This window comes from Lampetra planeri, chromosome 33 (genome assembly GCF_965212315.1).
Source record: "Lampetra planeri chromosome 33, kcLamPlan1.2.h2, whole genome shotgun sequence".
In the NCBI taxonomy this organism is placed as follows: domain Eukaryota; kingdom Metazoa; phylum Chordata; class Hyperoartia; order Petromyzontiformes; family Petromyzontidae; genus Lampetra; species Lampetra planeri.
The window spans coordinates 4848622-5081723 of record NC_136139.1 but is presented as its reverse complement, the minus strand read 5'-3'; the positions used below and the strand labels follow the sequence as shown (position 1 = coordinate 5081723).

Sequence of the window (233102 nt, the reverse complement as noted above, 5' to 3'; positions counted from 1 at the left end):
TTGTGGAGAGAGTGGAGTTATCCATACCTGGGCAGTGTGCTCCTGACCGGCTCCGGTTTGACAGCAGAGGTCTCACTCCGAATCAGCCGAGCGGCATCATCTTTTTATTGGCTGCATATTGCTGTGTGGAAGCTACCTGGTCTGTCGCCCCACACGAAGCTCGGGTCTTCTCAGCCACGGCCTGTCTCTATGGTTACGAAACGTGGACCCTCCCTAATGGAACATCCACGGCTTGAAACATGTCTGTGTATTTCTTGAAATTAATTATTTCCTGCTGCCGAGCAGAAGGGGCACGCTGTTATGCTGCAAATATGTTGAAATATCCCCATGTGCCCAACCTATTTCTATATGCAGTTTAATGATGTGTGTAGATGGAAAAAACTAATTTCCCTGTACTTTCCTATGCGTAGGTATGCGGCAGATGCAGAACGGTGTGGGCAATTAAAAGCTTCTAAGTGTCTTGGGAATTAAACGTGCAAAAGTCAACAATCGCCATACGCAGTCTTATCAGACTCCCAAGCAAAGCAACGGTGCACAGCGGAGTGCAGAGGTTCAGTTCCGATTCTTGGTCACGACACACAAAAATGCAGTGTTGCAAGGCCGTAATTATAATAAATATTGGGGGGGAGGCACACTCCCCCACCCCCCCCCCCCAATATTCAAATATGCTCAAAATGTCCCCCCCCCAATATATTGCTATAAAATAGATTTCTGTTTATATGATTGTGGTTATGGTTGTACTTTATTAATCCCTAATCTCTGCCATTACATACACTGAAATAAGAAAAAAAAGAAAAAACAGCAATGTAATACAATACACTATTAGACATTATTGTAAAAAATAAAGAAAAAGTCCATCCTATGTGTTTGGAATTTTTTGTAATATTTTAGGCAGGAAATTCGTTTTCAAATTTCGATTTTTTTTTTCTGGGGGGGTCCCCCAGACCCCCTGGAAGATTTGGTCCCCCCCAATGTTGACTCCATGGCTACGGCCTTGCAGTGCTGCATTGGCTCGCATGTCCAAACGTTATAAGCACTTGCTGATACAAATCCATTTGAAAAGCAATAAAGCACAACAATAAGAGTAACTATCAGATATTCCAAAATATTATACTTTCTGGGTAAACGTTAATATAAATACGGACACAGTTTAAGATCAAATCGGACATTGTAAAAGACCGAAATAACGTAGTGAAACCTTACACAATTCTCAAAGCAAGAGGAGAGAGCGGCGAGAGACGTGCTGCAAATAGCTGCACAAACTGGAGATCGTAATTCAAATTCCGCGGGCAAATGAATGAGCAGAATCAACAAGAACGTGTTAGAAAGAACATGAAGAACGTGTTAATCAACGCAAAGATTCTTGCCTGGATCGAGCTGGTGACGTCGCGGTCAAGCAACACGCCCCCTCGTTTCCCTTTCTTTGATTGGCTAAGCGCCACGAAATATTTCAGTCCGCTCTCGCATTTCAGCGTGCGGAGTGGGCCGGTTGACGGGGTTGGGGTGGTGGGTGGGTGGTGGGCGTGGCTTTGTGAGTGATGTCACGCGGCGTGTTGAGGGTGTGGCCCTGGTGTCACGTTGTGAGTCAGCTACTTGTGACGTAAGGGTCCGACACCTGACCATCGGGCATTTTTGCGTGGGGGTTGGTCGTGTTGCGTAAGTAGCTAAATAAAAAAAGACCGCTTACCATACGCCGTTAGTCATGCATTACTTGTGTACGTAGGACTTGTTCACCAAATATATACGCAGCAAAGCAAACACATGAGTGGACAACTGTTCAATAGCTTCATAGCTCATCGGATTTTTCCAGGCTAAATCACGATTACACCATTGGAACCTCCTTTGCCAGTAGCAAAATATGATAATTGTGTTTTTTTACCCTTTTATCTGGAAACAAAACTGACACATTTTTTACAAGGAGTCATGTTTGCATTGACCACAATACACTGCGGTCGGAATGCAAAAAAAAACACAACTCTGCTAATGTATGCACTGTCCTTGTGGTCAATGCAAACATGACGCCTTGTAAAAAAATGTGTCAGTTTTGTTGCCAGATAAAAGGGTAAAAAAAACTTATCATTATCATAACTCACGATTCTGCATATTTATCCCAGTCATAGGAATGTGGAATTTCTACATTCTTTGGAGTCGAGTAAACGAGAAGTGATGACAACAAATGTCACGACGGACATTTACCACTGCTGATTTTTTTTAGGTAGCCTTCTTTGTCAATACAAATGAACCACCTATCATTAAGATCGCATTGCTCGAATTCAATGGAATGTTACATTGATTAATTGATCCTAGGCTGTTGCCGATAACACCTCTAGTGGCTATAGGGGTGGCATTAAGCTATTTATTAAAATTTTCCATGGGATACAAACACAAATTCTTACACACGCGACTCCATGCATTTACATTCCAGAATTGAGAGATAGCAATGGCTTTGGGGGAGAGGCCTTTACCCGGCAATGGGTTGATCATGGCTGGTGACAGTCCAATACATGTATCTTGAGTTTGGGAATCCATCTGTTATATGCATTAAACAAATTAATGTCTGGTGATACTGCTGTTTTGAGAGGTGCACAACACAATAAAAAAAACCAAGACTAGTCAACAATACTGCCTTGAAAGAAAAATATACAATTCGCGACGTTTCAGGCAGTGACCCTTCATAACACAACATTACACGTCGCCGATTATATATTTGTCGTTTTAAGGAATTGTTGGTGACGAGTTTGTTGAGGTTTTTTTTAGTTCGATACATTGAGGAACTTGTGCTCCGTGTCACCCCGAGCGTCCTAACCCCCCCCCCCCACGACATCCGCTTGGTGTTTCCTTGTGCTCTCGTTCTTAACCCCGGGTCAGGACCAGATTTCAGAGGCGGGGGGGGGGACACTTGCCCAGGGCCCAAAACTCCAAGAGGGCCCACAAAAAAATACCCACGTTATTTTTGTTAAACTTTTTTAAAAGTAGAACTGCTTATTGATGTTATCATTTTAGAATGGACGGGGGTCTTTTTGCAATACAAACCGCCTTGGCAGTGAATTCCTAAATACAAGAAAATAAAAAACTCACGTTCGTCAAATCTTAAGAGATGTTATCTGCAATGAAAAGAGGCTATTGTCAAAGACATGACCAATTATATACTGCATTCCTTTTTGGGGCAGTCTTATTGAAGAACGTGTTGAGTTTATATCATTTTCTTATGGACAATGTTACTATTATCAATTGCTATTCGATTAATGCGTTATCAAAATGTGATTCAATTCAAACTTAATTTGGAGCTTTCGTGACTGCAGGAATTATTCTTTGGTTCTTTCGGTAAAGTCACGTATAAAGATAAAATAATAAATTAAATACTAGCATACGTTTCGATTGCAGCACAAGCAATCTTCATCAGGTATATTGTGTTGCAATCGAAACGTCGTATGCTAGTATTTAATTTAATATTTTATTTTTATACGTGACTTTACCGAAAGAACCAAAGAATAAGTGATTCAATTCACCAATAAATGCATGGCTTTTCACGTTGTTCCAGCTGTTATTTTTTTACCATACTTCATAACGCAGGTCGGTGCAAGTTGGTGCAGATGGCGGAGAGGACATGACCACCTGGGCTGTTTTAATGTATGTGTATATATACGTAAGTGAAGATAGTATATTTTGCTCTGGTTTTCCCTGGGAGAGTATACCCACATTCAGGCCTACCCCAGGTCTTTTTTTGCAAGATTAGTTCAACAAAGACTTTCACACAATTACAGTATAATGAAAACCTCTATCAGCAAGTATGCTCACACTTCCTTTTAAATTAATCGTTAACTTGTAAAAAAAAAAACCCCCATCAGATATTACCAGTTGAGTAAAAGCTATACATAGGACACAATATTATGACCCAACTTAGTCAGTTAAATCAAGTCACCACATTATGGGTTTGTTGATAAACCAAATTGGCATATTTGGCCATGTGACAAGTCAATTTGATTAGCTTTGTCAGGTGCTGGAGGATTAGAGTAAAAAAAAACATATTTACACGATATAAAAACTAACCCAAAGTAAACTACTTATGATTTCGTCGAGGAAATATTCGTTGTTAGTGGCAGCAAATGTACTCTATAGCCCCGGCCTCAACACAACTGCCAAGGCCGTCATCTTGTGGTCATCATCAAAGACGAGTCAGAAGCTTGCTATTCAAATGCATCTTGGGATTGCAATTGGCAGGCAGATTTGAAGCACATATCGCACAGCTAGCTTAAACGCATCGTTAAAACTTGATTTCTAATGCCGCATGATTTGTATTAATATTCATCAGCCATGTTTCTTGAATTTCCTGCCAGAGGTTGGAGGGTTTCAACACTATACAAAAAACGCTACGAATTACACCATGTAAAATGAAATAATTTGTCCAAATCTCAGGATATGCAAGAATAGGACCCCACATTTGTTTACATGCTGTATGGTTCGAACCCAAGCAAATAAAAAACTAGAAACATTGTTGCTATTGTGAGGTAATGGGGATACTGTACAGTTAGAGAAATTACCCCAAGTTGCTTTCTTTGGAGATGTGGAGACACTTTCTATAATGAATAGTTTATGTACATAGCAACAACAGCGATACGGATTATATAGATTATGAACTTCTTTTGCACCGTACGTGGCAAAACACGCTAATCAGTGCAAGATGCGTTGCCAGTGGCCAGAAGAGACCATTTGGGACATGTTCTTCTGAACATCTGGAACAATGTCCATAAAAATTTACCTTTATAGCAGTGAACAACATCCTTCTCAAACAACACTGTGAAGAATATCTATTGGCCAAAATGTCACCAAGAATATCCTTAATCTTTGAATGCATTGTTACTGATGAATGCATGAAGTCTTTGTAATTTGTGCTGTGCATCACTGCCAATGAAATGACAAATAATTTGTCTTTTTGAGAAAAATATTGGTTTTGGCAGGATGAGGTGTGCATGGCTGTGTTACGTTAAACTGAGACTGCCCGTTTTATGTTGTAGTTTGCGGGAACCATGTGTTTCGTGACATGCACATCGTTTCTTACAGAATGACAAAGATGTAACATAACGAACTTTATTAAAACAAAAAAAACCATTTATATTTGGGAAAAACTGTATAAAGCAAAGCTCACCGCAGAACCCAATATCGTTCGGCAGAAGTCTTGTACAGCTGAATGTTTACAATAACCTAAAACAGACATGACGGCTCTCACCAACCCCGTGAGCAATTCCACAGTTCCACACTTACAACGGGATTGACAGACAAGCGTCAGGCAGAGGAACTCTGTAAACAGCCAAGGTATTGTGCAACTACGCAGAAATCAGATATTTAAAGATTTAAAATGTGCATGGATAGAAACAGCAACGATTAAAAAACAAAGGAAAAGGCTTTCTTCATTCATTCTGTAACCAAAACTTATTGGCTTCACTAAAACCGTAAATTTAGATTCTTACAAACTGTAAATAATTGTAGTTGGGGCAATAACGACAAATAGAATGATATGAAAGAGCCATGTTTTTGTGGCGCACTGCAAGTTATGCAACGTAAATGCCAATCTAACTCAATGTCGGTCAAATGTTGATATACACTTCTAAATGTGCATTAAAAAAGTAAGGCAATCACACAATTTATTTACATTATGATTTCCGTTCCTCCAACGCATAAACATACCAAACACTATACATTTATAGTTTTATATTACATTGCCGTGCTGTGATTATTGTACACAAGAGTATTGTTGTATACATTTATAGAGAGCCTTGTGACTAATAATTGCTCCAAAGGGGTGACATTTCTTCTGCTGCCTTTAGTTTCGTTTTTCTATGCCGTATTTAGAAAGCGCGCTTGTAAAGCAATAAAATACGTAGGACGATGCTTTTAAGACTCCAATCAGTAGTGACTCCGTTACTGCTGCTTGCACTGGTCGGCATGCGACGGCTCCTTCCAGAAGTCTTCATCATCCCTGTCAGCGGTGGAGCGTGGCGCACGTTTGTGCAGACTCAATTCTACAGGGGAAGAGAGAGGCGACGTTAAGGTCACGTTATTAAGATCAAGAGTCAACGGCGTCCAAGTGCTGCTGGAAGAATGATGGGACCCGATACGAAAGAACAAGAGCTGCACTGCCCTCTGCTGCCCAGCCTCGCAGCCACACGAAAAAAAAACATTTGTGCACGGTGTTCACCCATTAAGTCACTATCCAGAATCATTTTGCTTTCCTTCCGAGACTGAGTACTTTCCGGCCAATATGCTCATAGGCTCCCTCAATTAAATATGACTATTAATGATTAAACCGCTAACTGTCTTGTAAATATTAATTCTACAATAAACGCAGAGCATAACCCCATGCTGCTACCGCAGAAATTAAGCTGGCAGCTACGCCATGACCCCCAGCGCAGGTCACACACCGAGCCTGGAGTTGTCGAAGAACTGGACGTTGCTCGGCAGGGCGATCGGCGCTCCCGGCTCGAAGTAGTGCTTCTTCGGTTGCGGCATCATGAGGTTCTTGCGTGGGGAAAGTGGGGCCTTGTTCTCAATGCAGGCCTTCGCTCGCTTGGTCGGTGTGCAGAGGCTGCCGACTGGCGCGTCGGAGGCCGTTTTTGGTGCCGGTGGCAGTTGCGGCGACGGTGGAGCTGCCGCGATGCTCTCCACCTTCTGGAGGTCCAGCTGAGACTGCAGCAACTTCACATTCTGCCTGAGCGCCTCGCTCTCCCGCTTGTACTTGGTCGCGGAATCCTTGAGTCGCACCAGCATCGTCCTGCCGTGCGGGAATCGAGTTTCAGCGCAAGTTTCTCGTTTGCGGAAATGCCGTTACTATACGTTGCTCCCATATACCCTCGATTGCAACGCACTCTTTCCCCCTGTCCTTTAAACTAAAGTTGGGGTTATCTTATCATCCGGTAAGTGTGTGTGACAAGATTTGTACAACTGTATTGACACCGAGCATAAGTTTGGGGTGTGTCTTACTTTCCAGAGCATCTTATAATCCGGAGAACATTATGGCAGGCATGTGATGACTCACTAAAATGGATTCATAAGCTTACACTACAAGCATCGAACTGCATGTAAGAATGTTTTTCAATTCCTATACGTTATATATAATGAATGGGTTCACCCCTGCAGCTACTTGAGGTTTCCACATTCCAATTTCTGTGGAGGGGGCGATACACTGCCAGATGAAGAAGGTCTCCCTAGTTTATGTCAGTTAAGGGTGGTTTTTTTTATCATACTTTACTATGCCAATCAACGTCTTCAAGTTCAAGGTTCAAGTCATTTTTATGTGGGTTCAGTGAAGGGGGCCACCCAGGACAAGTCCAGATATAATTCACCGATGTGAGCCGCACCAGGGTATTGAGACCGGGTTGCCGGGATTTTAGCACAGCGCCCAAACTCACCTACCCTCCCACTCCACCTGACACTTTAATTACAAACTTTTAAACATATTTTAAAACACTAACATGATTGATTTGCTCATCCGAGTTCTGTGATCATAATGAAGCACGCTGTATACGGCAAACACCTGGCCAAAGACAAACACCCAATTCGGCCAAGAGGCTTGTACAAACATTCCGTGCGTGGGTTGACTAGTACATGACAAATCAAGCCTAGTCTGTGTTTGCCCGCAGCACATTCATTGCAGCAACCAAAAGGCAAATAATAATTTCATTAATTGTTAGAGAATTCTGGGTCACAATTTTATATTTGTTTTACAATGTACGTAGTATCCAGGATACTCAATACATTAGAGCACTTAGCCAGCACCACTGAGATACTGGGTTCTAATCTGAAACAAGGATTAAAAACAGCTTTCCAACGGTCAAAGTCCAGTCAATCTTATCGAAGCAATGTATACAATTTATGAAAGTAATTCTGGCACGCTCGATTTGACGCGCGTGCATCTTGGGTACAAGAATCCATTTTAAATTGAATAAACTAGCAGGTGGGTTAGTGCAGGTGACGTGGGGGGAAACCGCACCCTTCCTTGATCGACGTCATCTTCAGTTTCAGATGCTTCAGCTCATTGTTCAGCCGCGTGTTCTCATTCTGCAGGATGATGAGCGCCGTGGCTTGTATGACGCCGCTGCCACCACCGCAGGTGACGACGCCAGATGAGGCACTGTGACTCGGCTCCGAGACTGCAATGGATGCGGAGTGGACTGTTATATACACACACAAAGACCTCTCCCATATAGTCTTAACAGACTGTTTGGGGCAAGTGTTGTTAGCGAGCACCGATGAAGGCCGGCACAGCACACGAGGGGGTGGGTGGCCAGCACCACGCTCGGTCGCCTTTGTCTACCTAGTGGAATTGTTTACAAACCGCGACACCAGGTACTCATTTGAGGCCGAGTTGACCTAGAGGAGGCCCAAAATCGGTTGAGAAAATTGTAACTGGTGTTTGCCATGAGCGGGAATTGAACTCGGGTCACCGGGTTCATTGCGTAGTGAACTAACCGCTACACTACATATATATATACACACACACAAACAAACAAAACTTACATTGTAGGCACACTCAGGCTGTGCCGTGGTTTGTCAAACACTTTGTAGCGTGATATATTTATTGGGGTGCTGTGATGTTCCATTGAAAACACATGGGGGGAGCGATGTTACACCGATGTCACAACAGTGCCATTAATTGCAAGCTTGACCACAAAGTTAAAGTTCTCTCATTAATACAACTTCAAACTCGTGTCGTACAGACCGTTGCACAGCCTAGATTAGGCATCTAAGGACTGCCGTCGGCAAACACAAGTGGCACGGTTCGAGCCGGGACGTACAGGTGGAGTCCGCCTGCTGCCTCGCCGCACGCAGGTCCTCCTTCAGCCTCCTCAGTATCTGCTCCTTCGCGCTCAACGTGGTCTTCAGAGACTTGACCCTACCGCGGCAACAGGGGGAGTTGTAACAACGGTTACAGGTGCACAAACTACATTTTAAATAAATTAGACGAAAAAAAGATGGTGATGTATCATGTAATAACAATTCCCTGTATGTGTTAAGCAAAGCGTCGCCGAGTCTCAATAATTTTTTTTCAGGAGGGCCCTGCACATTGGATGTTTGAGCAATTCCATTCTTGGGAGTGCAGGAGGCAACCGATAGAGGAAATCCACGCAATCTGCGAGGTGGTTATCACTCACACTTCTGCACAGAGATGCAAGAATCCAAGGAAATCGAGTGAACACAGAAGTACCAGGGCAGAGAAAGGGCATGCCAACAGAAGTGGTTTGAAGTAGTGAATCTGGAGTACAGAGTGGACGTGGAAATGGCTCAACACAGCAATGAGTGGAGAAAGAAGACCAGGAAGGCAGACTCCACGCGAGTTAAAAAAATATAACAAGACAGCAACCTCACACCAAGGGACACCGCAAGCCTCATCCGGCCACTCTGATGTAGGACGAACGTGCTTACGGAGATCAAAGCTCCCATGGCATTAAAACCACTGCCAAATCAAGACCAGGTGTCTTCCTGCTCAAGCATGCTCAACACCACTCGAGGCTAATGAGGCAGTGGTGGAAATTCCGCATTGCAATGACAGGGACCAGTATAAACACAGGATATAATTGGTGTGAATCTTGGCCAGGACTCACTCCTTCTCGTGAGTACTCTCCAGCTTGTACTTCTCCAACTGCAGTCTCGCGATCTCATACTTGACATCTTCAGACTCCTTCCCGTCAGCATCCGGCTTATTTGGCTTCATGAGGACCTGCATAGAATTCAGCAACATCATAAGTATGCTGAAAAGATAGAAGATGCTGATGTGCGAGCTGATCAACCACATGCTTAGACACAAAACATAAATCATACCTCTACCAATCACATCTTTACATGGTAAATATAACATAGAATTCTTATCCGTGGCCCTATTACCCGTAAAAACTCATCTGCAGCCCTATATTTCCATATCCACGATTTTACCCATAATTCATAGGAATGCGTCCTCCCAGTACTCGTGTTTTTTTACGGACAAGAGGAGTTAGGTGATAAAAGACTCCTATTATCCTCAATTTTCTACCCTGTGGATAAGGGAAGTAAAAGTGCTTATAACTACACAGATAATAGGGTCTGCGATATTGGTTCCCCATATCACTGAGGATAGGAGGAGTTCTCCTGAATATGCAGATTCAAACATGGACACCAACAGACCATGATGAGATTATGTAAAGACGAAAGCAGGTTGGAGTGCTTTTTTAAACTGGCCTTAATAATGAAATGCCACCGTAACTAAGGAATAATGGCTTTAAGCAGCGTATGTTACCTGGCATGACCTAGAGGCATGGACATTATCCAATAAAATGGAACACAAGCTAAACAGCCACGGCATAGATGAAGTAAAAAGATCAGTTCGTGTGCAGCAGTTAGATGGATTGTTATCTTGCGAGACCACGAGGACTGGCGACAACTTGAGATGGCCGTCATGCAGCAGTGAATATACGTCACGAATTCTGATGACGATGATTCACTTGCACGCGGCACGTGTGGGGAACCGTCATGACCACCGTGCCCCAGTTACCTGCAGCTGCCTTTTGAGATCGCAAAGCTGCGAGTCCCTCCTGATCACACGCTGCTCAAGTTCGCTCTCGCGCAACACCATCTTCGCCACCTTCGCGCGCAACGCCACCGCTTCCTCTTTGCCGTCATTGCCGGAGGCGAGCAGCTCCTGCAGCTTCTGGAAGAGGGTGAGGGTAGGTGTCAGTGGAGGGTTCCAGCAACTCACGAGGGACAATTGGCAAGCAGGCTGAGAACCATGGCCAATTTCCAAACCTGTGTTTGGCCCCACGATTATCTGAGCACCCGTTTGGGTTCCAGGAAAGAAAATCAAAGCGGGATTTAGACCAAGAGTGTGCGGACCTTTTCCAAGCATGGGCCACATCTCCGGTTGGACAGGGGTCACGTGGAACGTTGACCACGACATTACATTAGTGAGATTGACGTCACACGTGCGAATAAAAGTTGGTGTGGCGGCCTGTTCACCGGGTTTTTTAATTGAGCATTGAAGTATTGCATTGCGATGATGCCGAATCATTACATTGAATTGCAATCCAAAATTGTTACACAACTAGCGGCCACCACACCTTGCACAACTACACAGTAGATCTGCACCCGTAACACACCACCGTGCAAGTGAGAGCACCGAAGCTCACCCTGACCTCTTCCTTCAACGTTTCCAGTTGTTGCGGGCTCTCGGATGTGTCGGCGCTCTGTTCGGCACGGGCGACCTGCAGCTGGGAGCCAAGGTGAGGAGCCTCGCTCTCCAGCACGGCGACGCGCTGCCTCAGCACGTCCGTCTGACGCTTCTCCACCGCGAGCTCGGACTGCAGGCGCTCCACCGTCTCGCCAAACGCCTTCTCGTTACTGCCCATCGTCTCCTTGTTGAACTGAGACATGGGGGATATCACACAATCGTTCGTTAATTCTTGTATTTGCCCAAAATTAGATTTATCAACAGTAAGACAATATTCATTTGAAATTATTGCAGAAAGCAGTGCATCGCTGCATGTGAGAGAATGGCCTCAGAAGACAATTTTTGCCTACACTCCATGGTGCCTTCCGTTGCCTCTTATCCAGTGTGTGGTGCTGCATCTTTCTTACATGTTATACTGTACAAGTGTTTATCACATCGAATGTCATATATGTCGCACGGACTGGACTGGGTGGTTTGCGTGTAGCCATTGGTGACCAAGCTAAACCACTCAGACTTGAGAACCAGGTTTAGTGACGGGCATCTGAAACCCAAAATCGAACTCACAACAATCAACAAATGCCAACTCTGTGTCTCAACATCGTATTAGCTCCCTGGACCGCCCGGCCACCTTAATGAGTTTGTGACAAGCAGAAAATGGCTGAAAAGCAAAATACGGGAAAGTGCAAGAGATTTCATCAGCCCCAGCGCCACACCGCACTCGGCCTGACCTTCAAAGATGCTTCCACCTCCGTGAGCTTCTTCTTCAGTTGTTGGAGCTCGCCCGAGTCGCTCGGCCCGGCTCTTCCACCTGACATGGCAGCCTGCAGCTGCGACTCGAGGAAGGCGACGCGAGCCAGCAGCTCCTTAGTCTGCTTCCTCTCCTCTTGGAGCTCCATGTCAGAATCATCGATCAGCTTCATGAAGCACTGCGACTGAAACTTCATCTCCTACAAAGAGAGAGAACACGCACGCGTTGGCTGAGTTTGCTCTCGCGCGATATTCTCTCCCGCCATCTGGGCGCGCCACGCCGCCATCGCCGTCGCCACTTCCTCCTCACCGTTATTGTTGCAGACGAGCAGCCCCTGCAGCTTCTGGAGGAAGGTGAGGGTAGGGACCAATAGAGGGTTCCAGCAAGAGGAGCAATAGCAAAGTGGGCAGGGAATGATGACCAACTTCCAAACCTGTATCTAGTGCCACGATTATCTAAGCACCCGTTTGGATTCCAGGATAGAACATCAAGTCAGAATTTAGATGAAGAGTGTGCAACGTTTTCCAATCACGGGCCACATCTCGGACCGACTTAAGTGACCACAACATCATGTTAGTGAAATTTGTTCGCAAACCCTCAGTTGGCGAGGGATTCCTGTATTGCATTGCAATGATGAATTATTAAATTGAATCGCAATCCAAAATCGTCAATTAATTGAATCTTAGGCAGGGGCGTGGGATAAATCGTTACACAACAAGCAGCCAGCACACCCTTTCACAACTACACAGTAGATCTGCACCCGTAACACACCGCCGTGCAAGTGAGAGCACCCAAGCTCACCTGGATCTCTTCCTTCAAAGTTTCCAGTTGCTGCTGCTGGCTCTCCGACGTGTCGGTGCTTTGTTCGGCATGGGCGACCTGCAGCTGGGAGCCAAGGTGAGGAGCCTCGCTCTCCAGCACGGCGACGCGCTCCCTCAGCACGTCCGCCTGACGCTTCTCCACCGCGAGCTCGGACTGCAGGCGCTCCACCGTCTCGCCATACGCCTTCTCGCTACTGCCCATCGTCTCCTTGTTGAACTGAGACACGGGCGATACCACACAATCGTTCGTTTATTCTTATATTTTCCCGAAATTAGATTTGCCAACAGAAATCAGTGCATCACAGCACATCCCAGAATGGCATCAGAAGACAACACTGCAAACTTCCAAGATGCCTGTTGCCTCTTACATGTTATTCTATATGGGTGTTCATCACGTAAAAATAAAACACATTTTTCATCCTCAAGGCCTGAATGTCATATTACCACACGGAATTGACTAGGGATTTGTGTGTAGCCATTGGCAAGTGAGTTAAAGCACTCGGACCAGGTTTAGTCATGGCCGTCGGAAACCTATAATTGAACCCACGACCTCAACAGCGTCAACTCGGTATCCCAACATCGTATTAGCTTCCTGAATCACCCGGTCACCTAAATTATGTTTTGTGAAAAGCCCGAACTGACTGAAAAGCAAAATACAGGAAAGTGCAAGAGATTTCAACAGCGCCACTCCACACTCGGCCTTACCTTCAAAGATGCTTCCACCTCCGTCAGCTTCTCCTTCAGTTGTTGGAGCTCGCCCAAGCCACTCGGTCCGGCTATTCCGCCTGCCGTGGCCGCCTGTAGCTGCGACTCGAGGGAGGCGACGCGAGCCAGAAGCTCCTTAGTCCGATTCTTCTCCTCCTTGAGCTCCATGTCAGAGTCATCGATCAGCTTCATGTAGTACTCCGACTGCGACGTCATCAAATTCAGCTCCTGCAAAGAGAGAACGCACGCGCTGCTGAAGCTCGCTCTCGTGCGATATCATCTCCTACCAGCTGGGTACGCCATGCCGCCACTTCCCCTCACCGTCATCGAGCCTTTGTACGGTCAAAGTACTCAAAAATCGCACGACTGTCAAAACTAATGACATTCTTAATGATACTCCTTGGTTCTTTCGGTAAAGTCGCGTAGATAGAAAAATGAAAGACAACACGACGTTTCGGTCAAAACAGAAGCGTCCGTCTTTAGGTGAGAAAAAATATTATCTGCTGTTGTGGCTTTATATAGGCACGGGAGGGGGGAGGGAAGGGGGGGGGAGTTTGAATGTAGGAGTTAGGCACGGGAGCTATTTCTCCTTCACACATCCATCTCTCCATCATAGAAGAGTCGTTCTTACACAAAGCATCGGCAGCACAACCTTGTGGGAGTGGATACATGTCAGCATCATTGTTTCAAGACAAGCAGACTTTGAACCGTTATGAAATCGCGTCTCATCGGCAGTCAGGCCTGCTTGAATCGATGCTGCTCAACTACCAATCCGATAGGCAAGGACCCTCCCCTGATGTTATGGGGTCCCAGTTTGATGTAAAATTATACAATAATAATCATTATTATTACCTCAACATGGTGGGCTGCTTCAGCAATGAAATTGTTGTTCTTTTCCTGGGCGAGCACCAGCTGCTGCTCGAGCTCCGCAACCTGTCGGCTCAGCACCTGCACCTCGTCCCGCAAGCCCTCGCTGCTCTGGTGCGCTGCACGGAGCTCCTCCACCACTGCCGAATGGCGCTGCTCCTCGTCCAACGCGCATATGAGATTTAATATTAGCACTCTTGTGATGCCCTGGCATACATAACGTGTGTTATATCAAGAATAAATAATTATTAACAACACAAATAAGCAATTTCTCCTTCACACATCTATCTCTCCATCATAGAAAAGTAGTTCTTCTCACACAAAGCATTGGCAGCACAACCTTGTGGGAGTGGATACATTTCAGCATCATTGTTTCAAGACAAGCAGACTTTGAACCGTTATGAAATCGCGTCTCATCGGCAGTCAGGCCTGCTTGAATCGATGCTGCTCAACTACCAATCCGATAGGCAAGGACCCTCCCCTGATGTTATGGGGTCCCAGTTTGATGTAAAATTATACAATAATAATCATTATTATTACCTCAACATGGTGGGCTGCTTCAGCAATGAAATTGTTGTTCTTTTCCTGGGCGAGCACCAGCTGCTGCTCGAGCTCCGCAACCTGTCGGCTCAGCACCTGCACCTCGTCCCGCAAGCCCTCGCTGCTCTGGTGCGCTGCACGGAGCTCCTCCACCACTGCCGAATGGCGCTGCTCCTCGTCCAACGCGCATATGAGATTTAATATTAGCACTCTTGTGATGCCCTGGCATACATAACGTGTGTTATATCAAGAATAAATAATTATTAACAACACAAATAAGCAATTTCTCCTTCACACATCTATCTCTCCATCATAGAAAAGTAGTTCTTCTCACACAAAGCATTGGCAGCACAACCTTGTGGGAGTGGATACATTTCAGCATCATTGTTTCAAGACAAGCAGACTTTGGACCGTTATGAAATCGCGTCTTATCGGCAGTCAGGCCTGCTTGAATCGATGCTGCTCAACTGCAAATCCTAAAGGCAAAGACCTTGCCCTGATGTTATGGGGTCCCAGTTTGATGTAAATAAATATATATATAAAACACCCAGGTTTGTCATTCGGTGACTCTGTCATTGTGATTAACGCGGCACGGATTGGTTGAAGTGCGTCACAAGACCGCGAGCAAGTAGCCAACCAGAGGTGCGCCCCTCACAAACATGTACGCTCCCCAGGTGATGTTGCGCCCTAATAAGGCGCTGTGGGCAGCTGATCTGCCACCACGCTCACGGGCCGACAGGGGTGGGGGCTGAGGGGAAGGACTCCCCTCAACACTTCCTAAGACCCCTTAAGATAACACCTTGCAAATAATCCTAGCAGTTCTTTCAGTGATTAATAAGTCATAGCTCTTAGAAGTTAATGTAACCATCACAACTAACGTTTAAATACATTTTCATTCATTCACATTAAAGTTACATCACGGGATCGTCAAAAAAGCTATGTAGAGTGAAAGTTTTAAGTGAAAGCCGCGTAAAGCCGCTCTTATGCGACTTATTCAAAGTCCTCAAGTACAGAAAAGCCGTTCGCGTTCTTTTTACCAGTACTCTCCAATAATACTTTTCAATAATACTTTTGACGGTAAAACACACGTGCACTACACACACACACATCTATTACATACGGACATATACACACGGTTCTCATTACATTAGTAATGTAGTTTTTTTGGTGCTTAAATCCACTGCTGGATGAAAGCCCAACGCACGCTGTGCGAGTGGATCGTAAGGATTTACTTGACCAGTATGTTGGGGGCCGCCACATGCTGTGGTTGTTGGGGGGCGCCACAGGCGCCCCCCAAGAACCTATTTATACAATAATTATTATTACCTCAACATGTTGAGCTGCTTCAGCAATGAAATTGTTGTTCTTTTCCTGGGCGAGCGCCAGCTGCTGCTCGAGCTCCACAACCTGTCGGCTCAGCACCTGCACCTCGTTCCGCAAGCTCTCGCTGCTGTGGTGCGCTGCACGGAGCTCCTCCACCAGTGCCGAATGGCGCTGCTCCTCGTCCAACGTGCGCCGCTGCTCCTGCGACAGAGAGCCCTGCAGCTGCTCCACCAGCGCCTCCCGTGAGGACAGGTCGGTAGACAGCTTCGCGCAACGGCCGTTCAGGTCCGACATGCGTGCGCTCAGGTCCTGGATTATCGCCACCCCCCCCCCACCGCCACACACATGCGCACGCGCACAGCCAACAAAGCAAGCGGTCAAACCTCGGAACCCATTAGAGGCTTCACTTATACCCCTCTGCCATTAGCACATTCGAGCTGAGCGAGCTTGGGGCCTCTCACCGTACGGGTGGTTTTCCACCGGCTATTTTCCGTACCGAGCTGGAACCAAACTGTGATATGCTGGACTCAAGACATCTGAATTTAGCTCTGGGCCAAGCAGCGCCAGGACAAATGATGCATTCAGAGCGTGTAACGTCAGAGATACGGCTTGCCTTAAGCGGAGAAAAAACAACCTGGTACTTCCGGATCCCTGGCGCGGCTAGGTTATACAGGGGAAAACTGATATGAGAGCGGTGAAAATTACCGTCAATGATCCCCAACTTGTAAGAGGAAAAGCAGAATTAAGCCGAGTTAACACATTTATAGAAGGCTGCCTGGGAATACCATGTGTTGTAGGCATGAGCTGTAAGCTGGTCAATGGATTTTTTTTATACACATCTGCACAAATTTTGAGCATTATGCTTTGTTAGGTGTGGTATTTCACTCAAGTCTTGGACGAGGGCATACCAAAAACGATCGAGAGTTAAACCGTATTATTGAAATCCTTGCAGGGTATGATTAAACTGCATCAGGTGACGGTGTTCCCAAGATAATCCTGAATTGCATCACAATTCATCACGGATCCCACCTGTTCAGACACCTGTGCCTCTGTCAGCTGTTTCTGCAGCCACACAACCTCGGTGGACTTCTCCTGAAGGGCCTTCTCCATGTCCTTGTGCTGCATCTCTGAGGCCTTCATCTTCTCCTGCAGCTCAAACAGCTCCCCTTGAATTTGCATGGCCTAAAAAAAAATACATGCACACACGATGATATGAACATAAGTCGAATGTCACTCAGCGCCACGGCTCTACTATGGAGGCAATGCCTTTCATTCTAACAATGTGGAGGATCTGATTATCTCTCACATGTCAATCATTAAATGGTATTTGGCCCGACATGCCAAGAAATAGTTTTAGGACTCCGAGGCTTTTCTGGATAAATAAATGGCACTATTATTACGTCCTATAGAATGGCTATTCTCAAGAAGACGCCGCCTATAATATACGTTTTTCTGTATAAGGCCAGTGTGATAATGAATGTGAATTTTTGTTCTTCTTACTTGTTCTTGTGCACAATGCAGCATGACCAAATAATATATTGCTCTTAAAAGCCCTGCTTGGTAAAATAAACCACAACAGGTGATAGTGGCAAAGGGAAACCACCTAATCTATTTTTCCCTAGCTATGGCCCTCCTATTGTGTGTTGATACAAAGTGTGTTGGGGTTCGGGGGGGGGCAGGGCGAGGATATTGAGCCGTGGTCCTGCCCTTTGGCCGAAAACTTACAAGAGAGATTATTGACGACACTAATAATGCTGCACCACCATGGACGCTACCTGTGCAGATGATTGTGCTTCCATCAGCCGTTTCTGCATCCTCACAACTTCGGTGGACTTCTCCTGAAGAGCCTTCTCCATGTCCTTCTGCTTCATCTGTGAGGCTTTCAGCTTTGCCTGCAGCTCCAACAGCTCCGCTTGAATTTGGATGGCCTGAACACACACAAGCAATGCGATGAGAAAATCCGTTCAATTAAATGGGACGCCATGAGCCAAGACCGTTCTTCAGACAGTCCTGGCCTCGATGTCTGGCCGATTCTTAAATCATTATTTTGTGCGCCTCGGAGAAAACCGTGTTGGCACGATTAAAAACAAACTGTGCACACACGAGACTAATCATGTAGCTCTACATTGATTCATATTGATTCTTAATGCACCGATTCTTACACTCAAATCATGTGTGCAAAAATCCACCACGTTTGATTCATGTGTGAACAGGATTTGTGAGGAACACAATCACAGGCTGACATACAAAAACAGCCGGCCCAACAGCAGAACACGCGTTTCTTTAAACTGATACACCTGGTGGAAAGGCTACAGGCCGCCGTGCCACCATAAAATAAAGTGCTGGTCCTTACGCTGTCGACATTGTCCTGGAGATCGCTCTGTATCTCATCCCTCTCCACGGTCACCCGCTCGAGGCTCAGCTGCACGGTCGCCTTCTCCTCGGCCAATATGCCGAGCTGTTCATTCAACACTGCCACCTCCCGCGAGAGCCGGCCGTGTTCCTCTCGCGCGCCCGCCTCCTGGCTGAGCAGCGCACTTTCCAGCAAGCCCTTCTCCGCTAGCAGACTTTCCCTCTCTGCAACCAGCGTGTCCACCCTGGCCGACAGTTCGTCCCTTTGCAGGGTTAAACAGCGCACCCTTTCTTCCATGTCCGATAGCTGCTCTGTCACCACGCTCAAGGCGCCAGTGGCATCCCGGTGCTCGACGCTGCTCGCCAGAGACGATTGGGAGAGCTCGGCTTTCTTGCAAGCCAATTCCTCGGCAAGGCAAAGCTCTTGCTGCAGAGCGAGCTCCTTCTCCGTGGCGACGTTCTCCTTCTCCAATGCCAGCTCCTCATCATCTCGAGCCAATGCCCTTCGCTGTAGGTTGACCTTCTCCCGCGCCGCCATCTCCAGGTTTGCCGCCAGCTGGTCCCTTTCGGCCGTCGCGAGGCTGAGTTTCTCTTTCAGCTCGGAAGTCTGCAGAGAGCGACGGTCATGAATTGAGATGAAGCCAAGTAACCAGCTACTTATCAATGCCAATCGTGAAAAGCCAACGAAGAATGAAAAGCAGACCTGGCAAAGCACCAGACGTACGAGTGTTAGGGTCAATGGGGGGCTGGTACTAGTGGCTAACGAAAACATTTTATAGGGCTACACCACGTGCCCAATTGGTGGGAAGCTTGCAGTAGCTGTGCTACGATATACTCATACCCGCCATGGGGGTGTGCAATGTTTTATGTGGGCTTGTGTCACCTCTTGCATCAAGGCGGCGAGTTCACGAGCAGTGTTGTCGGCTTTGTCGGGGTGGGAGGCCTCTGTTTGCATTTGGTCCCTCTCCATCATCGATTGCAGGCGAGCCTTCACCTCCTGCAGCTGCTTCTCCAGCTCATAGCGCGTCTGAAGATCTGGTAGGGGGTAACATATAAATGGGAGAATGACACCACATTATGGGATGGAGGGGAGAGTACCTTGGTAACACTGGGTCCCCCACACCTGAACGATCAGTTGCACAACCAAATTCCTCTCAAAATTGTACAACTTCATCATCGCCTGCAACTGCTTTATCCACATATGAATGAGGCGTTCGGTGGCGAGGAAATTAAAGAGGGAATTTAAGACTGTAACAACCAATCAGAGTTGCGCAAATGTGCATGTTGTGATCAAATACATCGCTGTAAATTGATAAATGGATCGCTTGAAGGTAGGGTCCCCGTCTCTCCTGTAAGCAACCCGCTGTGCAACTGGTTGCCGACACACCCACAAATAAACCGAGATGTGGGCTTTGGATTAAGGACCCGGAAAAGTTTCCTCCCCCCACCACTGCAACTACTCGACTGAAGGTGGCAGACAAAAAAAATCCATTCTGGCGTTGCCGTGTGTCACCTTTGGGCACTTTGCCGTCGAGGAGCTGCGAGAGGCGGGTGTGGTCGGTATAGATGCTGTGCAGCTCACGCTGCAGGTCCATCTCCATGCTGCGGTAGCGCATCTTCTCCTGCTCGAGCGATGAGCGGCAGCCCTCCGCCTCCCTCGTCAGAGCCTGCAGTCTCACCTGGATGTCCGCCTGCGAGAAAGTTAGACGATTTGGAGTCACGACGACGATGATGTTTTAAGGAAACTCGGCAGTGATCTCTGTAGTCAGATGTAATATTCAGTGTACATTAATTTTCGTGTTTTTATTGGAGCGGTTTATTATTCAATTAAATATTTAACATACAAAACAATAGCTTACTTGTAGCTATGTACTGTAGCTAGACTGCATCCCAGGCTGTTTTTTTACATTCCATGCCACTGCCAATTGGTCCAATGTTATTCATAACATTTATCAATTTTCTTTGGGCCATGGAACGTGCTGGAGATAAAGTTAAGGGTAGGCACTAAATGCTCACCTCTGCAATCATACTTCCTCCGCCCTCTACCCATAAACCTCACTCTCTTTTCTGCACTCGAGCGAGTTGCAGCGAAGGCTAGAGCCAACCTTTAAGCGTTAACAGTTTTACATTGTATTGACACATCTAGAGCATCAGACAAGCAAGAAACGGCATGTCTATCTTTTCTTCGCCTTTTCAGTGTGTTTGGTTTCATCATGGCAGCGTAACCATGTCGCGCAAGTCACGCATGTCGCTCCCACACAATACAAGGCTAATCATTGGAGGGATGAATCATTGCATGCGTGGGTAAATTGTGCGTCCAGCTCTCTACCATCTGCTCCTTGAGGCCGAGGTTTTCCGTGCGGAGTATGGCGGCCTGCTTGGTGCTGTCCTTTGTCACAGTTTCCGCGTCCTCCAGCGACTTCCGCAGCGTCTTCACGTGCTCCCGAAGCTCCTGCGCATCCGAACCCTGAAAGAGAAGGACACGAAGAGAGAGAGCAAGGTTGACACAACTTTAAGATCAAGCAAGCCAGCGCCATCACAATGGCGCATGCCCGGGGGGGGGGGGGTGGGGCACTAGCCGAAGAAGATGATGAAACAAAGAGAATGACTTACCTTTGGCATGTCGTTCTCCCACCGCTGCTGCTTGGACATCGCTTCAGTCATTTGGAACATCTCTTCCTCCAGCTTACGCATCTCCTCCTCCTTGCAGCTCAGCTCATGCAACGTCCTCTTCAGGTCAGCCTGTGCAAGAGGGAGGATACACACTGTGGTGCCAAACTGCTCCGGTATGCCAGCGCTGCACTCCGGCATTCCTTCGACTGGTGCTTCTTGAGCAGTAGATACACTCTACAACTTCAGTGCAGTTAATTGCCTACGACAAGATTGTATATCTTGGACTGCACTGAAATTCCAGTGTATTGATGCTTTTAGACCAACAAAAACATAGGCCGATGACCCAGCAGGTCTCCAAATAACATGGGAGTTCTTGACTCATGCCAGTAATTGAGGAGCAAAAAGAGGGGGAAGTTTGCATTAAATTCTCATAAAAATATAAAGAAGCAAATCCAATGATTAACGTAATTACTCGCAATCCGTCCTTTCAAGTGTCATGGCTAAAATGTCTGCAGTTCGATACAACCCAGGTGTCGCAATTTTTTTTGGCTTTATTATTATTTTAACATGATGATTGTTTACCCAGGAAAGCCTCACTGAGCCACAAGACTCTTTCAGGAGAGAGGGTCCTGCCAAGTTTTTGCAGTAGGAGGCAATGTTGCTATATGCAAATCCTAATTTGCACGTAATCTTTAAGTTTTGAGATGTTTAGCAAATATCAGTTTTAAGGCGTCGTTTTTAGCTGTGGGAGAAAACTGGAAAACCTTGAGGAAAACCCATGCAGAAAAGGGGAAGAACATACAAACTATACCCTTTGGTTCTTTCGGTAAAGTCACGTAGGTGAAAATAAAAGTAATTATACAAATAAAATTGTATTAAAATAACTAAATTAAATCACGACGTTTCAGAAGCAACACAAGCCTCCATCATCAGGTAGGACAGCCACAGCAAGAAATAATTTGCTGCAGTTGCTTCCGAAACGTCTCGATTTCATTTAGTTATTTTCATTTTATTTTATGACTATTATTTTCACCTATGCGACTTTACCGAAAAAACCAAAGAGTATGGATCCTTGCAGTCACGAAAACTTCAAATCTAGAACATACAAACTCCACATAAAAGGGTGCACGAATCGGAAATCGTTCACAGGGCCTTCGTCTTGCTGTGAGGCCCGAGTGTGACCATTGTGCCACCCTGGGTTTAAAGTACGAGACCCCTGCAGCACAAGCTGGATGCATACAACACTGTGGTGTCGGCTCTTTACTGCGAAAGGTGCCCATACCTCCAGCTCCTGGTTGTATTCCTCCCCTTGCTGAACAAGTTTCTTGAGCTGCTCTAATTCATGCATCATCTGCGCCTGCAGAAAAATAATCCATTTTATGAAACGTTCACAAAATAGAGTCATGTGTGAGAACCATACATTGATATCCGAAGAACCTACATATAGACTACGTGACAATGGAATCAAGTCGTGCCCACAATTTGAAGACCTCCCAAATTTCATGCTTATAAAAGTAATGAAATGGAAGTTTATTTGAACTATGTTAACAATTCAGGAAAATTATTGAGGAACATAATCTTCGTCACTGCCATTGCGTTCACCGCAAATGCCTTACCTCCTGCTCAGTCTTCTTCTCCAGATTTTCAAACTCTTGAAGTTCCTGCAGGTCCTGAAGCTCAACCTTCTTGGTTCTCAGGTCCTCTTGGAGCTTCTCGACAAAATTAACTCTATCCTCAAGCTGTGCCTCCAGCTCTTTCTGCCACGCATCGTAGCGAACAAAAAAACACACGCGGAGCTCCAAATGCGATACCAAAAAACGCCGCTCGTTTGTTAAGAGCCGAGGTCTCTGTGCTGAACATGAGCGCTGTGTGTAACCAGATGAGAACCCATCAAGACTTCGAAGTTAGTTTTTTAAGTGACACCTTGGGTCGACAAGTGTCATAAAAACAAAAGTTCCATCACGTGGGGCAAGGTTCATTAACTGGCAGCACACAGGCCAGATGTGACTTGCCAAAGGGTCTTTAAAATGGCTCTCTGAGCTTTGGCGCACCGAGATATACGGCTCAGGCAGACAAAGGGATACAGCTTCGTGAGATGAAAGCAAGATTCACAAGCTTTAGAGATGCGAGAGCTCTTGACAAGAAATTAAGATTTGTGAGATCAAAGTGATAATAAAAAACAAAGAAGCAAGACATATAGATGAATGGTGACATGTACAGGCATTCTTACATCACGATGTCACTTGACACAGTCATTGTGCACGACATATGACATAATGAGGCTTACCGGCAAGTGCTCATTTTATTATATGGCCCTATGGAAATTATAGTTTAAGATCCCTGACACAAGAGTAAATATAAGCAATGGTTACCTTCTCCAGCAGCAGACTCTCACACAGCTGGATGCTCTCCAGCAGCTGATTCTCCAAGTGCTGCTCCTGGTTCTGCCAGCAAAAAGATAAAGGCAGGTGTTCCCTTTTGTCAGATAGTTTGCAAAAACAATTACTATCCCTGATTAGGACGGTTGGCTACGTACAGTGCGAAAGAAGTTGAAGATACATACGACAATGGGGGGAAATGGCCAGGACGATTTGTTTTAGCTGTTTTGTGAAGGTATGAACATGGCCATTGTTTAAATAGTTTTACACAAATAACCCACCAAAGTCGGCAAATGTTTCTCTTTCCCAAAGTAATGAGGGAGTATAACACCACTCACGCATAGTACCATAGTTTATTTACGTCGTCGCTTTGGGCCCACACCGTGTCCTTATCAAACAGATTATAAAAATTGCCGACAATATAACCTTCAAAATAAATTGCTGTCATGCTATATGTGACCTACAGTTAACAAGTGTCACCTCCAGTTAATTGATTATGCGGCCTAACTATATGAAGTATGTTGTTATGCAATTGGTTCACATAAATGATGCAGCTCAAGGGGGTCCCCACTGCTGACACATCCCACAAGACTCCTCATCAACGTAATCGACTCATCATCGCAGCTCTAGAGTGCTGCAAGGACCAGGACCTACCAAGTGCTTGTGACTGCTCCGTCTCCGCTCGTTCTGCACCTGGACAAATTCCCCCTTCAGCTCCTCGAGCGAGCGCCGCAGCTCATCCCTTTCAGCGTCACGCTCCTCCATTCGGCTGCGCAATACAAAACGACACAACAAATGATGGGACACGTATAAACGGAGAAACATTTGGCATGTAACGATGCAACAATTAAAGTAAATTCTAATGCTTATGGTAAATAGATTGAATCGCGCGGGAGAAATTCAATTATCTACGATTCGTAGATGTTCCCTTAAACCCTACAGCTGCCACATTCTACACAGAGCGCCATGTCAACAAATTAATATATTCTTGGATCAAATTGTGAATCGTCACAATTCATTGAATCACGAAAGCAAAAAATATTTACTTGATTAGGTGGAAAACACGTCTTGGAATTGATGAGCGGGTTTAATGCGAGTAAATATAAAGCCAATAAGCATGTGCAAATGTTCAAACCCTACAGCGCATTCGAATTCAATTGGTTTGACAAACCATTATATACAAAATACATGTTAAAGAAACCTTAATTCAACAGTGCAGTTGAATGAAGGGCTTGTTTGACTATCATTTATCACACTGTTAAGTGTGGGTTGCTGTACATTGGTAGTCCATCATTGAATACATTGCTTTTTCTACCTGCGATGATTGATATTGCAAAAAAAGTAAATTAACATCCCGAGTTGGCAGCTGAACCTTAAATACCTCAAATGGACTCACCTGCTCACGACCGACGCATCGTGGGAGCCAACGTCTCCGTCGCACACCAACAGCTGCTCGTCCTCGAGCAGTGGAATATTGCTGCCAAGTTCCACCATGTCCCCACTGGATCTTTCTATTCCACTGTCGCGCATGGAGTCGCGCGAGTATACGCGTCCTGCCTCGGCTGACGGCAGGCTCTTCCCCACGAATGGATCCTCTTCCTCCTCCCTGGCATCATCTGTGGTATCGCCACAGCCCAGCAGTGCCTGCATGCGTGCCCTTTTGCCCTCCAGGGTGCTGAGTGCCGATCTCATCTGCTCGAGTTCCAGCGTAACGTGCGACTGCACTTCCAGCTGGGTATTAGCAGACTCCAGGCAGCTCTGCAAGCGCGCGGACTCCACCACTGCCATCTCCAGCTTTGATCGGAGCGAAGATGTCTCTTCGGAGGCAAAGGACAACTGCTCACACTGAGATTTGGCAAAATCCAGATGGGATTTCAGCTCTTCCCGTTCAGTCTGTAGTGCCTCCAGTGCAGCCTTTAGAGATACAATTTCATCAGAAGTGGTGGATAAGAGATCATTCTGAGTTTGAAGGGAGTCAATGAGAGCTTGTAGCTCAAGGTTACGGTCCTTCATTGCTGACATTTCCTTGTTACGAGAGTGCTCCTGTTGTAGATTCTCATTTTGGATAACTTGAAGTTTAATTTTCAGATCAGCAAGTTCATCAGAAGCTGCCGAGAGCTGTTCACACTGTCGCCGAAGCAAATCGAACTGCAATTCTATCTGCTCCTTCTCATCTTGCAGCGCTTGTAGTTGAAGCTTTAGGGTTGTCAATTCATCTGTGGCAGAGGACCACTGATCTTGCTGTGTTTTAGCAGAATCTAATTGCACTTGAAGGTCAGCTTTTTCACCTTCAACTAGCTCTAGTCTTTCTTTCAGTGCAGAAAATTCTTCAGCAGTTTTTGCCAATTCATCACCAAGTTCCTGAGAATGTGTTGAAGAGTTTAGTTGTGTTTGGAACAGTTCCTTTTCCTCCTCTAGCACCCGAACCCTGGTCTTCAGATCAGCATCCTCAATTTCGATAACCTGAAGTTTAGTCTTCAGATCAGCAAGTTCATCAGAAGCTGCCGAGAGCTGTTCACACTGTCGCCGAAGCAAATCGAACTGCAATTCTATCTGCTCCTTCTCATCTTGCAGCGCTTGTAGTTGAAGCTTTAGGGTTGTCAATTCATCTGTGGCAGAGGACCACTGATCTTGCTGTGTTTTAGCAGAATCTAATTGCACTTGAAGGTCAGCTTTTTCACCTTCAACTAGCTCTAGTCTTTCTTTCAGTGCAGAAAATTCTTCAGCAGTTTTTGCCAATTCATCACTAAGTTCCTGAGAATGTGTTGAAGAGTTTAGTTGTGTTTGGAACAGTTCCTTTTCCTCCTCTAGCACCCGAACCCTGGTCTTCAGATCAGCATCCTCAATTTCGATAACCTGAAGTTTAGTCTTCAGATCAGCAAGTTCATCAGAAGCTGCCGAGAGCTGTTCACACTGTCGCCGAAGCAAATCGAACTGCAATTCCAACTGCTCCTTCTCATCTTGCAGCGCTTGTAGTTGAAGCTTTAGGGTTGCCAATTCATCTGTGGCAAAGGACCACTGCTCTTGCTGTGTTTTAGCAGAATCTAATTGCACTTGAAGGTCAGCTTTTTCACCTTCAACTAGCTCTAGTCTTTCTTTCAGTGCAGAAAATTCTTCAGAAGTTTTTGCCAATTCATCACCAAGTTCCTGAGAATGTGTTGAAGAGTTTAGTTGTGTTTGGAACAGTTCCTTTTCCTCCTCTAGCACCCGAAGCCTGGTCTTCAGATCATCATTCTCAATTTCGATAACCTGAAGTTTAGTCGTCAGATCAGCAATTTCAGAGGCTGCCGAGAGCTGCTCGCACTGCAGTCCAAGTGACTCAAACTGCAATTCTAACTGCTCCTTCTCATCTTGCAGCGCTTGTAGTTTAAGCTTTAGGGTTGCCAATTCATCTGTGGCAGAGGACCACTGCTCTTGCTGTGTTTTAGCAGAATCTAATTGCACTTGAAGGTCAGCTTTTTCACTTTCAACTAGCTCTAGTCTTTCTTTCAGTGCAGAAAATTCTTCAGCAGTTTTTGCCAATTCATCACTAAGTTCCTGAGAATGTGTTGAAGAGTTTAGTTGTGTTTGGAACAGTTCCTTTTCCTCCTCTAGCACCCGAACCCTGGTCTTCAGATCAGCATCCTCAATTTCGATAACCTGAAGTTTAGTCTTCAGATCAGCAAGTTCATCAGAAGCTGCCGAGAGCTGTTCACACTGTCGCCGAAGCAAATCGAACTGCAATTCCAACTGCTCCTTCTCATCTTGCAGCGCTTGTAGTTGAAGCTTTAGGGTTGCCAATTCATCTGTGGCAAAGGACCACTGCTCTTGCTGTGTTTTAGCAGAATCTAATTGCACTTGAAGGTCAGCTTTTTCACCTTCAACTAGCTCTAGTCTTTCTTTCAGTGCAGAAAATTCTTCAGAAGTTTTTGCCAATTCATCACCAAGTTCCTGAGAATGTGTTGAAGAGTTTAGTTGTGTTTGGAACAGTTCCTTTTCCTCCTCTAGCACCCGAAGCCTGGTCTTCAGATCATCATTCTCAATTTCGATAACCTGAAGTTTAGTCGTCAGATCAGCAATTTCAGAGGCTGCCGAGAGCTGCTCGCACTGCAGTCCAAGTGACTCAAACTGCAATTCTAACTGCTCCTTCTCATCTTGCAGCGCTTGTAGTTTAAGCTTTAGGGTTGCCAATTCATCTGTGGCAGAGGACCACTGCTCTTGCTGTGTTTTAGCAGAATCTAATTGCACTTGAAGGTCAGCTTTTTCACTTTCAACTAGCTCTAGTCTTTCTTTCAGTGCAGAAATTTCTTCAGCAGTTTTTGCCAATTCATCACCGAGTTCCTGAGAATGTGTTGAAGAGTTCAGATGTGTTTGGAGAAGTTCCTCTTTCGCCTCCAACATTTGAAGCCTGGTCTTCAGATCAGAATTCTCGATTTTGATAACCTGAAGTTTAGTCTTCAGATCAGCAAGTTCATCAGAGGTTGCCGAGAGCTGTTCACACTGCAGACGAAGCGAATCAGACCAGGATTCTAACCGCTTCTTCTCATCTTGCAGTTCCTGAAAATTGTGCTTCAGGGTTGACATTTCATCAGCCCACTCATCTTGCTGTGCTTTAGCAGAATTTAACTGCAATTCACGCCTTTCAAGTTCCATAAGCTCTGTTTCTGTCAATGCAGGAATTTTATCAACATTCTCTGAGGATTTATCATCAAGTGCTTGAGAATGTGTTGAGTTCAGTTGTGTTTGAAGCAGTTCCTTTTCCTCCTCTAGTACCCCAAGCCTGGTCTTCAGATCACGAATTTCATCGGGGGCTGAAGAAAGCTGTTCACACTGCAATTGAAGAGAATATAATTGAGATTGCATCTGCTCCCTTTCACCTTGTAGCTCTTGAAGTTTAACCTTTAGGAAAACCACTTCATGCGAAGAAGCGGACAGCTGGTCACGTTTCACTCCATCAGAGTTTTCACATGACTGCACCATCACATTCTCTTCTACAAATTTGTGAAGCCTGCTCTTGAGATCGGCCACTTCATTAGATCTACCAGACAGATGCTGACACTGCACATCAGAGGACTCCATCTGCGACCGCAACACTTCATTTTGATCCTGCAGCTCTTGAAGTTTGACCTTCAGAGATATCATCTCTGTTTCAGCAGACAGCTCCTCACCCCTTTTCCCGTCAGAGTCAACCAGTATCTGCAGCACTCTCTTTTCATGTTCGAGCACATTAATCTTTTCCTCCAGCATGGAAGCCTCCTGAGCACCCTTCAAATAACGGTCACCTTTTTCTTTAGCAAGAGAGTCAATTTGCAACTGCAGAGACTCCTTTTCATCTTCTGTCATTGCAAACCGAACCTTCAGATCAGCGAGCTCATCCGAAATACTAGACAGCCGCTCGCAGCGCAGCACAGCATCCTCAAATTGGGACTGCAAAGCCTCCTTCTCTTCCTGAAGCAGCTGTAGTTCGCTATTGAGGGCAGTGATGTTAGAGGCAGTGGAGAGTTCATCACTCTGGGTTTGTAAAGAATCAACTCGCACTTGCAGCTCTTGTTTTTCAATTTGGATTGACGAAAGTTTTTCGTTCAGCAACAAAATGGTCTCCATTGCCGTTGAAAGTTTGTCATCAAGCACATTTGCAGAATTGACATGGTCGCGTAATTGGGCATTCTCAAGGTCCACTTCCTGAAGTTTGGCTTGGACAGAGAGAAGGGTAATGGACATCTCCTCATTCCGCAATCTGGCAGATTCTAACTCTGACTCCACCACTCGCATTCTTCCAGCATTGTCATCGGCAGCATTTGTGAGTGCTTCGCATTCTGCCTGGACATGCTCTATTTGCGCTTGCAAGTAGGCCTTCTCCTCGTCCCGTGTCCTCAGTTTGTCTTCCAGATTGACATCTGCTTCATTGGATACCTCCACATGATCGCTCTCAGCAGCATGGGCCAGGAGAGCTTCCAGTTTTTTCCGCAGAGACTCATTTTCCTCCTCCATCGTATTCATCCTGTTACTCTCACTGCTACTCAATTTATACTGATTCACAGACTCCTCATTCAGCGCATCCAAGATCATCTGCAGGTTCTCAATCTCTTTTTCTGCAGATTCGAGCTGCTGCTGAATCGTTATGGCCTCATCTGAGATGGACCCGAGCTCTCTCGTCTTTGCGTTTAGTGCGACCTCCAGTCGACATTTCTCCTCCTCCAGTATGGGCACCCTGGCTAGCAGCTCAGCCACGCTGTCACTCATTTCCTCCTTTAGCTTCTCAGGAGCAGGCGGTATCAGTGCAAGCAAAGACTTGTTTTCCTCCTCCAAACTGGCAAGCTTTCCACGCAGGCTCTCCAGTTCCACTTCCGCCAAATTCTCCGGTATTATGCTGCAAGTGTCGGCCGCCTGCTGCGGGTTGAGGAGCCTGTAATCGCACTCATCGAACGACAGCTCCATATTAGCAATCAATCTCGATGACCTGCGTGTCGACCGGCGCCCTTCGGCCCTTTTCCGAGAACCTTGGCTGACCGGCTCTTGGGCAGGCCTGGACATTAAAGTTGTCCCTTGGGTATCCATTTTTAGTTCATAGTTTTCTTTGGTTAATTTTTCAACGCTGTCCTTGAGGCGTGACACTTGTTGTTGAGCTTCATCAACAGAGTGCTGGAGTGTAGTAATCGTTTCAGAGTAACCCTTGCTTTCCTCCACAAGGCGACTGTTATCGTCATCAAACTCTCTCACTTGCTGCTGAAGAACATCAATTTCAGTCACCAACGTTTTATTATTGCATATCTCTCTCTCGTATTCAAGTGACATCTTCACAACCTTATCCTGAAGGTCTTGGTTCTCACTTTCCACTTTCGTCTGCAAGGATCTATTCTCTTCCAAAACACCAGCAAGGGTGTCCAACTCATTAGATTTTTCCCTTAGTTTGCTCTGCAGCATTTCGCACTTCGTCTCCAGAGAACTCAGCCTAGCCACTGCGTCAGATGCTTCCATTTCAGGATGGGAGTCACCAGCTTGCTCTTTTGATTCACGAGCAATCTGCAGCTCCTCTCCCAGCTGTTCCATTTCTTTCCTAAGGGAAGCCAATTGCAATTCCAGTTGTATTTTCTCATCCATTGAAGATGACGCCCACTGGTCAAGCTCTTCACTCTTCTGCTCGAGTAGGCTTTTCAGACGCTCCAATTCGGCTTTGGCTGCATCACTGCTCAACTGCAAAGTGTATATTTCCTCAGCAGAGACCTTCGCAGACTGCTCCACTTTCTGTAGGTTCAGCTCTTTTAATGCCAATTCAGTAGCAAGGTCCTGGTTGATTATTTTCATTTCCATCACTTGGTCTTTGAAGCCAGTCAGCCTTTCTTCCAGTAGCTGCACAGCGGTGGGTCCATCTTCATCATGCTGGGCGTTCCCATCCTCATTCTCTCGTAGCTTCATCCGCAGGGAGGAGAGTTCCTCTTCGAGAGATTTCAAAGAGGTGTTTGCATCATCAAGGCCTCTATTCTTAGCATGAAGCTCGTCGTTAAGTTCCGAGTTCTGCTCCTCCATCGCCGACAGCCTGGACTGACAGTCAAGCAGCCGAGATGATGCTTCTGCACATTCTGCCTGCACCTTCTCCACGTCCTTGCCCATCATCTCCCATTCCAGTTTCAAGCAGGCGTTCTCCTCTGCTAGAAGAACATTAGCAGGGCTGTCCTTTGGAGCCTCACATGAAGAGTCCAGCGCCTCTTTGCCTTCAGGTGAACGATTTTCCATTAGCTCTCGGAGCTTGGAATTTTCAGTTTTCAGATGTGACAGGCCACTCTGCAGATTTGAAATCTCCTCCATGTACTGCGCGATGTTTTCCGCCTCCATCGCAGCATCCCTAAGTCTGCTGTTCTCCTTTTCACATGCAGAAACTCTCCCCTTCAAGGCTGAAATCTGCTCCTCGTAATCCTGCACATTCAGCTGTAAAGCAAGGGGGGCGGCATTTGGATCGTTCTCGTCTTTTGTTGAATTAAAGTGTTGCCCGCTTGCGCCGTTTGAAGCGACCAAGTGGTCTGACGGAGCTCCAGCCGTTTCCAGCGGAGAGTCATGCGCGCCGGTTTCTACGCGCTGCCTCTCTGCCTCCATTTCCTTCAGCTTCGCCTCGAGGGTGGCAAGTTCCTGGCGTAGCTCGTCCCTGTCATCAAGGATGGCCATGAATTGTCCGTTCTTCTCCGCCTCCTTCAGGCGAGCATCCTGCAGCTCCTCCTCCAGCTCGCTCACCTGGACCGGGGACCACACAGCAGTAAGGTCAACAGAAAGCACCATCTGGTCATACATGCGACTCCATGTGATACTTGTTATTCCCTGTTTTTCAACGAGTTTTTTTTTTCATAACATTATTTCAACAATGCTGTCAGCATCATATCATGACATAAAACAAATTCCATTTGAAACTCTGTAGATGGCTGCTCATCACCAACTGGCCTAGAAAGATGACACCACATAACTAATCCTGAAAGGACTTCATTAGACCTATTAATGCCCTATCAATCACGACAAATATTATTTGTTGAACAAAGTAATGTTTTAGGTCTCGGAGCTGGAAAAGTTAAATTTTGTAAAAAACAAATGTTTTCAATAAATTCTACTTTTCAACTAAGACCTAACATTCAATAATTCCAAAAGCAGCAAACAGTCTAAGGTCTTACATATTTTTAAAATTATATTTCCATGGGTACTTTACCAACTTAAATGTTGCATATTTTTTTATTCTAATTGTTGGGAATTCTTCTACATTTCATTGAAAGTAAAGCACCCCCGAGATGCTTTTATTATTGTGAAGTGTACAATATAAACGAGAGATCGAATGAAACTATTTCCAAGGTGCAAACCAAAACGACGCGGGAATAATGAACGGGCGACACTCACCTTGGCTTGCAGTTTGCTAAACAAGGGGCTGTCTTCCGAGGAGATGCTTCGCAGCCACTCTGACTCCTCCTCCTCGGGATCATCCCTCACCATTACCATCGCCGAGGACCCGCGTTTGCGGCGCACAGACACCGAGCCTAAAGACTTGTTGACGTCTAGGAGCGATGAATCCGGCGTGTCCTCTCCCTGAGTCGCGTCTGTGGCTGCTGCGTAAAATGTAAGGCGGGTGTCACTTCGCACTAGGCGTGCAATGATGCGCACGGTAAAAGAGAATCTTGCGCTCATGATGCAATGTATTCAATCGTGAGGGAGAAGAAATAAAATTACGCGTTGTGCAACTGATAAACATTTTATGTGAAAGTTAGAATAACAGAAAGAGATGTTAAAACTAAGAGCTTGAAAATTAGAAAGCAAAAAATGTTGACAAAAATAAGCGATGAATTAATTCAAAACATGATGGGTGCAGCTGGGGATGTGACTTACAGGTCAAGTCCAAATCGTCTGTCATGTTGCTGTTGCCCCGGAACTTTTTGGCGTGAGATCTCAGAAGACCGGGACACCATGTCTCCCTGCGCTTTGGTCTTGCCTGTACAACAATGACAAAGATCCCCCATGTAGCCTTTAACAGACTGTTGGGGCAAGTATTGATAGTCAGCACATATTGGGCCTGGCACACGAGGGGGAGGGTGGCCAACACTACAGACTACTAAACATCAGCACTCCTCCAATGCTGATATTTACACACCACCCCAGGTACTAATTTAAGGATGAGTCTACCTAGGGGAGGCCCATTACCGGTTCAAATATTTGCCACTTATTGGTCTTGAGCGGGAATTCAACTCAATTGCTGGATTTGTGGCGCAGTACACAACACCACTACACTACCGCTCTCCACGCATACACGGGCAAAACCAGAAGTATCACTGTGACTATCTCTTTACGGTGCTATGTGTATTCAAATTATTATCTACATTACATTGGGAAGGCATAACAGCACCCGTGGAAGCCACAGCCCAATTTGCCACACCCTGCAGCCAGCAAACGCGGAGCTTTGGCGGCACGGACGTTCAATTCTCGTGGAAACTCACAAACGCGGAGTCGTCGGCGGCGCCCGCAGCAGTAACACTGTAGTTGATGATCATGTGCTTGAGGCTGCGGATTCGCTCCTCGCTCTCTCTCTGCAGCTGATCGCGCTCCGCAAGCTGCTGCGCCTGAGCCTGGTGCATCTGCGTTTTCTGCGGGAAAGTAACACGTTACCAAAACAACGGCGATTAACGTCGATGTACATGTAAAGCTCATGTGTCATCTTCTGCTGGGTGACGGCTCCCCCACGCCGTACATGTCATTTCACCACACTTCACCATGCTGGTCAATGTGGGTTTATGAAGCTAGGAATAAAAGTTAAATAAAGAATGTTGCTGCATTGCCCGATGCTGACCACCAGGTAACCATCATCCTGGAGTTGCCTGTGACAACTTGTTTGTGGATATTGGCCGTCAATACCACACCATACAGTAATTTTAAAATCGGCTCCCGTAAATAAAATATTGCCAATTAACCTCTGAAATCCTATTTAACGGACCCCAAGAACAAGCATAGCCATTATGTATTACAAGCTTCTTTGCCCATCTTGTGTAAATTTAATGGCAGTGAATCTTGCACAAAACTATGTCATAAAACACCTCACTTCATGTCACTGTAGCACTGTATATAACTGATCTTCAATTTGTTCAAATTCACTGCTCTGATACTTTATTCGCTGGGGTTAAAATAAATTGGAAATCGATACAATATCTGGAAAATCACCGAGAAATGTCTATTTTACCATAATGTAGAAGCTGAAATTAGACTTACCTTTTGTCTCAAGTGCTGAATAAAGAAAGACACCAAATCCACTTTGTTGCTGCGTCGAATAATTTTTAGATTCACTTTTAATAAAGAAACGTCAAACTTAAAGCAAATTTGCGGAAAAAAAGTTTTTCCGCTCTACCTTCTGCGCGAGTGTAAAAATCCGCTCATGAATATTATGACGGGGGGGGGAGTGCGGCATGTGGAATTACGTCACGGGCGGGACACACAAACAGACATTCTTGGCCCATAGTTGTAATGTGTTGCCCCCATGTAGTGCTTCTGGAATGAGAAGCCACTGTATCACGATTGACCAGTGTCCCCTGTGCCAGACTTGTGCTGCCCGTTGTGCCAGCTGGGCTGTTGGCAACTCAAGCAGTGCTTAAATGTTGTATTCCACTCCACCTTGCATTTCCCTCCCATAATCGTCAGTTTAGAAATCGCCATCGCTAGCCATACCATCATCAGAGGCCTTGCAAGTCAGTCCATTGCTGCCAATGCTGCTCAGCCCTGCACTACCAGTTGCATATTCAGAGCAGGTACCAATCTTGATTCCGCTTGGAACGGGCATAAACACGTATAGCACTTTGTGAAGAATTCAACAGTGATACATCATTTTGCCAGCTAAGTTGATTTCGGTAATACAAATCCCTAAAACTAATGACAAAGTGGCAGCCAAAGAAAGAACACTCCCAAGAGTACATTCACCGCAGAGGAGACAAAGCAATGAGATGTGCTGGTGCAAAGAAGTATGATGCATGATTACATCACAAGACTGATCAATAGCGAGAGCTTGGAGAGGCCTCACATCCCAAAAGTGGAGAGATCATGGCTGACCAAGGGAACATTAAAATTCCCCTTGATGGTGTCTGGACGCAAACAACACCACACTCACCTGCATCAGTTCCTTCTTCAGATTCATGATCTCCCTCCTGCAGCATTTCAGCATGGCCTCATCATTAATCACCTCGTTCACATGGGCAGAATTCTTCATGTTCTTCGCCGTGCTGGCAAACTGTCACAACCACAAGTACATTCTCCGTTAAGTTCACACAAAAAGTAAGAGACAACATGGACAGTGGAGATGGAAGAGCACAGATCAGATCAAATACCTTAACATTTCCCAGCTTTATGAGGATTCTACAGTGTAACTATCACGGTCCTAAACTGTCCTGCAGTAAATAAACGAGGTTTTGCAACTTTGTAAAAAAAAGTGTTTCTGTAATCCATCCTGTCGGCCACCAATTATAACATTCAGCAAATCAGCAATAATACCAGAGCTGGATAAAAGGGATTGACCACTCCTTAGATGGCAGCAGTATCCAAGAGTGTAACGGAGGGTCAAAGAAGATGCTCTTCACCTGCTCTGAAACGCCCAGGTTATTGAATCTTATCCTTTCAATGTGAAACACCACTAAGGCTACTTAGGCCATAATGCACAGAGGAATCACATGTCCACACCTCTGGTCAAGGTGGTGTTATAACAAGGCACTGGTTTCATTTTATATATTAGTGGTTGGTTGTCGCAACATGGCGCTCACGTTCCACCCCCCAGGGGGCACGACCCATGGGTTGAAAACCACTGCTTTAAACCGTGAATCTCCACTGGCACAACATTACATTTTAGCTCGGGTGGCCACTACAAAACCCCATATACAGGCTTCTCTACAAGAGCCAGAATCAGAGCGACCCGGCCATACCCCAACACCTCCAATTTCCCTTACAGACTTCCTCTTAGCCCTGATTTGCGGCTGCTCCGTACCATTAGGGTGCTGAGCGTCTCCTCGAGGGCGGCTGGTGTGACCGTGCACAGGATGACCGTTTTGGCGTTCCCCCCCAATGAGTTCTGCAGGATCCTTGTAAGTTTGCTGTCACGGTAGTTTAGGTACACACTCCTGTCGAGGGAAGAGAGGCATAAGTCAGACGGCATGCAAGGTGAGTGACGAGTCACTATAAGTAGTGCATGGATTAGAACAGATTCTTACTTGACGGGTAAAGATTCAATTTTCACAATTTATTAAATCTTTGTGTCAATGCTGGGCTGGAAGCCACACCTACCCAGAGGGGTTTTCACTCAGCTTCTTAATGACCTGGCCCAGGATGAAGAGGCTTCTGTTGATGTTACATCCCTCTTTTAACCTCAAGCCTATGAAAATTTAAAACGAGTTACACACAAATAGTGTAGTTACAAACACAAACAGACATTGTTATAAACATTTTACTAACTGGTTTCATGATGCTAATTATTTTTTTCCAATAACACAGCACCACCACGTGCAGTAATGTTACCTTCTGCCCCAGTCTGCCTGGTCCTCTCGCTGCCAGCCAAGTCCACCAAATTCTTGAAAAAATTTAAGACAGACAAACGTTATTGCATAAAGTAATTTCTCACTGAAAAATCAGATAGTGCTTTTGAATCTATTTTTAAAGTCACTTAGAAAAATATACCAAACGTTGTTTTCATCTTTATTACTGGCTTTGAGTTAATTCCTTATTTTAAGGACAAATAATGAATTGCTCACACGTGAATAACAGTACATCTGGTGCACCGACATAATCCCAGACATTAGTTTGGCATAATCAATAAAGATCAACCGACACGACATATCGCTTCAACACTGCCGCAATCTTTACCAAGTGAGACACGGCGATGACGCCATCCATCGACTCCCTCTGTGACCTCTCCCGGCTCTCGATGATCTGCATACATCACGTCAGTGCAAAGGTACGTCAGTGGCCAAACCAGTGCACACAGGGCATTTGTGATGTCCCGTTGGGTTAACGCTCTGGCTGGCCAGGCACAAACCACATTTGCCTGCCCGAGTGCAGTTTACCATTCGGAAGATCGTATGGGACCGGCTACTGTGATCGTTCATCTTGGTCTCTCCATAGTGGCGGTTCTCTGGCAGAGGGAACACAGCAAGCGATCACTAGTGCAAAAGAAAGATGCATTCCAAAAATAAAATGCCTCATGTGGCAGACATATACTATACCTAGGCTATGTACAGAGATATGTACGACACCAGTTTGGAATTCTTAAAGAACACAAATGCCTTTTAAAATAACCAAGTAAGGTGCTCCATCGTGAGTGTGCTCTCGTGATGTCACTGCATTGAATCTGTAATAAATTTATTGTGTTGTAAAGATGCACTCGACTGATATATTTTTCGAACAAAGAGAAAAACTCTTGGGTCCCACAGCCCTTGCTACTCAGCCTCTAGTGATGTAACTGGAATGAATTTGTAGCAGAAAATACAGAAGCGTTTTAACAGTGATATCAATGGAGTGCCATATCGACCGGCTTCACCATAAGTTTATGGGATTTTTGTTTCATTAGTGAAGTTCCTACCTTGTGTTGGACAGCCTAAAATATACAGTAATCCCTTCTTATTTGTGAGGGAAAAATTCCGGAGATACCCGAGAATAGCAAATTTCGGGAATAATATTGGCCTATGAATATTGTACACGTAATATCTACAGATGCTTCTAAAGCTTCGAGAAGTTCTCTAATGTCTTGCTCTCATCTGTTTATCTAATCACTTTATCACATTACATTCTCTTTCATAACGTAATCCGACTTTTTCTCTCTCTCGATGCAGTCGTGTAGAGTTCCACATACGATTCGCGGACAGCCAGAATTGCGCATAGCAGGCTCATGAATAACGAGGTAATACTGTACAGTATAATTATCTACAACACTGGAGCATTTTATTAGATTGTTTTCCTCTCAATGACAATTAAGCCAAGATGTTTTCTGTTGAGTTCAAATTGAAAAGACAACATTGGCACAAATAAGATATCATCCATACTCTTTGGTTCTTTCGGTAAAGTCACGTAGGTAGAAAATAACCAAAAAGGATGGATCAAAGAGTATGGATCCTTGCAGTCACAAAAACTTCAAATCTAGAATATCATCCATAATACAGGTTTTTTGGGTTAGATCATGTAAATAGTTGTGTCGTTAAACCTGCCACCACACGACACAGCCAATTAGTCAGGTTTGTCACGTAAACAAAAAATGCCAATTCGTTACGAGTACAGCACACCGGTGTGTTGGAGAGCAAATCCACAACATTTACAATCGGATTACCACGTTTCGCCAGTAATTACAACTAGCTTCATCAGCGATAGCCAGACTTGTGGAGAAATCCTCCCGTTTCATTCCTTAAATAGACGGGTAGATGGGATATCCCTTACTTTCGCCAATGCGCATAATCTCCAGAATGTCCTTTATGCTGGTGATCACCTCCTCACTCAGATCAGCAACGTACACCGTCCTCTGTGGCAGAGTGGAGCACACCTCGTCACACGCTGGCACTGGCACACATTATCAGACAAGAAAAACAGCGGCATGTCCACGAGGCATTCAAATAAAACGATGCATGTCGGAATTACGTTGGCGTCTTCGTGAATTTCCAGTGATTTCTTCTTTTTGTCTTTGGACAGCAGGTCACAGATGGTCTCGTTGTAGATTTCCATGTAAGAAACGCGCAGGAGAAACTCTCTGCCCGGCAGCTGTAAAATAAAGATGGCAACATGCAGAAGACCCAGGAAGATCAAACAAACAACTCATCCTGAATTGACCGTTTTTGTAAAACCTGCTTGAAATATTTGAATTATATTCAGCGGAACACAGACACAACAATTACATGAATCACATCTTTATGAGGTTAAGCTTCAATATGGGAATTCATTTTTGCTATTGTACGATCTACACTGGCCGTATGGTTTCCATTAACCTGAAAAGTATTCATGCAAGATACAATTCACAGCATGTCAATCCAGTGCTGGATGAGGGCTTCCCCACACTGTGTGTGGCCTGGGGGATGATTTGATCATGTTGGACCACTGGTCAGTGTGGGTTTGTGAAGGGTTAAGGGTGAGGACAAGTCCTGACATCACTTGCAAGATGCAACCTATGGCTAGGAATAGAATTATCAGACTGAGCGCAGGGAACCACTCCACCATATGCAACATGTAGCAATTTTTAAACACGCGATTTGATGTATTGTGAGTGTAATAATGCATTAAAACAGAAAAATCAAGAATTAAATGCAACATGCTCATAGTTCTCTAAGTTTAAACAAAACCCTTTGGTGCCGAATAAGATAAATACAAAGATATAAAACAGTTTGTGTACTACAATCCAAACGATGATCATTCCTCAATGAAAAATGCAACATCATTCTCCACTGAATTGGCATTAACAATACACCAGTACGAATGGAATAAAAAAAACTTCATCGCAGTTTACAATGGTGGCAAACTTACATTTTTAATGACGTCAAAAACCTCTTTCATGGCCAAGGGGATGATGCCTGGGTAGCTCTCAGACCCCATCATTGTGAAGGTTTTCCCCGATGACGTTTGTCCATAAGCGAAGATGGTACCTACATGAGGAACGAGTTTGTTAGAATTAAAGTGTGTCCAGCAACTTCTCACTCCACGAAAAAAATGTGTAATCAGTCAACAGGATCAAACCAATGCGTCTTTTCCACAGGCACAACAACGCCGAGCATGCACAGGGCCCTCATGATATGGGGTAGTTTTCGACAATTTGCCGTGTTGAGCCATGATACACTCACATCACAAGACATGGCTCACAGTCAAGCAGGGTCAGGTATGGGTTAATGACATGTTCATTGCGTTTAAAGTCAGCCAAAACAATTAAGACACAGCATCACAATGTCATCTATATGCATCTCAACTCATTCATAGCGCGTGATGTCAAGGGCACAGCACGGTTTCTGCATTGGGAAAACACTGGCGCTGGTTCAGCACAGCCCCATCGTGGTTCCGGTGGCACAGTAGAGAGGTGCATCGCACCTACAAAACAGGCACAAGTTCATGTGTTGGCAGACACCACTTTTCTGCAAATTTGGCCATCTCTCAGATGCAATGGGCCTTACCATTGTAGCCTTTGACAGCGGCTTTAATGATGGGCCTCGCAATTTCATCGAACACATCATAAGTCTGTTCATCGAGGCCAAAGACACGGTCTGAAAAAAAAAATGGTGGTTATACAAATCCTACTAAGAGCATATAAATAGAACACGCATTGACTCAGCCCAGCGAGTTGACATTTTGGTCACAATACATTCATTAAAATGTATTATAGAAGCCAAATTGCTTAATTCCATGGGTCATACATTACACAGGACAGAGTACAATCTGAATCCTGCAACTTTTGCAGGGCCTACTTAAATCTTCTTTCCAGGCTTGCATAATACATTGCTGCAAGAACTACCAATTGTACTGTGCAAATAATTGTCCGAAGGTTGCGGAAATCTAAACAAATACATGTCTATTCATCCAATGGCTTTTTTTCTCTTTTGTAACAATAATATTTTACGATGGTGAATATATATTTTAATTTGCCACATTTGTAAAACCCATTGCTTGAATCCCCATGTGATGCGAGGTGGTGGTGCAGTGTGAACAAAGAGTTACCAAATATGAAAGATTTGTTGTTGTCAATCTGAGACATGGAGTGTTTGTCTGACTTCCAGTACGTGACACTGCTGCCACTGGTCTCCCTGAAGGACAGACATCACCAACACAAGCTCATGAGGCCATCACATTATCATTTCTCTCCATCAAAAATTATTGTAAAAAAAACGTGAAAATCTAAAATATACAAAATAAAATTAAACTAGATTCGAAGCTTTCGTGACTGCAGGAATTACTCTTTGGTTCTTTCGGTAAAGTCACGTAGAAAGAAAATAAATTAAATAAGAATAGAATACAACGTTTCGATTGCAACACAAACAACCATCATCAAGTACGAATGAATGAGAAAACAAATATAGCAAACTTAGAAATATAATGCAATACAACCCAGAGAGTGGCTAACACCTGATGATGATCATTCGTACCTGATGATGATCATTCGTACCTGATGATGGTTGCTTGTGTTGCAATCGAAACGTCGTATTCTATTATTATTAAATTTATTTTCTTTCTACGTGACTTTACCGAAAGAACACTAAACGGTGACTAAAATTGTACACAATTAAAACATTATCACAGTACATTTGATTTAAATTACTTTTAGAACATTGCATTTCAAGAAACGTTTCTGGGCTTTAAAATTGTAAAATATCCCATGTTTATTGTTAAAATATATGACTAATACAAATGTAAAACGATTAAGGCCTTGCTAGAAATAATTCCATTTAATAGTTAAACAATAATCCCAAGGCTTAAACATTGAGCTTCAAAACATTTGCAATTTAGCTCATCCCTGTAAACACACACTGTGATAAAGTTAAAGTTAGGATATCTGCCAGTTTTATTTGCAGTTAATGCCCATTAAGCCAAAATGCCCCTTTTGAAACGGTGACCCGGCCAAAACAGCTGATAATGGCAGCAAGCACGTTACGTTCACGTTACACGGGGAGGGAGGGAAGGAAATTGTATAAACATAGGTAGTAAATAACCTCGTCTAGGTAGAATGGAAATTTAGTTCGCAATCCTAAACAACATTGATGACACGTGTGGAATATAAAACAAGCTTTGCTTTTATACATCATGCTCCCAAATTGCATTACAGTACTTGTTTAACCCATAAAGATCTGGAAATGGATAAAAGTAACATTTCCTAGACTGTGTCTTTCAATAAAGTAACAGCATACCATTTTATTCGTAAATCATATACGGTACGTCAAACTAACAATAACCAACCCACGTCTTGATAACGAGTCTTCAGGCATGGGCGTGCTTCCGTTTGACATTTCAAATCTGTGCTTACAAAATACCCCGAGCCATAATTGTTTTAATTCCCCCCTCATGTACTTTATATCGGCGTTTCGCACGAAAATACATAGCAGTAGTTAGTGGGTGTTAAACCATTTTGATCGCATCAGTTGTTTTATTTTACGTGCGGATTGGAGGCTTTCTACCTTAAAACGGTGTAACATGCTGTGTACCATGCTTGGTTTTAAAATACAAAATTGCTGAACCACAATAATAAATAATGTCACCATTGGAACCTCATTTGCCAGCAGCAAAATATGATAATTGGTCTTTTAACCCTTTTATCTGGCAACAAAACTGACACTTTTTTTTACAAGGAGTCATGTTTGCATTGACCACAAGGACAGTGCATTCATTATCAGAGTTGTGTTTTTTTTGTTGCATTCCGACCGCAGGTATTGTGGTCAATGCAAACATGACTCCATGTAAAAAAGGTGTCAGTTTTGTTGCCAGATAAAAGGGTAAAAAAACAATTATCAATAAATAAAGTTGCGCCAGGTTATCGTCGTAAGAGATCGGGGAAATGAGAGATGATCCGATGGAATTGCCGATGTGAGAGGCGAACAAGTGGAAAGATGAGGGTTGCGACTGACCCATTTGTGTGGCCCTATGTACAAATTAGCTAAATAAGTCATGTACATAACATGCTCGTTACAAACACACACACACTTTACATGTCTGTATATGGGGAACACGTCCAAGTACACTTCGGGTTATTAACATCTCAGGCAGTTGTTACGGAACGGCATCAACATTTTTTTTTAGTTTTAATGGGAGGCGAGGGAGATACCATGAAACAGAACAAAACTTATTAACTACCATCGCCAACCCTCAATAACAAGGAACGCAACATGAACTCTCTCGTTACAGAATTACAATTAACAGGCGGAAACTCCACAGGCAGAGAGCGACTAACGCCGTCTTCACATCGCAAACGCCGCACAAATTGACGCATGCAATTTACAAACCTCTGTATCAGGGGTCGTATGCGGACGCACACCTTGACATTATCCTCACCCATCTCTAAACTCGCACTTGTTTATGAATTAAAACAAATTTCTGCTTTAAAAGCGTCGAAAGTTATGAGGAAAATTTGCTTTAAACCTCCTCGCACCCGCATCGGCATCGACTAGGACGACCGTTGCGAGAGGGGGAGGGGCCAAGTTTAAACTGACACAGGCGGCCCTGTGATTGGTCGAGAGGCTTGAACAATTTGACCAATTGGGATGAGAGCTAAGTTTAAAAAAAAACAATCTACACTGGCAGTGAGACCAGGCCCCAAAGAATGTTGATGTCTTTGGTGTCTGCCAATCATTTTCAAAGACAATGCCATTAGAGCACGTTTGTTTGCATTTTCACCACAAGTACGTGTGGTTATTGCAGACTTGTATACCTGTCAACAACCCCTTATTCTTATGACAGACCAATTCAGACCTTATATTCTTGGTTCTTTCGGTAAAGTCACGTAGAAGGAAACAATACAATAATAAAACAAACAAACAAATATTATTTTTTATTATTTAACAATACAATAAAAAAGATTATATTTTTATTTTATTTTTGTTTCCCTTCTATGTGACTTTACCGAAATAACCAATAACATGAATCCCTGCAGTCACGAAAGCTTTAAATCAAAATTAAATTCAGACCTTATTGTTCACCCCGTGCCCTTGTAAATCAAAACGTTATTATTACAAAGTCCCATCACAAGGGAGAAACAAACACCTCCACTTTTTTGTTTGTTGCCTGTATTGAAACGGCTGAACGCCGTATGGACCTGAAAACTCAATGTCCATGTACATGAATACGAGTAAACCGTATAGGTTGACAGGTTTGCAGTAACTAATTGGCACATTTTGTTTACGTAACAAACCTGACTGGTTGGCTGTGTCGGGTGGTGGCGGGTTAACGACACAATTATACTTACGTGATCTAATCCAAAAAAAAACGTTGATGAATACATCACAATCAACTCGATATGGTTCGTAAATAGCACTACGTTGTATATAGCCTTGAACGAGTCGCAGTATTAGGCAACGTTTCGGCCAATGGCTCTATCTGAAAAAAAAGTTAATACCTCAGTGGGCTTTGCCTGGAACGATGGGGCTTGTTTAGTTTTATTTGTATGTTCTTGTTGGGTGATTTGTTTACCTTTTTCCGTGTAAATTTAGACTTAAAACTTTCGTGAATTCATATTCTTGGTTCTTTCGGTAAGGGGCCGTCCATAAATGACGTCACGCACCTGGGGGGGGGTCAGACATTTGTGACGATGTGTGACGAGGGGGGGGGGGGTTGAGAAATGTGACGTTACATCAAGATACGCAACTTTAAATAAATATAGACAACACGTTCTACTTAATTAAATATACTTTTAATAAATGTTTTCTCCTACAACATCAGAGTGCAGCGGCACATTAAATACGCACTACAATGACAATAGTTTAAAGCAATTTGAAGCATGTTTTATTTTTAGGGGGGGGGGGTCAGAGCTCTTTGTGACGTCATATTTGAGGGTGGTTTGACCTTTCGTGACGTCGTGTGACGATGGGCGGGGTGGTCAAAAATCGTCCAAAATCGCGTGACGTCATTTATGGACGGCCCCTAAAGTTTTAATACAGTAAATTCAGCTGTGACGGTCCCACCTGATGACAGAGACTTGTGTTGCCTCCGAAACGTCGTGATTTATGATTTTATTTCTATTATTATTTCTATTATATTTTTATTTACTTTTACCTACGTGACTTTACCGAAAAAACCTAAGAGTATTCACCGAAAGAACCAAGAATATATATTTTTCCGTGTACTTTGCGCTCCTATCGTGTTTGTTGTTGTAACGTTCTTACCCGCCCCTAGTGGACATCTGTGGAAAAATATATTGAAATCTCATCGGATTCCTCTAGTGAGAATACATATTCATATTCTGATCTTCAACAACGATTGTCTTATCTAGTGCAAGAACAAATATAAGTCCATTAGAGAGGATTGATATCATATCACTAGTCATTCGTTGTTTGTCAAATTAACAATCGTTTCATTTTCAAATTGTTCATTTCACAGTGTACGTTGTTTCCCAATCAATTTATTGAATTTGTTGATTTATGTTGTTTTTGTTAAAAAAACAATAACATTGTCATCCTATAATGTGATTGTATCAATTTCATTCCAATATTAATTTGTAAGTTTTAACGCCATAATGATTTAGATGTGTTCATTAAGTCACTCAAATGATTATGTATTCGCTTTGCAATCATTTAATGTTAATTAACCGTGTTTTGGCGTTGCTTTTGAATCCTTGCATCTCTTGAGGAACGCCAACAGAGACATTTTAACACGTTTAATGCGGTTTCTCAAAAAATAATATTGGAATCAGTTTCAAAGACAATGCATATATTATCAGAGTACGTTTTTGTTTGCATTCTGACCACAAGTATTGTGGTTAATGCAGACATGATTCCTTGTAAAAGGTTTAAGTTTGGTGTTTAAACATCTTAACACCTGTTTTGTTGCCATAAAAAAGGGGAAAACCTATTCTCATATTTGGTACTGGCAAAGGAGGTCCCATGATGTAGATACTCAATGTTATATTTTGATCAAGCCAGGACAGAAAGTCGTTTCAGGACCCTCCTGCCCCGGACATTTCACTCCGCTGCCCTGCTGGTTTGGATCGAGCGTACATTTGAACCTTACCCAGGTGAACCATCGCAACCCGGCTCTCGTATAATGTCCGTGATGCAGTCATTTTAGTCTGTTGATGGTCGGCGATGCGGCAATCGACTCGTCTCGATGAGCTGTACACGGTGCCCTATTCAAAGCAGAATTTTTCGATAACGTATTTTTTAAAATGCTGTTTGGCGCTTCAACATCGAGGAGTGGCACTGATTTCGAATTGATTGGTACCCCAGTCGCGGAGTTAAGTACACCCCTGGGAAAAAAAGTGTTCCAGAAATAAAACATTTAATTGCCTCGGCTATTTTGTATTATTTGGTTCCCCGGGGTACCGCCATAAGGATCAGTTGTTTAATCCATGTGCAATCTACACGGTGGTCCAGATGTCTTGTGACCCCCATTTAATTATCTAAACCGTATTTTTTCTATACAAATGGTTGTGAAAACAGAATTGAAAGAGCAAAGGAAAAAAATATTAGGGTCAATTAATTGGGGGGTCACAAGACATCTGAACCACCCTGTACTCCTCCTAAGTGCTGGCACAGTCCCTAGACAACAGCTTGGGTGATTATTCAATTGTGTCAAATTATCGACTAAAATGTAAATCAACTATATTTAATGAAGTGGATTGCTCGGGATTCCGTAAAATGTGTTATCGCCACCACATCCCGCCTCTCGGTGGGAAACCCCGACACGCTATATCCAGTGCGACGCAGCTGATGATGCCCATGACGCACCAAACCGCGCCCATCACCTCCCGGTCAACGGCACACGAAGGGCCGAATTTGGAACTGTCCATTTACTGCAGGCAAGTACTTGAATCGATAATCGGTAGAGCATTCCATTACCTAAATAATCGGATATCCCAGCTCTGCATGAAACCCTGTACTGCACAGGATTGTAAATTGACTCCCATCCTCGACTCCAAAAGACAACAGCCTCCACTCGTAAGTTTAAACCCTTCCAGTATCAACGTTTGCTAAGCCCACAGTCGCTCATTTGTCTTGGCCATGTAAGCAACCGTCTCGCTGTTGAGACGGTTGACCCTGTAGGCCGGCACGGTCGCCAGATTGAGCAATTTTTGCACACAGTTTGGGTGTTTTTTTTTAAGCCGTCGTGAAATGCGATTAATGAAAAAAATTTAATGAAATGTCGTGCAGCTTTTTTTAGGCTCCATTCCAGAAAATGTGGTGCTTTTGAGCTCTTTTGGCCAAGTGTTTAGGAGCTTAGTATGTTAAAACATTGTTGTGTCAGACCTCGCCATGCTACACAAAGTTCCACGCTCAAAGATTGTCAGTGCGAAAGCCTTGACTTTGTGTTCCCCTTCAGTTCGCAGCTTGGGTAATCGCCATAAATCATTCACCCCCTAAGATCAGGCTTGGTTTTGGCTGTGGAGCGAACTTGTCCTTTGTAAAATTTTCGCCAATATATATTTTTTTCTATTAAGGCGATGTTATAGGTGACTTTTGTTAACTGTGCACCAGTCAATACAGCAGCAGCGTCACCAAATCATTTGGCCCTATACGGCTCACACATTCTGTACACCGATTTAAGTTGTAGGTTACCGATTTTGGTTAAACCATATTAGACACATATTTACAAAGCTAATCATACATTTAAATAAAAAATGGGGAAATAATTTTGTCACGGATATTTTGCTGAAAAAAATCCGTATGTGCAAAAAGGGGGTTTAAAACCCGTGATTTTGAGATATATTGCGATTTCTATAACCTAAATTCAGACTTGGGATAGTGCTTGCAAACAGGCACGATCCCCAATGGCCCAATTATATATGGGGATGTCTTTTTTCTGCTGTATATTGTATCTTAAAGTGGGAAGCGACCGTGGTGTAATGGTTAGCACACTGGACTTGCAATCCATGAACCACTCACTGTTCGTGTTTCTTATTGAAAAATCTCCGCCTGTCCACCCAACAGTTGAGTGCAAAGAGTCGATCCACATGTCGCGTGTGGTGAGGTAAAGCGTGTGCACTCAAACTCTTCCAAGACGTCTGGCCAGTGTGTAAGAGTAGGCAAAATACCCTCCAGAGGACCCCTCCAGTTGGGACGTCCTTCCACTCGCAGAGGCGTGAGCAAGTGAAATAAATCCTGGACATGTTAGTCATGTACTGTGTATATTGTGCATGTGTTAATATTATGCGCACACGTGTGGACATGTACAGCCCTCTGTTGGATACATCTCCTTGCCATTTATGTCCCTCCACATTATTTTTTTACAAATTCCATTGGTCACACGACCTTCTGGGATTATTTTTGTTGTTGTTGCAGCATTTGTTTAATGCAATATTTCATGATCAATTCGGGTTGGCGAAGCAGAGGGCCGCAGATGTGACGTGCCGCCAAAAATAGAAATGAAGTTAGCCAAGCCATACCAGGACATGTTTAGAATACGATTCGGCAAAAACTGAACTCATTGTAAATTACAAAAATATCGAGAAGCCTTTCAAAGTAGCCGCGCCCGACTGCCTTGTTTTAATTCTCCTCGAAGCCACCAGAGGGCGCGCGATCACCGAATTCGGTGTTGAACGCGAGGCTCGGTGATGCACTATTTTCAAAGCAAACAACAGTACTGTAGTTCAATAGCAAGCTTTGTCCATCGTAATGATAAGATCGAGTGAGGTGCAGGCTTCAGAACTTCACGTACTGTAAACATTAATAGTCAATGCCACCCCTTCAGCCGACCATGCATTCTTCGCGTTCTTGAAAGACAAAGCACATTCTTTAGAGTTCACACCACCAAACCATGGCAACCCAGCCATAAGCAGTCCAGAATTAAGATCCTTCTGGGCTTCACGCCAGGATCATATTTATGGGTTCCCTGTCCTCCAGACTTTTGCATTCTGCCATCACCGTCCCATTCGTGTACCCTTATTCAGAGCGATGAATGAGGGTTCACCCTGTCAACGTTAGTCTTCGTCGATGCGGTAGGCACGATGTCAAACTTAGGCATTCAAAATAACCAATGTCGGCTAAATACTACACGAGCATATATGTAAACGAGCACTCGATTTGGACCGGTAAATTTTGCAAAACACGAGGATTGTTCATAAGTTTTTTTGGGTTATAGAGGTGTGAGGCGTTATAGAGGCGTGATTTTTTGGGTTATAGGGGCGTGATTTGTGGAGAAGTCCACCTGTTCCTTATGAAGCTAGTTGTAATTACTGGCAAAACGTCGTACTCAGATTGTAAATGTTGTGCCTTGTTCTAGATTTGACGTTTTCGTGACTGGCGTTCTGTTTACGTGACAACCCTTACTAGTTGGCTGTGTCGGTTGGTGGCGGGTTTAACGATACATCTATATATTTACGCAATCTAACCCAAAACAACAAAACCTCTATTATGGATATTGGTCGCGAAAGCCTACGTGTTAAACAAGAGGATTGGGCAAAAGCAAACCTAAAAAAGTGGATGGGGGGGGGGGAGACGAAAAAAGTATCCTTTATGCTGCTGAACATCAGGCTACATTGTTTAGCTTTGAAACAACATTCACACCGAAAGACATACAGTACTGTAAAAACAGGCCATCACTTTCATCGTTGCAGCTGGTGTCAACCACTCACAAATATTACCATTTTTAACGGACCATTATTGCGGAAGTGTAAATGTTTGCACAAATGCATCTAATACCCATGCTTGCCTTGTTGTTCAGAAAAGCACCGGTTTTGTCGATCAATCTTATTAAGCTTGAGACTACCTTCAAAAGACAGTCGTCGTAATCTGAACTTAAATAACCCTCTACCAGCAGCGCAATTTAGATTTATGATGTTTTATAAAGTCAATGGAAATGAAGACCATTATCTGCTCCAGGGCAGATTTTAAACTAAGCCAAGACAAGTATTTTCCACCTTCCTAAATACCTGAACACTGAATGCGCCAGCCCACCTTGAGGCCAAGTGGGGGCAAGCTGATACTGGACATGCCATGACGCATTTACATTTTAAGGAATGGTTTTCATTTGGAATAAGTGATTGCCTGCGAAAACATGCCAGCAACCATATAACTGTTAAACACCTTATTTCCTTTTAAGGCCATCACCTTTCTTGGTTAATTAAAAATATATGCCACTCAAGATGCCAGTTGCTCGAAATACACGATTACAATTAAAATACACCAAAGGCCTGGATTTTCAAGTTGTCTGTCGCTTTTATCTACCAAATGAAGCAGACGGATATAAATTGAGAACATTTACTTAATCAGTGGGTCAATTTGACTAGCAAAGCAGATTCTGATATTTTACATGCTTCTAGTTAAAAATCGGTTGTGCATTGCACTCGGGAATTCCATGCCTTATTGCCATTGCCAATATACAGTAAATGTGTTCATTTATTTACAAGTTGACTGAATGACCTTTATAGAGAACGGAGCAGTATGCACCATACAATACAACCCTATACTGTTTATTTAGAGTATTCATCACAGGCTAGCGTCCCGTAACAAAGTGGCCCCTATTTCAATGGAGGGTTGCACAGAAACAATACAAGTGAGCACAAGAGAGCACAGTAACATTCTAAACCATGCACTGCCAAAAGCGGGCTGGGACATCTGTGATTAGACTATGTGAGATGGTTCAAGGTCGACTTGATAACAAATTGATCAACTTACTTGGTTGAGGGTTTGTTGAGGGGTTGTGTACATAGTGGTTAAAACAAGGGGCCCTTCATGATGAGAAAACCAGAGATGGTAAAACAAAAAAAATGATTGCAAATTTGACGAAATTAGATAAGCTTGGACCTCATGAGTTGGCAAGGTACTTCCTATCCCCATAACCGCTGGAAATAAATAACACTGGGACACAAACCGTGGTGGTGTTGAATCTTTTATCGTGACGGAGATTTGAGAAATGTTCAATTATAACCCGGTTGCCATACAAACAGAAGCACAGGAACCCCTGGTTAGTCAGTGCGTTAACAAAGTGTCTTCACTTCAGCTCAAACATTCCTTAATTCGCTTTGCCATAAACATACATCTCAAAATAAATAAACCTATCCGTGACGTCAGCAACTTGGGAGTAAAGCATACTCAAAAGCTGCCAAAAAATAAGCCGAGTCATCGTGCTTTAAGTTAACCAAAAAGTTGTTAATTTAATTAAATGGAAACTAAATAAAAACAAATAACGCACCTTCAAACTGCAACAGAAAAAAGGAGCATAAGCATTATACATTTTAAAATGCCTATAAACAAAAACTACAGTGTTTATTATAATATACAATGTCATCTGGCTGAAGTATGCAATTTCATTAGGTAATATAGAAATACCTTAACAGTGATCACTGTGCACACACACAAGCTCTTTTTTTTACATTCATTAGTAATAATATTAATAGTTAATAGATCTAGAGGGTGGCCAACAACACGCTCCATCCCACACATTTCACGCCTATGATTGTACTCGGAGAAAAAGCGCACTTTAAGGTTTAAATTTGTTACTACTGTGTGTTAAATACTGCTCACTGGCTTTATAAGCCCTAACGTTTAATTAGCACAGCAGACGGACGATGCATTAGCAGAACTTACAGAACACCCACGGAATGATTCAAAACTCCGGTCACTTAAGATCCTCAGTGCTCAAAACATAATTTTATATATTTATATATTGTATTCGAATCATCTCTCAAACATATCTCAACTGGGTTTCATTTGTAACCTCTGTAACATATACATAAGCAGTAGTCACCATCGTTTCAGGGGTCCACGCACATACGAGCAACATTCACGCGCTCCACAAATTGTGTCAATGCAGTAGTTGTAGCTTTTGTGTGTATAATCTTATTTTATATATATCTGTGTCCATTTGAAGAATTGCCCCAGTAGCGAACACGTAGAGGCTTGTGACTCTACAGCGACACGCGCATTTTGTAAAAGTTTTGCTCGATTCCTTAGTCCACACGGCAAACGCATTTGCAAGCACAAGTCCCATGAATCCTGTAAACGTAAAACATGGTGGCGGCTTCTTTTGAAACGGATGGTTACTGCGTTCAGGGGTTTTTTTACATGGGTTTCTCAGAAACATTTTTAGCAAGATTCCTTCATTTTCTGTTTTAGGTTGTTTATATTTGTTTGAACTTTTTTAAAAGATTAAATGTAAACCAATATTATCGTTGCTACCGTTAGGAGTGGTGATTTGCAGTAGTCTTCTCTGTTTGGTGATGCTGCTCCTTGTTTGCGTTGAACATGTGCGGCTTTATACTGCTGTCTTTAAAGCTGAGAAGAGAATATTCTTCAGTATTTGACATCATTCACGGTCAACATCTTCACTTCCTCTTGAAACTTTTAAGAGGCTTTAATAGTCGACTGCTTCACACAAGAGAGAATTCTGCAAATGTATTTCAGCTGAAACTAAACCACGGAAATTTGCATGAAAATAACAAACCATTACTTGACCAGGATATTGTTTTGAGAATTCTTCAGTTCAAGATCCTCCAACTTCTTCCACAACTCCTCCCTCTCCTCTTCCTTTTTCTTTTCACTATTACAAGCACAAACAATTGGTTTTAACAGAATGTTACCGTACATGGTGGACTTCTGTTTGTATGTAAAAAGTAAAGTTTTGCAAAAATTAGGGAAAAAAGTTTGAAAGGTATTTTGCACCTATTTTGAGGCTAAAATTAAACCATAATGTCTTGTGGCAAATGTGTTTGAGTAGCCTGAGGAAGCAAAGCACTGCTTGATTATCAGAACCCTCCACAGTATTGAAGATTAGCTTCCAGGTGGACCTTCAAAATGGCAACAACTTAAGCTTTAGAACATCGCTATAAAAAATCTATTGTACTGCAACAGCTATGTGCAGTGCAGTTTGTGAAAACACAGTTCAACATAACTATTGTAAGTGTAACATTTTGTTAAAAGTAGGAAATCAACTTTTGGGTAAATTCCATAAATAACAAAACATTATTTTATTTGGCACTACATATGCCTGCACTTGTAATTACAACATGGATAAGTACATTCATTTAAAAAATGAAAGACCCTCTCCCTCCACCTATTAACTACAGAAAACTCCAGCCCATGAAAAGTTTTGATAGGTGCACATTTCTTGCCTATAGGTTTTAATGTGACCAACATTAGGACGCACTAGCTTCAGTCTTTAACGTATCCATCCATCCCGCGATCAGCATTAGGGAGCACGCACCGCTGCCGCTCGTTGTTGTAGGACGCCGTCAGTTCGCCAAACAGTTCGCAGTTCATGTCCATCATAGTCTTCATCACGTTGAAAATCAAACCTAAGATCGTCCTGCATGCAACACAGGTTGGCGAGGGTGGAAACACATTGAAGCGTCCACCTTGTTTCAAGTGGAGGCACAACAATACACATTGAAAGCAAGACAATAGCCAACTCGAACATCAACAACTGACCTCCTGCCATACTATATTTTAATTCCTGCCAACACGGTCCCAAGAGTATTTCGGGAAGAAAAATAACTTTTCCCTTGTCCAAGCAACACACACCCACGCATTCTGCGAGCACGGTAGCACTCAACTGGTTCCAGTGCTCTTTGGACATCTTGTACAGGTTGCCAAACATGATGGGAAGGATGACGTTGGAGTTCTCCTCGATGAGACTCAGGATGTACTCGTTGTTCCAGTAGTAAAGGGCGCGCTCCGCCACCTAAAAAAGCACAATCACGCGAGAATGGACGTTACGTGGGAGACCAGTCGAAGCAGGACCTTATATAAAAACACAATTTCACACTGCACTAGGGACAAGTTACAGGCTCAAAAGAAATCATAAAAAATACACGCTGTGAAATTCATTGTGCAATGAGCCACACCAATGTGGTTGAATGCTGTTTTTATTATGGAGAATCGATGATAAAAGTAAAAAAATAGTCATGTTATAAAATGTATTTTGAAATTCTGAGCAGAGCATTAATGTTATGCCACCAAGCAAATTCAAGTGCCAGTGCAATGCTACATTATCTATGTTACAGCTGTTAACCACATTACAATGAGATTTTAAGTATCGATTGTCACCACGAAGATGCTTTGCTGTAGGCGACTGATAAGGTTTCTAATAGTGCATTTGTTTTCCTGGAAGCACAAAGCACAGTCAATCATGTTGGAAGAAAAGGCTCTTTAATGGGAAGAATTTTAACTTCAATAATTACTTGGAAATGTGGGCTAGCCACACAGCGAGATATCTGCTTGAAAAGCGGCTCCTGGATCTTCACGAACTGCGTCGGCTCAATAACGTCCAGGACCTCCTCCACCTCGCCCAGAAACATCACCTGTGGGAAACAGGGGGGGGGGGGGAGGGGTTACACGATGATGAGGCACTGTGTGCAACACATCACACCAACAATGACCACATCGAAAAATGTATTCACGGGGACCTTTCAACTAAAAAATCAAAATGTTTTTCTGTAATCATCAGCCATGGTCAGGGATTGGCAACCTGCAGCTCCAGAGGCGCATGCAGCTCTTTAAGGACAACTTCGTGACGTTATTTATTAAGGACTGTCTCATATTCACATGCATTGCGCTCAAGAAATATTTTTTTACCGAATAAAAAAAATGGCTCTTCTTGTTATTTTGGTTGCCCACCACCTGGCCATGGATAATCTACTGATGGATAAAGGCCACCCTAAGCTACTGCCATCTCTCAATCTTGCGATGTAGAATTCCACCTAACACATGCACACTAGCCAATTTCATCACTCCCCATATCCTCAGGGGACATCCTCTCAGACGCTTCTCATTCCTTGGCTACCCCTCTGTCATTACTCTCAACCACTGGCCATCATCCCTTCTTATCGACGTGGCCTGCTCAATCCAACTTACTTTTCTTATGTTAGAAAAAAATCAAGATAGAATTATGTTCTCTAATCCATGCACTCTTCTTTCTGTTTCTGAAAAAACTATAAATACAAGGTTACAATGTTTTAACATGGTCTGATGTGCCATTATAACACGTCACCAAGTAATAATGGAACGGTTTTAAAATTACCACCTGCAAGAGCTTTACCTGATGCACAGTTTATACTGTAATAACAATGACTGGTGTTCCAAAAAAAACAAGTGGTACAAACCTCCTTCTGGCTGCAGGTCTTTGGCCAGTACTTCAACAGTCCCCTCACAACCTGAAAGACATCACCCATTAACCAATTGACTAAATAATACGCATTAAAAAATGTCTATTTTAATGCACCATTTCATCAGAAGTCAATTCATCAAACCTCAAGACTTACAATCTCGGTGAGGGTGGCATCTTTCTCCAAAAACTGCACCACGCAGTACGCCAACTATAGAAGAACAAAAAAAATCAACAAACAGCCAGAACCAGGCACACCAAGGTGATATTTATGAGCAGGAGAGAACAAAATTACATGCGGTGTATCTCTGACAAATAGGCCCTTGTGCAAACGGCCTTGACATTGATGGCCCCACCTGGGCATGGAAGAGGGAGAGGCCCCTGGCGGTGTGTAGTGGGAGAAGGACCCGCACCAGAAACTGCTTGTGCTCGGCCTTAAGCGGCAGAGCAAATCCATTGATTATGCTGCAAAGACATCACCATGGGGGGGGAGCGGAGGGGGGGCGGCAAACAAGCAAAAAAGCAACGTAAATGTCAGCTCCATGTACGCTTTGAGCTGTTTACATAACGGTTCACCTCATTCCCCCCCTCCTTCCCCCTCGACAGGCTCTCTGGATACTTAAGCCTCTCAACGATGCTGGGGTAATTTCAGAATGTTGATCTCATTGCTGTAATCTAAATGTCTTACTGGGCGTGCCCACGTTTTGTCGTCACGAGTGTTTCATATTCCCAGCCATCCTATATGTACTCATTTTTTTGTAATAATAATTTTAAGCATACAAGTCTCTAATTGCTAAAATATATAACTAGATTATTGGTAAAACAAGGGAAAAGTGCTGTGTTCTCATAACTTTCTAATTTTTAGTCGAAGCAAACAACGCTAGCTTGAGGCTGGTTTGTTCTTGCGGTCGATAGTAATGCAGTGCTTATGTGGTGAAGCAATGCAGCAGGGACCGTAATTTAAAACAAAAACACAAATTTTACAGACATGTTTACATCGACACAGCCGGTGCCTCACGCAGGCAGGGCTGCCCTGCTCTCACCTTCCCAAAATCTCCAGCATTTCTCCCACGCCATTGAACCGCTCCGTTTCATATATGTACCTATGGAATGTACACATCGCTCATGATTATCGACAAGTTTAATCCCTTGGCACACTACACGAAGTTTTTGTGCCATTGGTATGCTAAAATACGTTGGAATCTCAAAATTAAATCCACACCTCCACAAAGTGCCAAGGGTAGGGATAACAATGTGGAAATGCATTCATCATTGTCAACCTCACTGTACAGAGAACGTCATGTTTACAGTACTTGCGCTTCACTTTTATTATTGTACTTAGATGAGCCATGTTTTCAGCTAGACCCAAATGCTACAACCCCTAGTTTTACAATGAATGTTCACCTCGGGCAGACCGCTCACCGTAAGAAAATGTTGTTGATCTGCTTGCGGATGAAGGCCCGAAGGCCCAAAAACTTCCCATAGATCCTGTGCAGGACCGTCTTGAGGAAATCCCGCTCACGCGGGTCCTCACTGTCAAACAGCTCCAGCAGCTGCCGGAAGAGCCCAAGCAAACAGTTTACTACAACCAAGAATGCATTTTCTCTGTCACTGATGTATGGCAGATGGATAAAAAAAACACATTTTTTTACCATCTTCCAAATTAGCAGGTATGACAACAATGGAAGTAACCACTGTTGATATAAATTACATGTGTATGCGGTGTAATGTGTTGTCAGGCATGCAGAGAGGATCTGATTGAGAGGGTGCAGGATTGCAATCTTTGTTTAAGCTGCAGTATGAATGCTGAAAGCGGTGCAGCTGTTCTCAAGGATGACGAGCAGGTAGATGCAGAATCAAACAGAGTGAATAGCTAACATAGTGAAGTACCAGGTTACATGCAAAGTAATAAAACGCAGTGCATTATTTGGAATTGTAAGCTTTGCAGTTGTTTTTTATTAAACTATAACCTCATTGGATGTTTCAAATGATCAAAAGATGCATTTAAATAGTCGTCTGCTTAAATGTTGTAGCTTTACAGCATAAGTGTACAATAGATAAATTTGGAACCCTTAAAAATAAAAGCTATTTTGTTTTTCAATGTGAGATTTGAAGGACCTTTTAACCTGCCACTTCCATGTTTTATGGAAACATCTTAAATGGACAATTGTGCTTCCCACATGAGGCCTTTCATTACTGACACCACCCAGTGCGCAGCGTATAATGGGGTACATTTAACCCAATTATTTTTTATCACGTGCCTATGATACACTGAAACATCTGGGGGGGGGGGCAACAAAAACATATCGTTTGCAATAAAAGCTCAACTTTACTGATCCAACATGGCAAGCAGCCAGCATAATTGTGCCCAGCAACACGGCCCATTACCATCTCCACAAGAGCGCGTCTCCAACGCCTCGCCATCTATCACTCGACAGGCCAATGCTGTTATTTTAAGAAAGCCACAACCATGGATGCCAACACTTTCGGTGCACCCTACAAAATTTGTTTTTATAAAAATTCAATGTGCCCAGTCTACCGCAGTTCAAAATCTGAAAACAGGAGCCTGCAGTTTGCTGCGCATCGAGCTGCTTCATGCATCATACAGGAAAGAACCCAGATTCAACTGTAACAGTGGGAAAACAGCAACTGTATGCAAACGATCTTGTGTGGCAGAGGATGTCATGACCTCATTTTTAACACTACAGCCTAATTATGTCACACCTATTACTCTTGGGGAGGGTGTAAAAATATCAGTCTTTCAATGGTGAACATTTTTTGCGGGATTTCTACACAAGCAGTCCCTATAACCTGATGATGGTAATTTCAGCAGTTGTCTGAAAATTATATATAAAAAAAACTCATCTGCCATGTAACTGCCAACAAAGTGTGAAAGACAAGGTGATTGCAGGCCCTCACTCAGCAATAACACTCACCTGCAGTACAAACTTCTGGTCTATGTATTTCTTGGCAATGCTGGGTTGGAATTCCTGCTGTTCCAAAAACCTTAGAAAAAATTCATAGACGATCTAAGGAGAGGTTCATAGGAGACAAAAACATTGCAGGTGGTGAGAAAGTGATAGAAAAGGCACAATTCAGTCCCCTTGAACGCAAATACATAGGGCAAACACACTCATTTATAATTTCGTGTAATTTAACACAAACTTAATAAATAAAAAATAACTCAATTTATGATTTACTGTATCTGAAAAGGCATCCTCTGGTCTAACACCTCCTCTGGTCTAACACCGTTTGGGACTAGGCTTAAAAGAAAGCTGTCTCTGGTGTGGACCAATCCGTTTCAAAGACAATGCATATATTATCAGAGTATGTTTTTGGTTTGAATTCTGACCACAAGTATTGTGGTTAATGCAGACATGATTCCTTGTAAAAGGTTTAAGTTTGGTGTTTAAACATCTTAACACCTGTTTTGTTGCCATAAAAAAGGGGAAAACCTATTCTCATATTTTGGTACTGGCAAAGGAGGTCCCATGATGTACATTGCATCTGTACTGTGCTGCAAATTATCAAATGGACCCTACCACGAGGTATGACATTCAAACGTGCATGATACCACGATGAAACACCCCGACACAACAGTTGTCTAATCAAGCCTAAAGCTGGAATTCCAATGTTACACTAGGCGACTTACATGTTGACAACTGGATTCAAAAAGCAGCATCCGAGTGCCTTTCAGGATATGTCACTGTCAAGTATGCAAATAAATGGGGGGGTGACTTCACAGGGTGGTGGGGGGGGGTCACTTGTACCTGCAAGTGAGGCCAGGACGCCTCCAGCGTAGGTTCATCCTCCTCCGGGTCAAACTCTGGATTCTCACTTGGCGGCAGGGTTCTGAAGATGTTGTACGCCACCTGGAGTAGACACACGGATACTTTTTCAACAGCGGACTCAGACTTGATGTGATGGAGGGACATTTCACCCCAGTCACAGAGCCAAATGCAAAGAGACACTCGTTGGCAAATCAGGAATGTATTGAACCGTTTCCAGTGACGAAAGAAGGAATGCTTATAATTCCATTTTGAAATTACTGATAATTGCAGGGCAGTGATTCTGAAAGAAAAGCTATAAACCTCAATCACCGTCATTATTACAAAAAACCTGCACATGCATTGGAATAGAGAAAAAACACCCATCATCCGAGCACTTCGGGGCATTCTAGGTAGCTGGAGAGCCATGTAGTTGGTCTTTTCACCAATTAGGATAACTTTTACCAGGTTGGTTGGTTTGATTTCAGATTGCCGAGTAATGGCATTTGCCTGTTACAGACTGAGAGATCAAAAACAAAAGTAGGACAACAGTTTGACAGGATCAAAATCCATGTTTCCAATTACCACATTTAAAGTAACACTTATTTCTATAGCTTTCCAAAAGCATAAAGTACACTATTTTACAGTGACCATGATTCCATCTGCTTCAACAAATGACAATTGTTTTACAAAAATGAATTGGATGAAAGCAGTTATGTTTCTCACATTGGCCGGCATGCAGTAACTTCTTCATGAAGGCATTACTCTTCCCTCACACAATGAAATTGCATAAGTGCATCAAAAAAAAGTAGGAGTCACTGTAAAGGAAACGTCGGTTATATTTACCAAAAAAAGGACGTGGCAGTCTCATTGTAGGCCATTTGAAAAGCTCAAAATGCGACATTGTCGAGGCGTGTCCATTTTTATTTATTCGCATGGTCATAAAAATGTTTTTAAAAAACGTATTCAAAACATCTGCACAGGCCATGCTGAAAATCTCCTGCATCCACTTCAATGACTTCTATCAGAGCTGCTGACCATAACTTGTGCCAGTGTTTGAACCGTTTTACATTCTAAGAGTGAAAGTCTTACCTTAAAAGGACAAACCAAAAAAAAGGTAAGGAAATGGGTAGCAACCATGGCTCTATGTACAAATACACACATATGCAAGCACACAGCAATGTGGGTTTAGTCTTGGTTTGTATACATCATCAGAACCAGTTTATGTGAATGTATGAGGCATCTTTGGACAATGCTTTGTTCCTGCAGCATGTACTTTAATGACACACTTAGAACTGTGACTCTGGGATGAGACAGCTGGTTTGCCATAATTAAAAAGTGGAGTAAAAAAACTCAGAGTTTAATTGGGTTCGTTCTCACAAACAATGGTGCATATATTTAATTTGACTTTGCTGCCACAGAGTTTTTCTAACAACATAAGCCACTGCGGCACTGTGGAATCAAAGTGCCGTTTGGGCCCAGATAAATGAAATACAGAAAGGAAGGAGCCTGATGGGATCATGTCATTAAGACAGTAATTACATCTCTACCATCAGCCTGACCATCTGCGTTCGTTAGATTAAGAATGATTGTTATAATTTTCCAATTAAAAAGTTGAATTACATTTATCAAATATTAATCCAAAATTCACTCCGTTTGCTTTGGAATTAAGCCTCATTTATAACCTTATGCCCGATGGAGCTCTCATCCAGTTGGAAAAATTAGACGAAGAGAGGCGAGAGGAAACAACTCCTGCCAGGATGAGATCATTATGTTAAAGACATAAGCAGGAAAGATGGAATGAGCAGAAGAAGAAAAATTGGGCAGTAACCTATAATTAGCCAGGTGCAAAACTACCTTTTACACTTTGGCCCAGTCTCATTGAGCATGGGAAGTCATTTAGAGAATATAAATATGAAGACGCACTTCCACAAAAAGGCTGACAAATGACCTCATGTACAATGCATTATGAGAATAACCTGATGCTAATCACTTTCCTGAATTAACAAGAAGTGTATATAATTATATCTGTAAAACCCGAGCAACGTAAATCTTAACCATCTCCAGTCTAGGTGAGTAGCAAACATGGTCTCTGTTTAAAGTGCCCTTGTGAAAATAAAAAAAATTGTCCCATCTGCATTGATCAGGGTAAGTGTGCTGTCCAAACAAGTTGTACAACTCACCAAGCAAGTTGTAAACAATTCATTAAATGAAAAGGTGCATATTTTATGGATTCCAACCATTGCTTATCTGCCCAAATTTAAATCTCATTGGATGAAGGCAGCAAGAGGAATGTTATTTAAGGTGTGCATGTGCACAACCATAATAAAAAGAAAATAAATAATTTTAAGCTTGTCATTGAATTTTTATTATTATTTTATATTGTTCAAAACCTTGTAATCGAAATTTGGGCATTACAATAAAAGGTATGGATTTTTGTCAGAAAATATATGCCCTAAAAGTTAAAATATTTTTTTCCACCAATGTGCATCTTCTCAAGGAAATCCAGATTTTGCTCAAATGTCCTCAGGAAATAAAACGTGCCCTAAATGGGGCAAACCCCCAGCGAGAGTTTGCAGCTGTCTTCAACTTTGAATGTCACCTTTATACACATCAGTTCACTTGCATTACCGCACACCGGCTGTATGATCAAATGACACCAAGACCTCTCTTTGAGAGGTTATGCAAAGCAGAGGCAATTGATGCCCAAGAATGGATAAAAAAATGGCTTGCCTAAATTGGATCATTGCCTAAGCATGACAAATTGTGTGGTGAAGAGGCTGACAGACTGCATCGGCAAGGTGACATGAACTGCAGCATCCCAAAAACACAGGAGAATATACTCAGCAAAGTTATCTGCTTCGCTGTACAACACTAACTGCACCAGGCCCGCAGTCCTATTCAAAGAGCATGAATCAAATATGCAAGCAAGCACATGCTATAAAAATGTATGACAATAAGCTTCCAGATATTTTACTACCATTCCTCATTTTAATTACACCATTAACTGATGCAGCTTTGTTGACACAGCAACTACATATATGCAATGTTTTTTTTACAATTTAAGGTTAGGCACCTTCCCTTGATGGCCTACATTACAAAAGTGTGAAAATGGGATAGCAAAGAGCAATGAGCCTTGCCTTCTCAGTGCCGTTCAATTAGCGCATTGTTTGACTGTGGCTATTCTGAGAGGTTCACCAAAGCAACTAGTAAAAATTGTCATGAAAAACTGCTTTATTGCTTTAATTCACAACTGCCGATTTAGGGGAGCTAGGTTGGTTTCAGCTTCGCTTAAGCCCGGCATTAATTCATACACAAGAGCGCAGTGCAGTAGATTCCCGTGTGTACAGAATATGGCATAATGGGTACGAGATAGCAGCCACCATAGTGACTGCACAAGTTTAAATGTCACACGTCACCATAGCTGACCTACAGTGTGTTAAATAGGCACATCAAGATGCAAGCTGCCATCACCCATTTCCAATGTTTCAATGAGTTATCACAATGTGGTGAAAGACTTGATTGTATATGTATATTGCCTGACTTATTTACATTGCGCATCTCATTTGTACGTCTGCTTTGATTGTACTGTCTTGTTGAATACAACCATTAGCCCATAGAAGAAATAAATATTAATTCAAATAATCATTTTTACATGCACAATATTACACGTTATCGCAAGTATAAAATCAATGTCAATCCATGAATTGTTACATCCCTAGTGTTAAACAATTTTTCCCTTTGCTTTAATATGGCAGATATCCTTGTGGCCAAATATGGCCAAGTTGTTTTTTTACTCAGTAATTTCTTTTTTACTAAAAAAAGCATGGTCCCAACATGAAAACAAATTAGCCACATGGGCTAAAATGAGTGGCTTCATGGGCCAAGTACGTAACAAGACCTGATTATCTGCAATTGAGTAATGAATGTGTGCCAAAGTACAAGTATTTCATTTCTTTGTTTAATATGTTCACTATAAATGTTAACATATGGTGGAAAACTAAAAACACGATTTGGCTTGACATAGGGAATTAAAGTCTCCTCTTGCTGAATTTTGAAAGTACGCTATGCTCTGCATACACTTGGAAAGCTTCTTTCCAAGCGTCCATTTAATAGTACACAGGCATGCAACAGCAGGCCATCTGTTACTGGCAGAAAAAGCCATCAAATCAATATTTAAGCAGGGGATTTTTTTGCTGTAGGTTTGTAAAACAGCACTGCTAAGCAAAACAAGAAAAAAGCTTTCTTGTACAAAATATATACCAATAAAGTCAATGCTGATTACTAGCTTTTCTAATGGTAAACAAGTGGTTGGGGCAACATAATTAAAGTTCTGTTGATTAAATTTTTAAACATTCTTTGGAGAATAACGACACACTAAATTTTTACCTGCAAAATGTACACTAAGTGATCCGAAAACATCAAAGCATTTGTACCCTTTAACAATCCCACAACCATTACATTCAGAGAGGCATCAGTCACCCTTTTAAAAATGAAAATGTTTTCGCGCCCCCCCCCCCCCCCCTTAACAAATGCACAACAAAAACGAGAAGGGAAAATACACTTTAGTAAACTGTGGCTTCAACGTAGGAAAGCCACCACGTGTGAGCTAGGCATATGTGGGCGAGGTGTGGTCAGCAGCAGGTCGTTCTCGCAGCATAACAAACTCGTTATCTCAATATGCACTGCTCTTGGCACGCTTCCGGCATTTTGCTTTCGCCTTGGGTGTCTGACCTGATAATCATTGTTGCAAATTCAACTGCCACATTTCACATTAGCCCGTGGTTTGTGTGTGAACTTTCCCAGAAACAAATCTTTGCTCCAAGCCCAGAACCATTTTGAGGGCAACTTTCACTTAATTCCATGCAGTCATTGACCAAGTTCACACCATTATAATTCGAGGCATAAGTAGACATTTTGACACTCTAAACCTTCATGCCATAATTTATCAACTACAGTATGAAGGCCTCTTATTCACTGTCACCAACTCTCCTGGTCTTGAATTGCCACAACCCATTTGACTCCTGCACAAGCAGATCTTTTCACTCCATCTGTGACAGTTGTTCTCTCAGGCTTGTTCTCTCCTTTGACTACTTTTCTGTCAAGTCACCTTTCCAAAAAACACTCATTGTCCTTAACAATCAATATTACGTCTGATTGTTCCTTGATCCATGAGTTCATCTTTGTTTCTCTGAATAATTCCAAGCAGGCACCTCAATTCTTGTTTGCAAGTTTTTCAGTTTTTATTCCATTGTATTTATCATCGTGCATATTTCCAATCCATGTGTAATTGCAGGTAATGTAAATGTATTGAAAATTTACTTTTGTAGATGCAGTGGTATGTTATTTATCTCCCTGCCCGACTGTGTGGGTTGTTTGGTTGCTATAGGCGTTGATATTGCATTGGTAAACTGTCCAAGTGGCTGTGAATATTGTCATCATTACTGAACTATAGTTTCAGCATTGCCAGAGTAGTGACTGCAGTAATTATTCTTGAAGTGAACTACGATTGTGGATGGTTGCTGTGGTGGTTAAGATTTTGCTATTATTGCTGTCGTGAACTTTAGTCCGTGTGCTGTAATAGTAGGTTGTGGTATAAGTTGCTACTGTAGTTGACAATTGCTGTAGGTATTGTGATATTATGCTGCTGTGGACTGTAGTTGCTATAGTATATATATGTAGTAGTTGTGCCAGTAGTATTATTTTCGTGAAATATATAGTTAGATGCCAAAGGAATTATTATTTTAGTAGCTTGTTGCTGTTGAGATTGCATTGGTTGTTACTGTGCTAGACTGTAGTTGCAGTTTGCTCTGTTAGTGAATAACTATGGTGGTTGTTTTGTGTGAAAATTATGAATAAAGTATTGCTGTAATTGGTCGAGCTGCCTATGTGATCATGGTCATGTTGGGTCACATTTACATTCCCCTCTTGGTTTGGTATCTTTACCAACCCGCACCAATCAGCATGGTGAGGTATGGTCAAACAAACCCCCCAAACCTAACCACTAGGCTGGAAAGCTCACGCAGCAGGGGGTGCTACCAATTACTGGGCACCAATTGGAGCACTTAAGGATTTCACCATTGCTGGACTCTGGCACTCTCTAATAACGATTACAAATATCCAACAGGCAAACCATTGAACCCTAAGAATCGTACATAGGAACTCTTACATAACATGAATACTCAATGGTGCTTTTTCTGCGTGGCAGCGTGACCTTGCAAAGATCGTACCAACTCGAATGCAAAGGCTCGCGGTCATAAACATAAAAAAAAAATTGATGCACGCAAACGCACACAATAATGTTATGTTATCCTCAGGGCTAATGTACTTACACCACATGTTATCTGGAATGTGGCAAGCTTCTGGGACACCTAAATGCACAGTGAACTGCGCTTGCACGCAATACTGAAACTTTCATTTAATAAATATGCAGTGTTCGGAGGCAAGAACGTAACTTGTAATTCAATCAAGGATCCAATTGCAAAAACACGGTGTGGAGCAAAACCAGACGGTTCTAGTCTCCCAGAGTGTAGGGGTCATGGTTTAGCAAAAGATTTACTGGGAACAGCATGGTCAAAGCTATCGAAATCTTAATTAACTCCAGCGGACTCGCTTGTCTTGGGTGCTCCAACACAGGGCCGCCACACTTTACTCGCTATTGTGTGGCAGAGAGTAAAACTCACACAGCAAGCACGACAACAACACTTTAGGACAACAGGCAGCTCAACGTTGGACGCCACAATTTGGCTACAGGCTCTGCCGCAGTGCCAGAATTTTGAGCCTCTGCCAAGAGCAAACAGCAGCTCTAAATCTCTCGTTTCCCATTCAATGCCTGCCATTACATAAACAGCGACCACAGTGCCTTGTACAATGCAAAATCTAAAGTTACTGCTCGATTACGTTGCTGTAAGTTATTTGTGTTTTTTTTACGGAATGTGTAAAGTGACCCATTCCACTGAAAGCTTGCAATACGCCTTTCAAATTCTGACCCCTTCTTGACCTCCCTGGAGCTTTCAGAGCAAATCAATAATGAGCCTCTCATTGCATCGTGGGATGAACCATGGAGGACATCTGCTCTGAAATATTTTACAACGCAAATTCATGCACTCATCACGACTTTACTTCCATTACAAGACCATGAATATTTTCTTTGTACAAGTTAATTTGTAATAAATACAACATAAATACTGTTTATAACCAACGACGTCATGCCAACAGAATTGAAGCGTACATAGCTTTCAATTGGTAAACATCACTCACTGTGCAAAATATTTATTGTATTTTTATATTTACAAAGTGACCATGGGAACATCAAGTACTCTATTTTAATTCATTGGATGGCCACTGCCTGCATTTAAGAGCAGAAATTACTACACAAACTTGGTCAGACAAATGTTAGTACATTACTTTTTCACTAAAATCAAGTAGACGATATTTTCTGGTTATTTCTCCAAGGTATGATACTGTAATAATAGTACAGGAAAATCTCACGCACATTTGACCTTTAAACAGTTTATTTCTTGAAGTCCGTTTCCAGAACACAGGGGTGATGTTAAAGCGATACGCAATTTGACACTGCTAAGATAGTTATTAGATTGGCTTGCGAGAGGTGAGAGTGCTGCATCAGTTGGAAGGTACTCTGGGGTGTGAATGAATCGACTGTGAGAACGATTTATTTACCACATGTTTTTGTGTATGTTTCTTGTGTGATAATGAAGCATACTGGACTCAACATGCTTACACACAACACAAATGTTCACACATTGCAACCTGCATCTAGCCATTCACTCCTTGAAAACGTCAGTCATAGGGACGCCTAGATGGCGAATCATTTACGTTCAAGTAACAGTGTTAGGATCGAGCGTCAGGCTCGAAATACAGTGTCAGAGGCGAGCGTTGGACGTGAGAGCCGCGGTGTGGGAAGAGTAAAGGAGCCAGCGGTTTTGTGTTAAGGTAAAACTTAAATAAATGGAAAGTGACTCAGCATCTTTTATTACAATAACAAGGGCAGAAATTACTGTATTTAGAATTAGTTCAACAACGAGGGAGGGGTGATCATTTCAGACCGAATCGCGCAACTCTATTTTTCCCATAAAGTCTATTATTTGTCGAGGATGGTTTTTCCCAAAACAGCATTTTCCAGGAATGTAACCCCCGTATTCGGCGAGGTCTTCCTGTGTATCCAACTTAAATGCATCAGGACATTTACATTCACCACGTTAATATCCACTCGGCTCTTGAGACGCATACAATTGTGGAAAACCATAAATACTCTTTCCAAAAATCACAGTTCTAATTGATTGCCAGATTCCTAGATTGGCCATACAATCAGTTCTGTGAATGCAAACATCCCAATGAAAGGGTGGCCAATGGTCACAGGATGGGTACTCACCATGCGGATGATATCCGGGTAGATGGACTCTGTGAGCACCCCACGCCCTGCCGTGATGTAGTCAACCAGCTCGTTAAGCGCAGCGCGCTTAATTTCCTTGCCCTTGAGGTCTGACACGGAGTCCAGGAAGTCGAAGATGACGCAGCACTGCTGCAGCTTCTTGCAGAATAGCTCCTCCTGCTCCAACGCGGGGGTGTCTGTGGACACGGGTCATGGATGCAGGCCATGAAATTGTGCGGCAGCACCAAACAATCCTCCGACCAAATTACTGCACCTTCCTCCATGTAGGAACAGCAGACGCAGGCACCAATAAATGCCCAGTGTACATGACCTGAATGTTTTTTTTATGTTGCTGCTAGAAATTTAAGATTTAAAATGTAGAAATTCGAGGAATTTGTATAAACCCTATAATCCACCATGTGCCAACCTCGTATGCTCACGTCACTTCACGATTCTACAACCAAAAATGTTTGTTTTCATTGCCTAGTATAAAATACGGTTTCTTTTAGAACAGCAGTTGCCTCCTTTTTAAACTCTCAGAAAAAGGTTCTAATTTATGCAACATTGCTTGAAAGGTCAAAAAACCGCAGCACCACTGTAATAGCCTGTTTTTAAATATAATGTTTCCACTGGTTACGTCGGTTTCAAGACACCATTATTTCCGAATGCCTAAAGGCCTCTCCTAGATTAAAAATGTATGTATTTAGCAAACAAGCCATTACTGTATTGAGACCAAGTGTATATGCTACCGTATTCATCTGAAGTTGACGACATTTAATGTTCATCAATTACAAATAAAAATGTCAAACCATTATTGAATACTGTGCAAATATTAATGCATTAAAGATTAAGCCATTCGTTTGTATGGTTTAAATTGAAAGGCACGTGCACTACAAAAGTGAAAGCAAAAAAAATGTCCATACATTTTTTGTCCATACATTTTTTTTCATTGGGATTTTTAAAACACCCAGTTGATTTTCAATGCCAACCTCATGGTTTACTACAGTAAAGTGCCATGACATTTCCATCTCATGAGGGCAGATATGTTCTGATAGGTGCACAAAAATGTTAGGCCTACACAGCTTGGCTGTACACATTCGCCCATCCGATTACAGTTAATGTTTTAGGTAATGGCATAATGCTCGTAATACTGTCCAACGCAGAAGCATTTAGTGGCTTTCATTTACTGCAAGGGATCAAGTCTCTGCCATGCACTGGTACTGTACATGACAGGCTTATTTTAGCCTTCAAACACCAGCAATGCAGGTTGCTTTTAGCGTAGCCTATTCAAATGTGTAAAAGACAGACTGAATTTTTGCCAATAAAATGTACCCTTGAGTGGAATGTGCATCTTATGACCATCAATGTGGGCTTGAACACGAAAGACAATGAATCATTCGAACAAACCTGAGGCTTAAGTAACTGGGCTCTATCACACTGGTGCATTTTTCATACCATAGCTGCGGCGATGTAAACAATGGAGATGTTATGTTAGGCAGAATGCATTGTCCTTACAGTTTACAACTTCAATTACTACATACATCATCTGCAAACGTTTATAAAACGTGAGGCACTGTGAAATGAGCAATTACCCACTACACTATATATTAAACTTAGCACATTTAAATTAAATTCAAAATTGCCATTCATTGCAACACACATGTTTATAACAGTGGGTGGCATGAAGGTTAGTGCCTAAAATGGGTCCATTTGAAGGGTTTGGCATCAAAATGAAAATGGGATTATTTACTTAATGTCAAATAAAAATAAACTGATGCCACTCCTACGCTGTTTAATGTGTTTATTTTAGCGATCAACCTAAACACAGCAGAGCAAGAGAATTCTTCGGTTAACCCCAGAGAGCAAACCTTTCACTCGAGTTCATTTTTGATGCATGGATTAGGGGACAGTAGCTCTGCAGTGCACAGTCATCAGTACCAAAACCGACAGGCCAAGGCAATATATGCGTTGCACCAACGGCAAAAAAGGTATCTGGATTACCAATGCCGATTGTATTAAATAATTGATAAGGGCAGGAAAATCCTCACGTTGGCCAGTGTAGCGCTTATAACTGGGCTTGGCCATTTTGAATAACCTACAAATAACTCCCGTTAACCTCCCTGGTTTGGATTCACACAGCAGGAACTAAACTAGCAATGTCATATTTTGCATGCTTCCCCGTTCCTCAGTGAGCTGGCCTGCTGCGTCAACGGCCTGCAGGACACAAACGAGCGTCCATGAGCTTGCCCTTGTGGGTGCTGCCAACAGTGCCCCATATACCAATACTCATTTGCTGTACTGTGGTTGTGCACTAATTGTGGCAATACAACACTGCAAATTGTGGCAATACAATTTGATATCCAATTTTCTACCCAGTGCATTCTGCCCCACGGTCCTCATGTGTTTTCTCCCATCTGTCTTGGTCCTTGCTATTCCAGGCACAGGATTGCATAATTTACCTGTCTAAAATGCTGTTCTGCCAATAACCACCTTTAAAGTTCAAAAATTCGGTATGCGCCTAAGCATAACTCACCGCTACCCCCTTAACCTGTGCTGCCCCTGTGCTTGCAATGAACAAGGCCTCTATTTGCATGTCCTCCTAAGTGCTGGAAATTTCTGCACAAAGATGTCCTGAACGCTCATGCTTACTCACCCAAAGGCAGAAGCTTACATGTAGTCAGTCGTGCACTGCCTACTGGTTCCATATTTCTTAATCCCTCAGAAACCCAACCAATCACAAAACCTATCCACAACCAACACAGCCCACTGGCACAAAAAAACACACACACTAGACGCTCCTCTCTTGAAAGCTGCTATCTTCCACATTAAACCTAGCATTGTATGCAATGATCTCTCCCCTTAAAATGGCTGCCCATCCCCAGAGATATTTAAGGGTAAAAAATGTACCATTTTACATAAAAATGCCCATATGTCTCAGTGACCCTATTAAAAACGAGCCTGTACCCACATCTGCCTCCAGCATATACAACCCACTGAGCAAGCCACACAGCACATCTATTCCCTCTCCAGCTCCCACAACCCATCACCATTTAACTATCAACATCACTATCCATCCCCCACATCATTGCCCTCAATCGCAACTGCCCTTGTCAAGTACCCTGGCTCCAAGCCATTTATCCTCGCAAACTCCTCTACCAGGCACTTTCTCACCACCCCTCCACCTCGGTATATTCCACTGGGATGCCTCCAGGGCAGAAGCCACCATCTTTCCTAAATACACTCCCATTCCATCAGGGACAACAACACACCATGCTGGGCCGAGCTGCCCTACTATCCTGCAAGTGCGACATAACCCGCACCACAAAATAACTCTAATCCTAATCTTCTCATGAAAACCAAGCCTGAAAGACCACATAACCCAAGGTGCTCAACAGCCTCCATTAAAACCCACTCAGGACACCCAGTCAGAATGGCACTGTATTTCGAGCCCCTCTTGAGAGGTAGGCTAGGAAATAGTACAGCAATGGATATAATCCATCTGTGCAGGGCTTTGCGTTATCCTCTCCCACGTTGGTTATCTACAGGTACCCCAATATTTGCCACAAACAAAACATGTACAGTATTCGTGGAATTGATTAATCTTTTCAAAAGTAGGTCCCCTCCTGAGAAAACTCTATAATCAACTCACCAGATGAACAGCATTTTGATTGTAAAAATTTCCCGTAAATGTAAACATTTCCATTCTCCCACGCGAAAACCCCCTGCGAACAGAATTAAAACCAAAAAAACCTAAATCAATCCAGATCGCTCCAACCTGAAACCCTTATTACTTGCAACTGCGTGGATCTGGATGGAGATAATCCATGGCTACCCAACCTCAATTCCAAACACCACACCAAAACCACACCGAAATACGAGACCCTTTTCCTGTAAAGCCCGAATTCCAATACAGTACTCGATTTTCTGGAGGATTCTACTTGGGATGTTTGGCACGCCCCTCATTGAGTCTCTCTCAAATTCTCAACCCCAATGACAGGTCTCCACGTTTCAAGCTCCCTCTAACCCATCCCAAAGCCTCCTCTGCTCAAACCTCCACACTCGATGCTTACGGTTCTGGCAGCCACAACTAGCAAACAAGCCGAGGTAATTGCCCATTGCCTACTTAAAAGTGTGATTGTCGGTGACATCTCTGGATGCAAAGTTAACATTTAGCATGTAAAAACATTACCCCGAATTCGTGGCAAAATGTTTCGACAGCCCGTCAAAAACGCACAAGACCGAATCCCAACACTCACCAACCAGTGGCATCAATGTGGTTGGCATAAACCCTGGGGGGCCTTGGTGGAAGGAATGAAAATGTGGCTCCCCACCCACCCTTTGTCAAATCCAATGCCCCCCACCACCCCAAACATCTCCGTTAGGTAGGCCTGTGCCACCTGGGCTCCCCCACATTACCATGTCCATGGGTGCTCCCGGGGGAAGAGTCAATTGCAACCACCTTCCCATACACATGGACACACACACGCGTACCACATTCGTCCGTGCCCGGCGGATTACGGGCCCCACTTTCTATGTCACCGACCAGCTCGCAACTCACCCGCTAGCGCTGGCAGCGGTGCAAGCTCGAGGTGAGCTCTCGTGCGAAACTGCGACGATCCCTGCGAGCGTCGAGCGCGGCCGGCCCTCCGCAGGGAGCGCCGACTGAAGCCGTCCACCTTCTCCGCCGCTGTGGCCGTGGCCGACATCATCTTGCCACCCCCGAGCTCATACAGCGGTAAGCCGCTCTCCGTCGCTTTTGCCTTTTTCCCTGTGGTCGAACGCCTTGTTCGAAGGTGTTGTCGATGTTTGTCGGCGAGGAAAAACAAGAATGTGGATGGGCCCTCTTGTGGCTGGGCGGAAATGGCGAAAACAGCACCCGGGAAGTCGAGGAGGCAGTGGTGGGTGGGGGGGAGCCACTGCAGTCAGAGATGGTGGAGGAACCCTCTCCTCCGCTTTACTTGTTGTGATATTTTATTTTGTAACAAAAAAAATGTTTTTATTTTGCACGATGTTTTTGTCTTCGCCGTTTCGTCCGCCACTCTAGTTTTATTTTACGTAGAGCTGGTTTTAATCTTCGGGTTGTTTTTTTTTTGAGAGATTCTTCGCGTAAAATGTTGTTTTTCTACGTGCACCGATTGCTTTGACAGAAGAAAAATCTATTTTTACCGGCACGTTTATAATTTACATTTATTGTACATATTTTACAAAACAGGCTAAATTACAGTGAAGCCACTAAATGTATTTTTTTACATCCGTTATTCATAAAGACACAAAAATTACGTACAATCGAAGCAAAATTACAAACACGTCAAGAAATCGGAATTAAGAGCTTATTTATATCGAGTCGTTAACGTGAGGCAAAATTTTGCTTCCTATTTACTCACAAATTATTTCGGCTTCGCTGTTATAAATCCCTTCCGGCAAACATTGTCAGCGAATAGCGGCCATATTATGTTTAAAAATAATAAATAAAAATGTCTAAATATTACTTATAACGGCATGCGTTCGACGCGTTAGTAAATCGGATGAGAGAAAAGTGGGAGATTGCTTTCGAACCGAATAGTAACGAAAAAATGAACTATAAATTCTATTTACGGCCGCGGAACAGGAGAGGGGAAAATAATTTCGCGGGAAACCGCCCCTCGGCAAACCGCCGTCGTCTCACGCTCGCTTCTCTCGACGTCTCGCGCGCGCCTCGCTTCCCCTTCCAGCCCCCCTCAACCCCTCCCCTCTCAACCCCTCCCCTCTCAACCCCTCCCCTCTCAACCCCCTCTCCCTCAACCCCCCACTCCGTCTTCCCCCTCAACCCTCCCCTCACCCCCATAAACCCGCCCCCTCAATCCGCCCCTCAACTCCCCCAACAATCCCCCCTCAACAATCCCCCTCCCTTACCCCCCTCAATCCCCCCCTATCCCCATCCCTCTCACCCCCTCAAACCCCCTCCCCTTTTCAATCCCCTTCCCTCTCCCCCCTCAACCCCCCCTCCCTCTCCCCCCTCAACCCCCCCTCCCTCTCCCCCCTCAACCCCCCCTCCCTCTCCCTCAACCCCCCCTCCCTCTCCCTCAACCCCCTCTCCCTCAACCCCCCCTCAAACCCCCTCTTACCTCCCCTCAACGCCCCCCCTCAATCCCTCCCCCCCTCAATCCCTCCCCTCAATTCCCCCCTCAAATCCCTCCATCCCTCCCCCTCACAAACCCTCCCCCCCACAAACCCCCCCTCCATCTCCTCAACCCCCCACCGCTATACCCCCCCCCCCCAACTAAGCCCCCCCCCCAACCGCGGGCCTCCTCTCACCCTCCCCCTCGTCCCACACCCCCCCCCCCCTTTTGGCGACCCCCCACCTCTCTTTTCTTAAAACGTTATTATTTTGAATCACGTGATGCGGCTGTGGCGTCGCGCATTGGTTACCGGCTGCCGGGTGGCGTCACATTGACGTCAATGCGCCGCAGACGTCACCTCCCCCGCCCCCCCTGAGGAGCAGCGGGAGGGGTTAGGATGAGTTGGGGGGTGGGGGGATGAGGGGGAGGGGCGGGGCAGGACGAGCGAATGGGGCGGGAGGAGGGGTAGAGCTTCAATTTCGCAGCGCGGATCCGCGCGAAGCTGCTCGCTCCTGATTGGCCCTTGCCGGCGTGAATGCGCCCCCCCCCCCGTCAACGAGGGCGGCCATTTTACTAAGGGGCGGGGGGTGTGAGGGTTTAAAAGGCGCCTCGGCTCTATGCAAAACCTATTGCGTGACGTCACCAGCAAGCGATCTCGCAACGCGCGATCGTCGGAGCGGTCGGTCGGAAGTGTCCCTCCCCCGAGTAAGATGGCCGCCTTCAATTGTTTGGTTCACGTTGGTGACGTCACGAACACGTGTGTTTGTATTAACATGTGGGAGAGGTGGTATTGGTGGTAGTAGTGGTAGGGGGGTGTGTCTCGGCCCCTGTGCTGCTACGATTGAGAGGCAGGCCGTGCGTGTTGCAGGTGAGATGTGGCTGTTAGTGTTTAATCGCCAGCCTCTTTAACCCTCTGCTCTGAACGCGTTATTTACTCACTTGTGCCTCTCCTAAGGCCCCTTTTGTGTTATACCCGAAGGCCGTGAGTGCTTGCGTTGTTTCACGTGAAGCAGTTCATGTTGTGTTTTTGGATTTGACGTAGATCGATTTGAAGTTATTTGTAGGTTAGCTGAAGTAGCAATTTAGCCCCTTGTCGCTCGAAGCGCTTGATAGGCTTATCGATTACCGTGTTTACAATTACTGTAAAGTTTGCTTCTAAGTTTGGGTTACGAACTGCGTTTGCTGGATGATTAACCAATGCAAGGTTGCATTGTACAGTACTTGAACTATCACAGAGTTTAAATGTCATACTGTGCATGCATTGAAGATTATGGGAGAATTGTAGAGGTTTTGAATAAAATTAAATTTTCTCTCATTTCTCCCCGATTTCGTGGGAAAAGTGTAAATTAATCCCCCTGTATAATTGGGAGGGTTTTTTTTTAAATATATTTGTCATTGAGTAAATTAAGAACTCAAACACATTTGTTAATAACACCGCTCTAATAGGGAAAACAATAGACGTTTCGGGAAAGCCTTTTCTGGTATGAAGAGCCATTGCCTGAATGTGTGACGCAGTATGACACTTTGTTTACTTGAACGAATCGATAGTTAAGTGCATTCCAGGTATCGCCTCTCATGCACTCAATGACAAATTGCACTTAGCGACAAATTTACTTAAACTATTCGACCTGATGCAAAAGGTTGTTGGTAATGTTACAAAAATAACAAGTTTTAATAATGGCACACAAAACTTTGTACAAAAAATCCCTTCAAATAATGTAGTTAAAGGACGACATGCTTTAAATTAGTTTCATGTTCCTCGTGTTGGTGGGTGTGTGTGCACACCCTGCCCCCATTTGTTGGGTCACCTCCCTGATTCAACATTTTCTTGCCGAGCAAACGTGACTCAGCACTCGCTGCTGTGTTTTATACGTGCAGGTGTTGCAATGTTGTCAACACAATATATGCTCAACGACCTGTTTAAGGCATCTATTTTTTTAAAGACTCGCTGCGAGTTTAGTCTAACCTGCGTTTAAATAAATGGCACTACTGCTACGGGTGTGTGGAGTTTAAGTGCCATGCCCTCGATTTTTTTTAATCTAGCCATCTCCATTTTATGATATAAAAACCCCACAAATCTATTGAAGGAATTGACTAAAGATTGAAAATACAACCCTCTTCACTTTGTACTTTGCGAATGTAAGCATATACACTTGATACCAGAGGTGGGACAAAGTCATTGTTATGCAAGTCCAAGTCGAGTCGCAAGTCATCAAATTCATGACTCGAGTCTGACTCGAGTCCAAGTCACATGACTCGAGTCCACATCTCATAGGTGGGACAAAGTCATTGTTATGCAAGTCCAAGTCGAGTCGCAAGTCATCAAATTCATGACTCGAGTCTGACTCGAGTCCAAGTCACATGACTCGAGTCCACACCTCTGCTTGATACACCGTACATGACTACGGATATGTGTATAACGTATTAACAAGAACAAAATGAGTTTCAGAAGTACACAGGCGAAAGGAATTTAAAACATCTGCGTAGATAAATTAGACGTTTTACCTGTATAACCTGATAAGGCCCTATCAGGTGGAGTGGTAAGCAGAGTGGTTCGCACATCAAGTTGTAAACTCAGTGACCAATGTTCGAATCCTAGCCACAACCAACGTCAGTGGCGAGTCGTATCTGAACAGATAATGTCCCTCTCCCACCTCTTCACTAATTTGTCTTGACCGGCGTGGTGAAGTATGGTAAAAACATCCCCCAAGATCGACACGTCATGGGGAGGCCTTAATTCATCGTAACAACAATCTTTCAAATGAGACCGTAACATCTCGGATGTAAATTTTCCCTAATTTCAGAACGTTACGCAGTGCAGAAAGGCAATCGAAGAAGGGACCATGGCTTGCACTGCGCAGAGCGTGAAACTCAACAGCGGCACTGCTATGCCACTCCTGGGACTCGGCACGTTTAAGGTAATAAGTAATATTAAAACAAACTTTTTTTAAAAATACGCTTTAATGAAATGTACCGTACTCGTAATGGAAGAACTCCACGACTCCCCATAACGTAAGGGACCGTGATCATTTACAGCCAACGTCAGTATTAACGTGGACAATTACAGCCAAGCCGAAACATAACATATAAAAAATAATGTTTTAAAATGTTTCTTATTGTTTGAGAGAATATAGTATTGTCATCAGTATGACATGAGTATACCAAGTTTGCAGTCGATACCACATTGGGAAGTGAGTAAAAATTGAGTTACAAGATTTGAGGATACAACAACAGACAGAGTGAGTTAAACAAAAGCGTGTAAAAATTACCTCCTTCAATTACAGGCGCTAGTAAAATGTCGACACAACTCTGGCGAAAAAAAATCTTGCGCATTTTGGCCCCGCTCCACAATTGCCACACGAGTGTGTCTCAGCTGTTTCCTTTGAGTCGTGGTTTTGTTCCTTTTTAAGTACATAGTCCCGCAGCGCTGCAGCCACCTATGACAATCTGGTGTGTGGTGGTGGTCACGCGAAGAGAGGCACGGTTAATTTGGTTCTTAGATATCCAGGGATTTCCAGAAAATTAGGACAAGTAATGTTAGCGAGCACCAATTAAGGCCAGCATGGCACTTAATAAGGAAGTGATGTGGCTAGCACCATACCCGACAGCCATTGTTACCCCAGTGCTGATGTTTACACACCGCATCAGGTACTCATTTTACGTCAAACTACGAGGCCTGATCATGTCACTTCCCTCTTATGTAAGCCAAGACTTGGAATCAAACCAAAGTGTGTCACACTTTACGAAATATATGCTCCATTTCTTTGGGCCACAGTTGAATTTATAACCACCTAACGTGACAAAAATGTAATGGTACTTACTTATTTACATGGAAACATAAACGTTATTTTACTGCAGGTATTTAAATATTAATTCCCCACCCCAAATAATTACAGGAATAAAAAGTTGAATGAGGTCATTGCTAGACACGTAACAATGATATACTCTTCTTGCACGACCGACGTGACCCGCGTCCTTAACCGCGCGACTCGCAGATGCATGGTTACGAGGTGGTGTACGGAGCGCTAGCGGCGGCGCTGGAGCACGGCTACCGCGCCGTTGACACGGCTGCCGTCTACAACAACGAGGCAGACGTGGCGCGCGCGCTGCGCGAACTGCTACCCCGCCACGGCCTGACCCGCGCCGACGTCTTCATCACGAGCAAGCTGGCGCCGCGCGACCAGGGCCCTGGGGCGGCGGCCGCAGCGCTGCAGTCGCTTGGGAACCTGGACCCTGGCGGATATCTGGACCTGTACCTCGTGCATTGGCCCGGCACCCAGGGTCTGCCTGGCGAGGACCCGCGGTGTGTCCTGCTGCTGTTGACAATCGCACTCCTTGTTCTTGGTTGGTAAAATTGCTCAGTAGGGGTGAAAGGGGTTCGTCTTGGTTGCAAGAAATGTTAGAATTCAGGGTTGCTATTGGAATATATTTTTTTATTATCATGGTGAATGATAGCACCTCCAGTGGCTTCAGAGGTCATGTGAATACATTGCTTGCCACTTCAGTCGCTCTCTCTCATTCTTGCTTTGTTGCTACCGTGGATAAATAAGCAGGTACTTGAAAAGCATCACCAATACTCAGTGATTCTGGGTTCACGTGACTCATTCAGCGACGATGCAAAAAATCCTTCAGGCTGTCACTTAACCTCTTTATTAGAAGTGCAAACGTAAATCCCAGATTTCATTAAATTACTAGCTATGACCAAGTCAGTTGTTACGAGTATTACTATCAGTATCACCTCTGTTAGTACAACTGCAATAGCATCGAATGGTATTGCAATTCTTACATTTTCAATTTGGATCCATAGTCTAAATGCGACCGTATATATCATGATGCTGTGCAGAAACGGTGGGCATAATTATTGTATAGAAAGAGGCAGCCTGTCATCGGCAGTGGGGAAAGAGAAAGGCCCTTGAGCTTGGACTTGAACAAGAGCAGGGGGTCAACAGCATGGATGGATGTGGGAAAGGAGTTTAAGCCTGTGGGGACAGCTAATGATCATTTCAATTATGGTATTTTCATACTTTTATCCGACACCAATAAAAAATATATGAAAGCGGGAAAATTCAGCTCTGACTTTTAAATATCTACTAAGTTAGGGACATGAAACACTCAACATCCATAAGCTGACTGTAGTACGGTACGTGTACGTTTTAAATGCGACAGCCTGAAGTGTTTTTTGCATTCGTAATTCTGTACGGCACATACGCTGCATGCTACATTGCACAAATGAGCAGATTGTGTATCATGCGATTCTTTGGTGTGTTTTGAAATGCTAACAAATAATTAATCTGCCCTCCTAGCGCCTAACACTCCATCCAGACGTTTGTTGTGAGAGCTGTCGGTGATTGTTATATTTAATCTTTTGTTTGCATAGCCACAGGACACCACGTACAGCAGGCCCAACCTTACCGTGACCCAGAATTCCCCTTGACACCACACAATGCAAGAGATACCACGCATGGTTTAAGTAGGCATGTGGCGATGCAACCATTAATTAATTAAAATATGATGAAGGCTCCCAATACAAACATTGACTCGCAATATGCAAATGGTGTGCTGTTATGTTTCGGCTAATGGAGACAACAAAAATCTACAAAATGAGATTTAAAAAATTAACCCGTAACAACAAAGTTTTTCACTATAAATCCTTTATATGCGTGGCATCGGTTTTATTTTATTATTCATTTCTGTTTTTCTTGAATAGAGTTTCATTTTTATCACATTGGTATTTTAAATTAAATATGAAATTTTTTTTTTCCTAAAAAGTGGAACATTTTGGAGAAAATTTTTTCACGAAAATAAATTGTCACGCACAACGAGTCTGTGTGCAAAATGTCAGCTCGATTGGATCACGGGAAGTGGGTTAAAAAACGACCGAAAGATTTGCACGGTCGTAAGCGCGCAAGCAAGCGAACTTAATAAAGGATTTAAAAATACAATACAACGGACATGGTAAAATGGAGACAAAAAAATACATGGTTGTTGAATCTTGGACCTGAATCAATTCATCAAAAGGCGGGTGTTGGGGAAGGATCGTTACACCACATGTAAATATGTATGTTGAACTTCTTTCGCATTGTATGTAGCCCACCGTGATAATCTAAGGTACTTGGGAAGGACAACAAACTAAACAAGCAACTAAAACTACATGGTCTGCTTCTCCAGCTGAAAATCTAATCCATTTTAGTCGATTAACCTACAAGCCTTCCAGGCCAGTGTTTTACTGCAACATTCGTTTAAGCAGCCAAACTCTGAACTGGTTTCAACTCTCTTGAGTCTTATGGTTTGGCTCTTGCCAGTCCGGTTTTGGGATTGTGCCCATGAGCTTCATGGAAGATCGAAGCCAGGGATCTTCTTCGTCAGATCCTTCATGAGATGTTTGCGTGCATAAATTGATTTTAATCCACTGATTTATGCATCATCGCATTTATAATAACTTTTTCTATCGAGCTGGTATCCTTTCCAGTTCGTTTAGCATAAAGACGAATTATGCACCGAGCACATCACCACATCTTTCCTCCGGACCCCTGGTTATAACAGAGTCTTGGGTTTGGCGGCAGGAACCAGGAGTTGCGGCGGGAGAGCTGGCGCCTGCTGGAGAAACTGCATGGCGAAGGGAAACTCCGTGCCATCGGCGTGAGCAACTACACAGTGCGGCATCTCGAGGAGCTGCTGGCAACGTGCTCCATCAAACCCAGCGTGTTGCAGGCAAGCAACCAGCCTGGCCCGATGAAATAACATTTTACAACTTCAATATTGCTGTTTTTTGCCAGCCGCTTGACGTTTTGGGTCACTGTTCAGCGGCCGTAATTTGGAAGAGGGGGAGGCAGGAAGGAAAAAAAGCAAGCACCAGCCAAGCTTGGCCCTCGGGGCGAGGAGCCCACAAGGGGGTGTGATGATTCACCCCTGCCGGCGATTGTCATGGGTTCACATGGTTATCCCTGCAGACATTACATTCACCACCCCAATGTTAAAACATATATGTTGCTTCTAGGATTGAATCGTGCTTCCACACCATGACGATTCATCGGATCATTAGGGGGTGTGAATTGTTACATCTCTACTCTCCACGCACCCACAGACTCACTGACTAGACGGTCAGCCTGGTGACCTCACAACAAGACAGTTGCACTTGTGGGCAAGAAAGGGTGGTTACAGCAGCAAGTACTATCAACCACAGTTGAATCATTTATACTGCCCAGTGCTGTGGCCATCTACTACTGGTCAGGTGACCAGTAGTTTTCTGACCTGTCTGTGCAGACCGTTTGAGTTATCTCCTCTGCATAGCTTTTCTCCTGCTATTCTGACTTCCTCCTTCATGCAAAACCGTAATGGAGGAACTGGTCCAACACCCCAGTGCAGGGCCCTCTTATATAGTCTTGCGACTAAATAAGGTAGTGTTGCAGAAACGTGGTCTGTTGGTAAAATATACAAGTTAGCTCCATCATAATTGCCACAAGTGATTTTTTCTTCCACATGCAAGGCACTCGTTAAGGAATTGGCCAAACATCTCTTTACAGGACCCTCTGGAAAAAAAAGTATCTACTCAATATGCTCCAAGGGCATTATCGTCGTGGTGTCTGGTTACTAATGTGCAGACCGTCCGGCTCGCAGGTGGAGTACCACCCACACCTGGTGCAGAAGGAACTCCTTGAATACTGTCAAGCACATGGCATCCACATGCAGGTACGAGAGAACTTCGTCTCAAAATGTTTCCGCCTTCAAAACCATCAGTGGAGGCCAAAATAGCCATTTATTTTTACCAGCGCCCAAACCCCTGCAAACTTACCACCGAATCGGCAACATCCTGTCAGCTGCTGTGTGTTTGTGGGAAACCTACCCCTACGCTACTGACCCACGCAACCCGTGAAAAAAAAATATGCGTGGGAAGAGGCTAATGTGGGCGACTTGGAAAAAGCCCCAATGACGCACGTTTTGTGGAGCTTGTGTAGCAGCGCGGTGCTTTGCACTGCCCACGAATAGCACTGTATACACGATGTTCCTTCCCATCCGTGCATCCAGGGGGAAAATGGTATGACCACATGAATAAATAAGGCAATGCTGAATTCCTTGCCATATGAAAGGTGTGACTTCCAAATTGGGGGCCACCACACATTCTGTTTAAACCTAATGCTGATAGTGTACACAGTCCTGTATCAATCCACTGCTGAATCATGGGGAATGTTCGATCTTACTTTTTACCATGCTGGCCAGTGTGGGTTGATTAAGAAGGTGAGGTCCAGAACTGTTTTGATAACTTGCCATTGATCACATGCTTCATAGCTCAGTGTCCTCACCACTGCGCCACCAATAATTTACAACCCTTCTGCCAATCCACTGCTGGATTTACTTTAATTTAAATCCAGTTACATTTTTCCTGCTGCCTACTTTGGAAAAGCGATATGACTCGGACCAGACCCAAGCGGCAGTGTCTCGCACGTAGCCGCGACATGTGTCTGTTTGTGCCGCAAGATAATTTCCTGAAACACGGCACGAACCCACGAAAACTCGCCATGAACTGATGACGTAAACGGAAGCGCTTGTGTCCACCGCACAGGCATACTCCTCACTGGGCATGGGCCACCTGCTCGGGGAGGTGACGGTACAGGAGGTGGCCTCCCGGCTTGGGCGTACACCGGCGCAGGTGCTGCTGCGCTGGGCGCTGGAGCGCGGCGTGGGCGTCATCCCCAAGTCGACGGGCGTGGAGCGTGTCGCCTCCAATGCCGCTGTCTTTGACTTCAAGCTCGCGCAGGAGGATATGGAGAAATTGGACGGAATGGACAAGCAGCTGCACTACTGCTGGAACCCGAACACCATCGCGTGACCGGTGCGACAAAGCATGACCTTTTCCATTCGTGTTTAACCAGGTGGGCCAAGTCCACTATTGGGAAGTATCGTCAAGATATAAAGTACTGTGCATAAACATAAATGGTTCTTCAGCTGTTTGGGTTGGACTCTTACCCCTTTTCCAACTGGGACATCTGAACAGTGCGAGTATTTGGTCCTCAATGTGGGTGGTTTATACCACTGGATATTTGCAAAACAGAGCCAGAACTAAACCATGCAACTCTGGGCTCAAGACATCTGAATGTGGTTCAGGATGGGCATGTTCAATCATTTTTGTGACGCCAGAGGCATGCTTCAGGAACAGCAGTGGAAATGCAACCTGGCGTCTCATGAGCCCTGCACCAGGCTAGCTCGGGACAGCCCCAGCACGGTTCAATTATATAGTGGAAAAGAGGTATCCATTTTTGTAAATGTGCCAGGGAGTTACTATTTGAAGAAATGTATTGATTATTTTTATGCCTGCAGTGATGCTTTTCAAAAGAAAAGTTATAGCTCTGTCAATGCACTGCTGGATCAAGGTCTCCCATGTAACGTCTGTCATTGGGTAATTTTTTTACCCGACTTCACCAGGCTGGTAATGTTGAATTGGTTAAGAATGAGACCTAGGGCCAATTTAGATATTACCATTTATTAGCCTTGGCTTGGAAGCGATCTTGAGTTGCCAAGTTAAAAGTGCAGTGCACTAACCACATCCCATATTCTTTTATCCATTAAAAAAACATGTTTAAAATGTCCTTGTATTGCTGTGACTAGATAATTGTGGTTTCGAGCATTTGGCTGCTATAAATTTCCACGTGATAAGCCACCTAATTGAGCTATCATGTGGGCAGGTCACTTCTGAAAAAGAGCTACATAGCTCAGTGGGCCTTACCTAGTAGAAAAAAGGTGATAGTTTTTAATTGTACAGTTAGGTGGTAGTTTGTGTTCATGCAGGGGCTGAAATTTTTCTCTGCACTGCAATGTAGCGCTGTGTTTTTGACATTCAGGGGAGTTCTTGGTAAAACCTCGGAACCGAGATGTCGTGCGCTATATTTGCCAAACGATTTTCATCCGTCTGCAAAATTCGACACGGTGATGCAAGATTTTTAAATTAACTCGAGGGGAAAAATATAAGTAAAGCCTTAACTCTAAAGCCGTGCAGATGTCGCCCATCCCAGTGATGCATTTCATTTTTGTTCCCAATGGCTTTCAAATTTCTCGAAGTTAACCTGTCAAAATTTAAATCTAATTTTTCCCTCCCCTTCAGAAATTCCAACCATGGCAGTGAAATCCCCGCATCGAATTGCGTTTTGAAGTCGTAGGTGCAACAGCGCACGCGGGTGTTGGCTTAGCGCTGCAGCATACGCACTTCCATTGCTCTCGGCTCCTATTGTGTGCCAATTTTAGGAAAATAAAATAAAAAATGAAAATCTACAATGTGCAATTTTTCCATTCTCGTTTTTGCTAAACTCAGGTCCTGCAGGGCGGTGGCATAGCAGAGTGGTAATGTGCTTGATGCTGAGGATCGTTGTTCGAACCCTGTAATCGCCCTGATAATACTGTGGGTGTATTAACCAAAGATATGTGCTGTCTGCTTCAGTGGACGTTAAAGAATCCTTGACAATAAAAAAAACGAGTGGATCATGTGTGCTGGCATTACGGTCCAAATTTGCCATACTTGTAAAAAAATAACCCATAAACGACTTAATTGGTAACGCCAAATGTCTGACTATACCGTCTGAAACGTGGTGCCTTAGGAATTGCCTTTGTGCTGAAATAATGGTGTGAACAGCAAGTGTACTCATGATTAATAAACCTTTCCGGCCCAAGTGAAGTACATCAATGGTTGAAATTTTAAATGAATTCCGAGCAGAATCCCGAGAGCTTGTGAAAAAAGAAACCCTCTGATTGGTTTGCTGCAATGAAGCTGATGGCAAACTGAAACACTTGAACTTCCTGCGGTTTGGCAGAAACGCCCAGGGCCTCGACAATGAAAACTGCCCATGCTTCTGGGCGGCATGGCCGAAGGGGTTAATCCTTTCACAAGTGCTGTCAGCATGATTTGCACAGCACCTTTTCAGGATCGTGATATTACTGTAATTATTATATATGGATGTTAACAACTTTTACAGTGCGACTCTAAATGGCAACAAATACCTAAACCGCACCACCGCTTTGAAGCACACCATGTGACCACCTTAATTTCAGCAAGGATGTACGTTAGCATAGTGCTGCCCGGGCCAAGTCTCAAGCACAATTAAAATTTCACACTAATTTCCTTCTTGCTGGGACGTTTTGCAGTTGTTACTGAAAAATGTGCAAAAATCAAATTAACGCTCTCCGGTTGCCTCGCGCTATATCGGTTGGCTGCCACAAACAATGGATGGTGCAATTGTGATGAACATTAGCGTGTTGTGGTGCTATTGACTTGAAGCATGACACAGGAAATTAAGGACAAATTTAGAGTTGTGGATGCCCCTGCCTCCACGCACCCCTTCAATACCATGCCTCTCACGTCGACACAGCATAGAACAAGCCAAGTGGAATTACAAATAAAATCACGGCGCGTTTCCATTCGGCGTGTGCAATCTTTGCGAGCCATATGTTACAGACCCTTGCAGATTGGGATCACACTTAATCTTGACTTTTTAAGGCTACGGGATCCATGTGTCCATCCTTCCCAAGGACATTCACATTAAAAACACCAAGCCAATTACTACAAAATGTAACGCATAGCTTAGCAATACCTATGCCCAGATCTGCGTATCATTGGCAAGTAAAAAAAGACATTCTCAAAGCTCTCAAATGTGCTTTCAAGATCTCCAATGTTTCGCTCCAGACATCACGCCAAACATGGCACACATCAAAAACATCGAAAGGGGGCCATCCATTTAGTACGGACGCAAAAATCTGTCAACTTGACCCCTCCCCCCTCCCTGTACGCACGGGTACTTTTTACCCCCCCCTCGCCTGCGTACACATGCTTGACGCACCCCCCCCCCCCCCCGAATCCTATAGAACGGTCGATATTTAATTCACGCAGAAACGATCAAGGATTAATAATATTAAAGTGTTTAAGCAAACAGGTAGTCCACCGCCGGACTATCTAATTTGAAGGCCAATGTAGACAAATTATTATCGAGGCTTCACCCCCCCGTTTCCTATGCGTACGCACATTGTCAGTAGTCCCCCCCCCCCATACGCAAGCGTATGCATTTGGGTTAAACCCCGCTCCATGCATACGTACTAAATGGATGGCCCCAAAAGCTATACAACACAACCGTCAAAATCAGCCGAGTATTCTCATTTTCATCTTATAAACTTTTTCCTGGTGGCCAGTTTTTTTTTTAGCACATCCGAGCGAGATGGAGGGAGCGGCACACTCGGGAACAGCGAGGGCGCCTCCATTTAGCGCGGCACTCAGCAAGGAGCGCTTACCGCTGCGCCCTGAGGCGATGCATTATTGATGAGGGTCCCTGACAAAACCGCACCACCCGAGATACTGTACCATCACCGACACACGTGCAGACGTCTGTACACGCACACGCAAAACATTCTCGGCTGGTCGCAGAGATTCCTGTACAGGCTTCTGAGGATTCACGCCCAATACCTGAAACCGCCATTACATCAATTGCCACAATCCGGTGGAAGAATCCATTCTTTGTGGTGTCATTCTTCTCATTTGTTGTCTAGTTTGGTCTGTTTAATTCCATGAGCTCAATGGTAACTTTTGCAAATAACTTTCGTAAACCATCAACATAACTGATATGACACTCTATGGATTGTCATGACCATTGGAATGGATTTTAATCCTTGACTCATTACACACCTACTGTTTAGCCTTCTAGGCAGTCAGAGAAAATGCGATTTGCGAGCACCTTTTAATGCCAGCGGTGCAGCACAAGATGGGAAGATGTGGGCAGCAGCACTCCGCACAATTCTGGCCACCTTTGTCTCCCCAATTCTGACTTTCACACACACCCACTGCGCCAAGTGCTCACTTTCGGTTGTATCAACCAGGCCAGGGTTTTGAGTATTTTATTTATTGCTGAGACATTTCAACACAATCATGCACAGCACAGCTGAGCCGAATTGTAAAGTAAAAACACCACACCGATTTAAAGCACTGAGCCCATTTGTACGACAAGACGTCAAAATCAAACGGAATAAAACAAAAATTATTACAAACGGAAAGGTCCCTCAATAATTCTAACACCGAAGGAGGCCCTTCCAGCCATGCGGACGCAATGGTTCAGGCAAGACCCAGAAAATAACCGATAAATAAAACTGCTGACAGAACCACAGCTGGCTGGACGGTTTGCGTGGGTCAACAGCGATTTCCAGTAGCAGCGTGCGCATCGGTTTCACGACCTGCTCAGGTGAGCCGATAACGCAGTCCACGCACAACCTGTTCAGGTGAGCCGATTACGCAGTCCGCGTGGTCGGACCTTACAGTGTAAAATAGTTGCCGTCTCTCAGCGCTGCCGGTTGCCTCCATTACTTCGCTGGGTCACACACAACGGAGTATTCTCTACACTCGAGGAAACCGCACACGCTTCACATTCATCTGCGGCAGAGACTCGCGCAGACCTTGCCGACATTCAAAGCGGCACCAACACTCCCTGGAATGTGGAGTGGGGAAAATTACGGCTAAACACCCCTGATAGGTGCGCAGCAATTAGCAAAAAAAAAATTTGGAAACAAAATATGGAAGTTTGGTCCAAGAGCTGGAAAGGCGACGAACACAACTGAGTGGAGAGAGAGATAATGGAATGGAACAGATTATCCTTGGGAAAGAAAACACCGGGTCTCGCTTGGCGAGGTCGCACGGGGACACGAGACCCTCACAACACACCAACTATCAACTTGCCTTGCCGCCCTTCCCCAGCCAGGCTTTCCCCTCAGGACATGAGTAGCATCTCAAACGCCCTGATGTGGGCAGCACCAACAATGGGGATCGTCGAAGGGCAACAGGCTCCTCCTGTAAATGCCTCCAATCAAATCTCATCGAATCTCACAAGCTGATCCTGTCATATCACAAGCTAAGCTGGAATGAGAACGGTTAATAATTGGGAGACTGCTTGAGAATACCAGGTGTTGTAGGCTTGACCTGCGAGATGGCCAGATGGCAGTACAGCAATAGATTAATACGTCTATCTGTACAGAGCTTTGAGTGTTACCTCTGTACAGGGTAGGTGTTCTCTGGGTACTCTTGATTTCCTCCCGCATGCCAAACATGAACAGAATTGGCCAAACATTCCACGAGGACCCTCTATAATACTCTTGAGACAGACTTTTATGTATAAAATGGCATTATGCCAAAAGTAAATTTTATTCTCTTCTATTTTGGATTTATATTGGTAAATGTGAAAGGATTTTCGTATATTTTATTATGTTGATAGCACCTCCCATTACCTTGGTTATTTATTTTGGTCTTTGTCACACTATTTTGCATGTAGTTTTTGACAATTACACATTTGCTGGGTTCAGAAGTGACTGCAGTTTGACGAAACATTCCCCGTGCTCTCAAACGATGCTCGCACTTAAAAACACTTATTGTGGAAGGCGTGTTACACATAAATAAGTTAGAAATATAATCTGTTCTTGGAACTTATTTTAGGCTTTAGATTCCAAATTTAGGTTGGTGCAAAAAATTATACGAAACACAACGGCCCAGCGACAGCGCGTTTTCCCCTTGTTGCAGACGTTCGCGGATTGAGCCCAAAGAGCCGCCCTGTTTAATATTCTGGCTATATTAACCATTAATTATGCACCTTCAGCTTAACAGTGGAAGTGTAGAGCTCTACTTCGTGATTAAAAAATGCAGTAGGCCATGTGTGCAATTTAAAAAAAAAATTTACGAAACTATTTGCAAATTACTTTCTTGTGAAAAAGACACATTGCCCTCTACTGGCAGGCCAATTACAGGCTGCATTCACATGGTGCCGCACAGGGATAGATGTCAAGGGGGTACCCCCCCATTTGCTAGACTGCTACAGGCCACCTCAAAGATTTACTGCGTGGGAGGTGCAGTATCAATATTAAGCCGTAGTTAAGTGTTTTTTGTTTTAATGGCAAATTAAGCCAGCAACGAGACTCGGAGCTCCCTCGTGCAACAACCAGCAGTCAAAACACCTTCGCAAGAGGCAAATTAAAGCAAGTTTCTAACTTGGTGACAAAGTAATGGAATAAAATCTTTGCAAAGAGTGCAAAGAGTCCAAAGAATGGAAATAAAAAAGGCATACAGAACTGCCCGATGTAAGCACAGCAAGGACTATGGAAAATAATGTGCTATTCATATTACATCTTAGAACATCGACCATACTGAGGGGCCGTGGTGTATGTGGGAACATTTAGCGGTAGTAGGCTGGCAAACACTGGACTAGAGAGAAGTAACCTGTAATGATGGCGCTGCTTCGCTAAATTGCACTTGCCCGCTCACTCTTAACACAGCATAACTGCTGAGCACCCTCACCCCGCACCCAACTATATAAGTTACAAAAGAGGAAAATAAAATAAGACAGCTTGGCATTCGCAGGTAATCTGCTCACCACTGCCGATATTCACAGCTGGTCAAAGAAACCCCTCTTGGATAACATTAACATCCAAAAACGAGATGACATTCGTTATAAACACTCGGTACAGTTTACACATTATGTATTTTTTTGTTATGTGCAGGCGAGTAATGGACACTTACTCGTATAAACACCTCTGGATGTTTCTCCAGTCCGATTATTCTTGTTCCATCAAAAATAGCAACACAGGGTTCCCATGTAACACTCACAAGACATCGTCGTCGCTTACGTGACCAGACTTTGCATTGAATCGCAACACTGCCCAACAGGGGGTGATCCCAATCCCCACGCAGAGAGGACAGAACACGGGAAAATGTCGGGGGGTAGGGGTGGGGGGTAGGCGCCGTTTGGCAAGTGAATACCGGTGTGGGCAGTGCAGGGGTTGGTCTGCACCTGGCCAAGCGGCACTGTCATAGGTCAGTGCACAGGGGGAACACTGCCGCCGCCGCCACCACCACCGCCGCCCCCATTGCTGTCATCGCCACCGTTGCTCGTGCGTGCCTCTAGCGACAGCCGGAGAGCCACCGCCAGCATCTCCTCCTCTGTCATCTGGTCCACTGCGGAGAGATGGCAAAACGTGCCAACACTCGACAGCAGCGGTGGGGGGGGATGATGGGGGCAGGTCACATTGGGCACACACACGTGCGCTCTTTTGACCCGGGGCCAATTTGCAAAGATGGACACAACTCTGGGTGAAAACGACAAACGCCAGCAACGTACAATATGATTTTTTTTAATATACACACACACACAATAATACAATATTTAGTACTTCTGTAAAGATGGATTTTTGCAGCAACCACAAGAAAGAACTGTTAGGTACCACCGACCAGGCTCCCCAGACCACTGCCTCACTCCTGGGCTCAGGGGTCAGTATCAGCAGGTCTCCTCAGACAATAGCCAGGGCTCTAGACTGTCAGGACGTCGCTGCCAGATTTCTCCTGGGCCACAGGCCTGAGGGTACAGGAGCAACTTCGGCCATCGCCTCCTCTGACTCCCACCGGTCCAGCCTGCCCGAGAAGCTGCTTTCAACTCACAGTGACCGAAGGGCCATACTGCAGCTGTGCCACCCAACTGGACCACCGACAACATCGGGGGCTCATGCCAGACAAGACCACCACAGGCATTGGGGGTGGACCCCTGACCGAGGAACGGGCCGCCTTGCATGCGTGACGCTCCTACCAGGCCTGTCATGTGACCGATGGCAAGGCCCCACTACGCAGGACAAGAGGACATGTGGCGTTTAGTTCCCAAACAGTTGGCACAAACCACAGTGATCTGCCAGACCCTAGGGCCTACCATAGGGGACAAGCCCTATTAAACATAACAGACAGGGAAGTAAATAAACACAAGAGATGATTAACACACCGGCAGCCTCTGCTCAGCCAAATAAAAAAATAAACTGAGCAAAGAAGAGTCACACACTCTTTTGTAGAGATAAGAGGCCTATCAGTGACGGGGCAACCTTCCAAAAAAAAATGTCGTTCCCCAACCTGGTGGGCATCTAGAGAATAAACCTAACAGTCATTGCTTGTGGGTACTGCCAGGCTGTACAAAAATTGTATAAATAGCAAACGATAATTAGTGACACTCAGAGGCGGACATTACAGTAACGTGGTCGCGATAGTTACGGGGGAAACATTTTTACCACGGATCACCAAACTAAAAATTTACATTTTAAGTAAGTGGCCTTGGAAATCAATTAGAATTAAAATGGCCAATACTCATTAATATTTAAATTGTGATTATTCCTGCGTACACAGTGCCGTGGTTGTGCGCACTTGGCAGTGTGCTATTTTTAGTGAGGGTACAATGTTCATCGTGCAGAGAAAGAAAAATTATACATTTCACAAAAAAAGGCTTTCATCAGGGTGGCCCTAATAAGTGCCCCACATTCATGTCCTCTGTGTTAATCACATCATGTATATGCAATGCAGATATGACACACGCACACATACACGCATCAGCAGGTGCATTTATATATTATTTTTGTTAGAAAGCATATTTACAGGGAGAGAAAGTCACCGGTTAGATTACACGCATAATACAAACACATCAGATCAATGGCATCAAATGGATATCTCACGTTCGTGCATGTACAAAGGTCTGCAAACGAGCTGACAGATTGTATGGATTTCAATACACACCGAGCTGCACCGTGACCGTAGTTACCAACGAATTGCACCTCCGATCCCATTAAACACCTCCCGCTGTCTGTGCTTCCGGCCTTCCACCTGCGCCCGATTCAAGGCTGGAGCTCCGCACGCTTTTATGTCGATTGCGGCAAGAGAGACCCCCATTCACAGACCTCCCCTCTGAGCCAGCGCCCTTTTTCTTTTGTAGGAAAAAAATATTTCAACTGTATTCATTTTATTTAAACGTACGCTGTATAGATATATACGTAAGAATGCATCGATTAAAACCGACTCCTGTGCTCGTGATACATGCAGCACGGTGTCCGCATAAGAATAAATTATTTAGGATGTGTGCGAATTTTATGCAAATTAAAAGCAAACGTTATCCTTAAGGCTAATGGAACAAAACAAATCAAAGCGTGTCAAAAAAAGATTATTCCAGAATTTACATTGTTTCCCATCTTGATCATTCCATGCCTAGCTGTATTCAAGGTGATGCCCTGTTGTGACTCAATAATAATGCATGCAGAGATGTCTCTGTATTCAGGAGGTATTGGACACAGTTGTTATCATTGATGGTGGAAAGGCATACAGAGCCTGAATTATGTACGTACAAAAATATAGAACGATCCACCAGTAACCTATTATCTGGTGAAGTGCATAATTTCTGATCACAATTCAAGATTCAACCTCTGTGATTTCCACGTCCAAACAAAGACAATACATGAAAAGCTCCTAGTCAACTCTCAATACACACAATTCGCTGTATTATTGGAAGCGTCAAAATTAACTTTAACAGAATATTCGACAAACCATTACAGGGCGTTCTGTTTAAGCTTCTAATGCAAAACAGAATTTTTCTAATGAAAAATAAACAACAAACAAATAAACACGCCAACGAGCGAGTGAGTAGCCAGAAATGAAGCCGGCTTCTTCGTGCAGCAGAAAGCGCAACACCACAAATGCAAGGGAGATGTGGCATGGGGGTTTCTACTCACGCCGAAGAGAACAGCCGCCTACACACAAGTCCTACGATAGTTTTCCAGTTGTTTGTGCGCACGCTCCTGCAAAGCAGACACTCGAGATGAAACGATCGAAACGGGACAGCGGAGAGGGAGGCGCGGGGAGCGATGCTGCACATGAGCACGCGGAGGGGCAAGCGGTCGGACGGGTAGACGGGTGAGTAGACAGATGGGCAGGCAGATGAGCAGGTGGGCAGGGGGTATCAGGTGGCCATGCTGGCATCACCCGTACCTGGCTTGCCGTGCTGCGGAGCACGAGGCTCCTCTTCGGGTGATGACGAAGAGGCAAGGCTGCCCTCGGCACACAGATCCGGAGTCATCGATCCCTCCGATTCCTCCTTTTGCTGCTGTTGCTGCTGCCTGATAGAGTGCAGCACAAGAGGACGCGGGGGGGGGAAGTGGGAATCCAACGAATGAAACAGTCCAGTCGCACGCTGGAGCGTTTACAATACGCTCGTGTAAAATCACCGAATGAAAAAGGTTCAGTCCCTTGCCACCACCCCCCCCTGCTGGTTTAACTAAACGGCGCTTATCAGGTAATGCTTCCAGAATGCGTGCTGCCTCAACAATACCATCTACACAAAAAACGTCGTTGATGGTCTCAGACCCGTCGCCAAGGGCCGCACAAACAGACCCGTTGCGTCACACTTGTTTTTTTCATGTTTTTTGCCTTATTCTGGCTCCGAGGTAAATATTTCAGTTCCATTTCGTATAATGATGTGATGCCAATAGCACAACTGGAACGTAACCGGAAATAAATTGATAGTAAAAAAACTAAACAGAACAATGCTGCTCGCTTAACAGGCTATCAATGGCTGACAACCAGTGGTACAGCGCAGGATGCAACACTGGTTGCTGTCTGACTAAAGTTGGATTAATGCATTAACTTGCTCTGTCTGCATCTAAAACAGGCGGACACAATAACTCTCATTAAGATGATCTAATGTGAACAAAACTTTAAGATATAGTTGTGTTCCTATTAAGGAATTACCCTAAAGAAAACCGGCCAAATTGAGAGATGACGAGTCATCACATCGTTGAGTGGCTTAAAACGTAACATCATTATTTCTAAAGAAGAACTTCCAAAGACAAAAACGCATGTTGGGAAGTGTACAGAACCCATGCATATGCACAAATTTTCATATTATTTTTGTTTTAGACGACAGTGGTAGGAAGTAGGTCAGTGGTGAAGGCCAAAGCGTGCACAGTGACTCGTACTTTTCGAAGAACATCTGGCGCTTCCTACGCAGCTCCTCAGCATCAAGGGCCTCTGGCTCGGCTAACGGGGCTGGCCTTGGCGGGACCCCCTCTGCCCTGGGGTCTGAGGATGATCACGAAGCACACCATTACAATCCAGCACCATTTCACACCGTTTCAATCCAGCAACGGTCTCCTTCTCAGCTGGACATGGGCCTTCGCAGTCGTTCACAAGCCTCCATTACACAATGAGCAGGGACAACAGGGCACTTCTGGTTAAATCACGGGCTAGGGACCTGTTAAACTCTTAAGTACTTGGTTTGCGTGACCTCAGCAGCCACCAGGGGTGCTCATCTCACCACAATAAATCATGACCTAGAAGGGAGGCAAATCATTGCATTTTTAATAAACCGTACCGCGTGTGCCCACTAACGACTCGTTATCTGGGGGTGGTGGCACACGCCTGTAATCGGGTTTTAAGGATGCAAGCTTTGTAAAATCTCCAAAACACACAAGATGGCGGGACAGCAAGTTGGTTGTGAACCCATCTGTGGAGAGCTTTTAAGAGTTATCACCTCGTATGTGTGGCGAGCTTCCTCTGAATCCTCTGGTTTCCTCCCACACGAAACAAAATACAGTAAACATAATAACTGGCTAAACATCCCAATAGATTAGGACGAGTCTTGACGTTGGATAAATGGCTTCTGCTTACCCGTATTAATAGTTCGCAGCATGCAAATAACGATCCATCGATTGATTAGTATCCCGTTTGCTAAAAGCAATTATCTATGATCGATACAAATGATATGACAAAGAAAGATTTAGGCAAATGGAACAAACGACACAGAACAATCCATAACATACAAAACAGCTGACACGAAACAAGACGGTACAAAATTGATAACAAATTATCAATTCTTGAATTGACATGCAACCACAAATGTGACACTTCGATAAATCGCAGACGGAAGAAAAAATATACGCCCGGTGGTGAATTATTACGGCGCCTTCGCGCTTCTTCCCGGGGACGTGCCTGGCAGCAGCGCGTGGTGGCGCGAGGCGCCCTGCATGCTGAGCTGGATGGCGCGGCGCAGGTCCGCCTGCTCGTCCTCCTCGTCCATCTGCTGCTGGCTCATCTCCAGCGCCCGGCGCAGATTCTCGCGCTCCTCCGTGCTCTCCGACTCGACCGCCCCCGACGGCCCGCCCGGGTGCGCCTGGCTGTCGGCCATCGCCTGCTCCAGATCGCTGCACTCCCCCCACGACACACGACGGAAATGACACGCGGAGTCATTCGGGGAAACGCGGGTCCACATGCGTGGGGATAAAAGTGAGGGCGTCGCTGCTTAGGAGCTCGGTAAAGGCACGACAGGAGGCGCTGTTGAGAGCTCTCCCCAGACAGCTGGTCCCTGGGAAGCAGACACCGGAGAGGATTGTGTAAAAGGACAAGCAAGATAGAATGAAGACACCCTTTTCCTGGAGGCACAAAGATAAACAATACGAGCTCACTTTATTTCCTGTTTTTGCATTTTCGTGCTTTTTGTGTCTCCTTGCCGAGACGCTTCGCCCCTCCTTGGGCGATCCACCAACCCCAGGGTTCCGAGCAGTCGCATTATGTGTGGTGTGATGCTCAGACCAGCTCCTCTTCCCGCCGGGCCAAAGCCCCACCTGGCAGCCGGGATAATTTAATGCGGAAGAAAACGTTCAAACTCCACCCATGGGGTTGCCCTCCCAACTCTGGCACTGGAATCAAACGGCTCTCGATATTGATCGTGCCGTTATTAACGAGCGAACGGCAGGAGAAGTGTTTCCATTCCTTTGCAGCTGCGCTCATTAAATGCCGATGCGTGCGTGGGATTGACAATAACCATGACTCACCGCTTGGCCCAACGACGGTGAGAATTTATAATATGCAGGACAGGTTCCCCACCCCACCAGCCCGCTTTTTGCCACCAGCACCACTTATTAAGCGATAAATTAAAATCCACTTACATTAGCACAATTAAGACACATCCAATGTTCTTATTTCTTGTCAGCCACCCCACTAGATTTCTCTATCACGGCTTTGGGCAGTTATACCGATTGAAAGAGATAAATTTTGTAACAGTTAATAATTATTTATCATGACGAAATTAATATACCGAACACAACATATTATGGGGAGAACTTTCCACCCCCCCCAATAAATGTTCGTTCAGCAATTCACTCTGCCTTCCCAATACCTGTAAACCTGCTTGCTTTCCTGCATCCAGTGTCATTGCTGCACGCATTGGACTGTGGAATGTGGTTGCGTTGCCTATGCAGCTGCATATCTTTGTGCTGACGCATTTGCTCTACGTGAATGTGTGGCTATATGCAGTTGTGCTGCTGCACCTGATTGTGCTTCTGCGTGCAGTTTCAATTTATGCAACCGGTTGTGCTGCTGCATGCGGCTGTGCTGTTGTAAATGATTGCATAGCTCTCATGTGACTGAGTTGCTAAATATTTGGTTGCCTTGATAAAGTAAAAACTTTTTTTTTTACCAGGTAAGTAAGGTCCACTGCTCTATAGCACTTTTTCAGAATCGACCTGGCGATAAATGATAGTTCAACGAAGTGGCTTATGTTGTGGAAATTTATATCAGCCAAATAATCTAAATGCATGTTTCTAAATGTGGAGGGAAAAACCGGAGGACCCGTAGAAAAATCCACGCGACCACAGAGAGAACATGCAAACTCTAAATATCCAGGCGTCAGGGTCGGGATCGACCCAGGACCTGATGTATACGAGGTGAGGTAGCGAACATCTCATCACCGTGGTGCCCCGGTGGCGAGATGTTAACAGTGTGTTGCAGCAACACTATTGCGTTGTTGCATACCCGTTGCAATTCTGCATACGGTTGCATTTCTGCACCCGGTTGTGACCGCCATACGCGACTACATTTCTACGCGCAGTTTGTGTGGCTGACCGAATGCAGTCACATTTAGCTTTTGCTGTGTGTGATCTCATTTCGCTTTGCCGCTGTGAATTTGCCTGTGCGACTCCGCCGCCCTCCTGCCGCTCCCAGACGCCGCCAGCTCGCTCAGCAGCCGGGGCCGCTCGTTCTGCACGGCCGGCATGAGCCGCAGCAGTTGGTCCGCCTCGCACTCCGGGAAGGATCCGCGCACCGCGAATATCGCATAGCCTGCGCTCGTACACGCACGCGCGTAACGCAGACGAAGCAGTCGTTTGTGCATGTAGTCACTTGAATTATGCTTTCCCACAATTTTATCTCGATCGCGCTACTGGTGTCACGTCATGAGACGAAAGTATCCATTTCAATCTCATAGCAGAGAAGTGCAACCCTTTGTGCATGACGTGGTGCTCTAAATTAAGCCAGTCTGTAGATGCACAGTTCAGAACCATAAATCATGACATTACTGCTGCTAAGAGGCCTAAATAGGTGGCCCATGTGTTCAGATTCTGTGAAACTTGCAAGCCACGAACAATTTTCTTGTACTTTTTTTCAGTTATGTCACCACCGTGCTGTCGGAATCGTGTCACGAGATGAACTATCGAACTGAATCTCTCGCACAGCAGTGCAACCCTACGTGCTAGAGAACAGCTCACATGAGCAGCTATCAGAGCTACCTCTGAGATCCTTCCACAACTCCTCTGGTCCAGAGTAGGGGGAAGTACATTCCCACCTGCCCTGCTGTAGCGAGTAATGTTTGTCACATGACAAAGCAACTGGAATTTAGCTGGATTAAGTGAGAACCTATTTTAACATGATCCTTTTTTCGTGCAATCATTGGTGACCGGAATGAGACCATAGACTTGCTACACTTGAGAACTCAGTTTAATGATAGGCGGGTTCCTGGATCCAAACCCAGGACCTCAACAGCACCAAACTCATCGCTCTGACCTGTGCAACATGGGCACCTTGCACAGCTGCTTCCTGTTCTCCGCCCATGGAATCTTTATATTATCTCTGTTTATACTCATGGTAACATAAGTCACCGAAAAGGGGTCTCCTGGAAGTGTTTATATAAAAAGAGTCACCTGAATATAGCAGGAAATTCACTGCATTTAACCATTGGTAACCGTATGAATATTTGGAATTACTTTCACAGACAAGCACGAATAATAGGATCGGCCAATAACACTCCCCACATCAATACAAATAAGGGGAGTTTTACTGCATTATGCACGCCCTCACCCTCCTGTTGCAGCTGGGCCAAGAACAGCGATAGGTAGGTGTCGGAGATCAGCTCAGGGCCCGACAGCAGCGAGTTCATGTTGAACCACTGTCGGCAGAGAAGGGCACGGGGCACCAAGCATTGGTCAACACTTTGGTCTTCTCGCTACAGCAGTAACAACGTATCTCACAGTGTGCGCTTAACGCAGAGGTTCTCAACCTGTTTGACGTAGTATTCCCCCAATCAAGACCACGGGTTCCCACACTCCCCCTATCCCCGCTCTCGGTTTTAAGGCATGTCACACGTTGTGTATAAATGTGTTTTGTCGTCGCAACGTAGCCCTGATATTTTCAGTGCAAATTCAAACTTTCTCTTGCATGGTATCGATTTCGCATACTTGGCACCCCTCAAAGGTTTTCACACCCCACGGGTTGAGAACAGATGGCTTAAAGGAATTGGCTATACGTGGATGTGTGGCTATATGCGGTTGCACTGCTGCACCTGATTGTGCTTCTGTGTGCGGTTACAATTTATGCAACCGGTTGTGCTCCTGCACGCGGCTGTGCTGTTGTAAATGATTGCATAGCTCTCATGTGACTGCGTTTCTAAATATTTGGTTGCCTTGATAAACTAAAAACTAGTTTTTTTTTACCAGGTAAGACCGCTGAGCTCTATAGCTCTTTTTCAGAAGCGACCTGGCTACAAATTATATTTCAACCAAGTGGCTAATCACGTGGAAATTTATAGCAGCCAAATACCCTGAACCCAACCCTAAAATTAAATGGCTCATTCTGTAGAACTGTACCGAGGTTGTGTGTCCTGGGCTAACAGATGCAAGATTGAGGCCTCGTTAATGATAAAAAGAGACTTTAAAGTTACAAGCAGGCAGGTCATTATGACACCCAATGCTTTAATGTCAGGTTATAAGTGCACATTACCTGGTTTCCCAGCTTCCGGACCGTGAGCCAGTGCTCCTTGTAATTGCAGATGAATGCCATTTCCTTCCTGCAAGACACAAGACAAAAACATGACAGAGCTGCAAACACCATAAACACTAAACAGACACTGTAAAGGTTCGTGTTAAATGTGCTAAAAGGCCATACATCGCAATCAGGAGGAGGGGGCAAAAAGTTTGGAGTGGCACACACTCGTCAACCACACAGTCTCTATCCCTAGCCCCAATGAAATAGGCAAATGACCACAAGTACTATTGCTCCCACTGATGTTAACGCTAACCAACTATATAACCAGCTATTTGAACTAGTCCTAACCATAACCAGTGAGCTAACCTACTATGAGTACTTGCCCTCCTACACATAGAAATTCTAATTAGCCAAGCAAAGAATAGCACTACCCCTAAACAGCTATCAAACCAACAACTAGCACCACACCTCCCACAGGCTGTAACCAACAAGCAACTGATATTATCCAACCAGCCACAAATACTAGACCTCCCACTGCCCATAATCCTACTCCTAACTCCATCTCCCAGATCTTCTTTATGTTCACTTTTCAGCTTTGCTGTTCACAGCACCCATCACCAGCTGCCCATGACTGCATCCGGTGGCACATGATGGGCACGGGCGATTCGCTCAGGAGCAGGAAGACTCACAGCAATTCGATGTGCGACCGCTGGAAGTGCCGTGCATTCACGGGCGCCATTTCCAGCCCCCATACTCCGAGAGCGCTGTTAATCACCTGCAGCGATGACAGCGGCAATTACACGCGCGTTACGGGCAAATGGCATCGCGACAAGGACGGGAAGGCGGTGAGTGCTGAGGCAGGGAGAGTCAAGTGGGTGGGTGAGAAAGGAGGCAAGGTGAGGATCCAGCAGTGGGAGTCTCCCTAACGTGACTCAACGACTTGAGACCTGAAGCGACTCAGCGAATGGAGCAAAAGGGGCATTCAATGAGTATATAACCACTGTCACACACGCCAACATGTACTCTAAGAACAATATACGACAGCACCAGTATACTATTGTGGTACATGTGCAACCCCTTTGTCAATCCACTGCTGGTTGAGGGCCTTGCCACACCATGCAGGCCATGGGGGTTATTTGAACAGACGTTGGTGGAGGTGGGAACCAGTCATTGTAGCATAGTCAATACAATAGATATTGCTGCACTACCCTCTTCATTCCACAACGTAGCCCCACAGCAGTCGACAAGACCTGCGTGCTGACCACCCATCCAAGCACAATCCAGCGTCAAGCCAGCTTACCGTCTGCGTTCTTACGAGATCGGGGTGCATATTCCAGGTGATTTTGTCAAAGGCTATAAATAACCACTGCATAGAAATAATTTGAATAATTTTGCCATTCAACTGCTAGATGAAGGCCTCCCCATGCTGTGTTAGTCATGGAGGTTGTATGACCATATTTCACCATGCTGCTCAGTGCAGGTTGGTCAAGAGGGGACCCAGAATCGTTTTGGACATCACTCGCCACTGACGGTAGCTGTGGCCAAGATTTATACTCTGGTCACTCGGTTCATTTTGCGCAATGAGCTAAACAATGCGCCATCGCTGCCGCCCACTGTTTTTGTAATTAACTGGATTTGTCTTTAATTGTCTTAAGTCTCACCTGTATGGAAAAAAAACCACTGTCGTCCATGTTTCCTGACGGTTGCTGCATGATCGAAAAAAGGAAACACGTTACACAGGCAATAATTAAACATTTAATTCAATCAATTCAATTGTGATCAGCACGGTTAGCTATGTAACGTGCAAAAGAAGTTCAACAAAAGTACATAATAAAAACATGTTTAAATGTAATTTATACGAGGATGCAACCCAAAAAACAAACATCTCTTATGTTATTACTATGTAGATTTTTGCGGTTGTGCTTCCAATGTGTTTTCGGTTTTACTGCATCGCGAAATGTAGGACATCATGCCAAAACAATGAAAGGTACAATCTAAAACAAATTACACAGCTCTTATCTTGTAAACGTAACTAGTCTGTGTGACCCGGGCTGTCTAACAGAAATTGGAAGCTTCATTAATGACAACATCGACTTTAAGGACACAATCAGGCATCCCCCCGTGGCACTTTAGTGACATTGCTTCCACACGTTTAATACAGCATCAATTTGGCGATGTCATTCGCGTGCCGCTGTAACTTAGCAGAGTAAAAATAGAAGAACAAAATTCAAAATTGTTAAATAAAATCACGGACCCATGGAATAAATTGTTTCATGGTTATTAAACACCACATCACTAGGAATGCGGCAACGCTGGCATCACCCGGCAACTCCCTACCTCCATGAAACGCTGGTACTCCTGCGACGTGATTCCCCCTTCGGCCATGCGCAGGCGCTCAGCCTCATCCAGCTGCACGGCAAGCGTGGACAGGTCCACAGCGGTGAAGTAAGGGCCCTGCAGCAGTGAGTTGAGGCAGTGCTGGGCACACAGCGAGCCCTCTTGCTGGAAACCACAGATACGAGGGAAAAGTGGCAGGATGTCAGGGCACGCATTGTACAGTGATGTATCGATAGTACCTGCAGCACATGAGCTCCTGAATTCAGCTCATATGTAAGTACTTAGGGGATTGTTATATTACAGGGACCATGAGGGATGACGATAGCATAGGGAGGCTGTCATCCAGTAGTATATTGATCATGTCTAATAATATGTGATGGCGGTGGGGGGGGTTGCTCTGAACTCAGCACTGTTATGAACCTGGCAATCGGAGTTCCATTTCTGGTCACTAACACCAGCAGCGAATTGAAATATAAATCTGTCCTCATCACTCCCCTCGTCACCGACCCACATTGACTGAATTGGCGAGGCATCATTCGGCTGTGGATTATCAAGGGTTGAGAATGACGTATTATTATTCGTAAATATGGATGGATAACTTTTATTTGTGACCAAATAAGAGCCCATGAAGACCAAGGGTCTCTTTTTTCCAGGAATACTTGAAAAAACATCAATCCAATTTTGGTAATTTGGGAGTTGCAATGCAAAAGTACCACGAGCTCTCACAAACAGTGCAACAAACCTGGTCTAAGCTATTCCAACACACTTGTGGGTTTCAACAAGAAAATAATTGATCTCTCACACTTTAGACTATTTCTCGTGCGTAAGGATTTAATTAATAGTTGGGCAAGTCACAGCTTGACCAGAAGCGTGTGCATTTCCCAGACATGCGAATTGCCAAACAGACAATCCGATTGGAATGAAAAACAATGAAAATCAGGAAGGCACTTTTACTCGTCTGTATCCAACTTGATTTCAACACCCACTGTATTGTCAGCCTCGTGAGGTATGTGATATTCAGAGTTCTCCCTTACCAGAACAGTTGACGGCTCATCTGGTTAATGGTTAACAGTGTAATGGTGAGCATACTAGAGTTAAAAATCCAAATATTTCAAGTTATGTGCAATCCAGGGGTCACTCGTTAAATCTCTAGGTGTGGCAATTGAAACAATGGACAAGTTTCTCATACCAAGTAGTATAACATCGAGAACTCCACAAATGGTGATCGGCAGGTGGTGTCTGGTGGGGTAAAGTGTGGGTACTCCCACTCCTTCCAAGACGTCTGCAGTGTGTGGAAGAATAGGCCAAATACCAATGTAGCGCTTCTTTTAGTGGAGACCATTCTGCCAACAGGGGTGTGCACAAGCAATTTCAGGACTGTAGTAAACTATAAACTAAAGTTTTTGTTTTATTTTACCAGGTTAGACCCACTGAGCAATATAGCTCTTTTCAGAAGCGACCTGGCTATCACAAATGATAGCTCAACGAAGTGGCATATCACGTGGAAATTTATAGCAGCCAAATACTCTAAATGCACGTTTCTAAATGTGGAGGGAAAAAAAATACAAAACTAGGTTTAATTCAGGTCCAAATATACAGGCGTCAGGGTCAGGATTGAACCCACAACCTCCTGTATACCAAGCGAGGTAGTTAACATCTCGCTACGCAGCCTCACAGCTTAAACGTTCAATTACAACGCGTTACCCAAACAATTACTATCCAGTCTCCACCCACCTGAGCTTCTGAGATGTGATGAGACTGCATGCATGCTGGGTGAACTGGTCAGCAGTATTGACAAAGGGATGTACATGTGCGTGTGTAACAAATTAGTGGAATATAATAAATTGTGTCAGGGGAAAACATTGGGGGTTTTTTTCATTTCCTGGTTTCAGTTCAACAGGAGGATCAGGCTCAAAGTGCAATGAGGAAGCGCCCATGACAAGAACCAGATGTCAGACAACAATCAACCAATTTTCTTCACTGGTAACTCAGCATGACAACTTAATGAACCAATAACTCTATTATGCAAGGTGACCTGAATTAAACACTGCAGGCTTTCATTACAATGTGGGGTTTCTTTTTTTAACACCTAATCAGCCGTGATCAATCCACTGCTTGATGAACGAGTTCCCACGACGTTACCATGTCTCACTGTCCGGAAATGTTACATCCTACGGAGCACCTCGGCACGATCCACAGTGGATGTCCTCTCGGTCGTGTTTTCTTCTCTGGCTGCCACTCTGTCATTAGTCTCGACCATCAGTCCTCAACTCATCCTTTCTAGAGACGTGTCCTGCCCAAAGCCCGCTGACTTGTTATATGAAATCCCAATGAAGCCCTTTTAACCTGCATGTGTGTTTCTCTTTCGGTCTCAATACCATTTTAATAATTAAAACACGATACAAAGCTGCGGCCCTACTATTACTTTCTCGTGCCACTGCTTACAGAAGGGAATCCACTCCAGGGAGCTCTAGAGAGCCCCTCCTAGAATGGTATTTGGTCTACTCTTCCACGCTGGCCAGACAACTTTAACGAAGTGCAAGTACACACACTTTATGCCACCACCCTTAAAATACAGCACAAACACAAACTTACGTGTCGTTTTACTGTAAACCTCACCATTACGTAAATAAAATTACGAACTGTACTTCAAATTGCTGACTAATTACATTATTGTCACGGGCGAGAATAAATTACCAAACATAGTCATGGAAGTGTGTGTGCACACTCGTGGAATGTAATGTGGTGTTGTTACATATTCCCTTCATAGAACTTGCCTGCCTTTAATGAAGCTTCGCAAAATAAATAAACAAGTTACTATACATAGCAACTAATTCGCATTTTCATTACAGTCTATGACGTGCAAGCATCATTTAACACAACCGTTTAAAGAGCTGAGGGAGGACACTGGAAATTGTCGACAAAGCAAGAGGAACTCTCTCCCAGCTGACACAATTTAACCCCTCCCCACACCCATCCATCACACAAAAGACAACACAATACACAAAGATCACACGCACAATAAACAAACATTACATAACACTCACATCACACAATATAAAACAGCACACAAACGTCATACAACACACATTACACACAGACATCACAAACATTATGTAACACAAAGACATCACACAGTTTGTAACCGCCAAACATCAATAATGTACAAAACGTCACAAGTACATCACAAAATCCATAAACACACAACACAAAAACGCCACAAACATCAGACAAAGACCCCCCCCCCCCCCACGTATAAACTTGTAACAAATTGTTGGGGCAAGTGCTGTTGGCGAGCACCTATGAAGGCCGGCACTGTGGCACACGAGGGGGTGGGTGGCCACCACCACGCCCGGCCGCCTTTGTCTCCCCCAGTGGCGACGTTTTACGCATCGTACCATGTGCTCATTCGAGGCTGAGTCTACCTAGGAGGAGGCCCAGGACCGGTTCAGATCATCGTCACTGGGTTGTTGGTGGTCGTGGACGGGAATCGAATTCGTGTCACCGGCTTCGTAGCTCAACACAACACAGACGTTTACACAACCCACAAAATAACCCACAAAATAAGCACGCAACACAGGTGGAGTGACACATAACAAACGACACACGGGGCATTATCTCTCAAACACAAACAACACAACATACAAAGACCGCAAGCGTCACAAGTTTCGCAAGAAATATAAAAAAAACGTGCCAAATTAAGACGATTATCACAGCCAATTAACGCAAACCCATCTCTCGCACGATGAGATGTGTACATCGCTATTAATGAGATCGATATAGGTCAGATTTAATGTCCATGACCGGCAGAATTGGGGAGAGGAAATCTCCATCGGGGTCGGTGGTGGCCACCAACCCCCTCGTGTGCCCCACAGTGCCGACCATCAATAGGTGTTCGCTAACATCACCTGCCCACAGGCTACACCGTGTTTATATAACAAAATACACACACAGTGGCGACAACAATGTGGTGCTACCCACAGCAGGTTCCAAGTCTCTCACTCTGGAAGGAGTTTCTCGTGAGACTTGGGAGGGAAACGAACCGAGGCGAGGTGAGGTGAGGCCGGGAAGCGAACCGGGTCTCCCTCCCTCACCGCCCTTCCTCATCATCCTCCTCCTCTTCTACCTCGGCTGCCTTTCCCGCCGCAATGTTCGCTGTTTCGCGGCAGTGAGGAGGAGGGTGTGAGGAGGCCGCTTTGGCGGGGTTCGGCCCCGCGAATTACCATGGTGGTGGTGGGTGGTGGGGGCCCAAAACAAAAATTGTTTTAAATTCCCACCCAACAGTCGCACCTTCTCGTGAAAGATCGCGTCCATGTCGCCTCACCCCCCCTCCTCCTTCGTCTCCTCTTCTTCTTCCTCCTTCTCCGACTCCCACCATCGGCTTCACCGCAGCCAGTTCGCCTCCCGACTCGCGGGGCCTTCTTCCTCTTCCCCCGCCGCCACCGGCAACGTCATCGACACCCCGGTGGCCATGTTGGATGAGGACAGCCTCCATGTTGCGTGAGGACAGCCTCCATGTTGGGTGAGGACAGCCTCCCAACACACTGCTCCCTACCTAGGCGTTAGAGGTGTTCAGTGTTTTGTTTATTTCTATTGCATATCGTAATATCTATCTTATACCTTTATATCTATTGCATATCTTTATATCTATTGCTTACCTTTATATCTATTGCTTTTATATCTATTGCATACCTTGAAATCTATTGCATATCTTGAAATCTATTGCATACCTTTATATATATTGCTTACCTTCAAATCTATTGCTTACCTTTATATATATTGCTTACCTTTATATATATCTGTTGCATAAAGAAGGCTGTCTCTGGTGTAGACCAATCAGTTTCAAAGACAATGCGTCTATTGTTCGCATGTCCACCACAAGTATTTTGTGTGGTTAATGCAGACTTGATGCCTTGCAAAACGCTTCTATTTGGCGTTTGAACATCTTAACACATCCTGTTTTCATCATGGGACCTCCTTTGCCAGTACCAAAATATGAGAATAGGTCTTCTTGGTTCTTTCGGTAAAGTCACGTAGAAGGGAAGTAATAAAATAATAAAAATAAAACATAATAAAATAATTCTCACGACGTTTCGGCCACAACGCAAGCAGCCGTCCTCAGGTGAAGAATGAAACACCACCAAGCTTGGAGCGTATATTTAAGCTGGGTTGGAGGGGGGGAGGTGGGAAGAAGAGCGCCTTGACAAAATAATTTGCATATCAAGAGGAATTTAGCATATACTAATTATTTTGTCAAGGCGCTCTTCTTCCCACCTCCCCCCCTCCAACCCAGCTTAAATATACGCTCCAAGCTTGGTGGTGTTTCATTCTTCACCTGAGGACGGCTGCTTGGGTTGTGGCCGAAACGTCGTGAGAATTATTTTATTATGTTTTATTTTTATTATTTTATTACTTTCCTTCTAAGTGACTTTACCGAAAGAACCAAGAAGATGAATACCTGCACTCACGAAAGCTTTAAATCGAAATGAGAATAGGTTTTACCCTTTTTACTACACTTTTTATTTAACTAACTCCGTCTGTTGTCGTATCTTCAAAAAATATTGTAACTCAATTTCAACCGCCTTCCCAATGTCGTATCGACTGCAAACTTGGTATAGGTATGTCATACTGATGACAAGACTATATTATATCATTAAACATTAAAAATATATATTTTAAAACATTTTACACGATTTTATTTAACTCTCTCTTTGTTGTATCCTCAAATCTTGTAACTCAATTTCAACCGTCTTCCCAATGTCGTATCGACTGCAAACTTGGTACAAGTATGTCATACTGATGACAATACTATATTCTATCATTGAAAATTAAATATATATATTTTAAACGATCTTTTTTACGGCTCTAATTGTCCACGTTTACGGGGCTAATTGTCCACGCTCAACTCACGTTGCCTGTAAATCACCACGGTCCCTTACGTCACGGCAAGCCTCGGGGAGCCACGCCGAGGGGCGGGGGATGTGGAAGGAGGGGAGGGGCGATGGGGGAAGGGGGCAGGGGGCAGGGGCAGCTCGGACAGTACATTTCATTAAAGCGTGTTTTAAAAAAAAACAGTATTTTTTAATATTTTATTTCTGCCAACAAAACAGGTGTTAAGATGTTAAAACACCAAACTGAAACCTTTTACAAAGAATTGTGTCTGCATTAACTACAATACTTGTGGTCAGAATGCAAACAAAAAACATACTCTGACAATATATGCATTGTCTTTGAAACTGATTGGTCTACACCAAAGACAGCTTTCTTTTGAGCCAAGTCTCAAAACGGTGTCCTCTGGTCTAACACCGTCACGAAAGCTTCTAATCTAGTTTAAGTATGTATGTCTATGCCAATATCAAAGTAATAACAGGATGTTTTACCCTTTTTTGGCAATAAAATAGGCCAATGGCTTTCTCAAAGACACTGCATATATTATCAGAGCATGTGTGTTTGCGTGTTTTACCACAAGCACGTGTGGTTAATGCAGACTTGGATGCCTTCTAATAAGGTATCTAACGTGGTGTTTGAACATCTTAACACCACCTGTTTTATTACCAGAAAGGGTAACACCTATTATTTTCATATATTTTGATACTGGCAAAAAAAAGTCCCATATGGATATCTTAACACCAATTGTATTGTCATGTCCAGTTGTTCTTCATTGGAAGGCCGGTGGGGCCACTGGCGGCCCCTGATGGCCTTGAGTGCGGCCCCTGATGGCCTTGAGTGCGGCCCCTGGTGGCCTTTAGTGTGGCCCCTGGTGTGCGGCCCCTGGTGGCCTTGAGTACAGCCCGTGGTGTGGGGCCCATGGTGGCCTTTAGTGCGGCCCCTGGTGGCTGGCCCCTGGTGGCCTTTAGTGCGGCCCTGGTGTGCGGCCCCTGGTGGCCTTGAGTGCGGCCCGTGGTGTGGGGCCCATGGTGGCCTTTAGTGCGGCCCTGGTGTGCGGCCCCTGGTGGCCTTTAGTGTGGCCCACAGTGGCCTTTAGTGCGGCCCCTGGTGGCTGGCCCCTGGTGGCCTTTAGTGCGGCCCCCAGTGGCCTTTAGTGCAGCCCCCAGTGGCCTTTAGTGTGGTCCCCGACAATACACAAATTGTGAAAACACCACCCATCATCGTGCTACTGTAAAACCCAACAATGGTTTCAAATGTGGCGGCCCTCACACTGATGATGTCTTTTCGGTGAAACTGCCCCCTCCTCCCCCACCCATTCTCTGAAAATAACGTGAAGAACAACTGTGGTGCAGATTGTTGGTAAAATGAGAATGTGTAATTATGTACTTTAAAGGGTTTCCACACGCATTCACAAACGACTCAAATTCAGAATCGATTCTTTTTTTTGGGGTCTCTTTTCACCGTTCTTACCAGGTTTGTCTCGCTCGTTCCGTTGTTAAACTCAACAAGCGAATGCAATTTGAATTACATACCAATACAGTACAGTACTTTATTGAGATTATTTTGCAGCTATAAGTTTCCACACGATAAGCCACTTTGTTGAGCTATCATTTGTGGCCAGGTCGCTTCTGAAAAATAAGCGAATAGCTCAGTGGGTTTTACCTGGTAAGATAAAATAAAATTGTTGCATTTTATTCGTATAGATTTTTTAAATTATTTGTTTACCTTTCCTATGCTTTGAACTCCTATCATGCTTTTGTATTGATTGTTGTTGTAACGTTCTGACCCTGTGCCTCCTGACTGAACATGTGTGAATAAAGAGCTTTACAGCTCATTGGATTCCTTCTCCTGCAGTATATAAATAAATATTCTTACTATTATGCCGTCGTGACGTCACCCGATACAAGTCAATGGGGGGGAGGGGGGTCCATAATACTTGGAGGATTTTTTGGGTTAGTTCGTGGGGGGTCGTTCCCCTACCAAAGATGGCTGCCGTGGAGATCGCGTCACTAAAGGCGACGGTTGGGATGGGGGTGGGGGCTTTGTTTGGCGTGGGCAGCGGGGTGGTGCGAACCGGGCAGCGATCGTGTTGTTAAGTGGCGATAGCCAATGGGGGGGTGGGTGTGTGTGTGTGACGCCCCTACCCAAGATGGTTACCAAGAGAGTCCGCGTCACTGAAGGCGACGGTTGGGATCGAGGGGTAGGGCCGCTTTGTTTGGCGAGGGGGGCGGAACCCGGTAGCGACCGTTTGTTGTCAAGTGGTGACAGCCAATGGAGGGGAGGTTCATGCCCCCCCTACCCAAGATGGCTGCCGTGGAATCCGCGTCACTGAAGGCGACGGTTGGGATCGGGGGGAGGGGTGGGGGCCGCTTTGTTTGACGGGGGCGGGAGTGGCGCGCGCGAACCCGGCAGCGACCGTTTGTTGTCAAGTGGCGACAGCCAATGGGGGGTGAGGGTGGCCCGGCAAGCTCGTCACGTGCTCAGCACCCGTCGGCCAATCAGAGGGCTGGCTTTGTCGGAAGGCGGGATTTGAAATTGCGCGCACGTGGAGTCGGGGCCGGCGGGAAGGAAGCGAGCGAGCGAGGTGCGGTTCGACCCGATGCGCTGCTTAACACTCGCCCCCTCGTTCTCATTATAACTCGCGTATCTCGTTTGATTTCCTCGGGTATGTGTGGCGGTTGTCTCGTCTTGAGTAGACGTTTAACGGTCGCTCGTAAATAAGCACTTTGTTTTGTTTGTTTTCAACCTAGAAGGGTAAAGCCGCGCGAAGCTGTTGTATGCAGTAACTTCAGCGACCGGTTGCGGTGCGTGTCTGGACCAGGCTCGGTCCCGAAGGGTTCTCAGTTTCTGGGTTTGGCGAGGGCAGATCTAAATTATTTTATCAAGTTTCTTCCGTCTTTAACCCCCACGGTATGAGGCTTAACCCGGACCCTAATTACTATCACCCGACAGCCAGTAGTTAAACTGTTTCACGTCTTTGTCGAGAAGAGAACGAGGCTACAATGCCGTCGCAGCTGGACGAGTATGAAGTGATGTACACCATCGGGACGGGCTCCTACGGCGAGTGTCAGAAGATCCGGCGCAAGTCGGACGGCAAGGTGAGACGGGTTCGTTCAGTATTTAAGTGTTCCACTTGTACACAATTCAAAGGCCAATACCTAATGGTTGTCAACAACCGTGGTGGATTGTTTATTAGTCGTGGAGTCTGTCTGTGCGTTGCAAAGTGTCGCACGACCGTGAGCGAGATGGCGACGGCGGTGTCGAGGTTTTCATCCAGCAGTAGATAGATTATTGCTTGTGATGACGATTGCAACGTGACATGTCACTACCCCGGCTTCGAAATTCCCTTCCACCTCTTTCCCCAAGCGCTTCTAAGTTTACTTGATTCCAGAAATGTATGGATTACTATTACACATTCAATAGTACTGTTTATTCCTGTGCTCAGCAAACTTGATTTTGTTTAAGTGATGTAGTATTGCACTTAAGTAATGTATTGATAGATCAGTCTCAGAAATAAGTATCATTCAAAGTGCATCCTTGCTCAAATTCACACCTTGGCAGGCACCATTCTCATTGGGCAGTGGTGGGAATTCCGCATTCTCATGGATGACAAACAATGCAGCCAAGGTGGGTCGATGTTCCGTATTATTCAGTTGCTCCCACTAAACCAGTGGTTCTGAACGCGGGGGTGCACTTACACCCTGGGGGTGTAAGGTGCCCTTTCTGGGGGTGCGAGACATTGACAGATTTATTTAGAATCGTAAATCATTGAAACACGAATTAAGCACGGGCACATGAGTTACAACTACTTTGTTTCATCAAACCTACGAATTTGTTAACATTTTTTTTTACGATTGAGAACCCAACGGGGGGGGGGGGGGTGCAAGTCTGCAGTAAAGGTGAAGAACCACTGCACTAAAGGGAACCAACGGCCCCCAAGCGGATCACCTGGCTGCCCAAGTGTTGAAACTCCCACTCGAATGGATGGCTGCGTGTGTGTCAAACGCAAATAAACCTGCAGCGCCGTTAGCAATTAAATACAGAAAATAAATTAATAAAGCGCTGACCTTTTGAAAATCCGGTGGTGGACTAAAGCTTTCCCCCCCACCACCACGCCGTAAACTGCCAACTTGAAACGGACCAAATTGTTCAGCAGCCAGGCGTGGTGGTGGTTGTTGCTATGAGTGCCTTACCAAAGCGACGCTTCAAAAGGCCAGGGTTGACGGCTCACGCAGAGATTTGTGAATCTCCAAAAAGCTGTTTGCGCTGAGAGGTGGCCGGGATATGGCAGTACAGCAAGTGGGTTAATGAACCCGTCTTTTGCAAAGTTTTGAGTATTTGCGTGGTGGGGTTCCTCCGGTTTTCTCCCACACGAATCCTACAGTCTTGAATCTCAGTGTGGCTTTACTGAATAAAATAAATGCCATGATTACAATACTGTACTCTTCTAAAGGTATTATGGCAGTGACTCGGTCTTTTTGTTAGGATATGCATGCATATCCGCTTACAACGTTCTCATGGCAACAAGAAGAAAACAATTACGTGTAACCTGATTGCTTATATAGTTATTTTGAATTAATGTGGCTGGAAATCGTGATTATTGACGGTTATTCTCAATCCACTGCTCGATGGTGATTAAATTAACATTGGTTATTTTAGTTTTGGAATTTGAGGTGAATGGGGGAAAAACGCATCTTGTATTCCTACAACATGGCTGTGACAGGATGCCCTTATACAACTTTGAAGGATCGTTAAATGGGGAAAAAAGCTACCTTGAAGCTATTGCCAGAAGCATTATCATAGAATTTTTTTTTTCTTAGCAGTACAGTAAAAACCCCTACGTATGGGACTTTCAAATAAGTTTGACCGACCAGCACACATTTGCGCATACTTCAGTCGCCTATGTTACCGTAGGAGGTGCTTTCAGTAACAGAAGAGGCTGAGCAGGCTAAATTTAGACACTCATTATTTCCAGTTTGAAAATACTTAGCTTCAGCATGGTTGGCTACGTACGGTGCGAAAAAAGTTACATTTACATGCACGCTAAATGTTGTTTTTCAGGCTGTTTCAAAATGGTAGGTCTCATTTGTCCAGGAGCCACATGACATGGGCTGTTGGTTCGCCACGATTTTTTTGTGAGAACTCGGGCTCCCTTAATTATTTGGCTTGGCTGCCGTATTTTGATCGAGGATTCTGGGCATGCTCACCTCCACTACCATCCGCCCGTCTGGCAGGTGCTGGTGTGGAAGGTGCTGGACTACGGCACCATGTCAGAACCCGAGAAGCAGATGCTGGTGTCGGAGGTGAACCTCCTTCGCGAGCTCAAGCACCCCAACATCGTGCGCTACTTTGACCGCATCATCGACCGCAGCAATACCACGCTCTACATCGTCATGGAGTACTGCGAGTGCGGGGACCTTGCCAGCCTCATCTCCCGCTGCCGTCGTGACAGGCACGCTCACTCGCACGCTTGCTCACCAATGTGTGACAACTTTGGTCCCCAAAATCAAGATGGAGGCCCCACTTGTTTGGTTCTCACCAAGTAGGCAAAATCGATTCTCAGATTATTCAGATCGATCATTTTGCTCATAATACATGCATAAAATCGTGTGAGTAAAACTCCACTGTTTAATTTATTTATGTAACCTATTGGCAAATGATATGCAAACGTCCGAAGGATAATGGAGCAAATGAGACAGAACTTGATGGAAAAAAAATAGAGGACATTTAAAAAAAATTGTTTTATTGAAAGGAATTATTGTAGGGTGGGTAATAGTTACATGCCTAGCTGTATTTATTGCATTGCTCCAGCTTGACTCGGTGTTTTGCTTTGTCATTCCATTTAGCCTAATGGAACAAATAAAACTATCCAAACGAACAAAAAAGAAAGAGGGATCGATACAAATTAACGGGACAGCAAAAAAGAGACAAAAAGGAATGGATTCTTGAATTAAAACATGCTGGCGGACCGTGACAGTTCAAGTTACTGGGGGAGAGACTCGGTACAAGCCTATCGACAAGAGTCGGCGGAGCCTGCTTTCACATCTCAAATTGCCATACCCTAGCTGCCGGTGTTATTCTTTTGCCATGGCCTCGCAGGAGCTTTTTACATTTCAATCACGTCTTGGATTTATAAAGCGTCTTTAATGCGATCGCGTCTCATGATAGATGTTCAAATCGCAGGCACGTGCATCTGGAGAGTTTAAAGAAGAGAGGGATTGTTTAGAGCAAGGGAGTGCTTGGTAGAAAGTCACAGGTAAGAATGGAATTTAGATGGCACGATAGCAGAAGGGGAAATGAAGACACTTGAGGGAAATGGACAGAATTTAATCACAATGGCTTTGACAATTGGACAATGTATTTAGTGAGTCTTTTTTTTTACCTATCGCTAAACCGTGTCGTCACCCTTGCCGTCCCCGTTCAAACGCTGCCTTGCAGGCGCTTCCTTGAGGAGGAGTTTGTCCTGCGGGTGCTGGCGCAGCTTGTGCTGGCGCTGCGCGAGTGCCACCGGCGCACGGCCGGCGGGCGCACGGTGCTGCACCGCGACCTTAAGCCGGCCAATGTGTTCCTGGACGCACGGCACAACGTGAAGCTCGGAGACTTTGGGCTGGCGCGCATCCTCCAGCATGACACCAGCTTCGCCAAGACGTTTGTGGGAACGCCCTATTACATGTCGCCGGTACGGCTAACGGCCACCCACCACTATTCGCGCTTGATTCAATGCCGTGTTTGACGGGTGTGTGGCAATTCACTCTCTCCACGAAACATTGTCACGATTCACATTCACGCTTCGATTAAGAATTCGTTTTCCTTGTACTGCCTCATTTGCTTTGTCTCGTTGCATCTCGATTGCCCTTTTCATTCGACGTATGTCACCTAAACTGTCTTGCTCTGTCTCGTTTGTTCGGTCTAGTTCATGTAAACCATTATCCTTTTAAAAATAGCATGAGTTTGCATGAATAGAAAAGGATTGATTCTTACCCCCACAATTCAGTTACTGATACCATGGCCGTAAGAATTAATATTATGTATGTTGAACTTCTTTCGCACCTTACGTAGCCAACCGTGCTAGGTGTAATAGTCAATATTAATTGACCAGTTGTCGCAAACCTGCTTGGAGTTTGTCAGAATCGGCAATCCTCACGAGGGATTCCGTGGGCTGCCCCACGGACCCCCTCCGTCTATCGACGGCGCACGTGGGATTGTGTGCTTGCAGGAGCAGTTCAGCCGCATGTCGTACAATGAGAAGTCGGACATCTGGTCGCTGGGCTGCCTGCTCTACGAGCTCTGCGCACTGGTGTGAGTACGGTGTGCAGGCTGCCAATTGCGTGAGAAATCGACCACCACCAGTGCAGCGTGGAAGCCAAACATGTTTCATGAGAACTTGAGTCATGCGTGTCTTTGGCTGGTTTTAAGTCGGGCCTCAAACGTGGCTAGGTTGCTCAGAGATTCCATTACCTGTCAGCACTGATTTGGCACTTGAGATACTGGGTTGAAATCTGAGTTGATCACCCATGATTAATCCAGGTTATAGAATTTATCGAGATGGTCTCATCCTGGTCATCATTGACTGCATTAAACTAAATACAATTTTAGATTTTAGCTTGATTTTGTATTTTTACAGCTGTCCGAGAAACACAAATTTTTTGCTTTGCCATGCGACGGACACTTCTGCGAGAGGGGCAGGCTTTAGGAGGTGCAGCCACCCGAGTGTGGATAAGAGGCCATTGAAGGGATCTCGAACGTAGTTCTGCGATGCCACTTTCCAGGGACTGGTACCTACCATGAGGGCATGCACTGCTTTGTGGAAGATTTCCAAACCGATTCTTTTTTTCTCATTACATGATGCCGATAGCACAATTGAAATAATGAAAAGCGTGTGATGTATTGCACCTTGGAATGGATTATCTTTATTTATCTAAACAGCAAAGTTGGCAATGCCGCACCGCCACCACAGATACAGCTTCCTGTCGCCCCCAGGCCCCCGTTCACGGCCATGAACCAGAAGCAGCTGGCGGAGAAGATCAAGGAAGGGAAGTTCAGGAGGATCCCCTACCGCTACTCGGACGAGCTGAACGAAATAATTTCCAAGATGCTCAACCTGAAGGTGCATCTCGCACGTCAAGGGGACCGTGTTGCCCAGAAGGGAAAACCAAGCGGCGAGGCTGCGATCGATTGAACTGGATCATTGTCCACGTTGTAATACAACCTCGCGACAGATTACTGTCTTGACAAAACAGATGAGATGCATAGCTTTGAAAGTTAGCTCTCATTGTAGGAGTACCTTTACTCCTACAATGGGAGCAGTGGACACTTCTTTGCGGTGACAGTTGGTTGGGGGGGGGGGGTGGTGGGGTGGGGTGGGATAGCATTCTAATAGTTATGAGTCTGGATCGACGTAGAATGAATGTGCACGTGTTCGCGTGCGTGCGGCCACAGGACTACCTGCGGCCATCCATCGAGCAGATCATGCAGTACGGCCTCCTGGCGGAGGTGCTGGAAGAAGAGCAGGCGCGAGCGGCGCCCGAGAAGCCGCGTGGGGTCCCCACCACGGAGCGGCGCTCTGGCGGTAGCCCCTCTGCGGAGGAGGGCTTGGTGGCAGACCTCCGTCGCAAGGAGGAGCAGCTCCAGACCAAGGAGCAAGCCCTGCGCGAGCGGGAGGAACGGTTGGAACGTGAGCCAGTCCGTTTCAGCTTCCTCCAAGAATCGGCTCAGTAGCCCCATAGCAAATGTTTTTTACAGAGCGGCAACAAAGGGATTGTACAGTTGTAAAAATGCGCTGGAATTTGGATTTATGTAGCGTATAAATGCGATGCTCCTGTTGGTAAAAAAATACTCGAAGAAATGTTCTAGCTGTGAATTGGGTTTTATCCCAACTGCATTATTTTCCACTTGTAAGTTGGTTTGTTTTTCATAGAACGGGAAAAGGAACTGTGTCTGCGGGAAAGGCTGGCTGACGAGAAACTATCCAGGTAGGAAAGGCGGACATCAAATAAAGCATGACATCCTTCACGATCACAAGCATGCGCCATTCCATGCCTTAGGTCTCATTTCAGACTGGGAAATTTACTCGCAACCGTTTGCTATAAACACGACTGCGTGTTCACGAATTTTTGTCAACCCAAGTTTCACATGCAAGGGATAAACCTCCAAGGCCTGATTTGAATCAATGAAGGAGTGTGATTGAGTGGTTTAACGAGTTCACACTTGTAAACAGCTCTCGCGTGGTTAAATAAAGAACCCTGAAAGGTGGGTAGCTGGAGAGAGAGAGACTGAAGCCTGTGGCAGTTGTGAACGAACCGCCCTCTTCGTGTTTTATAGGTATAGAGGGTCACTTGAGAGGATCTCGTAAGCGGTTCTATGATATCTACTTAACCGTAACGTTTAACGTACAGCGTGAAGCCTTGCTTCTTGAGAGTACCATATGGACCCTCCGTTTAATGACATGATGCCACTAGCACAATTGTAAAAAAAAAAAGTTTGGAAAAATACAGAAGCATTTCTCTTAGACCAAAAGGAACATTCACCAAGACGTGAATATGGCCCAAGACATTTTTACGCAACCGGCCTCTGTGGTCTGGAAATCCGATGCCGGTACCGCAGCTCTGACGCGCGGTCTCTCCGTTGTACCCCGACTCGTGCCGTCGCCGCACAGGATGGAGGAGCTGGCGCTGAAGCTGGATGCGCCGGGCTGCTGCGTGCCGGCACCGGGGTCGGCGCTTGCCGAGCTCGTGAACCCAGGTAACTGCGGGTGCTTGTGCGCTACCAGCCCCCCGCAGCCCAGGCGGCAGTGGCGAGCGGCCACCGCTGCCCGCTTCAAGATGAACCTCGCGTGATGGCTCGCGCTGCACCGACAAGCGACGATTTGTGTCTGTGTGTGTGTGTATATACCCACCCTCATGTGGTTTACCGGCCTTCATAGGTGCTCGCTAAAAGCACTTGCCCCAATAGTTTTTTACACAAATAAGTGCTTGGTAGCATAGGGGCTCGCCAACAGCACTCGCCTTTTGTGGCGATACGGGGGAATCTTTATTTTGTGTATGCGCGCCTGAGTGTGTGTGTTTGCATGTGGTGCTGACCATAGCGTGCCCTTGTGTGAAGCGTCGGCCTTCATAGGTGCTCATTTGCCCCCAATAGGGGGGGTCTTTATGTCTGTGTGTGTGTGTGTATGGGGATCGGTGATGCAGTCCTGTGCACACTCTGCAATATGCCCAGTGAGCTTCGTTCAATTCCTTGCCACAGCTAACTTAGGGAACGAATAATATCTTAACTGGTTCTAGATCAACTCGGCTCTAAGTGAGTATCTCGTGGAATGTGACTATCAACACTGGATTGACAAAAGGCAGCAGGGTTGTGTGTGATCCTGGTCACATCGCACCATGAGTCGTGCTGGCCTTAATCGCTTCTTTCAAACAACAATCACCCTGTCCACACGGCTAATTATGGTGCAGTGGCACGGCAGCTAGTGATGAATTATTCAGCGCGTGTGAGCGCCGCAAAAATGCATGGTTACGTGTAAATACGAAGTTGATTTTGCGTCTGCAATAATGGTCTGCTCAAACTTGCATGGAAACGTGACTGATATTTATTGTTATTAATAAAGGTTGTACTTTTTTCGTAGTTGGCGTTGCCGTTTTGCGTTTGCGAATGTCTCATTAAAATGAAAACGGACGTTTTTAATACTGCAGATTAATAAATATCTTTCAAGTTGTTACCTTTTTATATGGCTTGGTTGTAAATATTTCATACACGAAGGCTGTGTGTATAAAACAATATTAAACGCAGTTTTCCCTCCCCGATACGATTCAGAACTGATGAATGCACTGACACTGTGCTTTCATTGAGGTATATTTTGTGTTTTTCCACCACTTAACATGTATTGCTTTACTATAGCTTACGGTCAGCGTGCAGCATCGCAAAAGTACTGCACAATGGTGTAAGCTTTTATGCATTCACAACAATTCGTTAGAAAAGAGATTTATTAACACTGGACTATAACAAATAAAGTGTTCACTTGGGTCTCCCGGAGCCAAATGCATTCTCTGAATATATAACTGTTCAGCATGTAACAGAGGGGGAAAGAAAATGTATAACATTACCCTTGGGCTAATGGTACAAATGAGACCAACCAAATGAGATAAAAATCAGGAGACCTGCAATTCCATGAGACTTTGCAAACAAGGCAAGAACAGTATCCACTCCTGGATGGAATCGTAACGCCCAAAACGTAGCAATTCGTCGAATCGCGGGGAATGCCGAAACACTGCACGTGTGGCAACTGGTGACGCGAGTGATGTTGATTCACACATCAACAACCACAAGTGCCAAACTAACACGATCACGGGTGTCCGATTACAAACTCACGCAAGCGCTCACCCTCCCCTCCTTGTTCCAGCAGACGGCGAGTTTTCTTTAGCACGCAAGAAGGTGCAGTTTGTGGGAGATGGCGCACAGAGCAAGGAGAACACCGGCCCGATGGTGGGTGCGACGGCTACGGTCGCGGCAGCGGTGGCAACGGTCGTGTCGCTCGCGGGGCCGTGCCGTGCACCGGTGGGACGAGGGGATGCCCTGCGCGAGCGCCTGCAGGCAGCGAACCTGCGGACGCGCGAGCTGCGATACCTCGAGGCGGAATCCCAGCTCAAGAGCCGGCAGCTGCTGGGCATGCGTTGAGCCGGTGCCGGCAACGGCCGCGGCCTCCACGACACCACCCGCTGTCGATAAAATGCAACAAAAGCGGGAATATCAAAAGTTACAGATATTAAAGTCAAAGGTACCAAAGAACTGGGGTTTAGCGGTACATTTTGAGTGTTGGGTCCTCCATATTCTAACCCTGGTTCTGAGTTTGCAATTCGGCCAGTCACCTCCCATGCAATGAAATTGTTGTGGTTAGGTGGTCTGTGGATGTTTTGTGGGTGCTGTTCGTTGACTGGCAGACATTCTGCCTCGAATTGGACCATGTCTGGGTAACTGGAGGTCATGGACTGAGACTGGTGTTAATGAGTATGGGACTGACGGTGGACACATTTTTCAGCATTCGTTTATTGTTAAACAACTTTAGAGCCCAATGCTGATTTAAATACTGGAAATTACAGCAAGTTTACATTTTATTCACGTATTTTCAGCTGAGAATCAGTTGCATATCTAGTTGTGTAAATACTGTGTGATTATGATGACGTTTCATTCGTAGTTGCTGAATTGATGTAGAGTTGAATGTTGAGTGATATTTAAATCAAATTATAATGTAGATTTTATATTTTTACAGAATAAAATGCAGGCGCTGCTTAAAAAGTATGTTGATTTATACCTGCTTGCATTTTGTTACGCTCTTAACAGCTGTCTTGCTGAATGAATGCTAAGTTTTGGATGTAATTTTTTTTGCCAAATCCACTGAGTTTGTAAAATAAACGTGATTATTTTACCTGGCTTTTGATGCAACAGATTTTAGGTGAAAAATGATCAGTATATCGTTCAGGCTACAACGGAAGGGAGCTGTGTGGCACTCGTGGTTTGGTTCCTGACTGCGGCTGACGTCAATGCTGAGTGATAGTTGAACCGATCCTGTGCTGTCTTCACCTTTTACTAACCCTCCACTGACCAGTGGTGGTAACGTTTGGTCAAACAACCCTCGACGACTGACAGCATGGAGATGTTCTCATCCACCTATGGACTAATTTATTACCGTGCTTGTAATGATTTATTTAATGGAGTTTAAAGCTTTTAAACTCTTTGGTTTTTTTGGTAACCTATGTGACTACCGAAAAAAACAAAAAGTATGGATCCTTGCAGTCACGATAACTTCAAATCCTTTGTCAAGGCGCCCCTTCCCCCCTCCAACCCAGCTTAAATATACGCTGCCAAGCCTGGTGGTGCCCATTCAGACGCTGTCTTTCCGACAGACCTGTTCTTCACCTGAGGACGGCTGCTTGCGTTGTGGCCGAAACGTCGTGAGAATTCTTTTATTTTGATTTATTTCCATTCTACGTGACTTTACCGAAAGAACCAAGAAGATGAATCCCTGCAGTCACGAAAGCTTTAAATCGAAATTTAAATCTAGAATTTAAAGCTTTTAATGTGTTCATACTAGATGCACAATTTTTATTAAACCAAAAGCAACAAAGTAAGGCCCCAGCGAGAATTGAACTCGCGACCCCTGGTTTACAAGACCAGTGCTCTAACCCCTGAGCTATGGAGCCTTGCCTGATGAGTGCCTCTCAGCGTAGCTTTTGAAGTCTCGCCAAACCTGTTTGTGTTGGACGAGAAACAACCAATTAGTTTACAAATCCATAGTGGAGACAAGCTGAGCAGTGCCACCTGTTGACAAATTTAAGTGGCAACTGATATCAGTGGCCGCACATTCTGAGTGGTTGATTAAATCAAGACAGCAATAAGTGACATAGGAAAGCCAAAACTATTTGTGAAAGTTAAAAAGTTTTGGATTTATAATAAAGCTGTCAATGGAAGCCCTTCTTAATCATTGTCACCATTCATTTATTGTCCACTGTTGGATGAAGACTTCCCCAAGCCATGACCATCTGTCACGATCCTGTGATTTAACAATCCATCTAGCTCCTGGACAGAAGCTGATCTCATTGTTTCACTTTTCATGGACATCCTCTCAGAACTGTTCACTCCTTTGGCTGGCACTCTGTCGTAAGTCTCGACCACCATTACCAAGTCGCAAACAATTTTACACCTCTCCAAAAAAGCCAGATGCCAGTGGTGCAAAACTGCCAGTGGTGGAAAACGTAATTTGTCCTGATAAATACCAAAAAAACATTTTGCCACAAACCTGGCCAACAGGCCACAGGAAGCCTTTGACAAATACACTGGTGATAAACTTCATTCACCGAGTGTTAAATTAAACAGTTTTTAAATATCGTTGGCCTTTTGTGGGCCAGCCACTTGGCAGTATTTAAGTGGCTTGCTGACTCGAGACGCTACAAATCTGTGTGACTTCAGTGTGTCAATACGGATCTCCAGGACGTAAAACATCAACAAAAACCTAGTCGGGAAAATTTGTTTCCAATGAATACGCTGACGACCGTTGGACGCGTTGCAAAGATTGCGTTAACATGTCCGGCAATTGAATAAAAAAGTTTAAATGATCAAAAAACACGAAGGCCCCAGCGAGAATTGAACTCGCGACCCCTGGTTTACAAGACCAGTGCTCTAACCACTGAGCTATGGAGCCACTCCTGTAACCGATGCTGCTAAATCATTATATAACAGTATGATGACAAACGCTGTACACTGCACAATGCTGTGTAACTATGTAGTCCAGCCACGCCCAGCATGTAAATGTCCACTGCGGACACGTCAGCAACCCTAACAGAATTTCTTTGTTGCCAATGTTTTGTTATGCTGACTCACCTGAAGGTTCACATATTTGCATACCTGTCAACCCATACGGTTTACCTGTATTCTTGTACAGGGAAATTGAGTTTTCAAGTCCATACGGCGTACAGCCGTTTCAACCCAGGCAAAAAAATGAGTCTATTTGTGTTTCTCCCTTGTGATTGGACTGTGTTGGATGAACGTTGAGATGTTAAGGGAATGGGGTGACCAATAAGGTCCTGAATTGGTCTTTAATAAGGTGGGCACTGATAATGGGTTGACAGGTATGTTATTTAGGAAGTGAAAACTCCTAACTCGTCAGTCAAAGGAAGGTGACGTACCATCCTTTTACTGGACATCGATGAAAAAGAGCTTAATAGCAAATCGGATTCCTCCAGTAAAAATAAATATTGATTAATGTATAAAAGTTACCCATTTGCAGATTACATTAAGACAAGTATTTGACACGGGTTAAGTGATTAGTGTAAATTTTAATAATGCTCTTGAAGGACAAGATAAAAAAAATTGGCTGAAATATAGTTTAATGTAATTTTTGTTAAAAAATGAATTGCTATCAAAATACAAAAAACGTGTTTTAATGTGGGTCTCCAAAACGTTCTCAACCAGAGGTTGATTGCGCAATCATTGTGCAGGAATCAGCCTACAGCTTTCAACCGCTTCATATCTCATACAAACGTATTCCTCTCCAGTAAAGCCAACGTAAACGTATGCAGCCCACTAACAGATATTCGTAACACATAATTAAAAAAAGCCATATACATCTGAAATGTAACTTATTTATAAATAAAAATATCTAAGGCTCCAGTGAGAATTGAACTCACGACCCCTGGTTTACTAGACCAGTGCTCTAACCACTGAGCTATGGAGCCACGTGATACGTATCGCTGCCCACACCCATTTATATGTGAATCGCGTTCACTACAAAACATTCAGCAGCGGTGAAAATAAAATATACACACGTTGAAAATCGTTAAAAACTTCCGTAAAATGTTTAACATCGTTTTTTAACGTTGTGCTCAATCGTCTGGTGTCTTTGTGAACTGCACAGCACGCTACACAATGCACAAGACAGAATATTCCCCCGTATAACCAAAATACTTTTTGGGGCGAGTGCACACGTGATGGTGGATGGCCAGCGCCGTGCCCGGCCGCCTTTGTCTCCCCAGTAGCGATTTTCACACACCGTCTCGGTACCGTCATTTGAGGCCGAGTCGACCTAGGGGAGGCCCAGGACCGGCGCAGATATTCGTCCCCGGTGTTGGCCAGGATAATATCGCACCACCATTAACTACCGCGTCCCACCACGCACAGCACCAAAGATAAAGATCCCCCCTACAGCCTACACAGAGTCTTGGGGAAAGTGCTGTTTAGCGCTGCAGCGCCTATGAAGGCCAGGCACGACACACGAGGCGGCGGTGGGTCACCAACAACGCGCGCCCTTGGCCGCTTTTCTCCCTAGTGGCCAAGTCTACACACAGCACCACGTGAGACTAATATTAGAGGCCGATTCCACCGACGTCAGACCCAGGAACCAGTTTAAGATCATCGTCACTGTTGTTCCCTCCGTGAGCAAGGAATCGAACTCGAGTCGCTGGGTTCCTAAGTAATAATAATGGAAAAAAAAACATTCACGCAATTAACAAAAATATTTGTAGGCTCCAGTGAGAATTGAACTCACGACCCCTGGTTTACTAGACCAGTGCTCTAACCACTGAGCTATGGAGCCGCGGCACTACCGACACACACGCGTACACACGTATGTAGTAGTGCATGCGTGTGTGGTAGCACATGCGTGTGTGTGTGTGTTAGCCAGTGACAACTATTATACTGGTAGGAACCTGGTTACACCAGCCCACAGGGGATTATTGTGTCCGTCCGTCGTGCATCAAAAAATGGGAGGGTTGGGGCCGGGTGGGGAGGGGAGGATGGGGAGGAGCTGGGTGGGGAGGGGCTGGGTGGGGAGGGGCTGGGTGGGGAGGGGCTGGGTGGGTGGGGAGGGGCTGGTCACCCCGTGGTGCCCTTATGAAACTCAACGTTTAACCTACTCACGCCGGCTTGTGCCCGCCCTCACAGTCAGGCATATTTGCGGAATACACCACGCCGCCGTTGACCCTGGCCATTGACCGAGCAACCCAACATTCCTACCAGCTCCCTCCGCAGGAATGTGTTAGTCAATCTAGATTTGAAATTTACTATTATAGTGTTAAGTCAAGAGGAATGCTGTCATGGTTGTTGATTTAAAGCTTTCGTGACTGCAGGGATACATATTCTTGGTTCTTTCGGTAAAGTAGCACAGCAGTATAATACAATGGTATACGCATCTGAGTCGATTGGCTGGTACTGTGTGTGGTGAGATAAGGGGCCGTCCATAAATGACGTCACACACCTCGGGGGGGGGGGGATCAGACATTTGTGACGATGTGTGACGAGGGGGGGGTGAGAATGTAACGTCACATCAAAATGCGCAACTTGAAATAAATAGAATTAAATAGACTTTTAAATAAACGTGTTCTCCTACAACATCAGAGTGCAGCGCCGCATTAAATACGCACTACAATGACAATAGTTTAAAGCGATTTGAAGCATGTTTTATTTTTGGGGGGAGGGGGGGCAGAGCTTTGTGACGTCATATTTGAGGGGGGGGCTGACTTTTTGTGACGCCGTGTGACGAGGTGGGGGAGGCAAAAATCGTCCAAAATCGCGTGACGTCATTTATGGACGGCCCCTAAAGTGTGGGTGCTCCCACCTCTTCCAAGATCTCAAGCCAGCATGGAGTAGTAGGCCAAATACTCTCGACACCTCCCTCTAGTGGAGGCCCTTCTGCCAACAGTGGTGTGAGCGAGTTATTTCACGGCTGCACCTTTATATTTACATCATAACCTAAGTGCTAATGGATCAGTCATAACAGCAATCGAAAAAGAATCAGCTGGTCACAGGAAAAACAATAACACAAAAATATTGGAATTTTTTTTTACTTTGGGGAAGAATGTGTATACAGTAATTGTGATCTAGATCTATATATTCGTAGGTCAGTACATTACATATGTTTCCGTTATACGGCAGTGTTAATTATGCTAATTATGTTAATTAAGTGTGATGGGTGCTCTTTGTTGATGAGTGCTTGTTGCACCACTAACCACGAGTTTAGTTTATGAATCTTTGCGCGTAACAGTTTTACGTGGCCCGTTGCCACATATGCAATCCCAGATGAAAACGTTCCCATGACTTTTGTACCCGCTCTTACCAAATAAGGGTCCATGCCGACATGGAGTCTGTGGCAGGGTGGCCCCATGTGTGTAGTATATCCTCTGGCTCAAACTACGACCACATCACCCTGAATATGCCCCATCTCATCATACCTCGAAAGCTAAGCGGGTTTCGTGCCTGGCTATGTACATTTGCACAGGACATCTGTGACAACTGCACGTCTGTGAAAAAACAGCGTCATTGCTCACCGGATTCCTCCGGGATAAATAAAGATTCTGATTTTGATGTTGCGCTCCGAACTATATCATTAGGCCATTGGTTGCATTGTCAACCAAACTGAGATTATATGCAACTTTAATAGTCTGATCTGGAAATGTATTCGACTATCAAAATAACCAAATTATCCAGAAAGTGCAGTCTTCGGCCTGGTTAGTTATCGGGTTGGGTGACCACCAGGGTGTTCCACGTGTTTACAGGCAACCAGGGTGTTCCACGTGTTTACAGGCAACCAGGGTGTTCCACGTGTTTACAGGTCACCAGGGTGTTCCACGTGTTTACAGGTCACCATGGTGTTCCACGTGTTTACAGGCAACCAGGGTGTTCCACGTGTTTACAGGCAACCAGGGTGTTCCACGTGTTTACAGGCAACCAGGGTGTTCCACGTGTTTACAGGCAACCAGGGTGTTCCACGTGTTTACAGGTCACCAGGATGTTCACGTGTTAAGAGGTCACCAGGGTGTTCCACGTGTTTACAGGTCACCAGGATGTTCACGTGTTAAGAGGTCACCAGGGTGTTCCACGTGTTTACAGGTCACCAGGATGTTCACGTGATAAGAGGTCACCAGGGTGTTCCACGTGTTTACAGGTCACCAGGGTGTTCACGTGTTAAGAGGTCACCAGGGTGTTCACGTGTTTACAGGTCACCAGGATGTTCACGTGTTAAGAGGTCACCAGGGTGTTCCACGTGTTTACAGGCCACCAGGGTGTTCCACGTGTTTACAGGTCACCAGGATGTTCACGTGTTTACAGGCAACCAGGGTGTTCCACGTGTTTACAGGTCACCAGGATGTTCACGTGTTAAGAGGTCACCAGGGTGTTCCACGTGTTTACAGGTCACTAGGATGTTCACGTGTTAACAGGTCACTAGGGTGTTCCACGTGTTTACAGGCCACCAGGGTGTTCCACATGTTTACAGGCACGAGGCTGCAAGCGGCCAGCAGAAGGCAGTGTTGAGTGTCACCCCTTAATCGCGTGGCTACTCTGGTTTTTCCTCCTCACATTCCGAAAAAAAACACTCATCATTGGAAACGTGCTCAGGACTCGCATGAAAAGTCTTGAGACTCAGGGGAGAGGTTTTATTGGGAAAGTAACACTGTTATGTATGATAAACTGTGATGTTCTGCGCCAAATGCAAAAAAAACTAAGTCTACAAATACAACAACCGCCTCCCTGCACTTCCTGTAATTCTCAGATCATTATCAATGCCTGAGCCAAGCGCCACACCAGCAGGAGGCCTGCTAAACCTGTTCCAGGACCACACTGAGCTGCATGACAACACGTACATATACAAAACAACCCCTTCTAAAAATCTTGCTCTGCTCGGCAATGAAGCATTATAAGTTAAGATAACCATATTTATAGTGTTGGTGCTCATGGGTGGACATTTGGTGGTTTCAGAGATTATTAGGAAATGTTCGTGGCCATAAGTAAAAACACAAAAAATAAAATATTTGTAGGCTCCAGTGAGAATTGAACTCACGACCCCTGGTTTACTAGACCAGTGCTCTAACCACTGAGCTATGGAGCCAGCTGAGGGGTCTGATATCCATAGGCATACAAGGATTCTATGTCTTGACCATTGACAAAGATTGGCACTTGAGGATCAAGAAAGGATTTCAGGATACGCTGCCTGGAAAATGATTCAGTACTATTTTCGAAGCGTTCAGAATATGTCCATGAATTTATTTGTGATGTTCCCATTTAAAAGTATGGCAAGTAAAATGCAACGTGGTAAAACATGAATAATAATCCCAATCATTAACACAAGTCCAGCACTCACATTAAGCCCCCTTTTTAAAATGAAATCTTGGAGAACGTTTCCAGAAAAGACGCACACAACAGAGCAGAGCATCACAAGTGGAAAAGCTTTGAGTCATTCAATGGAGTAATTTTAACGTAATGTATTTATCCCCAAAACGTCATATATTCACACAAAATGTTAAATATTTGACAGTCCCTGTTGTTCTGAATTAGCTCTCGGTGTTCACAAACACTACATGGATAGCGTCTAAAAAAGAATGATCGCCTTTTGTTAATATAAAAATTAAGGCCCCAGAGGGAATTGAACTCTCGACCCCTGGTTTACGAGACCAGTGCTCTAACCACTGAGCTATGGAGCCAGACGAAGTTTGCGGGTGAAATATCACCATTTAAAGTTGAGTGCGGGCGTATGCACGAACTCTGCTATGTTGAGACAGATGCTCCTTCGTGACATATGACCTTGTAAAAGCTTATATTAATTGCAACCATCGCAAAGCCGAAGTTCCAAAAGTGTAACAAAAGTTATTGCGCCCCCTGCAGTTCTAAATGTGCCATGGGCGCTCACGACACAACTGCGTGGCGAACATCCTAAAACACGTGGGAGCTCACAATTCGTCAACCTCACCGCACCAGGATGTGATCTTTTTTAAAAACTATTTTACCAGGTAAGGTCCCACTGAGTTATAAAGCTCTTTTTCAGAAGCAACCTGGCTATCATAAATGATAGCTCTGCTATTCATTCACGTGGGAATGAATAGCAGCCAAATACTCTAAACGTGTGACGTTGATTTTAAATGTGGATGGCAAACCCGGAGTAACCGGACACAAATCCACACGACCACGCGGAGAGAGACAAGCAAGCTCCAAACAAACAGGCGTCAGGGTCGGAACACTTCCTGTAAACCAGGCGAGGTAGTTATCAAAAGCCATCTGAGCAAAATATCGGCTTTTATAACTGATGTCTGAATAAGCTTTTAACAAACACACACACCACATCGAACAGAAAGTAAGGCAACGTTCTAAAGAGTACATTTGACTGGCTTTATCCAATAAATGTTGCCTTAGTTATCGTGCATGATATTTACACCAAACGCGCGTGACTCCATGCCCCCGAGTATCATGAAAGTTCGCTGCCACTGACTGAAAGAGCTCCACGTACGTTGTTCCGGAGACTCATTTGGATCCTACGTATGTTGGTGGTCAGTAAGAATGGAACTCTCAATCGCTGGTTTCGGGTCTCCATGACTGAACCCGTCTTATGTTCAAAAGCGTTCACAATGTAAAATTTGGTAAGTATCACCATATGCCAGAGGTGTGGACTCGAGTCATGTGACTTGGACTCGAGTCAGACTCGAGTCATGAATTTGATGACTTGCGACTCGACTTGGACTTGCATAACAATGACTTTGTCCCATCTATGAGATGTGGACTCGAGTCATGTGACTTGGACTCGAGTCAGACTCGAGTCATGAATTTGATGACTTGCGACTCGACTTGGACTTGCATAACAATGACTTTGTCCCACCTCTGCCATATGCTTCATAACACATTGCAGTTATCAATATGTGTCAGTAGGTGCTCACAAACTGGAACTGTCACATATTCAACTAATTAATAATGCAGTTAATAATAATGCAGTTTAATGATGCATAAAAGAAAGGCTCCAGTGAGAATTGAACTCACGACCCCTGGTTTACTAGACCAGTGCTCTAACCACTGAGCTATGGAGCCAGTTAAAACCCCTGTCACCAAAAGACACACGTGAATTTTAGGCCTGTCACTCATCAGGCAAAACACATGGTGTGAAATGAAACAGGATTAAAGAAGGCTTGAGCAACAGCACACGTTGCCTGGTTAATTCGATCAATTAATGTTATGGTAATTCAGTTAAGGATCATGCCCATGGACTTATATTTTATGTTGCCATATGTCTGGTAAAAAAAGAGCCACGTTGACAAGTGCACAGCATATTCGAAAATGAAATATTTGAGAAAGTTTCAAGAAAGAACCACACTTACACGCCGACACCACATTTCAAAATGTTACCAATGCAGGATATAAACCGACTTATAATCTCCAGCAAGAACTGAAGGAACGACCCCCAGGTTACAAGACCAGCGCTTTGACTGCTGAGCAACAGAGCTATTCCCATTTAAATCTTAATGCAAGACCCATTCAGTGCTATTTTCCGACGACACTTCACAACAAATGTATTTGGATGATATGAATCCAGAAACATTTCAACATTAATTCAAGATGCTAGGGCCACCTTGGTCCCTGGTGAAATGAACAATGACTTGGTGCGCTCGAACATGGGCCAACTTTGAAAACAAAGAACTTTTATTTTCAATCACAGTCTGCACTACGTGCAGTCTTTGATCACCGCTCCTCCTCCCTCCCGATACGTTTCCATTCATTGGCTCCCACAGTCTGATAAGCTCTCCAAACCCCCCCCCCTCTCCACCTCCCTTCAACTTGCTTATAAGGGATTACATCTTGAATCATTGCTTCACTTGATGCAGCTAATTCGGCTGTGACGGTCCCACCTGATGACGGAGACTTGTGTTGCCTCCGAAACGTCGTGATTTTTATTTTTATTTTGTTTTATTTTACTTTCATTAATTTTAATGTTTTACCTACGTGACTTTACCGAAAAAACCTAAGAATATAAATAAAAGAGGCCCCAGTGAGAATTGAACTCACGACCCCTGGTTTACGAAACCAGTGCTCTAACCCCTGAGCTATGGAGCCAGTTGGCTCCAGTTTTATGCAAACCTCTTGAGATGAGAACACAATTGAGGAAACATATCACGATACCAAAAACCTGGCTCTCTGAGGAACTGGTGACCGATAAAACAACTATGTTATCGCAAACACACTTTAAACGTTATTCAAACAAGTAAACTCCTAAGGGGCCGTACATAAATGACGTCACGCGATTTTGGACGATTTTTGGCCTTCCCCCCGTCGTCACAAAAAGTCAGACCCCCCCCCCCCTCAAATATGACGTCACAAAGCTCTGGCCCCCCTCCCCAAGAAATAAAACATGCTTCAAATCGCTTTAAACTCTTGTCATTGTAGTGCTATTTAATGTGCCGCTGCACGCTGATGTTTTAAAAGAAAAGATTTATTAACAAGTCTATTTAATTGTCTATATTTATTTAAAGTTGCGCATTTTTATGTGACGTCACGTTTCTCCCCCCCCTCCCCTCGTCACAAATGTCTGACCCCCCCCCTGGGTGCGTGACGTAATTTATGGACGGCCCCTAAGTTAGTTGTTGCCCAAAACAATGCCACACCTGTACCAAGTCAGTGCTACCGTGCCCCCTGCTGTTTCCTATTAGCATTGAGCATTGCTGAAAACTTAAAAGAACAGCCTCTCGATTTGTCAATATTGCCGAAGTAGGATGCAAAACGACGCAGGCCCCAGCGAGAATTGAACTCGCGACCCCTGGTTTACAAGACCAGTGCTCTAACCAATGAGCTATGGAGCCACTCCTGTTCTACACCTGCAAATCCATTATTAAAAAGCTCACAAAACCTGTTAATGCAACATTGCACCAATGCCTCAACTTAGAAGTTAATTGCGATGTGGCCAAAAACGACAAATTGCGTCACACAGCTCCATGTAAACTTGACCATGATCGCATCTCATGACTTGGGAAGTTTGAATTTAAGCATGTACACGTATGACACTTCTTTATAATAACTTTCGGGTGGCAATAATCCAGAAGAAACTGCCACATTACTGTGAAACACTCGGTCCAATTTGCATCCCGGTTTCCTTAATTGTGACTTGGTGCCCTCCCACAGCAGAGGCCAATTTTGAAAACCAAGGATTTTCATGTTTCACTCAATTTCTTTGAAGAATAATCAAAACGAAGGCCCCAGTGAGAATTGAACTCACGACCCCTGGTTTACAAAACCAGTGCTCTAACCCCTGAGCTATGGAGCCATCTGAGCGTGGAGTTGTATCAACTTCTAAGGGAATAATCTAGATTCGAAGTCATCGTGACTGCAGGGATGCATACTCTTTGGTTCTTTCGTTAAAGTCACGTAGGTATAAAAAATAAATTAAACCACGACGTTTCGATCGCAACACATGCGACCGTCATCAGGTGGAACAGTCCCAGCAGGGGAACTGATGACATAGGAGAAAGAGCTGCCGCACCAAAGATTACAAAGGATTTTGAAGGAATGTCAAACTTATATCCACCAAAAAATTAGCTATACCAAATACGAACTCTGCTATGTTAAGGTAGATGCTCCTTCGTGACATATAACCTTGGAAAGCTTATATTAATTGCAAACATCGCAAAGCCGAAGTTCCAAAAGTGTAACAAAAGTTATTGCGCCCCCTGCAGTTCTCAATGTGCCACGGGCGCTCACGACACAACTGCGTGGCGAACGTCCTAAAACACGTGGGAACTCACCAGGATGTGATCTTTTTAAAACTATTTACCAGGTAAGGTCCCACTGAGCTTTTTAGCTCTTTTTCAGAAGCGACCTGGCTATCACCAATGATAGCTCGACGAAGAGGCTTATCGTCACGTGGAAATGTATAGCAGCCAAATACTCTAAACGTGTGACGTTGATTTTAAATGTGGATGGCAAACCCGGAGTACCCGGACAAAAATCCACACGACCACGCGGAGAGAGACACGCAAAATCCAAACAAACAGGCGTCAGGGTCGGAACACCTCCTGTAAACCAGGCGAGGTAGTTTACAAAAGCCATTTGAGCAAAATATCGGCTTTTATAACTGATGACTGAGGAAGCTTTTAACAAACACACACACACACCACATCGAACAGAAAGTAAGGCAACGTTCTAAAGAGTACATTTGACTGGCTTTATCCAATAAATGTTGCCTTAGTTATCGTGCATGATATTTACACCAAACGCGCGTGACTCCATGCCCCCGAGTATCATGAAAGTTCGCTGTCACTGACTGAAAGAGCTCCACGTACGTTGTTCCGGAGACTCATTTGGATCCTACGTATGTTGGTGAACAATAAGAATGGAACTCTCAATCGCTGGTTTCGGATCTCCATGACTGAACCCGTCTTATGTTCAAAAGCGTTCACAATGTAAAATTTGGTAGTTTTATCAACAGACATTGCCAGGTGAGTATCACCATATGCTTCATAACACATTGCAGTTATCAATAGGTGTCAGTAGGTGCTCACAAACTGGAACTGTCACATATTCAACTAAATAACAATGCAGTTAATAATAATGCAGTTTAATGATGCATAAAAGAAAGGCTCCAGTGAGAATTGAACTCACGACCCCTGGTTTACTAGACCAGTGCTCTAACCACTGAGCTATGGAGCCAGTTAAAACTCCTGTCACCAAAAGACACACGTGAATTTTAGGCCTGTCACTCATCAGGCAAAACACATGGTGTGAAATGAAACAGGATTAAAGAAGGCTTGAGCAACAGCACACGTTGCCTGGTTAATTAGATCAATTAATGTTATGGTAATTCAGTTAAGGATTATGCCCATGGACTTATATTTTATGTTGCCATATGTCTGGTAAAAAAAGCCACGTTGACAAGTGCACAGCATATTCGAAAATGAAATATTTGAGAAAGTTTCAAGAAAGAACCACACTTACACGCCGACACCACATTTCAAAATGTTACCGATGCAGGATATAAACCGACTTATAATCTCCAGCAAGAACTGAAGGAACGACCCCCAGGTTACAAGACCAGCACTTTGACTGCTGAGCAACAGAGCGATTCCCATTTAAATCTTAATGCAAGACCCATTCAGTGCTATTTTCCGACGACACTTTACAACAAATGTATTTGGATGATATGAATCCAGAAACATTTCAACATTAATTCAAGATGCTAGGGCCACCTTGGTCCCTGGTGAAATGAACAATGACTTGGTGCGCTCGAACATGGGCCAACTTTGAAAACAAAGAACTTTTATTTTCAATCAGTCTGAAAAAGGTGTGAAATAAAAGAGGCCCCAGTGAGAATTGAACTCACGACCCCTGGTTTACGAAACCAGTGCTCTAACCCCTGAGCTATGGAGCCAGTTGGCTACAGTTTTATGCAAACCTCTTGAGATGAGAACACAATTGAGGAAACATATCACGATACCAAAAACCTGGCTCTCTGAGGAACTGGTGACCGATAAAACAACTATGTTATCGCAAACACACTTTAAACGTTATTCAAACAAGTAAACTCCTAAGGGGCCGTACATAAATGACGTCACGCGATTTTAGACGATTTTTGGCCTTCACCCCGTCGTCACACGGCGTCACAAAAAGTCAGACCCCCCCCCCTCAAATATGACGTCACAAAGCTCTGCCCCCCCTCCCCAAAAAATAAAACATGCTTCAAATCGCTTTAAACTCTTGTCATTGTAGTGCTATTTAATGTGCCGCTGCACGCTGATGTTTTAAAAGAAAACATTTATTAACAAGTCTATTTAATTGTCTATATTTATTTAAAGTTGCGCATTTTTACGTGACGTCACATTTCTCCCCCCCCCCTCGCCTCGTCACAAATGTCTGACCCCCCCCCTGGGTGCGTGACGTAATTTATGGACGGCCCCTAAGATAGTTGTTGCCCAAAACAATGCCACACCTGTACCAAGTCAGTGCTACCGTGCCCCCTGCTGTTTCCTATTAGCATTGAGCATTGCTGAAAACTTAAAAGAACAGCCTCTCGATTTGTCAATATTGCCGAAGTAGGATGCAAAACGACACAGGCCCCAGCGAGAAATGAACTCGCGACCCCTGGTTTACAAGACCAGTGCTCTAACCACTGAGCTATGGAGCCACTCCTTTTCTACACCTGCAAATCCATTATTAAAAAGCTCACAAAACCTGTTAATGCAACATTGCACCAATGCCTCAACTGAGAAGTTAATTGCGATGTGGCCAAAAACGACAAATTGCGTCACACAGCTCCATGTAAACTTGACCATGATCGCATCTCATGACTTGGGAAGTTTGAATTTAAGCATGTACACGTATGACACTTCTTTATAATAACTTTCGGGTGGCAATAATCCAGAAAAAACTGCCACATTACTGTGAAACACTCGGTCCAATTTGCATCCCGGTTTCCTTAATTGTGACTTGGTGCCCTCCCACAGCAGAGGCCAATTTTGAAAACCAAGGATTTTCATGTTTCACTCAATTTCTTTGAAGAATAATCAAAACGAAGGCCCCAGTGAGAATTGAACTCACGACCCCTGGTTTACGAAACCAGTGCTCTAACCCCTGAGCTATGGAGCCATCTGAGTGTGGAGTTGTATCAACTTCTAAGGGAATAATCTAGATTTGAAGTCATCGTGACTGCAGGGATGCATACTCTTTGGTTCTTTTGTTAAAGTCACGTAGGTATAAAAAATAAATTAAACCACGACGTTTCGATCGCAACACATGCGACCGTCATCAGGTGGAACAGTCCCAGCAGGGGAACTGATGACATAGGAGAAAGAGCTGCCGCACCAAAGATTACAAAGGATTTTGAAGGAATGTCTAACTTATATCCACCAAAAAATTAGCTATACCAAATACGAACTCTGCTATGTTAAGGTAGATGCTCCTTCGTGACATATAACCTTGGAAAGCTTATATTAATTGCAAACATCGCAAAGCCGAAGTTCCAAAAGTGTAACAAAAGTTATTGCGTCCCCTGCAGTTCTCAATGTGCCACGGGCGCTCACGACACAACTGCGTGGCGAACGTCCTAAAACACGTGGGAGCTCACCAGGATGTGATCTTTTTAAAACTATTTACCAGGTAAGGTCCCACTGAGCTTTTTAGCTCTTTTTCAGAAGCGACCTGGCTATCACCAATGATAGCTCGACGAAGAGGCTTATCGTCACGTGGAAATGTATAGCAGCCAAATACTCTAAACGTGTGACGTTGATTTTAAATGTGGATGGCAAACCCGGAGTACCCGGACAAAAATCCACACGACCACGCGGAGAGAGACACGCAAAATCCAAACAAACAGGCGTCAGGGTCGGAACACCTCCTGTAAACCAGGCGAGGTAGTTTACAAAAGCCATCTGAGCAAAATATCGGCTTTTATAACTGATGACTGAGGAAGCTTTTAACAAACACACACACACACCACATCGAACAGAAAGTAAGGCAACGTTCTAAAAAGTACATTTGACTGGCTTTATCCAATAAATGTTGCCTTAGTTATCGTGCATGATATTTACACCAAACGCGCGTGACTCCATGCCCCCGAGTATCATGAAAGTTCGCTGTCACTGACTGAAAGAGCTCCACGTACGTTGTTCCGGAGACTCATTTGGATCCTACGTATGTTGGTGGTCAGTAAGAATGGAACTCTCAATCGCTGGTTTCGGGTCTCCATGACTGAATCCGTTTAATGTTCAAAAGCGTTCACAATGTAAATTTTGGTGGTTTTATCAACAGACATTGCCAGGTGAGTATCACCATATGCTTCATAACACATTGCAGTTATCAATAGGTGTCAGTAGGTGCTCACAAACTGGAACTGTCACATATTCAACTAAATAATACTAATAATACTGCAGTTTAATGATGCATAAAAGAAAGGCTCCAGTGAGAATTGAACTGCACGACCCCTGGTTTACTAGACCAGTGCTCTAACCACTGAGCTATGGAGCCAGTTAAAACCCCTGTCACCAAAAGACACGTGAATTTTAGGCCTGTCACTCATCAGGCAAAAAACAATGTGTGAAATGAAACAGGATTAAAGAAGGCTTGAGTATCAGCACACGTTGCCTGGTTAATAAGATCAATTAATGTTATGGTAATTCAGTTAAAGATTCTGCCCATTAACTTATATTTTATGTTGCCATATGTCTGCTAAAAAAAGCCACGTTGGCAAGTGCACAGCATATTCGAAAACCGACTTATAATCTCCAGCAAGAACTGAAGGAACGACCCCCAGGTTACAAGACCAGCGCTTTGACTGCTGAGCAACAGAGCTATCTATATATATAAAATCGCAAATCTGTCTGTGTGTGTGTGTCTGTCTGTCTGTGTGTCGCCGGACCATACGCAGTTTCATTGGACGACCGGCGCGGAACACGGTGGTTGCTCCTGGCAACGGGTAGCGACGCATTCGCTGCGGGGTGGACGCCATTTTTAATTCCCGTTAAAAATATGCGCACGCATTAATACGCGACTCTGAGGTAAATTCATCAAAGTTTCACGTCCTCTTCACTCCCCCCCCACCCCAATGTGTGCAATTACTATTATAGGGTCGGTAGATAATACAATTATAGCGATTAGACAGTATTATTGTAGCGCGGGGGGGGGGGGGGGTAACGGCCCCAGTACCCAGCCTCAGCCGGATGGGCAATCTAGGCGAGGCCGGAGGCTCTGCACGGTACTAGGCCTCGACACCCCACCCGTGTCAAGCGACGGCATGTCAGTTTTTTTTATCCGTCACCTTTAAAGTGGTTTAATGATCGATTTAGTGTTATTCAACTTTATTTATTTATTTCATCTGTGTATATATGTAAGGTTATTAAGAAATATATTTTTCACCCGGGCAACGCCGGGTACTTCTGCTTGTCTATATATATAAAATCGCAAATCTGTCTGTCTGTCTGTGTGTGTGTCTGTCTGTCTGTGTGTCGCCGGACCATACGCAGTTTCATTGGACGAAATGTGAGGAATTTGCGAGACACGGCGGTTGCCCCTGGCAACGGGTAGCGACGCATTCGCTGCGGGGTGGACGCCATTTTTAATTCCCGTTAAAAATATGCGCACGCATTAACACGCGACTCTGAGGTAAATTCATCAAAGTTTCACGTCCTCTTCACTCCCCCCCCCACCCCAATGTGTGCAATTACTATTATAGGGTTGGTAGATAATAAAATTATAGCGATTAGACAGTATTATTGTAGCGCGGGGGGGGGGGGGGGGGTAAAGGCCCCAGTACCCAGCCTCAGCCGGCTGGGCAATTTAGGCGAGGCCGGAGGCTCTGCACGGTACTAGGCCTCGACACCCCACCACACTATAGGCCGTACATATTACTGCACAGCGGCCGAGGAGATCGTGGCTGGGAGGGGGGGGGCAGGGGTAGCAGCCCATCTGTGTATTAAGAAATATATTTTTCACCCGGGCAACGCCGGGTACTTCTGCTAGTTCCCATTTAAATCTTAATGCAAGACCCATTCAGTGCTATTTTCCGACGACACTTCACAACAAATGTATTTGGATGATATGAATCCAGAAACATTTCAACATTAATTCAAGATGCTAGGGCCACCTTGGTCCCTGGTGAAATGAACAATGACTTGGTACGCTCGAACATGGGCCAACTTTGAAAACAAAGAACTTTTATTTTCAATCACAGCATGAAAAAGGTGTGAAATAAAAGAGGCCCCAGTGAGAATTGAACTCACGACCCCTGGTTTACGAAACCAGTGCTCTAACCCCTGAGCTATGGAGCCAGTTGGCTACAGTTTTATGCAAATCTCTTGAGGTGAGAACACAATTGAGGAATCATATCACAAAACCAAAAACCTGACTCTCTGAGGAACTGGTGACCGATAAAACGACTGTTATCGCAAACACACTTTCAAAATAAAAAGTTATTCAAACAAGTAAACTCCTAAGTTAGTTGTTGCCCAAATGAATGACACACCAGTAGCAAGTCAGTGCTACCGTGCCCCCTGCTGTTTCTTATTAGCATTGCTGAAATTTGAAAAGAACAGCCTCTTGATTTGTCAATATTGCCGAAGCAGGATGCAAAACTACACAGGCCCCAGCGAGAATTGAACTCGCGACCCCTGGTTTACAAGACCAGTGCTCTAACCACTGAGCTATGGAGCCAATCCCTTTCTACACCTGCAAATCCATTATTAAAAAGCTCACAGAACCTGTTAATGCAACATGGCACCAATGCCTCAACTGAGAAGTTAATTGCGATGTGGCCAAAAACGACAAATTGCGTCACACAGCTCCATGTAAACTTGACCATGTTCGCACCTCATGACTTGGGAAGTTTGAATTTAAGCATGAACACATATGACACTTCTAAATAATAACTTTCGGGTGGCAATAATCCAGAAAAAACTGCCACAATACTGTGAAATACTCGGTCCAACTTGCATCCGGGTTTCATTAATAGTGACTCGGTGCTCACCCACCGCATAGGCCAATTTTGAAAACCAAGGGTTTTAATATTCCACTCAGTCTCTTTGAAGAATAAGCAAAACGCAGGCCCCAGTGAGAATTGAACTCACGACCCCTGGTTTACGAAACCAGTGCTCTAAACCCTGAGCTATGGAGCCAGTTGGCTACAGTTTTATGCAAATCTCTTGAGGTGAGAACACAATTGAGGAAACATATCACAAAACCAAAAACCTGACTCTCTGAGGAACTGGTGACCGATAAAACGACTGTTATCGCAAACACACTTTCAAAATAAAAAGTTATTCAAACAAGTAAACTCCTAAGTTAGTTGTTGCCCAAAAGAATGACACACCAGTACCAAGTCAATGCTACCGTGCCCCCTGCTGTTTCTTATTAGCATTGCTGACATCTTAAAAGAACAGCCGCCTCTCGATTTGTCAATATTGCCGAAGTAGGATGTAAAACTACACAGGCAACAGCGAGAATTGAACTCTCGACCCCTGGTTTACAAGACCAGTGCTCTAACCACTGAGCTATGGAGCCACTCGTTTGCTCACCTGCAAATCCATTATTAAAAAGCGCACAAAACCTGTTAATGCAACATGGCACCAATGCCTCAACTGAGAAGTTAATTGCGATGTGGCCAAAAACGACAAATTGCGTCACACAGCTCGATGTAAACTTGACCATGTTCGCATCTCATGACTTGGGAAGTTTGAATTTAAGCACGTACACATATGACACTTTTAAATAATAACTTTCGGGTGGCAATATTCCAGAAAAAAACTGCCACATTACTGCGAAACACTCGGTCCAATTTGCATCCCGATTTCCTTAATCGTGACTCGGTGCTCTCCCACAGCAGAGGCCAATTTTAAAAACCAAGGGTTTTAATGTTTCACTCAGTCTCTTTGAAGAACAAGCAAAACGAAGGCCCCAGTGAGAATTGAACTCACGACCCCTGGTTTACGAAACCAGTGCTCTAACCCCTGAGCTATGGAGCCATCTGAGTCTGGCGTTGTATCAACTTCTAAGGGAATAATCTAGATTTGAAGTTGTCGTGACTGCTGCGATGCATACTCTTTGGTTCTTTCGGTAAAGTGACGTAGGTCAAAAAAAATTAAACCACGACGTTTCGATCGCAACACAAGCGACCGTCATCAGGTGGAACAGATACAGCAGGGGAACTGATGACATAGGAGAAAGAGCTGATGCACCAAAGTTTACATCGGATTTTGAAGGAATGTCTAACTTAAATCCCCAAAAAAATTAGCTATACCAAATACGAATTCTGCTATGTTAAGGTAGATGCTCCTTCGTGACATATAACCTTGGAAAGCTTATATTAATTGCAAACATCGCAAAGCCGAAGTTCCAAAAGTGTAACAAAAGTTATTGCGCCCCCTGCAGTTCTCAATGTGCCACGGGCGCTCACGACACAACTGCGTGGCGAACATCCTAAAACACGTGGGAGCTCACATTCGTCAACCTCACCGCACCAGGATGTGATATTTTTAAAACTATTTTACCAGGTAAGGTCTCTCTGAGCTTTTTAGCTCTTTTTCAGAAGCGACATGGCTATCACAAATGATAGCTCGACGAAGAGGCTTATCGTCACGTGGAAATGTATAGCAGCCAAATACTCTAAATGTGTGACGTTGATTTTAAATGTGGATGGCAAACCCGGAGTACCCTAAAAAAAAGTCCACACGACCACGCGGAGAGAGACACGCAAACTCCAAGCAAACGGGAGTCAGGGTCGGAATCGAACCCACCATCTCCTGTAAACCAGGCGAGGTAGTTTACAAAAGCCATCTGAGCAAAATATCAGCTTTTATAACTGATGACTGGGGAAGCTGGTAACAAACACACACCACATCGAACAGAAAGTAAGGCAACGTTTTAAAGAGTACATTTGACTGGCTTTATCCAAGAAATATTGCCTGAGTTTTTCGTGCATGATATTTACACCAAACGCGCGTGGCTCCATGCCCCCGAGTATCATGAAAGTTCGCTGTCACTGACTGAAAGAGCTCCACGTACGTTATGTCGGAGATTCATTTGGATCTTGGTGAACAATAAGAATGTAACTCTCAGTCGCTGGTTTCGGATCTCCATGACTGAACCCGTTTTATGTTCAAAAGCGTTCACAATGTAAATTTTGGTGGTTTTATCAACAGACATTGCCAGGTGAGTATCACCATATGCTTCATAACACATTACAGTTATCAATAGGTGTCAGTAGGTGCTCACAAGCTGAAACTGTCACATTCAACTAAATAATGATAATACTGAAGTTTAATGATGCTTAAATTAAAGGCTCCAGTGAGAATTGAACTCACGACCCCTGGTTTACTAGACCAGTGCTCTAACCACTGAGCTATGGAGCCATATTCTTAGGTTTTTTCGGTAAAGTCACGTAAGTAAAACATTAAAATTAATGAAAGTAAAATAAAACAAAACACCTGATGACGGAGACTTGTGTTGCCTCCGAAACGTCGTGAATTTTATTTTTTTGTTTTGTTTTATTTTACTTTCATTAATTTTAATGTTTTACCTACGTGACTTTACCGAAAAAACCTAAGAATATGAATCATTGCAGTCACGAAAGCTTCAAATCTAGAACTATGGAACCAGTTGAAGCCTCTGTCACCAAAAGACACACATGAAATGAAACAGGATAAATTAAGGCTTGAGCATCAGCACACGTTGCCTGGTTAATTAGATCAATTAATGATATGGTAATTGAGTTAAGGATTCTGCCCATGAACTTTTATTTTACGTTGCCATATGTTTGCTAATAAAAGCCACGTTGGAAAGTGTACAACACATTCTAAAATGAAATCTTTGAAAAAGTTTCAAGAAAGAACCACACTTACACGCCGACACCACATTTCAAAATGTTACCAATGGAGGATGTAAACTGACTTAGAATCTCCAGCAAGAACTTAAGAGCCCCCAGGTTAGAAGACCAGCGCTTTCACTGCTGAGCAACAGAGCTATTCCCATCTATATATGTTGATGCAAGACCCATTCAGTGCTATTTTCCGACGACATTTCACAACAAATGTATTTGGATGATATTAATTCAGAAACATTTCAACATGGGTCCCTGGTGAAATGGAACAATGACTTGGTGCACTCGAAACATGGGCCAACTTTTAAAACCAATAACTTCTATTTTCAATCACAGTCTCAAGAAGGTGTGAAATAAAAGAGGCCCCAGTGAGAATTGAACTCACGACCCCTGGTTTACGAAGCCAGTTGGCTCCGGTTTTATGCAAACCTCTTGAGGTGAGAACAAAATTGAGGAAACATCACAATACCAAAAACCTGGCTCTCTGAGGAACTGGTGACCGATTAAACGACTGTTTTATCACACACACACTTTACATTAAAAAGTTATTCAAACAAGTAAACTCCTAAGTTAGTTGTTGTCCAAAACAATGCCACACCTGTACCAAGTGAGTGCTACCGTGCCCCCTGCTGTTTCTTATTAGCATTGCTAAAAACTTAAAAGAACAGCATCTAGATTTGTCAATATTGCCGAAGTAGGATGCAAAACTACGCAGGCCCCAGCGAGAATTGAACTCGCGACCCCTGGTTTACAAGACCAGTGCTCTAACCACTGAGCTATGGAGCCACTCCTTTTCTACTCCTGCAAATCCATTATTAAAAAGCTCACAAAACCTGTTAATGCAACATTGCACCAATGCCTCAACTGAGAAGTTAATTGCGATGTGGCCAAAAACGACAAATTGCGTCACACAGCTCCATGTAAACTTGACCATGTTCGCAACTCATGACTTGGGAAGTTTGAATTTAAGCATGTACACATGTGACACTTCTAAATAATAACTTTCGGGTGGCAATAATCCAGAAAAAACTGCCACAATACTGTGAAATACTCGGTCCAACTTGCATCCCGGTTTCATTAATAGTGACTCGGTGCTCACCCACCGCATAGGCCAATTTTGAAAACCAAGGGTTTTAATGTTTCACTCAGTATCTTTGAAGAATAAGCAAAACGCAAGCCCCAGTGAGAATTGAACTCACGACCCCTGGTTTACGAAACCAGTGCTCCAGCCCCTGAGCTATGGAGCCAGTTGGCTACAGTTTTATCAGTCCCTCCAGAAAAACGCGGAGTTTTTTGGTGATTGTTGCGGGCAAAAATCGTTGATTATTGCTGAAAACTTAAAAGAACAGCCTCTCGATACACGTATAAAATAGCCCAGATCTGTCCTCATGTCATTCTGTGACTGTGATTAACGCCCCCAGATTGGTTGAAGTGCGTCACATGACCGCGAGCAAGCAGCCAACCAGAGGTGCGCCCCTCCCAAACATGTACGCCTCTGGATTGGTTGAAGTGGGTCACGTGACCGCGAACTCCCCACTTTGAGAAGCAGCAACATCATGGCCACGGAAAGCTGACTGTCGATCCACTCATACACACAGCTCAGAGGAGACGGGTGAGTCAGAGTGAGGAAGCTGACGGTCGATCCACTCACACACGGCTCACTCATACACACAGACAATTGCTTGCAGCTCAGAGGAGACAGGTAAGTGAGAGTGAGACGGAGCCATGCTCCGTCCACTGCTGCCCTGAGGAACCCCCGTGCTCTCCACTGCTGGCTTTAGGAAGAGCTGTGCTCGCTCCGCTGCTGAATTGAAGGAGAGCCGTGCTTTGTCCATTACATAAGTGCTTAAATCCACTGCTGGATGAAGGCCCACCGCATGTTGTGCGAGTGGATCGTAAGGATTTACTTGACCAGTCTGTTGGGGGCCGCCGCACGCTGTGGTTGTTCGCTATAGGCGCCCCCCAACAACCTAGTTTGTCAATATTGCCGAAGCAGGATGCAAAACTACACAGGCCACAGCGAGAACTGAACTCGCGACCCCTGGTTTACAAGACCAGTGCTCTAACCACTGAGCTATGGAGCCACTCATTTTCCACACCTGCAAATTCAGTATTAAAAAGCTCACAAAACCTGTTAATGCAAGATGCACCAATGCCTCAACTGAGAAGTTTATACAGGTAGGAACAGTTCCACACTGCCCACCAGGGATTATTTGTCTGTCTGTCGTGCATAGCCACGCCCTCGAATTGTATTTGATAAAGCGGTTCAGGCGGGCTCAGCACCACGTGACGCGCCGCCCCACGCAGCTTCCGCCGCGTGACACGGATCGCACGAATGCGCTGTCCAACCAAGTTCCTACATTCCCACTCCGAAGGAACGTGTTTGCGATGTGGCCAAAAACGACAAATTGCGTAACACAGCTTCATGTAAACTTGACCATGTTAGCAACTTGTGACTTGGGAAGTTTGAATTTAAACACGTACACATATGACACTTCTAAATAATTTCTTTCGGTTGGCAATAATCTAGAAAAAACTGCCACATTACTGCTAAATACTAGGTCAACATTGCATCCCGGTTTCCTTAATAGTGACTCGGTGCTCTCCCACAGCATAGGCCAATTTTGAAAACCAAGGGGTTAATGTTTCACTCAGTCTCTTTGAAGAATAAGCAAAACGCAGGCCCCAGTGAGAATTGAACTCACGACCCCTGGTTTACGAAACCAGTGCTCTAACCCCTGAGCTATGGAGCCATCTGAGTGTGTTGTCTCAACTTCTAAGGCAATGTCAAACTAATATCCCACAAAATGAGCTATACCAAATACGCAAGAACATGGCCCTCTGAAGAACTGGTGAACTATGAAAAAATGCTTTAACACATGCGCACATTGGAAAATCAATTAAAATAAAACAAGAAAACTAAGTTATGTGCGTTATAAAACAACGCCACGCTTATACCGAACAACGTTACTGGCGTGCCCCCTGCTGCCATAAATCAGTAGCAGGTGCTCACACTCGTGCTCAGATGTTAAAAGTACGAATGTAGAACTTCTTTAATACCATATGTAGCCGACCGCGCTGATCGTCGGTACGGGGGAAGGACAACAAACTAAACACAACAAGTAGTACAACATTTCAAAATGTTACAAATGCAGGATGTAAACCGACTTAGAATCTCCAGCAAGAACTGAAGGAACGACCCCCAGGTTACAAGACCAGCGATTTCACTGCTGAGCAACAGAGCGATTCCCATATATATGTTAATGCAAGACCCATTCAGTGCTATTTTCCGACGACACTTCACAACAAATGTATTTGGATGATATGAATCCAGAAACATTTCAACATTAATTCAAGATGCTAGGGCCACCTTGGTCCCTGGTGAAATGAACAGTGACTTGGTACGCTCGAACATGGGCCAACTTTGAAAACAAAGAACTTTTATTTTCAATCACAGCCTGAAAAAGGTGTGAAATAAAAGAGGCCCCAGTGAGAATTGAACTCACGACCCCTGGTTTACGAAACCAGTGCTCTAACCCCTGAGCTATGGAGCCAGTTGGCTACAGTTTTATGCAAATCTCTTGCGGTGAGAACACAATTGAGGAATCATATCACAAAACCAAAAACCTGACTCTCTGAGGAACTGGTGACCGATAAAACGACTGTTATCGCAAACACACTTTCAAAATAAAAAGTTATTCAAACAAGTAAACTCCTAAGTTAGTTGTTGCCCAAAAGAATGACACACCAGTAGCAAGTCAATGCTACCGCGCCCCCTGCTGTTTCTTATTAGCATTGCTGACATCTTAAAAGAACAGCCGCCTCTTGATTTGTCATTATTGCCGAAGTAGGATGTAAAACTACACAGGCACCAGCGAGAATTGAACTCGCGACCCCTGGTTTACAAGACCAGTGCTCTAACCACTGAGCTATGGAGCCACTCATTTGCTAAACTGCAAATCCATTATTAAAAAGCGCACAAAACCTGTTAATGCAACATGGCAACAATGCCTCAACTGAGAAGTTAATTGCGATGTGGCCAAAAACGACAAATTGCGTCACACAGCTCCATGTAAACTTGACCATGTTCGCATCTCATGACTTGGGAAGTTTGAATTTAAGCACGTACACATATGACACTTTTAAATAATAACTTTCGGGTGGCAATATTCCAGAAAAAAACTGCCACATTACTGCGAAACACTCGGTCCAATTTGCATCCCGATTTTCTTAATCGTGACTCGGTGCTCTCCCACAGCAGATGCCAATTTTGAAAACCAAGGGTTTTAATGTTTCACTCAGTCTCTTTGAAGAACAAGCAAAACGAAGGCCCCAGTGAGAATTGAACTCACGACCCCTGGTTTACGAAACCAGTGCTCTAACCCCTGAGCTATGGAGCCATCTGAGTGTGGCGTTGTATCAACTTCTAAGGGAATAATCTAGATTTGAAGTTATCGTGACTGCTGGGATGCATACTCTTTGGTTCTTTCGGTAAAGTGACGTAGGTCAAAAAAAATTAAACCACGACGTTTCGATCGCAACACAAGTGACCGTCATCAGGTGGAACAGATACAGCAGGGGAACTGATGACATAGGAGAAAGAGCTGATGCACCAAAGTTTACATCGGATTTTGAAGGAATGTCTAACTTAAATCCCCAAAAAAATTAGCTATACCAAATACGAATTCTGCTATGTTAAGGTAGATGCTCCTTCGTGACATATAACCTTGGAAAGCTTATATTAATTGCAAACATCGCAAAGCCGAAGTTCCAAAAGTGTAACAAAAGTTATTGCACCCCCTGCAGTTCTCAATGTGCCACGGGCGCTCATGACACAACTGCGTGGCGAACATCCTAAAACACGTGGGAGCTCACATTCGTCAACCTCACCGCACCAGGATGTGATATTTTTAAAACTATTTTACCAGGTAAGGTCTCACTGAGCTTTTTAGCTCTTTTTCAGAAGCGACATGGCTATCACAAATGATAGCTCGACGAAGAGGCTTATCGTCACGTGGAAATGTATAGCAGCCAAATACTCTAAATGTGTGACGTTGATTTTAAATGTGGATGGCAAACCCGGAGTACCCTTAAAAAAGTCCACACCACCACGCGGAGAGAGACACGCAAACTCCAAGCAAACGGGAGTCAGGGTCGGAATCGAACCCACCATCTCCTGTAAACCAGGCGAGGTAGTTTACAAAAGCCATCTGAGCAAAATATCAGCTTTTATAACTGATGACTGGGGAAGCTGGTAACAAACACACACCACATCGAACAGAAAGTAAGGCAACGTTTTAAAGAGTACATTTGACTGGCTTTATCCAAGAAATATTGCCTGAGTTTTTCGTGCATGATATTTACACCAAACGCGCGTGGCTCCATGCCCCCGAGTATCATGAAAGTTCGCTGTCACTGACTGAAAGAGCTCCACGTACGTTATGTCGGAGATTCATTTGGATCTTGGTGAACAATAAGAATGTAACTCTCAGTCGCTGGTTTCGGATCTCCATGACTGAACCCGTTTTATGTTCAAAAGCGTTCACAATGTAAATTTTGGTGGTTTTATCAACAGACATTGCCAGGTGAGTATCACCATATGCTTCATAACACATTACAGTTATCAATAGGTGTCAGTAGGTGCTCACAAGCTGAAACTGTCACATTCAACTAAATAATGATAATACTGAAGTTTAATGATGCTTAAAATAAAGGCTCCAGTGAGAATTGAACTCACGACCCCTGGTTTACTAGACCAGTGCTCTAACCACTGAGCTATGGAGCCAGTTGAAGCCTCTGTCACCAAAAGACACACATGAAATGAAACAGGATAAATGAAGGCTTGAGCATCAGCACACGTTGCCTGGTTAATTAGATCAATTAATGTTATGGTAATTGAGTTAAGGATTCTGCCCATGAACTTTTATTTTACGTTGCCATATGTTTGCTAATAAAAGCCACGTTGGAAAGTGTACAACACATTCTAAAATGAAGTCTTTGAAAAAGTTTCAAGAAAGAACCACACTTACACGCCGACACCACATTTCAAAATGTTACCAATGGAGGATGTAAACTGACTTAAAATCTCCAGCAAGAACTTAAGGGCCCCCAGGTTAGAAGACCAGCGCTTTCACTGCTGAGCAACAGAGCTATTCCCATCTATATATGTTAATGCAAGACCCATTCAGTGCTATTTTCCGACGACATTTCACAACAAATGTATTTGGATGATATTAATTCAGAAACATTTCAACATGGGTTCCTGGTGAAATGGAACAATGACTTGGTGCACTCGAAACTTGGGCAAACTTTTAAAACCAATAACTTCTATTTTCAATCACAGTCTCAAGAAGGTGTGAAATAAAAGAGGCCCCAGTGAGAATTGAACTCACGACCCCTGGTTTACGAAGCCACTTGGCTACGGTTTTATGCAAACCTCTTGAGGTGAGAACAAAATTGAGGAAACATCACAATACCAAAAACCTGGCTCTCTGAGGAACTGGTGACCGATTAAACGACTGTTTTATCGCACACACACTTTACATTAAAAAGTTATTCAAACAAGTAAACTCCTAAGTTAGTTGTTGTCCAAAACAATGCCACACCTGTACCAAGTGAGTGCTACCGTGCCCCCTGCTGTTTCTTATTAGCATTGCTAAAAACTTAAAAGAACAGCATCTAGATTTGTCAATGTTTTCGAAGTAGGATGCAAAACTACGCAGGCCCCAGCGAGAATTGAACTCGCGACCCCTGGTTTACAAGACCAGTGCTCTAACCACTGAGCTATGGAGCCACTCCTTTTCTACACCTGCAAATCCATTATTAAAAAGCTCACAAAACCTGTTAATGCAACATTGCACCAATGCCTCAACTGAGAAGTTAATTGCGATGTGGCCAAAAACGACAAATTGCGCCACACAGCTCCATGTAAACTTGACCATGTTCGCAACTCATGACTTGGGAAGTTTGAATTTAAACATGTACACATGTGACACTTCTAAATAATAACTTTCGGGTGGCAATAATCCAGAAAAAACTGCCACAATACTGTGAAATACTCGGTCCAACTTGCATCCCGGTTTCATTAATAGTGACTCGGTGCTCACCCACCGCATAGGCCAATTTTGAAAACCAAGGGTTTTAATGTTTCACTCAGTCTCTTTGAAGAATAAGCAAAACGCAGGCCCCAGTGAGAATTGAACTCACGACCCCTGGTTTACGAAACCAGTGCTCTAACCCCTGAGCTATGGAGCCATCTGAGTGTGTTGTCTCAACTTATAAGGCAATGTCAAACTAATATCCCACAAAATGAGCTATACCAAATACGCAAGAACATTGCCCTCTGAAGAACTGGTGAACTATGAAAAAATGCTTTAACACATGCGCACATTGGAAAATCAATTAAAATAAAACAAGAAAACTAAGTTATGTGCGTTATAAAACAACGCCACACTTATACCGAACAACGTTACTGGCGTGCCCCCTGCTGCCATAAATCAGTAGCAGGTGCTCACACTCGTGCTCAGATGTTAAAAGTACGAATGTAGAACTTCTTTAATACCATATGTAGCCGACCACGCTGATCGTCGGTACGGGGGAAGGACAACAAACTAAACACAACAAGTAGTACAACATTTCAAAATGTTACCAATGCAGGATGTAAACCGACTTAGAATCTCCAGCAAGAACTGAAGGAACGACCCCCAGGTTACAAGACCAGCGATTTCACTGCTGAGCAACAGAGCGATTTCCATATATATCTTAATGCAAGACCCATTCAGTGCTATTTTCCGACGACACTTCACAACAAATGTATTTGGATGATATGAATCCAGAAACATTTCAACATTAATTCAAGATGCTAGGGCCACCTTGGTCCCTGGTGAAATGAACAGTGACTTGGTACGCTGGAACATGGGCCAACTTTGAAAACAAAGAACTTTTATTTTCAATCACAGCCTGAAAAAGGTGTGAAATAAAAGAGGCCCCAGTGAGAATTGAACTCACGACCCCTGGTTTACGAAACCAGTGCTCTAACCCCTGAGCTATGGAGCCAGTTGGCTACAGTTTTATGCAAATCTCTTGAGGTGAGAACACAATTGAGGAATCATATCACAAAACCAAAAACCTGACTCTCTGAGGAACTGGTGACCGATAAAACGACTGTTATCGCAAACACACTTTCAAAATAAAAAGTTATTCAAACAAGTAAACTCCTAAGTTAGTTGTTGCCCAAAAGAATGACACACCAGTAGCAAGTCAGTGCTACCGTGCCCCCTGCTGTTTCTTATTAGCATTGCTGAAATTTGAAAAGAACAGACTCTTGATTTGTCAATATCGCCGAAGCAGGATGCAAAACTACACAGGCCCCAGCGAGAATTGAACTCGCGACCCCTGGTTTACAAGACCAGTGCTCTAACGACTGAGCTATGGAGCCACTCCTTTTCTACACCTGCAAATCCATTATTAAAAAGCTCACAGAACCTGTTAATGCAACATGGCACCAATGCCTCAACTGAGAAGTTAATTGCGATGTGGCCAAAAACGACAAATGGCGTCACACAGCTCCATGTAAACTTGACCATGTTCGCACCTCATGACTTGGGAAGTTTGAATTTAAGCATGAACACATATGACACTTCTAAATAAAAACTTTCGGGTGGCAATAATCCAGAAAAAACTGCTACAATACTGTGAAATACTCGGTCCAACTTGCATCCGGGTTTCATTAATAGTGACTCGGTGCTCACCCACCGCATAGGCCAATTTTGAAAACCAAGGGTTTTAATATTCCACTCAGACTTTTTGAAGAATAAGCAAAACGCAGGCTCCAGTGAGAATTGAACTCACGACCCCTGGTTTACAAAACCAGTGCGCTTACCCCTGAGCTATGGAGCCAGTTGGCTACAGTTTTATGCAAATATCTTGAGGTGAGAACACAATTGAGGAAACATATCACAAAACCAAAAACCTGACTCTCTGAGGAACTGGTGACCGATAAAACGACTGTCATCGCAAACACACTTTCAAAATAAAAAGTTATTCAAACAAGTAAACTCCTAAGTTAGTTGTTGCCCAAAAGAATGACACACCAGTACCAAGTCAATGCTACCGTGCCCCCTGCTGTTTCTTATTTGCATTGCTGACATCTTAAAAGAACAGCCGCCTCTTGATTTGTCAATATTGCCGAAGTAGGATGTAAAACTACACAGGCCCCAGCGAGAATTGAACTCGCGACCCCTGGTTTACAAGACCAGTGCTCTAACCACTGAGCTATGGAGCCACTCATTTGCTCAACTGCAAATCCATTATTAAAAAGCGCACAAAACCTGTTAATGCAACATGGCACCAATGCCTCAACTGTGAAGTTAATTGCGATGTGGCCAAAAACGACAAATTGCGTCACACAGCTCCATGTAAACTTGACCATGTTCGCATCTCATGACTTGGGAAGTTTGAATTTAAGCACGTACACATATGACACTTTTAAATAATAACTTTCGGGTGGCAATATTCCAGAAAAAAACTGCCACATTACTGCGAAACACTCGGTCCAATTTGCATCCCGATTTTCTTAATCGTGACTCGGTGCTCTCCCACAGCAGAGGCCAATTTTGAAAACCAAGGGTTTTAATGTTTCACTCAGTCTCTTTGAAGAACAAGCAAAACGAAGGCCCCAGTGAGAATTGAACTCACGACCCCTGGTTTACGAAACCAGTGCTCTAACCCCTGAGCTATGGAGCCATCTGAGTGTGGCGTTGTATCAACTTCTAAGGGAATAATCTAGATTTGAAGTTATCGTGACTGCTGGGATGCATACTCTTTGGTTCTTTCGGTAAAGTGACGTAGGTCAAAAAAAATTAAACCACGACGTTTCGATCGCAACACAAGCGACCGTCATCAGGTGGAACAGATACAGCAGGGGAACTGATGACATAGGAGAAAGAGCTGATGCACCAAAGTTTACATCGGATTTTGAAGGAATGTCTAACTTAAATCCCCAAAAAAATTAGCTATACCAAATACGAATTCTGCTATGTTAAGGTAGATGCTCCTTCGTGACATATAACCTTGGAAAGCTTATATTAATTGCAAACATCGCAAAGCCGAAGTTCCAAAAGTGGAACAAAAGTTATTGCACCCCCTGCAGTTCTCAATGTGCCACGGGCGCTCACGACACAACTGCGTGGCGAACATCCTAAAACACGTGGGAGCTCACATTCGTCAACCTCACCGCACCAGGATGTGATATTGTTAAAACTATTTTACCAGGTAAGGTCTCACTGAGCTTTTTAGCTCTTTTTCAGAAGCGACATGGCTATCACAAATGATAGCTCGACGAAGAGGCTTATCGTCACGTGGAAATGTATAGCAGCCAAATACTCTAAATGTGTGACGTTGATTTTAAATGTGGATGGCAAACCCGGAGTACCCTTAAAAAAGTCCACACCACCACGCGGAGAGAGACACGCAAACTCCAAGCAAACGGGAGTCAGGGTCGGAATCGAACCCACCATCTCCTGTAAACCAGGCGAGGTAGTTTACAAAAGCCATCTGAGCAAAATATCAGCTTTTATAACTGATGACTGGGGAAGCTGGTAACAAACACACACCACATCGAACAGAAAGTAAGGCAACGTTTTAAAGAGTACATTTGACTGGCTTTATCCAATAAATGTTGCCTTAGTTATCGTGCATGATATTTACACCAAACGCGCGTGGCTCCATGCCCCCGAGTATCATGAAAGTTCGCTGTCACTGACTGAAAGAGCTCCACGTACGTTATGTCGGAGATTCATTTGGATCTTGGTGAACAATAAGAATGTAAGTCTCAGTCGCTGGTTTCGGATCTCCATGACTGAACCCGTTTTATGTTCAAAAGCGTTCACAATGTAAATTTTGGTGGTTTTATCAACAGACATTGCCAGGTGAGTATCACCATATGCTTCATAACACATTGCAGTTATCAATAGGTGTCAGTAGGTGCTCACAAGCTGAAACTGTCACATTCAACTAAATAATGATAATACTGAAGTTTAATGATGCTTAAAATAAAGGCTACAGTGAGAATTGAACTCACGACCCCTGGTTTACTAGACCAGTGCTCTAACCACTGAGCTATGGAGCCAGTTGAAGCCTCTTTCACCAAAAGACACACGTGAAATGAAACAGGATGAATGAAGGCTTGAGCATCAGCACACGTTGCCTGGTTAATTAGATCAATTAATGTTATGGTAATTGAGTTAAGGATTCTGCCCATGAACTTTTATTTTACGTTGCGATATGTCTGCTAATAAAAGCCACGTTGGAAAGTGTACAACACATTCTAAAATGAAATCTTTGAAAAAGTTTCAAGAAAGAACCACACTTACACGCCAACACCACATTTCAAAATGTTACCAATGCAGGATGATAACTGACTTAGAATCTCCAGCAAGAACTTAAGGGCCCCCAGGTTACAAGACCAGCGCTTTCACTGCTGAGCAACAGAGCTATTCCAATATATATGTTAATGCAAGACCCATTCAGTGCTATTTTCCGACGACACTTCACAACAAATGTATTTGGATGATATTTATTCAGAAACATTTCAACATGGGTTCCTGGTGAAATGGAACAATGACTTGGTGCACTCGAAACATGGTCAAACTTTTAAAACCAATAACTTCTATTTTCAATCACAGTCTCAAGAAGGTGTAAAATAAAAGAGGCCCCAGTGAGAATTGAACTCACGACCCCTGGTTTACGAAGCCAGTTGGCTACGGTTTTATGCAAACCTCTTGAGGTGAGAACAAAATTGAGGAAACATCACAATACCAAAAACCTGGCTCTCTGAGGAACTGGTGACCGATTAAACGACTGTTTTATCGCACACACACTTTACATTAAAAAGTTATTCAAACAAGTAAACTCCTAAATTAGTTGTTGTCCAAAACAATGCCACACCTGTACCAAGTGAGTGCTACCGTGCCCCCTGCTGTTTCTTATTAGCATTGCTGAAAACTTAAAAGAACAGCCTCTCGATACACGTATAAAATAGCCCAGATCTGTCCTCATGTCATTCTGTGACTGTGATTAACGCCCCCAGATTGGTTGAAGTGCGTCACATGACCGCGAGCAAGCAGCCAACCAGAGGTGCGCCCCTCCCAAACATGTACGCCTCTGGATTGGTTGAAGTGGGTCACGTGACCGCGAACTCCCCACTTTGAGAAGCAGCAACATCATGGCCACGGAAAGCTGACTGTCGATCCACTCATACACACAGCTCACTCACACGCAGCTCAGAGGAGACGGGTGAGTCAGAGTGAGGAAGCTGACGGTCGATCCACTCACACACGGCTCACTCATACACACAGACAATTGCTTGCAGCTCAGAGGAGACAGGTAAGTGAGAGTGAGACAGAGCCATGCTCCGTCCACTGCTGCCCTGAGGAACCCCCGTGCTCTCCACTGCTGGCTTTAGGAAGAGCTGTGCTCGCTCCGCTGCTGAATTGAAGGAGAGCCGTGCTCTGTCCATTACATAAGTGCTTAAATCCACTGCTGGATGAAGGCCCACCGCACGTTGTGCGAGTGGATCATAAGGATTTACTTGACCAGTCTGTTGGGGGCCGCCGCACGCTGTGGTTGTTCGCTTTAGGCGCCCCCCAACAACCTAGTTTGTCACTATTGCCGAAGCAGGATGCAAAACTACACAGGCCCCAGCGAGAATTGAACTCGCGACCCCTGGTTTACAAGACCAGTGCTCTAACCACTGAGCTATGGAGCCACTCATTTTCCACACCTGCAAATTCAGTATTAAAAAGCTCACAAAACCTGTTAATGCAAGATGCACCAATGCCTCAACTGAGAAGTTTATACAGGTAGGAACTGTTCCACACTGCCCACCAGGGATTATTTGTCTGTCTGTCGTGCATAGCCACGCCCTCGAATTGTATTTGATAAAGCGGTTCAGGCGGGCTCAGCACCACGTGACGCGCCGCCCCACGCAGCTTCCGCCGCGTGACACGGATCGCACGAATGCGCTGTCCAACCAAGTTCCTACCTGCCCACTCCGAAGGAACGTGTTTGCGATGTGGCCAAAAACGACAAATTGCGTAACACAGCTTCATGTAAACTTGACCATGTTAGCAACTTATGACTTGGGAAGTTTGAATTTAAACACGTACACATATGACACTTCTAAATAATATCTTTCGGTTGGCAATAATCTAGAAATAACTGCCACATTACTGCTAAATACTAGGTCAACATTGCATCCCGGTTTCCTTAATAGTGACTCGGTGCTCTCCCACAGCATAGGCCAATTTTGAAAACCAAGGGGATAATGTTTCACTCAGTCTCTTTGAAGAATAAGCAAAACGCAGGCCCCAGTGAGAATTGAACTCACGACCCCTGGTTTACGAAACCAGTGCTCTAACCCCTGAGCTATGGAGCCATCTGAGTGTGTTGTCTCAACTTCTAAGGCAATGTCAAACTAATATCCCACAAAATGAGCTATACCAAATACGCAAGAACATTGCCCTCTGAAGAACTGGTGAACTATGAAAAAATGCTTTAACACATGCGCACATTGGAAAATCAATTAAAATAAAACAAGAAAACTAAGTTATGTGCGTTATAAAACAACGCCACACTTATACCGAACAACGTTACTGGCGTGCCCCCTGCTGCCATAAATCAGTAGCAGGTGCTCACACTCGTGCTCAGATCTTAAAAGTACGAATGTAGAACTTCTTTAATACCATATGTAGCCGACCGCGCTGATCGTCGGTACGGGGGAAGGACAACAAACTAAACACAACAAGTAGTACAACATTTCAAAATGTTACCAATGCAGGATGTAAACCGACTTATAATCTCCAGCAAGAACTGAAGGAACGACCCCCAGGTTACAAGACCAGCGATTTGACTGCTGAGCAACAGAGCTATTCCCATTTAAATCTTAATGCAAGACCCATTCAGTGCTATTTTCCGACGACACTTCACAACAAATGTATTTGGATGATATGAATCCAGAAACATTTCAACATTAATTCAAGATGCTAGGGCCACCTTGGTCCCTGGTGAAATGAACAATGACTTGGTGCGCTAGAACATGGGCCAACTTTGAAAACAAAGAACTTTTATTTTCAATCACAGTCTGAAAAAGGTGTGAAATAAAAGAGGCCCCAGTGAGAATTGAACTCACGATCCCTGGTTTACGAAACCAGTGCTCTAACCCCTGAGCTATGGAGCCAGTTGGCTACATTTTAATGCAAACCTCTTGAGATGAGAACACAATTGAGGAAACATATCACGATACAAAAACCTGGCTCTCTGAGGAACTGGTGACCGATAAAACAACTATGTTATCGCAAAAACACTTTAAAAGTTATTCAAACAAGTAAACTCCTAAGGCGCCGTACATAAATGACGTCACGCGATTTTGGACAATTTTTGGCCTTCCCCCCGTCGTCACATGGCGGCACAAAAAGTCAGACCCCCCCCCCCTCAAATATGACGTCACAAAGCTCTGCGCCCCTCCCCAAAAAATAAAACATGCTTCAAATCGCTTTAAACTATTGTCATTGTAGTGCGTATTTAATGCGCCGCTGCACGCTGATGTTGTAGAAGAAAACATTTATACTGGTAGGAACGAAGTGGACCAGACCACCAATAGATTAATGTGTCCGTCCGTCCATCTGTCCGACAAGATGGCCGCCCGCTCCCCCTGCGATCTGTGAACTAAACAAGATGGCCGTCACTTCCGGCGCCTCACGGCGAAAGTTTAAACTTCGCTTCAAATTTACTTTACTGAAACGCAGCACGTTTTTTTAACACAGAGACAAGATACATTTATTAACACAGAGACGAGATACATTTAATCGCCTTATTTGTGCACGAAAAGCACGGCGCGAGGCGTAGTGCGGCAGGCTTCGCGAGGCCTAGTGCGGCAGGTATTGCGAGGCCTACTGCAGAAAAGGCATCGCGAGGCCTACTGCAGATAAGGCTTCGCGAGGCCTACTGCAGGGAAGGCTTCGCGAGGCCTACTGCAGAGAAGGCTTCGCGAGGCCTACTGCAGAGAAGGCATCGCGAGGCCTACTGCAGAGAAGGCTTCGCGAGGCCTACTGCAGAGAAGGCTTCGCGAGGCCTAGTGCAGAAGGCTTCGCGAGGCCTACTGCAGGAGGCTTCGCGAGGCCTAGTGCAGGAGGCTTCGCGAGGCCTACTGCGACAGGCTTCGCGAGGCCGTCCGTCTGTCCGACAAGATGGCCGCCCGCTCCCCCTGCGATCCGTGAACTAAATAAACTAAACAAGATGGCCGTCGCATCCGGCGCAGCCAATGACATCGCCTGTTGCAATCCTTGCTCTGTGGGCGCGCGAGTCAGTGGGGAGGGGGGTGTGGACGTCATCGCTCACCCCCCATGCACAAATCATTTTCTTTTTAACTCCTCTATACCCGGTCGATATCCCTGTACCGGTATTAGTATAATTCCTACCAGCCCACCCCGCAGGGTCCTGTTTGGTAAATGTGTTGAGTTTATACTGGTAGGAACGAAGTGGACCAGACCACCAATAGATTAATGTGTCCGTCCGTCCGTCTGTCCGACAAGATGGCCGCCTGCTCCCCCTGCGATATGTGAACTAAACAATATGGCCGTCGCTTCCGGCGCCTCACGGCGAAACTTTAAACTTCGCTTCAAATTTACTTTACTGAAACGCAGCACGTTTTTTTTTAACACAGAGACAAGATACATTTATTAACACAGAGACGAGATACATTTAATGGCCTTATTTGTGCACGAAAAGCACGGCGCGAGGCCTAGTGCGGCAGGCTTCGCGAGGCGAAGTGCGGCAGGCTTTGCGAGGCCTACTGCGGAAAAGGCATCGCGAGGCCTACTGCAGAGAAGGCTTCGCGAGGCCTACTGCAGGGAAGGCTTCGTGAGGCCTACTGCAGAGAAGGCTTCGCGAGACCTAGTGCAGAAGGCTTCGCTAGGTCTACTGCAGAGAAGGCTTCGCGAGGCCTAGTGCAGCAGGCTTTGCGAGGCCTAATGCGGCCGGCTTCGCGAGGCCTACTGCAGAGAAGGCATTGCGAGGCCTACTGCAGAGAAGGCTTCGCGAGGCCTAGTGCAGAAGGCTTCGCGAGGCCTACTGCAGGAGGCTTCGCGAGGCCTAGTGCAGGAGGCTTCGCGAGGCCTGCTGCGATAGGCTTCCCGAGGCCGTCCGTCTGTCCGACAAGATGGCCGCCCGCTCCCCCTGCGATCCGTGAACTAAATGAACTAAACAAGATGGCCGTCGCATCCGGCGCAGCCAATGACATCGCCTGTTGCAATCCTTGCTGTGTGGGCGCGTGAGTCAGTGGGGAGGGGTGTGTGGACGTCATCGCTCACCCCCCATGCACAAATCATTTTCTTTTTAACTCCTCTATACCCGGTCGATATCCCTGTACCGGTATTAGTATTATTCCTACCAGCCCACCCCGCAGGGTCCTGTTACTGGTAGGAACGAAGTGGACCAGACCACCAATAGATTATTGTGTCCGTCCGTCCATCTGTCCGACAAGATGGCCGCCCGCTCCCCCTGCGATCTGTGAACTAAATAAGATGGCCGTCGCTTCCGGCGCCTCACGGCGAAACTTTAAACTTCGCTTCAAATTTACTTTACTGAAACGCAGCACGTTTTTTAACACAGAGACAAGATACATTTATTAACACAGAGACGAGATACATTTAATCGCCTTATTTGTGCACGAAAAGCAGGGCGCGAGGCCTAGTGCGGCAGGCTTCGCGAGGCCTAGTGCGGCAGGCTTTGCGAGGCCTACTGCAGAAAAGGCATCGCGAGGCCTACTGCAGAGAAGGCTTCGCGAGGCCTACTGAAGGGAAGGCTTCGCGAGGCCTACTGCAGAGGCTTCGCGAGGCCTAGTGCAGAAGGCTTCGCTAGGTCTACTGCAGAGAAGGCTTTGCGAGGCCTAGTGCTGCAGGCTTCGCGAGGCCTAGTGCGGCAGGCTTCCCGAGGCCTACTGCAGAGAAGGCATCGCGAGGCCTACTGCAGAGAAGGCTTCGCGAGGCCTACTGCAGAGAAGGCTTCACGAGGCCTAGTGCAGAAGGCTTCGCGAGGCCTACTGCAGGAGGCTTCGCGAGGCCTAGTGCAGGAGGCGTCGCGAGGCCTACTGCGACAGGCTTCGCGAGGCCGTCCGTCTGTCCAACAAGATGGCCGCCCGCTCCCCCTGCGATCCGTGAACTAAATGAACTAAACAAGATGGCCGTCGCATCCGGCGCAGCCAATGACATCGCCTGTTGCAATCCTTGCTCTGTGGGCGCGCGAGTCAGTGGGGAAAGGGGTGTGAACGTCATCGCTCTGTGGGCGCGCGGGTCAGTGGGGAGGGGGGTGTGGACGTCATTGCTCTGTGGGCTCGCGAGTCAGTGGGGAGGGGGGTGTTGACGTCATTGCTCTGTGGTCTCGCGGGTCAGTGGGGAGGGGGGTGTTGACGTCATTGCTCTGTGGGCGCGCAGGTCAGTGGGGAGGGGGGTGTGGACGTCATCGCTCATCCCCCATGCACAAATCATTTTCTTTTTAACTCCTCTATACCCGGTCGATATCCCTGTACCGGTATTATTAATTAAGTAGAACGTGTTGTCTATATTTATTTAAAGTTGCGCATTTTTACGTGACATCACATTTCTCCCCCCCCCCCCTCGTCACAAATGTCTGACCCCCCCCCCCCCCTAGGTGCGTGACATAATTTACGGACGGCCCCTAAGATAGGAGTTGCCCAAAACAATGCCACACCTGTACCAAGTCAGTGCTACCGTGCCCCCTGCTGTTTCTTATTAGCATTGCTGAAAACTGAAAAGAACAGCCTCTCGATTTGTCAATATTGCCGAAGCAGGATGCAAAACTGTACAGGCCCCAGCGAGAATTGAACTCGCGACCCCTGGTTTACAAGACCAGTGCTCTAACCACTGAGCTATGGAGCCACTCCTTTTCCACACCTGCAAATCCATTATTAAAAAGCTCACAAAACCTGTTAATGCAACATTGCACTAATGCCTCAACTGAGAAGTTAATTGCGATGTGGCCAAAAACGACAAATTGCGTCACACAGCTCCATGTAAACTTGACCATGATCGCATCGCATGACTTGGGAAGTTAAAATTTAAGCATGTACACGTATGACACTTCTAAATAATAACTTTCGGGTGGCAATAATCCAGAAAAAACTGCCACATTACTGTGAAACACTCGGTCCAATTTGCATCTCGGTTTCCTTAATTGTGACTTGGTGCCCTCCCACAGCATAGGCCAATTTTGAAAACCAAGGATTTTCATGTTTCGCTCAATTTCTTTGAAGAATAAGCAAAACGAAGGCCCCAGTGAGAATTGAACTCACGACCCCTGGTTTACGAAACCAGTGCTCTAACCCCTGAGCTATGGAGCCATCTGAGTGTGGAGTTGTATCAACTTCTAAGGGAATAATTTAGATTTGAAGTCATCGTGACTGCAGGGATGCATACTCTTTGGGTCTTTCGTTAAAGTCACGTAGGTATAAAAAAAATTAAACCACGACGTTTCGATCGCAACACAAGCGACAGTCATCAGGTGGAACAGATCCAGCAGGGGAACTGATGACATAGGAGAAAGAGCTGCTGCACCAAAGTTTACATCGGATTTTGAAGGAATGTCTAACTTATATCCCCCAAAAAAATTAGCTATACCAAATACGAATTCTGCTATGTTAAGGTAGATGCTCCTTCGTGACATATAACCTTGGAAAGCTTATATTAATTTCAAGCCGAAGTTCCAAAAGTGTAACAAAAGTTATTGCGCCCCCTTCAGTTCTCAATGTGCCACGGGCGCTCACGACACAACTGCGTGGCGAACGTCCTAAAACACGTGGGAGCTCACCAGGATGTGATCTTTTTAAAACTATTTACCAGGTAAGGTCCCACTGAGCTTTTTAGCTCTTTTTCAGAAGCGACCTGGCTATCACCAATGATAGCTCGACGAAGAGGCTTATCGTCACGTGGAAATGTATAGCAGCCAAATACTCTAAACGTGTGACGTTGATTTTAAATGTGGATGGCAAACCCGGAGTACCCGGACAAAAATCCACACGACCACGCGGAGACAGACACGCAAACTCCAAACAATCAGGCGTCAGTGTCGAAATCGAACCCACCACCTCCTGTAAACAAGGCGAGGTAGTTATCAAAAGCCATCTGAGCAAAATATCGGCTTTTATAACTGATGACTGAGGAAGCTTGTAACAAACACACACACACCACATCGAACAGAAAGTAAGGCAACGTTCTAAAGAGTACATTTGACTGGCTTTATCCAATAAATGTTGCCTTAGTTATCGTGCATGATATTTACACCAAACGCGCGTGACTCCATGCCCCCGAGTATCATGAAAGTTCGCTGTCACTGACTGAAAGAGCTCCACGTACGTTGTTCCGGAGACTCATTTGGATCCTACGTATGTTGGTGGTCAGTAAGAATGGAACTCTCAATCGCTGGTTTCGGGTCTCCATGACTGAACCCGTTTTATGTTCAAAAGCGTTCACAATGTAATTTTTTGTGGTTTTATCAACAGACATTGCCAGGTGAGTATGACCACATGCTTCATAACACATTTCAGTTATTAATAGGTGTCAGTAGGTGCTCACAAACTGAAACTGTCACATTCAACTAAATAATGATAATACTGCAATTTAATTTAATGATGCATAAAATAAAGGCTCCAGTGACAATTGAACTCACGACCCCTGGTTTACTAGACCAGTGCTCTAACCACTGAGCTATGGAGCCAGATGAAGCCCCTGTCACCAAAAGACACGCGTGAAATCAAACAGGATTAAAGATGGCTTGAGCATCAGCACACGTTGCCTGGTTAACTAGATCAATTAATTGTATGGTAATTCAGTTAAAGATTGTGCCCATGACCTTATCTTTTATGTTGCCATGTAAATGTCTGGTAAAAAAGAAAAGCCACGTTGGAAAGTGTACAACACATTAGAAAATGAAATCTTTGAGAAAGTTTCAAGAAAGAACCACACTTACACGACACGCCGACACCACATTTCAAAATGTTACCAATGCAGGATGTAAACTGACTTAGAATCTCCAGCAAGAACTGAAGGGCACGGACCCCCAGGTTACAAGACCAGTGCTTTCACTGCTGAGCAACAGAGCTATTCCCATATATCTTAATGCGAGACCCATTCAGTGCTATTTTCCGACGACACTTCACAACAAATATATTTGGATGATATTAATTTAGAAACATTTCAACATTAATACAAGATGCTCTGGGCCACATTGGGTCCCTGGTGGAATGGAACAATGACTTGGTGCACTCGAACATGGGCCAACTTTGAAAACAAATGACTTTTATTTTCAATCACAGGTGTGAAATAAAAGAGGCCCCAGTGAGAATTGAACTCACGACCCCTGGTTTACGAAACCAGTGCTCTAACCCCTGAGCTATGGAGCCAGTTGGCTACAGTTCTATGCAAACCTCTTGAGGTGAGAACAAAATTGAGGAAACATATCACAAAACCAAAAACCTGGCTCTCTGAGGAACTGGTGACCAATTAAACGACTGTTTTGTCGCACACACACTTTACATTAAAAAGTTATTCAAACAAGTAAACTCCTAAGTTAGTTGTTGACCAAAACAATGCCACACCTGTACCAAGTCAGTGCTACCGTGCCCCCTGCTGTTTCTTATTAGCATTGCTGAAAACTTAAAAGAACAGCCTCTCGATACACGTATAAAATAGCCCAGATCTGTGCTTGTCATTCTTTGACTGTGATTAACGCCCCCAGATTGGTTGAAGCGCGTCACATGACCGCGAGCAAGCAGCCAACCAGAGGTGCGCCTCTCCCAAACATGTACGGCTCTGGATTGGTTGAAGTGCGTCACGTGACCGCGAACTCCCCACTTTGAGAAGCAGCAACATCATGGCCACGGAAAGCTGACGGTCGATCCACTCACACACGGCTCACTCATACACACAGACAATCGCATGCAGCTCAGAGGAGACGGGTGAGTGAGAGTGAGACAGAGCCATGCTCCGTCCACTGCTGCCCTGAGGAACCCCCGTGCTCTCCACTGCTGGCTTTAGGAAGAGCTGTGCTCGCTCCGCTGTTGAACTGAAGGAGAGCCGTGCTCTTTCCATTACATAAGTGCTTAAATCCACTGCTGGATGAAGGCCCACCGCACGTTGTGCGAGTGGATCGTAAGGATTTACTTGACCAGTCTGTTGGGGGCCGCCGCACGCTGTGGTTGTTCGCCATAGGCGCCCCCCAACAACCTAGTTTGTCAATATTGCCGAAGCAGGATGCAAAACTACACAGGCCCCAGCGAGAATTGAACTCGCGACCCCTGGTTTACAAGACCAGTGCTCTAACCACTGAGCTATGGAGCCACTCATTTTCCACACCTGCAAATTCAGTCTTAAAAAGCTCACAAAACTTGTTAATGCAAGATGCACCAATGCCTCAAACTGAGAAGTGTATTCAGGTAGGAACAGTTCCACACTGCCCACCAGGGATTATTTGTATGTCTGTCGTGTATAGCCACGCCCTCGATTTGTATTTGATAGAGCGGTTCAGGCGGGCTCAGCACCACGTGACGCGCCGCCCCACGCAGCTTCCGCCGCGTGACACGGATCGCACGAATGCGCCGTCCAACAAAGTTCCTACCTGCCCACTCCGAAGGAACGTGTTTGCGATGTGGCCCAAAACGACAAATTGCGTAACACAGCTTCATGTAAACTTGACCATGTTAGCAACTTATGACTTTGGAAGTTTGAATTTAAACACGTACACATATGACACTTCTAAATAATAACTTTCGGTTGGCAATAATCTAGAAAAAACTGCCACATTACTGCTAAATACTAGGTCCACATTGCATCCCGGTTTCCTTAATAGTGACTCGGTGCTCTTCCCACAGCATAGGCCAATTTTGAAAACCAAGGGTTTTAATGTTTCACTCAGTCTCTTTGAAGAATAAGCAAAACGCAGGCTTCAGGGAGAATTGAATTCACGACCCCTGGTTTACAAAACCAGTGCTCTAACCCCTGAGCTATGGAGCCAGTTGGCTACATTTTAATGCAAACCTCTTGAGATGAGAACACAATTGAGGAAACATATCACGATACAAAAACCTGGCTCTCTGAGGAACTGGTGACCGATAAAACAACTATGTTATCGCAAACACACTTTAAAAGTTATTCAAACAAGTAAACTCCTAAGGCGCCGTACATAAATGACGTCACGCGATTTTGGACGATTTTTGGCCTTCCCCCCGTCGTCACACGGCGGCACAAAAAGTCAGACCCCCCCCCCCTCAAATATGACGTCACAAAGCTCTGCCCCCCTCCCCAAAAAATAAAACATGCTTCAAATCGCTTTAAACTATTGTCATTGTAGTGCGTATTTAATGCACCGCTGCACGCTGATGTTGTAGAAGAAAACATTTATACTGGTAGGAACGAAGTGGACCAGACCACCAATAGATTAATGTGTCCGTCCGTCCGTCCATCTGTCCGACAAGATGGCCGCCCGCTCCCCCTGCGATCTGTGAACTAAACAAGATGGCCGTCGCTTCCGGCGCCTCACGGCGAAACTTTAAACTTCGCTTCAAATTTACTTTACTGAAACGCAGCACGTTTTTTTAACACAGAGACAAGATACATTTATTAACACAGAGACGAGATACATTTAATCGCCTTATTTGTGCACGAAAAGCACGGCGCGAGGCCTAGTGCGACAGGCTTCGCGAGGCCTAGTGCAGCAGGCTTTGCGAGGCCTACTGCAGAAAAGGCATCGCGAGGCCTACTGCAGAGAAGGCTTCGCGAGGCCTACTGCAGGGAAGGCTTCGCGAGGCCTACTGGAGAGAAGGCTTTGCGAGGCCTACTGCAGAGAAGGCTTCGCGAGGCCTACTGCAGAGAAGGCTTCGCGAGGCCTAGTGCAGAAGGCTTCGCGAGGCCTACTGGAGTAGGCTTCGCGAGGCCTAGTGCAGGAGGCTTCGCGAGGCCTACTGCGACAGGCTTCGCGAGGCTGTCCGTCTGTCCGACAAGATGGCCGCCCGCTCCCCCTGCGATCCGTGAACTAAATGAACTAAACAAGATGGTCGTCGCATCCGGCGCAGCCAATGACATCGCCTGTTGCAATCCTTGCTCTGTGGGCGCGCGAGTCAGTGGGGAGGGGGGTGTGGACGTCATCGCTCACCCCCCATGCACAAATCATTTTCTTTTTAACTCCTCTATACCCGGTCGATATCCCTGTACCGGTATTAGTATAATTCCTACCAGCCCACCCCGCAGGGTCCTGTTTGGTAAATGTGTTGAGTTTATACTGGTAGGAACGAAGTGGACCAGACCACCAATAGATTAATGTGTCCGTCCGTCCGTCCGACAAGATGGCCGCCTGCTCCCCCTGCGATATGTGAACTAAACAATATGGCCGTCGCTTCCGGCGCCTCACGGCGAAACTTTAAACTTCGCTTCAAATTTACTTTACTGAAACGCAGCACGTTTTTTTAACACAGAGACAAGATACATTTATTAACACAGAGACGAGATACATTTAATCGCCTTATTTGTGCACGAAAAACATGGCGCAAGGCCTAGTGCGGCAGGCTTCGCGAGGCCAAGTGCTGCAGGCTTTGCGAGGCCTACTGCGGAAAAGGCATCGCGAGGCCTACTGCAGAGAAGGCTTCGCGAGGCCTACTGCAGGGAAGGCTTCGCGAGGCCTATTGCAGAGAAGGCTTCGCGAGACCTAGTGCAGAAGGCTTCGCTAGGTCTACTGCAGAGAAGGCTTCGCGAGGCCTAGTGCGGCAGGCTTCGCGAGGCCTACTGCAGAGAAGGCATCGCGAGGCCTACTGCAGAGAAGGCTTCGCGAGGCCTAGTGCAGAAGGCTTCGCGAGGCCTACTGCAGGAGGCTTCGCGAGGCCTAGTGCAGGAGGCTTCGCGAGGCCTACTGCGACAGGCTTCGCGAGGCCGTCCGTCTGTCCGACAAGATGGCCGCCCGCTCCTCCTGCGATCCGTGAACTAAATGAACTAAACAAGATGGCCGTCGCATCCGGCGCAGCCAATGACATCGCCTGTTGCAATCCTTGCTGTGTGGGCGCGCGAGTCAGTGGGGAGGGGGGTGTGGACGTCATCGCTCACCCCCCATGCACAAATAATTTTCTTTTTAACTCCTCTATACCCGGTCGATATCCCTGTACCGGTATTAGTATTATTCCTACCAGCCCACCCCGCAGGGTCCTGTTACTGGTAGGAACGAAGTGGACCAGACCACCAATAGATTATTGTGTCCATCCGTCCGTCTGTCCGTCTGTCCGACAAGATGGCCGCCCGCTCCCCCTGCGATCTGTGAACTAAACAAGATGGCCGTCGCTTCCGGCGCCTCACGGCGAAACTTTAAATTTCGCTTCAAATTTACTTTACTGAAACGCAGCACGTTTTTTTAACACAGAGACAAGATACATTTATTAACACAGAGACGAGATACATTTAATCGCCTTATTTGTGCACGAAAAGCACGGCGCGAGGCCTAGTGCGGCAGGCTTCGCGAGGCCTAGTGCGGCAGGCTTTGCGAGGCCTACTGCAGAAAAGGCATCGCGAGGCCTACTGCAGAGAAGGCTTCGCGAGGCCTACTGCAGGGAAGGCTTCGCGAGGCCTACTGCAGAGAAGGCTTCGCGAGGCCTAGTGCAGAAGGCTTCGCTAGGTCTACTGCAGAGAAGGCTTCGCGAGGCCTAGTGCTGCAGGCTTCGCGAGGCCTAGTGCGGCAGGCTTCGCGAGGCCTACTGCAGAGAAGGCATCGCGAGGCCTACTGCAGAGAAGGCTTCGCGAGGCCTACTGCAGAGGCTTCACGAGGCCTAGTGCAGAAGGCTTCGTGAGGCCTACTGCAGGAGGCTTCGCGAGGCCTAGTGCAGGAGGCTTCGCGAGGCCTACTGCGACAGGCTTCACGAGGCCGTCCGTCTGTCCAACAAGATGGCCGCCCGCTCCCCCTGCGATCCGTGAACTAAATGAACTAAACAAGATGGCCGTCGCATCCGGCGCAGCCAATGACATCGCCTGTTGCAATCCTTGCTCTGTGGGCGCGCGAGTCAGTGGGGAAGGGGGTGTGGACGTCATCGCTCTGTGGGCGCGCGGGTCAGTGGGGAAGGGGGTGTGGACGTCATTGCTCTGTGGGCTCGCGGTTCAGTGGGGAGGGGGGTGTGGACATCATTGCTCTGTGGGCGCGCGAGTCAGTGGGGAGGGGGGTGTTGGCGTCATTGCTCTGTGGGCGCGCGGGTCAGTGGGGAGGAGGGTGTGGACATCATTGCTCTGTGGGCGCGGGTCAGTGATGAGGGGGGTGTGGACGTCATTGCTCTGTGGGCTCGCGGTTCAGTGGGGAGGGGGGTGTGGACGTCATTGCTCTGTGGGCGCGCGAGTCAGTGGGGAGGGAGGTGTTGACGTCATTGCTCTGTGGTTTAGCGGGTCAGTGGGGAGGGGGGTGTTGACGTCATTGCTCTGTGGGCACGCGGGTCAGTGGGGAGGGGGGTGTGGACGTCATCGCTCACCCCCCATGCACAAATCATTTTCTTTTTAACTCCTCTATACCCGGTCGATATCCCTGTACCGGTATTATTAATTAAGTAGAACGTGTTGTCTATATTTATTTAAAGTTGCGCATTTTTACGTGACATCACATTTCTCCCCCCCCCCCCTCGTCACAAATATCTGACCCCCCCCCCCCTAGGTGCGTGACGTTATTTACGGACGGCCCCTAAGATAGGAGTTGCCCAAAACAATGCCACACCTGTACCAAGTCAGTGCTACCGTGCCCCCTGCTGTTTCTTATTAGCATTGCTGAAAACTGAAAAGAACAGCCTCTCGATTTGTCAATATTGCCGAAGCAGGATGCAAAACTGTACAGGCCCCAGCGAGAATTGAACTCGCGACCCCTGGTTTACAAGACCAGTGCTCTAACCACTGAGCTATGGAGCCACTCCTTTTCCACAACTGCAAATCCATTATTAAAAAGCTCACAAAACCTGTTAATGCAACATTGCACTAATGCTTCAACGGAGACGTTTATACAGGTAGGAACAGTTCCACACTGCCCACCAGGGATTATTTGTCTGTCTGTCGTGCATAGCCACGCCCTCGATTTGTATTTGATAGAGCTCTTCGGGCGGGCTCAGCACTACGTGACGCGCTGCCCCACGCAGCTTCCGCCGCGTGACACGGATCGCACAAATGCGCTGTCCAACCAAGTTCCTACCTGCCCACTCTGAAGGAACGTGTTTGCGATGTGGCCAAAAAGGACAAATTGCGTAACACAGCTTCATGTAAAGTTGACCATGATAGAAACTCATGACTTGGGAAGTTTGAATTTAAACAGGTGGCAATAATCCATAAAAAAACTGCCACATTGCTGTGAAATATTCGGTCCAACTTGCATCCCGGTTTCATTAATAGTGACTCGGTGCTCACCCACAGCATAGGCCAATTTTGAAAACCAAGGATTTTAATGTTCCACTCAGTCTCTTTGAAGAATAAGCAAAACGAAGGCCCCAGGGAGAATTGAACTCACGACCCCTGGTTTACAAAACCAGTGCTCTAACCCCTGAGCTATGGAGCCCTCTGAGTGTGGGGTTTTATCAACTTCTAAGGGAATAATCTAGATTTGAAGTCATCGTGACTGCAGGGATGCATACTCTTTGGTTCTTTCGGTAAAGTCACGTAGGTATAAAATAAATTAAACCACGACGTTTCGATCTCAACACAAGCGACCGTCATCAGGTGGAACAGATCCAGCAGGGGAACTGATGACATAGGAGAAAGAGCTGCTGCACCAAAGTTTACATCGGATTTTGAAAGAATGTAAAAGTTATATCCCAAAAAATTAGCTATACCAAATACGAACTCTGCTATGTTAAGGTAGATGCTCCTTCTTGACATATAACCTTGGAAAGCTTATATTAATTGCAAACATCGCAAAGCCGAAGTTCCAAAAGTGTAACAAAAGTTATTGCGCCCCCTGCAGTTCTCAATGTGCCACGGGCGCTCACGACACAACTGCGTGGCGAACGTCCTAAAACACGTGGGAGCTCACCAGGATGTGATCTTTTTAAAACTATTTTACCAGGTGAGGTCCCACTGAGCTTTTTAGCTCTTTTTCAGAAGCGACCTGGCTATCACAAATAATAGCTCGACGAAGACGCTTATCGTCACGTGGAAATGTATAGCAGCCAAATACTCTAAACGTGTGACGTTGATGTTAAATGTGGATGTCAAACCCGGAGTACCCGTAAAAAAATCCACACGACCACGCGGAGAGAGACACGCAAACTCCAAACAAACAGGCGTCAGGGTCGGAATCGAACCCACCACCTCCTGTAAATCAGGCGAGGTAATTTACAAAAGCCATCTGACCAAAATATCGGCATTTATAACTGATGACTGGGGAAGCTTGTAACAAACACACACACACCACATCAAACAAAAAGTAAGGCAACGTTCTAAAGAGTACATTTGACTGGCTTTATCCACTAAATATTGCCTTAGTTATCGTGCATGATATTTACACCAAACGTGCGTGACTCCATGCCCCTGAGTATCATGAAAGATCGCTGTCACTGACTGAAAGAGCTCCACGTACGTTGTTCCGGAGACTCATTTGGATCCTACGTATGTTGGTGGTCAGTAAGAATGGAACTCTCAATCGCTGGTTTCGGGTCTCCATGACTGAACCCGTTTTATGTTCAAAAGCGTTCACAATGTAAATTTTGGTGGTTTTATCAACAGACATTGCCAGGTGAGTATAACCATATGGTTCATAACACATTGCAGTTATTAATAGGTGTCAGTAGGTGCTTACAAACTGAAACTGTCACATTCAACTAAATAATGATAATACTGCAATTTAATTTAATGATGCATAAAATAAAGGCTCCAGTGAGAATTGAACTCACGACCCCTGGTTTACTAGACCAGTGCTCTAACCACTGAGCTATGGAGCCAGTTGAAGCCCCTGTCACCAAAAGACACACGTGAAATTAAACAGGATTAAAGAAGGCTTGAGCATCAGCACACGTTGCCTGGTTAATTAGATCAATTAATTGTATGGTAATTCAGTTAAAGATTGTGCCCATGACCTTATCTTTTATGTTGCCATGTAAATGTCTGGTAAAAAAGAAAAACCACTTTGGAAAGTGTACAACACATTGAGAAAGTTTCAAGAAAGAACCACACACGACACGCCGACACCACATTTCAAAATGTTACCAATGCAGGATGTTAACTGACTTAGAATCTCCAGGAAGAACTGAAGGGCACGGACCCCCAGGTTACAAGACCAGTGCTTTCACTGCTGAGCAACAGAGCAATTCCCATATATCTTAATGCGAGACCCATTCAGTGCTATTTTCCGACGACACTTCACAACAAATATATTTGGATGATATTAATTCAGAAACATTTCAACATTAATACAAGATGCTCTGGGGCCACATTGGGTCCCTGGTGAAATGGAACAATGACTTGGTGCACTCGAACATGGGCCAACTTTGAAAACAAATGACTTTTATTTTCAATCACAGTCTGAAAAAGGTATGAAATAAAAGAGGCCCCAGTGAGAATTGAACTCACGCCCCCTGGTTTACGAAACCAGTGCTCTAACCCCTGAGCTATGGAGCCAGTTGGCTACAGTTTTATGCAAACCTCTTGAGGTGAGAACACAATTGAGGAAACATATCACAAAACGGAAAACCTGGCTCTCTGAGGAACTGGTGACCGATAAAACAACTGTTTTATCGCACACACACTTTAAAAGTTATTCAAACAAGTTAGTTGCTGCCCAAAACAATGCCACACCTGTACCAAGTCAGTGCTACCGTGCCCCCTGCTGTTTCTTATTAGCATTGCTGAAATCTTAACAGAAAAGCCTCTCAATTTGTCAATATGGCCGAAGTAGGATGCAAAACTACACAGGCCCCAGCGAGAATTTAACTCGCGACCCATGGCTTACAAGACCAGTGCCCTAACCACTGAGCTATGGAGCCACTCATTTTCCACACCTGCAAATTCAGTGTTACAAAGCTCACAAAACCTGTTACTGCATGATGGCACCAATGCTTCAACGGAGAAGTTTATACAGGTAGGAACAGTTCCACACTGCCCACCAGGGATTATTTGTCTGTCTGTCGTGCATAGCCACGCCCTCGATTTGTATTTGATAGAGCGCTTCGGGCGGGCTCAGCACTACGTGACGCGCTGCCCCACGCAGCTTCCGCCGCGTGACACGGATCGCACGAATGCGCTGTCCAACCAAGTTCCTACCTGCCCACTCTGAAGGAACGTGTTTGCGATGTGGCCAAAAAGGACAAATTGCGTAACACAGCTTCATGTAAAGTTGACCATGATAGAAACTCATGACTTGGGAAGTTTGAATTTAAACAGGTGGCAATAATCCGGAAGAAACTGCCATATTACTGTGAAATATTCGGTCCAACTTGCATCCCGGTTTCATTAATAGTGACTCGGTGCTCACCCACAGGATAGGCCAATTTTGAAAACCAAGGATTTTAATGTTCCACTCAGTTTCTTTGAAGAATAAACAAAACGAAGGCCCCAGTGAGAATTGAACTCACGACCCCTGGTTTACGAAACCAGTGCTCTAACCCCTGAGCTATGGAGCCAGTTGGCTACTGTTTCATGCAAACCTCTTGAGGTGAGAACACAATTGAGGAAACATATCACAAAACCAAAAACCTGGCTCTCTGAGGAACTGGTGATCGATTAAACAACTGTTTTATCGCACACACACTTTAAAAGTTATTCAAACAAGTAAACTCCTAAGTTAGTTGTTGCCCAAAACAATGCCACACCTGTACCAAGTCAGTGCTACCGTGCCCCCTGCTGTTTCTTATTAGCATTGCTGAAATCTTAAAAGAACAGCCTCTCAATTTGTCAATATGGCCGAAGTAGGATGCAAAACTACACAGGCCCCAGCGAGAATTTAACTCGCGACCCATGGCTTACAAGACCAGTGCCCTAACCACTGAGCTATGGAGCCACTCATTTTCCACACCTGCAAATTCAGTGTTAAAAAGCTCACAAAACCTGTTACTGCAAGATGGCACCAATGCTTCAACGGAGAAGTTTATACAGGTAGGAACAGTTCCACACTGCCCACCAGGGATTATTTGTCTGTCTGTCGTGCATAGCCACGCCCTCGATTTGTATTTGATAGAGCTCTTCGGGCGGGCTCAGCACTACGTGACGCGCTGCCCCACGCAGCTTCCGCCGCGTGACACGGATCGCACGAATGCGCTGTCCAACCAAGTTCCTACCTGCCCACTCTGAAGGAACGTGTTTGCGATGTGGCCAAAAAGGACAAATTGCGTAACACAGCTTCATGTAAAGTTGACCATGATAGAAACTCATGACTTGGGAAGTTTGAATTTAAACAGGTGGCAATAATCCAGAAAAAACTACCATATTACTGTGAAATATTCGGTCCAACTTGCATGCCGGTTTCATTAATAGTGACTCGGTGCTCACCCACAGGATAGGCCAATTTTGAAAACCAAGGATTTTAATGTTCCACTCAGTCTCTTTGAAGAATAAACAAAACGAAGGCCCCAGTGAGAATTGAACTCACGACCCCTGGTTTACGAAACCAGTGCTCTAACCCCTGAGCTATGGAGCCAGTTGGCTACTTTTTCATGCAAACCTCTTGAGGTGAGTACACAATTGAGGAAACATATCACAAAACCAAAAACCTGGCTCTATGAGGAACTGGTGACCGATAAAACGACTGTTTTATCGCACACACACTTTAAAAGTTATTCAAACAAGTAAACTCCTAAGTTAGTTGTTGCCCAAAACAATGCCACACCTGTACCAAGTCAGTGCTACCGTGCCCCCTGCTGTTTCTTATTAGCATTGCTGAAATCTTAAAAGAACAGCCTCTCGATTTGTCAATATGGCCGAAGTAGGATGCAAAACTACACAGGCCCCAGCGAGAATTTAACTCACGACCCATGGCTTACAAGACCAGTGCCCTAACCACTGAGCTATGGAGCCACTAATTTTCCACACATGCAAATTCAGTGTTAAAAAGCTCACAAAACCTGTTACTGCAAGATGGCACCAATGCCTCAACTGAGAAGTGTATACAGGTAGGAACAGTTCCACACTGCCCACCAGGGATTATTTGTCTGTCTGTCGTGCATAGCCACGCCCTCGATTTGTATTTGATAGAACACTTCGGGCGGGCTCAGCACCACGTGACGTGCTGCCACACGCAGCTTGCGCCGCGTGACACGGATAGCACGAATGCGCTGTCCAACCAAGTTCCTACCTGCCCACTCCGAAGGAACGTGTTTGCGATATGGCCAAAAACGACTAATTGCGTAACACAGCTTCATGTAAACTTGACCATGTTAGCGACTCATGACTTGGGAAGTTTGAAGTTAAACACGTACACATATGATACTTCTAAATAATAACTTTCGGTTGGCAATAATCCAGAAAAAAACTGCCACATTACTGATAAATACTAGGTCCACTTTGCATCCCGGTTTCCTCAATAGTGACTCGGTGCTCTCCCACAGCATAGGCCAATTTTGAAAACCAAGGGGTTTAATGTTTCACTCAGTCTCTTTGAAGAATTAGCAAAACGCAGGCCCCAGTGAGAATTGAACTCACGACCCCTGGTTTACGAAACCAGTGCTCTAACCCCTGAGCTATGGAGCCAGTTGGCTACAGTTCTATGCAAACCTCTTGAGGTGAGAACACAATTGAGGAAACATATCACTAAACGGAAAACCTGGCTCTCTGAGGAACTGGTGACCGATAAAACGACTGTTTTATCGCACACACACATTAAAAGTTATTCAAACAAGTAAACTCCTAAGTTAGTTGTTGCCCAAAACAATGCCACACCTGTACCAAGTCAGTGCTACCGTGCCCCCTGCTGTTTCTTATTAGCATTGCTGAAATCTTAAAAGAACAGCCTCTCAATTTGTCAATATGGCCGAAGTAGGATGCAAAACTACACAGGCCCCAGCGAGAATTTAACTCGCGACCCATGGCTTACAAGACCAGTGCCCTAACCACTGGGCTATGGAGCCACTCATTTTCCACACCTGCAAATTCAGTGTTAAAAAGCTCACAAAACCTGTTACTGCAAGATGGCACCAATGCTTCAACGGAGACGTTTATACAGGTAGGAACAGTTCCACACTGCCCACCAGGGATTATTTGTCTGTCTGTCGTGCATAGCCACGCCCTCGATTTGTATTTGATAGAGCTCTTCGGGCGGGCTCAGCACTACGTGACGCGCTGCCCCACGCAGCTTCCGCCGCGTGACACGGATCGCACGAATGCGCTGTCCAACCAAGTTCCTACCTGCCCACTCTGAAGGAACGTGTTTGCGATGTGGCCAAAAAGGACAAATTGCGTAACACAGCTTCATGTAAAGTTGACCATGATAGAAACTCATGACTTGGGAAGTTTGAATTTAAACAGGTGGCAATAATCCAGAAAAAACTACCATATTACTGTGAAATATTCGGTCCAACTTGCATCCCGGTTTCATTAATAGTGACTCGGTGCTCACCCACAGGATAGGCCAATTTTGAAAACCAAGGATTTTAATGTTCCACTCAGTCTCTTTGAAGAATAAACAAAACGAAGGCCCCAGTGAGAATTGAAATCACGACCCCTGGTTTACGAAACCAGTGCTCTAACCCCTGAGCTATGGAGCCAGTTGGCTACTTTTTCATGCAAACCTCTTGAGGTGAGTACACAATTGAGGAAACATATCACAAAACCAAAAACCTGGCTCTATGAGGAACTGGTGACCGATAAAACGACTGTTTTATCGCACACACACTTTAAAAGTTATTCAAACAAGTAAACTCCTAAGTTAGTTGTTGCCCAAAACAATGCCACACCTGTACCAAGTCAGTGCTACCGTGCCCCCTGCTGTTTCTTATTAGCATTGCTGAAATCTTAAAAGAACAGCCTCTCGATTTGTCAATATGGCCGAAGTAGGATGCAAAACTACACAGGCCCCAGCGAGAATTTAACTCACGACCCATGGCTTACAAGACCAGTGCCCTAACCACTGAGCTATGGAGCCACTAATTTTCCACACATGCAAATTCAGTGTTAAAAAGCTCACAAAACCTGTTACTGCAAGATGGCACCAATGCCTCAACTGAGAAGTGTATACAGGTAGGAACAGTTCCACACTGCCCACCAGGGATTATTTGTCTGTCTGTCGTGCATAGCCACGCCCTCGATTTGTATTTGATAGAGCACTTCGGGCGGGCTCAGCACCACGTGACGTGCTGCCACACGCAGCTTGCGCCGCGTGACACGGATAGCACGAATGCGCTGTCCAACCAAGTTCCTACCTGCCCACTCCGAAGGAACGTGTTTGCGATATGGCCAAAAACGACTAATTGCGTAACACAGCTTCATGTAAACTTGACCATGTTAGCGACTCATGACTTGGGAAGTTTGAAGTTAAACACGTACACATATGATACTTCTAAATAATAACTTTCGGTTGGCAATAATCCAGAAAAAAACTGCCACATTACTGATAAATACTAGGTCCACTTTGCATCCCGGTTTCCTCAATAGTGACTCGGTGCTCTCCCACAGCATAGGCCAATTTTGAAAACCAAGGGGTTTAATGTTTCACTCAGTCTCTTTGAAGAATTAGCAAAACGCAGGCCCCAGTGAGAATTGAACTCACGACCCCTGGTTTACGAAACCAGTGCTCTAACCCCTGAGCTATGGAGCCAGTTGGCTACAGTTCTATGCAAACCTCTTGAGGTGAGAACACAATTGAGGAAACATATCACTAAACGGAAAACCTGGCTCTCTGAGGAACTGGTGACCGATAAAACGACTGTTTTATCGCACACACACATTAAAAGTTATTCAAACAAGTAAACTCCTAAGTTAGTTGTTGCCCAAAACAATGCCACACCTGTACCAAGTCAGTGCTACCGTGCCCCCTGCTGTTTCTTATTAGCATTGCTGAAATCTTAAAAGAACAGCCTCTCAATTTGTCAATATGGCCGAAGTAGGATGCAAAACTACACAGGCCCCAGCGAGAATTTAACTCGCGACCCATGGCTTACAAGACCAGTGCCCTAACCACTGGGCTATGGAGCCACTCATTTTCCACACCTGCAAATTCAGTGTTAAAAAGCTCACAAAACCTGTTACTGCAAGATGGCACCAATGCTTCAACGGAGACGTTTATACAGGTAGGAACAGTTCCACACTGCCCACCAGGGATTATTTGTCTGTCTGTCGTGCATAGCCACGCCCTCGATTTGTATTTGATAGAGCTCTTCGGGCGGGCTCAGCACTACGTGACGCGCTGCCCCACGCAGCTTCCGCCGCGTGACACGGATCGCACGAATGCGCTGTCCAACCAAGTTCCTACCTGCCCACTCTGAAGGAACGTGTTTGCGATGTGGCCAAAAAGGACAAATTGCGTAACACAGCTTCATGTAAAGTTGACCATGATAGAAACTCATGACTTGGGAAGTTTGAATTTAAACAGGTGGCAATAATCCAGAAAAAACTACCATATTACTGTGAAATAGTCGGTCCAACTTGCATCCCGGTTTCATTAATAGTGACTCGGTGCTCACCCACAGCATAGGCCAATTTTGAAAACCAAGGGTTTTAATGTTCCACTCAGTCTCTTTGAAGAATAAGCAAAACGAAGGCTCCAGGGAGAATTGAACTCACGACCCCTGGTTTACAAAACCAGTGCTCTAACCCCTGAGCTATGGAGCCCTCTGAGTGTGGGGTTTTATCAACTTCTAAGGGAATAATCTAGATTTGAAGTCATCGTGACTGCAGGGATGCATACTCTTTGGTTCTTTCGGTAAAGTCACGTAGGTATAAAATAAATTAAACCACGACGTTTCGATCTCAACACAAGCGACCGTCATCAGGTGGAACAGATCCAGCAGGGGAACTGATGACATAGGAGAAAGAGCTGCTGCACCAAAGTTTACATCGGATTTTGAAAGAATGTAAAAGTTATATCCCAAAAAATTAGCTATACCAAATACGAACTCTGCTATGTTAAGGTAGATGCTCCTTCTTGACATATAACCTTGGAAAGCTTATATTAATTGCAAACATCGCAAAGCCGAAGTTCCAAAAGTGTAACAAAAGTTATTGCGCCCCCTGCAGTTCTCAATGTGCCACGGGCGCTCACGACACAACTGCGTGGCGAACGTCCTAAAACACGTGGGAGCTCACCAGGATGTGATCTTTTTAAAACTATTTTACCAGGTGAGGTCCCACTGAGCTTTTTAGCTCTTTTTCAGAAGCGACCTGGCTATCACAAATAATAGCTCGACGAAGACGCTTATCGTCACGTGGAAATGTATAGCAGCCAAATACTCTAAACGTGTGACGTTGATGTTAAATGTGGATGTCAAACCCGGAGTACCCGTAAAAAAATCCACACGACCACGCGGAGAGAGACACGCAAACTCCAAACAAACAGGCGTCAGGGTCGGAATCGAACCCACCACCTCCTGTAAATCAGGCGAGGTAATTTACAAAAGCCATCTGACCAAAATATCGGCATTTATAACTGATGACTGGGGAAGCTTGTAACAAACACACACACACCACATCAAACAAAAAGTAAGGCAACGTTCTAAAGAGTACATTTGACTGGCTTTATCCACTAAATATTGCCTTAGTTATCGTGCATGATATTTACACCAAACGTGCGTGACTCCATGCCCCTGAGTATCATGAAAGATCGCTGTCACTGACTGAAAGAGCTCCACGTACGTTGTTCCGGAGACTCATTTGGATCCTACGTATGTTGGTGGTCAGTAAGAATGGAACTCTCAATCGCTGGTTTCGGGTCTCCATGACTGAACCCGTTTTATGTTCAAAAGCGTTCACAATGTAAATTTTGGTGGTTTTATCAACAGACATTGCCAGGTGAGTATAACCATATGCTTCATAACACATTGCAGTTATTAATAGGTGTCAGTAGGTGCTTACAAACTGAAACTGTCACATTCAACTAAATAATGATAATACTGCAATTTAATTTAATGATGCATAAAATAAAGGCTCCAGTGAGAATTGAACTCACGACCCCTGGTTTACTAGACCAGTGTTCTAACCACTGAGCTATGGAGCCAGTTGAAGCCCCTGTCACCAAAAGACACACGTGAAATTAAACAGGATTAAAGAAGGCTTGAGCATCAGCACACGTTGCCTGGTTAATTAGATCAATTAATTGTATGGTAATTCAGTTAAAGATTGTGCCCATGACCTTATCTTTTATGTTGCCATGTAAATGTCTGGTAAAAAAGAAAAACCACTTTGGAAAGTGTACAACACATTGAGAAAGTTTCAAGAAAGAACCACACACGACACGCCGACACCACATTTCACAATGTTACCAATGCAGGATGTTAACTGACTTAGAATCTCCAGGAAGAACTGAAGGGCACGGACCCCCAGGTTACAAGACCAGTGCTTTCACTGCTGAGCAACAGAGCAATTCCCATATATCTTAATGCGAGACCCATTCAGTGCTATTTTCCGACGACACTTCACAACAAATATATTTGGATGATATTAATTTAGAAACATTTCAACATTAATACAAGATGCTCTGGGGCCACATTGGGTCCCTGGTGAAATGGAACAATGACTTGGTGCACTCGAACATGGGCCAACTTTGAAAACAAATTACTTTTATTTTCAATCACAGTCTGAAAAAGGTGTGAAATAAAAGAGGCCCCAGTGAGAATTGAACTCACGCCCCCTGGTTTACGAAACCAGTACTCTAACCCCTGAGCTATGGAGCCAGTTGGCTACAGTTTTATGCAGACCTCTTGAGGTGAGAACACAATTGAGGAAACATATCACAAAACGGAAAACCTGGCTCTCTGAGGAACTGGTGACCGATAAAACAACTGTTTTATCGCACACACACTTTAAAAGTTATTCAAACAAGTTAGTTGCTGCCCAAAACAATGCCACACCTGTACCAAGTCAGTGCTACCGTGCCCCCTGCTGTTTCTTATTAGCATTGCTGAAATCTTAAAAGAACAGCCTCTCAATTTGTCAATATGGCCGAAGTAGGATGCAAAACTACACAGGCCCCAGCGAGAATTTAACTCGCGACCCATGGCTTACAAGACCAGTGCCCTAACCACTGAGCTATGGAGCCACTCATTTTCCACACCTGCAAATTCAGTGTTACAAAGCTCACAAAACCTGTTACTGCATGATGGCACCAATGCTTCAACGGAGAAGTTTATACAGGTAGGAACAGTTCCACACTGCCCACCAGGGATTATTTGTCTGTCTGTCGTGCATAGCCACGCCCTCGATTTGTATTTGATAGAGCGCTTCGGGCGGGCTCAGCACTACGTGGCGCGCTGCCCCACGCAGCTTCCGCCGCGTGACACGGATCGCACGAATGCGCTGTCCAACCAAGTTCCTACCTGCCCACTCTGAAGGAACGTGTTTGCGATGTGGCCAAAAAGGACAAATTGCGTAACACAGCTTCATGTAAAGTTGACCATGATAGAAACTCATGACTTGGGAAGTTTGAATTTAAACAGGTGGCAATAATCCAGAAGAAACTGCCATATTACTGTGAAATATTCGGTCCAACTTGCATCCCGGTTTCATTAATAGTGACTCGGTGCTCACCCACAGCATAGGCCAATTTTGAAAACCAAGGGTTTTAATGTTCCACTCAGTCTCTTTGAAGAATAAGCAAAATGAAGACCACTGTGAGAATTGAACTCACGACCCCTGGTTTACAAAACCAGTGCTCTAACCCCTGAGCTATGGAGCCAGTTGGCTACTGTTTCATGCAAACCTCTTGAGGTGAGTACACAATTGAGGAAACATATCACAAAACCAAAAACCTGGCTCTCTGAGGAACTGGTGACCGATAAAACGACTGTTTTATCGCACACACACTTTAAAAGTTATTCAAACAAGTAAACTCCTAAGTTAGTTGTTGCCCAAAACAATGCCACACCTGTACCAAGTCAGTGCTACCGTGCCCCCTGCTGTTTCTTATTAGCATTGCTGAAATCTTAAAAGAACAGCCTCTCGATTTGTCAATATGGCCGAAGTAGGATGCAAAACTACACAGGCCCCAGCGAGAATTTAACTCACGACCCATGGCTTACAAGACCAGTGCCCTAACCACTGAGCTATGGAGCCACTAATTTTCCACACATGCAAATTCAGTGTTAAAAAGCTCACAAAACCTGTTACTGCAAGATGGCACCAATGCCTCAACTGAGAAGTGTATACAGGTAGGAACAGTTCCACACTGCCCACCAGGGATTATTTGTCTGTCTGTCGTGCATAGCCACGCCCTCGATTTGTATTTGATAGAGCACTTCGGGCGGGCTCAGCACCACGTGACGTGCTGCCACACGCAGCTTGCGCCGCGTGACACGGATCGCACGAATGCGCTGTCCAACCAAGTTCCTACCTGCCCACTCCGAAGGAACGTGTTTGCGATATGGCCAAAAACGACTAATTGCGTAACACAGCTTCATGTAAACTTGACCATGTTAGCGACTCATGACTTGGGAAGTTTGAAGTTAAACACGTACACATATGATACTTCTAAATAATAACTTTCGGTTGGCAATAATCCAGAAAAAAACTGCCACATTACTGATAAATACTAGGTCCACTTTGCATCCCGGTTTCCTCAATAGTGACTCGGTGCTCTCCCACAGCATAGGCCAATTTTGAAAACCAAGGGGTTTAATGTTTCACTCAGTCTCTTTGAAGAATTAGCAAAACGCAGGCCCCAGTGAGAATTAGAACTCACGACCCCTGGTTTACGAAACCAGTGCTCTAACCCCTGAGCTATGGAGCCAGTTGGCTACAGTTCTATGCAAACCTCTTGAGGTGAGAACACAATTAAGGAAACATATCACTAAACGGAAAACCTGGCTCTCTGAGGAACTGGTGACCGATAAAACGACTGTTTTATCGCACACACACATTAAAAGTTATTCAAACAAGTAAACTCCTAAGTTAGTTGTTGCCCAAAACAATGCCACACCTGTACCAAGTCAGTGCTACCGTGCCCCCTGCTGTTTCTTATTAGCATTGCTGAAATCTTAAAAGAACAGCCTCTCAATTTGTCAATATGGCCGAAGTAGGATGCAAAACTACACAGGCCCCAGCGAGAATTTAACTCGCGACCCATGGCTTACAAGACCAGTGCCCTAACCACTGGGCTATGGAGCCACTCATTTTCCACACCTGCAAATTCAGTGTTAAAAAGCTCACAAAACCTGTTACTGCAAGATGGCACCAATGCTTCAACGGAGACGTTTATACAGGTAGGAACAGTTCCACACTGCCCACCAGGGATTATTTGTCTGTCTGTCGTGCATAGCCACGCCCTCGATTTGTATTTGATAGAGCTCTTCGGGCGGGCTCAGCACTACGTGACGCGCTGCCCCACGCAGCTTCCGCCACGTGACACGGATCGCACGAATGCGCTGTCCAACCAAGTTCCTACCTGCCCACTCTGAAGGAACATGTTTGCGATGTGGCCAAAAAGGACAAATTGCGTAACACAGCTTCATGTAAAGTTGACCATGATAGAAACTCATGACTTGGGAAGTTTGAATTTAAACAGGTGGCAATAATCCAGAAAAAACTACCATATTACTGTGAAATAGTCGGTCCAACTTGCATCCCGGTTTCATTAATAGTGACTCGGTGCTCACCCACAGGATAGGCCAATTTTGAAAACCAAGGATTTTAATGTTCCACTCAGTCTCTTTGAAGAATAAACAAAACGAAGGCCCCAGTGAGAATTGAACTCACGACCTCTGGTTTACGAAACCAGTGCTCTAACCCCTGAGCTATGGAGCCAGTTGGCTACTGTTTCATGCAAACCTCTTGAGGTGAGAACACAATTGAGGAAACATATCACAAAACCAAAAACCTGGCTCTCTGAGGAACTGGTGATCGATTAAACAACTGTTTTATCGCACACACACTTTAAAAGTTATTCAAACAAGTAAACTCCTAAGTTAGTTGTTGCCCAAAACAATGCCACACCTGTACCAAGTCAGTGCTACCGTGCCCCCTGCTGTTTCTTATTAGCATTGCTGAAATCTTAAAAGAACAGCCTCTCAATTTGTCAATATGGCCGAAGTAGGATGCAAAACTACACAGGCCCCAGCGAGAATTTAACTCGCGACCCATGGCTTACAAGACCAGTGCCCTAACCACTGAGCTATGGAGCCACTCATTTTCCACACCTGCAAATTCAGTGTTAAAAAGCTCACAAAACCTGTTACTGCAAGATGGCACCAATGCTTCAACGGAGACGTTTATACAGGTAGGAACAGTTCCACACTGCCCACCAGGGATTATTTGTCTGTCTGTCGTGCATAGCCACGCCCTCGATTTGTATTTGATAGAGCTCTTCGGGCGGGCTCAGCACTACGTGACGCGCTGCCCCACGCAGCTTCCGCCGCGTGACACGGATCGCACGAATGCGCTGTCCAACCAAGTTCCTACCTGCCCACTCTGAAGGAACGTGTTTGCGATGTGGCCAAAAAGGACAAATTGCGTAACACAGCTTCATGTAAAGTTGACCATGATAGAAACTCATGACTTGGGAAGTTTGAATTTAAACAGGTGGCAATAATCCAGAAAAAACTGCCACATTGCTGTGAAATATTCGGTCCAACTTGCATCCCGGTTTCATTAATAGTGACTCGGTGCTCACCCACAGCATAAGCCAATTTTGAAAACCAAGGGTTTTAATGTTCCACTCAGTCTCTTTGAAGAATAAGCAAAACGAAGACCCCAGTGAGAACTGAACTCACGACCCCTGGTTTACAAAACCAGTGCTCTAACCCCTGAGCTATGGAGCCAGTTGGCTACTGATTCATGCAAACCTCTTGAGGTGAGTACACAATTGAGGAAACATATCACAAAACCAAAAACCTGGCTCTCTGAGGAACTGGTGACCGATAAAACGACTGTTTTATCGCACACACACTTTAAAAGTTATTCAAACAAGTAAACTCCTAAGTTAGTTCTTGCCCAAAACAATGCCACACCTGTACCAAGTCAGTGCTACCGTGCCCCCTGCTGTTTCTTATCAGCATTGCTTAAATCTTAAAAGAACAGCCTCTCGATTTGTCAATATGGCCGAAGTAGGATGCAAAACTACACAGGCCCCAGCGAGAATTTAACTCACGACCCTTGGCTTACAAGACCAGTGCCCTAACCACTGAGCTATGGAGCCACTCATTTTCCGCACATGCAAATTCAGTGTTAAAAAGCTCACAAAACCTGTTACTGCAAGATGGCACCAATGCTTCAACGGAGACGTTTATACAGGTAGGAACAGTTCCACACTGCCCACCAGGGATTATTTGTCTGTCTGTCGTGCATAGCCACGCCCTCGATTTGTATTTGATAGAGCTCTTCGGGCGGGCTCAGCACTACGTGACGCGCTGCCCCACGCAGCTTCCGCCGCGTGACACGGATCGCACGAATGCGCTGTCCAACCAAGTTCCTACCTGCCCACTCTGAAGGAACGTGTTTGCGATGTGGCCAAAAAGGACAAATTGCGTAACACAGCTTCATGTAAAGTTGACCATGATAGAAACTCATGACTTGGGAAGTTTGAATTTAAACAGGTGGCAATAATCCAGAAAAAACTGCCACATTGCTGTGAAATATTCGGTCCAACTTGCATCCCGGTTTCATTAATAGTGACTCGGTGCTCACCCACAGCATAAGCCAATTTTGAAAACCAAGGGTTTTAATGTTCCACTCAGTCTCTTTGAAGAATAAGCAAAACGAAGACCCCAGTGAGAACTGAACTCACGACCCCTGGTTTACAAAACCAGTGCTCTAACCCCTGAGCTATGGAGCCAGTTGGCTACTGATTCATGCAAACCTCTTGAGGTGAGTACACAATTGAGGAAACATATCACAAAACCAAAAACCTGGCTCTCTGAGGAACTGGTGACCGATAAAACGACTGTTTTATCGCACACACACTTTAAAAGTTATTCAAACAAGTAAACTCCTAAGTTAGTTCTTGCCCAAAACAATGCCACACCTGTACCAAGTCAGTGCTACCGTGCCCCCTGCTGTTTCTTATCAGCATTGCTTAAATCTTAAAAGAACAGCCTCTCGATTTGTCAATATGGCCGAAGTAGGATGCAAAACTACACAGGCCCCAGCGAGAATTTAACTCACGACCCTTGGCTTACAAGACCAGTGCCCTAACCACTGAGCTATGGAGCCACTAATTTTCCGCACATGCAAATTCAGTGTTAAAAAGCTCACAAAACCTGTTACTGCAAGATGGCACCAATGCCTCAACTGAGAAGTGTATACAGGTAGGAACAGTTCCACACTGCCCACCAGGGATTATTTGTCTGTCTGTCGTGCATAGCCACGCCCTCGATTTGTATTTGATAGAGCACTTCGGGCGGGCTCAGCACCACGTGACGTGCTGCCACACGCAGCTTGCGCCGCGTGACACGGATCGCACGAATGCGCTGTCCAACCAAGTTCCTACCTGCCCACTCCGAAGGAACGTGTTTGCGATATGGCCAAAAACGACTAATTGCGTAACACAGCTTCATGTAAACTTGACCATGTTAGCGACTCATGACTTGGGAAGTTTGAAGTTAAACACGTACACATATGATACTTCTAAATAATAACTTTCGGTTGGCAATAATCCAGAAAAAAACTGCCACATTACTGATAAATACTAGGTCCACTTTGCATCCCGGTTTCCTCAATAGTGACTCGGTGCTCTCCCACAGCATAGGCCAATTTTGAAAACCAAGGGGTTTAATGTTTCACTCAGTCTCTTTGAAGAATTAGCAAAACGCAGGCCCCAGTGAGAATTGAACTCACGACCCCTGGTTTACGAAACCAGTGCTCTAACCCCTGAGCTATGGAGCCAGTTGGCTACAGTTCTATGCAAACCTCTTGAGGTGAGAACACAATTGAGGAAACATATCACTAAACGGAAAACCTGGCTCTCTGAGGAACTGGTGACCGATAAAACGACTGTTTTATCGCACACACACATTAAAAGTTATTCAAACAAGTAAACTCCTAAGTTAGTTGTTGCCCAAAACAATGCCACACCTGTACCAAGTCAGTGCTACCGTGCCCCCTGCTGTTTCTTATTAGCATTGCTGAAATCTTAAAAGAACAGCCTCTCAATTTGTCAATATGGCCGAAGTAGGATGCAAAACTACACAGGCCCCAGCGAGAATTTAACTCGCGACCCATGGCTTACAAGACCAGTGCCCTAACCACTGAGCTATGGAGCCACTCATTTTCCACACCTGCAAATTCAGTGTTAAAAAGCTCACAAAACCTGTCACTGCAAGATGGCACCAATGCTTCAACGGAGAAGTTTATACAGGTAGGAACAGTTCCACACTGCCCACCAGGGATTATTTGTCTGTCTGTCGTGCATAGCCACGCCCTCGATTTGTATTTGATAGAGCGCTTCGGGCGGGCTCAGCACTACGTGACGCGCTGCCCCACGCAGCTTCCGCCGCGTGACACGGATCACACGAATGCGCTGTCCAACCAAGTTCCTACCTGCCCACTCTGAAGGAACGTGTTTGCGATGTGGCCAAAAAGGACAATTTGCGTAACACAGCTTCATGTAAAGTTGACCATGATAGAAACTCATGACTTGGGAAGTTTGAATTTAAACAGGTGGCAATAATCCAGAAAAAACTGCCACATTGCTGTGAAATATTCGGTCCAACTTGCATCCCGGTTTCATTAATAGTGACTCGGTGCTCACCCACAGCATAGGCCAATTTTGAAAACCAAGGGTTTTAATCTTAATTTTAGAACTTTCGTGACTGCAGGAATTATTATTTGGTTCTTTGGGTTAAGTCACGTCTAAAGATAAAATAATAAATTAAATTAAATAATAGAATACGACGTTTCGATTGCAACACAAGCAATCATCATCAGGTATAATGAAATAGCGACATAAAATCTAACCAGAAAACTATAGACAGACATATTAGCAGACAGATATCACCAAGATACATAGCGGGAGCAACACAGGTAACAGAGAGGGGTGATCGTCTCTGTGGGGTGGCCTTAAATAGACAGAGGGGGGGGGCGGAGGCAGAGAGAAGGAAGGGGGGTTAGAGAAAAAATTTGCAAATCAATGAGTGGTCAACAGACGTGGTGCTGCACGGCAAGTAAGCCTGAAAATCAGGAGGACACACTAAAATTAAATAACCTAGTAAAATATCGAAATGTAATGTAATACAACACAGAGGGTCGGTCAACACACAATTAACGTATAGCCTGGTTGATTACGTATTTCAAAGATTGCTAAGTTAGAATTTAAGTGTGAACATTCTAAAGAGGACACAGGCAGAGAAAACAAGTCGCCAGAGAGAGAGAGAAAAAATATAAGCTTAAAACTTCCCCGTAGAAGTGGTTCAATCTTAATTTTAGAACTTTCGTGACTGCAGGACTTATTATTTGGTTCTTTGGGTTAAGTCACGTCTAAAGATAAAATAATAAATTAAATTAAATAATAGAATACGACGTTTCGATTGCAACACAAGCAATCATCATCAGGTATAATGAAATAGCGACATAAAATCTAACCAGAAAACTATAGACAGACATATTAGCAGACAGATATCACCAAGATACATAGCGGGAGCAACACAGGTAACAGAGAGGGGTGATCGTCTCTGTGGGGTGGCCTTAAATAGACAGAGGGGGGGGGGGCGGAGGCAGAGAGAAGGAAGGGGGGTTAGAGAAAAAATTTGCAAATCAATGAGTGGTCAACAGACGTGGTGCTGCACGGCAAGTAAGCCTGAAAATCAGGAGGACACACTAAAATTAAATAACCTAGTAAAATATCGAAATGTAATGTAATACAACACAGAGGGTCGGTCAACACACAATTAACGTATAGCCTGGTTGATTACGTATTTCAAAGATTGCTAAGTTAGAATTTAAGTGTGAACATTCTAAAGAGGACACAGGCAGAGAAAACAAGTCGCCAGAGAGAGAGAGAAAAAATATAAGCTTAAAACTTCCCCGTAGAAGTGGTTCAATCTTAATTTTAGAACTTTCGTGACTGCAGGAATTATTATTTGGTTCTTTGGGTTAAGTCACGTCTAAAGATAAAATAATAAATTAAATTAAATAATAGAATACGACGTTTCGATTGCAACACAAGCTTACTTGCCGTGCAGCACCACGTCTGTTGACCACTCATTGATTTGCAAATTTTTTCTCTAACCCCCTTTCCTTCTCTCTGCCTCCGCCCCCCCCCCTCTGTCTATTTAAGGCCACCCCACAGAGACGATCACCCCTCTCTGTTACCTGTGTTGCTCCCGCTATGTATCTTGGTGATATCTGTCTGCTAATATGTCTGTCTATAGTTTTCTGGTTAGATTTTATGTCGCTATTTCATTATACCTGATGATGATTGCTTGTGTTGCAATCGAAACGTCGTATTCTATTATTTAATTTAATTTATTATTTTATCTTTAGACGTGACTTAACCCAAAGAACCAAATAATAATTCCTGCAGTCACGAAAGTTCTAAAATTAAGATTGAACCACTTCTACGGGGAAGTTTTAAGCTTATATTTTTTCTCTCTCTCTCTGGCGACTTGTTTTCTCTGCCTGTGTCCTCTTTAGAATGTTCACACTTAAATTCTAACTTAGCAATCTTTGAAATACGTAATCAACCAGGCTATACGTTAATTGTGTGTTGACCGACCCTCTGTGTTGTATTACATTACATTTCGATATTTTACTAGGTTATTTAATTTTAGTGTGTCCTCCTGATTTTCAGGCTTACTTGCCGTGCAGCACCACGTCTGTTGACCACTCATTGATTTGCAAATTTTTTCTCTAACCCCCCTTCCTTCTCTCTGCCTCCGCCCCCCCCCCTCTGTCTATTTAAGGCCACCCCACAGAGACGATCACCCCTCTCTGTTACCTGTGTTGCTCCCGCTATGTATCTTGGTGATATCTGTCTGCTAATATGTCTGTCTATAGTTTTCTGGTTAGATTTTATGTCGCTATTTCATTATACCTGATGATGATTGCTTGTGTTGCAATCGAAACGTCGTATTCTATTATTTAATTTAATTTATTATTTTATCTTTAGACGTGACTTAACCCAAAGAACCAAATAATAATTCCTGCAGTCACGAAAGTTCTAAAATTAAGATTGAACCACTTCTACGGGGAAGTTTTAAGCTTATATTTTTTCTCTCTCTCTCTGGCGACTTGTTTTCTCTGCCTGTGTCCTCTTTAGAATGTTCACACTTAAATTCTAACTTAGCAATCTTTGAAATACGTAATCAACCAGGCTATACGTTAATTGTGTGTTGACCGACCCTCTGTGTTGTATTACATTACATTTCGATATTTTACTAGGTTATTTAATTTTAGTGTGTCCTCCTGATTTTCAGGCTTACTTGCCGTGCAGCACCACGTCTGTTGACCACTCATTGATTTGCAAATTTTTTCTCTAACCCCCCTTCCTTCTCTCTGCCTCCGCCCCCCCCCCCTCTGTCTATTTAAGGCCACCCCACAGAGACGATCACCCCTCTCTGTTACCTGTGTTGCTCCCGCTATGTATCTTGGTGATATCTGTCTGCTAATATGTCTGTCTATAGTTTTCTGGTTAGATTTTATGTCGCTATTTCATTATACCTGATGATGATTGCTTGTGTTGCAATCGAAACGTCGTATTCTATTATTTAATTTAATTTATTATTTTATCTTTAGACGTGACTTAACCCAAAGAACCAAATAATAATTCCTGCAGTCACGAAAGTTCTAAAATTAAGATTGAACCACTTCTACGGGGAAGTTTTAAGCTTATATTTTTTCTCTCTCTCTCTGGCGACTTGTTTTCTCTGCCTGTGTCCTCTTTAGAATGTTCACACTTAAATTCTAACTTAGCAATCTTTGAAATACGTAATCAACCAGGCTATACGTTAATTGTGTGTTGACCGACCCTCTGTGTTGTATTACATTACATTTCGATATTTTACTAGGTTATTTAGTTTTAGTGTGTCCTCCTGATTTTCAGGCTTACTTGCCGTGCAGCACCACGTCTGTTGACCACTCATTGATTTGCAAATTTTTTCTCTAACCCCCCTTCCTTCTCTCTGCCTCCGCCCCCCCCCCCCTCTGTCTATTTAAGGCCACCCCACAGAGACGATCACCCCTCTCTGTTACCTGTGTTGCTCCCGCTATGTATCTTGGTGATATCTGTCTGCTAATATGTCTGTCTATAGTTTTCTGGTTAGATTTTATGTCGCTATTTCATTATACCTGATGATGATTGCTTGTGTTGCAATCGAAACGTCGTATTCTATTATTTAATTTAATTTATTATTTTATCTTTAGACGTGACTTAACCCAAAGAACCAAATAATAATTCCTGCAGTCACGAAAGTTCTAAAATTAAGATTGAACCACTTCTACGGGGAAGTTTTAAGCTTATATTTTTTCTCTCTCTCTCTGGCGACTTGTTTTCTCTGCCTGTGTCCTCTTTAGAATGTTCACACTTAAATTCTAACTTAGCAATCTTTGAAATACGTAATCAACCAGGCTATACGTTAATTGTGTGTTGACCGACCCTCTGTGTTGTATTACATTACATTTCGATATTTTACTAGGTTATTTAATTTTAGTGTGTCCTCCTGATTTTCAGGCTTACTTGCCGTGCAGCACCACGTCTGTTGACCACTCATTGATTTGCAAATTTTTTCTCTAACCCCCCTTCCTTCTCTCTGCCTCCGCCCCCCCCCCCTCTGTCTATTTAAGGCCACCCCACAGAGACGATCACCCCTCTCTGTTACCTGTGTTGCTCCCGCTATGTATCTTGGTGATATCTGTCTGCTAATATGTCTGTCTATAGTTTTCTGGTTAGATTTTATGTCGCTATTTCATTATACCTGATGATGATTGCTTGTGTTGCAATCGAAACGTCGTATTCTATTATTTAATTTAATTTATTATTTTATCTTTAGACGTGACTTAACCCAAAGAACCAAATAATAATTCCTGCAGTCACGAAAGTTCTAAAATTAAGATTGAACCACTTCTACGGGGAAGTTTTAAGCTTATATTTTTTCTCTCTCTCTCTGGCGACTTGTTTTCTCTGCCTGTGTCCTCTTTAGAATGTTCACACTTAAATTCTAACTTAGCAATCTTTGAAATACGTAATCAACCAGGCTATACGTTAATTGTGTGTTGACCGACCCTCTGTGTTGTATTACATTACATTTCGATATTTTACTAGGTTATTTAATTTTAGTGTGTCCTCCTGATTTTCAGGCTTACTTGCCGTGCAGCACCACGTCTGTTGACCACTCATTGATTTGCAAATTTTTTCTCTAACCCCCCTTCCTTCTCTCTGCCTCCGCCCCCCCCCCTCTGTCTATTTAAGGCCACCCCACAGAGACGATCACCCCTCTCTGTTACCTGTGTTGCTCCCGCTATGTATCTTGGTGATATCTGTCTGCTAATATGTCTGTCTATAGTTTTCTGGTTAGATTTTATGTCGCTATTTCATTATACCTGATGATGATTGCTTGTGTTGCAATCGAAACGTCGTATTCTATTATTTAATTTAATTTATTATTTTATCTTTAGACGTGACTTAACCCAAAGAACCAAATAACAAGGGTTTTAATGTTCCACTCAGTCTCTTTGAAGAATAAGCAAAACGAAGGCCCCAGTGAGAATTGAACGCACGACCCCTGGTTTACGAAACCAGTGCTCTAACCCCTGAGCTATGGAGCCAGTTGGTTACTGTTTCATGCAAACCTCTTGAGGTGAGTACACTATTGAGGAAACATATCACAAAACCAAAAACCTGGCTCTCTGAGGAACTGGTGACCGATAAAACGACTGTTTTATCGCACACACACTTTAAAAGTTATTCAAACAAGTAAACTCCTAAGTTAGTTGTTGCCCAAAACAATGCCACACCTGTGAAGTATTGGAAAATGACGGCAGGAAACTCCTTGACGGGAACACACTTCTTTTATTAAATCTTGACTTGTAACAATACAACGCGTGGCCTCTCTTCTTCACAATGCGCTTCTCTTGACTCTGGATTCTGTGCTGCCGGCTCTCTGTGCCTCGTGTAGACTCCGCGCCTCGGCTACACTCCTCTCTCGCCTCGTGTAGACTCTGCGCCTCTGCTACACTCTCCACTCGCCTCGTGTAGACTTTGCATCTCTCTCTCTGGCTACACCGTATGCATACTCGGCTCGTGTAGACCTTCCTCTCTCGCTGGCTACACCGTATGCATACTCGGCTCGTGTAGACCGTTCTCTCTCGCTGGCTACACACTATACATTACTCAGCTCGTGTAGACCGTTCTCTCTCGCTGGCTACACACTATACATTACTCAGCTCGTGTAGACCGTTCTCTCTCGCTGGCTACACACTATACATTACTCAGCTCGTGTAGACCGTTCTCTCTCGCTGGCTACACACTATACATTACTCAGCTCGTGTAGACCGTTCTCTCTCGCTGGCTACACACTTATACCTTACTCTCCTCTACTCTCCATTACTCTCCTCTCCGGGCTCTATCTCTGCACCTTCGTCTTCATTCTTAGATGGTTCCACTTCTGCCCCTGCTCCTCTGTGCATCACCTTATATACCCCTTCTTCCCGGGAGACGGAGCGGATGCGGACCTCAACGTCGGCACCGCTCCTCAGTTACCCAATCCCCACGCGCTATCCCTACGATCCGGTTCCGCTCAGCGCGTGTTTCCACTCCCCGACCAATCACACCGCGCTGCTACCCGATCACTCCCTCTGCGCGCGTCACCGGCACACAGCCAATCAGCAGCACTACCCCCACCCGCGCACTGACGCCTGCTCCTCCCCGTCAGCGCGCGTCACCACACACACACCCGTACATACGCGCTGGCACACGACATATACACCCAGCGCGTATCACCACTACATCACCCCCTCCCACATAGCTCGCAGCCGGCCCGGCTGCTAACAACAACCAACCGCGACGATAAAACGACAACCAACAAAAAAAAACCCCGTAACCCCCCGAGTGTGCCCCGTAACATAACACAACAACAACAACAACAAGAATAACTATGTACAGATTGACAATGAACCCGAAAAGTCAACAATAACACGATACGAGCAAATTCGAAACGAACGCGCCCCACGTCCCTGCGACTACACGCAGTGACGAGGCGCTCCAACTGCCCCGACTCCTCACGAGGCAGGTCATGCAAAGTAGCACGACCTGGCGCGAGTCCGTCTGGCTGGTCCATCGTATGGAGCGGGACACTGACGACCGTCCGGCGGTTCCGGCTGCTCCAGACGGCGCGGAACGGGCCTGAAAGGGCCGGCCCCGCCGCGGAGATCCGGCCGCCGGTGATCGGCAGCTGTCAGTTCCGAGACACCTGGGAGCAGATCAGGCGAAAATACGTGTGGATCAGGCAGAGACATTTCCCCCTCTGGGTCGCCGGTCACGTCACACGCCCGGCCATCACGACACAAGGGGAGGCCATATGGAGGCGAGAACGGTTTCAGTCGGGAAGGGTGAACGTACCACCGGCGCTTTCCCCACTTTATCTGAACGCACTGGGGCCGTGCAACGCGCACGACCTCCACGGGTCCCCTCCACGGTCTCAACAATTTAGGCGACGTAGCCAAGGGTGCCTGAGGGCAATGCAGCCAGGCCCTGTCACCTGGTTTCCATTCGTGCATGGACACCTTCCGTGCCCGCAACCGTTCATTAGCAATTTGGCGAGCCCGCGAATTAAGCCGCGCGGCCTCCCTCGCCTCTGTCAGCTTGTGAATATTAAACTTAATATGTTCTGCCAAATTAGAATTAGTTCGTGGAGCGGACAGGCCAAGTTGCGTTTCTATTGGCGGGTCAGCTTCCCGACCGTACATCAAATAGAATGGGGAAAACCCCGTAGCTGCATGGGGGGCCATTCTATACGCGGCAAGGACTCCCGGGACCTGCAGGTCCCAATCTACATGTGCCTCGCACACCTGCTGGCACAGCATGGAAGTCAAGGTTTTGTGGAGTCTCTCCACCATCCCGTCAGTCTGCGGGTGGTACGGGGAGGTACGCACCTTCTTGGTACCCAACAGATCGCACACCTCTTGCAACAATTTACTCGAAAATTTTTTACCTTGGTCGGTCAGCAGGCGTTCGGGAGCCCCCTTGTCCAGGACATAGCCCTGGACGAAGGCATCCGTCACAGCCGCTGCCGACTGGTTAGCGAGAGGCCACGCCATAGGCCATCGGGTAAAGTATTCGACCCCCACTAACAAATATTTATTCCCTCTCGGCGTGACTGGGAAGGGCCCCAAAATATCGAGTGCAACGAGCTCGTTGGTACGCGAGACCTGAATAGATTGCAGCGGTGGATTAGCTGCCACGGCCGGTGGTTTACGCCTGGCGCACTCAACGCACCCCTTCAGAATATGCACCACATCACTTCCCATTCCCGGCCAGTAATAGTCACGCTGAAGCAGGGCAAGCGTCTTGTTAACTCCCAAGTGCAAGAGGCGTTCGTGTGCCGCCAAGACAACCCTCCCCCTCACAGCGGAAGGCACCACGAGTGCGTTCCGCCGGGACAAACTGTCCCATTTCAATAACACGCCCCGCTCAAGTACATAGGAGCCGGTACGCTCCTGGTCCCCCTCGGGACCCCCAACCTTGCGGCGCAATGCTAGCAGCGAGCTGTCCGCCATCTGGAGGCGGCCCCATTCGCTGAGCGACAGCGAGAGCAGCGAGTCCCGACCCTGAGAGGCAGTGGAATCATCCCCGATCGGTGCGCCCGCTGTCGCAGCCAGTGCCCCCATCTCCCCCGCAAGCGTCGGTTTACAGCGCGCCGATCCCGACAAACACGCGCATTCATCACAAGGCAACAACCGCGACAAGCAATCGGCATTCGTGTGTCGCAACCCCTTACGGTACGTAGTCGTAAACTGATAGTCCTGGAGGACTTCCAACCAACGCGACAACTGGCCCGAGGGCTGGGCGACCCTCAATGAATACTGTAGCGCCGCGTGGTCCGTTCGGACTGTAAAGTGACGACCATAAAGATATGGCCTAAACTGCTGCACAAAAAAAACAATGGCAAGCAGCTCGCGACGGGTGACACAGTAGCGCTGCTCCGCCGGAGACAACACCCTACTACCGTAGGCGACAACTCTTTCGACACCCCCAACGACTTGGGATAGCACCCCCCCAATGCCCGTGTTGCTAGCATCCGTGTCCAGCAAAAAGGGACTGGCAAAATCGGGATAACACAAGGGTGGGGCACCCACCAAGGCGTCCCGGAGGGAGCGAAACGCGGCCTCCTCCTCCGGTCCCCATTTGAACTTCACTCCCTTCGCCGTTAGAGCGTGCAAGGGTTTTGCAATAGTGGCGAAGTGCTCAACGAACCGCCGATAATAAGAAGCAAACCCGATGAAACTACGCACGTCGGAAACGGACGTAGGTGTCGGCCACGAACCGACACAATCCGTCTTCGCGGGATCGGTGGAGATCCCCGAAGAATCGACAATGTGACCCAAGTATCTAACGGACCTACGAAGGAGGTGACATTTGGCCGGTTTAAATTTCAACTTAGCCGATCGCATTCGCAAGAACACCCCTCTCAATCGCCGGAGGTGTTCCTCAAACGTTTTACTGAAAACAATGACATCGTCCATATAAATCAAGCATGTATCCCACTGCAAGCCCGACAAAACCAGCTCCATAAGTCGCTGAAACGTCGCTAGAGAGGAGTGAAGCCCCATGGGTAACCGGTTAAACTGGAACAGCCCCCCTGGAGTCCGAAATGCTGTCTTAGGTTTCGACTCTTCGTCGAGCGGCAACTGCCAAAACCCTGATAACAAATCAAGAGTCGAAAAATATCGCGCACCAGACAATGCATCGAGGGACTCATCCATCCTGGGGAGCGGATACGCGTCAGCCACAGAGATCTTATTCAGGCGACGGAAATCAACGCAGAATCGCAGGGACCCGTCCTGCTTCTTAACCAGCACAATAGGCGCTCCCCACGGGCTAGAGGAGGGCGAAATAATATCGGCTTCTAGCATATCGTTAACAGCCGACTGAACATGTTCCTTCTCCACGGGACTCAGTCGGAAGGGATTTAGCCTGACCGGCGCCGCATCGCCCGTTTCAATGTGATGGTGCAACAAATCCGTGCACCCAATGTCATACTTATGTTTACTGAATACATCAGAGAATTCAATGAGCAACTCGCGCAGCGCACCCAACTGCGCCGCCGACAAATCGTCCGAGGCGGCACATAACGAATGGACCCACTCAAGGTCTTCCCTTGGCTCAACGTTCCGCGCGGGGCTCGAGCCCACCTGCGCAACCAACCCATCATCCCCAAGGACCTGCGCCGCGTGAGCCAGCACGGTGCCCTGCGGAATGACAGCTGGTCGCGACCCCGCGTTCAAAACCATCACAAACGGATCCCTGTCAGCCCGCACCAAAGTGTGAGCCACCGATAAATCAAGACCCCCGACAGCCTTGTTAGAAGGACCCAAAAGCATACTCTGTCCCGAAGCCTCCCTCACCCATGGTTTCCGCAACCGGAGGGGAATCAACATCTGTGAACCCGGGGGCACTTGCACTGTCTGCGTCGCCACCGCTTGTATCGTAGCGCACGCCGTCCGAATGTCAGTAGGGCCCGTCAAAAATGAAATCCGGCGACCCGATGGCAGTTCAATGCATCGTTGATCGATAAGAATTTTAATGGGCATTTTAGCCAAAAAGTCAGTGCCCAAAAGACACGGAACTGCCAAAGAAGACGAAACGAAAACGGGTCCCGACAATTTGATATCTCCAATGCAAATGGACGCCCTAACCTGACCGATAATGCCCAACGATCCCCCATTAGCGGCGTAAAATGGCACATCCACTGGAAGCAGCGGACGACATTGGACCGGAAGAATATTATAAATGAGGTCCGATATAATAGTTGCCGATGCCCCCGTGTCCACTAACACCCTAATCTCAACCCCATCAATAGATCCCGTAACAACGGACGAACCCGCCGAAGCAGCCACAATTCTATGCCCCAATTCCGCCCATTCAATGTCTCCCTGGTCCCGGCCGAACCCCCCTCGCCGAACCGAATCCCCAAACCTTAACCGGCCCTCCTCCGCCGCAACGCGGCGTCCCATGTGTGCCGAATAAACAGGCCGAGCGTGTGAGGTGCCGCGACTTGCCGGGGATTGTAGAGATGACTTGGGCTCTCGGTCGTCGTCCAGCCGAGCTCCCATGACGCGCTGCCGCGGAGCGCGGCACCCGGACGCCACGTGGCCCCGGAGGCCGCAGTTATAGCACGTGACGAGGGTCGGAGTAGATCTTGGTTGCTCCGACTTTCGGCCCGATCGCAGAGGCGACCGGGCCCCCGGCCTCCAGTCCCCTGGTCGTCCCGTGGCGAACGCCTCCTCTCGTGGGCTGACGACTTGGGGTTCGGCGACCACCAAACCCGGGGCTGCGACGACAGCAGCGTTGCAACCAACGCCTTGCTTCCGTTGTAGGGCCTCGTGCGCTTGAATACTCGTGGCGACTCTCAAAGAAGAAATATCAATCTCGTCAGCTGTGTTGATAGGGACCCCCAGGTCCTGCGCCAACTTGAGCAGCTGCTCCAAAACCATCGCGTCTTGGCCCTCCTCGTCCATCCGAGGGAACGCAGCATCAGCAAGAGCCAGCAACGCCGTGCGATAGGCCAGCGCGGTCTCCGTGGCCGCTTTCCGTCTTGCGTAGAACTGATGGCGGCACGTAGAGGGAGGCCCGTAGACCCTGGCCAACAACCCCAGCGCATCCTTCAGCGTGGAGCCGTCCAGCATGGCGGGCAATGCCCGCAGCGCCGTAGCATCGGACCACGCTGACATCTCTTGATGCGCCAAAAACCTTCGCTGAAATTGGCCCCAGTCTCCGCCTTCCGCCTTGAAGGCTGACAACGTGGGCAGGCGCTGCTGAAAAATGAAGTCATCCGCCTCGTGGTTCCTCTCCGCCTGTCCGTCGGTGTCTAAGATGGCGGCTCCAGCAGCAGACGTAAGATGGCGGACCCCCTCGCGCGCTGATGACGTCGATGCGCGCGCTTGGGAACCCACCACCACGTGGCGCTCGCCGTTCCCGCCAAAAGTAGGCCCAGGCGCAATGGCGGGAATCCCCCATTCGTTTTGGCGGGAATCTGCGGGGCGACCTTGTAAAATGTCCCCCACCGTCCCCGCTCCTCCCGACGAGCTGATCTCCGCCAAGATGGACGCGGCGGCGAGCAGCAGCTCCGCCAGTCGGGAGTGCGCCTCACGAAGCCCGGCGTCTGTCCCCGGTCGCTCGGCCGGCGCCGTCGACGGACCCTGCAGCGTGGGCAAGTCCTCTTCCTCACCCCCCGCCACCAGCGGCCCCGAGTCGTCCAGGTCTTCCTCGCGGTCAATCCCGTGGGTCCTACGGGTCTTCCTCGTCTCCATACTTGGAAGCCCGTTTCACTTCTGACGCCAGATGAAGTATTGGAAAATGACGGCAGGAAACTCCTTGACGGGAACACACTTCTTTTATTAAATCTTGACTTGTAACAATACAACGCGTGGCCTCTCTTCTTCACAATGCGCTTCTCTTGACTCTGGATTCTGTGCTGCCGGCTCTCTGTGCCTCGTGTAGACTCCGCGCCTCGGCTACACTCCTCTCTCGCCTCGTGTAGACTCTGCGCCTCTGCTACACTCTCCACTCGCCTCGTGTAGACTTTGCATCTCTCTCTCTGGCTACACCGTATGCATACTCGGCTCGTGTAGACCTTCCTCTCTCGCTGGCTACACCGTATGCATACTCGGCTCGTGTAGACCGTTCTCTCTCGCTGGCTACACACTATACATTACTCAGCTCGTGTAGACCGTTCTCTCTCGCTGGCTACACACTATACATTACTCAGCTCGTGTAGACCGTTCTCTCTCGCTGGCTACACACTATACATTACTCAGCTCGTGTAGACCGTTCTCTCTCGCTGGCTACACACTTATACCTTACTCTCCTCTACTCTCCATTACTCTCCTCTCCGGGCTCTATCTCTGCACCTTCGTCTTCATTCTTAGATGGTTCCACTTCTGCCCCTGCTCCTCTGTGCATCACCTTATATACCCCTTCTTCCCGGGAGACGGAGCGGATGCGGACCTCAACGTCGGCACCGCTCCTCAGTTACCCAATCCCCACGCGCTATCCCTACGATCCGGTTCCGCTCAGCGCGTGTTTCCACTCCCCGACCAATCACACCGCGCTGCTACCCGATCACTCCCTCTGCGCGCGTCACCGGCACACAGCCAATCAGCAGCACTACCCCCACCCGCGCACTGACGCCTGCTCCTCCCCGTCAGCGCGCGTCACCACACACACACCCGTACATACGCGCTGGCACACGACATATACACCCAGCGCGTATCACCACTACACCTGTACCAAGTCAGTGCTACCGTGCCCCTGCTGTTTCTTATTAGCATTGCTGAAATCTTAAAAGAACAGCCTCTCGATTTGTCAATATGGCCGAAGTAGGATGCAAAACTACACAGGCCCCAGCGAGAATTTAACTCACGACCCATGGCTTACAAGACCAGTGCCCTAACCACTGAGCTATGGAGCAACTAATTTTCCACACATGCAAATTCAGTGTTAAAAAGCTCACAAAACCTGTTACTGCAAGATGGCACAAATGCCTCAACTGAGAAGTGTATACAGGTAGGAACAGTTCCACACTGCCCACCAGGGATTATTTGTCTGTCTGTCATGCATAGCCACGCCCTCGATTTGTATTTGATAGAGCACTTCGGGCAGGCTCAGCACCACGTGACGTGCTGCCACACGCAGCTTGCGCCGCGTGACACGGATCGCACGAATGCGCTGTCCAACCAAGTTCCTACCTGCCCACTCCGAAGGAACGTGTTTGCGATATGGCCAAAAACGACTAATTGCGTAACACAGCTTCATGTAAACTTGACCATGTTAGCGACTCATGACTTGGGAAGTTTGAAGTTAAACACGTACACATATGATACTTCTAAATAATAACTTTCGGTTGGCAATAATCCAGAAAAAAACTGCCACATTACTGATAAATACTAGGTCCACTTTGCATCCCGGTTTCCTCAATAGTGACTCGGTGCTCTCCCACAGCATAGGCCAATTTTAAAAACCAAGGGGTTTAATGTTTCACTCAGTCTCTTTGAAGAATTAGCAAAACGCAGGCCCCAGTGAGAATTGAACTCACGACCCCTGGTTTACGAAATCAGTGCTCTAACCCCTGAGCTATAGAGCCAGTTGGCTACAGTTTCATGCAAACCTCTTGAGGTGAGAACACAATTGAGGAAACATATCACAAAACCACAAACCTGGCTCTCTGAGGAACTGGTGACCGATAAAACGACTGTTTTATCGCACACACACTTTAAAAGTTATTCAAACAAGTAAACTCCTAAGTTAGTTGTTGCCCAAAACAATGCCACACCTGTACCAAGTCAATGCTACCGTGCCCCCTGCTGTTTCCTATTAGCATTGAGCATTGCTGAAAACTGAAAAGAACAGCCTCTCGATTTGTCTATATTGCCGAAGCAGGATGCAAAACTATGCAGGCCCCAGCGAGAATTGAACTCGCGACCCCTGGTTTACAAGACCAGTGCTCTAACCACTGAGCTATGGAACCACTCATTTTCCACACCTGCAAATTCAGTATTAAAAAGCTCACAAAACATGTTAATGCAAGATGCACCAATGCCTCAACTTAGAAGTTTATACAGGTAGGAACAGTTCCACACTGCCCACCAGGGATTATTTGTCTGTCTGTCGTGCATAGCCACGCCCTCAATTTGTATTTGATAGAGCGCTTCGGGCGGGCTCAGCACTACGTGACGCGCTGCCCCACGCAGCTTCCGGCGCGTGACACGGATCGCACGAATGCGCTGTCCAACCAAGTTCCTACCTGCCCACTCCGAAGGAACGTGTTTGCGATATGGCCAAAAACGACTAATTGCGTAACACAGCTTCATGTAAACTTGACCATGTTAGCGACTCATGACTTGGGAAGTTTGAAGTTAAACACGTACACATATGATACTTCTAAATAATAACTTTCGGTTGGCAATAATCCAGAAAAAAACTGCCACATTACTGATAAATACTAGGTCCACTTTGCATCCCGGTTTCCTCAATAGTGACTCGGTGCTCTCCCACAGCATAGGCCAATTTTAAAAACCAAGGGGTTTAATGTTTCACTCAGTCTCTTTGAAGAATTAGCAAAACACAGGCCCCAGTGAGAATTGAACTCACGACCCCTGGTTTACGAAATCAGTGCTCTAACCCCTGAGCTATAGAGCCAGTTGGCTACAGTTTCATGCAAACCTCTTGAGGTGAGAACACAATTGAGGAAACATATCACAAAACCACAAACCTGGCTCTCTGAGGAACTGGTGACCGATAAAACGACTGTTTTATCGCACACACACTTTAAAAGTTATTCAAACAAGTAAACTCCTAAGTTAGTTGTTGCCCAAAACAATGCCACACCTGTACCAAGTCAATGCTACCGTGCCCCCTGCTGTTTCCTATTAGCATTGAGCATTGCTGAAAACTGAAAACAGCCTCTCGATTTGTCTATATTGCCGAAGCAGGATGCAAAACTATGCAGTCCCCAGCGAGCATTGAACTCGCGACCCCTGGTTTACAAGACCAGTGCTCTAACCACTGAGCTATGGAACCACTCATTTTCCACACCTGCAAATTCAGTATTAAAAAGCTCACAAAACATGTTAATGCAAGATGCACCAATGCCTCAACTTAGAAGTTTATACAGGTAGGAACAGTTCCACACTGCCCACCAGGGATTATTTGTCTGTCTGTCGTGCATAGCCACGCCCTCAATTTGTATTTGATAGAGCGCTTCGGGCGGGCTCAGCACTACGTGACGCGCTGCCCCACGCAGCTTCCGGCGCGTGACACGGATCGCACGAATGCGCTGTCCAACCAAGTTCCTACCTGCCCACTCTGAAGGAACGTGTTTGCGATGTGGCCAAAAAGGACAAATTGCGTAACACAGCTTCATGTAAAGTTGACCATGATAGAAACTCATGACTTGGGAAGTTTGAATTTAAACAGGTGGCAATAATCCAGAAAAAACTGCCATATTACTGTGAAATAGTCGGTCCAACTTGCATCCCGGTTTCATTAATAGTGACTCGGTGCTCACCCACAGCATAGGCCAATTTTGAAAACCAAGGGTTTTAATGTTCCACTCAGTCTCTTTGAAGAATACGCAAAACGAAGGCCCCAGTGAGAATTGAACTCACGACCCCTGGTTTACAAAACCAGTGCTCTAACCCCTGCGCTATCGAGCCAGTTGGCTACTATTTCATGCAAACCTCTTGAGGTGAGAACACAATTGAGGAAACATATCACAAAACCAAAAACCTGGCTCTCTGAGGAACTGGTGACCGATTAAACGACTTTTATCGCACACACACTTTAAAAGTTATTCAAACAAGTAAACTCCTAAGTTAGTTGTTGCCCAAAACAATGCCACACCTGTACCAAGTCAGTGCTACCGTGCCCCCTGCTGTTTCTTATTAGCATTGCTGAAATCTTAAAAGAACAGCCTCTCGATTTGTCAATATGCCCGAAGTAGGATGCAAAACTACACAGGCCCCAGCGAGAATTTAACTCACGACCCATGGCTTACAAGACCAGTGCCCTAACCACTGAGCTATGGAGCCACTCATATTCCACACCTGCAAATTCAGTGTTAAAAAGCTCACAAAACCTGTTACTGGAAGATGGCACCAATGCCTCAACTGAGAAGTGTATACAGGTAGAAACAGTTCCACACTGCCCACCAGGGATTATTTGTCTGTCTGTCGTGCATAGCCACGCCCTCGATTTGTATTTGATAGAGCGCTTCGGGCGGGCTCAGCACCACGTGACGTGCTGCCACACGCAGCTTCAGCCGCGTGACACGGATCGCACGAATGCGCTGTCCAACCAAGTACCAACCTGCACACTCCGAAGGAACGTGTTTGCGATGTGGCCAAAAAGGACAAATTGCGTAACACAGCTTCATGTAAACTTGACCATGTTAACAACTTATGACTTGGGAAGTTTGAATTTAAACACCGTACACGTATGACACTTCTAAATAATAACTTTCGGGTGGGTGGGGGGGGGGTTAGTGGTGGGTGGGGGGGTTAGTGGTGGGTGGGGGGTTAGTGGTGGGTGGGGGGGGGGTTAGTGGTGGGTGGGGGGGGTTAGTGGTGGGTGGGGGGGGCACCGCTGCGACTCGGGCCAATGAGGAGACGGAACTGGGGGAGGGTGGCTCCATTCATAAAATGGAAACCTTGGAAAGAAAAAAGCGGATCTTTTTGCCTCGTGTTTCTTTCAACATTCCCAGCCTTAAGGTGATTCAGTTTGTCCAAAAAAGCAAATATATTCCTTGTAAAAGATAAAACAAATTAATGCATTTCTTGGTTAATGTGAAGCATATAAATTAACCCCCCCCCCCATAAAAAAAATACTTAACGGAGTATTATATGACAATGCATATTACAGGTAGGAACAACAGGTTCCACACTGCCCACCAGGGATTACGACAAATTGCGTAACACAGCTTCATGTAAACTTGGCCATGTTAGTAACTCATGATTGGGGAGTTTGAATTCAAACACACGTAGACTTATGACACTTCAAAATAATAACTTTCGGGTGGCAATAATCCAGAAAAAACTGCCTCATTACTGTGAAATACTTGGTCCAATTTGCTTCCTGGTTTCCTTAATAGTGACTCGGTGCTCTCCCACAGCATAGGCCAATTTTTAAAACCAAGGGTTTCAATGTTTCACTCAGTCTCTTTGAAGAAGAAGCAAAACGATGACCCCTGTCAGAATTGAATTCACGACCCCTGGTTTACAAAACCAGTGGTCTAACCCCTGAGCTATAGAGGCACTCCTTTGTAACACCTTCATATTCAGTATTTAAAATCTCACTAAACCTGTTAATACACGATGGCACCAAATTACTTAAGTGAGAAGTTAATTGCTATGCGATCATATAATTAGAAATTGTGTATAACAGCTTCACGTAAACCAGACCATCTGACCAATTCATGAGGAAAATTCAACACCGGAAATTGTGCGACATCAGTTTCACGAATACATGGCTCTCCTGAAAATTCATAACCTGGGAAGTTTTAATAATAAATACACATGCACCCACCACCAATAAAAAGTCAGATGAAGTTCAAAGGGATAACTGTTTATGTGGCATTTATTATGTTAAAACTGCCACATTAATACTAAATGCGAGTGCTATGGCCTCTCGTGTAATAAATTAACCTTATGGCGGTACCCCGGGGTAACATAGTACCCCGGCTCTCGCATAATGTCCGTGATGCAGTCATTTTTAGTCTGTTGATGGTCGATGCGGCAATCGACTCATCTCAACGAGCTGTAGACGATGCACTATACAAAGTTTTATTTTTCAATCACGGATTTTTTATGCTGTTTGGCGTTTCGACATCGCGGAGTAGCACTGATTTTGGATTGATTGGTACCCCAGTTGCGGAGTTAAGTACAACCCTGGAAAAAATAGTGTGCCAAAAATAAAATATTTAATTGCCTCGGCCATTTTGTATTATTTGCTACCCCGAGGTACCGCCATAAGGATAAAATTGTTACTAAGTGTTCTCACACCTTGGGACAATTAATTTTTAAAAGCACTGTTATTTTGAAAACTAAATATTACAGGGACAATGAAAAACTCACAACCCCTTGTTTACAAAGCCAGTGCTCTAACCGCTGAGCTATGGAGCCATTTTTCTATAATCCCATTTCAAAAATACACGTGCACACATAAAAATGACAAGTTACATTCAAACAAGTAACCTCTAAGTTATTAGTATTCCAAATTTATATCACGTTATTACAAAATAATTGCTAACGTGCCCGCCCGCTGTATGAATCAACAACAGGTGCTCAATATTACCAAAGTAGGATGCAAAACTACAGAGGCCCCAGCTAGAATTTAACTCATGACCCCCTTGTTTACAAGACCAGTGGTCTATCCACTGAGCTATGAAGCCAATCCAATACAGAGCCTTCAGAATCATTCTTTTTCACTATTTAAATATTCAATGAACCTGTTAATGGGAGATGGCACCAATGCCTCAAGAAGCGAATTGCTGTGGCAGTATAATCATAAAGAAGCCCTAAAAGCACATTTACGTCAACAATCCAAACTTCAGTAACACTTGAGACACCTACAAAGTACACAGCTACGGTGCTGGACGTGGCTGAGATGACATGTTTGTAATCCGGAACTTGAAGGTTGCGTAGTGAATCTCGATTGCGTCATGTTCAGGTGACACCCATCTGCAGGAATAGAAAAATGCCAATAAGAGGCAGTACAAAAAATAGGATTAAACAGGCTATGTGTCAAGGAGCATAAACCATCACGTAAACTCGGGTCATCCTCACAGCGGCTTCTGGCTATCCATCGAACAAAGACAGTCACTGCATTGCACGCTTTAAGATGCCCTTCAACAGTAGTCCGGAGCGCTTTTCTTTAGAACAGTTTTTTGTGTTTAGTTTGTTGTCCTTTCCTCGAATCTCCGACTAGCATTGTTGGCTACATACGGTGCGAAAGAAGTTCAACATACATACACATACGAGTGTTCTTCTCTGGTATGTGTCGATTTTCTTCAATCACTCCTGCTACTTGAAGCAATACTCAAAAACGGAAATGACCTCATAGACGTATGGTGTAAAACATCTTGAGATTTATTGTAGCTTTCCTGGAAAAACATATTTGTAAATTATAGTTTGTTAACACTCATTGCCATACATTAAACACATTCCATTGCTTAACTCATATGCTCCAATTTATGAAAAATTATGCTAAAAACTGTTCTCAGGAACTTGACATATGCCAAGTGACAACCTTGGCACCATATTTTCACCCAATCAAAAAAAAAACCAATACTAGAACTGTTTTTAATCTCCTGGACAGGAAAACCACTTTTAAATAATTGTAAACTATGTTCTAGGTTCTGTAACACAGACTGTTACCAGCCTCATTATGCCAATCGGTGCAGCAACACGTAAAATGACAGGGGGTGAAACACGGAAGCGCTGGGAATTTGGCAATACGTGTGCTCAGCAAAGCACGGATCACGAGAAGAGCTCACAATCGCCCTTGGCACTGTCACTCACCCTCCACCACCCTCGAACTCATTACTGAGAAATTGAGAGATAGTTGCGGGTGGCAGACACGACTAGGGGTGGCATGACTCAGCTGTACGATAGGGTTCAAAAGACCGCATCAGGCAACACACATCTCCGCTGTCACACGTACAATGTGATAAACAAAAACTTTGCCATAATTGTCATTAAGAGGAACACATGGATCAGGAGAAAAAAAAACACAATTAATATATATAGATATCATACTGGCTTTTAAAGTATGTAACTGGGCTTTGGCAGAATACATTGCTAGAAGAGATTGCCGATGGATGATAATGATGAAAGAATGGTAGTAATTATGAAAGAATGCGAGGATGACCACCCTGCAGATACTGCGATAAGTTCATATGATGTTAAGAAATGAGGTTGTGATAACACAGAACGAAGATAGATGAAGGATGGGGAGACTTTCATCCAGCAGTGGATAGACCATGACTGAAGACGATAAAACATGACAGGGGTGGTCAAACTCACAAGCCACATGCGGCTCTTGGGCAGTTCCAAGTCCAGTTCAATAGAGATGCAATTTATGTTTAACTTTGCAATGTAACTTTATTCGAAACAAAACAAAAATCTACGAAAGTCATAGCGGCCCAGGGCACTCAAACCTGGCAGAGGAGCCAGACATGAGTACAGTATTCCGAAGGTGCTCCCATAAACCTCTACATTAAAAACTCCACGCACAACCAGTGAAAGCTGGTGCCTCTCAACTGCAGGCCATCAGATTTTGGTATGCGGCTCATGAGGTCAACAAGTTTTGGCACCCCTGACAAATAATGAAACAAAGTAAAAGTGCTTTATCTGTCAGTACTCCAAAGGCAGTGGCAGAAATTACACATTCCTATAGCAGGGGTATGTTAATCCATAATAAACTCACTGTTGACTTCATGCAAAATACCACCAATTTTATTGAGCCCCTATGGGATAAAATGCTGAACTGACTCCAGTAGAGATTCCACTCACAACCTCTTAATTGAGAGGTGTAGGTTTTAACAAATGGGCCACCTGGATAGATTAAAATACATCGTAAACATTGTAATATTAGTAAAACATTTACACCCAATTTTCAAAGAACCTCTGAATGAGGGACTCCCCAGACCGTGTGTAAGCATGCGAACCACTTCACTAACATTCCAGCCAAACAGCAGACACAAACATGACATGAAGCTAACATTTCTGACTGGTCATAATCAACGATTTTTGGGTTTAGATCGCGTTATTTATAAATGTGTCGTAACCCTCCACCACCCGACACGGCCAATCAGTAAAAAAAGTGTCACGTTGACAAAAGACAAATAGTTCACTGCTTTAGCCCACCGGTGTGTTGAAGCGTGAAACCACAACATTTACAATTTGAGTACGACGTTTCGCTGGTAATTGCATCCAGCATCATCGGGCAATTCTGACTGGCCTTAAAATTTGAGTCATTGCTGCATTATTATTACATGTAACCGCCAACGCACTACCATTTCACTTCATTTATGTTGACAAAAGCTTTATCGACAAGACACGACGAGGGAAGTGTATTATAGGTATTGCAGTGAAATAATTGACGCCTTCGTCATAATCCAGCTTTACTGCCCGTCACCGTGAATTTAATCAATCTAAGTGACGCTAACCAGTCGCTGCATGCATCGATGTGAAGCCAGATGCTTCGAGTCACCTTTGCCTGCTGTACATTTTTAAATTCCACAGTGGATTCTGCACCGAACAATGATGTACTTTTGAAAAAAAGTTTTATGACAATGCAGGCATTCTTAAAATGTTAGGGTTAATGTTTAATATGGGCTGCCTGAGTGAGAATTTTTTTTTGTTTTGGTGGGCAATAATCATCTGCCACATCCGGACTATATAGAATGTCAGTCATTCCATTCCCCACTGAAGCCACTGACTGGTTTGATCGATTGTATAATGTATAGATTGATGTGATGGATAATTAATCACTGCAGGCAGGGGGAACATGAGGTTCCACATCACATTTACATTAAAATGATTCGAACATAAAACACGTGCAATCTTTTTTTTTACGCGTTACAATTCTAACCCAATGTCACATTTCAGTGTTCTCTCCGTGAAAATGTGAGGTTGCTCCAGGAAGTGCGGTTTCCTGAACTCCAACTGAAAACGTCTGGCCAATCACTCCACGCAGGGCATTTGAGCAAACGAAACTTGAGACTCCTTCACATAGCCATTAAAATGTGCAGTCGGTGCAACTGCACATGGGCCCATGGGCTCGAGGGGCCCAGGCCTTGGGCTACGACAGCGAAAATTGGACAAAGTGCCCCCCACATTCATTACTTGAACCAGGGCAACATCCCAACCGTGCTGCCCACGCAATTGCATTCTAGCTCAAGAATGTTTTCATCTCACACGTATATTGCCAGCTCCCACTTGCAAACATTGTCTCCTCTCAAGAGGTTGCCATTAATGGACTAACGATTGGGCAACTTTCAAATCAATTCATAATAGAGTTTTTTTTGGGTCTGATCGCGTGATACAAATGTGTCGTTAAACCCGCCACCACCCGATATAGCCAATTAGTAAGGTTTGTCACGTAAACAGAACATGCCAATTCGTTAGTAGTATAGCACACCGGTGTGATGGAGAGTAAATCCACAACATTTACAATTGTCACTATTTCTAGGTCGTAAATAGACTCGAAAAGCGCTTAATTATAAAAAATTATATTATAAAAACATCAATTCTTACACGCGCGATATTAATCGATCAAATCGAGACATACGACACCTAGAATTCACAACAAAGATTGTTAAAAAAAATTACCTGGTAACTCCTACAAGTGACCATACTCTGGACAGGCCTGAGCCAATCGTGGAGATTCCACATTCACATGGCGGGGCCAGTCATATCAAGGATAAGCACCGTTGAGCTACACATTGTCAATAACAATGGTAAATGTCTACTACTTGGGAAAATCTTTCGCAAAATAAGCACATTTACCTCAGAAACAGAGGACGCATTCACGGTGAAACATAATTTAAAGCCTAATTCTAGATTTGAAGCTTTCGTGACTGCAAGGATTCATACTCTTAGGTTTTTTCGGTAAAGTCACGTCGGTAAAAATAAATACTAATAAAATGTTATTTCAAGTATTTTTATTATTTATTTTTACCTAAAATAGTAATTTTATTTCTATTATATTTATTTTTATTATTTATTTTTACCTACGTGACTTTATCGAAAAAACTTAAGAGTATAATTTAAAGCCCTTTGTTAGTCCACTGCTGGATGAAGGCCTCCCCGTGCCATCAGGTTATTTGACCATATGATAATTGGTTTTTTACCCTTTTATCTGGCAACAAAACTGACACCTTTTTACGAGGAGTCATGTTTGCATAGACCACAATACCTGCAGTCATAATGCAAACAAAAAACACAACTCTTTTGTTTGCATTATGACTGCAGGTATTGCGGTCTATGCAAACATGACTCCTCGTAAAAAAGGTGTCAGTTTTGTTGGCAGATAAAAGGGTAAAAAAAACAATTATCATATTTTTCTACTGGCAAATGAGGTTCCAATGTTATTTGACCATACTTCACCACGCTGAAGGGCTTGGAGGCCCCCCCCCGTGATATCCCCTCGCCACTGATGTGAGCCGTGGTCAGGAATCCGTCAAGAGTTCAGTGCGCACACCGCTGTGCCACCCATCTGTACAGTACAGACACCATTGCGTACTGTACAAATTTGGCGGGATTTTCTTCAAAAAATAATACACAACCGATACTTTATCCAAAACGTAGTGAAGTATGGTCAATGAAAACAACCCCCCCTCCCACGACCAACCACTAGCTTAGTAACACTATTACATTTAATTATATGTAAAAAAAACTGAGGTAAAATAAAAAAAAACGTAAAAATTAATCTCAACGCCAAGCGTGTAATAATTCAATTAAGACAGAATACAATTAACTTTGGAGGGCCCTTTGCAATTGAGTTTACATCAAAATGATGAATTAATTAAGGATTTTTATTGGATACGCGGCGTTGCAACCTCCTTACCCAAGAGCCGTGCACCGACAAGGCCCGTAGGCTTCGGCTAGGCCTCTTAAGGATGCATCGCAATAGCAGCGAAATAACATCATCACCCACATAATCGATCAATCAACAGCAGCAGCAACGGAATCGATCATTATATTATCATCATCGACAATTACCATCACTGTGTATCAACACCGTTCACTACCATCGCTGTGGGGGTTGCCACCTGTCCGGATTTCACCAGGACAGTCTGATTATTGGTATCTATCTTCTTGGTTCTTTCGGTAAAGTCACATAGAAGGGAAATAATAATAAAATAATAAAAATAAAACATAATAAAATACCATTTCCCTTCTACGTGACTTTACCGAAAGAACCAAGAAGATGAATCCCTGCAGTTACAAAAGCTTTAAATCGAAATATTGGTATCTAGTTGTGTTGGGATGGCAGGAATTGTATTTTTTTTGCACGATTTCTGGGTTTACCTGGTACCACCGCTGTTGCGTTGGACTCAGTTACTTTGATATCGGTATTGTGTTGATCTCTGTTACTCCACGGTTTTGATAAACCTAGTGGAGGGGGGAAGGATTGAAAAATGTCTGTGTTTGGACTGTGGGAATGGTGGCATTAAGCCCTACGCCACCATCAATTACCCTCATCACTATTATCAATATCAACTAGCATAATCAACTACCATCGAGATCAATAAATAACGTCCCAATTGACGAGCACCATCATCAAAAAGCAATAATTACCTCATCCATAAAACTGAACAATCGTCAACTTCCACTCAGAAATATTGTGGTGCAAAAAAAACCAACGTTCTAATTTAGTCTTGTAACATTCAACTCAAAATAATCAGTCGCCTCGTTGTGGATATTAGAATATAAAGACGCAGATATAGTGTTTCCTTCACAACGTGTACGTCTCTGCATCAGTACATAATTTCATCGGGATTGTTTCAAGACGACTAAAGGGACACTGGACCGGTTTCTACATTCAGGATCTCATCGGCAGAGCCAAGTCAGACTCTAATCTCGTAATGCAGATCGGATGTTGTGTTGCCAATCGATTTGAGTGGCACGTGGGGGTTCTGGACGCAACTTTAGAGGCTAACTGCACCTGCCACCCCTTAATTAATTACACCGCCTAATACACATATACATTACGACTGTGGTGGTGATGGTGATGATGGTACAGCCATTTGCATGTTAATGGCCATAAATAAAGACTCCCCCCCATCATGTTGGGGCAAGTGCTGTTAGGGAGTAGCACCTATGAAGGCCGGCACTGTGGCACACGAGGTGGTTGGTTGGCCAGCACCACGCCCGACCGCCTTTGTCTCCCCAGTGGCAATGTCTTTACACATCGCACCAGGTGCTCATTTGAGGCTGAGTCTAGCTAGGGGAGGCCCAGGACCGGTTCAGATAATTGTCACTGGTCAGCCACTACACGTTCATGGCCATATACATACACGCGTGTACACATGCACAAACTGCAGGGTGACATGGATGACCCCTTGAACAACATTCTGGCCAAATAAAATGTTGTTTGAAAACATGAAGTGTTGGTGTAATTGTACTTCGTACAAAGTTTGTGTAGCTGGAATTAAAATGAATGGAAGACAGTGTGTCACAGTTACTCCGAACACGTTTCGTTCAAACATGAAACGCTTAATATGAAATTTGAATCACCCATTAAGATAATCAGCTATTATATTATCAATCCATTGTTGGTTGAATAAATGCATCCCTACACCGTCGGCATCTCGTACGCCCTTGTGATGCAATGTGCATCATTCTTAATTTTAAACGCATACATACAATACCACTCAAGGTAATTTCATTTACATGGATTATTACTGTTACTGTGACTTAAGTGAGGATTGGAGATTATGTTATATACGATATTTTAAAAATGTGCTGCAAAAAAATCGAACTTTCATTTTTTCACATGTCAATTATGCGGTGTAACGTGTATCGATGTATCGATTCAAATCGATTTTGCTCATGATGAATCCACATAATCGCACATGCCAATCAATAATTTCCCCATCGGTACACCTTTTTATATAATGCAAGAAGATGTGGATCCGCGCGACGCCTGCTGCCACTAGCGGCCTCTATCATCACTAGAATTGAAAACTAAACGCGACAACAAAAATACAATCTCGAATTGCGACGCAGCAACACGACCAATCATGCAAAGAGTTCAGGGGCATCGAGTGGCTGGAGTGGGTCCCCTTGGTTGGTGCAAGGAATTAAATGGGGCCCTTCCGTCCAATTCCCAACCTCTAACCCCTAGCCCGCACCCCCTCTCCTTCCCGTCCCTCTTCATAGCACAGTGCCATTTGAATCACAGTTCCTATGATCACTGTTATGTTGTTTTTATAGCTTTATTTTGGTGATTTCGAAAACATTTTGGATTAGCCATATTTGTTTGTTGTTGTACAGAGTTAGACTGATAACTTTAATCTAAATTGTCTTATGGTTGTTATTGTTTGACTTGCATCCCACTGGGATTTTGTACACAGCATTGATATACGGTGCTTTTTCTGGAAGACTTTGCTGTTTTTTCCTGGATTTTTCTGTTGCGCGTAGTCACTTTAAGATGTTTCTTGTTTTTGTTTGTTGCGGTTGCACCCGATTCAAGAGCCAAATGGCTCACAGGGCTATACTTAATAAATTAACTGAACTGAACTGAATCCTAGTAGCAAAAGTAGCTACATATGCTACGGGCCTCGTACTTTCAAGGGCCCCGCGCTCAATGCTTTCAACCTATCAATCCCGGTTTCAGTGATTCTGCACTTGCTCTATTACTATAGTACTATTCCACCTTCAACTTTTACGAACGACCGGGTGTTTAAGGGTAGTGATTTGTCGAATTATCCGGCTGTATAGCAAATGAAAAAATAGAGTTACTTTACTGTGCAAGTAAAACATTTTTATGTGTTTGAATATTTACGTGTTTTTTCATATAGGGCCCCTTTATAACACATGCTACAGGCCCCGCACTGCCTTGGGCCCCTCCGGCTCGTACCCAACCCGCCAGCACCCCTGGTGCAATTGCACCGGACATCTGTGGAAAAAAAGAGCTACATAGCTCATCGGATTTCTCCAGGATAAATACAGATTCTGATTCTGCACCGCCGGCACACTCAATAGCCACACTACAACGGCCGCCGTTCACCACGAACTGACAGTGACGGTGCTTGTGCCAGGCTAGGTACATCTTCCGGGCCACGTGAAGTGTGGAAGACTCGCTGAAAGCAGGTCACGAAACAGAGCTAGGTGTTGACTGAGATCATTGACAGTCGCACCACCTTGTTGTGCTCCTCACTGTGCCATATTGCTGCCCAGTAGCGTCCTTCATGAGCTTGCCGACTGACACACACACACGCAAACATATACACACAGTTGTGGCGTAACGTGGTTGGCATGGGTCCTGATGCAATGCATACCTGTCAACCCTCTATCAGTGCCCTACTTATTACAGACCAATTCAGACCTTATTGGTCACCCCGTGCCCTTATAAATCTCAACGTTCATCTTACAAAAGTCCCATCACAAGGGAGTAACACAAACATCTAAAACTATTTTTTTATTGCCCGTATTGAAACGGCTTTACGCCGTATGTGCCTGAAAACTTAATTTCCCTGTACAAGAATACGAGTAAACCCTAGAGGTTGACATGTATGGCAATATAGGGGCGCCACGGTGGCGAAATGTTAACTACCTCCCCTGGTATGCAGGAGGTCGTGGGTTCAATTCTCATCCTGATCGTGACTCTGACACCTGAATATTTGGAGTTTACATGGTCTCTCTCTCCCCGTGGTCGTGTGGATGTTTCTTCGGGTCCTCCGGGTTTTTCCCCTCCACATTTAGAATCGACCCACGTTAAGAGTATTTGGCTGCTACAAATGTCCACGTGATAAAGCCACGTCGTTGAGCTATCATCGCGTGTGGGCAGGTCGCTTCTAAAAAACTGCTATATATAGCTGAGTGGGGCTGACCTGGTAAAATAAAAAATAGTTTAGTTTTTCCCCCTCCCCACTCGTCCGACCTCACGTCCCACTGGTGTAGCTGCACCACCACTTGCATGCATATTCAATAGTTACGCCACTGATTAATAATCGTGGCGTTTGACAACTCGGCTCGCGTGTGCGAGTCATCCTTAAGAGGTCCTTCAGCAGAGGTCCCATTGGCTGTGACACTGGGATGGGCGGTGCAGGGGGGGTTGTTTATGTCATTAATTCTAGATTTGAAGCTTTCGTGACTGCAAGGATTCATACATACTCTTAGGTTTTTTCGGTAAAGTCACGTAGGTAAAAATAAATAATAATAGAAATAAAATAACAAATCACTGATTTATTATTATTTAATAAATCGCTGATTTATTATTATTTTATTTCTATTATTATTTCTATTATTTTTATTATTTATTTTTTCCTACGTGACTTTACCGAAAAAACCTAAGAGTTGCTATGTAACTTGTGCGTGACATTGCTGTTATTTCCTAACCGTGGTTTCCCGCGATGTGCCGACATCCCACGATATTACTACCACCACCTTAAAAGGAAAATAATATACTCGACGACGTTTCGGGCAATGGCCATCCTTCGCAACACATAAGTAGATAGGCCAGACAGATATTGATGAATGTGTTTTTTTTTGGTGTCTTCTCGTGCACTGCTGCCAACGTAGTATCACAACAATAATTACACTGCGATATATTATCGTACGATATCAGTTATACAAAAATTGTATCGTGCGTTGTGTGGAATATCGTCATGTCATGGTCATAATTCCTCGTTAAATGTTTCTAAAACATTCGATTTACGAAAACTGGAAAATGCACGCACTGCGTGAGCTAACCTTTTCGGGCAAAGACGCTTTACCATATTTTAACATCGTGCCAATTCAATATACTGTAGCCAAATTTCATTCACGCTCACCTACACCTGCACACGTTATGGGCCAAGGTCACTCGAGCTGAGGTCACATCATGCTTTGTCTTCCTCCAACACGCGAGGAATCACCCCCTCTCAATTACCCGGAACGTGGGGTCTCGGTGTTCGTGCGCAATTACACGATACCAACGAGAAGTCAAACCTCAGGGTGTGATGGAGATCAAGGAGTTAAATGAATTTCCGGATGAATGCAACGATTCTGTCGGCTCACTCACTCACTGGGCGCTTTCAAGACGCGCTTCTGCGGCCGTCTGGAACGCTCTTTCTTCCCACGTGCGGATGCCACTGGGAGCTATGCACTTTTAAATTATCTAGGTTGAAAACTCATTTTTTTAGAACTCCGTTTTGTGTTTAGTTTGTTGTTCTGCAGCCGAACCTTCGATTAGCACGCTTGGCTACGTACGGTGCGAAAAAACTTCAACGTACATACATACAAAAGGTATGTGTACTGTACACGAAACAAAAAGGTAAAGGCGCAGTCCTGCAATTGCTTGCTCAGGTCATTTCTAGAGTGAGCTCCCGAGAGATACTTTACCCCATCTTCCACGTCGGTCAGACGTCCAGTTTACGCATGCACACGTGCAAATAAATCCCAACTCATTGCCAAAAATCAATCACTCTGCATTAATTTAACAGTCTCATTTGCTCACCCTCGCAACTCACGCGCTCACTCACTATCTCTGTAACTGCCATCAGCACATTTAGAAGAGCGCTATCATTCACACCCTGTCCGGGGTCACCACGCGCCTGTTATTCCCGGCTCGCCGTGACCTCTTGACCCTCGTTAAACTCCCTGCTCGTCGCTCGCTCCGCACTTAGCAGTTACTGCCGAGGAGCCGTAAGGTCCCCCCCCCCTTCTCCCAATGGAACGCGCAGCCATCCTAACGTTTGCTCAAGTAATCCCTCCTCCTCCCCGTCTCCCTCCAGGGCTTTTAATCCTTCACGCGCGGCTCGGAAGAATACCGCGGAGCAACGCCGCGTATTGTGCGTTTGCAGCACGAAGCATGTGTTACTTGCTGCACGCTGCAAATTCGTCTTTTCGTACGTTGTTTTTGACGCTTTATAACTAAGGTTGATGGCGTTCATGCATTACCTCTGTCAGGCCATCCGTCTGTCCATCTGTATGTTGTCCCAAACGGAGGGGGGAGGGGGGTCACGATGATTGTCGTAAAGATATTCCAATATGAGCCGAACTTTAGTATAAAATATTGCTGCCATCAGGGACCTACTTTATTTACAAAAAGTGGCCACATTGATCAAAGGGTTAGCCAGTACTATGTTTAGAAACACAAATCAAAGCAAAAAAGAACTGCAGAGATGCAAAGGCGGTTTTGTCCTGACATCTACCTCTCGGCTCTCGTACTGTGAGTGACAGTACCGCAAATTAAATCATTACACTACATCAATTGAGTTATGTTTACAACAACAGCGATTTACATCAACAACAGCCCAACGTTGGCCTACCGTTCCACGGTTTACCAGGAAGACGCTTATTTTATTTGTTTACCAATAATTAGGTGCGTGGAACATGTGTAGTGTACTAATTCAGAGATACTAGTAGGAGGCACTCTCTCGCTCTTTAATTCCGCCCTTTACAGCCATAGGGGATAACTACATACCGGGTCAGGACAGCCAACATGCTTCCAGACCCACAGCTTCGAAGAGGCGAAGACCACGACGACGGCAGCACGACGAGTTCCACTCCAGATGGCAGCAGCCCCGACTGTGAGTCGGAGCTCGCCTTTTATCCTCCACCAGCGTAGCCAGGCTCCGCCCTCGGCCACGCCCCCTTCTGGATCCCCCAGACGGCTCCGGGCTTCGCCCACTGGTCCAATTGGTAAAACGGGCTGCTACCCCCACTCCCATTCTCTACCAGTCCCCAGCGCTACGCGCTCCAGTGACTCATTCTATGTCACTACACATGTATCGACGACTTAATAAGCAATACTTCAGTCGGCGTGTTTTTGCGACGACTGAAGTAAAAAAAAACATGCAAATAAAACAGCGGACAGTGTTACGTGGTTGTCGTGTATCACACACGGACACTGATTTTATGTAGAAGCACGACACTTGCCATATTCAATATGAAAATACCTGTATGTACTACAACCAAACACGTTTATATCGGGTACAAATAACAGACTTTTCTTTTTAAAAACACCTCAATGAGTTCCCTTATAAACACACACACATGAGGGTTGTAACCGGTGGTTCATTGCAGCCAGAAGTGTCCGGAACTCTAGTTACACGAACTTATTTTGGGCACGTCACATCCATTCCGCCTGACTTTGTCTTGAACCCAATCTTTTGATTAGCATTATTATAGGAATGCAGGTTATAATAAAATAAGATTATTATGGGGAGGCGTACATTGTATTGTGCCCTAGTGGTAGTGCCTTACACCGATCATCCCTTTTCCAAGCTCGTCGCGAGCAGTGTTACCGAAAATATTGAGTGAAAACTTAATCCCTGATCATCTAACGATTTACCACCTCCATTTGGCCCAACGATTCAATTAATTTCCGCGAGTCAAGTGTACAATATATTTTGTAAATCGATTGTTATGTTTTACATTCTAATGAATGTAGCGGCCTCTAGCGGCTCTGGGTGTCACGTGAACCCATCAAATACAACGTATACAGTAAAAAAAAGACATCAATTCTTGCACAAGTGAGCTTACATTTACTACTATATTTACCGAAGAATGTCAGTGTGTAACGTGCATGACGTCACTCCACGTCGACCAGCCCCCCTTATTAAAAATCATGAACAGGTTACGTCCTCCACATGGACCCGCCCCTCATTAATAACCATGAGCGGGTGACGTCACTCCAAATGGGGAGGCGCCTCCCCCCCTCAGCGTCAACTTACAACACTCACTACAAAGGCAGAACCCTAACGTCACGCGATCTCCGTAACGCTGTTGAGACATAGAAGTAAAAAGGACGTCATGATGAACAAGGGATTATAACCTTTAAATGAAATAAGTCTGTGTCACCGCGGCCTTACAAATTATACACGAATGGATGCAATGAATATGACGTCGCGGTCTGCTTTTCGCTTGCAAGTTTCAGATTTACTGAAATACACCCGTCCTTGGATGGACAAAAGGCTAGTAATTGATATTAGTCCATTCATCGATGCATCGTTACACCAACGCAGTTGACACAAGAGTGAAATTTGCATAACGCTTGCCCTATACGGCTAGCATACCCACAGAGAGACACTTCCTAACAACACACAATGAATATGTCCAATTACTGAATTTAAACACACACACACACACGTACATTTGTAATCAATACTTAGGTTACTGTTTTTAAATACACTCAGAGACATATAAATGACTGTAAACATCATCACCATTTTCATTACTGTATATCTATTCTTCGTAACTTCAGTATTTCATCACGGGAATTGAAATTTAATACAAAGCCCCGCAATTGGATTCATTAAGCCCAGCTTTTACAGTGATACAAAACCACTCTAAATGGCCAATAAGCCAAGCAATGAGCCGGTTTAAGGTCGGTCAGAACCCACCTATCCCTGGCTCTAACTCGAAAACCCACGACCCAGTAGAGCAGTGTTCTTCACTAATTTTTCAGAGGGGGGCCACTCTCGCCGATGAGACATTAGTGTGAGGGCCTCCCACACTTTTGAAGCCATTGGAGTTTGACAGCATGACGGTGGTGTTCTCACCATTTGTGTATTGTCGGGGGACGTACTAAAGGCCATCAGAGGACGCCAGTGGCCCGCGGGCCTTGCAATGAAGAATACTGCAGCAGGGGTGGGGAACGCATAAGGCCCGTGGGCCGTATAAGGCCCGCAAAATCATTTGGTCTGGCCCTGCCAAGGCAACCGCAGGCGGGACTCAAAATTCAATAAATCTAGGAGCAAACCTGGAAAAGCAGTTGCGAGTAGCAATGTCATCAATACCAGCTAACATCACACGCCTCACCAAAGAGAAGCAGTTCCAGCCATCACATTAGGGGTGAGTTAATTAAATGTTTGACCAAATATAACAGGCAAATTTTTAAGTTGATAATTTTTGTATGGCCCGCGAATGATGTTATAAATATCCAAATGGCCCTTGGCAGAAAAAAGGTTCCCCACCCCTGCAGTAGAGGATGGTGGTTGGCACGGGCCCTGGTGCAATAAATTAAATGTAGCCCCTTCTCTCTACCTGCCCCCCCCCCGCCTTCATAGTCCGGACCCCCCCCACCATCCGGCCCGTGGGTTCCGGTGCAGTTGCACTGCCTGCGCACGCAGATTAATCGCTCGGTACGAGTAAGGCATCTAAGAGCTTGTACTGTATTTCATTTTAGGAATGATCAGAGGCGTCTAAAACCCTTACCTCTTCCATACCTCCGTACAAAAAAACACACGGATATTAAAAAACCCTCAACACATTCGTCAATCACACTGTGTGGCCTTAAAAATAAAACAATATGTAATCGATGACTTTGACGGGAAATTAGCCTTCGTCGAAAGCAAGCACATGTACTTCGCTGTGGTCCTACTGTGAAGAAGGGCCATTACCCAAAACGTCGCGTATTTAATGTTTGTTTTCCTTTTAAGGCCACGCAGTGTTATTGACGACGGTGTTTTGTTACAATTAGTATTCGTGCGCCACTGCCAACGCAGCAGTAAAATCACCAAATACCGTGATGTGATTACACAATTATAGTAGTACGGGTACTGTGCAGTCATTTCCATTGATCACGAAGTCTGTCTGTGTGCTGCACGGCGGGAGGTGGAACAATTCTCTCCCCCCTCCTACCTCCTCCACCCCCCATTGGATTTCATGTCGTGGTCCACATTCGCTATTAGATGAAATCATCGATTTAAAAAAAAAATCTCCTTTCAAACGAATTTGTTTCACTGTGTTTGACACTGGGAAGCCCAATATTATTGCCGTGGCTAGAGACAAACAATGAATCACATGATGCACGCGCATTCTACATTGGCACGGTTATAAAGGCTTCACGAATAGTGCTGGAATTATGGCTCAGTCGGTAGAGGTTAATGAGTTCAAATCCCAACCGTGTGGTCGTAGATTGAGTTCCATTATCACCATCATTGTGACCATCATCCTTTCCGGGTCGGTAAACTTAGCACCACGTTGTGAGGCCGTTGTTACACGGCTTTGGGAAGTCAACAGTAATACGGTTGTTGCTGGTTGTGTTGAGACACAGACACGTCCATCGGAACATCGGGATGTATCATTTCCACTGCTGGATAGATACTGCCATGGGATGCGATGCCCATCCAATATTCTTTGAGCATTAAGACACGTGCATTGTTCACTGCATGTGTGTGTTTGTGTGTATGTATGTTGAGTCAGTGTCCTTTGTTTAGTCGGTCGGTGGTGGCTATGCACGTGACCTCTGACCCGGCACTGTTCATGCGAGGGTTGGTGGATCACGAGACAAATGTGAAACTCTTTTCCCGTGAGCGTCGAGGAGATTCCATACCCTTGCTCGCCAGGAAAACACAGAATATGTTTTCATGCGTATGGAATACAGTGTTGCCCCCTCGCACCCCCGAGTTGCTGGGAATCCCCTCCCTAGTTGCTGGCGTTATAGTTGGAGTCGGGGTGCGGGTGCATGGCACGTGGCCGAGATGGAGTCTCCAGGTTTAATGATGATTTTTAATACACATGTCCACCCATACAATCCTTACTGAGACTCCAGATTCTTATTCAAGAGGGTCCTGCTAAGTTGTTTGCAGTCGTGGCAACCATTGCCATTGCGTTTCCCAATCAAGACATTTACGGTGTAAGATTTTGTCAAAAAATAGCCAAATGTGGATCACGACGCCGGCATGGAATGGCCTACTCGTTCCGAATGGCGTCATGGGATCCACAACATCCGCCAGTGAGGTTGATACACCCGCAGTATTAACCAGGCCGGCCTCGCGAATTCGAACCGCGAGACTCTGCAACAGGCGGCGATAATGTCCACGTTGATGATGATGGTGGCGGCGATGCTTTGGGTTCATGGCGCCCGTCCACGAATGCTAATCCTCCTAGGGATGCTGCCGCTGCTGCTTCTGCTGTCGCTTCTGACAACGACGGTGATGGTGACGAGGGTAACGATGGAGTCACGAGGCCGTGTTGTAGATGTAGACGAAGATGATGACGAGGAGGTTCAGCACCGTCGCCGTTATCCCGATGGCCGCGAGCACCGACTCCTCCTGCTCGTCCCGTTGATCCGCCACGAAAGCAGCCACCGCGTCCGGCGAGAAGACCGGCTCCATGCTCCGCGCTTCCCTCCCCCTGCTCCCTCTCTCGCCTCTGCTCCCTCCCTCTGTTCTCAGGCCTCTGCTCCCTCCCTCTGCCCCCCTCCCCGCTTCGCCCCCTGCTCCCTCCCTTGTTCCCTCGCTCTGCTCCCTCTCTCGCCTCTGCTGCCTCCCTCTGTTCTCAGGCCTCTGCTCCCTCCCTCTGCCCCCCTCCCCGCTTCGCCCCCCTGCTCCCTCCCTTGTTCCCTCGCTCTGCTCCCTCTCTCGCCTCTGCTGCCTCCCTCTGTTCTCAGGCCTCTGCTCCCTCCCTCTGCCCCCCTCCCCGCTTCGCCCCCTGCTCCCTCCCTTGTTCCCTCGCTCTGCTCCCTCTCTCGCCTCTGCTCCCTCCCTCTGTTCTCAGGCCTCTGCTCCCTCCCTCTGCCCCCCTCCCCGCTTCGCCCCCCTGCTCCCTCCCTTGTTCCCTCGCTCTGCTACCACTCTCGCCTCTGCTGCCTCCTGTTCTCACCCTCCACTAACACTCGGTACTCTGTTCCCACCCTATTCTCTGCTCCCACCCTGTCTCCTGATTCCACCGGACCCCCTGCTCCCTGCCCCTGCTTCCACCCTGTCTACTGCTTCCACCGACTGCTCCACCCGTATTTCCTGCTCCCACTCTCCTCCTATTCCAACCCTCAATGAATTCCACGGGCTGCGAGAAATGGACACGCGGAGGGAGGAGGAAAGAGTGAATGGGGGCTGGGTGAGTGGGGGCTGGGTGAGTGGGGGGGGGCTGGGTGAGTGGGGGCTGGGTGAGTGGGGGCTGATCAGATCATAAACATCATCATCTACATCATCAGGCATACTCACTCCACTACTGGATTAAGCTCTCCTCACACAATAGCCATTAATCACGGTCATTCAATTCTACAATCTATCATCATTATAATCATCAGGCACGGTCCACCAACTGCTGGATGAAAGTCTCATCACGCCTTCACCATACCTGATAGTCCTGTGATGCTACAATAAATCGTCATCATCAGCCGTGGTCTATCCACTTTTGGGTGAATAAGGAATTAATTAATATCCCAAGTAGTGCAACGACGATAACAATCCATCATCATCATCTGCATCATCACCACCATTATCCCCATGCACTTCACTAAATGAGTACCACTTTCTGGGAAGTCAGCAGTGGTTGGCTTTTGGATGTCATGGCTCCGCCATGAGAATGTGGAATTTCTACCAATGTCTCAGCACGACAAAGATATCGTTTGAGTCAGGACACACTTTATGACTGACGCTATGAATCACAGAGAGTGTAAATATTAATTGATTAACATGAATACATTCTTAACCTCACGATAATATTAACGTATCAAAATTACGCGTGTCAGAATAGATGTTTTTTTTCTTCCGATTTGTAAATGTTGCATGTGGCGAGTCACCGTGGGTCCTCCGCTAAGTTCATTCACAAAAAAAATCGAATCTCAACAACCAAAGCGCCTCGTGGTTACATGGATAGTATCGACACACCATGCCCACAACACATCGGCTGGAAGAGGGGAGGAGCGGTGGCGCCGCGATGAGGACATTGCACTATGAACCCGGTGACCTGAGTTCGATTCCCGGCCACGGAGAATGTATACATCAGTGGCGCAAGTGACATCTTAATCAGCATCCCAGCCTCACCAACCCGCACTGACCAGCGTGGTGAAGTATGGTGAAACAACTACCCCCGCCCCCCGCCCGTGAGCGACACGGCGTGGTGGAGATGCCATCAATTCAGCAGCGGATTGACAATATTCTCAAACAATACTGCATCTATGTCGTATGCACAGTCTATTATATGCATTGCGACTGATGTAAAGTATGGCCATGGTCTAGAAGGGCTCGAAAGACAACGTGTACACGATTGCAGTCGAGTTCCACGATTGTAACAAAAAATAATCCAAACAATTTCGAATTTTGGTCGCCATAAAAATAATAATGACAGCCCCTGGGGTCGTTCGTTTCACTCTCCAGGGGGGTCAGCCTCAAGCCTCCACCGTTGGCCACATTTAAGCCTCGCACCAGGCGCTGAATTAAAATCAAACAAATTATATTGTGACGCTGCTGCATGCGTTGTCAGTAGCGCGCACAGAGCACAATTAACAACAACAACAACAAAAATCTACAAGTTAGGTGTCAATAACTCCGTTGACTTAACAAAAAGATGTGTATATATAATCGGCGACGATTCGAGCAACGACCCTCCTTCATAGCACGTCAATATTGTTTGCAACGTTCTGACCCGCCGCCGTGAAGAAAGAGCTTCACAGCTCACCGGATTTCTCCAGTCTAAACAAAGGTTCTGATTCTGAATGAAGGGGCCGTTGCTACGATGAAGGACCATTGACCGAAACGCCGCCGATTATGCTTTCTTCTAAGGCCGCGGTGTTATTCACGAACGGTCCCTTATCAAGTTACACGATGCCCATCGTCCCGACGAGGGCAGTGCTCACCTCCAAAGATGTTCCTGCGATCCGTTATGACACCATACTCCACGTAGGTCCCGATTTGGGACGATGGGAGATGCGCTATCCACCGCTGCCCTGTCTTGACGTCGCCAAGGAAGTCAGGTCACATCGGCCGCGGTCGTGGATTTTTTGGTGGTGGCGGTGGTTGATGGTGGGTGACGCTCGCGATGGTGGTGATGGTAAAATTAGTTCGTCTTGTGTGCAGGAAGATCGCTTTTCCTATGAGCACCGCATCGCCTTAACAGCCTCACGCCGTTCAGCAGTCCAGGAGGAGACGCGTGGTCTGACACCACATCACACAACAACAACAATCAGCACATCACACAACAACCATCACGCAACAATCACCACATAACACAAAAACCACCAACACATCAGACAACAACAACCACGTCACACAAGAACAAACATCACATCACACAATAACCACAACAACAACCACATCACACAATAATTACACAACATCAACAACCACGTCACGTAATAACAACCACATCACACAACAACAATAACCACACCACAAAAACCACATGTTAGCGAGCACCTATTAAGGACACAGCATCCTTAATAGGTAGTGGATGATGTGGTACAACGCCAGATCGCCTTTGCCAAGTCAGTGATGTTACACGTATCCAACCGTGGCATAGCCCTACTTATTTAAGGCTGAGTAGACCTAGGGGGAAGCCCAGCACCAGTTCAGATATCACTCGCCGCAGACAACAGCCGTGGCCTGGAAACGAACTCAGGTGACCGAGTTCAGACGGCAGCGCGATAACCACTGTGCCAACCACACAACATTAACAGATATTCGCAGGCAAAGATTCCCCTATAGCCTGTAACAGATTGATGGGGGCAAGTGCTGTTAGCGAGCACCTATCAAAGCCAGTACGGCGCTCGAAGAGAAGTGTGGCCAGCACCACGCCCGGCAGCCTTTGTCTCCCCCAGTGGTGATGTTTACACACAGTACCAGGCACGGTTCACATAATCGTCACTGGCGTTGGCCATGAGCGGGAATCCAACTCGGGTTCGCAGTGCAGCGCGCTGACCGTGCGTGATTACCGCTCCCCTATTTATACACAAAAGACAAAGATCTCCCGTGTATAATCCTTAGCATACTGCGGGGGCAAGTACACGCACAGCCACACGTGCACAGATACCCCCACACATTCACGCGCACAGTTACTCACGACATGAGCTCACACACATTCACACACGTGCGCACGCACACACACACACGTGCGCGCACACACACACACGTGTGCACACACACGCGCACCGAGTCGCCTGTCACCTTTCCCCGGGTCGCCCAACGCCTCCTCGCACCTCGTTTATGATGATGATGGTAGCGATGGTTGTGGTGGTGGTGGTGGTGACGATGATGACGATGGTCGTGATGATGATGATGGTGGTGGTGGCGGCGTTGCGATCCGTCGTGGAATTTTCACGAATGGCTTCGGCTGAGGCGTGTTGTTGCGTGAGTGCGGGAGGTGGCCCCTTTGTGCGATGATGAATTAGGCATCGCTGTCCCGCGCGTGTATATCCTCGTCTCCGTGCGCGCGCGCGCGCGTGCACGCGCGCCAGTCTAGCGGTTAGCGCTGCGCTGCGCTATGGAACCCGACGGGCCACGAGATCGATCCTCGCTCGCCGGCCACCAACACCGGTGACGATTATCCGAACAGGTCATGGGCCTCCCCTAGGTCGACTCAACCTCAAATGAGTACCTGGTGCGGTGGTGTGTCAAACATCGGCACCAGGGAGACAAAGGCGGCCGAGCACAGCCCTCGTGTGTCGTGTCGTCGGTCTTTAACGTGGGATCCGCTATCTTGGGGGTTTTTGTTGTCTTTGTGTTTGATTTGCTTGCCGAAGACCGGTAGCAGCGGTGTCAAGATCGGCTTCTGTGGAGGAGGTTTCGCGAACGACGCTCCTGGGCAGTCCGGAGGCATTCGCTCTCCAACAACAGCGGAGGGCGGAAGAGCGACGCTCACAACAACGAGCAGAGCGCCGGGCGACTAAAAAGCAGCAAGGTGGCACAGTGGGGAGCACAGTTGGTGCATGTGACAGTCATCGCGGCCAGTCAACCCAAAATACCGGGACCTGTCCCGTAATCTCATGCCAGCGAATCTTCGACACTTCACGTTGCCTCAAAGTGCACCGAGCACTTGCTCCAACAGCAAGTTAAAGGCTATATGGGGGATCTTTGTATTGTGTGTGTATCGTTCTCTCATATGAGTGTGCGTAATAACCTCGTGTGTATGATAGAATATACTGGCGTGTACCTACAGCAGTAGCATGTGTGTTTAATACCCCCACGTGTGTGCGAACATCCTTTGATTGATTAATATTCTTTATTTAACTACGCGAGAGGCCATTTGAGATTCATCATCATCCCCGTTGATTGATGTTCTTTATTTAACACGGGTGAGGGCTCCATTGAGATTCGGCGTGCCATTTCCTGCATCGTCTTTTGCTTTAACCTGAACGTGGACGTCCAGAATAAGCACCTCAATGGAGACCCAATCATCGCTCATCCTGGCTTTTGCATTCCTCCTCCCCCTCCTCCTCGAAGACACAGGTGTGACCATCAACAGCATCGGGACATCAACAGTAGCCCGCTGCGCCCATCTCTTTCGTTCACGCAAAATTAAAGGCACAAGTCACAGTAGTGCGATTGTGCCCACGCAACCCAAACTATGGACCATGACCACTGCAGTCTGCAAAGGGGGAGGGACAGAAAAACGACACCGACCCTTTTCGATTTAAAGCTTTCGTGACTGCAGAGATTCATCTTCTTGGTTCTTTCGGTAAAGTCACGTAGAATGGAAATAATAAAATAAAAAGAATAAAAATTTAAATAATTAAAAATTTCTCACGACGTTTCGGCCACAACGCAAGCAGACCTGCTCTCCACCTGAGGACAGCTGCTTGCGTTGTGGCCGAAACGTCGTGAGAATTATTTTATTATGTTTAATTTTTATTCTTTTATTATTTCCATTCTACGTGACTTTACCGAAAGAACCAAGAAAACACCGACCCTCTCCCGATGCCCTCTCGTCGCGGCCAACGGACCTCGACATTGGCATTAATAGCTCCTGAACATAGATGGGGCCACGTGGGGTGGGAGGGGGTGGGAGGGAATGGGGGGTGGCGACTGCTGTTTAGACAGTGCTGCGTGTGATGGGTCTCGCGGGGGTTGTAGTGAATTGGCCTCGTTAATAATTTTCCACGAGAGCCAATTGTCAAACGTGCGAATTCACTCGGGGGGGGGGGGCTGGGGATGGATGGGGGAGGTTTAAGGGGGCTCCCCCCCTCGCCCCCCGCTCATACACACACCCACCCCCGCTTTACGCTGCCTACCTTAATACCAAATCACAAAGCCACGTCACGACTTATTGATTAATCGATCAAAATCGATATATTCACCAACGACACGCGCGCGTGTCGTCTGATCTTGCGGGTAGGAATCGATTGCACGTATGCGTACTGCAGTATTTCCGATTGATATTCGCATTGTGTATGTGACCGAATTGTGGGGTAAAAAAATAATCTGCAAGCAATGGATTCGCTTTATACTGCTGGGGGGTGGGGGGGGCGACGTGGCCGAAAGGTGCACAGTTCGAATCCGGAAGACCGCCCCCGGTTATTACTGCAGGGCTGAATTCCCCGTAACGTTCGACGCCTCGTCACAAAGGCACTTTTTTTAATGGCTGGCCATTGTGCGCAGCACCGTGGTCCAAATGTTTTCCTAAATTTGGCAAACTTACACCGCTATTTTTTAAAACTACATTTCGGGATAACGCGAAGCTGCAACATCGCCCCGCACTGTGAAACCACACTGCAGATTGTGTCTGTGAAGCGCAGCTGCACCTTCGGTCGTGAAAGCCCTTGCGCTAGACCGCAATACCTCGCCGATTTCGTCAAGGAGCATAAACCATCACCGCACAAACTCCGGTCATCCTTGCAGCAGCAGCGGCTTTTTGGCTGGCCATCGGACAAAGGCGGTCACCACATCGTTCGCCTTCAGATGCGCTTCTACGGCCGTCTGGAACGCTCTTCATTTTAAAATATATATTAAAAACACATTTCTTTATAACTGTTTTTGTGTTTATTTTGTTGTCCTTCCCCCGCACCTCTGAGTCCGTGGTTCCTCCTGCCTCGAGCGCTGCATGACAGCGGCGCAGCTTTACAAGTTAACATTATTATTGTTATTATTGTGACACCTTCCACTTGAACTTAGGTACCTCCCAAGCCACCCTGGAGAGCTGCCTCTAAATTGATGTGGGGGAGGGAGCATACAATTGAGTAATGGGGGGGGCGGGGGTAGAGAGGGGGGGGGCTGTTCATTAGTGAGGGGCACCCTCCTCGGATCGGTGGTGCCCTGCGGGCCGGGCAAACCCACGCGACCCCGGGGAGCAGATGGCTCCGTGTGTTCCCGGGAGACGAGATCGCTCAGCGCCGGCGTACAGCCGCGTGACTGACGACTGGTGGATGCTGGATAGAGGCGCCGAGCGAGACACGTGGAGGGACAATGGACGGGGGAAGGGGAGAGGTGGTGGACAGTTTTCCGGGGGTGGAGAGAGAGAGAGAGAAAACCAATGCGGAGAGACACGGATAGATCGAGGCATGACGATGATGTCTGTATGTAGCCAACCGTGCTAATGGGAGGTGCGGGGGAAGGACAACAAACTAAACACAAAAAAGCAGTTCTATATAAATGTGTTTTAAATTTTTGTTTAAATGTAAATAGCTTCCTAATATCGGAAGGAAGAGCGTTCCAGACGACCGCAGAAGCGCGTCTGAAAGCGCGCGATGCAGTGACCGTCTTTGATGATGATGCTGAACGAAAGACGGAGAGAGCCGACTACACCGAGCATCTTCTTGTTTCCACTGATCGTAAAAAAAAGACGCATATGGGGAGAGGGAGTGTGTTGTGGGGGAGGGATATGTTGGAAAGACGTGATGGGCTGAGGACAGCGGGAAGACAAAAGGAGAGAGGTTGTGTGAAGAGATGAAGAGATGGAGAAGCGAAGGGAGGAGCGGTTGGAGCGAGTGGTGATTGACGCACCGCGTTGAATTGAAGAGGTGCTGGAGAAATGGGTGCTGGAGAGAAGAGGTGAAGTGGGGAGTTTTTTTTCCATAAACAGCGCCCTATAGACGCCGGGGCGTCTCAGAGCTCTTTGCATCACATCTCATCCCACATATTTTAAAGGGTAACCCACCCCCCTGCGACCAGCGTACAGCTGTCTTTGTGCGCAATTATTAGTTTGCCAGTAAGCGGGCAACGGATTCAGAATCCGAAAATTTGATTCCAGAATATTTACTTATACTGGAGGAACCCGATAAGCTATAAAAGCTCTTTTTCGCAAATTGAACAATTTGCGGGTAATTTTTTTGTTCATTTGGAGTCAGATAGGGAGGAGAGATGGCTGTGATAGAGACGTCATTCACATAGACAGACGAGCAGACGGGGATGTGAGCAGGACAGCCCTAGAGAACTGGACAGAGACGGAGGCGAAAACAGTGAAAGGCAATAAGAGTCGAGCGACAGCAAGTTTAGAGCGTGGGAGAACAAACACATGATGTGCAGTGAGAGTGTGAGGCCTAGAAGCGATACAGAGAGACACACACAGAGACCCAGAGAGAGAAACACACACACGTAGATAGTCATCGGGAGACACAGAGACAAGGGCAGTTACACAGAGACAGAGAGAGAGACACAGAGCGACGAAGATCGATAGATTGATCCGCGGGGACACATATAGCAACACAGGGAGACACACAGTGACACATACAGCGAAAGAGACACACAAACAGACACGGATAGTAGTGACACAGAGAGACATAGAGAGAGACACACAGAGGCGCACATGGCGACACGCAGAGAGACAGAATAAGACAAAAAGGGACACGCGCACAAGAGAGAACGAGAGAGAGACTAACACAGACAGAGAGAAATGATGCCCAAAGCGATCAGCTGCAATCTCAGCGCGTCCAGCAAAGCCGCCAATAAAATCGATGGATCGGTCCCTGGCCTCTACGCGCGAGCAGGAGATCGGAAACACGAGGGGGGCCAGGGGAGAGCAGGGAGAGAGAGAGGGGGAAGGGGTAAGAAGGAGGAGAGCAGAGCGTGACATCGTTTGTGAAGTCTTTCATTTAAACAGGGAGAGGGGGAAGCAAAGCATTGAAAAAAAAAACCGAAATGATGAACGAAGCAAAGTGCCGACTACACCGAGCATCTTCTTGTTTCCTCTGATCGTAAAAAAAAGAGAGGCAGGGGGCCGGGGGAGGTGGGGGCGGAGTTGGGGGGGGTTTGGGGGCTCGGCCACCCAACCCGTGGAGTGCGAGACACGGGGCGCTGTTGCAAACAGGTCAACCCCCACGTTACCATCGATTTATTAAATCATGTTATTTGCTCTCGTATATTCTCCCAATTACGCGGTGACTGTGACATCGGTGTTCTGTCCCTGAGATGTTGACGACGTTGCCATTGGGGGGAACTGTTGCGACTAGCAGTGCACCACCCCGTGGCTCGCGACTGTAATTACACTCTATGAGAATATTCTAGATTTGACGCTTTCGTGACTGCAAGGATTCATATTCTTAGGTTTTTTTCGGTAAAGTCACGTAGGTAAAAAATTAAAATTAATAAAAGTAAAATAGAAATAAAATAAAAATCACGACTTTACTGAAGCAACACAAGCTTCCGTCTTCGGGTGGAACAGTCACAGCACGATAGCTGTATCAAGTGATAGCTGTATCAAGTGATACACTTGATATCAAGTGATACAGCTATCGTGCTGTGACTGTTCCACCTGAAGACGGAAGCTTGTGTTGCTTCCGAAACGTCGTGATTTTTATTTTACTTTTATTAATTTTATTTTTTTACCTACGTGACTTTACCGAAAAAACCTAAGTCTATGAGAATAGGGTTTCCCCCTTTTTTCTGGCAACAAAACCGGTTACATTTCGATTTAAAGCTTTCGTGACTGCAGGGATTCATCTTCTTGGTTCTTTCGGTAAAGTCACGTAGAAGGGAAGTAATAAATTAATAAAAATAAAACATAATAAAATAAAATAATTCTCACTGAGAATTATAAAATAAAACATAATAAAATAAAATAATTCTCACTGAGAATTATTTTATTTTATTATGTTTTATTTTTATTATTTTATTACTTCCCTTCTACGTGACTTTACCGAAAGAACCAAGAAGATAAAACAGGTTACATTTCGATTTAAAGCTTTCGTGACTGCAGGGATTCATATTATTGGTTATTTCGGTAAAGTCACGTAGAAGGGAAATACAAAAATAATACAAATAAAACATTATAAAAATTCTCACGACGTTTCGGCCACAACGCAAGCAGCCGTCTTCAGGTGAAGAACAGAGCTGTCAGAAAGACAGCGTCCTATTTTTATTATTTTATTATTTCCCTTCTACGTGACTTTACCGAAAGAACCAAGAATAACAAAACCGGTGTTAAGATGTTAAAACACCAAACTGAACCCTTTTACAAGGAATCATGTCTACATTAACCACACTACTTGTGATCAGAATACAAACAAAACACATACTCTGTCCACAACACCTGTTTTGTTGCCAGAAAAAATGGGAAAACCTATTTCATATTTTGGTACTGGCAAAGGAGGTCCCATGGTGATGGGACCTCCTTTGCCAGTGTTATTTTTTTTATTGCTTATGCCTAAAAAGTATAGAAAATGGCTATTATTTCCAACAAACTTTGCTTTTGTTTTCATCCGTAGGGGGGGGTGGAGGATACAGTGTTGCCCCCTTACGCGCGTGGGTTTTTTCTGGGTGCTCCGGTTTCCTCCGAACTTGCATACACAATCATGCATTTGTTCAAAAGATATTAACAATATCGAGGACTGCAGAGCTCCGGGCAATTATTGGTAACGTCGGCTCACCGCCTGGTTGCCTTCCAGCTCGTGTCTGTAGTTCCTGCTCAGCTGTTGTGAGATAGAATTGGCACGAACGACGACGTCATATAAAAAAAAAAGCGAAACGTTATATATTGTCGTTATCAGCCATGGCCAATCTACTGCTGGATGAAGGCACCGCGATGTCTCACGAGCCTGTGATATAATTACTATTATAATCTACCCGGAACCAGCACACGTACTGATTCCCTTAGACATCCCTTCGGACGCGTTTCACCAGTCCTTGGCTGCCGTTCCGTCGTTGAACTCTGTTACACTTTGTTACACGGTGCAGAGATGTTAACTAACTAAGCCACGACCTCCTGTATACCTCGCCTGGTATACAGGAGGTCGTGGCTTCGATCCCGACCCCGATGCATGTATACTTGGAGTTCGCGTGTTCTCCCCGTGGTCGCGTGGATTTTCCCTCCGGTTTTGCCCTCCACTTTTATAAACACGCGTCTCGTATAATTTGGCTGCTGCTGTATCCCCACGTATGATGATGTAAGCCAATACGATGAGCTCTCGTGTGTGGCCAGGTCGCCTCTGAAAAAGAGCTAAGAGCTCAGTGGGCTTTTACTTGGCCAAATAAAATAGTTTCGTTCATAGTTTTTGCCGCTGATGATGATAATGCACCTGACCCTGCTGAGAATGTTGATGATATTGACGCCGCTGATGTTCACGCTCCTAACAATGATTATACTGCTGACGCTGCTGCTGCTGATGATAATGCTGATAATGAACCTGGCCCTGCTGAGAATGTTGATGATACTGACGCTGCTGATGTTTAGGCTCCTGACAACAATTATACTGCTGACGCTGCTGCTGCTGATGATAATGCTGATGATGTTGTTTGTGCTGCAATAGGGGATGCGGAGAGGGAGCGTCCCGTGGTCCCGCTGCCATTAAGTCCCCGCCAGGCGAGGCGACGTGTGCGTCACTGGAGCCTGGAGACTCGATAGACATCCGTGGCAGTGGCCGCAGTGGCAAGGGCAGCGAAACCCATTGCTGTACTGTGCTTTATACAGCACTGACCAGCGTAGCGAAGTATGGTCAAACAAACTCCGTAGCAGCGTGGGGAAGCCCTTATTCAGCAGTGGAATAACAAGCCTCGATTTGGGCTGGTGATGACGCCGATATTGTGAATAGCGATTTATATTTCCACCATTGTTATCATGGACAATGAATCCATTGCCATCTGTCACGTCGGTTCTGTATGTACGGCATGTTGAACTTCTTTCGCACCGTACGTAGCCAACCCTGCTAATCGGAAGTGCAGGACAAAAACAAATCATAAATAAGTTTTTAATCTAGATGATGATTTAAAAGTGGATAGTTCCAGTGGCTTCCTAATATCGGAAGGAAGAGCGTTCCAGACGGCCGCAGATGCGCATCTGAAAGCGCGCGATGCGGTGACCGCCTTTGTTCGACGGTCAGTCAGAAGAGGCAACAATCCATCCAGCCTGCACCTGCACACGAGCTGGTTTCATCGCTCCATCTCCCGCGGTGGACGTCCTCTCTCTCGGGCGGGCTTCCCTCCTTTAGCTGCCACTCCGTCGTTCGTCTCGACCGCCCGCCATCATCATCAACGTGATGCTTCTGCGGCTACTAACTACGTGGATGAAATTGATGATGATTTTGATGATTTTTCTTGTACGTAAATGTATAATTCAGTGGCAATGCTACTCGCTGCTGATGCTGCTGCTGCTGCTGCAGATGTTGATGTCGTAAAAATGCATCATTCCGCACGCAACGATTAATCGATGAACTCACAATCTCCAGTGACATTTTGATTTAAAGCTTTCGTGACTGCAGGGATTCATCTTCTTGGTTCTTTTGGTAAAGTCATGTAGAAGGGAAAAAACTAAAATTGTTATAAAAAAATAATAAAAATTTTATTTTTATTATTTTATGATTTCCCTTCTACGTGACTTTACCGAAAGAACCAAGAAGATCCAGTGACATTCATACATTTTTCGGTCAATTTATGGACGGAACTTCCGAGAATGTCTAGCGGCTTACGGGAGTCACGTGGGAAAGGTCGGCTCTGAGTGACGTCATAGCCCAATAATCCCAGACCACCTGCCGTGTGCGTTTTAGGCCCACAGGTGAGAGAGCCGCGGGTACAGAGATATGCCCTATTACGTAAGCACGCTTCATTTCACACGTAGGGCTTTCACAACCGAGATTACCATTTCACAATTTCGTTTATTCGGGTGTCAGATCGTTCCAATGTCAATTACTGCAATAACCCTCCACCACCCGACACAGCCTAACGAATCAGTCGTCACGTTCGCAAATATGCCGGTTGATTTAGTTTTTTGTTGTTGTAGCAAACCGGCTTTTTTTGTTATACGAGTGACATTTTAACGATCTGGTACAAAGTTGCAGACTGAACCGGGGGGGGTGGCGGGGTAAATGAAGGTTATGAAAAAAATACCGGTGTGGTTAGATGTCCATACACCAAATGGACAACTGCCACGATCATGATGTGTGGTCAATGCAGACTTGGCGCCTCGCGATAAAGGTGTCAGTTTGGTGTTTGGACATCTTCAACACCTCCCATATTCTTTCCGGAAAGGGGAATAACGCATCTTCTCTTTTCATCATCTTGATATCGGGGTGGGGGGTGGGGGAGAGTCCCATGGATAAATCAGGGTTGCTGAGCCACAGGGCCATTGAACGCCAAACGGCCAGCAATCAACAGCACCTGGGTGAATAACGGAGACGTTTAGGGGCTCTACCGATTGGACAAACGTGGCAGCAGGGGCGTGTCCATGAATTCACAGCACACCTCGTAAAAAGCACCAAAAAGCCGTTTTAGTGATGATAAAATACACTTTCCATAATAGAGGTTTTTTTGGGTTATATCGCGTAAATATAAATGTGTCGTTGAACCCGCCCACCACCCGACACAGCCAATTATTGAGGTTTGTCACGTAAAACAAAGCATGCCAATTCGTTACCAGTACAGCACACCGGTGTGTTGGAGAGTAAATCCACAACATAAAAAATCCGAGTACGACGTTTCGCCAGTAATTACAACCAGCATCATCAGGCGACGGCCAGATTTATGGAAAAATAACACGCGCGTTGTCGACTCGTGAATGCAGTGTGCGGCATGACTTAACCGGTCACGGTTTAACAAATTCCCCACGAGACCCACGTCTAACAAAAGTCGTCTCCGCCTAAACTAACGTTTCAATAAACCTTTCTACTTAAACGCTGCACGCACCGGATGGTTTGGTATAAACACATCCCACATGGCGTGGAGAGCATTCGAATCAGACATGCGCATCTCTATGCAACGTGGAAACCGCGTGAACGAAGACAAAGATCCCCCGTATAGCCTGACCAGGCTGTTGGGGCGAGTGCTGTTAGCGAGCGGCACCTATGAAGGTCGGCACACGAACACGCGTGCGTGCATAAACAAACGAACGAAATGCGACTTAAATAAATGAGTTGGTGATGCTACTGCGTTGGCAGTGCCGTATAAGCACAATTCACAATACAAGAAAACTCAACACATTCGTCAATAACACCGTGACCTTAATGGGAAAAATATATAATAGGCCGGAGGGCGCCTATAATATTTTTACCCCCTTTAAGGCCACGGTGTTACTATCAAATGTGTAGAGTTTTTTGTCTTAAATAGAGAGTCAGCAGCGCTCTTCACGTCAAGCCACGTGTAGTTCACCAATCATCCAGCTCGTACGACGCGTGACGACTTAGATTTGCATTTTGACGGTGAAGAGTTGGTCACTGTGGGGACACGCTTGTCTACACGCACGCGACTTCTATCTTAAATAGAATCCGCTCGCTGTAACATCACATGAGAAGTGTTTACCAACCATCGGGTGCATGCAGCGCGTAATTACTTAACGGAAATGGTCATTGTTGAGACCCACACTGTACGCTAACCCACACGGCTTCTTATTTGGCGATTGTACAGCGCTGGCATTGTGCTATGAAGAAGGACCACTGCACGAAACGTCACTTATTAAATAATGTGCTTTCCCTTTTAAGACGGCAGCGTTGTTGTTCGTTAATTGTGCCTGTGCGCATCTGCCAACGCAGAAGCAGCGGCATAACCGAATAACGAGTTTAGTGGTTTCGTAAAATCGGAGCGAGGACGCGTTTACCAATCATCGGGCCCGTGCGGTGCGTACCGTGAACTCGTTCGTATTCGAAGTCAGAACACTGGGAGGGGGTGGCGAGTCGGATGGCCGTCGTGGTGCGTGGGGGTGGGGTCACACGGGAGGCGAAGTTCGGAATGCGTCGCGCGCTCAGCGAACAGCTCGGATAGAGAAAACAACGGAGGTTACCACCGCGACAAAAATGCACTTGGCGTCGTAAAAAATTAACCCGTAAAAACAAAGTTTTTCACTATAAATCCTTTATATGCGTGGCGGCTAGAGTCCTCTCGTCCTCTGGCTTGAGATGGCTGCCACCTATG

The 233102-nt window shown here is 45.3% G+C and overlaps 5 protein-coding genes, 1 long non-coding RNA gene and 83 other non-coding genes across 93 annotated transcripts; 2 read left to right on the top strand and 87 right to left on the bottom strand.

Annotated features, from left to right (window-relative positions):
- Nucleotides 1–5080: 5080 nt before the first annotated feature.
- CENPE (centromere protein E) lies at nt 5081–43164 on the bottom strand. The gene is made up of 43 exons (XM_078610349.1): nt 42966–43164; nt 40693–40778; nt 40152–40241; nt 39514–39632; nt 38638–38757; nt 38440–38521; nt 37077–37144; nt 36877–36942; nt 36532–36583; nt 36301–36388; nt 36005–36137; nt 35138–35257; nt 33483–33629; nt 32878–32980; nt 32395–32600; nt 24938–31746; nt 24196–24310; nt 23536–23607; nt 22780–22920; nt 22446–22520; nt 21164–21292; nt 20880–21017; nt 20064–20241; nt 19434–19585; nt 18552–19157; nt 17974–18126; nt 17228–17380; nt 17149–17162; nt 16860–17060; nt 16695–16719; nt 16202–16462; nt 14876–15049; nt 14321–14554; nt 13469–13696; nt 12744–12980; nt 11923–12141; nt 11154–11387; nt 10523–10678; nt 9600–9715; nt 8793–8890; nt 7988–8147; nt 6420–6769; nt 5081–6020 (listed from the first exon to the last, which is right to left on the bottom strand). The coding sequence occupies exons 1-43, from the start codon at nt 43016–43018 to the stop codon at nt 5920–5922; spliced, it is 13062 nt and encodes a 4353-aa protein (XP_078466475.1). The 5' UTR covers nt 43019–43164; the 3' UTR covers nt 5081–5919.
- Nucleotides 43165–50486: 7322 nt separating this feature from the next.
- On the bottom strand, nt 50487–72036 carry LOC144729641 (serine/threonine-protein phosphatase 2A 56 kDa regulatory subunit alpha isoform-like). The gene is made up of 13 exons (XM_078610048.1): nt 71429–72036; nt 66871–67067; nt 58482–58583; nt 57648–57740; nt 56134–56264; nt 55755–55814; nt 55068–55176; nt 54869–54922; nt 54710–54760; nt 53789–53908; nt 53162–53289; nt 52813–52914; nt 50487–52149 (listed from the first exon to the last, which is right to left on the bottom strand). Exons 1-13 carry the CDS (start codon nt 71577–71579, stop codon nt 52056–52058), a joined length of 1392 nt encoding a protein of 463 aa, XP_078466174.1. The 5' UTR covers nt 71580–72036; the 3' UTR covers nt 50487–52055.
- Nucleotides 72037–73612: 1576 nt separating this feature from the next.
- On the top strand, nt 73613–83231 carry LOC144729642 (glyoxal reductase-like). 3 transcript variants are annotated; one of them, XM_078610051.1, is made up of 6 exons: nt 73613–73673; nt 75773–75886; nt 76964–77271; nt 79532–79679; nt 80586–80657; nt 81529–83231. In XM_078610051.1, the coding sequence occupies exons 2-6, from the start codon at nt 75812–75814 to the stop codon at nt 81793–81795; spliced, it is 870 nt and encodes a 289-aa protein (XP_078466177.1). In that variant the 5' UTR covers nt 73613–73673; nt 75773–75811; the 3' UTR covers nt 81796–83231. The 3 variants fall into 3 exon arrangements, with proteins under 3 accessions (XP_078466177.1, XP_078466175.1, XP_078466176.1); XM_078610049.1 differs by lacking the exon at nt 73613–73673 and adding an exon at nt 73712–73836; XM_078610050.1 differs by lacking the exon at nt 73613–73673 and adding an exon at nt 73843–73950.
- A 2588-nt stretch (nt 83232–85819) lies between these two features.
- On the bottom strand, nt 85820–104616 carry ATXN3 (ataxin 3). Of its 2 annotated transcripts, XM_078610047.1 has the most exons (12): nt 104431–104616; nt 100141–100305; nt 99465–99509; nt 98493–98578; nt 97819–97885; nt 96901–96988; nt 95736–95886; nt 94233–94391; nt 93760–93971; nt 92748–92850; nt 91762–91889; nt 85820–88929 (listed from the first exon to the last, which is right to left on the bottom strand). In XM_078610047.1, exons 1-12 carry the CDS (start codon nt 104452–104454, stop codon nt 88790–88792), a joined length of 1368 nt encoding a protein of 455 aa, XP_078466173.1. In that variant the 5' UTR covers nt 104455–104616; the 3' UTR covers nt 85820–88789. The 2 variants fall into 2 exon arrangements, with proteins under 2 accessions (XP_078466173.1, XP_078466172.1); XM_078610046.1 differs by lacking the exon at nt 94233–94391 and having other exon boundaries at nt 104431–104614.
- Nucleotides 104617–108541: 3925 nt separating this feature from the next.
- Nucleotides 108542–118447, top strand: LOC144729638 (serine/threonine-protein kinase Nek2-like). 2 transcript variants are annotated; one of them, XM_078610045.1, is made up of 9 exons: nt 108542–109127; nt 111264–111481; nt 112468–112708; nt 113246–113328; nt 114010–114136; nt 114469–114703; nt 114947–115001; nt 115685–115770; nt 117428–118447. In XM_078610045.1, exons 1-9 carry the CDS (start codon nt 109032–109034, stop codon nt 117697–117699), a joined length of 1413 nt encoding a protein of 470 aa, XP_078466171.1. In that variant the 5' UTR covers nt 108542–109031; the 3' UTR covers nt 117700–118447. The 2 variants fall into 2 exon arrangements, with proteins under 2 accessions (XP_078466171.1, XP_078466170.1); XM_078610044.1 differs by having other exon boundaries at nt 117425–118447.
- Nucleotides 116991–121830, bottom strand: LOC144729639 (uncharacterized). Its single transcript, XR_013587739.1, has 2 exons — nt 121483–121830; nt 116991–119269 (listed from the first exon to the last, which is right to left on the bottom strand). It is a non-coding gene; the product is annotated as an uncharacterized LOC144729639 (long non-coding RNA).
- Nucleotides 119150–119222, bottom strand: TRNAT-UGU (transfer RNA threonine (anticodon UGU)). Its single transcript has one exon. It is a non-coding gene; the product is annotated as a tRNA-Thr (tRNA).
- On the bottom strand, nt 120148–120220 carry TRNAT-UGU (transfer RNA threonine (anticodon UGU)). Its single transcript has one exon. It is a non-coding gene; the product is annotated as a tRNA-Thr (tRNA).
- TRNAT-AGU (transfer RNA threonine (anticodon AGU)) lies at nt 121181–121253 on the bottom strand. Its single transcript has one exon. It is a non-coding gene; the product is annotated as a tRNA-Thr (tRNA).
- A 207-nt stretch (nt 121831–122037) lies between the features above and the next one.
- On the bottom strand, nt 122038–122110 carry TRNAT-AGU (transfer RNA threonine (anticodon AGU)). The gene has a single exon. It is a non-coding gene; the product is annotated as a tRNA-Thr (tRNA).
- A 3215-nt stretch (nt 122111–125325) lies between these two features.
- Nucleotides 125326–125398, bottom strand: TRNAT-AGU (transfer RNA threonine (anticodon AGU)). Its single transcript has one exon. It is a non-coding gene; the product is annotated as a tRNA-Thr (tRNA).
- Nucleotides 125399–125917: 519 nt separating this feature from the next.
- TRNAT-CGU (transfer RNA threonine (anticodon CGU)) lies at nt 125918–125990 on the bottom strand. Its single transcript has one exon. It is a non-coding gene; the product is annotated as a tRNA-Thr (tRNA).
- Nucleotides 125991–127289: 1299 nt separating this feature from the next.
- Nucleotides 127290–127362, bottom strand: TRNAT-AGU (transfer RNA threonine (anticodon AGU)). The gene has a single exon. It is a non-coding gene; the product is annotated as a tRNA-Thr (tRNA).
- A 947-nt stretch (nt 127363–128309) lies between these two features.
- TRNAT-CGU (transfer RNA threonine (anticodon CGU)) lies at nt 128310–128382 on the bottom strand. The gene has a single exon. It is a non-coding gene; the product is annotated as a tRNA-Thr (tRNA).
- A 670-nt stretch (nt 128383–129052) lies between these two features.
- Nucleotides 129053–129125, bottom strand: TRNAT-UGU (transfer RNA threonine (anticodon UGU)). Its single transcript has one exon. It is a non-coding gene; the product is annotated as a tRNA-Thr (tRNA).
- Nucleotides 129126–129513: 388 nt separating this feature from the next.
- Nucleotides 129514–129586, bottom strand: TRNAT-UGU (transfer RNA threonine (anticodon UGU)). The gene has a single exon. It is a non-coding gene; the product is annotated as a tRNA-Thr (tRNA).
- A 1309-nt stretch (nt 129587–130895) lies between these two features.
- On the bottom strand, nt 130896–130968 carry TRNAT-AGU (transfer RNA threonine (anticodon AGU)). The gene has a single exon. It is a non-coding gene; the product is annotated as a tRNA-Thr (tRNA).
- Nucleotides 130969–131613: 645 nt separating this feature from the next.
- Nucleotides 131614–131686, bottom strand: TRNAT-CGU (transfer RNA threonine (anticodon CGU)). Its single transcript has one exon. It is a non-coding gene; the product is annotated as a tRNA-Thr (tRNA).
- Nucleotides 131687–132366: 680 nt separating this feature from the next.
- TRNAT-UGU (transfer RNA threonine (anticodon UGU)) lies at nt 132367–132439 on the bottom strand. Its single transcript has one exon. It is a non-coding gene; the product is annotated as a tRNA-Thr (tRNA).
- Nucleotides 132440–132827: 388 nt separating this feature from the next.
- Nucleotides 132828–132900, bottom strand: TRNAT-CGU (transfer RNA threonine (anticodon CGU)). The gene has a single exon. It is a non-coding gene; the product is annotated as a tRNA-Thr (tRNA).
- A 1303-nt stretch (nt 132901–134203) lies between these two features.
- Nucleotides 134204–134277, bottom strand: TRNAT-AGU (transfer RNA threonine (anticodon AGU)). Its single transcript has one exon. It is a non-coding gene; the product is annotated as a tRNA-Thr (tRNA).
- A 1726-nt stretch (nt 134278–136003) lies between these two features.
- Nucleotides 136004–136076, bottom strand: TRNAT-CGU (transfer RNA threonine (anticodon CGU)). The gene has a single exon. It is a non-coding gene; the product is annotated as a tRNA-Thr (tRNA).
- Nucleotides 136077–136385: 309 nt separating this feature from the next.
- Nucleotides 136386–136458, bottom strand: TRNAT-UGU (transfer RNA threonine (anticodon UGU)). Its single transcript has one exon. It is a non-coding gene; the product is annotated as a tRNA-Thr (tRNA).
- A 388-nt stretch (nt 136459–136846) lies between these two features.
- Nucleotides 136847–136919, bottom strand: TRNAT-CGU (transfer RNA threonine (anticodon CGU)). The gene has a single exon. It is a non-coding gene; the product is annotated as a tRNA-Thr (tRNA).
- A 312-nt stretch (nt 136920–137231) lies between these two features.
- Nucleotides 137232–137304, bottom strand: TRNAT-UGU (transfer RNA threonine (anticodon UGU)). The gene has a single exon. It is a non-coding gene; the product is annotated as a tRNA-Thr (tRNA).
- A 388-nt stretch (nt 137305–137692) lies between these two features.
- TRNAT-CGU (transfer RNA threonine (anticodon CGU)) lies at nt 137693–137765 on the bottom strand. The gene has a single exon. It is a non-coding gene; the product is annotated as a tRNA-Thr (tRNA).
- A 1313-nt stretch (nt 137766–139078) lies between these two features.
- Nucleotides 139079–139151, bottom strand: TRNAT-AGU (transfer RNA threonine (anticodon AGU)). The gene has a single exon. It is a non-coding gene; the product is annotated as a tRNA-Thr (tRNA).
- Nucleotides 139152–140331: 1180 nt separating this feature from the next.
- Nucleotides 140332–140404, bottom strand: TRNAT-UGU (transfer RNA threonine (anticodon UGU)). The gene has a single exon. It is a non-coding gene; the product is annotated as a tRNA-Thr (tRNA).
- Nucleotides 140405–140792: 388 nt separating this feature from the next.
- TRNAT-CGU (transfer RNA threonine (anticodon CGU)) lies at nt 140793–140865 on the bottom strand. The gene has a single exon. It is a non-coding gene; the product is annotated as a tRNA-Thr (tRNA).
- A 764-nt stretch (nt 140866–141629) lies between these two features.
- On the bottom strand, nt 141630–141702 carry TRNAT-UGU (transfer RNA threonine (anticodon UGU)). The gene has a single exon. It is a non-coding gene; the product is annotated as a tRNA-Thr (tRNA).
- Nucleotides 141703–142298: 596 nt separating this feature from the next.
- TRNAT-CGU (transfer RNA threonine (anticodon CGU)) lies at nt 142299–142371 on the bottom strand. The gene has a single exon. It is a non-coding gene; the product is annotated as a tRNA-Thr (tRNA).
- Nucleotides 142372–143099: 728 nt separating this feature from the next.
- On the bottom strand, nt 143100–143172 carry TRNAT-CGU (transfer RNA threonine (anticodon CGU)). Its single transcript has one exon. It is a non-coding gene; the product is annotated as a tRNA-Thr (tRNA).
- A 312-nt stretch (nt 143173–143484) lies between these two features.
- On the bottom strand, nt 143485–143557 carry TRNAT-UGU (transfer RNA threonine (anticodon UGU)). Its single transcript has one exon. It is a non-coding gene; the product is annotated as a tRNA-Thr (tRNA).
- A 388-nt stretch (nt 143558–143945) lies between these two features.
- TRNAT-CGU (transfer RNA threonine (anticodon CGU)) lies at nt 143946–144018 on the bottom strand. Its single transcript has one exon. It is a non-coding gene; the product is annotated as a tRNA-Thr (tRNA).
- Nucleotides 144019–145330: 1312 nt separating this feature from the next.
- TRNAT-AGU (transfer RNA threonine (anticodon AGU)) lies at nt 145331–145403 on the bottom strand. Its single transcript has one exon. It is a non-coding gene; the product is annotated as a tRNA-Thr (tRNA).
- Nucleotides 145404–146338: 935 nt separating this feature from the next.
- TRNAT-UGU (transfer RNA threonine (anticodon UGU)) lies at nt 146339–146411 on the bottom strand. Its single transcript has one exon. It is a non-coding gene; the product is annotated as a tRNA-Thr (tRNA).
- A 388-nt stretch (nt 146412–146799) lies between these two features.
- On the bottom strand, nt 146800–146872 carry TRNAT-CGU (transfer RNA threonine (anticodon CGU)). Its single transcript has one exon. It is a non-coding gene; the product is annotated as a tRNA-Thr (tRNA).
- Nucleotides 146873–147600: 728 nt separating this feature from the next.
- TRNAT-CGU (transfer RNA threonine (anticodon CGU)) lies at nt 147601–147673 on the bottom strand. Its single transcript has one exon. It is a non-coding gene; the product is annotated as a tRNA-Thr (tRNA).
- Nucleotides 147674–147982: 309 nt separating this feature from the next.
- On the bottom strand, nt 147983–148055 carry TRNAT-UGU (transfer RNA threonine (anticodon UGU)). The gene has a single exon. It is a non-coding gene; the product is annotated as a tRNA-Thr (tRNA).
- A 388-nt stretch (nt 148056–148443) lies between these two features.
- TRNAT-UGU (transfer RNA threonine (anticodon UGU)) lies at nt 148444–148516 on the bottom strand. The gene has a single exon. It is a non-coding gene; the product is annotated as a tRNA-Thr (tRNA).
- Nucleotides 148517–148828: 312 nt separating this feature from the next.
- Nucleotides 148829–148901, bottom strand: TRNAT-UGU (transfer RNA threonine (anticodon UGU)). The gene has a single exon. It is a non-coding gene; the product is annotated as a tRNA-Thr (tRNA).
- Nucleotides 148902–149289: 388 nt separating this feature from the next.
- TRNAT-CGU (transfer RNA threonine (anticodon CGU)) lies at nt 149290–149362 on the bottom strand. The gene has a single exon. It is a non-coding gene; the product is annotated as a tRNA-Thr (tRNA).
- Nucleotides 149363–150673: 1311 nt separating this feature from the next.
- TRNAT-AGU (transfer RNA threonine (anticodon AGU)) lies at nt 150674–150746 on the bottom strand. Its single transcript has one exon. It is a non-coding gene; the product is annotated as a tRNA-Thr (tRNA).
- A 1565-nt stretch (nt 150747–152311) lies between these two features.
- Nucleotides 152312–152384, bottom strand: TRNAT-UGU (transfer RNA threonine (anticodon UGU)). Its single transcript has one exon. It is a non-coding gene; the product is annotated as a tRNA-Thr (tRNA).
- A 596-nt stretch (nt 152385–152980) lies between these two features.
- TRNAT-CGU (transfer RNA threonine (anticodon CGU)) lies at nt 152981–153053 on the bottom strand. Its single transcript has one exon. It is a non-coding gene; the product is annotated as a tRNA-Thr (tRNA).
- A 728-nt stretch (nt 153054–153781) lies between these two features.
- TRNAT-CGU (transfer RNA threonine (anticodon CGU)) lies at nt 153782–153854 on the bottom strand. Its single transcript has one exon. It is a non-coding gene; the product is annotated as a tRNA-Thr (tRNA).
- Nucleotides 153855–157499: 3645 nt separating this feature from the next.
- On the bottom strand, nt 157500–157572 carry TRNAT-UGU (transfer RNA threonine (anticodon UGU)). Its single transcript has one exon. It is a non-coding gene; the product is annotated as a tRNA-Thr (tRNA).
- Nucleotides 157573–157960: 388 nt separating this feature from the next.
- Nucleotides 157961–158033, bottom strand: TRNAT-CGU (transfer RNA threonine (anticodon CGU)). The gene has a single exon. It is a non-coding gene; the product is annotated as a tRNA-Thr (tRNA).
- Nucleotides 158034–159333: 1300 nt separating this feature from the next.
- On the bottom strand, nt 159334–159406 carry TRNAT-AGU (transfer RNA threonine (anticodon AGU)). The gene has a single exon. It is a non-coding gene; the product is annotated as a tRNA-Thr (tRNA).
- Nucleotides 159407–160018: 612 nt separating this feature from the next.
- Nucleotides 160019–160091, bottom strand: TRNAT-CGU (transfer RNA threonine (anticodon CGU)). The gene has a single exon. It is a non-coding gene; the product is annotated as a tRNA-Thr (tRNA).
- An 864-nt stretch (nt 160092–160955) lies between these two features.
- TRNAT-UGU (transfer RNA threonine (anticodon UGU)) lies at nt 160956–161028 on the bottom strand. Its single transcript has one exon. It is a non-coding gene; the product is annotated as a tRNA-Thr (tRNA).
- A 4505-nt stretch (nt 161029–165533) lies between these two features.
- Nucleotides 165534–165606, bottom strand: TRNAT-UGU (transfer RNA threonine (anticodon UGU)). The gene has a single exon. It is a non-coding gene; the product is annotated as a tRNA-Thr (tRNA).
- A 564-nt stretch (nt 165607–166170) lies between these two features.
- On the bottom strand, nt 166171–166243 carry TRNAT-UGU (transfer RNA threonine (anticodon UGU)). The gene has a single exon. It is a non-coding gene; the product is annotated as a tRNA-Thr (tRNA).
- A 1308-nt stretch (nt 166244–167551) lies between these two features.
- TRNAT-AGU (transfer RNA threonine (anticodon AGU)) lies at nt 167552–167624 on the bottom strand. Its single transcript has one exon. It is a non-coding gene; the product is annotated as a tRNA-Thr (tRNA).
- A 603-nt stretch (nt 167625–168227) lies between these two features.
- On the bottom strand, nt 168228–168300 carry TRNAT-CGU (transfer RNA threonine (anticodon CGU)). Its single transcript has one exon. It is a non-coding gene; the product is annotated as a tRNA-Thr (tRNA).
- A 292-nt stretch (nt 168301–168592) lies between these two features.
- TRNAT-UGU (transfer RNA threonine (anticodon UGU)) lies at nt 168593–168665 on the bottom strand. The gene has a single exon. It is a non-coding gene; the product is annotated as a tRNA-Thr (tRNA).
- Nucleotides 168666–169228: 563 nt separating this feature from the next.
- TRNAT-CGU (transfer RNA threonine (anticodon CGU)) lies at nt 169229–169301 on the bottom strand. Its single transcript has one exon. It is a non-coding gene; the product is annotated as a tRNA-Thr (tRNA).
- Nucleotides 169302–169605: 304 nt separating this feature from the next.
- Nucleotides 169606–169678, bottom strand: TRNAT-UGU (transfer RNA threonine (anticodon UGU)). Its single transcript has one exon. It is a non-coding gene; the product is annotated as a tRNA-Thr (tRNA).
- Nucleotides 169679–170241: 563 nt separating this feature from the next.
- On the bottom strand, nt 170242–170314 carry TRNAT-CGU (transfer RNA threonine (anticodon CGU)). Its single transcript has one exon. It is a non-coding gene; the product is annotated as a tRNA-Thr (tRNA).
- A 304-nt stretch (nt 170315–170618) lies between these two features.
- Nucleotides 170619–170691, bottom strand: TRNAT-UGU (transfer RNA threonine (anticodon UGU)). Its single transcript has one exon. It is a non-coding gene; the product is annotated as a tRNA-Thr (tRNA).
- A 599-nt stretch (nt 170692–171290) lies between these two features.
- TRNAT-CGU (transfer RNA threonine (anticodon CGU)) lies at nt 171291–171363 on the bottom strand. The gene has a single exon. It is a non-coding gene; the product is annotated as a tRNA-Thr (tRNA).
- A 304-nt stretch (nt 171364–171667) lies between these two features.
- On the bottom strand, nt 171668–171740 carry TRNAT-UGU (transfer RNA threonine (anticodon UGU)). The gene has a single exon. It is a non-coding gene; the product is annotated as a tRNA-Thr (tRNA).
- Nucleotides 171741–172303: 563 nt separating this feature from the next.
- Nucleotides 172304–172376, bottom strand: TRNAT-CGU (transfer RNA threonine (anticodon CGU)). Its single transcript has one exon. It is a non-coding gene; the product is annotated as a tRNA-Thr (tRNA).
- A 304-nt stretch (nt 172377–172680) lies between these two features.
- Nucleotides 172681–172753, bottom strand: TRNAT-UGU (transfer RNA threonine (anticodon UGU)). The gene has a single exon. It is a non-coding gene; the product is annotated as a tRNA-Thr (tRNA).
- A 599-nt stretch (nt 172754–173352) lies between these two features.
- Nucleotides 173353–173425, bottom strand: TRNAT-CGU (transfer RNA threonine (anticodon CGU)). The gene has a single exon. It is a non-coding gene; the product is annotated as a tRNA-Thr (tRNA).
- Nucleotides 173426–173729: 304 nt separating this feature from the next.
- Nucleotides 173730–173802, bottom strand: TRNAT-UGU (transfer RNA threonine (anticodon UGU)). The gene has a single exon. It is a non-coding gene; the product is annotated as a tRNA-Thr (tRNA).
- A 563-nt stretch (nt 173803–174365) lies between these two features.
- Nucleotides 174366–174438, bottom strand: TRNAT-UGU (transfer RNA threonine (anticodon UGU)). The gene has a single exon. It is a non-coding gene; the product is annotated as a tRNA-Thr (tRNA).
- A 1308-nt stretch (nt 174439–175746) lies between these two features.
- TRNAT-AGU (transfer RNA threonine (anticodon AGU)) lies at nt 175747–175819 on the bottom strand. Its single transcript has one exon. It is a non-coding gene; the product is annotated as a tRNA-Thr (tRNA).
- Nucleotides 175820–176422: 603 nt separating this feature from the next.
- Nucleotides 176423–176495, bottom strand: TRNAT-CGU (transfer RNA threonine (anticodon CGU)). Its single transcript has one exon. It is a non-coding gene; the product is annotated as a tRNA-Thr (tRNA).
- Nucleotides 176496–176787: 292 nt separating this feature from the next.
- TRNAT-UGU (transfer RNA threonine (anticodon UGU)) lies at nt 176788–176860 on the bottom strand. Its single transcript has one exon. It is a non-coding gene; the product is annotated as a tRNA-Thr (tRNA).
- A 563-nt stretch (nt 176861–177423) lies between these two features.
- TRNAT-UGU (transfer RNA threonine (anticodon UGU)) lies at nt 177424–177496 on the bottom strand. The gene has a single exon. It is a non-coding gene; the product is annotated as a tRNA-Thr (tRNA).
- Nucleotides 177497–177800: 304 nt separating this feature from the next.
- Nucleotides 177801–177873, bottom strand: TRNAT-UGU (transfer RNA threonine (anticodon UGU)). Its single transcript has one exon. It is a non-coding gene; the product is annotated as a tRNA-Thr (tRNA).
- A 599-nt stretch (nt 177874–178472) lies between these two features.
- TRNAT-CGU (transfer RNA threonine (anticodon CGU)) lies at nt 178473–178546 on the bottom strand. Its single transcript has one exon. It is a non-coding gene; the product is annotated as a tRNA-Thr (tRNA).
- Nucleotides 178547–178850: 304 nt separating this feature from the next.
- On the bottom strand, nt 178851–178923 carry TRNAT-UGU (transfer RNA threonine (anticodon UGU)). The gene has a single exon. It is a non-coding gene; the product is annotated as a tRNA-Thr (tRNA).
- Nucleotides 178924–179486: 563 nt separating this feature from the next.
- TRNAT-CGU (transfer RNA threonine (anticodon CGU)) lies at nt 179487–179559 on the bottom strand. The gene has a single exon. It is a non-coding gene; the product is annotated as a tRNA-Thr (tRNA).
- A 304-nt stretch (nt 179560–179863) lies between these two features.
- On the bottom strand, nt 179864–179936 carry TRNAT-UGU (transfer RNA threonine (anticodon UGU)). Its single transcript has one exon. It is a non-coding gene; the product is annotated as a tRNA-Thr (tRNA).
- A 563-nt stretch (nt 179937–180499) lies between these two features.
- On the bottom strand, nt 180500–180572 carry TRNAT-UGU (transfer RNA threonine (anticodon UGU)). Its single transcript has one exon. It is a non-coding gene; the product is annotated as a tRNA-Thr (tRNA).
- A 304-nt stretch (nt 180573–180876) lies between these two features.
- Nucleotides 180877–180949, bottom strand: TRNAT-UGU (transfer RNA threonine (anticodon UGU)). Its single transcript has one exon. It is a non-coding gene; the product is annotated as a tRNA-Thr (tRNA).
- Nucleotides 180950–181512: 563 nt separating this feature from the next.
- Nucleotides 181513–181585, bottom strand: TRNAT-UGU (transfer RNA threonine (anticodon UGU)). The gene has a single exon. It is a non-coding gene; the product is annotated as a tRNA-Thr (tRNA).
- A 304-nt stretch (nt 181586–181889) lies between these two features.
- TRNAT-UGU (transfer RNA threonine (anticodon UGU)) lies at nt 181890–181962 on the bottom strand. Its single transcript has one exon. It is a non-coding gene; the product is annotated as a tRNA-Thr (tRNA).
- A 599-nt stretch (nt 181963–182561) lies between these two features.
- Nucleotides 182562–182634, bottom strand: TRNAT-CGU (transfer RNA threonine (anticodon CGU)). The gene has a single exon. It is a non-coding gene; the product is annotated as a tRNA-Thr (tRNA).
- A 304-nt stretch (nt 182635–182938) lies between these two features.
- Nucleotides 182939–183011, bottom strand: TRNAT-UGU (transfer RNA threonine (anticodon UGU)). Its single transcript has one exon. It is a non-coding gene; the product is annotated as a tRNA-Thr (tRNA).
- Nucleotides 183012–188435: 5424 nt separating this feature from the next.
- On the bottom strand, nt 188436–188508 carry TRNAT-CGU (transfer RNA threonine (anticodon CGU)). Its single transcript has one exon. It is a non-coding gene; the product is annotated as a tRNA-Thr (tRNA).
- Nucleotides 188509–196969: 8461 nt separating this feature from the next.
- On the bottom strand, nt 196970–197042 carry TRNAT-CGU (transfer RNA threonine (anticodon CGU)). Its single transcript has one exon. It is a non-coding gene; the product is annotated as a tRNA-Thr (tRNA).
- Nucleotides 197043–197353: 311 nt separating this feature from the next.
- On the bottom strand, nt 197354–197426 carry TRNAT-UGU (transfer RNA threonine (anticodon UGU)). The gene has a single exon. It is a non-coding gene; the product is annotated as a tRNA-Thr (tRNA).
- Nucleotides 197427–198024: 598 nt separating this feature from the next.
- Nucleotides 198025–198097, bottom strand: TRNAT-CGU (transfer RNA threonine (anticodon CGU)). The gene has a single exon. It is a non-coding gene; the product is annotated as a tRNA-Thr (tRNA).
- A 308-nt stretch (nt 198098–198405) lies between these two features.
- On the bottom strand, nt 198406–198478 carry TRNAT-UGU (transfer RNA threonine (anticodon UGU)). The gene has a single exon. It is a non-coding gene; the product is annotated as a tRNA-Thr (tRNA).
- A 562-nt stretch (nt 198479–199040) lies between these two features.
- Nucleotides 199041–199113, bottom strand: TRNAT-UGU (transfer RNA threonine (anticodon UGU)). Its single transcript has one exon. It is a non-coding gene; the product is annotated as a tRNA-Thr (tRNA).
- A 302-nt stretch (nt 199114–199415) lies between these two features.
- Nucleotides 199416–199488, bottom strand: TRNAT-UGU (transfer RNA threonine (anticodon UGU)). The gene has a single exon. It is a non-coding gene; the product is annotated as a tRNA-Thr (tRNA).
- Nucleotides 199489–233102: the final 33614 nt, after the last annotated feature.

What these genes read in the sequence shown, in the direction of transcription:
- ATXN3 (XM_078610047.1), bottom strand. Translation starts at nt 104,454, where the DNA reads ATGGACGCGATCTTTCACGAGAAG. An exon ending in CGGTCGCACATCGAATTGCT is followed by an intron (nt 97,886 to 98,492) that starts GTGAGTCTTCCT and finishes TGTGTCTTGCAG; the next exon opens with GAAGGAAATGGCATTCATCT. An exon ending in ATGCAAAAACAGGAAATAAA is followed by an intron (nt 93,972 to 94,232) that starts GTGAGCTCGTAT and finishes GGGGGAGTGCAG; the next exon opens with CGATCTGGAGCAGGCGATGG.
- CENPE (XM_078610349.1), bottom strand. Translation starts at nt 43,018, where the DNA reads ATGGGTGAGGATAATGTCAAGGTGTGCGTCCGCATACGACCCCTGATA. An exon ending in GGGAGAACGACATGCCAAAG is followed by an intron (nt 21,018 to 21,163) that starts GTAAGTCATTCT and finishes CTTCTCTTTCAG; the next exon opens with GGTTCGGATGCGCAGGAGCT. An exon ending in CTTTGAAGGAAGAGATCCAG is followed by an intron (nt 12,142 to 12,743) that starts GTGAGCTTGGGT and finishes CTCTCTTTGTAG; the next exon opens with GAGATGAAGTTTCAGTCGCA.
- LOC144729638 (XM_078610044.1), top strand. Translation starts at nt 109,032, where the DNA reads ATGCCGTCGCAGCTGGACGAGTATGAAGTGATGTACACCATCGGGACG. An exon ending in CGCCCTATTACATGTCGCCG is followed by an intron (nt 112,709 to 113,245) that starts GTACGGCTAACG and finishes GTGTGCTTGCAG; the next exon opens with GAGCAGTTCAGCCGCATGTC. An exon ending in GCGGGAGGAACGGTTGGAAC is followed by an intron (nt 114,704 to 114,946) that starts GTGAGCCAGTCC and finishes TGTTTTTCATAG; the next exon opens with AACGGGAAAAGGAACTGTGT.
- LOC144729642 (XM_078610051.1), top strand. Translation starts at nt 75,812, where the DNA reads ATGGCTTGCACTGCGCAGAGCGTGAAACTCAACAGCGGCACTGCTATG. An exon ending in TCAAACCCAGCGTGTTGCAG is followed by an intron (nt 79,680 to 80,585) that starts GCAAGCAACCAG and finishes TCCGGCTCGCAG; the next exon opens with GTGGAGTACCACCCACACCT. An exon ending in CACATGGCATCCACATGCAG is followed by an intron (nt 80,658 to 81,528) that starts GTACGAGAGAAC and finishes TCCACCGCACAG; the next exon opens with GCATACTCCTCACTGGGCAT.
- LOC144729641 (XM_078610048.1), bottom strand. Translation starts at nt 71,579, where the DNA reads ATGATGTCGGCCACGGCCACAGCGGCGGAGAAGGTGGACGGCTTCAGT. An exon ending in CGTCCTGGCCTCACTTGCAG is followed by an intron (nt 57,741 to 58,481) that starts GTACAAGTGACC and finishes ACCTCTCCTTAG; the next exon opens with ATCGTCTATGAATTTTTTCT. An exon ending in TCCAAAGAGCACTGGAACCA is followed by an intron (nt 52,915 to 53,161) that starts GTTGAGTGCTAC and finishes TGTTGCATGCAG; the next exon opens with GACGATCTTAGGTTTGATTT.